At 43.2% G+C, this 288,358-nt stretch overlaps 1 protein-coding gene across 1 annotated transcript; it reads left to right on the top strand.

Annotated features, from left to right (window-relative positions):
• The first annotated feature begins 115,974 nt into the window (after positions 1-115,974).
• Positions 115,975-220,495, top strand: EPHA4 (EPH receptor A4). Its single transcript, XM_084212023.1, has 18 exons — positions 115,975-116,083; positions 117,019-117,086; positions 121,420-122,083; positions 156,880-157,035; positions 172,109-172,447; positions 192,320-192,444; positions 193,600-193,759; positions 195,670-195,781; positions 200,931-200,989; positions 201,759-201,872; positions 202,052-202,237; positions 206,091-206,152; positions 206,869-207,078; positions 209,583-209,732; positions 212,090-212,283; positions 214,753-214,908; positions 215,191-216,067; positions 218,285-220,495. Exons 1-17 carry the CDS (start codon positions 115,993-115,995, stop codon positions 215,303-215,305), a joined length of 2,961 nt encoding a protein of 986 aa, XP_084068149.1. The 5' UTR covers positions 115,975-115,992; the 3' UTR covers positions 215,306-216,067; positions 218,285-220,495.
• Positions 220,496-288,358: the final 67,863 nt, after the last annotated feature.

The following is a 288,358-nucleotide window of genomic DNA, read 5'->3' as shown; positions in this document are numbered from 1 at the left end:
TTTTTTGTTCTTAATCCTAATAAAAGAATACTTTAAGCCACCTACCTGAAACAGATATTCAGGGTGCAATTTCTGTGGGGTTTCTCTGTGGCAATGGGATTATACACATTTAATGGGTGTCAGTTGTACCTTCTCTGTGCTTTTTAGCTAATAGTTGTTCTGATCCCCCAGGAAATGAGAAACTTTTGAGTGAGGATGTAATGATCACATTTACTAAGGGAGAAGTAATAGAATTTTTGCTGACTGATTATTTTATCTCCATTAATGCTTCCTTATGATGGCAATGAACATGTGGAAATATTCAACTGATGAAATGTTTTATGATAAAGGCTGAGCCAGTCTTTTGCAGAACTGAATTTGTGACCTGGCAATGGCTTTTGAAGGCTCCCCAAGATGGCAACAGTGAGGTACTCAATGCCAGCAGAACAGAACAAGAAGGTTCCTTGGGTTGGTGCTGCAGTGAGTTTGAAAGAAGAGTTGTGAAGGTCTTTATCTATTTTGCCTACAGGGTCTATTGCCTTTTAACGCTGCAGAGTGAAAACATGGATGCACCTCTTGAGCCTGGAGACCTCAATGTGTCCTAGTATTCTTCTTAAAGGCAATTTCTGCTGTGAAGGCTTACTCATTAAAAAGTGTGTTGAGACCAATTTAAGGGCAGATTTTCTCTTATTGTCAGGTTTCTAAGCTGTTCTGATGAGACCCAGTTCACCAGACACAGAAACAAAAGAACAGCGTAATCAAAAAATGTGTAAAACAAACAGAATGAAAGTTTCTTCTTAGATTGTGTGGAATCAGCTTAAAATGGACCTAAAATAAGTAGGATTTAAGTGAAGTACAAAAGATCAAGCCTCAGAAAAAATTGTCAGGTAATTTTAAGAAATCCTCTTTGCTCCTTTTGCTGGTGATGAGGCTGCTCTGGAAGCTCAGATCACTGCTGGTTTGGAACCCACATCTCTTTATCTGTACAGCTGATCTTCCTCTCAGAAAATCACAGCTGAGCAACCTGTAGTGGTTTGTGACTACAAACCTGTAGTGGTTTGTGACTACAAACCTGTAGTGGTTTGTGACTACAAACCTGTAGTGGTTTGTGACTACAAACCTGTAGTGGTTTGTGACTACAAACCTGTAGTGGTTTGTGACTACAAACCTGTAGTGGTTTGTGACTACAAACCTGTAGTGGTTTGTGACTACACACCTGTAGTGGTTTGTGACTGAAAATGTCCCCTGGAAAAAAAAAAACAAAACTGATCTCAAAGGCAATGTGAGATTTTCTTCTTGATAACTTTGTTGATCCTTTGAAAATGCAGTTCTACTAAATATGGGGGAAGAGATGATTTTTCTGAGGTAAAGATGCAGCTTCTATTAGACACTGACTGGTTTTATTTAAAAAGAGGGGAAAAAAGTTATTTTTTAAAATTATGTAAATAACTTAGTTTTCCCAAAATGGGGAAAAGAGTGGAATTTGTAGTTACTGGGGAAGAAAATCACCAATATGACTTAAAACCTTTCCAGGAGAGGAAGAATATTGCAGAATATTAGGGATGTTTGCCTGTGGAAAGCACCCACAGGCAGCACAGGAGGCCCTGCTGGGTCAGGCAGCAGGGAGGGGCAGGCAGGGCCATCAGGAAATGAATCTGAATGCTGGCTGTGTGTTGGCAGAAATTAATTGCTGCTGATGAATGGCAGGGACAGGATGATTAGCAGCATCAGTAGGGGGGTTTAGCAAACTTCACCAGGGCTGGGAGCTGTTTGTGCTTGGTTTGGAAGCAAGCAGAGATTTGTGTACTCACTTATTCAAGAGTATATTTTGTGCAAACCTGTGAGATGGTGATGGCACTAGGCTTCATAAACTGCTTTTGGGGAGTGCAGCACCGGAGGAGAGCAGCATGTGCTGCCTATTGTGACACTGCTGCAGAGAGGCTGCCCTGGAGAGCACACAGGTAAAATCCCAAAGGGTTCCCTGTCCCTCCTGCTGGAAGAGGTGTCATTCCTGTAAGGCTGCTTTGTGCTTCAGTCAGTGCTCTGACTATTAATTTTCCCAGCTAAAAAAAAAATTGTCTTAATCAAAGTACTGTAAAATTCAATATATGTTAATAAAATCTTTTAAGACTTTAGCTAATGGGCATTAGTTGATGGGCAAATGGGAGAAGAGGCAGCTTGATGTGGATTCTGGGGATGGTTTTGGCGCAGAAGGGAGCACAGCAACAATGGTGTTTTGTGGCTGCAGTTGGAAATATTTAGAATTGTTGCATGGTGGGGAGGTAAGCTTCTCAGAAGTTATTTTCCCACATAATTTTGAAAGTCCGTCTCTAAATGAACAGGTACAGGGGAGAGAGATGGGGGAGCAAGGAGGGGAAGAGGCAAAGGAGAGAGAGAGGGTTTTTGAGCTGCTTTTGCCATTCCTCCCGTGTGTAGGGGAAAAGCCTGGAACCCTTCAGGCGGTAATCGAGGCGAAATGCGCGGAGAGGCCCGGGAGGTGCGATCGGGGCTGCGGGGCCGCGGAGCGCGGGCAGGGGGCAGCGTCGGGCCGGGAACGGGGGCGGCTCCGCCGAACCGCGCGGGGACCGAGGGCACCGGAGGGGGAACCGCCGAGCCGCGGTCTGTCCTGCCAGGATCCTGTACAGGAGGGAAAATTAAATGTTTGCGAGCAGCTCCGGGTTTAGGGTTTACTGCCTTGGTTCTGTGCGGGGAGCTTTCTCCCCGAGCATGGGCTCCTCTGCGTTCCGTGTTAATGCGGGTTTGCGGAGGGCTGGGCCCCGGGATGGGTTTTGGTGGGGGTTTTGTGCGGTCATTTTCGGGCATGGCTGGAGGCGTCCCGGGTTTCGTCTCTGAGCAGTCGGGGTGTGCAGGGACGGGGCTCTCACGCAGGGTACAGGTGTGATTGCCACCTCCCGAGGGACTGCCGGGTGCCAGCCCGGGGTTGTGCTCTGTGCCATTGGGGTGTGCAGGGACGGGGCTCTCACGCAGGGCACAGGTGTGATTGCCACCTTCCGAGGTGTCAGCCCGGGTTTGTCCCTGTGCTCTGAGCAGTCGGGGTGTGCAGGAATTGAGGACAGGGTACAGGTGTGATTGCCATCTCCCGAGGGACTGCCGGGTGCCAGCCCGGGTTTGTGCTCTGTGCCATTGGGGTGTGAAGGGATTGAGGTCTCACACAGGGTACAGGTGACATTGCCATCTCCCGAGGGACTGCCGGGTGCCAGCCCGGGTTTGTGCTCTGTGCCATTAGGGTGTGCAGGGACGGGGCTCTCACAGAGGATACGGGTGTGATTGCCACCTCCCGAGGTGCCATCCCGGGTTTGTCCCTGTGCTCTGTGCCATTGGGGTGTGCAGGAATTGAGGTCTCACACAGGGCACAGGTGTGATTGCCGTCTCCCGAGGGACTGCCGGGTGCCAGCCCGGTTATGTCGCTGCCCAAGCTCCCTCAGCCGTGGGATGTGTCGCGGCTCCGCCGGGCTCGGCACGGCCGTGCTGGCCGGGGCTGCGCTCTGCCGGTGCCGCTCTGCGCTCAGCGAGGCTGCAGCTAATAAAGGGGAGCAAAAGGATTGCACTCTGTCCCTTGCAGTGTTCCTGGGAGTGGTCTTTACATTGCAACTGGGACTTACACTATTTTTTTTAAAGTACATTTATTTTTTTTTGTAAGCTGGGCGACACTATCGTGATTCAGAGCTGCGGTTCAGAACCAAGCGTAAAGAAAAGCAATGTAGCTATTGTGATAAACTTGCTAGAGTTAGGTACCAACCAGGAAATCTCTAATTATTCTACCTACGTGTCTATCATAAAAAAGCCACCCCAAGTTCTTTTCTTTACTGTAGTTAAATTTTCTGATCCTGCTATCGCCTTGTTTTTGCCAAGATAACTGAAGCAAAGACACCCTAGTGGTTCTTGCCTTCATATATAACAGCATGGAGATTTTTTTTCAATGAAAATTTCCAATACTCTTGACTTTACATACACTTAGTTATTTTTTAGGGATTCTGCCACTGCATAGTTTTGAATTGATTTATTTTTATTTTTAACCATTATTAAAGTAAAGGAGGTATTTTCCAGGCTGCTGCTAGTAAATCTGTTAGAAATGAAGGAAGATGATGCTTTGATGTAATGTGTATGTTTTGCCATACTTGGGGGAGTGAAAGAAGAGGGCTTTGCTGTTTGTTAGTACAGCGAGTGTCTCACAGGTGACTGTTTTGCAAACATGATAAAGCTGATTTATTATGTAAAACATGAAGTATTTTGTTGTTTGACTACGCTGCTCAGAGTTTGTGAGACCTCATGTAAGTATTGAAGAGAATACATCCTGAAAAGTTGGTGTAAAGGTGAATTCTTTTATCTGTGTGGGAAAATACAGACTGAAAGGAGGGAAGAGCTTTGTGTGCTGCATAAATCAGGCTGTACTCAGACTATAGGAGCTCCTATAGGGTAAAAGTGGAGAAAAAACCATGTAATGCTGTTGTGGTGGTTTGGGCAGAAGGTCCCAGAATATATCATGCTCTTTCAGCTCAGAAAGCTGAAATGAACTTTCAACTGGTCCTGTGACTCACTGAGTATAGGAGACCCATAGCAGGGTTTAGCCACAAGTCTTCAGCCTTAAACAGGTTTAAGTAGAAGTTTCTTTGCTCCTTCAATGTAAAGAGGAGCTCTGACCAAGCCAGGATCTGGCTAAAACTGGTAAGGCAGGATCTGGGTCAATAATTATGTGCTTCAATTCAGCACCTAACCTGCAACTACTTGATAGTCTGGAAGAATTGGGAACTGACTTGGTGGAAATATGAGGGCTTGTTGTGCAGGGAATGGTGCAAAATGAAGGCTCACCTCATTGCTCGTGTGCCTTGCAAAGCCCTGGTGTGCACCTAAGTACAGCAGCTGTGCCACACTCAAATCTGCCTTTATCCTGAGTTCTTTCAGGCTTAGGCATGGCAAAGTATTAGTGACCAGTGATGCTGCTTGATGAAAATGAAATTTTGTTTTTCTTAGTTATTAGGTGCTGAATTTGTTCTTCTGGGCCTTTGTGAATGTATATGGTGTTTTTAGCAGTCAAGTGTCCTCAGCAGTTGAAAAACTGCCTGTAATAGTCAGGCTTTTCTGTAGGATAAAGCAAAATTTCTGAAGTTACTTTGCAATCCAATGGCCTCAAAAATGGTGTTAAGGAACTGGCTTGATGGTGGTAATTGACTTTTTGTTTCATTAGATATCATTAATTTTAGTGCTGTCAATAAATTCTGAAAAAAAACCCTTGAGCAGAAGCTTAGCTGAAGAAAAACAGGTATTAGGAGCAATTTGGTTGTAAATTGGATTTCCAGCTTTCATGGCTGAAGTTTAAGCTATTCTAAACAATATATTTTGGTCTCTCTTTATTTTGCTCTGTCAATAAAATAAGCCCAAGCCATGATGGTCCTGATGCAGAATCATCAAGCCAAGTGCACAAAGAAAGGAATACCTGGATTTTCTTTCTACCAGTGAACTTAATCCCTAGATGCTCTGTTATCTGCCTGAAGGAAAACGGCAAAAGGTTGTTGGTTTAACACCCAGGAGTCAGGTCTGATGGTGATGGGAGATGCAGTTTTGCAGGTTAGATTTGCCTGTCATTTAGATTTGTTCTACTGACTTTGGTCCAACCTCTTTCCTCATGATTTATCTCTGCTCACACCTAAACTTGGAAAAGGCTGGCAGAGCTGACCAGTGTGCACAAGCCACTTTGGTGGAGAGCCTTCATCTTCCCCAGGGGACAGCACCACCACATCTGCTGCCTGCAGTGCTTGACTCCCAGTGAGTGCTTCTTGTCAGCAGAGCAGCTCTTTGGCTGCCTTAGTTAAGGCTAATTTAGCTGACACACATTTCTGATTTTTGGAAACCGAAAATAACCCTTTAGGCTGTTAATAGACACTTTTTGCAAACAGAAGGAAATGCAGACATGATTTTTAGCTAGAGGAATTGCACTGTAGTTTTAGAGGAGAATATTAGAGGAACATGATTTCCCAAATGTATTGCACAACAATACACTAATTCTTTGTGTGTCTCCAGAGGCCTCAGCCCAAAGGTAGCTGAAATTCTATACCATAATTGCATTCTTTCAAAATTGCAGCTATAAGAGGCCATAGTTGTTTCCAGAGAAATGTTAAAAATGGGATGTGCATTTTTCTCTACATACGTTGCATATGTTAGCATTCACTTATAGATTACTTCATTAACCTTTGCTCTTCAGAAGCCTTGGAAAGAAAAAAAATACTTGAAGGAAAAATAGATTGGGAGAGCAGGCTGAAGGGATTTCATCAAGGGTCAAAATCCAGCAAGTTGGCTCTCCCTGCCCCCTCCCCCAGCTACACAGTTTCTGCTCCTTCTGTCTCCACAATGAAACAAATAAATCTTGCAGGTGCTGCAGAAGCAGAGATTATATTGGTGCTTATTCCTCATGTCTGGTTGTAACTATTTTACAATGCTCTTTCATGATTTGCTTATTCAGGATTTTTCTTGTTCTTGAATGGAAGCTATTGTAACAACCAAAAGAGAAACAATACAAACCCAGATAAAAGGTACTTTTTTGTCTGTTCTTTTGTTTTAAAGACAGCAGAACAATTACCTGAGTGACTTGGGCCTGAGATGCCTCTGGCATTGACAGCTCCTCAATATACCTGGTTTATTTTAGCTGGTTTTTCTTTTATTTATTTCTATTACCTATTTTTGGTGTCCACACGGTGACAATAATAGACTGAAAGTAGCTAAACTCACTCTATATTCTGGATTCAATTTTAAAAGTGACTTCTCATGGCCAAGTCATAAAGCTTTGAAATATGGGTTCATAATAGAAATGCTGACAGTATCTTCACAGTGTCTGCAGTAGTGGGTGTTTCTCTAATATAAACAAATGGTGTTATTGGACTCTTTTTTTCCCCTCACACTCCCTGCTTTTAATCAAAGGTGGTTTTATCACTCATTAGTTTCAAAACCATCCTCTTTTTTGCTTAACCCACAACAGGGTTTGTTTGTTTTGTTTTGTTTTCCTCTTTGAATCTGGAGTGGAACAGGACAGACAGGAAAAATTTAGGTTGTAGCTTATTCAGACGACTTCCCTGCTGTCTGCTATTATGTACTTATGTTCAGTAAGTGTGTAAATAAACACTTTGAATCTAAGCCTTGAAGGAGACAATATTTAAGGAAAGTGTCATGACAGCATAATTAAAAGGATGAACATTTTAAGATGCTGTGTTTCTAGTCTATTTTATTGATAGAAATTAAGCCTTTTTTCCATAAAGGAATAACAAAAACCTCTGCAGCTTGTTTGCTGACACCCAGGGAAAGGCTTACCCATGACATTAATTCAAAGCTCTGTCTGTAAAAACCATATTTTGGACATGGAGAGATGAAGGTGGAGGCAGCACATCCTCTTCTGTGTGGGCGACAATGCTGGGGCTGCCCGCAGGCTCCTCCAGGAGCATCGCTGGTACAATGAGGGAGAGGACAGAGGTGAGGCAGCAGCGCTGATGTGCAGACGGGCCAGGCAGGTGCCTGAGCTGCCTCCTTTGTGCCTTCTCCGGCTGTGGAAATACCCGACGGGGTGGGGGCCGCCCTTGTAACTGCAGGATGCTGTGTAGCTTCCTGTAAATACTCTGTTAATTGAAGTGTGTCTGCGTTTTCATCTGGGCTAGGTAGTATTTTCTCCTAGAAACCCTACCACACACTGTTATTAACTGGCAGCAGTTGTGGATTCCTTTTCTTCGGCTATTTCCTTTAGCTAAAAATGCAAAACTGTGCTGCCCTGAAGGGTTGTTTAGCAAGAGTTTTAATGAAATAATAGAAATGTTGCACTCTAGTGATTTCCCCCGTGCAGGGAAATGTCACAGTCCATTGGTCTTTCCCTGGGACGTTACATGAGATTACACCTATTTTCATTACTCTGCTCAAGTACAATATTGTTAAGTAAATATTTGCACAAAAATGTGGCCATCCTAAGGTGTGAGCGGTCCTGCAAGGTAAATAATTAAAGCATGTGCTCTCTCTGGTAGCAGAAACCAGTGCTTGATACAGGTTTGATCATTTCACATGTCCCTTTGTTAATCCATAACTGTCTTCTGCAATTATTTTCATCACTCAGCCAAGCAAAGATAAAAGGTGGAACGTGCCCCTCTCGCCTGCTCCCAGGGAAACTCCATTATCCTGCCAGGCTCACGTGGCTGCAGGAAAGCCAATCTGAGTGGGAAGAGGCAGCCCACAAGGACGAGCTCAGTGTGAGCAGAAAATGAAGTTGTTACCAGACAGCAAACTGCAGCCCTCGGTTCTTATGAATATTTGAATGAGTAACTAAAAACAGCTCGGTGGACTCTAAGCAACTGTGACAGCTGAAACTGCCTGGGAAACCAGCAGTCTACAAGGACCAGGATGAAAAGATCAGCAGTCACATTTCCACCTACACCACCAGTATATTGTAAAACATGAGCAGGTTCTTAGTCCTCAAATATTGTTTAGAAAGAAAAATACCTTTTCCCCCCCTATGAATTTTCATAAGAGAGGTATGAACTGAATCTGGCAAGAAACTTTGATCCATTGAAGTCCAATGGTTTCTAACAACCTACTCAAGGCAAGAGAATAGCCACATTTTCAGACTTTGAAATATTGATGTTGCTTATACTTATAGAAAATTTGCCCTAGTGAATCTTTCATTAATATTTTTCAGCCAGTTCCACGTGGCAAGAACGATGATGAGAACAGTTTCCCTGAAGCTAATTTGTTCTGAATAATCTGCACTAGAAAGAAAGGGTGGAAGAACCATAATAAGCAAACTAATGAAAGACTGGGGTTGTTTTGTAGCATTTGGAAATAAGTACAGGAGTTATAAAAAGAACAAAGCAGCTATATCTGTTTTCTCAAAAAAAAAAAGAAGAAAATAGGGAAAAGTCTCTTACATTAAAGTGCAATTTTATGACAATGATTTTTTTTTGTTCCTTTTATTATTATGTATTTTATAGAACTGCTTAAAGATGTGTCTGGTATGACCTTCTTGATGGTATAGACCACACTTAATATGTCCTCTACTGTGTTTATAATATGAATATTCCTGACTTGGTTGTTTTTGCTGGGATTGCTTACACAGGAGGAGGCTCCAGGATTAGTTTGGTAGGGTGTCTTAGGTGTTGGCTTTACAGCAAAACTTCGAGGGTGACATCTTTCTCACATTTTTTATTGCTATTGCAAGTTTACACTACAAATCTGACTTGAGAACCAGATGAATTGCTCAGATAAAATGTAACTGGCTTGCCGTAAATGAGTAACAAAGAAAGGAGTCTGCTTTTAAAATAGTGAGATGAACAGCCTTTTTAACAAAAACTGCACTTCCATCTGTCAAATGGCACTTTGTCCTGGTACTTGTGCCATTTGGTAGCAGTGACATTGGTTTCAGCACAGCATCTGCAGTGCTGGAACTGAGCCCTTTGAAAAATTGTGGCGTTCCCACCAAACCTGTTCTTGTGCATTCACCAAGAATGATGGTGGAATAATTGATCCTGTAGTAATAAAACACAGCTACTGACTGGCAGCCCTCTTGAACTCCTGCCCAGAACTCTCTTCTGTGAGCTCAGGTTTTAGGGATCCACAGTTGAGCCCTGCTTGCTAAGGGAGCTGTGTCAGAGCAAGCTGGAAGGCTTAGGTCTGATTCTATCGACATTAATATCTATCAAGGAAAGTGAAGTTTCCCAGAAAACGTGAGGTAAATAAAAATTCAGTGAGCAGGAGTGAGCTACAGAACTGAAATCCAAGTTCTCTGGACATCTCTGTTTCAAATTTTGCATTTGTTATGATTTTTTAAAATTGGATCCTTTTATTTTGATTACATCATGACAACCTTACCTGGTTGTGATTGACTGGTGGGATTTAGCTTGCATTATGGCATAGTTACTTAATTTTGTTCTATATTGCACATAGGTTCCGGTCTGTTCTTGTCTTAGGCTTCTGACTCCATGGGGAATGTTGAAAAGAAATACAATTTTTCTTCAAGCCCCGAGGGGTTGGGAAGTTCTGGCTCAGTAGAGAGGCAGGAGATGCCAATGGGCATCCCAAAGACCTGATGTGCCCAGTGAAGGATGGGCAGAGACACAAGTGTGATGTCCCTAATGGTGTTCCCTGCCCTCTGCTTCCCATCGCAGCAAGGAAGTCTGAGTCAACAGCCAGGGCCACTCAGGTTTGAGATACATGGATGATGCCACTCTTTAAAAAATGACCAGGCATCACTGCTGCCTTTTAAAGGCCCCATTAAAAGCTGCAGATTATTCAGTTAATCACCTCTGGATCATTTCTTTTCTCAGTATTTACATTACTGTCTCCATGGAGGACTGAACCCCCAAGGAGACTATTTTCTTGATTCAGCCCCTCTGTATCAGCTCTGATCCAAGTTGGAAAGTTCTTCACAGAATTGGGGAAGCTATATATATTTTCCTGGGTTTTATCTCGACTATCTTTCAGCATTTCTTTTCCTTTAACCTTATCCTCCTGAGCAAAGCAGGTGGGGGTATGGTTGGCTTCCCATGCTTTGATGGATGAAGACTGAAGGAAACACCATCAAAGGCTCATCCCATTTTCAGGTACCCCAGTGAGATGAGGAGCTGTGGAATAAAAGTTTGTTGTGCTGTGCAGTGAAGAGGAGCTCTGTATGGGGTTCTGAATGCTTTCTTACCTCCTTGTTCAGGCAAAGGAAAGGAGTCTTTCCTTCAGTGCTGCTCAGACCAGGCGAAACATCACAAATCCAAAGCTTTCCCGAATTTCTTGTAAGGCAGCAGTGTGCTAAGCACACAGCTAAATGCTTGCAGCAAGTAGGAAAGTGTTTGAAGCAGTTTGCATTGTTGTTTTGTTTTCTAGCATTTTGGACAGAAAGGAAGCTCTTTAATCTTGGTGCTCTCCCACCCTCACCTCTCCATCACTGATAGTCAGTTTCCCACCAGGAGGTTGCAGGCAAGGTTGATCAGAGGCTGTGGCTTCACGAGGTCTAGCAGCAACAACAAATTGGTCCTTAAAAATAGTGTTTCTTTCTGTTTCATGTTTTTCTGGGAAAATAACTCTTTATTTTTTTTCATCCTTCCCCAGTAGATGGATACAGCAGACTGAATCCAGTTGTTATGCACAGAGATCTGAGCCTGCCCCTAACGAGAGGCTTGCTCCCACGAGTGACTTTCATTTAGCCATGAAAGGGAAGCGCCACTCCTGAGATCTTGGTGTCTCTCTGTAGCATTCTGCTGCTTGAGAAGGGTCTGTTTGGGCTCACGTTAGCGACCTCTTCACTCACAAAGGAAAAATAAAGATTTGTATCCTGCTCTCCACTGGAAACATTTCAGCACTTATCACTGACTCTGGAAGTCATTTCCTCTGAGATTTTCTTGGCTTTGTACACAAAAAGTAAGACCTGAGAATTGCTGTTTTCCCCCCCACCCCCAGGCCCTCCACACAGTAGGAGACAATAGCCTATTTCCTTTTGTTATTCTCTTAGTAGATTCTGGAAGGCTTTTTTGTCTGTTTTTTATAGCCAACAGTTGGAAGCTTTTATTTTCTCTCCATGGTTCTTCACATACAGTGGGGACTTCTGTTTTCATGATTCAATGATATGCTTGTCCATTTACTATGCTTGATTACTTTTTGAGTACATACTGATTTGGGGGGAGAGTTCTCTAGGTTCTTGCTTTTAATTTCAGTTTGAAGTAGTTATTTAAATAAGGCAAAAATAAAATGGACTTTTTGAAATACTGGGGACATGCAATTACATTCATAGAAGTCACTGAAGCAGTGGGATTCTAATTGAATCAACTGACTAACTATGATACTTATAAATCTAAACTATTTGCTTTTGACAGAATTTTAATTTTCAAAAATTATTTTTAAACGGAACAGCCAAAAAAAGATTTTTGTTTTTAAAACCCTTTTATATCTATAAGGAGTTTCTTTTAAATAAAGACCTTTTTCCACAGATATACTTTACAGGTTTTTGGGCATCTGTTCTGAATCCCCTGAGTCTTAATTGCAACAGTCTTTGTAGACATTAAAAATAAGCTGTGCACAACATAAAACCCAAACTCATTGAGTGGAAAAGCCTGCTATGATTAAAATTCTCAAGGAAATTTTGGATCCATACTGCCTTCTGAAGATTAAAGGGAATCTGATTTGTCCCTTTGAAAAGGAAATTGGGTCAGTGTCTTGAATGGCAGCTTTCTGGAGTACTGAAAATATCATATTCTTTATTATTTGGAATGTGAATTTAGGATACTTTTATTTTTTTTCTTCTCCATTGATATTATTGCATGACAGCATTACTGAAGACATTTGGGAGGGGAACTTTTTCCATGAGAAGTTGTGTAGCAGTGGAAAGTGAATAACCTGAGGCAAAACAAGAAAGAAATGGGAACAAGTTCAGGTCAGGGATTGTTACTTTGGGGATTAATAGCCAAGAGCAGCGAGGCAGCAGTGAGGTGAAAGCAGGCTAAATACTTAAGAGCTGCAGTCAGACCATACCAGAAGGACTTGTAGAAACATGGCATGTTAATCAGGTTTTTGCCAGCAATGACGGAAGTGCTTGTATGGGAATGGTGTAGAAACTTATATTTTATACTGTATGCACAAAGAAAAACCCCAAAGAACAAATTAGTTTCACAATTGCCTTAAAAACTGATCCAGTTAAACTTGTGTGGATCCTTAATGTCAGTGTGTTTAAATACCATAGCTTGTTCTGGCAAATAATTCCAAGCCTGTTTAGTTGCATCTATGTTTGCGCAAGTTAAGGACTTTGATTCCTAAGATTCTTAAATGGCTGGGCTGAGTGGATGCAACCTGCTAAGAAAGCTGGACTGTGCAAAAGCTGCATGTCTGCCTACCTCAGCTCTAGAAAGTAACCTTGACAACTTCAACCTCTTCTTTACCTGATGCTCAAATGTGCCCACCTTGATGTGCTGGGCTTCCTCAGGAATGTGATGTTGCAAAGTGTTTGGTTTGTCTGTTCCTGCCCTGAGTGTGTTGAGACCAACTCCTTGCCTGGCTCTTGTTTGAGATCCACAGGGACCTGCCAGCAGCCCAACGAGGCACCAGCAGTGCCAGGATGAGCTGCAGCCTTCTCCAGCAACACAACTGCATTAAGATTCTGTTTCTTGTCTTGCCTGCATGGTGCATCCAGCATGGTAAGAATGAAGCACTGTTTACAGAGTTTACAGCATGCCCTGATTTGGAAGGAACCCACATGGATCATCAAGCCCAGCTCCTGGGTGGATGGCCCATACAGGATTGAATCCATGACCTTGGCACTGTCAGTGCCATACCCTGATTTGTCTTCTCCTTAGGCATCTTCTAGTTGTAAGAAAAGTAGGGTTTTTTCAGAAGAAGCAGGTTAACTAGTGGCTTTGTACAGAAACCTTGGATTGTCAAGGCTTGGGAGGTTTGGAGTGTAAGTTGTGAAGAATGTGGGCTGGTAGCTCTGCACACCAGGCATTGTCCTCAGCTGTGCAATGTCCAGGCCCCTGGAAAGTCATGCTGTGAGCAGCAGCACAGCTAAAGCAGATATTTATATCTGCCATGGAAGGGGCATGGCACAGTCAGGGAGCCAAAGGGAGAAATTCTGTCTGTACAGTCTGTGCCCGTCTGCAAGGACTGTCATTCTGGATTAAAGGGCTGAGTTTTCTCCCTTCAAAGACTTTTTCTTGTCATAGATAGGCAAGCTTCCTTTTATTTAAAAGGAGAAGGCATACCAAAGCAGGATATCCCAGCTTACAAATCTTAATAGTGTCAGTATTAGAAAAGAAATCTCTAAAATCAGGTTAGCCCCCTAACTTGTGACTGAAGAGTGATCCAGTACTCTGTATACACAACTCAGCATTGTGTATCCAGTGTTTGATTCTAATTTTCAATGTCTTCCTTTTAAGTGTGGATTTCCTATGTGTGACTATGGAACTGCCATTTATCATACTTTTACTCCTTCAGCTCTAGTACCTTGTGAATATGAACTGCTGCTTTTGAAATTGTTCCCTTTTTATCATTGACTGCTCAGTGATTTATTTCTTACTAAGATTGCAGATCAGATCTTCTGTCTTTGAACATTAGCCTTCCATGGGAAGAATGATGAAGGTGGGCAAATGACATCAGATTTAATTCTGCATATTCTCACAGTGACTTAGTCTTTCAGCAGGCTGCTGAGTACCTGCTGAAGCAGTGCTAAGCTCTGGGTGTGTAATGGGAAGCCATCAAGCAGCTTGTTACAAGATGTTTGTTTGCATTCTACTCTAAGCAGCTGTAAACAAACATCTTGCAACAAGGCCATGGTTCTGTCTGTAATTCAGGAAGGAAGAGAAGGAGGGGTTCAAGCTGTTTTCTTCAGGCTGCTTTTATGTTCCAATCTGCCTAAGGTGGTGAAGTGCTGCATGTGCCTGTGAACAGACCAGAGCGTGCTCCTTGTTTCTTGTCCCTGCAGTTCCTTTCAGAAAGCCCAAGAGCCCCTTACTTTGTTCTGAGGATGAGTAAGATACTTCACTCCTTTATTTTTTGAACCAAGGTTCTTTTATGTGACCTGAATTGATATTAAAGGAGAAGATTATTCTGAGGCCCTCCTGTTGCCAAGTCTTTGCCAAGCCTCATCTGTGTCTACTTGCAGGGCAGAGCTCTTGGCAACCAGCCCTATCAACTTTCTTCTTCCTCCTGCTGCTGGTGTGAAAGCCAAACACAATGCAAGCAGATCACATTCTTCTTATCTTTTGATCGCTTTTTCACTCACATTGGATTTCTGCTTTGCCAGCATTGAACATAATTAAGAGCTGGTAATTCAGCCATGCATACCCAGTACTGGGTATAAGATATACCATAACGTTCATTCCCTTTTCTTTTCACTCACCTCCTATCCCCAGGGTAAGGAAAGTGACATTCATGAAAAAAGAAAAGTTAGGTGGAAACTACTCAATTTTCCAGCAGAGCTAAACTTGGTTGCACAAGTCCTGAAGGACGGGTGTCTACTTTCTAGAAAACAAATGATATATTGATTTCCTATTAAAAGAGAGCACTGACAGGAACTTTCAAAACAAAAGCCTTCATTCAGCAGGGCATTTAAATATGGGACTGCTTAAATTGTGCAGTCTTAAGAGCTCTGTTGGAAGAGCTCTTCAGTGCCTGCTTTGAATCCCTGTGCCAGCCTTGCCCTGGCCTCACTTGGGCTTTGCCCTGTGCTCAGGGGTCACCTGCCACAGTGATAAAATGCATTTGGCATCCCTGAGCAGACTGCTGAGATCTTGAATTTCTGAAGAGTGTCTGAGCCCACTGAGGGTTTTCTTTCCTTCCTCTCTTTATTGTTTTTCCCTTCTCTCACAGTCACGTACAGCGTGAACTTCAAGATTCATTTCAACTCTTCCTCGATTTTGTGAGGACAGAGAAGAGTTTAAGCAAGGTACTTTTTTTTAAAACCAATTTTATTTTCCATTTTTCTATTCTTATATTGCAATTCTCATTTTCCCCAAATCCTGACCAAAGATCTTCCTGGACAAAGGCAAAAAGAAGTATATGCATTTTAGATCTTTTAATTGCTGTGCCAAATGAAGAGCAGCAGCTTTTTTGAGATGGATATTTTTATCTTGCTGTATGATTAGTCTGCTTGTACCTTTGCAGATGTGCAGGTACCATTGTTACTGCTCGTGTGAGTGATGATAATTTAATAGTCCTGGAACACAAAACAGGGGCTTGTCCCTTTTTTTATTTTTAATTTGCTATACACAGTGTTTTTTCACAGGATTTATTCAGCTCACAATATCACTTCCCAAGTGAGTTTCTCCCCTGTGTTCACACAGGTGATCCCTGCTGAGGATGCCTCTCCTTGTCCTGGCCTTTCAGGATGAGAGGCTGGCTCTTGGCAGGAGCTGCTGCTGCTTGCCCCAGCAGGGAAGAATGACAAGCTGAAATAGTGACTCATGGAGAAAATATCTTTCAAGTACAGGAAATGAGGAGACAAAATATCAATCTTTTCCAATCATATTTGTCAAGAGCTCTATGAAAGAGAGGGAGATGATAAACTCTCAGGTATTTCTAATTTGAAAAATACCTGTAGGACTTGCTCCAAGCAGATTGGGGTTTTTTTTTATTTTTTTTTTTTTAGTTAAGATTCTCAGGAAGCTATAAAACACAGCAAAGTGATGGCAATAAGATCCCACCAGTTTCTTAAATAGATGAAAGGATGCTTCAGAGTCTATTTGTTTAGCCAGTCTCTCTTTTCATCTTTGTTAATTGCTGAGAAGGATGAAGTAGCATTAGTATGCACAGCTTGTGAATTATAATCTTGAAAAGCAATCTTTTTTCTTTTTTTAAGCATAGGTGTTAACCTTAATTCTGCTTTCCCACAGGTGCAGCATATGTCTTTGCTGACATACTTATAAATTTAGTGCCATAATAATAAAAAAAGACTAAATGAATAGGTTTGGAAATTGGTTTGTTAACTGAGAGGTCCTGTTTTCAGACATTCATATTCTTTATTTTTTGTTTAGGTCCCTTGTAATAACATATATAATTGGGAATGGTATTAGAGTTCATGTAATAGTTCATTTGGAAACAATCTTAGTGTTAAGTTGTCCAATTCTTGTACTACTTTTTACTCTACTATGTGCAGTAATACATGAAAAAGCTCTCTTTGGTAATGAAATTCAACTTTTGAGTTTTACATGGATATCTAAGAGATCTTGTTTCTCATCTTCCAAGTTTATTCATAATAGTACTAATCTCTAATCAAGACTGAGAGGAAAACTTTTATATATATAAATATATATGTGTGTGTGTGTGTTTATGTTTAACAGAATGAGCTATGTCTGCATCAGTGTGTTACCCAACAGCATGATATCCATCCTGTCCAACATTGTTATAATGCTGTTTCTGGTGTCTGAATGAAAAAGAATTTGTGAACTGAGGCTCGGTCACTTTCAGCAATTGGAATGCCATGTGGAAGGTGACTAGTTTATCCCTGCAATGTTTCTGAACTCAATATCAGATAGCCAGAAAAAAAAAAGGTGTGAAATTTGCTGTTGGAAATGTGTCAGAGTTGGCTTCTTAAAAGTTGTTTGACATGTGTCTTTCCAATCCATAGAAGAATTTCTTTAGCCTGGGTGCAGCTCAGAATGAGCTTGTCAGCAGCTGGTGTGTTTCAGTGTGCTGCCCCTCCAGTTTGGAAGCATCAGGGTGGCATTATCAAAACACAGACAATCCTAAAAAGTAAATAAAACATGGAGGGGGAGAATGAACTGGGCTGTCATTCCACACACAACTTTCTCAACCCCACTGAACCAAAAAGCTGCCTGGAGCTGTAACATTCTGCACATGTCAAGGGCATTTCAGTTTGGCCCTGGTACAAATAACACCTAAACCAGCAGACTGGTGTGGAGGGAGGATTCTGCTCTCTGGCAAGCTGGTTTTTTTTGGCTTTGAGTGCCTTCCAAATTTTTTTCTTTTGAGTGTCAATTAACCTTTGGTAGGTAGATTAGCAGGCATGAGGGATTCTTCTCCAACAAGGCTGAAGTAGCTTTTTTTTTCATGCTCTGTACCTGAAGAGTCATATTATTGTGCACAGATCTTTTCTTTTTATCTGGTGGCCCCTCAAGTGCTCTTAAATAAGCCTGTTTCCACCTTCCTTTGACAGTGGCTGCCTTCCCAGGTTTTCTGCTGCATACAGAAGAGCCAGTTTATAAAGATATAGAGCCCAGCGAGTATAAAGGAGCTCCGTCTGTCAGTTTGTCATGCTTTAAAGGATTGTGGGCACCCTGAAGGGAAGATTAGTGGAGGATTGTCCAAATTGTCAGGGTTCTGCATTCTTTTTTGGCAACCATTTTCTTGCATCGGCTTAGAAAAGAAGTCTGTTTGTGGGGGGAAGGTAGTGAAGGACAAGAATGATGACATTCCTTCTGTTTAGGACACTGGTCACAGGCCAGTGCAGCCCAGTTTCTCAATTCCAGATCTAAGTATCTGGACTAGCCCTTTGAGACCTAAAGCATGAACTTTGAGCATTTTGTGCTTGCCCAGAACCTGAAATTAAGGAACCTAAATATTCCATGTGTCTTCTTTCACAGGGCTGCCTGCTCCAGCTTTGATAAAAAATACTGAGTATCTTTGTCTTCCATTAGAGACACCTTATTCTGTACTCCTGTTGTAAACTTCTCTCTCTTGGTGTTCTAAATTAATGTCTGTTCAGTTTGTTGCCCTCCCTGTTCTGTTTGTATCACCCCTGCCCCCTGCAGCACCATGATGCTGGAGTGTGCCAAGGTGTAAAATTCCTCTTGATTAAGCAAAGTCCCTGGTCAAGGGAAGGGAAAGGGCCAGATCTCACTACCACACACTACACATGTGGTCAATACAAGTACCATGAGTGCAGTGCTTTTGGGACATGTCATCTCAACCCATTCCCACAAACAATCTGTCCAGCACAGGCACAGCAAACATGCTGCCTGTGGACAGGCTCAGGTGCACTGTGTGGGCTGTGCAGTGGATATCTGTGCACTGCAGACTTGGCTGAGCTTCCCAGCACACCCTTATGGATGCCAGATGCCCAAAAGTCCCAACGAAATGTCAGACTCAGGTTTGATTGGATCAAAGTTCTCCCTTGGGAAAGCTGGCTCTGTGACAGGAAGGAGGTGAGGTATTGCTCATGGTCATGCTGGGGAGGGGTGATCTTTGGTGATCTTGTTTTGCAAACCTGAAGCAAAGAAAAAGAACAAAACTGCAAATTGTAGGAGTTTGCTAGGAATTAAAGATTCTAAAAGAGTAGAAGAAATAGTTTGGGTTTGAATTGCAGGACATTACTATAAAAGGTGGGTGTTTTGAAGGTCAATACTGAAAAGTCAGTGTCCCAGTAAGAGTTCTTCTGAGCTTGTGCCCAGCACAGCTACTTTGTGTCCCATTCAAATTGCTGATTTATTTCACGCATCATTGCTTGTTAGACTGTAGGCAACAGCAGCGTAACCCAATTTACTACTCACCATTGTTGTTAGAGGGAAGTTAGTGGTGCACAAACCTGGCTCTGGCTACCTGTGCAGGCAGGAGTCTCTGTATTCCCCTGATGGGATCAGCAGGGAGAGCTTGGCCTTCTCCCCATCTCACTTCCACTGTGGTCATGCTTGCCCTGAACAAACTGGTGTGAGCCTGTTCCCAGTCTGAGCTGGAAGAGGTTCAGGTAAAACACACAGTATTGGTATGTGCAATGCCTGAAAGAAGTGGAGAAGTATTTGTGGTTGAAGAAACTTGGGCCAAGAAGCTGAGCAGCCATGGGCTCTGCATTCAGGGCCAAGAATAAAGTTGATGAGCCTTTTATATACTTCCAGCAGCTTCAGTATTATCTCAGGTGCATTCAACAGTAGAGCTGTAAATTACAGTGAGAAGAAAATTCAGCCAAACAACCTGTTTTGTGGTTAATCTATTCAGGCTTTGTTCCTGCAGGAAGTTATCTGATGTTACTTTATGTACTTGCTGCCTGTGGGAGATGGTACCTCTGGGAATGCATTTCTGGGTCACTGGATATTGCAAGGATACACTTGATTAGAGAGCGCACCAGCTACGTGTCTACAGTGTCACTTGTTCCCCGTCCCAGCAGGCAATAAATAGTGCCACAAAGCACAGCAATAGTCAATATAGCTACTAAACCATCTGTTCAGAGCTGCTCAAATGGACTTGGTTAAGCAATTATCCCCCAGGGGCTGTTTATATGTTAGAGTATCTGCATATCCTTTAGATCCTTAACCTTTAGACAGGTCCACATAGCAATGCCTTGATTTATTTTCTTTGTGTGGTCTTGACCTTCTCCTGGCAGGTTTAACATTACCCCTCTCAAGAATGTAGATCATGCCAGAAATGAATTTCCGTCCTTCCCAACTGCTGGTTTTATGTGTGAGTATTTGTAATCTCTACTATTAACTGTGGTGTTTGTGAGCGTCCCCAGGACGAGGTGAGAGATGAGAATCTGACTTCAAGTTCTCAGAAGGCTGATTTATTCTTTTATAATATTATATTAAAGAATGCTATTCTGAAACTATACTAAACTGTGAGAAAGGATACATCAGAAAGCTAGAAAAGAATAGTAAAAACCTGTGACTCCTCAGAGAGTCACAGCAGGCTTTGATTGGTCATTAAGTAAAAACAATTCACATGGAACCAACCAAAGATGCAGCTGTTGGTAAACAACTTCCAAACCACATTCCAAAGCAGAAAACACAAGAAAAGAAAGTTAGTTTATTATTATTTAATTTTTCTCTAAAGCTTCTCAGCTTCCCAGGAGAAAAAAATCCTGGTGAGCAGACTTTTCAGAAAACATCATAGTGACAATTAACCTATCCAACTCAGGCCTAATAATCCACTGAGGCTGGACAGGACTCATGCAATACAGGAACTGCACTTTGGGATAATACTGTTCCAGATATGCTAGCTCTCCTGCCTTTTCATTTTCTATGCTCTTGCCTTTTATCTCTCAAATCCTGAAAAACTGTAAAAATCATGTTCTTAGCAAATAATCTTTCTCCTTAGGACCTTTCCCTCCCTCTATTTGAAACTGAGGGAAGCAATCTTATAGACTGGAATAAGACACAGCAAAAATAAAGTGGATTTTTTTCATTGTGTCCTATTAAGTAAATACTGCAGCTTTCAGAGGGTAAATTTAGCTGGGCTGGCAGTACCCAAATGCCCTCCATTTCTAATGGAAAAGCATCCCACACTGCAGCTGCATTAGGTGGGCAGAGTGAGCAGTGGCTGCCTGTGCTCCTGGCTGCCTCACAAAGAGGATGCTGTGGCTTGGCAGAGCCCTGAAGAATGGCTTTGTCTCCCTGCTGTAGAAGGGCTGATCCCTGTGGTTCCCAGCTGAAGGGAATGCTGCTGGGGCTGTGTGGGAGCTGTGCCCCACTGCTGTCAGTGCTGTTTCTGCTCTTGGGGTCAAGGAACCGTGTTTTAGTCCCTCCAGTGGGGGCTTCAACTTTTCACCCAAGGCAAAGGAAGATGGTGCTGTCAGTAAGATGACCTGGCATACCTCTGTGTGCTTGCAAATAAGTTAAAACTGTCTCTTGTATATTTTAAATGAGCTGTGTGATTGATTTCTTAGGCTCTGAACTTGCTTTGTGGCTTCAACTTTTGAATCACAGTAGAGGCTTGATAGTCTTGAATAACATATCTGTGGGCTGCTTAGAAAAACTGAATCTGTTGTGACATCCTTAAAGCAGTCAGGACTTTAATGGGCAATCCCTGATGCAAAACACTTTGTTCCTTTCAGCAAAGAGCTAAATATATTTTAAAAGGTATATAAAGAGAGAGGTTACAAAAGGCCTGACAGTGTGTCCTTCCGTGTTCATGAGGAAATTTCTAGTTCTGGGCCCAGGATGCTGAAGGCAAATCTGAGGTCCTGGTCTGCAGTGGATGTGTCCCAGGGCTGCATGCTCTGCTCTGGAGAAACACTTCTAATAATATTTGCCCTGATTTTTGACTATGAAATGAAGGCTAATGATATTCTGGCCTTTCTATTCTACTCTTTTATCTGTACAATAAAAGGCACAACTCTTGTGTTACCTGCTGAGGTCTGCCATGGCTGCAGAAGACAACATCCAGCTTCTGGAATTTTTAAAATTTATGTTTTCTAACTAAATAGGGAGAGCTGTGAATCATGAGCTGCTGTTCACTTCATGCTTGCTGATGGAAAAGGAGATGTTTTAGCACTGGCAGTGCTGGCAGCTACCCCCATGGCCTCGTTCCTAGCATGTTGTGGCTTAACAAGGAATATCTCTATTCTTAGCAGGATGTTCTCTTCTCTGTTTTTCTTGCCTTTTTCTCAAGAACAAGTCTTTGTATGCTGGGGCAGAAAAAGATGGTCTAGCTCTTGCTTTGTTGTAGAGAAACTTCACAGGATTACAGTCTAAGGAGAAAGTGTATTTATTATGGCATCTTTTTCATCAGCAGATGTCAGAGGAATGCACAAAGAAGGTCAACACCATTATCTCTTTTTTAGATGGAGAAACTGTCTCTGCAGTTACTGCAAACAGGGAAGCTGTCTCGCCAGACAGACGTTGCCTGGAACCTGCTCTGCAGCCCATAACTGAATTTAAACTTGCATGAGAATTTATTCTTTTCAATTGCACCTTTGAAGCCCATTTGACCTTTTTAAAGGATTATTTCTCCAACAGTAAATATGAAATATTATTGCAGAGATTTCTGCATCACTTTTATTAATTACTTTTGGTCTGTATTATTTGAAATGAAGGTCATTTAATTAAGCTGCTCAAATTTTTAAAATTGGCAGTATTTCCCTACCAGTGTCATAGTAGCCAATGATCAGAAATAGTACTGCAGTGAGGGCTATGTGTGTCCACTCTTTATGAATAATTTTCCCTCTCAGCACAGAAATTTGCTTTAAAAAAAGGTAAGGATTCATTTTTCAGATTTATTTGAACTCTAAATGTCCAGCAGCCTCAGTGGAAAACTTTGTGGGGCAGACAAATGATGGGATATTGCACACCAGGTTGCTCCCTGCCCGTGAAGTCATGCTGAAACATGAGGCTGATGTGCTGCAAGCAGCTGCAGTGTGTTTTAGCTTTCAACTGGTGATTTTTACACATGGCTTACTCAAAAACTGATGGCTTGTTTAGGGCTGGCTTAAGACAAAGCAGTTTAAATAGAGAGCTGGAGATGAGTAAGATTCAAAGTGTAATTTGATACAGGTATAGGTGTCAGGGTCAGAAATATTTAGCATTTAAAGGACAAGTTTTGGAAGGAAAATTGACCTTCCTGCTTCAGGACCCAGCCTATTCTTTGTTCCAAAGGCAGGATTCCCATCAGTAGCTGCATGACCTTACTTTTGCCTGGCTTACACTTTCTCTTCTTGAAAATCTGCCTTTAATTTTGGGAGGAAAAAAAATTAGAAAACTGGAGAACCACCTGTGTGTCTTGCTCATTCTGTGCTTGTTCAGGTGTGTGTGGAGGGAAAGGAAAGAAAAATGCATGTACATGTAAAATACACACAGTCAGTGGCTCTGGTGTCGGCCTTTGGAGTTTAATTCACCATCTGAAACAAGATCTTGTACTTTTCCAGCTAGAGTGAGCATCCCACTATGTTATACATTTCTTTCTGTACATAGCTGGGGAAGACACGTGCCCCCTCTCTGCACTAGGAGCCAGAGTAAGGCAATCTCAAGGACTGACTCCCCTCTCACTGGGAGGAGGAAACAGGAGCAGGGAATAAATCCAGCAACTGATGCAGGGTTTCTGTGTTCTAGTAAGGGATTCAAACCATGAATTATTTACACTCATTAAGTTTGAATTTCAGTCCAAATCTCAGCAAATTTTATGCTGCATTTCTCTTTTGCACATTAAAGATAAACTATCAGTGTGCAACAGCAAGATCTCTTCTGTCTGCTCCAAGCTTCTGAAGTCACAGAGCTCATCCTTGGCAAAACATCTCTGTTACAGCCAGTGCTGTTTGTAGCTCAGGTTCCTGTTGCCTGCCTGTCTGCTGCCCCCTCGCCCCAGGAATGACCTGGGAGCAGGTTTGGTTTGAAGAGTGAATGTGGAGAAGCCTTTAAGGAGGGCTGGGTACCTGGCTGAGCAAAGTGCTGTGTTGTGCAGGAGGCTGCTGCATCTACAGGCTGGCAGGTCCAAAGGTTAGCAAGCATCTCCCAGGGAGTCTGCCAGATTAGATATTTCTGTCCTGGCCTGTCTCTAACATCATAATGACTTTTATTTAGCATTAATGTGGATGCTTTGAACGTTTCAATGGGACTTCCACTGTCAAGTCAGCATTAAAGTGCCATTAAAACAAAGTGTTACTGTAAGAAGCAGAACCTGCCAAACATTTCTCAGAAGAGCGCAGCGAGTAAGATGAGTAAGCGCTCGCTCCTCTCCATTTTCATGTGAAAGTCACTGATAAGTCTTTTTATTGATTGGACCAAAAAAACCAGAGAAGGGACTTGTGAGAGCTGTTGGCAAGACTTTTTATGACAAGTGGCAGGTGAGTGGATGTTAATTTGCTCTTCATTGCACTGCAGTGTCCAAGATGAATCTTCATTGGTAATCAGGAGAACATGATGTGACGCTGCACAGGAATACAGGGCACTTCCTATCTAAAATTACCAAATAGTTCAGACTGAAATGGAGACTCCTGGCTGTAAAACCACATTGCAGAACTCTTCTAACAATGTTTAAGTGAATTGTATTTGGTATTTCCATGTAGCACTGGCTATATCTTTATTCTAAATTCCCTTTGAAAAGCAATATTTACAGTGAGGCACAAGTTGCACTGAAAGCTCAGGGGTTAGGCTCCTATGTCACTTATGTGACTTCAGAAAGTTTTAGCTGAAAAGATCAAAATGACCAAAGAGTGCTCAGGTTTCCATAGGAATCTTCTGTATTCTGCCTCACAGAACCTTATCCTGCAAAAGTAGTGTAATAAATCCTAAGATCACTTTACAGCCCTCCTCCACTCTGTGTAGACGATTTACAGCGCAAGTGGCCAAGTGATAAAGACAGGAAAAAGTAAGGAATAACATCAGAGATCGTGAAATTGACTGAATAAATAAATCCTGCTCTCTTTGTTTGCAATCCTCATTTTGCAAGCTTTGAGGCAACACTTTCCAGCCTTGCTCTGCATTGTTTTAAAATAGAATATCCTACCCCATACCAACCCTATGAAATATGTGACAGAAGCACGGGCTGACAACAAACGAGAGGTAGAATTTTAATAAGCGTTTAGGTGCAAAAAGTGGGGATTTGTTAGAATTATTTACTCTCAGTAAGAGACAGAAAGCAATAAGATTTCTTAATTTGAAGCTGGAAATTTGAGAGGGGTTAGCTGCACAGAGACCTCTGAATGACCCAAGTGAGATGCTCTCGTAGAAGCTGGGACTGTTCTGCCCAGTTCAGGTTGTGAGTCTGAGCTCTGCATTTCCCTCATTCTGCCTTTTGGTTAATTTGCTTAACTGGTCTTTCTCTTTCCTGTTGGGAAAGAGGTTTGAAAGGACTCTGTTGTATGTGGTTGTGAGAAGGGAGTGTTTTGTAATCTTAGTTTTGTCAGACAGGAAATCCCTTTCCTCCCTACCTGTGGGTGCCTGATGTGCTTGCTCTCTGCTGAAGAGATACTTTGTGAGGGTTGCAATGGGAATGTCAGACAAAAGAGCCTCTCATGTTTTTGATGGCCCTGGAAACTTCATGTTTCCTATCATAGGAAGAGTACTAAATGGGGCTCTTTTTTCATGCCACTACAGCATTCCCAAGGAAGATTCATGATTGGATTATGTTCTTAGGCATTATAAATCTGAGCTAATGGCAGAGATAAGTTGATGGCTTGAAGTAACTGGAAAAATAAATTGGTCAATGCAAAGGCCTAGGGCTGAGAAGACATAAATATAGAATTTACACCCCCTAACACTACCCCCAAAGTAAGTGTCAGACCTCCAATTCTTAAAACACCACTTAAACAGGAAAGAAGTCAGTTATATATGATCTTTGCTCCACTGATGGGAAAGTTGAAATCTGGGACAATAGAAAACCTGTGTGAAGCTTTTGAAAAAGTATAAATTCTGTGTTGCCTGAAAAATAGAGAAGTATGTAACATAAAACATTAATTTTGCAACAGCATCAGGTTTTTTCAGGGGAGACATCAGAAGACATAAAAATCTTTGTCAATATGATATTAGAATGAAACATTAAAAAAGAGAAAAGTTTATATTCGGTCTCATGGGGTTGGACTGTGAGAGTTGAATGCCTCTATTTGGCCTTGATAATTGCTCTTTTATCCTTTGTGCAGTGTTGGTATGTTTTCACCCGCAGCTTGCTGCCTGTGTCCTTGTCTTCTCAACTGCCAGCTACCCTGGCTCAGTTCTCAGCTTTGTTCTCCTTTATGACTCAATCACAGACTGTAAAATCTCTGCTGAGGCCATGATTCATCACCTGAATGCACTTTCTTTAAAATAAAGTATCTTTTTGTGATAGAAAAAAGATAAAAAATGACTTTTCAAAGTAATTCCAGAGGCATTTTCAGTCTAGATATCTTTCCTTTTCATATGTTTTTTATTTCATTTAAAGCTATATAACAGGATTTTAAAATATAGAGAATATGTAAACCACTAAGGATTATATAAGATGCAAAATAATACTCCCAGATGTAAATTAAAAAAAAAAAAATCCAAGTGGTTGTTGGCACCAGACTGTTTTGCTGTTCAATGTCACACTGTTTCTGATCCCATTTATATTGACAAGTGTTATAGCAACATCTCTGAAGGGAATTGAGCTGTTCTGAGGTGCAATTGCCACAGGTGAGATGAGAGTTAGGATGTTGGTGCAGACAGGAATGTGTTTTATTTGCCTCATCTGTAATGGAAGCTGGGCTCACTCTGTCCCTCTGCTCTTTTGGATGCCTTTAGAAGAATCCACTCTTTTGTTAGTGCCTGTGAATGAGAGTCTTGATTTTATTGGGAGAAACATGATCTCCCTGCTAATAAATACAGATGGCAGAGGACACATGCTTTGCTCCAGAGCAGTTTTCTTTTGGAGAATGCTGATCTCTGTGAATTAGAATCTGAATGTGAATGTTAAAAAATTGCTGATAGCCCTTCATTTGATGAACCTATCGTTTCCTTCCTGGTGCTACTACTGGGATGGTTTCCTTCCAGCCAGCTAACAGAAGCTATGGCTGTAATAAGGTTAACATGTTTACTCATATGAGGTAGGCTGTGGGTTTTGTACAGTCTTGCTTTTGACCAGTGAGAAGCTCTCTTAGTAATGACCCCATGAACACTGTGAATCATCTGAGACACCTCCTGACTGTGCACCTCCTGGAACACCGGAGAGGGAAGCTGGGATTTCCAGCTGAGACAGTTCTGAGCCATTCAACATGCACCAAAGCTGGCATCCAAACCTTTCCTGTGGCATGTGCAGTGCAGGAGCTGTTAAGCACAGGGATGCAGAGCAGGTCTGCTTTACTCCTGCCCCCTGGGACACTCATTTCCCCCTCTCCACTGTCTACATGTATTGCATGGCTCAGCTCAAAAGCAATCCCCACAATAATGCTAGTGGCAATGCTGGATTGAGAATATCAGTGTGTGTGGGAGTACAGACACAGGTGTGTCTGATTCACAAGTTGCTTTTGTGACTCTCCCAGTGGAGCTTACCCGTGGGGGTGCTGTTCTTTGATTTCTGCAGCTGAGGAAGCTGCTTGTGAATTCAATGAGGAAGGTGAGCTCAGTGGAGGAAGGAGGGAGAGAGAGAGGAAATTCTGTTTGTGGAGTTTGAACCAATGCATGCTTTCTCCTGCTCCAGTACGTTTTATGTCTTTAGTAACTGGGGGCTTTATTGCCCCAGTAATGCTCAGAGGTGCAGGTGCATCCCAGAGCTGCATTGAGTCCAGTCATCTGTGCACCCCTTTGGAAAACTTGCAGCATTTTCACAATGGCTTTAATGGGACTTTTAGTGAAATAAACTTACATAAATAGTCTAGCATTTTTGTGGGCTTTCTGTTGATTTTTTTTCCTTTTCTTTTTGGGAAAGTAATTTAAGGACAGTGACCTAAAGAGGTTGGAGTTTCTCTTGAAGCACCGAGTCTGTGGCACTACTGTGGTAAATAATTCATGTAACATGAGGAGAATCCCCAGTTCTTCTAAATTGTTCACACCCTGTGAAATCAGAATGCAGTTACTAAAACTGTCAGAAATTACTAGGTTCAGCACGTGTTTCACCTGCTGAGGTTGGCCCTGAAATGTTACCACTTATGAATAGGGTCTAAAAGACAAGGTATGGAATTATGATGGCCTTACAGGTGCCTAACAATATTCTGTGTGTGTGTATATGTATATATATTTATATATCTATGTTTGTATACAGGTATATTCATTCTGATTCTGAGAGTTCCATAGTTTGGAAAGTCATTTTGCCACACTTGTGAAATGAGTTCTATCTCTGGCTCTTCTCTATTTCTATATTGACTCTTGATAAATCTGTTGTACCTCTTGACTTGCCAATAAAAGGAGGAATGGTGGTTTTGCTTTTTATCAGGTAGTTTGAGATCTAGGATTGAAAAGCCTTTGAGGAGTTTTCCTCCTGGGATTTTAAAATAAGCTTTTTCTTAAACAAAAACAACTGCCTTCATGGAGAACAAATGTTTATTGTTTTTACTGTTCTTTACTCTGACACCCCAGAATAGTATCACAAATATTTTGGTTCTCAACTAACGCTGTTTTTGTGCTCTGTGTATACATTTGTGCTCACACAAGTGTTGCTGGCAGGAGCAGGCTGTCCTGTCTTTGCAGGGATAGCGTGACAGCAAATTGTGCTCCCCTCTGCACACCCTGACCCTGGCAGGCAGCCTGACATTTCGGAGAGGCATGTCCTGACACAGCCCTGCCAAAGTCAAGGGGAGCTGGGACCATGAACTGACTGAGAAACCGCCTGAAAATCAAGGGGAACTGACGCTTCTGCGAGCTTTTCATCTGGTGTGGAGCACCTGGAGTCAATCTATCTTCCTTCCTCTCCTTCCTCTCCCTCCTTCACAGCCATCAGCATCACCAAGGCTCATGGCTGCAGCAGCAGCAGCAAGGGTGATGGGAGTCCCTTGGCTTGGGACAGGGGCATGTTTTCTGTTTCCCTGCTATTATTAATGCTATCACTGTTGAAATTTTATTCTGATCAGCCCTAGGATTTATGTGGGATAAAACTAACTGTAAGCACCTGGCAGCTGTAATGGAGCCACTAAGCAGTCATCACTGTGGCACCAGCAGCCTGTTGTGATTGAGAGCATTCTCCTAAAAATACTGAGCTGTTGTTATCACCCTGTACTCTTTCCAGGTGCAGTCCTTTAAGAATTAATCTGCCAGGAATTAAAGTAGCATTAGAGGGTGGGAATTAAATTACAATATTGATTGTGCATATGTATTTATACCCTGCACAAATCGAAAAGCAGCTGCAAGGCAACCTGGAGTGAACAGTTTGGCTGGCTGTTTACAAGACTGCTGGGTGGTTGGAATGATTGATTGCCTTGCAGTAACCTTTCTGTGTTCCAGAGAGCATTCACTGTGTGCAGAGAAATCACTGTTCCCTTAGGGAGGACAGAGTTTGTAATGCAAATGTCAAATAATTTTTATATTGAAAACTAAGTAAAAGGCCACAACGATTTTTATTAGTAGCTTGTTTAATGAATTCACTGTCCTTTGAACCTAAACAATTCCAGTTTTAAGCACAATCCCCTAGATTGGTATTTTATAATCTCTGTCAGCTTTCTCTTCTAGACTTGGTAGTCTTTAAACTGTCGATTCTGATCCTTACTTGATCTCTATCAGACTAAAAAGTTTCCTGTGTAAGGAAAACAAACACAAAAGGAGAATTAGATCTTTAAAATAAATTTGTTTTATTTTTGAGCTGTTTAGTGACCTAAAAACATACAATGGGTTTACTATTTTACTGCTGGAAAATTGCCAAGGAGACAATGAACTACAAATTATATAGATTATCTGTCCCACTGTGTAATTAGGACAGCAAACAGTCTACTGGAAAATATTTTACTGACTATATAATGGAAAGTTCACAGCAGTCTAACAGAAAACAGCTAATATGTCTCTTAATACAAATCCTACTAGAGATTTAAATTAAGGTTGGAACACTGGTGCTTTACAGTCTATCAGTCTTTGTAACGATTACACCTGCCTGCACAGCCTAATTTTGAAACACTGTTATTGTTCAGAATTTACCTACTAGAAAAACTCAGCAGAGATAGGATGTGGTTTTCTCAGTTTCCTTTGCTATGTGAGCAGCTCTTCTGGACACTGCCTAGGAACTTGTTTCTTGCTTCTTTTCTGTGACTAGTGATGACCAGTTTGTCATGTGTTGTGGTACTTACTTTTCTGTTCTGTGATGAGGGAGCTGCCACAAGTTTTTGATTAAGGTATTATTTAAGGATGGCAGAGAAAAATACACTCTTTAGATTTCCATGCACATTCCTCTGTAGCATGTGTGACACAGAATTTTTGTAGAAATATATCCCTAATGAAATAATCAGGAATGTTCATGCAGGCCAGGCTGGACGGAACTCTCAGCAGCCTGGGCCAGTGAAAAGTGTCTCTGTCTATGGCAGGGGGCTTGGAACTGGGTGTTCTTTAAGGTCCCTCCCAACCCAAACCATGCTGTGATTCTGCTGGTTTGACTGAGACAAGGAGCATTATCTTGGTGGGATGTTTTATTTCACTGTCCCCATACACTGCACCAGTTTTCACTTAAATGTGTGTTCCATTACTTTCTCTGGAGTATCTGATTTTTGGTACTCTGAACTCTTATTTTTGTCTCAGGCCTTACCCAAGGAATGTTGTTTTTGTTGTAAGTTTCTACTCCCTGTTAGTTGTGGGTCTAGTTACTCAATATTTCGTGAGTACTATTGATAGAATGAATTGTGCTTTCTCCTCTCTTTGTGTGAGCTGGTGGTGCTGCAAATCCTTTGGAGTCTGTTAATGAGAACTTGTCTTTGTGCAAAACTATAGCCCAGAAAGGGAACACACAAGAGATATCATTTGTTTTCGCTACTTGCTGTTTTATGGCCACATTTTGTGGCAGTACTCTGCTTGCTTTACTGGAAAAATGCAGCATGGAAAGAATGTGGGCTTTAATAAAAAGGGTTAAGGAAACCCTTATGGCCATGTTTCCTGATTCTTGGTAGTCACGAGATCTCTTTGCTTTCAATCCATACAGACACACTAATGCATCTTGTATTTGTCCTAACACCGACATCGCTGGACTTGTCGGCTCCAAAGGTCTCATAAAAACTCTTTATATAAGCTTTAATCATCAGGAGGGGGAAAAAATGGCCTTGAACAGACTGAAAAGTGGGTTCTGGCTTGGTACAGCTGGCTCCAGCAGGAGGGCTCACAACAGACTTGGTGTTTCTGGAGTGCCCTTTGCTCCAGGCTGGTGGGACCAGGCTGGCAGGAAGAGGAGCAGCACCACGGTGCAGAGAGGCTGCTCCTCACCAGTGCCCTGGGGGCTCAAAGGGCAGAGATGAATTTCTGTGTGTCCTGAAGGGTGCCCAGGTTGGATCCACGATCCTGAGAGCCACCTTCCCTCCCACTGAGCTTTCAAGCAGTGTGTTAAACGTACAGCTCCTCCACGTACTGTCTGATTGACCCAGCCGCTGGAAAACTGACTGCTGGAGAGGTTTGGAGCACTTTGTGACAGCCTGAGGAAAGCTGGCATCCATCCTGACCAGACAGCCAGAGGGGTGGGTGGTGTAACCGTTTCTGACAGGGTCTTTCTAGTAAATGTTCTCTGGCTAGCCTGCTGATAGCATTGGAAAACTCTGAATGTGACACATAAAGTCAATTAAATGTAACATGTCTTTCAGAGCTGCTCAGAAATTAAATTCTCTTAAATAACAGCAATGTTTTGCTTGTGCTACTTATAAAATCTAATGAGAACTTGGAAAGACAAGGATTAAAAAGAATTATTTGTCTATTGGCAATTCCCAAGGCTAATTTTGCTTCACAAGATGGAAATGTATATACCCAGGAAAGCTTTAATACATATCTATACTGATAAAGTTATTAAAAAATCAGACTATTAAATCTGATGGCTGCAGTGTATTGAAGTTTCTTGGATTTTCTTTCCTTTCAACCCCACTTGCAAGACTGCTTATACCCCTGCCAGGGATCAAAAGGCAGGATGTTTCCTGGGCTTGTAGGACCATGCCCTGCTGTGTGCACCATCAGGTGGTTCTCTGGTGCCTTCTTGCTCTGTTTATTTGTCAGCTCCTAGGTGCAAGCAGGCAGCATTCCTGGCAGGAATGGCAGGCTCTTCTCTGGCCACTCAGTGGGGCTTGTGCTTGCTGTAGGAGGCTAAAAAAGGAAGTGAGACTTGGAAGGCACCACACACGTGGCCTCTGCTATAGGCTGAAATTTCTAGCAGCTCCTTCCACATAATAAATGTGCAGCTGTGCGTGCTTTAACTGCATGGTGACTCTTAGGAAGGGACAGGGATCTACTGGATTGAACTAAGTGCTAGGCACTAGTTGTATATTAGCCTGGTTAACTGTAAAGAAAAAATCCTGAGAGAAGGGGAAAAGCATATTCTAGTGCAGAGAGGGAAAGAAAAAGACAAGCATGGTTCAAGAATTGAATGAAAGCGAAGGAAGATGAATTGGAGATTATAATTAGAAAGCAAAGGAGCAGGCAGGTTTTCCAACCTCAGTGGGAAAAGATGATTGACCTGAGCAGCAGGAGAAAAGAAGAGGAAATATTGCTGACAGCTAAAATGCAGAAGCTATTACTTGAGACTGACCTCTAAAGGAGAGTGGGGGAGGAATTACCAAAAGGCCCAGACATGAAACGTGCAGTGCTCATGCCAGAGTCAGGGGAGCCAGAGAAACAACATTTGAAGGCTAGAGTACATGAAGCAAAAATTGCAAAGGTTGTTACATACATGTTGTTTCATGTTCTGTGCTAACATATATTTGTGATGTTTGTATTTCATTTCTCATGTTTATCAGAGTTGTCAAAACACACTTTAGGGTATTTGGTAAAGATGCTGAAGGTGCTATCTAAGGTCTCCTCCTGCCATGCTTGCTGCTCCCAATTTTGCTCAGCAAATCTGTGCAGGAGGAGCATTTGTTCAAGAAAAACTTATTTTGTTTACCTGTTATTTCATTCCTCCAAAATACCTTTTATAAGGTATATACACCAAACAACATAATGTTATGTTTTCTTGAAAACATAAAATAAAGGGCCAGCTCTTCAGCCAGGGTAGATGGGGATCATGCTGTAAAATCACTCTGGACAGCATATTTCCTTCCTGAAAAGATGCCTGGAGTGCCCCTGGGAGTCCTCAGAGCTCCCTGTAACCTCTGCTTTAGCAGTGTGAAATGGTGTGAGTTTTCTGGAGAGTGAGGCTGAGTGGTTTAACCCACACCACCACAGCCCTGTACACGAGGTCAGAGGCTGAGTGCACACAGCTGCACTGGGGCTGGTTTGCCAGTGCAGGGGCTTGGGGAGACACCACTGTGCCCTGATCCTGGGTTGGGTGTTTGCCATGCACACAACCCTTGCCTACCTCTCTCTATAGATTGCCCTTGTATCTAATCTTGACCATTTTTCAACAATTTAAATTTTTTCCCCTTCTGATTATGAAATTTCGTTGATCAATTTCTGTCCTTTTACAAATTCCATATCAAAAAACTCTTCTGATTATTACTCATTTCTGGGCTTTCAGTCCTATTTCCTGTGTCCCTTCCTTTCCTAACCAAGACTTCTCTCACCTGAAAATACATCTCCTATAAACAGAACTGTGCATTTAGGTGTCTAATGAGGCACTTTCCAAAAATCTTAATTATGTGTAACAGTTTTGAGTATTGTTAATGACTGCCTTCTGCTGTGGAAAATTGGCCTCCTGAAAGACCATGTGAATGTGTGTGTGTAAAATAATTACTTGTCATACTGGAGGTTTTTTTTTTTCCACATAGCAAATTAGGTTCTAGTAATTAGATCTTGATCACTGACATTGTGGCAATGATGTCATTACCCCCACCCCCTCTTTTTTTTTTCCAAGTATAATCAAATAGTTTCATCCATGAAAATGCAGTGTAGATTTATCCCAGGCATGTGTTCATCTAGGTAACAGTCAGACTGTGGAACACATGGATGATTCAAGAGCATAATGGGCATACTTGCGTCCTCAGGCCATGGTATTTGGAGGCCTAATGATGCAAAAAATCCTTCTAGCTCCTTATTAGGCACCAGCATACCTTTAAAAATCAAGCTGCTATTTAGTCCTAGCTTGAAGGTTGGATTTTGTTCTCTTTCCCAAGATAACTCTTGATGTTTTCAGTACCACAGAAGCAGTTGCTCTCTTCCTTCACTGCCTCTCTGCCACCCTGCTCTCGTACTGTGCCTTATGCCCCAGGACCTGCTGCTGCAGGACAGTTTTTTCTTTTGCAGATGGATGGCCTTGACCCCCATCAAGGATTAGTTTTCATGTGGCAGATACATCATTACAGGTGAATAATGTTGGCTGCATTTTATGTGAGGGATAAAAAAGGAGTTTAATAAGGAGCACAGGACCTCCAACCTCTATGCAGACCATCCTAGAACTGCTGGTCTAAAGGCTGCTCTGTGAGAATTGCACTGCTGTAATTCCAATACATGAAATTATCCTAAAACTAAGTGACAAAAACGTATCACCTGGAAATGAGAATGGCTCTTTCTCCACACTGTAAAGAGAGATATTTGTGGGTAGCAGGATGTGGTGCTTATACCCTCACAGCTCTCATCTGTCTGCAGAAAACATACAGCACAATCCCTGTGGCATTCCCTGTGGCTCCAGCTCAGCAAAGTAGCTCAGTATGTCCTGAATTTAAAGTGTGGCTCCAGAAGGGCTGCTCATATGCTCAGTGTTATGCAAAGTATGTGATTACCTTGTTAGAAGGAATAGAAAAATACTAATCTTGCAAGACTGCAGACACAAATGTATTTTCTTCATGTGCAACCTCTGTGTAACCAGCGCTAGACCAAAGCCAGGTCAAACCCCACCCATGGAGACCTTATCTCGTGCTGATTTGTTTGTTTTGCAAAGATGCAAGATGGTCTTTTTTTTGTGTGTTAAATTTTTTCCCCTGATAAAAATATTTGAGTCCTGAAGTGAAACTCCAAAGTGAGCAACTATTATTTCTTCTTTGTCAAGGACCTGTTTTCTTCTATTTGTCATTAACATTTGTCAGCTGGTAAATTATGCACAGTTTTCTTTTGGCTCTGCTGTTTTTTAGCCAGCCATAATTATCCTAGCTGATTCCTGTGTAGACTTGTTTTCAGCTGCATTGCTTACATGCCTTTTTAATAGGCTGTAATTTTTGGTAAGTAAGTTATGTCAGATTAACTACTTCCGATAAGATGCGGTATTATACTTGGGTTTTCTTTTTCTCCCAGCTGGATGCACAGAATATGTCACTGCTGACTCGCTTTCTCCTGCCTCCCTCCAGCTAAATGGCAATATGCCACTGCAGCAAAACTTCTGTTTGAGGATTCATTGGCTTTTTTTGTTGGCTAGTAATGAGGCTTTGAGGTAGCTCGCTGCTCCTGATTAGCGACAGCGCGCACAAAGAAAGGAGTAGTGCAAACCAGTCATTAACTCATAGTGAAAGCCTCAGCATTTAACTTCATAAAGACGAGGAAAGACTCTGTTAAACCCTTTCCATTCAGATTGGGCTGGTTTGGGGGTGTTTTTAGGGTTTTGTGGAAATAACCAGTTGGAGCGTTGATTATGCTCCCGTTCTTGCTCTGCGCTCCGGTAGCGCCGCTCTGGTTTCACCCCGTCCGTGGTGACACCGTGGGGCTGGGGCTGGCTGCAGGTGGGGATGGCCTTTGTCACCTGTGCTCGTGGGGGCCTGGGGCATCTCTGAGTGCACAGAGGGCAGCAGTGCTGGCTGAGAGCTGCCACACACGAGCCCTGCCCCATCTCCGTGTCCTGCTGGCACAGGGTGCGCAGGGACAGCGCAGGGCTCGCATCTCTGAGCGCTTGGGCTGCGTCCAGAGCTCGGTGCTCAGCCCTTGGCTGCAATTCCCCTTCCCCAGGCTGGCTGCCACTCCAGGCTGCAGCATCCTGGGGGACTCTGGGTGTGCTCACAGCTGTCGAAAGCAGCAAGGCTGGAGATCCGGGGAAGAAATCTCCTGCTATTCCCTTCTTTTGTTTTGCCGATTGAAGAGAAAATGAAAGGTTGTGCGAATCTTCGCAGGTTGAAATAGTGAAATTTCAGAGAACTCTCTGCAAGAGCTTCAGCACAGTTTCTCAGCCTTGCTACAGAGTTCCTTTATCTCACAGATTTCAGTTTCAGTCATGGTGTTAATAGCTTTGCCAGGTTTTGTTGTTTTAATGCAGCACAGTGAATTATATTTCTGGGGTCTCATATGAAAGACGATTAGCTGCTGGAAGCTGTTTATTTGTCTTGCAGTTTCTTTAAAGAAGTAAATAAAATGTGAAAATAATGGGACAGCACATTGCAAATAATAGGCTATTTTCTGCCCTGGTTTCTTGATGGAATGGATGTCATTTAATCAAGTGTGAGGATGAAAAAAGGAATATTAGGAGTTCTCTTAAATATGATTTGCCACCTGCCTGATTGTTCAGAAATGTATGCATGCTTAATTAATCTAATTAGTCAATGCATATATAAGAAGCAAATTTACAGGCTCTTTGTCATCTTAAATAAAACATTTTTGTTTTCCTAGGATAAATAATTCATTATAGAGCTGAGTCTGTAATCCTGGAGAACTGGCTTCTTGTATAACAAAAAAAATAGAATTATGATGTTTCTTCTTTTTTCTTTTTGGCTTCTCTTCAGTCAGGGACTGCATGGAAGGCAAGAACAACATCCACACTGGAGGAACATAAATTTCCTTCCAAAAGATAAGCAGAGAGCCTACTAGCTTGGCCTCCATGAGCATTTTTGTGTGAGAGATAGTTCCTGTTCTGGCACAGAGGCACACTGAAATGTGTGCATAATTATCCCTGAAAGTGAAATAATTAACATGCTGAAAACCATGACAGAGTTCATAGAGCTTGGGTTTTTCTGCTTCAGAGGTTGGCCCACTAATTCCACGATCTGAGCGTGCTGCCAAGAGGCCAAGGGCCAGCAGCTGTGTCCCTCTGGCAGGGACAGGGCTCCACAAACACAGCAGGGCAGTCAGGGGGGAGCATCTGGGTGCATGGACAACCTCAGACTTCTGAAGTCACCTCAGCAGCACCTGTGAGAGACAATATCCAAATCAAAGGAGGCCCTGAATATCAAAAGCAGCAAAATGTCGAAGGTTTTATCTATTGGTATGTCCCAGCCTAGGCACTTGTCTTAGTGCCCAAAACTTGGCACAGCAAGGGTGTCCATCTCCATGAGAAGCTGCCATCAGCAGATGTGTGGCTAATTCTGTGAACTGAGCTGTTCTTTTGTGGTGGTTTCTTTTGGAGCCTGGTATGGTACTGAAGACACTCTGAGATTTTCCTGATACCTGCTGGGAGGAACAGGATAGAATTTGATGTGAAGATTGAAGGAGAATTGAGCAGCTGATTATGTGTTTTTAATAGATTGGAATAAATGAAGTATTTTGGCTTCGGTTTTGAACTTATTTTTTCTTAGTGGCTTTGTAAGTAAAAATATGAAATTAGTTAAATACATGTTCTTTAATAATAACTGGTAAATTTTGCTCTCTGAAGACACATAATGATACTTTCTTCCCTGATTGTCAGGTGTAGTCCAGGTTCCTGGCCACCAAATCCTTTTGAAAAGCTTTTGAACCTGATTATCTGTTGAAATACATGGCTTGATGTTGCCAGAGCTGGTGGAATTATTGGCTGTAATCACTGACTGAAGCTGAAGGAGGCTCGAGGTGTAGCCTGGATGAATTTGCACTGCTGTAGTATTTACTGCTGGTTTCTACAGTTCTTTTCACAATTCCTCAGCAGGTTTGACCACCACAGCAGAATCCATGGTGAGAGAAGAATATTTAAAGGCATTTATTTTTCTCAGTTTTCACACACAGATTGGTGAAGAATTCCTGAAAAGCAAATTAGTATGAAACTGCATCACTGATGCATTAGCACCACGATGTAACTCCAGCTAAAAGTGAAAAGCAGTCTTTTTCCAGGTGTCATGGCCCTGTCCTAGCAATCCTGTTTCATTCTTCTAAACAAATTGTTAAAAGGAAGTTGATCAGGAAGGTGATTTGTCCCAGGGCCTTGCTTCCTGTGCACTGGGGTCAGCCCCATGGGCTGGCTTGTTTGTCCCAGTGCTGGTGGGTGAAGCTGCTCCTGTGTGCTGTCAGTACAGTGTCACATCTGTACAGTGCCTGGGCTCTCCTGGGGAAACCTGCCCTCCCACAACCTTGCAGCCTGGGAGAAACAGCCCATTTGCCAGGTTCCTGCAGCTTTGGGGCCTTCTGGCTTTTATGAAGACGTTTGTCAGCTCCCCTTGGTGCCCACGGAGGCCTTATGAGTCCTATTTCTGCATGGGCAGTGGTCTTTGGGTGCACATCTGTGCCACAAAGGTGCCCAGAGGAGGCAGTGGGGACATTCCTGTCTTCTGCCTGGAAACTGAGGCAGAGGGGCTGGGTTTCAGTCAGTATGGATTTCAGTCAGTATGGCAGTATGGGCTTCAGACCAGTATGGCAGTATGCATTTCAGAGCAGTATGGCAGTATGGGTTTCAGACCAGTATGGGTTTCAGTCAGTATGACAGTACGGGTTTCAGACCAGTATGGGTTTCAGACCAGTATGGATTTCAGTCAGTATGGCAGTATGGGTTTCAGACCAGTATGGCAGTATGGGTTTCAGTCAGTATGGGTTTCAGACCAGTATGGATTTCAGAGCAGTATGGCAGTATGGGTTTCAGACCAGTATGGATTTCCATCAGTATGGCAGTATGGGTTTCAGACCAGTATGGGTTTCAGACCAGTATGGCAGTATGGGTTTCAGACCAGTATGGGTTTCAGACCAGTATGGGTTTCAGTCACTATGGCAGCCACTGACTGGGAGGCAGTTGGGGCTTGTGCTGGGCTTGCCAGCTCTGAGCCAGGTGCTGGGGAGCAAGGGGCAGAGTCTGGGTATTGCAGGGGGTCCCAGTGATTGCCAACTCCAAACAGATGCATGGAATAGGACAGAGGGTGAATTGGGCTCTCGAGAGGCAGGACACACAGGTGCTTTTCTCAGTGCTGCCAGGAGGTGCCTCTCTCTACTTGGGATTTATGGCCCCTGAAGGAAATTGCCACAGCCTTTTTGCAGAAGCTGCTCGGGCTCACTCCTTGTTTCTCACCAAGAGTCATGTTGGTGCAATGGACCTTCTGCACAACAGCCCAGTGGCTAGAAACTTAGGAGGAGAGAGATGAATGTTTCTCTGTTTTCAGTCAGGAAAGTCAGAACCTCATGTTTTGGGGGCTTGTGTGTTTTCCTGAGCTCTGTGCTGTGCCTCTCAGGCATCCTCTCAGTCACACGTGGGGATGCAATCCACCCCTCCACACGCCCTGCTCTCCTTTGGAGGGAGCAGAGGATGCTCACCTCCTGTGCAGCCTTGGCCTGAGTGCCCTGAAGTGTGCAGGAGACACTTTGGAAAGCACAGGGCTAGGCAAAGGGTGCTAACAGCTCTGTGCCCTGGTAATTTGGGATTTTCCTTTGGCAGGGGGCACACTGGGCCCTGCTCCATGGGCTTTCTGTGCTTTCTTTAAAACTGCTTTATATAAGGTACATTCAATGTCTGGACACCCTTGACACCCTCTTCCTCACTCTTCATTGTTCCTCTGCCGCTCAGCCAAGCCTTCAGGCCTAGAGAGGGGATTCCCAAGCTGCACATTCTATAATTTTCTAACTGCTCTGATAGCTGAGAACAGCTTGAGTTTTATGATATGGAATTTGCATTATTGGTTGCTGAAGTTTTACAGGAGAGCTGCACAGAGACTGGAGCCAGTGTCTGTACCAGGCAGGTGTGGCTGGGAGCTCCTTGAGCCGGTGTTGCTGGCCAAAGTAGCATGTTGGGATCTAAGCTAGTGCTCTATTTACTTACTTGCATCTTGTTTTTCCATCTGTATCTCTTGGTTCAACCCAGAGCTATGATAACTGCATTGCATTCCTTGGTTTATTGCTTTGTTTTCTAGTTTTATGGTCTTTGGCATTGTATTTTAGGTCAAATTTTGGACCCGTTCTATTTGGCAATGTCACATTCCAAAGGGAGATCTCTCTTTCACTGTTTCTGTGTCCCCAGGGCTGAGTGCTTCCTATGTGTCTGATCCCATTCACTGCATTTAACCCATCAAAAATGCAAATAATGATAATTAGATGGTGAATAACGCTATTAAAGATGCACTTCGGTGCATATTTCACTGATTGGGCCAAATCAGGAAGCTTTGCAGCGTGTGCTGCCAGCTCTGTGAGTAAAACTGCTTATTACTTATCTCAGATTGTAATGTGCTATCAATTAATTACTCCCAAATCTCTGGTGTCAGTTTGTGTGGCTTGTGAGGAGCGGTAAATCATTAACTTGCCGCGGCGCAGAGTTTGAATTACAATGCCGGGCGGGCAAGGTGGAGAATTTGCAAGTTTGATCCGGTGGAAGGAATTCCTTTGTCTGCAGCATCCCGCTGGCCAGGGCAGGAGCAGAGCCCACAGCCCCTGGGGCCCCGCCTGCCTGCTCCATCCGGGATGGGGACAGCCATGGGGACAGCCATGGGGACAGCCCGTCCCTTATCTGGCACACGCTCCTGGGAGCCCTACCTGCAGCAGGAGCCCTGCCAGCCATGTGTCGGCCCCCTCTGAACAGCAGCAGATGCTGGAAGCAAACAATGCCCTGGCAGACAGCACGCTGCCGTGGGATCAGCAAATGCTGCACGGCTGCAAAGCCCAAACCAAACACCAGCCGTGACAGTAGAGAGATGGGAGAGGGAGAAGTGCCTGGGATTTGGCAGCCGAAATGCAGGGCAGGATGGTGCTGCTCTGAGCATGGGCACTGATCAACTCTCAACTCCATGAGGCACAACCATGGGGACAACAACCATGCCTTAAACAATCAGCATTTTTCATGTTTTTGTATCTGATGTTAATCGTGTTGAGGGCTGTGCCAAGGGTTGATTTATGTTTTACAAGAATTGGAGGCACAGAGGCAATAACAATCTTCTCTTTCCCAGAGCTTAAAAGGACTCTTGTCACAGAACTGGAGGGAAAAAACAACAGGTCTCATGAGTATCATTCTTTTGCATGGATTCTAAAGGATTTTTATTAATCATTCAATGATTTGAAAGCAAGCAATGGAAATTAAATAATTAACTTTCCTGTTCCAATTAGCAGTGTCATTTTTATGATGAAGACCTTGCTTGCTTTATTTCATTATGGGGTAACCAGTATGTGTCAGCAATCTTCCCCCTGGAACCCAAGTGAAAACAAGGCTCTCTCATTTTAGCAAAAAGAGGAGGCTGCTGAAAAGACTCCAATGGCATCACCTCACTGTTTTGCTTTGTCTCCACAGAAGCATCACGCTCTACATGCCTGTCTTAGGTTAATCATCTCAGCTAAAAATGTTCTAGGACTGTAGGAAAGGCTTTAATGTTCCTGTGGTGTGAGCCATGGCAGTAGATGGGTGAATCAAAGGGCATTGTTGGGCCGTTTTAGATAAGGGAATCAAAGGGCGTTGTTGGGCCCTTTTGTGTCTGATTTATGCAGCTGACCCAGAGCCCAGGGCACACTGCAGTCAGGAGCAGCCTGCTGGGCACAGGTGTGGGGACAGTGCTCAGCCTCACTCACTGTCTCAGGCTCCTGCCCTCACTGAACTGAGGCAGTGCAAATCTCTCTCCCTCTTCAGCAGTGCTTACCCTTTCTCTGCTCTCCAAACAGTGATCCTTGTGCTCCCACTGAATCTGCAGTGACTGGGCTCTTTGAAAGCAGGGTCTGTCTACAGCTCTCTTTCCCTTTTGCTCTTCTCCCAAAATTTTCCAAGCAGATCTTGGGTAGAGTTAGAGGGTGTCTGGTGTAATCCTTGTTTGACACATCTCATGATGGTTACAGGGCCTGACAACAATTCTGCTCTGCCTTTAACAGCGTTCACACTAGGGAGACGTCCAAAGTCAACGTGTGCCATTTCAGAATGCAGAGATGCTCTGTTTCTGAGTTCCAAACCTAAAGCAATCTTTTTTTCTCAAAGTTCCATTCTAAGTAGGAACTTACATTCTTTCCCACAGGTCTGTCATGTGCAGCTGTGCTTTGTTGCATTTTAGCCATGTCCTTCATAGGAATCAAAAAGAAATCCCTCTAGTGTGCAAGGAAAAATCTTTAGGAACCACTTCAGCATCAGCTGCAGAATTACTGCCTTTATCTGTTATTTAAAGCTCATCAAGCCTCATGTGTGCAGAAGACCCTGTAGCCTGACCTGCTGCTGGAGACTCCAGTGTCTGCTGCTCCGTGTTTACCTTTGTAAGCATTTTTGGGGAATAAATTATTTTGCTGAGTTTTCCTGGCCAAACCATATATTTGTGCCCTGTGGCATTGGAGCACTGACATACAGACACTGCTGCAAATTACACACCAGGAGTCGTGGGCTTCAGAGCAGGAATGCTTTGACCTGAAGTAAATTTCTGCAGAGATGAAGTAAGAATATGTAATAGCTGTACATTTCTACTATTTCAGAAGTGTTTTGTTGATGTGGGCAGATGTGAATTGAGCCTTGTAATGAAATGCTGTATTACAGTTTTTTACCTTTGGAAAAGGACAAGCAGGGCTAAACCTTCAAATGTCTTTTCAGTTTGTGTGCAGGTATTTTCAATGTTATCTGATCTATGAATAGAAAAAGAAAAAAAGGACTAATCAGGATAAAGACTGCTTAGCATACATGAAAGCTGATGTGCCTTTCAGATATGCCAGTCAAGTGGGAGTGCTTACTAAAGAGCAGCAGTGATTATTACAAAATTTGTGTATGTAAGGGATTTTTTTGTGTATAACTGCAAGGCAGTTGTTGGTACCTGCTAAGGGAATCTTCATCCTTTTCTGCCTCTCTCTGCTGTCTCATCTCCTCCTAGGACAATCATGGCTAAATTCTCTGGGTGCTCTGGGGCTGGTCTCACAGCCCTGGTACCATGTGCCACTGTCAGCAGTGAAGGAGGGCCAGGTCCTACCGTCAGGGTCAGCAGTGGTGGCAATCTCAGCTCTGGCTGTGGGGCTCATGCTCCAGGCTCTGCTGGGATGCAAACCACGATGAAGTGCCTGCACATGGGGTGTAGTTCTGGCCCCAGAGCTTGGGGAGCCCTCTGTGTACTGCAGGAGATATTGTCTTGTCCTCTTCAAGATGAGTGTAGGGCAAAGCTGCTGCAGCCTCCCCAGATAGGGAATGGGAAATCAAGCTGCCCTATCTGTACAAGGGAAAGGTGAGACTACTCACAGTGAGTCCAATACTGATTCAAATAATAGAGACTTTTATTAAAATGTAACTCTATCCACTCTGGTGCTATTAACTACAATAAAAATGTTTTATTTATTCTATCTGCAATATTTCCACTTTATGATACATCTGAGGAACTCTGATAGGTTCATTTATTTGTCATTTGAGCAGTGAAATATGAAGGAAGGGTTGGAATCTATAGTGTTATTATGTGGGAGTTATTTGTGCCTCGTGTTCAATATTGCAGATCATAATGACTCTTCTTTGGTTCCAGTCTTTCATCTGGCATGAAGGTTGCTGAGCTTGGCAGTCATTTTCTGAATGAAAGAGGGGAAGGGAGGAGAGCTGCCATGTCATGCTTAATGTGGCCTCAATAATACCTGTGCTAAGCAGATGTTCCAAAATAAACAGAAATGGGTAACTTCAGGTGCATAGGAACCTTTATTTTAGTTTCATCTGTGCCATTCTATAAGCTGGGCTCCTTGCTCAGGCACAGCAAGTTTAAACAGCTGAGTCCTGGGGACCAAACTAGTGCTAAGGCAGGGAGCAAAACTGACTGAATTCTCTCCCAGCAGGGAAAAAAAACCAAAACCCAAACCTAAATTTGCTAGATAAATTATTCAGTGTGAATCATTCCCTTAATTCTCATAATAAATGGTTTCCTACCCTTGGTTCTATTGACTAATTACTGTGTTTAATGTTTTTACTGGCTTTTGTTTTCTATGCAATTTAATTTTGCTGGGATGAGATAGTCTGGAAAAGTCCAAGTGAGGGAATGAAAGCTCTGTGCCTGTGCTGGTGCAGCTCCAGTTGAGAGCCAGGAATTCAGCTGCAGATTTCGCTGCTGTCATTCCCAGTTAGATCGTTTTTAGTAATAATAATAAAGCAGGAATTGGGTCCTGAGTAGTGCAGCCCCTTCTTGGGGTTTTGTGTGGAGAAGACCATGCTCCTGTGCATTAGCTTGTACTTTTTTCTGCTCTTTGATTGTTCAGCTTCACTGGGTAGCTGAAGCAGCTTAGAGCTGCAGCCCTGCTCCCTTTTTGCTTGTTTGAAGGCTCTGCCCTGCACACTGTGTGTGTGCAGAGAGCACAGTCCCCTTGTGCTCCCAAGGGACACCAGGCTCCCTCTCTGCTGCTCCCAGTCACTGGCAGAGGCTGTCCCAGGGACTACCCAAGGAGGCTGGTCTGGAGCTGAAGAGAGATGGTGGAGTGTGAGTGTGTCCAGAGCAGCTTCTCACACTGCATAACCCCTGCCTCCCCTGCTCTTGTGGTGAGGTATGAATTTGCTGGCTTTGGTGCTCACAGCAAAGCAGTGTTCTCAGCACAGGCAGGGATGAGCAGATGAAGGGAATTTAAAGTTATGAAAACATACTTCAGAATATATCTACAATCAGTTTTGTCAAAAGAACTTCAATTCTACTGACTTGCCAGTATCAAAAGTACCACCAGGACTGGAATATCTAGGCAGCATGGAAATTCCCTAGTCAGGATCTTGGATATCTCCTCTGCTGTGCAGTCAGAGGGCAGAGCCCTGTCCCAGAGGCTACAGCCAGGCATTGCTCTTGTGCACTCTTGGAGGACTTCAAGGAGAGATCCAGCACTGGGCTGGGTGCCTGTACTCAGGTAACGCTGGTGAATGAGCTGGAAAAGCCTGAAGGAAACCTGAGTTCCTTGAGTGTGAACTCACTGAGGCACTTGAACAGCTGAAGGTGATGCTACAGCAGAGTTATTGCTGTCTCCCCAGGAAGCATCAGGATGATGGGCAGGAGAGGAGGGTGCCTGTTACAACTGCATGCAGTGTTGCTTTTGTGCCTATAGATGCTGTAGAAATGGATCTGTTAAAATGAACACATGACATGACTGATAATTGTCCAGTAATGAATAATAAAAAAGTTTTCCTCTTTCTTGCTAAATGCTAATAATGCTGCATAACATCACAAGGAGCAGTGAAACTTTAACTGGTATTACTGCAAGAATACTGAATTTGAAGAATTTAAAGGAATGTGAAACTGGAAGTGCAGTTTAAATAAATCTTTTCAAGTGCTCTTCTCACAAAAGTACCTTTGACTTCTGTTGCACACAGATTATTTGCATGACCTGAGGAAAAGTCTGGAGATTATTTACTATCTAGGTTACAGAGTTCTGTTTGAGTTTCCAGCAACATGTGCCAAAATAAGGCAGATACAAAGTGAAGTAGTAACAGAGATTTTCTTTTTTCACTGTATAGAAGAAGCCTTTGTAGCTTGTTACAAGTCAACTCTAGCCCACTGCCTGGAATTTGATTAGCTTTTTTGATAATTTATCATGGTGTGATTTTATGGAGTTTTGTCCTTTTATACAAACCTCCTACAAATTGTCATTGAAATCCTCATTTCTCAAGTGTGGTGTTTCCTTTCTCCCTCTCCTTTCTCTTTCAGTATCCCTCTAAATAGTAACATGATAAAAGCTAATTTTTTAAATGCATAAAACTTTATATATGTTTTCTGTCCATGGATTCCAAGGAGTACTGCTTCACCTCAGAATGGCAGCAGGGGTGAGTGTTTCCAGTGTTTGGTGTGTATCAGGGTAAAATGAACCCAATAATAGTAATTTAACACAAAAGGCATTGGAAGGCTCATCAGGTAGAGCACTTTCCAGCTGTTAGCCACAAGCTATTAGGAAATATCCACGTAGTAAACTCCTAACATGTGAGAGCTGAGGCAAATTCGAACAGAATGGGTTACTGGTTAATCATAATCATAAGCAGAACTGTATTGCAAATAGTGCACTAAATCAGAATGGTTTCAAAAGCAAGCTCTGGTATGTCTGTAAATCTTGAAAAGAGAGAAAAGCAGGGCAACCTCATGAGAGTTTTCCTAACATCTTTTTACTGTCTTCCCCTTCTTGTCTCAGGCTCTATTTGCAGTGATTGATGAAAAAAGCCCTGAAGAGCTGACATTTGGGCTTTGGTCCTTGACACTTAAGTAAAATACTTTAAAGTGTAGCTTGGGATCTTTAGACTCCTTCCTTCCACTCCTTCTCTCAAACACTTTTGAAATATTAAAAAAAGCTCAGCGGATGTTGGTTTTCAGTTTTCCTTTCTTCCCCCCAGTCTGTTCTGGGGGTGCTTGTGGCGTTCCAAGGCTGCTGCCAGCCCTCTCCGAGCTTGTACACCCCAGGGGCTGGGAGCTCTGGCAAACACTGCCACTCTGTTTGTTCAGCTATTTGAGCACAGGCACTCAGTGCAAGGGCAGTGAGAACAGCTCTGGTGTGGAGAGGGAGAGGCAGGAGAGAGGAGTCAAAGTGTGGGGGAATGCACAATGAAATTGCTGCAGCTTTTCTGCTGCCTGTGAAAGTAATAAAGATAGTTCTTTGTGCATATGCAGGGCTTTGTCCTCAAAGATCCCTACAAACATTGCCTAATTCCCTTCTGAAACAGCTGTGGAAGTGACTGAAAATAGTTCAAAGTCACTGTGCTTGCTAGATGGGGAGGAAAGGCCTTGGAATCCATGGGCAGAGCCTGATGAGCTGTTTCCATGTGGCTCTGGGATGGACAAGCAGCAGAGCCAGCAGCTCCCAGGCTTTCCTTCAGCCTTTCTGTTTGTATCTGTGTTCAGTGCCACATCTAAGGATGTGCATTGCAGAGTGTCAGGGCAAAGAGGAGGCTGTGCTTGATGATGTATTCACACACAGAAACCAAGATTATTGTAAATAATTCATAATAATAGAGCAGACCTTGGTCTTGGTGACTGTGATGTGACTCTATTACAGCTCATTGACTGCACTACATGCATTTCCCAATTAGCATATTTTTTGTTTCCCCATTAAATAACATGATATGTTACAAGGGTCAATAATGTCTCATGCTGACAAAGTACTTTTCCAGCCCTTTTCATCTAGAAGGCTCTGGGTAGTGAGTTTCAACATGTGTATACTTCAAAAACATTTGGGAGGCTGCATCTCAGCAGGAGCTCTGGGGAATAGCCCTTGATCCTGAGAGCATTAAACAAGAAATACACAAGGGGTAATTAGGTGGCAGCAGCTCAAGTTTATATTAAACATCCTGCAGCTGTATCAACCAAATTCTCCTGTCTGTGTTGGCTACTGTAGATGTCTCAGCTCTTTCCAGAGGTTAGCCTGGTTCTTGTGGAGATGGCAATTGGTCCAGATGGCTGAGCTGTGTCCCTTCCGTCTTCTGCAGCCCAGCATTACCCAGGCTCCTCCAAGGGAGAAAAGGTTTTTTTGCTTATGATGGTTCCTGAATTGCAGCACCAAACAGCTGTACCTGGAAAGAGAGAGGTGTCCTGTCTGCTCTGTGAGGGAATGTTTTGTTAATACCAAATCCACTTGGGCAGAATCCAGAGCCCTATTCCCACTGATCTGTTTCTACTGAGAAAATAGCTTTTTGTTGTAGAGTCAAAGCATTAGTAAGTAAAATTGAAGTCTTTGCAAAAGGTTGTGAAGCCATTCAGGGGTGAAATGACTAGTCCTATGTGAGGTAAAAAATGAAATCTTCTTTGTCAACATTTCCAAAGCATCATTTCACATGAGATTGCTGAAAATAAGCGTAAGAGAATTCAGCAGAGTGAGGTGATCTGCTTGCATCACATCTGCTGGCATGGTTGTCTGCAATCATTACCTTTCCATCAAAGATGTGAGTCAAATGAACCTCAAAAGAAAAACCAGAACAGAATATTCCAAATATTATTCCAAATATTTTTAAGCCAAATTCTGCTCTTTTCCCCGTTGTTTTTTTCTGGTGTGACTTTTCTTTTCCTGCTCAGAGGTTTTGATTGGTTCATTTGATTGCTAAAGACAGGTGAGACAAAGGTCTACATGGATTTTCCATTTGTAAATGAGCAGTACAAAGGAGAAGATATGACAAACTAACATCTCCATCTTACAATAAACAAAACAAGCCACTATACCACGAGGAGAATGGCAGGAGCCTGTTGTATGTGTCAAAATGAAATAGGACATCTGTGTAGTAAAAAGTGCTGCTAAGAAAGCCTTTCAAGTGTTTAATGAGGGAAAACAGATCGTTAAAGTATGGATTTGATTGTTGGAAAGAACAATGCCTACTGCTTTTGACAATGGCTCTTGTGCTGTTTATAATCAATACATTATCACACAGCTCCTCCAGGCCCTTCTGCAGTTGTGTCAGTACCTGAATCAGAAAGAAACTGAGCCTATTTATTGATTAACTGCCTTGTAGTGAAATCATCACCTATCAAACTCCAGCATCTAGAGGTCACCAGCTAAATAACCTGCTTGGCTCTGCCTGGGCGGGTGTGCAATGAGTGAAATGAGGAGGGAGGGCCAAGGGTGTGAGTTACCTGAACTCGGGAGGGCACTGCCTCCTCCAGTTCACTCTGCAGCAGCAGGGTGGTGCAGCTGGCAATGAATGCAGGTAAAGAAAGCTTAGCCAGTCCCAATCTGGGCAGCAAAGTATTCACAGGCATCTGCTGGGAGCCTAGAGAGCCAGGCTCTGCCTGAGCTCTGCAATCCAGCTGAGCCCACGGTGGCCTTGCTGCCCAGCTCTGTGCCCAGCTGCCTCCAGCTGATGCTGCCCATGATGAGAGCATTTTTTCACTTTGAAGGAAATTCTTCATCCTTTTAAATAGGGCCTTTTGGCTGCTTTATTTTGTGGCATGGAATACATCTCTAGCTAATACCCCTCATTATGCTTTTCCTTAATTATTTGGTTTCCCAGTGGCTTAGTAATCTAATATGACTCTAGGGACAAATCCTTGCCTGAGATCACAGCCTAAATATCTAATGTTCTATGGGATCCAGAGATTAGCAGAACTAAATCCTAAATCCTCTGGGGTTAGAGAATGCCAGTGAAACTGGTGGGGAACTGCTGGTGTGTGGCTGAAACCACAGGGAACAGAAGCCAAATAATGATGCATCCACTCCAGCCTTTCCCATCCCCAGGTCTTATTTGTTATCACAGGGTCACAGGGATTTGAAAATCAGAGCAAGGTTTGTTAGAACATCACCACAGGTCGCTTGCAGGGGTTGGAAAGGGTCTCCTGTTGCCATACACAAAGCATTAGTACTGAGGGGGGGGACAGGGAAGGATGAGGCTCTTTTTTGCCATGCTGTGTTGCTGTTCTCTCCTGCTTTCTGGCTGCTGAAACACCCATCATCTCAGGAGCTGTTACTGTTATTTGTCTGATGCAGAGTAGAGAATCACAACCAAATCAAAGGGAGGGTCCCAGGTTTTGATTGAATCCCAAACCAGACAGGTCCTATTATCCTTCTTTTTGTCTCTTATTCAAATGTGCCTGAATCATGATAGATTTTAATATAAGGGCACTGAAAATATGCAAATTTCTGTAGAATTTCAGGCTTCTGAGATTCCAGTATTGCAAAACCAGCTAGTAGATTTCAACATCATATCTTGGTGCAATGCTACCTGCAAATCTGCTTGCTGAAATAGACCTTTTTTTTCCTTCCCTATAACAGTTTGAATTACACTTTTATTATTCCAAGTCTGGAATTTATTTTGTGTATACATATGGAGCCAATTTTTTTTTTTTATCCCATCCTATTTGATAGTCTGGGAAAAAAATTGTTTATGGATTTCAAGATTTTCATCACAGTAGTTCTGAGAGCGGAGCTCTGTCACCCTGCATTTCTATGGAATACTTACAGACATGCACTCCACCTGCATGCATGCTAATCCAGTAAAGCCCTTGCCATGACTTTTGACATTTTAACTGCACCAAGTATTGCTGGGTTTAGTGGCCACTTGGGTCCCTCCAAATCCTGGTAAGCAGAGGGTTGTCCTTAGGTTATTTCAGTGTGTGTGCAGCTTTGTCCCATATAAATGGCTTTACATTGGAATTATTGTTACAGCTTCACTATTGTTTTTGGGAGGGTAATGAGGTGCAAAAGAATGGAAAAAGATCCTCCTTTCCCCTTTTATTATTAGTGTAAATTTTCACAGCTCGTTCTAGCAAATTTTGTTGCTGTCTTAAGATTTCCTCTTCAGCAAAAAGAGAATAAAGCATTAGGCACATCAAACAGTATTACCCTGAAGTGTTACCCTTTGCTTTTGTGATAAAGGCTTGTTGTTCCTACCTGTTTGGAGAAAATACCAGTGTTTGGTTCTTCAAAACCTAACGAGTACCAGCTGGGACACATCTCTGTTGATACAGAGGAAAGTAGCTTTAACCTTTGTACAGTGGGGTTCACCCAAATTATTCAGCCTTGGGGATATTCTGCTGAGTGGCAGGATCTTGCCAGGCTGTGCATTGCTCATTTCTGCCCCATTTGTCATTGCAGTGCAAGGATGTCTCAATAAACAACATCTGGAAAGTGACTTGAGAAGTTCCTTGTTAATCATTTATTGGTTATAGGCTGGGGAGCGTTTGGTGAACAGGGGCTGATGCCAATTACCTGGAAAGAATTTTGGTTTGTTCAGAAGATCTGAAGGGTGCTGTGATCATTAAATTCTTACAGTCTCTGCTCTGGAAAAATATTAACCTGAGAGAGGCAGAACTGTTAAGTGAGAAATTTTAACAATTGACAAATGTATGTGGCAGCCTCTTCATGCACTTGTCTGCTGAATAAAATGTTTGCACTTTTTATCATTGGTATTGAAAGCCCAGTCTGTGGAGTTGTTTGCTCAGTCTCCAGAGAACAATCAGTTCAGATCAGTTACTTCCAATCCTGATATTGTACACTGCACAGCACTTCAGAGACATTACTGATGTCTAACCAGGGGCATGGATAAGAATCAGAAATCTGGGTAACAGCCTGCAAAGGCTGTGCTCAGTCTGTGTTAGGAGCATCCCTCTTTGGCTCCCCACAATAATGCAAATATTACATATTGTTTTTCATAATAGTATGACATTGCTCTATGAATTTTAACCATTTCTTACAAAAAGCACTGTTGCAAACACATTTCCACTGTGTCATAGCAGCTGCTTCTATGGCAGGGTGAACACCAGGTGAGCTGGAAAGCTCTTAAATAACTGTGACAAAATGGCTTTGTTTTGGGGTCTGCACTAGGCTGCTCACTGCTGGGAGCTTGGGCGTGCTGGAGCACAGACTTGCTGCAGCTTGCATGGCAACTGTCTCTATTTTTTTTCAAAATAGAGAAAACATTCAGAAAATATAAACAAAGTACACAACTCCTGCAGTTTTAATTTTCTGGAAGTGCAGACAGGACAGTCTGGGTGGTGGTGAATTCATTTAAGTTCTCCAGATGAGCAGTTTTCTTAATGTGTAAATTTTATCACAATGAATACTCTGTCTGCCTTGGCCTCTCAGGACTACTGTAAAACAAATAATCACTCACTGAGAGTTAATTGATAACTTTCACCTTTTCTTAATCTTTGACCTTTACTCTTCTAATTTATACCTGTGTATAAATTAAAAATTTAGACCAGCAATTCTGATAGACTTGCTCTTGATTTACACTAAGCTCAGACAGGTTCCTGAGAGCCTTCTTTCCTAAAACTGGTTGTGAGAAAAATCTGATCAGCAGAGCCTGTTAGTGCATTGCTGGTCTTAACTGATTTACTGATTGCACAAAAATTGCACTAAAGAAAATAAAATATTTAAAGATTGTGGATATTTTGGTGATTTTAGTGTGGTTATGAGGGCTCTGTAAATCTTCACCATGGAACTATAGCTGTACATTCAAAAATAGTACATTGATCAGTGTCTCTTAGAGATGTAATGAAGAAATGAGCTCAATAATTATTTAAATGCCTTCTCAGTTCTTTCTCTTTTTAGAAATTATATTTAACATTATGTGGATTCTCCACTGCTATAGCTGAGGTCTTCAAATTGCAGAAAGAGAAAAGAGTGGCTAAAATAGGGGTCTAAAATAGCCAATGTAGCACGGGGTTAGTCCAGCTTAATAGCCAAGTAACACAATTAGAAAGGACTCTGTTGTCCACACTTAATCTCTGCAGGTCTCTCATTTTTCTACCATTAGAATGAAGCACAGAGCTATGTGGCTCTCTCACCTACATTATGCAAAGTCATTTTTCCCCCTCTTCTATAATTATAGTGCACAACTTAAGAGACTGCCAAGTGCTGAGAGCAGCTTTGGCTGACATGGCAGTGCTTCCCAGGAGCATCACGTGGATTTGGTGCTGAGTTGGAAGCAGGTTGTGGAGATGGGAAGGTGATTAGGTAATCAAGCATTATTTGAAAGTGTAGAAACTGAGAAATTTGCACACAGGACCTTCCTATTTCTAGAAATAGCATGGGTTTTTCAAACAAGCTAAGGATTTTAAGTAGAACTGTAGAGACTCTATTGGTTTTTGAACTTAGCAGCAATTCAGGAGCTGATTCAGTAGCCACTTTCCTAATGCAACCCTATCCTAGCTGCTTTTATTTTTATAGTTTGCTTTTGTAATCTCCCAATAAATGATTTTGCAGTAAGTCCCCAGACAACAATTTAGCCAGGTGTGCCAGATCTACTGCTATAAGGAACAGAGTATGTTTTTAACAGTGTCAGTGTCCCCTACATTTCCAGCAGCCTGGGATATTCAGGTGCTGCCTGTGTGCACATTTCTCTGTACAGGAGGCCATGGCAGGCTTTGAGCCCAGTGCACACACCCAGGTGGTGACTCTGCTGTCAGGTGGCTGGAGTGAGGGGGACTGTGTCTCTTTGGCCTTCAGGTGCTCAGTGTTTCTGGGAGAGCTGTGAAGGGGGATGGAGAGAGCTGAAACATTCTTGTCAGAGAGCACTTATGGTACTTCCTTTCAGGAGCAGCTTGTTTGCCTTTGGAAAGGCCCAAAAGGCACCAAAAGGCACTTATTTTCAAAGCATTCCTAGGAAAAGATATAACAATTCTGTGTTTTCTTCCTTACTCAAGCCAGTCTGCATCCCACTAAAACAAACACATCGCCTGATGGGTTGCCTGCATTCAGCATTTGGCAAAGCTTGATCAGTTTGCCAAATGTTGGTGCCTCTTTTCATGGATGACCTAGCAGGGAAGAGAGGTTTTCAGTTATTTCAGATGATTGGAACACATTATCCATTGTAGTTCATAAACATTTGCAGTAAACCCCAAGATTTTCCATAGGAAATAGAGATTGCATTTTGATGCTTTTGACTAAAGTATTGGCTGCTTCTAATAAAATTGTAATCTACCTGACTGAGGTTTGAAGTGCACTTCTCAGAGTGAGAGACCACCCTCGAAAGGAGGGGAGTTTGTCTGTGCACAGTGAGTCCTGGGTGCCAGCCCTGGGAAAGGACACCTCTGCAAGGACAGCCCTGCTCACCGAGGGGGCTCAGCTGATGGCAGGGTGGAGAGCTTTGGCTTTGCCTCCTGCTTGATTCTTCCAACTGAGGGGGAGATGTTCAGAAGAGTAATATTCTCTTCTGTCAGTGCAAAGGCAGAGGTGAAGTGTAGGTGTGGGCTTTTAAATAAAAACTGGGAGAAGGGAGGCTGTAGTGACAGACCCCACTGGGCATCACCTCCTTGGCAGGCCCTGCCTGGAGCAGGCAGGAGCTGCTTGTGTGCTGCACTCAGGCTGTGTCTGAGCAAAAGCAGCTCAGTCATTCAGCAGAGCCTTGCCCTGATGTGTGACACAGGAGGTGAGAAGAGAGCAGGGTAAGGTTTGACAGAGCTGTGTGCTCAGGGGTGCCTCCTGTTTCTGGCTGCAGACAAAATAGATGATGAGACTTCTTCTGTGTGCCTTTGTTTGTGAGTCCTCACACAGGCGAGGAACAGTGTGTGTACAGAAAGCTTTCTCAAGTCTCTGGAAGCCACTTCTACAATGAAAAATCTTCAAGTGAGGTGCAGCTAAACAAGATGTGTGTGTCTGTGACAGTGACCAAGCTACCTCCCAGCCAGAGGGAGGCTGCTGATTGAGATTTCACAGGGCTCTGTGGCTTGCAACAGCTGCAAATCCCTTCATGCAGGCAGTGGGTGTTCCCTGCTGGAATTCAAGCCCCTTTCCTGCTGGATTACCTACTCCAGTGACCTGTACAGTTGAGGCATTGACAGCTGTATTGATAATCAAGGCTAAAGATAGCTCTTGCCAGGCTGCAGACAGAACCCCCATGTCCTGGATATAGCACACCCTGGATATGTCCTGGATATAGCACACGCCCTGAGCCTGCTCCAGCTGCACCAGCTTCCCAAGGACCTGAGTCAGATCAATCAAATACCTGCCTTGATTCTGCTCAAAGTGTTCAGAGGCAGTTCCAAGTGTTTTTCTGTTTCCTAACTCAGTTTCTCCATGCATGGTATCCCTCTACCAGAAAGAGTTTTATCCTCTGTAACTCTTCTATTTTTCCAGACTTCAGGGGAACTGTAATAAATTGGAACAATTAAGAGTCTGTCCAAAAACTTAATGTGCAATCAAGTAGTGGGGGTAATTTAGTCATCTTAGAGAGCATAAACCTTCCTGGTATCATCATTTTTGGGGTAACTTCAGTATCTACAGAGCCTGGGATTCTGGAAATGGCTGAAGCCCTGCTGGATTAGGGAGAGTGGGATAGCAAAGTCTTTAACTTTTGAGTACAAGGCACAGTCTCACAAAACCAAATGTGTTTTCTTCCCCTGGGGGCCTAAACTTAGCAGTAGCTCTGAAGATTTACAGATTTACAGTGGCTGATCCTGGTGCTGCTGTCATGAGTGGTGGTGCTGATGAAGGAAGGGAGGTGAGGTCTCATTCTGTTCAGTCCCAGAGTCCTCCCCAGGCTGATGGGAAGCAGCCCACAGGCACAGCCCATGCTTCAGATAAACTGCTCCTAACCCAAAGTAACTGCCCTGGGCTGCAGCCAAGGGTGTTGTGGCAAATTTACAGAAGAGCTGAGAGCAGTCTTTTTCACAAGCAGGAATCTGAAGATAAGTGAAGTTTACCTTTGCACTTCTTTACAGTAACATAAGCCATCAGACAGAAAAGTGACAGTTTCTCCATTATTCCTGGGCAAATGTACTGGTCTGTCAGCGTTATCATGTTGGAAAATAATATCCAGTAGTGCTCTCCTATAAAGGAGTCAGTGATCAGAGTAAATGCAAGAAGTGCACCAGGCTCTGAGTACAGTGCTGAGTTTAACCAATGTAGGCAGGTACTGGAGGTGTGAAATTGAAAAAGTCACAAATGCTTCCTGCCTTATCCTTTCTAGACAGGTTTCTTGTACTTATTTAAAGGCCAGGAGTCCCAAAGGACAGTGTTACCACCTTTATTACTTTCTCTCTAATGAGATTTTTCAGATTTGTGGCAAAGCCACATCCCATGACACAAATGAGATAGCAGCATTTGCTGCACTGCTCCATGTGCCTGCCAGGGAAGGGGCAGCTGTAACTCTTGCCAGTCTGTATTTCCTTTCTCTTCAATGCATTTAAACTTTGTCACAGGGATGCTGTCCTTTCTGCAGAGGAAAAATTCAGCATTGCAAAACTGTTACATCAGTCAGGCCTTGGGAAGAGGGAAGTCTGTTCAGAACTGTGTTTCAAATCAGGCTGAGGAGTAGGCTGGGCACCCTTTGCTTGCAAACAAAAATTTACTAAAAAGTAAGCAAACCTACTCTCTTAGGTCAGTACTTACATCAGACTGCCCTTAAGGGCTTTAATTCACTATTACTTAAGCTCCCAAGCATTTATATACTGCTACACTTCACTTACAACTTCATACAGTACAATTTCATACACCTGCAGCCTTTAGTACCACTATTTTTACTTTAAAAAAAACTGAACATGTGAGTCAAGTGAAGCCAACTTGAGCTTACTTCTATGAAGGACAATAAAGTTATGTGGGCGTGGTGACCATTTAATATTTTTGGAGCTCTTTAGCACAGGATAGAATGGCAACTTGAAATACTAGAGCCAGGAAAAACATAAATTTGATAGGGCAAATTTCTTTTTCCTGTCAGAGATGTGTATTTTAGCAATCAATAGTGAGTTGTACAAAGCCAGACTGCGTAATTTATATATGAAATCTCTTTTATATTTTTGCAATTTTACATGGCAGATTTTCTAGTGAAATATCCAGATGGATGGTGGTTTATTTTCCTTGTGACTCTGTGTATCTCAAGTGTGCATGCCTCTCACTCTAGGAAATGTTGCTGCATTAATAAACCCATCATGAGTTTTATCTCCTGACATTTTTCTGAGCAACAGGACTCAGTCTTGTTGTTTTCTAAGATACTCCTCACTACTGTCACCTGCAGCACCCTTGTGCTGAAAGTGTGAGAAATCACATTGCCTAGGAGTGTGGCACTCACATTCTCTGGAAAAATCCCTTCGTCCAGGATTTTTCTCCTGGGAAGTTGAGAAGCCTCAGAGAAAATGAAAACAATTCTTATCTTATTTGCTTCTCCTGTATTGTGCTCACCTGGAATGTTTTTGGAGATTGTTTCATTGGATTCTGCTGTGAGTTGTTTTCACTCTTTGGCCAATCAGGGCCAGGCTGTGTCAGGATTCTGGAGAGAGTCACGAGTTTTCATTATTACCTTTTCAGCCTTCTGTAAGTATCCTTTCTGTTTCTTTAGTATAGTTTAATATTCTTTAATATAATATAGTATCATAAAATACTAAATGAGCCTTCTGAGAACATGGAGTCAGATCCATCATTCCTTCCTTCATCAGGGCACCCCACAAGTACAATACAAGAGCTCAGTTATGGGGCTGTGGAAGGCAGCACTTCTCTCACATGGTCTGCATGAGCACTGCAAAAGAAATATGCCAGTCCAACAACCCTGAATAAACTTGGCCTGTCAAGCACACAAACAATAGAAGTGTGAGGGGAGTAGAGCAAAATAATGAATAAATGAAAATCCTGAAGGCAGTATGATGAAAAATGTGTCTTTTTTTTCTTGTGTGTGTGAGACGGGAGGTGGACTGATACAGATTTTGGAGGGAGCACTGCCACTGCTTCCTTGGGCTCTGGTGGAGGTGATCTGGGGAAGGAAGAGTAGTGCTGCACCCCACGAGTTGGAAATGTGAGCAGAGCTGGTTGTCCTTCCCTTCCTCAGCTGGGGACATGCCTCTCCAGAAGTGAAATGCTGCATCACACGTTCCTCCAGCCTCCTTCCCTGGCTCAAGGGCAGGCACCTCCACCACCCTGCTGCTCTGGGTGCCTCCATGGGGACTGAGCCTGTGTGCTCTGGGAGCCCTGACCCACATTGCTCCAGGCTCCTCGGATCCTGCCCTGCCTGGGAGCTGCTGCTGCACAGGGAGGAAGCTGGCAGTGACTGCTTAATTGGTGCTGTAAAGGCATGAGTAACTCTTTTAGTGTCCATGAAATCAGCACAAATGCCACGAGAGGAGCATTTGTTTGTAACAGCCACTTGGCTGGGGAGATGTCTCGCATCGATCTGGTGCTGTTGGACAGGCAGACCTTTACTCCAGCACAGGTGTCAGGAATGAACTGGTGGTAAGGAGTGCTTGGAGGGCTGAAAAGACTGCAGCTCTCCAGTGAAAATCTCACCACAGAGAGGAAGGATGACTCCAACACACAGGAAAAGTATGACCTGAAAACAAGGTCAGAGACTTCACCTCTGCTCATTCTGGCAAAGTCAGGGTAGAGGAACCTTGTAGGGTATCACACTGTACTCCTCTGAGCTGAGCAGGGAATCTTTCAAAAGAAAGATGAAAAGTTAAAAAAAATAGATTCCATGACTGAAAGAAGAGCAGATAATTGCTATTTGTCTCTCTGAGCTTTTGTGGGCAGATATTGAATAGAAAATGGCTCATATAATTGTATTTTTGGGAGCCTAGTTGCAGCCAAAGATTTATAGGAGTTTTTTTCCCTGCAAAACCCCTGCTCTCTTCTATTTTAAAAAAGGGACTATCACCAAGTGTCACCCTGAAGAATTGGACCCACTGCAGTATTTTGTTACATATCAGAAAGCGAAGTGCAAGGCTGGTACACTATTAAGCAGCAGCAGTGGAGATGCCACTCTCAGCCTCATTATTCAAGGCTCTCTTTAGTTCAATTATACACCTCTACAGCTAAGGAAGATAGATGAAGGTCATTTGGGAGCTGTAAACCACAATGCATTGAATGCAGAACTATGTTCTTAAGCTGATTTACACCTTGTTCTCCGGTGTTGTACAGCATGGGGCTTCGATTGAAATGCAGAGGCAGTGATTGAAAAGCCTTTTTCCTCTTCTTAGCTCCAGATCCACTGCCTGTAATTATTGTCTTGATTAGATGGTGAGAGACAACAGCTTCTGCTTCCATACCTGGGTGGCAACAAACCCCAAAATCTTGGGACTTGGGCAAAGAACCACCAGGGATGCACAATGGTGTTTACATCTGCAGTGAGTTAATTCTGGGTTGTGTGTATTGGTCCAACAAGAAGGAAAACCAGTAATTGAGGGAAGCAATTTGCTTTTCCGGGAGGGACAAAGAACTGCCATCTTGTACTGATTTACCTCCCATATTTCTCAGCATGAGGAATGGCAAGTACATTGAAGAAAGTTAATTAAACACTGCAAATGCACACAAAGAAGAGAACCCTTTCATGCCAATGACAAAGGATTGTAGGCTTCACTCACAGGAAACAGAGACATTTTAAAAATAACATAGTCTGAGGTGTACTGCACAAACCTACCTGGGACCAGATCCTGCAGCAGTGAATCTGTGAGTGCTGATGCTGCCAAACTTCTGGTTCCTCAGTAAGGTCTCAGGGGGAGACCAGTCTGGGTTCTCTGGCACTTTGGTAAAAAAAAAAAAAGGTAAAAAATGTAAATCAGTCTCACTGTCCCTAAACATTGTTCCAGACCCTGTGCAATGCAAGCACCTTGCCTTGTACACTGAGGTTAAAGTGCACATCAGCACTTTCACCCAGCAGTGGAGGCAGATGCAGCTCTGAGGATTAGATCTAACTAAATATCACCTGCAATTCCAGGGCTGCCTTGGGAAATATTTTGTCAGTCTAAGCTAACTGAAGAGGGAAAGATAGGCAATAAGACCAAAATGATTTGAATCCTTTTCAGAAATGTGGTTTGCTGAACATCCTGCATCTCTAGCAGCTCATATTTATTTAGAAATAAATTCTGACAATACTGATGCTTTTGTCCATTTAACAGAGAGAACAGGAATCAGCACAGAGCCAGAAGTAGTTTTGACAGAGAAATAAAGACTATTTTAGCAATACTGTATTTCTATCCATGGACCAGAGTTTGCTTTATTAACATTTCCCCTCTTTTGATAGCAAGGTAGAAGATTAAGCACCATGAATGCATATTTGTTTATGATATTTCAGCTGGAGATATTTTTTTGGATATTTTCATTTACTGGAAATAACCACAGGAGACTTTGAAACATTAATATTGTATGAAAAGATTTTTGCTCTTAAATATTTACACTTTTACTCATATTTATAGATACATGTTTAACTTTTAGAATTAGTCCTTTCAAGTTAAAATCATACTATGATTTCAATGTTATAGCTCCATAAAAACCTAATTTTGTCCCCAGATGTGCACTTGTGGTGCCCATTCATTTCACAGCACCTTCACCTGAAGGCCAGCATTTCCTCTGTGTTGTGTGCCTGAGTTTTTATTATTTGCAGCACCTGGTATCCTTAAGAAAAGAGTTTTCTGACAAGTGCATGGCAGGTTTCCCCTGCTGAGTTTGGCCTAGGAACAAATATGCACCCACTTCTAGAAGGGTCCCATACATCATTAGCTCTAATTGTACATGAAGCCACTCCTGGCTCGTTAAAAATCAATGAGAGCACCAAAAGGGCCTGAGGTTGTTGAAAATTGGGATCTCTAAGAGTCCATCAGGGATAAATGTAATGATAATACCTCCAAAGACAATAAAATTGCAATTATATATAAATTGCTACTAACTTAATTATAGATATTCTACACAAAAATGTGGAATCTCCTTTTCTCACAGGAGAAATCCTGCATTAGTCAATAAGGCTGTGGTGCAAAAACAAAGTGGGACTTGGCTGGGATGCACATGACTGCAATTTGCAGAGTTTATCTGAGATTCTGCATTGATTCCTTCCTGCACTGAAGATTTGTGCTGTACTGTTTATAATCCTTTTTCTTCCATTATGTATCTTTTTAAAGGGGAAAACAAGTCTCAGAACTAGTCCCTGACTTCACAATACTTTTGCTATGGAGGTACTGGACGTGCTGGATGTGCTTCTCAGCAATCATTACAAATGTAATGACCTGCAATTGTCGAAATGAAAGTTCTTTAGTGCTAATCCAGAACTTTGGACATTAACATTTAATCAAAACTTTGGGCAGAAATTCCCTCATATAAATGGAAGGTTGTTCCCTGGTAGGTTTTTGTTAACACAAATAACAATTTAGTTGCTGTCTTATTTTTCCCCCTTGGTTGTACTGATGCAATTCTTTGCAGTGCTGCCTGGTAAATCAGATTAGGGAATGATCTGGATTAAAAATCACATCAAAAGGGCTCTAAAACCAGTGGAGGTATGGCAGCTGAGAGAATGCTTGGGAATGCCTGGGGAAGGATGAGCAGGAAAGCTCCTTATGCCAGGACAGATGCTGACATCTTTTAACCTGGAGCTGAGTCTCAGCTGACCCAATGCCAGACCAGGCAGTGGCACTGCTCTCTGATTGTGTGGGTGGGAGCTACCCACACCTTGCAGGCTGAAAATGATTGATTTTCTTTCAGTCTTCTCCCCCCATGATTAATTAGTAATTGTACTCATGAGGCAAAATGAATAACTTTGAATAATCCTGGCTTTCTAATTTTTTTTTTCCTTCTTCTGGAAGTAAATTTGGAATTGAACATTCCAGCTGAAATGCTTTTCTGAGGCTGTACTGGCATCCTGCACATTCTCTTGGAAAGGGCAAGGCATGGCTGTGCTCCAAAAGCAGGGGAGCAGGGAGGAAGAGATGTAACCACTCTGGGATGCATGTTCTGTACCCTGTGTGCAGAAATTCCCTGCAGAGAGCACTTCAGGGTCCATTTTATCTGCAGGAGTTGGCTCATATTCCAGATTCTTCCTTCAGAGGAACTTTGGACACCTGGAGGTGTTGCTCTCCCTCAGATGCTGCTGGGTGAGATGACAAACCTTAATCTCATGGGTTGAAAATGCAAAATATCATTGAAATTTCCACCTCTTCTTCAAACCAGGGATATAGACTAAGCCTTTTCCATCTGATCTTCCATTTCCTCCCCCCCTTTTTTTTACACACCATGAAGCCCAGCAATGTCAGCTCCAGAAATGATTGCTGCCTTCTAGAGAGGGCACTGAGTGCATTGCAGAACTGGCAGGTGATGGTTTCTAGAAACCATGCTGGTTCCCACAGCACCACACCTGCAATGCTTGCACCTTTCCTGTAAACACAGTGTGGGCAGGACAAACTGTGTGTCCTGCCTTCTGCTCCTTTTCCTCCTGCAAAAATCCTCGGGGTTTTCAATTGAGAGGGGACCAAAATCACCCTGCTGGTTTATTGGAACATGTGGCAGCCATCAGAACTCTCTCCACTTGTGCATTTGGACCTTGGAAAGGCTGTGCCTGCCAAGATTGGGGTGCCCACCAGCTCTTAGCTGGAACTTTCTGAGCAGAGGATATGGCAGGCTCAGCTCATTCCAAGAAGTATTGGAAATAACAATCTCCTGCATGTGTCTAAGTGCTTAAACAGAATACTTAGGAGTTTATTTCAGTTTTTTCATGCAATAATCTTCTTCAGCAGCAACATCTGATAGCTTTACAGAAAATCAGAATGAAGTACTTGAGCAGATTATCCAGGCAAGCTCTCAATTAGCTGAGACATCTTGACCTATGAATCTGAATAAAAGGGGCTGAGCTTATTGTTGTGACCTTTCTAACAAGCATGAAACTGCTGTGGGCAGAGGAGTCCCTGAAACAGCCATAATGTGGGGCAGTAATTCTGAAAGAAGGTTACACCTACCCAGTTTTCTTTTTTGCTCTCTGTATGCTGCAAGAGGGTTTATGAGCTTTGGTTAATGATCCCAGCTGTTCCCAAGGAATTCTGCTGCAATGTAACATAAACAAGGGGTAGCTCTGTGTATCTGTATCTTTTCTTAATCAAGATGACTGTAAGGCATTGCTTGGGTACATACTGTGCACATCATTGAAATGCAGAGCTTTGTAGGCACTAACCAATCAGTAATATATCATATCAGAGAGATCTATTATTAAGCAAAGGCATCACTGTAAACTTTGTCTATAATCAAAAGTACAAGAAGTCAAGCTGAGAGACCTGCCTTTCTTAGTCTTCTTGGGTCTTATGACAGAAATTTGCATGCTCTGCATCGTTTGGTACTCCATTTTTTTTTTTTTTTGGAAGGTGTTGAGCTGATCCTGCCAGAGCCTCAGTCTGCTCTCACACAGCTACTCTGTCCTAGTAAGGGTCTGTTAATTTGAATGTGTAGACCTCCTTCCATCTCAAACAGCCTACTTTAATCAGAGTTCTTGCTGCTGCCTGACATTTTAATGTGAGATAGATTTAGACTAATCCATTCCTGGTTTTTGGATTCTTGCTGTCTTGGCCAGAGGCAGATTTCCTAGAAATGACAGACTTCCATGGCACAGATTTATTAATGTCCTTGTGTGCAGCCAGAACCAGGGCTGGTTTTCCACGTGTCCTGGCCCCAGTTCCCGATTCCTCTTTGCACTAACCATCAGGTTTGAGCATCAAAGGTGTGATTCTGCCCCCTGAGAGCCCTGACAACAGGACCCTGCTCCATCCTGCATGTCCTCTAACACCAGGAGCTGCAGCATCTCCTTCTGTGCAGGGCCACAGTGTGTGGGAGGGGATGAAGTGTGTCAGTGTGCCAGTCTGGGATTGCACTGCTCTCCTCTTTGAGTCCTGCAGGTCCTCTGACAGTCACACCACCTCTCCTCTGACCATCCCTATTTTGAAAAACAAAGGCTCTACAGATACATTTTGCAAGATTGTCATTCCTCAGACCTGCTCTGAACAGTGGCAAATGGAAGGGGCACCTTCCAAAGCACTGGCATGCTGTGTCTGCCTGCAGATCTTCAGCCGTGCTCAGCTCGGGTCAGTTTTGAATAAATGCAGAGGTAAAATGCAGAGAGAGATTTCACTTGCAGGTAAAATTAAAAAAAAAAATACCACCTTTAGCTGCTCCTGTGCTGTTGAAATGTTTGTTGAAATATTTAGAAAAATGCAGGTGGAAGGGAGCTCTGGAACTCATCTAGTCCAGTCCCCTGCCCAAGGCAGGACTGTCAGAAGGTCCTGAGGGTAAGTGCATACAACCCACAGATCACAGAAGCAGTTTCCACAGTCTTTGCTGGACCTTTTCCAAGCCCAGCTGCCAGGACCATCCTGTTACCTGTGTACAAACAAATGTGTGGAGTGGGGAATTCAGAGCTCTGGAGGATGAGCTGTATATAACACAGGAAAGGAAAACTCTTGACTGAGTGACGTGGGAACACAGAATTGCAGCAGCCTGTGGTCTGGGTGCTTTTAATACAGTCACAGGTTTGAAGGCAGAGGGGAGCATTAAATTTGCCTGTTGTGACCCTCTTCATGATGATACAGGGGCATTGAATAGTCCTAATGCTGGAATAAGAGTCTGCTTAGCACTACTTTTCTATAACAATTTCTAACTGTTATAACATTTTTCTGAGTTATTCTCTAACCCCTAAATTACTCTTTTTCATATAAGGCTGTCTGTCAATCTCTTCTTTACTCCTCTGACAGCTCATCCCCACCTTCCAGTGTCTTGGGTGCCTTTTTTTCTGCTGTCAAACTCAGGCTAATTCATTTTCAGTTCCCTTAAGAGACCTGTCTGAGCACTGAAAGATCTGGACTCTTGCTGTTTCATTAGCCCTCATTATTTTTCAGTTAATGGTTAGCTGGCAGCATTGGTTTTGATTTTTTTTTTTTTTTTTTTTGTAATAGGAATGAAGCAGGTTTGTATTTTATAGTCCTTTCTCATCAGTCTCTGGGAGAAAAATATATCTGCCTACCAAGATATTACATTCTCCCTGAACACAAGCTTTATTGTTATTTGCATCACTTTCAGTTATGCACAATTTTAGTGGGAAAAGTCGATGAAGTTGGAGTGCATGCAGCTGTGCAGGATGCTGGCAAATCCTGCCAGAGATGCTCCCTTCCCTTTGTGACAGGACCATCATTTTCTCAAGGCACTGAAAGGGAACCTACTGGCAGAGACAGAGAAACAGCACTTGGTTTTCTCATAATGCTGAACGTTTTCTGAGACTTTAAAGATACAGCAGAGCTTTTAGGGGTAAGATGATTAATTTTGCTACTCTGGAAGAAAGCACAGAGAGTTATTGACTTCAAAGTGCCATTGTTCAAGCTGGCTTTGCAGCCAGCCGGCGCTGAGCCGTGGTTTTCCAACAGGGACGTGGGAGTAGCATGCTTCCCTGATTACCCTCCACTGATGTTATTAATTAATCAAGCACAAGCTCATTACAGTGACTGAGGAATGACTCATGAACAATCATATAAGTTTTTTAATTTTTTTATTTTACTTTGTGGAGGAGAGATGAGATGAGGGAGATATAAAAAATATAACAGTAGCATTTGACAATATTTTCCTGAAACAACAGGTTCATAGGGAAGGAAAGACTGAAAATATTCAGGTCATTAGCCTGCAGTTTACAGAATGAATAGGGGTATTAGATTCCCATGTTTCCTCAGCAGCTTTGGTAATATCAGCTCATGCAAAATCTATCAGAAAATCAGCTAAGTATATCCTAATTCAGAGGAGGCTTAATTGTCCTGTTGCATTTACCTGCATAAAATTGTGTCTGCAGGGTGACATGCAGTAGCTGATCCAGTGAGAAACAGAACTTTGGAGCCTGGGATTTGATGAGCACCATTAATAGCCCTTGCCTTGAGTAGCAGTTACCTGTGAGCAGCCCCTCTCAGATTAAGGTGCTTGTCACTTTTGATCACTTTAGCAGTAATCTGAGTGGTTATCTGTAAAAAAACCCCATGTTTTAGTCTTCAACCTGGCTAATCTCAGAATCGATATGAATTCCCTATTTTTCATTCCTTCTCTTATTGTTTATTCTCTGTTGATCTACCATGGACAAATCATCTCCACAACTGACTTTACATGGAATGTCAAACCTATGCAATTAACATTAGTTACAATTATGTTTCAGAGCTGATGGAGGAAATGGCAAGGAATTTATATTTAACAGAGAAAGGAGGAGATGGAGAAAGGATTATGAGTAGCAGTGTTTGGTAATGAGGTTAGTGTCATAAAAGAGTTATCCAGAATTAGCAGCAGGAGCTGCATTTGCTTTCCTGTTTTTCCCAGAAATGGTTCTGCTAATAAAACAAGCACAGATGTGGAATGGTTTTATAGCTCATCCTTAAGCATCCTTGTGCAGTGTCTGAAACCTAATCATTACAATGTTTTGCATGAAAGCCAGAAAGTGAGCAAGTCATTATGTTGCTACGTGTTGACATGGCTCCTTGGTATCTTCCTCCTGAAATAAATACAGCCTCTCTGTAGATTTGCTATAATTGGATTCTACTGCACAGTAATATGTAAATTATAAACTTCAATTACCAGTGTATAAAAATAGAAAGTCATGTAAAAGTCTAAGGGAAAAGTGTTTGAGCAACTACTAATATTTGGGATAACCAAAATGCGGGCTATTTGTTACAGTTGTCATTACCCTGAATCTTTAGGCTGTTTTTGTTTGGTTCTTACTTCCTGTTTTGCAGTTCTTGCTTGGTTCAGCTGTGGCAGTGAGCTCTATTTCACCTGTGTGGTCCCATACAGCTGACTGGAGGTGTGTTGGCTTTTTAGTCTGCCTGTGGTAGTTGACTGCTTTAAAAAAATAGGTAAAAAGATGTTTTAATTTGTGGTGTTTTCAGTTGAGTGTTTAGCCTGCCTGTTATTGTTCCTGAAAGGTCTGTGGTGGGTGACTTCAGCAGTTGGTAAGTCTGGCTTCTCAAAGGTGTGAGAGTGAGGATGGCTCATGCAGCACCTCCCAAAAGAGGAGTTGGTGCAGTGAGGCAGACCCCCTCACAGGACACTCACACTCGCTTTTCCCAGAGGTGACACTCCACAGGTGGGTGCCCCAGCAGAGCAGACTTGGTCACACAATAAGGAGGGGAATTAGGGGACAGCTTTTCGTGGAGATGTCTTTTCCTAGCCCAGATGTGCTGGTTTCAGCACGGCTCACTGCTTGTGCCAGTGGACAGGCTGCTGTCTCACAGACCTTGGCAGGGAGCAGATGGGAACAAAACCTGCAGCAGCTGTACTGCATCAAATGATGCAGCCTCGTGCACAAGGCATGAGATTGGACTTGCTGATGTAATTTGCCAAGTACAGTTGTTTAGAGGCAGCCAGCAGGAAAATGGGAAGGGGTGAGTGCATCAGTGCCAGCTGAGTTAATAGAACAAAAGAAGCAGGTTTTCCCCCTTCATTTTTTTATTTTATCAGTGAAGCTCACTTGCCTTGATTCCTTAACTAAGGAGGACCAAGCCTAAATTCCATTTTCATTTTTTGCACCAGCTCAACTCTTTGTTTTCCTCAGGACTTTCTGTTCCAAACTTCTCTTCCTGAACCCAGCTGTTGTAGGCACACAGTTTGTGGTGGTTGGGATGGGGCTGGCCCAGCCTCATCCCCATGGGTACAGCTGTGAGCAGCAGGTGAGCAGCACTGACAGCAATGAGCCAGGGAGTGCCCAGGGGCACTGAGCAACACCAGAGGGAACAGAGGGCACACAGGTGCAATGCATGGACAGGAGGGGATAAAAGAGGAGAACATGCAGCAATAAAGAAGAAGAGCCTTTGATACTCAGGGTGTTGTTTCTGTCTATCTTGACTGCAACAAGCTACCTGTAGAAACATGTTCCATCTGCATTGCACTGATGCTGTGTCAGCATGCAGGATTCAAACAACTGGGCTGGGACCTCCTGTCTTAAGGTGAGCTTTGCAGCTGGTGTCTATCACCATCTTCTAGAGAGATCATTCCATTATAGTCAAATTACATTTTCTTTAGTGATGTGAGGAACACCTAGCCTTCTGTGGTACAGGTTATTCTACATGGATGTGTCTCAGAAAGTCAAATTTTATTTTCTTAGCCATCTAGAGGATTTCAGTAACAAAGAGAAGAAGAAGGGAATGTGGCTATCTTCTGCCTACTTCTTAGTTCTTGTTATTTTTATCTTAGTGCAGTTTAATGTTATGCCAAAGAAATCCATCATTGTCTTCCTGCAGAAAATGTGTAAATTCAGCTGTTGTCCTTTGTTCACCTCATATTTTGTGTATAGGTTCGAAGAATAATTAAGGTAGAAACATTCAAAAATACCTTGAAAGGGCTTAATTTTCACTGAATCCTACTGTGATATTGTGTCTAGTTCTTGAAGATTCTGTGTAGCCTATGAGCCTAAACAAACTTCTGTTACCACAGGGGCAATACAAGTTCAAGTAACTTTAACAAACTGCTGTATTTCTCCACTGTTCATTAATGTTACATGACACTGAAATTTGCACTTGGAGAGGATTGAGTGCAATACCTGAAATCCCATGACAAACCAGGCCCTACATCCTCAGTAAGAAAACAGACCAGGAAAGCTTGCCTAAAAGCAGTACTGATTTCACAATACTTTTGTACTAAAGTGGAAGAATGAAAAACCTGCTGCTCACTTCAGCTGGGCTTACAGGTATGGCTAAAGGGGAATGCTTTTATTGTTAAGAATTGCATTTCCAGGGAAAGGCCTTTGATACTAAAAAATTTAAAAGAATTGGCTGTGCAATGCTGGAAAAAATCCCTTCACTCCTCTCCAGCTAGACCTGAGCCTGTAATGCAACAGGAGACTATCACAATCTTTTTCATTCACTGAGACCACTATATTTTTTCTTGACAGAGCAATTACTACTTAATCTCATTAGGCTAGATGGTAATGGAGCCTAGTTGTAAAATATCCCTTTGTGTTTTTTCTTCTATTTTGTTTTGAATATATTGCTTTGATTTTTATCACATTTATGTGCACATTAAGGCACAATTATTCATTGTTAAAGTCAATCTGCAATCAATGTCGTTTTCTGTATTTTGTTTACCCAGATTAGAGGTTTGATCCCGCTCATTGACTTCAATAAGTGCTTGACTTGCCCTCTCCCCCCTCTCTCTTGGCTCTCCATTTTCCAAAGGGGTTTGTCCTTGGCCCTGGCTGGGTGCACAATGCAGAGGGCCCCTGGCTCAGACTCCTGTGTGCTCTGAGGGAAGGCTGGTGGTGTTTGCCTGCGCTGGGCAGGGCACAGTGTCACCCTCTCAAGTCTCCCTGGCTTCCAGTAAAGGATAAAGGGAGGGCAGAGCATGGGAGAGCATGGAAGGAGAAGTGTGAGGAGGAGGATGACAGAAAAGAGCTAGCAAATGTTTAAGGAAGAGACCAAGCCATGGCATCCCAGGGCAAAGGCTTTGTCACACCAAGAGCTGGCACTGGACTCTCCTGTGGGTATGAAAACCTGCAGGGCTTCTCTGAGCTCTCCTCTTTCACCTAGAGAAAAGCTCTTGGGACAGAGGTCTGTGCGTATGGGGAAATTCAGTCAATGAAGACAGCTGGAGGGAGGAAATAGGAATGTTCCCAGTGCTTCAAGGGACAATCTAGAAGGATGAAAGCAGTTCTTTCTAACCTTCAAATTTGTCACTGCAATTTTCTTTGTGTTCACTAGAAACCTTCTCCCCAGTGATGGGATATTTGTGCTCTCCACCCTTTCCTGTGATTTCGCCACTTGTCATATATCCCCTTCCTTAAGTTACAAATAAGTAGTTTTTCCTCCTATGAGCTGCATTCCTGTTCTGGTGAACAAGAAACTTAAGGTAATATTAAGCAAAGAAAGAAACTCATTTCCCTATCTCTCCAACTTGACTCAAGCTATCAGTTTCCCTGGAGTAAAGTGGAGATTAATTGACCCCATGTGTACTTGCAGTATTTAACAATAACAGTCCCCTTGTCTTATCAGTCTCCCCGTGGAAGTTTTGATCACAGAGCTGAAGGAAGAATAAGCCTGTGTTTATTCTTGCTGAGGATCTTGATGTTTGGCAGAGTGTTTGCCTTGCTGGTTCTGTGCCAAAGCATTACAGGCTCCATTGGCTGTGCAAAGGTGGGGGGAGACAAGGGAGGGAAAGCCCCCGTTGGGGAGTGTGGGGAGAAAAGCCTGCAGAGGTCACAGTGCAGTTTTCCTGCCCAGATTTAGCTGGGAGAAGTGGCATAGGCAAAGTAGGGGTTTTCCAAAGGCAGGGAACCCTGCCTGCCACAGGGACCATACCAACTAAGCCAGGCTGGGATGTTTTCAGTAATTGAAATATGCTACTTCAGCTGTTCTTGTTTTTCTCTAAAGCCAAACTGCTTTCTGATGCTCCAGGTGAGATCACATCCTCCCCCCATGCATTTCAGTGTGAGGAATATCCAGTTAGCTTGATTCTTGCCAATCTGTCCATGCCAAAAAGAAATGTTCTTCCTTGAGTGATCTGAAAAGTCTAAATTATCTCCATCATTTAATCCTGCCTTAAGCAATGTGCTGTACACAGGAGTTCAGCTGTAATGTGCTGTGCACAGGAGTTCAGCTGGTCAGCTCTGTAGATTAGTGGCACTTAGGAAAGAACATGTTTCACAGAGAGTTTTTGTTTAATAAATGATAGTGAAGAGTGTCCTGGAGTGTTGTAACTGCTAATGTTGCACTTCCTCTGCCACTGCCCTAATTTAATTTCCTAGAAAAGTACATTTTGAACATTTCAAGGCACTGAAAGTGCCTGATGAATGCAACTATGTGGAGTTTATAAATTCATCCTGGACTGTGAAATATTATTTCACATAAATAACAATTAATAACCCTTGGTGAACATTCTCAACTCAGATGCATGACCAAAAGTCTGGTGCCAGCCTGTCAGCAGTTCCTGTGATTTTGCACCCATAAACTGAAACTAATCCCCCACTTCTCCTCTGTTCCAGTTCTGTGGTGAAGACAATCCCCTCCCTGTGAGCCCCACATCCCCCAGTCTGGGAAGGGAGGAGAGCAGGGCAGACCTGCAGGGTCTTGTGGCACCCAAGTCTCCTGCTGAGAAGGGGAGCAGGGTGAGCAGCAGAGATGCTGCCTCCTGCTTTGTCATTTCCATGACAGCTCAAGGCAAAGAATGCAAAATTTAGTTTTTAGGGGGAAAAATAAGGATCAAGAACACTTTTTAAAAATAAAATATTATTTTTCGTACTTACTTGATTTCTGTCAGTACATTTCTAGCTCTTTTTTAAATTAAACCTTATTCAACATTACAAATATATCTTTTTTGCTTCAAGCTACAGTTATTTTGCTAAGTTCTGCTTTTCCCCTCTATTGATTTTATTCCTGTCTAAAACCTCTTTCTGTCACTCTGTAATAGAATAAAAATGGGCTAAATCAAGCACTTTATCCAATCAATGGCTCTTCATACTTGACCAAGAATCTCTGTGCCAGAAATAACATTCCACAGTCTGGAAGTGATAAGGATGAAAAGGTCCATTACCACATATTAATCACTGCTCCTCCATTTTTCTTTAGGCAGGACAAGTTCCATTGCTGTTTATTCTGTGACTTGTGATGGGTATCTCTGGAGCTGGCTGTACCACAGCAATGACCTTAGGCTCCACGTGATTTCTTCCTTTTTTTTAACTGCTGTGCCCTAAGGTATGCCCAGTGGTTTGCATAATTCACCTGTGCAGTTCCAGGAGTGGACACAGCCCTGACTGCAGGGAGGGGGGTTGGTCATTTTTCTATGCCTGGCCTGAAAGAGCAGGTGTGGTAAGTGGATGGTGAAATCAAATTCCAGCCATGTGTGGAAATGCTTGGATGGGAGATAATGCCTGTGCAGTGAGAGGAGGCAGGAGGTGAGCTCTGGGGTGGAGCAAGGAGGCTGCTAAAATCCATCTTCCTCTGCCTGTTTCAGGAGAAGGGAAGTAGGCAGAAAGGGTTAGAGGTCTAGGGGTGGTGAGAGCTTATCAAAGAAACTCAGTCCAGCTGCTTCTGTATCAGACAGGAGAAGCAAAACTTGTGCTTGATTTGGAGTAGGGTGGCTGATGCTATAAAGTAAATGCCAGAGACACACTAGAAGAAGATCTTTTCATTTTAAGCTGGATGTTTGTCTCCCACCTTGATACTCTGAACCCTTTCTATCACATCTGTGCTAACTAGGACCTGCAGCAACAAGTGTTTGTTTGCAGGGGCCAGGCTGATTGTCACAAACACTGCTGTAGTACTGCCTTGGACTTCCTGACAGTGCATGGGGAAAGCACAGGGCAGTTCCAGAGTGTCAAACAATGCAAGATGTTGAGCATGGCTGTATAAACAAGGCAGCAGGAAAATGGGAGAGAGACAGCAATTGTCATTTTCTTCAGCTGTAGAGAGACTCTGTGCAATGTGTTATCCATAACTTGCAAATGTCTCCTGAGGTAGGGACTTCTCAGGTAGCCAAGCAGGGCTCTCCCCCTGCTTCTCTCTCCTCACTTCTATAAAATCAATCAGAAGAAGAAAAGGAAGAGTGATGCTGCTCACTCTTCAGGGGTTTAACCATGATCTGTTCCTCCTTCTGCCAGAATAAATTCATCCACACATCTCCTGGAAGGGTTCTCTGTAGGCACTTGTGGAGAAAGGTGTGGTGTCATGAGGACAAGAGATTGGGATCAGGAAATCAGGCTAGAGAAGGAACTGCAGCTGTGATCTAGTGTGGATTGTGCAGAGTGGGATTCCCTCTCTCTGCATTTACCCAGTCACTCTGATGCAGTGAACTCCATTATTTTTCTGTTAAATTCATTTTTACAGGAAGGATGAGCACTCCCATTTCCTATCTCAATCTTATGTATTTGGGATACATTCAGAAGCATTACCCTGGCCCTGGAAGAAGAACATTTACACAGGGTTAGGGACTTCCCTGCAGAAGGCAGAGATGGCTTGGAATTGCCTCACTCCAAAGAAAACCTGCAGCTGAGGCAAGGCTGTGGTAGAGGCACTTCCTATGCACATCTGTCCTCAATGGAACTGGCATCAAGATCACATTATATTTATTTGACCACAGGCTTTCAGGACAGAAGTTTTGGCATCAGCAGAAATAGAATTTTGGTACTGGAGCTTTATTCAGGAGCTGGCTCGTGATCAGCAGAGGTGATGTGTCTTGCAATCAAAACTGCATCTTTAGAAAGAATGTTCTGCTGCATGTGCTGAGTGGAGGACTTGACCCACAGTTAGTTTTTACCATGCAGAACCTGGCACTTTAATTCAGATACTCATGCTCTCCCTCTTTCCCCCTGAAACAGTTGGACAGCTTACACCACTTCCTTTTTACGGCAGTAAAACTGAACATTATGTGGAGTGTAACTGAGATAATAATTAGAGCTACTTTACATATCTCTGCCCATGAGCACAACTGTTGGGCATTTCTCATTAGAAGTTGTAGAATGTTCTTACTTTCTTTTGCTTAATGTTACCTGTTTCTTGGTGGTTCTGCACAGACTTGGGTTTGCCATTTTAAAATGAGGCAGATTTTTTAAAAAGCCAGCCTTCTTGATACTGAATCACATGTTGTGAAGTAGAGATACACAATGTGGTGGCATGTCTATTATTCATGACAGATCTATTTTGTAAGGAAGGTTATTGTGAGAAAATGCAAAACAAACTGCCACGAGAGGTTATAACAGAGATACATCACAGGTGACATTGGTTTCTGTAGAAACTGTAGGCAGATAAACCCAAACAAATTAGTAGAAGAATGTTTCTTTTCTGGTATTGTTGTCAGAAGGATCAGATAAGTTATTTACTTGTTGCCTAAAAAATAAAGGAATAGAGAAAATGTCATCAGGAAATATTTTGGACTCTAGATCATGTCCAAGTGCTTCTATAGTCCTAGAAGGAAAACAAGCAGCAATATCATCAATTTAAAATTGTGACTTATTAAAATCAAACATTCATGCTTGGATTCTTCCATGCTTCTTGTGCTGAGCAGAATCTTTCAGGAGCCCTCAGGTGTCCAGAGCCGAGCCTGTATGAGGAGTACAGAGCTGATCAAAGACAGAATCCTGTCCCTCAGAGCAGCATCCCTGGGCTGGGCTGGGCTGGGGCTCCTCTCTGGGGCACAGGGACCGGGGCAAAGCAAAGCCAGGCCCAGGTGAGCAGGGCAGCTGGGCTGCTCTAGGCAGAGCTGTCTGTGCACAGCCACAGCCTCGGAGCACTTCCCACCTTCCCAGCCTTGTGCAGGGCTGCTCTGGGACTGCCCTGCCTGCAGGCTGAGGTGGCAGCAGCGGCTGCCCGGGGATGTTGATGGTGACAACAATTTCTCCTCCACATTACTTTTGATTATCAGCTCTCCTATGGCTGGAGGGTCCAGGTTTTGTGAAGGATGTTTCTTCACACGTAGAGTAACAGATATCAAATTGACCTAAGGGTTATTTCCTCTAAATTTCCTTTGGGTTCTGTTTTTGTCGGCTGGCTGAAACCAGGTTATTTCAAATGAAATTAGCCTGCCATAAATCTTCTTTTGCCTCCTTTTCTGCCACAGGCTCTTGCTACCGTGTCCATGCTCTTAGATGATCTAAAATATATTTATTTTAAGATAGCTCTTAAGCTGATTATCACAAGAGTGTAAATGGCTGTGTTTGAAGCATTTCCTAGTATGAGTAGCACCAGCAGTTGCACCCTGCCCCCAAGGATGTTTGCCATCTTGCTCCTCTTTCGTTGTGAACAGTGATTTTAGCATGTCTTTGTCACTATCCAAGTTTGATATTCTTTCTGAAGTAATTCAGAAGGAAATGATTTAGTTTTCTAATGCAATGGCTTTTAAATGAGCTGGCCATCCAAGAGTTAAATGAAGATATTTCAGCTGTTGCTTCATAGGTTGTAAGTGCTTGGTTTTCATCAAAGCCTTAAAGGCTAGCCTCTTCCAAGGGGTCAACTGTTATATTAGGTATCATTTATCAAGGATTAACACAAAATCAAGTTTTAATTGTACAGTATGAAGGAAAGTTGGATTAGTTTAAAAGAGGTAATAAAAGGAAATTTATGTCCCTAACTGAGTATCAGAGTGGGATTGGGTGACTAGAGAATGCTTAATGTTTTCTCTAGGAAAAGTAAGGAGGTGAAGGCAGAGAGGGCAGACAGGCACTCTGCCTGCTGATAACCCTCCCAGCCAGGGGAGCTGGGCTGGGGTATCGTGCCTGGGTGTTGGGGGATGACACTGCCAGGAGATTTCATTTAAGGCAAACCCCACAAAGATTAAAGCCACTTAGGGAAAGGCCAGCTTGGCAGCTTTTCTTCCATTCTCAGCTGGGAAGGAAGCTCACTCCTCACTTGTGTTCCCAGCAATTTGGAGCTTGACTGAGATTGAGTTTGACAGTAAAAGAGATAAAACTTATCATTTGGTGTCATGATTCAGTACATAGCCCAGAAGATAAATGACTCATTTCAGAGGTTGATAAAAATGTATTTGTTCATTTGCCATTATATGATCTGTTATATTTGCAAGCAATCTTACAACTGAAGGAACATCCATTAGCTCGAAACAGCTGAGTGCTGTCTGCAGAGTTAAAAGGAATTAAAGCACAGTTGTGTTTAGAAAACATATGTGTATTTTCAGATTGTAGCCACAGCTTGATGAAGCACCATTAGGTACTTGGGTGGCCAGAAGAGCAGTCAGTGCTGACATGGACACCCAGGGTAATGTCAAGTAAAATTCCTCCAGGAAATTCCTCAGTGTGTGCCAGTGTCTGGCCAGTGCCCAGCACCACAGGCTGGGAGAGCAGCTAAAGCTCAGCCTTCAAGGAGCCCAGCTGAAATCCAGGGGGATCCCTGCTGGAGCAGGGCTCTGCCTGTGCATTTGGTACCCAGCCCTTTTGGGAAAGATGACAAAAAGCCCATGTGAATATGCAGAGATTATAGGAGGATTATCTCTGTGAGTGAGAGTTCAGCAGTTTTAATGAGGTTATGTGTTGCAAATATCAAACCCTTGAAGCCTCATTTTAAACCAATGGGAGAATATTTCTTCCAGCAGGGCTGGAGTAAATGCTATCTCTTCTGTCAAAGAGCTCTGGGCCAACTTCTTCATCTTTTATGCACTCTCTTTCTTCTTTTGCAATTTCCTCCATTGCCTTTCTTAATGGACTTTTGCCAATCTTGCCTTTGAGTGTGGGGGACTCTGACTCCTGTGCTGTTTTCCACAGCTGTCAGAATGGAGAACAAGCTGCTCTCTCCTGTTTTCTGACCAGTGGACTCCCTTTAGCATCCTTAGCACAGCTTCTGTATCAGGACCCAGCACTGTTCTGCTAAATCCTGCTGTGAACAGTGCTAACCATGGCCTCGAGGCTTCTTTGTGTTCTTCCTCTGTTTCTTTGGGGAAATGGATAGTGCACACTTATTTAAACCATTGGGAGATTTATCATCAGTAAGTCTTTAGCTGTGCAGATGCAGAAGTGATCTTAAAACCAAAATGAATCTTGGCATGCTTTACACAGGTCCCACAACAACATACATTCCTTCAATAAAAAGTTAAACTTGAGGTCCAAGTTCAGAAACACAGTTAAGGCAGTGCTTCAGTTCTTTTTTGATTCATGTTTCAGCTTACATTTTCTTCCCTTTTCCAATGTACTTACACTAATAACTGGATGGGAAGATGTTTCACAGGATATATTTTTGTACCTGAAAATAACTTTCCTGTAGCCTGTGAGATGCAATATGATGCATTGTCCCTGTGTGGAGAAGTTTTTTCTGAATGTTCTTAATAAAATTATTATTACAAATGTAAATCCTTGAAAGAAAATGAGATGACAAATGAGTGGAGATTTTATAGGTTCCTCAGAAAATAAAAAACAACATTTCAATGAGCACATTATTTATCAGTCCCATATCTTTGTATTTATACAGGACTTCTCATTGTGAGCTGCATTAATTATCCTTTCAAATACTGTCCTCTAAGTCAGGGAGTCCTGTATTTTCTCTTAAAAGAAATCTGCTGAGAATTCATGTGGTTTCAGCCATTTCTTGAGACCATACATATTTTTTATTCATTTTAAATATCCCTTCCATAGCACAGAAGGATGTTTGATTTGTTTTCCTTGGTTTATTTACAAGTCAGTACAGTTTTCACTTTCTGATGATGGTTTTGTAATTAGATTTTTGTCTTCTTTCTCTCCCCCTGATCTTTTCATAATCAGCTCCCTAACATGCAGAATTAATTATTCCTAACACCATCCTCCTTTTCCTTTCATTGCCCCCTTTCTGAGCTAAGAAGTAAATCTGTTGTCTTGTTAATAACATAATGAAAACTTTTCTACAGGCATGATAATAAATAGTTTAAATTTTCCTGCACATAAGCCTCAGAATGATGCAGTGCTGCTTCCCCATGATCAATCAGGACACGGGCAGCGTGCACAGGAGGGAGCAGGGGCAGTGTGGTGCCTGTGGTCTGCAGCACCCCTGGTGCAGCCCTGCCCAGCTCTGGCTGCCTGGGGGCCCCTCCTTTCTGGGCTCTTCTTTGGCAAAAGCCCCCTCAGCGCTCCCCCTTTTCCTTTAAAGCTTTCTGGTGCCTTTTCTCTTTTCACACCTTATGCCACCTCTTTGTGATACAAAACAGGGGTGGCAGAACTGAGGAAAGATTGACCTTTTGTTCATCTGCACTTCTCCTGGATGATTTTTAACCTATTTTTGGATGAAGAAGAATTTTTTTGTCTACTAGGAAAGATCTCAGTTTCAAAACTGAAGAAAATATTTCTGAGCTATCTCTGAATGTTCAATTTAACTTCCCAGTGCTTCTTTCCTGTCTGTCCCAGATTTATCCAGGCAATTGTCTAGATGTGCAATGAAGCTCCTTATTTGATCAAAAGGAGATTTTTTGCTAGTGGGAGTGAGGCAGACCATTTACTGCAAACTTATTCTTTGTTTGGTTTGGGGTTTTTTTCCTGCTTACACCAGTCTGCTGATCCCTGGTGGTTATTCTGTAATATTTGGTACACAATATATTTATTCCTTTCTCATCTGCTTGTTGCATTCACCTGTGGCTATTGGGGAGGGATCTACCTTTCCCAGGGGCTTGGTGGTGCAAAGAACAACGTGGTGATGTTGTTCAGGAATTAGCCCCATCTAAATAATACCTAGCAGTGAGCTGGCTGTTTAGTCAGCTGTGAGCAGTGACTTTGTGTTCCCTGTGCTCTTTATGAAAGATGGACACAAGACAGATGAAGATTTCATCAACAAAATTCCCCATTATTCCTGTGCCACTTCTATCTATTGTTCTATTGCTTTTGTATCCTGCCAGATAGGAGTTAAGTCCAGGCAACCCAGTTCACCTCCAGCACCTCTTTAGAAAATCAGAAAGATACTTGTTTTGTGTACAGCATCAATTAACCCAGGCAGAAAGGTACTGTCATTGATTGAATCTTGCTGAGTTAAGGTATAGTACAGCTTTCCCTGAGAAAACACCCATAAATACCCTGTGCTGTCAGGGGGAGAGTGCAGACAGAGGGAAAAGGCAGAGCAGGGTTCAGTCTGTCCATGGGCAGCAGCTAATGTCTCAATGACTTTTTATAATTCTGGCAGGTAATTATTCAAAACACAAGCAGGTTCAGGAGCATTTTCCCCCCAAGAAAGTAAAAAATCTTCAATAAAAATTAGTATAGAGAGTAAGGAATTTTTCAGTCATCCAGTCTGGACTCAGCTACCTGTTTCATTAACAGCTGTGACTGATTGTCATGGATTTTCTTCTTTCTTCGTTCTCCTCCTTTTTAAAATTAAAAGAATAGTTTCATGACATTCATAGATTGCTACTTAGCATATTGTTATTTCCTCCAGAATACAGCAAATTTCAGAGGTATGTTTCAGTCCCAGTGGCTGATACCATGTCTGTCGTTTGTTTCTGCAGCTGTACAAAGTGGATTTGTGACAAAAGGCTCAGTCTATTTTGATAGTGTGGAGATTGAAAAAATGGTTATTGTGGTTTTATTTCATGACATTATTTCTAAAAAGAAAGCAATAATGGTTTTTCTCCCCAAAACAGAATATAGACTCCATGTTTCAATAAAAACATGCAAGGCCCCTTTTCCTTAATTATTGTCCAGTAAAAATGTAAAGAAATGAAAAAGTACTTGGCTCAGGAGCTCAGGGATATTTGCCACAGATCTGTTACCACATCCTGCAGGGCAGGTCACAGCCATCTGCCTGCTGTGTGCACCTCACAATTTTGGCAGCAAGTGGAAACAGAGAAAGCCCCAGACAGGGTGATTTGCATTCCCCAAGCCTCTCCCTTCCTTTACCCTGCCCTCATTTTAGCAGTTTGGTTTCCTCTGCAATACTATTGATTGCAGGGCCATTGATCAGAGCTGATCAATAATTGGCAGCCTGGATTTTAATGTATGCAGCAAGTTTTAGAGAAGGAAATTCTGACGTTCTCAGAGTGAAAACAAATGTTTCAGAGAAGTCCCACCTACCCCCAGTTTCCATGCAAGGTCCACCTCAGAGCCTCTGCTTGGCTGCCAGCCTCAAACTCCTGCAGAATTCAATGGCAGCTGCAGCTGGAGCTTTCAGAAGCTCATCCTTAAAAGAGACTTGGAGGGGAAAGTGCTTTCTCCTCTCCCTCCCCTGCTCCTACCACTTGTAAATGCTCTACAAAGATGTCTGAAAAGATGGAGCAGGGAAATCTTCAAACTGAAGCCTTCTGGGTCATCTTTTTACATCTTAAAATAAGGTCAGCAGCAGAGACATTGGAAGGCCTTTCTTTTTGTTAGGCTGTTTTAATAAGAAGTGTATAAACTGGCACTGATCTCTTCACATTAGGGTTTATTGCCTTGCCATGCTGGAGATATTTTTAAGTGATAAAGTTCTGCTCAAGTGCTCAGTAAATAAATGCAGTAATAGAGAGATTTGGCTTATGTCAAGAAGAGATGAACCAAACAGAATGGGCCAAAATAGGCAACTTTTTCATGAAAACATGGGGGTACTACAGGAACAATGGGGTTTGCCAGTGTCCTTTGAACTCTGGGAGAGTGAGTTGTGTGTGGTCTTGTTTTAAGGATGGGAGAAATTGGATCAGGTCTAAGAGTGGCTTTCTAAATTCTCCTCTTGGCTCTGCTGTCATCTGCAGTAGATGCTGCTAAGGCAGATCAATGTTTCTGTTGATGTAAAGTAATCTTGCCATTAGAAGAAGTCTAATTTAGACACAGCCTAATTTAATTTGCTCTGTTTGGACATGCTGTTTAATCCGGTGCTGAAAACCAAATCTTAGAACAGCTTTTCTTGGCTGTACTGGCAATTACACAAGTTAAGTGGTTGTGCCTTTTGGGACAGCATGTTCACATCCTTGTGGCAGGTTTATATTTGTTTTATTTAGGTGCTATGTCAAGCCAGGGCTTATGTGATAACCACTCAGGCAGACAAATTAGCTGTTTCTGTTCTAATTAATCTCAAGTAACTTTTATTGGACGCCTTCAGGAATATTACTAATGAACATATTCAAGATAGATTACTTATAAACAAATACTTATGTCTTTATCCCTAAACCATCATTTAAGTCTGAAAATATTGTCACACCATTTCAGAAAGTTGTGCTCCATCCAGTGTAAATGTAATGATTACATTACCATCACATTCACAAGCTGTCAGCTGTCAGATTTTACTGGTAAATATATTGAAGTAAATAGAGAAGCAGCATTGCAATTTCTTATGTTAATAGGGTTCTGTAGCTATTAAAACAGTCTAAATACATAATAAATAAATAAAACTCAACTTTATGTAAAATGCTGACATGAGACATGGTTTGTTTGCCTCTCCAGCAGTTTGTGGCACATTAATGGAAGCATTAGCTTGGGACACTCCACCAGTGGGTCTGAGATTAATCCTCCCCTTGTGTGTTACCACTGGCAGGGCCTCTGCCAGCTCAGGGGAATCTGCTGGCTCTCAGAAGTTCAGAATATTTTGGGTGCAATTTGCCTTTGCTGACCTCTTGGAGGGGATGGATTTTTCTCTTGCCCAGTTTCTCGGGGTAGATGGGAGATGGAAAAGCTTGCATTGCAGAAATGAGCAGGGAAAAATGCAGTTTTGTGTTTTTCTGGTGGAGTGGAGGGGAAAGTGGTGCTGGGATGAACCCAACTCTGGGTTCTCTTTCTCAGTGTGTAAGAAAATGACCCATCCTTCCCCCCCAGGTGACTCTTTCCTTTCTGCAGGGCTGGAAATAACACTGAAGTGAACTGTAAAATATAAAGTGCCCCATCTTACAGTGTGTCATATCATTTTTCCCTGACATCTCATAACTTACCCTTTTCTACAGCTTTTTGTTCTGAGCCAAATGTCACAACTTCACGCATGAATAAATGAGGATGGTTCTCACCACTTTCATGATATGTTGCAAAATATACACAGGTGGTGCTTTAAAAGCTGCCATTTGCCTCAATAACTAAATACCATTTGCATTTTACTGGCTTCTCTGTGTGTCAGATCCCACACCTGTTCCAGACTGTGTTCAGTAGGCATTATACCAGAGCCTATATTTTACTTCTCTCCAGTGGTAAATAGGTCAGTATTTCAAGACAGAAATCTATTAGAGAGAAAGTAAGTGTTCTGTCTGAGAGGAAATATGGCCTGCATGAAGTTAAATTAAAAATAAATTGGGTAATAATCAGTCAAAAATTATAGAAGTGCTGGAGAAATCAGTCCAAACAGGAGAAGTAAAAAAAAAAAAAAGCAAAGAAACCCCAACTTCGAACTCTCATGTATCAAATTCCTTTTTCCATAAAACCTGTAAGTATGTGCTTAACTCAGATATATGACTTGCCCAGCTGTAATCAAAACACATATGCTTGAAGTTATAGGTGTTGTTATGTACCTTGCTGATCTGTGGCTGAAGGGGTCAAGCTTAGTAAGTATCTCTGGAAAACATAGCTCTGATTACATGCAAAAAAATCCACTTATGTTCACAATATTTGTTCCAGTGAATATTCCTTAAAATCCAGCGAGTTTGACCATGATTAGAGGCATTGTGACAGTAGATGTTGTGACTCTTAATGAACAATAGCAAGAATTGTTTAAGGGTTATTCTGAATGCATACATGATGTAAAGGATAGTGGCTTTGGGGAGAGGTGATTTTTAATATTCCTGTCAACACCAGGTGCTGCTCTAAGAAAAACTCTCTTTTTTCAAGGCATTGTAACCTGTCTGGAAGGATTGCTGGTGGTTTTCAGCTTGCTGTACTCCAGTAAGGTGCTAGGAGTGGTTCCAGTGCAAATTTGAGCATTCCCTGCCTGAATCCATCTGTCAGCATTCACAGGCATTTCATCCTGTGCCTCTGAAGCCCAGCTAAGGGCTCAGAAGCAGTCTGAATGAGAGTGTTCATGATGTTTACAGTTTACATTAAGCAGCTTTTAGAAAGGAAGAAAAGCTTTTACTTCACAAATTAATCGCTCTGTATATATTATTAGGATGTACTAATAGGGGCTAGTGTACACAACAAAAGCATAATAAAAACACATCAGCTCTCTTTGTCAGGCAAATCAGAGTTTTTAAGAGGTACATATACACAAATTAAATTATGTTAAGAAATTTATAATGCTATTAGGTGGCCTTTACAGGCTTTAAATTTATGGAGCAGGGTTTAGGCTTTCCCATTTCCAGTCGTCAGTGGTGTGTGTGCACAGTGAGAGCTGTAATGAAGAGAATCAGAGACCAAGAGGAGAATTCAGCGCACAACTAGAAAAATGAACTGCCAGGGGCTTGAAGAAAAAAGTGCCTATGCTTGTGTATCCAGACTTTGTTAGAGACAGCTGCCCTGTAGGTGTTTAGATCCCCAGCTGTCCTGTTCAGGGATGGCTGTGCACCCAAAGCAAGCAGTTTGGCTCTGATCTTGGTGGGACAGGGAGCATTGGCAGCAGCAGGAGGGCTTGTGCTGCATCAGCCCTGAAGGGGCTGCAGAGAGCCCTCCAAGCTTCTTTTCCTCCATAAAATGTCTTGTTGATTTGGTATATTTTCATTTTCAAAGACTCATTTCCCCCCAACTGTTTTAGAGAGAGAGATGTGGAGCCTGAGCTGGGTTCCTGCTGCTGACCTCCGTCAGTACAGACAAAGGGGTCAGGACAGCTCAGAGCTCAGACCCTCACCAGCAAAACCCTGGGGCAGAGCCAGGTGCTTTGTCCAAACTGTGCTGTCCTGGAGCAGCTGGCACAGTATGTGCTGAGGGAATCTTATTTTAGCATGCCTGTATTCCTCTCACAAGGTGCAGGTTTCCCCAGAACCAGCTCGTGGGGTGGATGTTTGTATGACCAGAGACCCCTTAAATCAGTGTCAGAACATAACAGAAAGAGATTGGGGACATGGGGACCACAGAAAAATACTGAACACCTTGGGACAGAGGTGGAGTGCTCTGGACCAGTCCTTCAGTACCACCAAGAGATTTACAACAGATGTCCAGAGAATCCTTGGGAACATCTGAGCCACAGCACTCCATCCTTCATAGCTTTCCTCAAGGCACAGTAAGACAGTCTATTTGTTCAGATGAACGAGTGGAAACAATGTGACTTCCACTCAGATGTCTGCTGTTTGTTCTTCAGCACTAAAAAAAAGTATATTTCAGAAACGTGCAGCATTTTCTGCAGGAAGTTGAGTCTCAATTAAAATAACAGTATTTTAAAAGAAAAGGTAATGAGAGTGCTCTCACAGTATAACATTTTGACTTTTCCTTCCTCAGCCATTATGAGGAATACAAATATTCATCTGGGAACACTGAAAAAATACCATTTATAGAAATAAAATTACTGCATCTCAGTTAGCTAAACCAACATCTTAAGTGCTGAAGTACATTTATGCCTACTACACAAGGAAGGGTGTTTTATAGCCTAAAAAAAAAACACCTTAAAAATTACCACTGTAGAGTTAAACTAAATTTTTCCCCATTTTGCTCTAGTAGGAGGCAGCACACAACTGTGCTGCCCAAAGCAGACCTCAGAGGTGCCTCGTGCTGGAGTGAAACCAGGGCTGTGTGAAAATTGTGGCCATTTTCATCACCCAGGGGCAGTGGTGTTTGAACAGGTGGGTTCCTGCTGCTGGTTGCTACTGGGTGCTGTTGATGGCAGGTGGAGTTTCCCTGTGCTCTGTGTCACTCACTGTGAGTGACCCTTTGCTGCTGAGCTGTGGAGGGAGGTCCCAGCCCTCCCTTTCTCGCTGACATTGGTGCCCTTGGCCACAGTACAACCCTCACCATCACCTCCTTGGCACAATAAATTAAGGAGGAAAAGCAGCTACACAAATAAAAACTTTGTGGTGCTGAGCTGTTATTCCTGAATATATCATCTGCCAGCCCCAGCCCACATCCAGACACAGGTCTGGGGGTGCCTGAGCCCCACAGTGGGGCTGGGGAGCTGAGCTGTGCAGCTCCCATGGCAGCTGAGGGAAGCTGCAGCATGGCTGTGCCAGTCCCTGCTCCAAAGAGCTTCCCTCAGAACCATCACAGAGAGAGGCACAAAGCACACAGAGTGCACATCAATCCCTGCTGCACCCTGCCTGGCTGCCTGCTGCTGCTCCTTTCACAACTGCAGTCTCTCTCAGAAGGTTTCTGCTCTTGCCTGGTGGAGGAGAGTTCCAGCCTGTCTCATACATCATGTGCATATCTTGGCAGTGAGTCTTCCTGAGGAACAGGTAGAGAGTGCTTTGAGAGTGGAGAGGAATTCTCAGCTTTCCCAGAGTGTTTTGGGTTGGGAAAAGCGTTTCTCTGTGCACAGCAGAAATCCCAGCTGACCTCGCTGTCCGTGGGCCACGCTGCTGTGCGGGGTGCACTGCCAATTTTGCCACTGTGAGCCCACCCTGCCTCACTGCCCTGGCTCTGTGGTGTCTCTGAAGACCCCTCTCAGCAAAGGCAGGAGGTGCTGTGTTCCTGATTGAGCCAATTTGCCTCCCTGCATGCGCCCCTTGGGCCATCCCAGGGGAGTCCATGTGTGCAAGTCACTGCTCAAGCATGAGAGTTTCCCAATCCATATTGAAGCAGATTCCAAACCAGGCTTTGGCAAGTAGGCTCACCTGTGACTTCTGTTGGCTTTGGAAGGACGAATTCACGATGTTCCTTAAGGTTGGATGAGTCTTTGATTCTTTTGGCAAGCACTTTAAGCCCGATGTTTTAAAATATTTCTCATGTCATATCATGGTCATATAATAGGAAAACTATGGGGTGAAAGCTGAATCATGGACTTCCAGCTATGTATTGCTTTATTCAGGAATGTTAGCCTGTGCATAACTCTCCTGCCTTCCAAAAGAGCAAATTTTGTAAGTATGCTTAAAAAAAAAAAAGCTAAAACTAATGTGTGTTTTCCTTTGCAAGTTGGGATTTTGGTGATCTCTGTTTTCCAGATGAAGTCCTTTCTGAACCTTCCACCGCAGATTTTGGTGTAAATTTTCCATGAATGTAACAGTTGTTTGGGCCGCTGCTTGTGTGTAGTGATCATTTGTTGTTGGTGTCATCACATGTGCCAAACATCAGCATCTTCAGATTCATATCACCTGTTCTCACAAATGCTCTCAGAATTTGGAGATGCCAAAATCCTTTTGGGTGTTTACCTACTCTTATATTTATGAGGCTTTTCAAGAAACACCCAACATTTCTGATGTGTTTGTTTGCTTTGAACAGGTACCTATTTTCTAAACACTGCCTGCTACACCATGCAGGATTGGCGTGGTTCTCATAGCAATTAAATCATGTTTTTCCAGCTGAGATTAATTTCTGATTCTACATTTCTGCATCAGAGTGGAAAGCTATATGAAGATAAGCCCTTTTAGACGGGCTGTTGCAGAGTCAGAATAGTGGAATGTGGAGGGATGTTTACCCCTGGGGCTGAGATTTCTGCAGAAGCCCAGTGGCACTCAGAGCCTGCCCAGGGCTGTGGGTTGTGCTGTAATGTGCTCCCCTGCCTCAGCCGTGGATTTGGCCTTGGGATTTGTGTTTGTTTGAGTTGTGTGCTAAGGGAACGTGCAGGGATGTGGGCATTGTTCTGTTGGCATGGACGGTACCTGGACTTATGTATATTTACTTTACTGAACCTATGGGATGAAGTACTTGAAACTGTTAATTTATAATGAGACATAAATTCGCTAACATGGTAAAGAACTTACTGCAGAATGATGGACAACTTGCATTAGAATTCCCCTACTAATGCAGTGCAACACTCATTTATTATTATTATATGTCCAAAAGTGCTTTTGGCACAGCTTTGACACTCTTTGCTAACAGACATCCAGTTCAAATTTATTGCCAAAGATAGATCCCCATAGGAATGGCAAACTATCCCCACTGTTCCTGTGCTGTCAGATACCACACTCTGCCAGCTATCCAAACAACTGCAGGCAGGGGGCCAGGGAAAACATATTATAACATATTATAAAACTCTATTTTGACTTGCACCTTTGTTAAAAAAACAGAAGGCTGGATTTTAAAGTAATAATAATAGAAGAAATGCTTTTGAATTGGAGACCTAGTAATCTGAAGGTAATTCAGTGACCCATCAGACTAATCACATATAAAATTCTGCAGTCAGTGCAGGGATGTGAAATGCAAACTCCTACACCTCACCATTAATTTCTTCTTTCCTTTATGATTTAATATTGTGCAACGATGAAATATGTCATCCATAACGGGAGAATTGGATGAAGTGATTTTCCAGTAATTAAAAAAATGCATGGAATCTGGGTCAGTTTTCCAACAAAATAGCCAACATAAATTGATTCAGAGAGGGACTAACCCATGAAACATATGATTTCAGTTCATTATCTGATTTCTGCAATGCTGTAGTACCTGAGGATCTTGTTTTCATTATCTAGGCAGGTGGAAAGTGATCCAAATTTATTTTAAAGTGAGAGGGGTGCGTTGCAGTCTCCCCATAATGGAAAGCATGCTGGGCATGATTGAAGAGAGTGACAAAACTTCAGGAAGTTCAGTGTGCAGGGAGGGGAAAAGCACGTTAAATCTCTTCTCTGCCCCTTCCCTGGAAGGAATTTTCTGGGTTGCTGTGGTGTTCCCTGCCTCTCTCTAGCAGTGATAGGCCAAGTCCTGCCTGCTGTGGGCATGCAGTTGGTTTGCTTGAAGCCAACAGAAATATTTTTCTAAGTAACAAGAGTGGTCTCTAGCTGCACTAATTGCACTCGTTTTTTTTCTCTATTCATCCAAAAGGCTGCCCACTGATTTCAGTGAGCATTAGATATAGATTTTATAGCTTATTTCTTTTTTACTATGGTAAATTCCTCCCGGTTTCTGAGATGCTTTTCTGGCAGAAAGTCTACAAGATCATCCAGACTGCAAGTAACTCCCTGATAGAATATTTAAAGTTTGGTGTTTGTTTGTTTTAGGTTTTGAGGTGTTTGGGTTTTTTGTTTTTTCTTTTCTCTGTGGTAACAAGAACTAGAATCTTATTTGAAGCCAGACAGTTCCCCTGTTCCACTGTCAGCAATTTCAGCAAAGTAAATTGTGAGATTTTGTTTTTTTAATATTAGGATCTCTTTATTCCTATTTCATTAGAAGAATTACAGATTTGTAATAAAGGATTTGAAATCACCCTAATTTAATGGAGGCTCTTTCTTGTATGAATGATAGAACCAGTACATGACTAATCAAATATATTAGTGCACAGAAGGGAGATTGCACAGGCTCATTTGTCTTTTTGTCCATGTTTTATATTGGCTATATTATACTATTTTTTTCCATTTTCCTTTTACCTTTTTTCTGAGCTTCAACTGAACAAATTCACTTAGGGTTCATTAGAAGACGGTCCAGGAGTAGATTACATAGTGCTTAATGGATTGTATTTCTGCAAGACCATTTAAAATGCATTTATTAGGGAGGTTAGGTTTATAGAAAATTAATACAAATATCAAAAGATTTGTAACATTATATATGATTCTGGGCTCCATAATTTTAACAGTTTTGTGTGGAGGTCCACCATCTTTGCAGACCATGCAAGTGATATGTAAGTGAAACAATTGCTGCTTTCTGTAGAGCTTTCATGTTGCACTGTTTGCTCAAGACATCTTAAAAATCAAGAAGTCTTATAAAAGTTAATTAGGTCTTTAAAAAAGTGAAGTGTAATCAAAGAGTTTTCATGGCTGGATTTCAGTGCTAGACTACTGCATGATTAAGAGTCACTCTTCTAATTTAGCTATTAGACAATCATTAGCCTGACTACTACGTATTGACTGCTGCACTTAGCTCTGCCATCATGCTACAGGAGGGAAAAAAAAATATAACAGCAGAAAGGAATAATTTACTGATGACAGCTCTGCTTAACAGTTCTCAGAGCTGTTTTGGTTTTTAAAACATTTTCCCTTTCACAGTAAATGCTCACCTTGGCATTTGGGGATGTAAGAGCCAGTCAGTTGTTAGAGCAGACTGTGTGACTGGGGCTGGGTTTCATGCTCTGGATGAGGCCAAATGCTCCCTTTGTATCTCAGGCTCTGAAGTCACTCCAAAGTCAGGCTGTATTTTTATAGGAGGTGAAGGCAGAGTTTTATTCTGCTTCTGAGACCCAGAAGGCTTGAAAGCCATACTTTAGAAACATTTCCCAGCTCCTATTGAAATCCCTCTCTGTAACAGCTTCTACTTGGAAAGCAGGGCTGATGGTAATTGGGTCTGTCTGGTCCTGTAAGGCTGCACACCCTGGCAGAGGGTGTCTGTAACCTCAGGGCTGGGCAGTGCCTGGCACGAGGCGGGGACCTGATCCTGGCTGGAGCCTCTGAGGACAACAGCAGTAACATGATGTAAAAAGTAATATGCAAGCAAAAAGGAATTTTTTACTTTTTCAAAAATAAGGGGAAAATCTGTCACCTTCAGGTTTGCTTTCAGCAGCAGTGTGGTGGCACAGCCAGCTTGCTCTCCCAAGCTCAGGATGCAGGGAGCAGTTTCCCTCCTGCATTCCCTTCCCAGGGACTCCTCCTCTGCCTGAGCCTTCCAAACATCTCCTCCCAGCCTGTGGAGTCCCCCTGCACTGGACAGGAGTCTGCTGGCAGGAGGAGGCACCAAGCTTTCATCTCACTCTCTCCCAACCTCCTTCCCCAGGCTGCTCCCTCCCTTGCCTGGACACCAAGGCATGGCTGGCAGTGGGAGCACGGGCTCTTCCTGGAGCTAGGGTGGTCCTGGGCAGAGCTCTGCTGCCTTTGCATCTCTTATAACATTTGTGCAAATGAACCTTAACTGGGCCAGTGATGGACAGCCCAAACCCTGTCTGCTGTCAGTGCGAGAAATGGGTTCCAGCGAAATCTAATCAATGCCTTAATTGAATTTGGGGCAAATTTCTCCCTTCTGAGTTTGTTTTGTCCCGATCAGGCTGTTTGAAGATGAAGCCCTTGGAACAATGAGTGCCCTGTATCACCTGTGTCAGGGCTGATAGCTGCTGCTAACAGCCAAAACTTCCATTCTTCCTCAGCCTGGCCCCGTGACCACCCTTTGTGCCAGGCTGTTTGTGCTGAAATGGAGCTCATCATACCTGGGATGAGCACAGAAAGCTTTATCATCCACTGCTTCTCTGAGGCTTGTTCTGTGACTGCACTCAGCAGCACAGTGAATATCATCCATAGTAAGTAGCTAATTTAGCAGCTCCTTTCTGAAAATGTGGTAGTGATGAATAATCAGCAAAGATTTAAATGATCAGGAACTTAGATACTTTTTGAAAGGCTGAAAGATGAAACTGAGAGCTTCTGTTACAATATTCTGTGTGTACTATATAATGCTAAGTGCCTATACAGCAACTTATGTTAAAAGATTTCATGAACATTGCTGTAACTTAACCCCATGTAATGCTTTTTCATTCTCTCTGCAACTAATCTTAACTTATTTTCCTTGTCAGTATGATTGACTGATCCTGATTGAAGAATCTTTTATCATTAGAGAATACCTTTTTGTTTTATAATTTCCTAATTAGCTCTGAATCCTGATACTCCTCTCTGTAAAGAACTGACGTCTGCCAGATGTAACTGCCCACATAAATGCAGAGCCCTTTGAATATTGCCTCACAAAACTTTCTTTTCCATATCAAGAGACATATATGCCACACAATAAAGCTAAATGGCTTCAGCTAGGAAAAATAATAAGCATAGAAATACTTGTCTCAGATAAAATGCCTCCCTGGCACACACAAGCCAGCCTGGGCTGCTGCTGTTGTTGAATATGTTCTGCTGAGTTTTGGGGATGACCTACAGCTGTAGAGACCCTTGTGAGCAGCATCCCTCCATGGTTTTCCTGGGAATTTAGTCCTGAGCCTCAGGCTGTGGGTGAGAGCTGCTGGCTGCTACTGGTGCTTATTTTTACATCTCAATCCCAAAGTATCTCAGTTCTTTCCTACTTGTACTTCCCTTCAGCTTCCTTCTTCCCTCCAGGGGCTTTTCCCCTTCTGTGGGCAGTTTGCAGCTGAGGAGGGCTGCAGGAAGCAGAGAGGTCAGTGCTCAGAGGCCACGCTGTGGCAGAGGGGCAGAGGGGGCTGCCCCAGCTGAGCCCCCCATCCTCCCAGTGCTGGGCTCCTCTGGCCGTGCCACCAATTAGGGCTGCTCCTGGAGCAGGGAGCTGACCTGCATGAGACTAGAAAATAGCACCAGTCGTGGTTTTCTGAGGCTTTCAGCTCTATAAAGGGTTTAGATCAGCTTTGGACAAGTTTCTGAGCTGAAGCTTTTGTGGGGCATGAATCTTTTTTCTGCTCACGTCAATGGGTTTTTGGATCAGACCCCTGGTTGGGAGAGGCTGATGCCTTTGATATATTAGCCTGTTGCTGATTAAATGTATATTTCACTTTTTAATTTTCACTTTTTGGGGTAGCCATCACTCTAATGGAGACCCATTTAGTCATTGCTATAGATCAAACACCAAGCTTGCTCTGTGCTGCTATGGATTTTCCATGGAGCTACCCATAAGAACCTTGTAGTTATTAAATCCTTTGTTTTGCTGTCAATTAAAGATGGGTAAACATCAGTCAAGGAAGGGTGGGTTGTTTTTTTTGGCTTGTTAATTAATCAGTGAGCCCCTTCTCTCTTTCCTCTATGCTTTCCCTCTCCTTTCTGTGCTTTATTTTATATCTGTCCTGGATTCTTTCTAACAGTAGCAGGCAGCTGTACAGCGTGGACTTCAGTGCTTTAGCAGCAGCACTCTGTGCCTGATCAGTCACAGCCTCAGCAATTAGAAGAGCCCCTGGTACGCATGTCCAAACAGCAGAGAGAACAGTCCCTATTTCATTTTATTTTATTTTGCAGCACTGCTTTGCACACAGCACACACAGTGTCCTTTCACATTAAGAAATTAGTTACGTCTCCTTGATGACTCACTTTCTTATTAGGTTACATTTGGTATAACTGTTTAGGGCTACTTCTAATTATTCATATAATATTGTCTTATGTATGAGGATGGCCCATTTTCCACTAATTTCTCAACCCTGTTTTTCTTTCTCTAATGGCATATGACCAGCTCCTAACGTAAAAAGAAAGAAAGGAGGGTGAATAAAAGGATAGGAAAAGAAAAAGAACTCTGCTGTACAACTGAAACGGGTAATTATGCTCCTCTAAGCACATCACTAGAGCCCAGCTGGCACAATTAAAGAAATAGCTGATCAGTTCCAGTTATTGATTCTGCTAACATGTTTGTTCACGGCTGCTTCTTGTCTAATTAGTTTTTTCTGCTTTCTTAGTCTGAAAGCATACCTTTTCAGTCAAATCTGTTTTCAGGCATCAGATAGCAATGCTTTATTTAGACCACTTGCTAGCCATTTATTTTAATGCAACAGTTCTTCTGTTCACTTTTTTTTTAACCCTCTGTGGGGCTGCTTCTTTGGGATGGTGTTGAATTTCCAGGAGCATTTTGAGATAGTCTAAAATTTAAGATGAGGCTTCAAAGTGATGCAATGAACAGATCTGAAAGTAGGGGTTAGGGGATCTCTTGGGAGCACCTAAAAACACTTAGATACCTCTTGCAGATTGTAAGAAGTTACTGGCTGTACTTGGCAATTAGGGAAGAATGAATGCTAAGGCCCCGTGCTCACATTCTAGCTGTATGGACTGGCAATTTAAACTGCCCAGAGACTCTTCTGTTTGCCTGAATCTAGTCCTTTTTCTCTCTTTTGAAAAAACAGATCCTATGTAGAAAACAGTACTTTGACAAAATGGCCCTTCTTCACAAAATGGGGACTGGACCAAGAAAAGGGGAGCAGGAACTTGGTGAGAACCAGGTTTTGTCATTTCTGAAGTGCAAATATATAGCTATAAAATGCTTTCTGATTTAAAATATGAGTTTTACATAAAAGTGAAGAGAATTGATATATCAAACAAATAATAATTTCCCTCCTGTAAACTGGATCAAGTGAAAATATTTAGAAACACAGCTTTTTGCCCTGACTCAAACAGCAACAACAAAGAAGAAGAAATCTTGGACTGTTTTGGAGGACATCAAACCTATTTCTAACCAGCTCTAGTTCTGGTGTTCCATTGTGCTGCTGAGCAGCTCTCACACTGCACCTCAATCACAAATGCATTTCAGTGCTGGATAAAGCTTTATACATTTCAATGAACACTAAATAGATCATTGCAGTCTGAATAATTTTTATTTTTAAAAACACCAAACAGAAAAGAATATCCTGCAGTCTCCATGACACAATGTATGTGTCTGCACACATGAATGAGCACAATAGTCTAAAATGGATAGTAGTAGTATGACAGATTTAAAGGTGCAGAACATAGGAAAGATGTCATAATTCTCTAACTTAAAAGTGTTGTTCAGGCAGGGATTCCTTCATAAGAGAGAATTGCTTACTGCTTTAATTTGAAGAATTGCAAAATCTGAACTGAGAGAAGAAAAATCCTTTTATGTCTGTTTGAATCATGCTGTTCTTAAGATTTCTTTTTGGGCTATTGGAACTACATAAATGCAGGTTGATTTTAACTGCTTTCAGCAGCCAGAGATGTGTATATATTTTAGATATTGCAGTAGTCCTTGTCTTTGTGATTGACAGTATTCTTTCCTGATTTCCCATTTTCCACTAAGGGGGGGAAGCCAAAAAGTATTTAAGCAGTCAGCAGATGAAACCTGTACCCTACCAAGCTGGTTATCATTCCAGGAGCACACACCACAAATATCCCAAAGTTTTTGACACCTCTTGGCTCTATCACTTCTTTCCTGGCTGAAACATTCTGTGCAGCTTAATCCAGCTCTTGTCCCAGCCTCCCTCCCTCTGCTCCCTGGGATGCTGTGCCTTTCCTGCTCCCTGAAGCCACCTTTCCTGCAGCATCATGGCTATCCAAATGTAGAGGGGTGGGGAAGGGAGAGAGGAGGAGGTGTTCAGTGTAACTGGGCGAGGTGCTGCTGCACTCTGATGTGCTGCTGAGGCACCTGGGGGGATCTGCAGAGGGTGGCTGAGCTGGCAACAAGGTGGAGGAGAGCATTGCCTGCCCCTGGGGGACTTGAGATGTTTGGTGTGCCCAGGTGCAGGTGACACACTAGGAGAGGCCAGCAGAGAGGCCAGGAACAGCCCCCCAGTTAAAGAAGGGATTTGGGAAGGTTCAGCTCCAGCCCTGCCACAGGGGACCTCGAGCCGGTAACCTGATTTCACTGTGCCTCGGTTTGCTGTCTGTAAGATAGAGAAAATAGAACAAATGTGCTTTCCACTACTCGAGGGGCTTTGTGGGGATGGAAGCTTTGGGGTGCAGGGATGTGAGGGGCAGGATAACTCAGGGAGCCAGGGAAGAGGGGCTGCCTTTGGCAGGGGGCTCTGGCAGCGCCGGGCTGTGGCTGTGCACGGTGCTCAGCCAGACGTGGGGCTGTCTGACCTGCCTTTATTGAGCCTGCAGCTCATTGTGGTGAAGCTTTCTCTTCTGCCTACCATAAAAAAAGAGATGTAAATTGGAAGGGTACAGCACTTCTCATAAAAACTCTGTGCATTTATATTTAAACACTGAAGTCACACCACTCCCTATTGAAAAGCCCTCGGCTCCATTGTTGCACATGACTAGCCCAGAAAGAGGCCATTATACTCAGCAAAAATGTATTTTCCTTGCTCATTTTCCTGGAAACAAAACCTCCTGAGCTCTGGTGGCACAAGCCTCACCAAATGGTACTGATAAAGAGGGAGAGATTGCACATGGCACTGAGTCACCAGCTCCCTCTGAGAGGGAAGGAGAAAAGCTCTGAAATATGGCAGCAGATGCCTGGGAGATTGCCTTTGTGGCAAAGCAGAACAGTTTACCAATAAAGCTCTCTCTGGCTGTTATAGTTGTGTTCAATAGCAATGACAGCTGTCAAGGAGCTCAGGGACTTGCTGGGATGCCTTCAACATTTTAATCACTCCAGCAAAGGCACGGAAGAGCTGTTTGTGTTTGGAGCATTGTTATTGTCATATGATGTTTAAAAAGAATTGGTAATTATTATTTACCTGAAAATGAGAAGGAGCTTTTAATTGTTGCGATACAGCTCTTGTTTCTGTAAACAGAAAGGACAGGTCCTCTCTCATTTTAATTTTGAGCAGTTAATTGGTTAAATAAGTAGCCTCTTTCACTATCACACTCTCAATCTTCAGATGATGAACTGTTTTTCCCTGTGAAGCTCGACTGACAGATTTTAATATTCCATTAACTTTACAGTTTTACTATAACGTCGCATCTTGAGACACTGGGGCACTTTGATTCAAACTGCAGGAAATTAATTTTCTCTCTCTTATTATACCACCAGTAACTACCTTAAAAAAAGAAACTTTAAAACTCCTGGTGACATGAGTATAATACGTAAAAATGACAGGAAGAATTATGAATTTTATTTCCAGAAGAGAAGGAAAAGGGGGGGAGTGGGGGTGTAATTATAGTGCTGAACCATTGTATTCAATCTGAAATTAAGATACTTTTCTAAGACATGAAATTCACATAGTCAAAAAATGATCATGATGGAAATCTTTGCAGTTGAAAGGTATTAACAGTTGTTAACCCCTTTCCTTGCAGCCAAAATGTTTTGACTGAATATCTCTAAAAAAGAGGGGGGGAAAAAATCACAAAATTTGGTGTTGGGAGGACTGAACTTTTTGATCTTGCCTAAAATGACCACAATTCTTCCTGGGAGGGAAAAAAATATATCTGCTTGACTTGAATTTTAACTTCCATCTGAATGAGAGTTCAGTTTCTTGGTAATATTATATTATGGCAAAAGTCTGAAAATATATTCAAACATTGGTAGTTCTGACTGTGTCTTAGCTTTTGTTTTATAGGCAAATATGGAATATATATATGAATATAAAATACTGCTTCATCTATATTAAACAGGAATATATCTTTTAATGTAAGATTATTTATATATTCCTTGAACACAGGCAAAAAATGGTTAAAATTAAAATACTTTTAACTGGAATAGTGCATTGTTCTTCCCATATCAAAAAAAAGTAACAATAAAAAAATTAAAATGGGTTTTGTGCAATTTCCCCAGACAGCAGAAATGCTATGAAGTCGAGAGGCTTCCTGGCAGTTTTCCATGCTGCTGGCCACACTTATCTCTGCTGCCACACTCCAATCTCTGTCCCCTGCCAAGCCACCCCCGTGCCCTGTCCCCATGCTGGGAATTCCAGTGGCAATGCCCAGGCATGGCTGCAGTGGGTGCTGCCCCCACAGCTGGACACACTCTGACTCATTTTCTCACCTCCAGTGCTCTCTGATTGCCCTGTCCAAGCCCTCCCTCCAGCCTGGCTTGTTGGAGCAGCCAAAGGCAGATTGAGGAAGGTTTTAGGCTCAGCCTAAAGGGGGGACCCAGCGCAGCTCAACCTGGGGGGCTGAGTTTGGGGTCACAGCCCAAACTGGGCACCTGCCTGTGGGGCCTCTGGTCACCAGCACAGCCCAGTAAAGCAGCAGGAAAGGTCTGCAGGAAGGCGAGGGAAGCTTGTGTGGAGCTGGGGGATGCTCTGGCCCAGCTGCTCAGGAGGGGAGGTGTGGGCCAGAGGCTGAGTGGAGAGCAGGGAGCTCACAGGATGAGCAGGGAGAGGAAAAGGCAGAGGTGTCAGGAGAGAGAGCCCTTCCCGGGGTGATGCAGAACTGCCTGGGGAAAGGTCAGCAAATACCTGCTGGGAACTGCATCCTGCTTCGGGCAGGGGTCTCAGCACACAACTCTTGATTCATCTTATTTATTTTTCATAATTCAGTGATTAAAATGGCACAAGATGTTTGGGTTTAGGGAACCAGCCTAACCAAGCAATGGATGAGAAAAGGAAAAGTTTCTGAAATGCAGTAGTGTAACCCATATTACTGGGGTCATGGAAGAACATGTATGGGAGGATTTAAAATGCCTTGTTCTGTTTACTTTTTAATTTCAGCTCAAATGGGGATTTCCAGGCTCCCATGCCATAGAATTATTTTTAAAATGGGATTACACCCATGAAGGTTTCTTTCCATTTACCTTAAATTTACACAGGAAGGACTTTCCCATGGAGTGCTGTGTTGGGCTGCACAAGGCTGGGATGTCTGCACATCATCAAAGACAGCAAGTGCCATAATTGCTGCACAATTTGTGGCTCAGGTTGAGAAGGCACTTCAGTTGCAGGGAGAGAGATCCTGCCAGCAGAGAGGTTTTGGTTGCAGAGTATTTACTGGTTCTGCTTTAAAAGGAGAGCAGCTTGGGGAAATGCTCATCCACAATATGGAAGTGGGATTTCTGCTATGTTTATGGAAGGTGGGAGAAAATATGAGCATAGCTTCTGAGGAGATTCCACAGAAACACTTGTTCTGTCTTGTTGGAATTAAGACAAATGGGGACTAAATAATTTGAGGTTCTGTCTTCTCTTTCTCAAAATAGTAATATCCTAATAATATTGTGTCCTTTTAGCTCTATCCTAATGAAAGGATTGCTCACTATCTTAATTGTTTAATTAATGTTTACACATAGTTTAAAAAACTGAAGAACATATTTTGCTCATACTTTCTGTGGCACCTAATCCATTGGATTAAGGATGACCTGGGAGTTATAGCTTCTGTCTGCTATTTTCACACAGCTTTTAGCAACCAATCCCTGCACCTTTATATCCATGGGTGAAGGATTAGTCATGTGGAGAGGAACCTGTGCAAAGTAAGCAATGTGACACTAATATTCCCTGCTGAGATAACAACTCCACTCTCACAACAGGATGAGTGCAGAGGTAATTGAGATCTCAGAGAAATTAGTTCCACACACACTGCAGGCAGGGACTCTGGCACTGGTAGCTCTGTGTTACCGTATCTTGGTAGCTTTAGCACAACTTCAGTGTGTTTCATAGGAAGGCAAACAGGGATTTACTTCAGTGCTACAGCACAGGAGGATCATACTGGCTGCTGGAGAATTCCACTGAGATCTGACAGATAAGCATGAGCATTTAGAAACAACTTGCTCAATGAAGCCTTCTGCCCCTAATCTAAACGCTTCCCATAGCTTGAGAAATTCTAGCATGGAAGTGTTGATTAATCAGTATAAATTCTCAGATAGAAGCTGTCGTTCACCCTTAGCCAGCGCAGAGGCCTCTGTGATGACTCTGTATGTATTACTGATATGAGATGTTGTCTGTGAGGAGATAAAGGAGAGCAGAGGATTCTCCCATGGCACTGTCACAACACAGATCTGCTGTCAGGTCTCTGCTGCTCCAGCCGAGCCAGCACTGCGGAGGGGATTGATAAATGCAGCTGTTTCACAGTAAAGAGTTGGTTGTAAGTTTGGGCTGAATTTGGGGTTTGGGACAGTTGTTTTAAGTAGCTCTGACCTACCCATGAGTTTTCTTTCATAATTGGAGATTCAGCTACTCTTTCAGCTTAATGCCCATGAAATGTTGCAGTAAATTCAGGTCATCTTACTGTGATAATTCAGAGCCCTGGAAATGTTACTCTTCTGCTCTGCTCTGCTAACTAGTGAAGGACCAGCTTCAGTGAAACAGTATTGCATTTTTACTCTCCACCATAAATTCAGATCCTGTTGACTTTAAGTGCTAGAGCTGTCCCATGCTTGTGTGCCCACAGAGGAGCTCCTTGCTCAGCACCAGAGCCACCACTGTGCAGGATGCTAGCAGGACAACTATGCTTTCACTCTGTAAGCATTAATAGTACAAGCACCTGAAAAGATACAAGTATTTATTGCTTCCTTTGATTTATTTGTAAATGCCTGTTTGAGGCAAGTCTGCTGCAAAGGTACTTTGGGGCACCACAGCTGCAGAGCCTAGCCAGGGCAGTGAGGGGCTGTGGGACAGCATGTCCCTGCTCCTCGTGGGGCTCCTGCCAGGCTGTCCCCTGCCAGGCTGTCCCCTGTCACTTGCCTGTTGCCATGGAGAGCAGATTTGGTCCTGCACACTCATGACTCCCGTGTGGCTCTTCTCTGCCAGGGTAATCTGCTGTCACTGCGGTCGTCACAATAACCAGCTTTTCTTTTTTTTTTAATATACTTTTCTCTGTACCACATCTTGCTTTCAGCTGCCTAGATACACTCCTGGTGTCAGCAGCATGATGTGATACTGCTCGTTTAAACTGGGAGACAAAACCCTGATGTGATACTGCTCACAACATTGCTCAGTGCTCCTGTCTATTCCGCAAGGTTACTTAGGATACATACAGCACTGCTTCACCTTTTGTCTTTAAAGTGATGTAGGATGAATATCTTTCAAATGGAAAGACAGGCAACTGGAAAAAAGGGGGAAAAACAAGTAACAAGATCAAAGACATAAATAGAACAAAATATGCACAAGAGATCTCATCTGAGATCAAAGATGTGAACGTAATTACCATGAATAAGACGTGCAGAGCTCACCAGAACAGAATGGTTTGTGTGCCTGGAGAATTCTGCAGAAATAAACCATTCTGTGAGAAATTGAGTGCTCCACAGAGTGACAAAAGGACATTTATTCTGCACTGGAGGGGGAATAGCAGAAACCCACCATTACAGCAGGGCTGCTCATTGCTGCCTGACCCTGGGCAGGGCTGCAGCCATCGAAGTAGCTAAAAGAAATTTCTGAACCTTTTATGTTAAAAGATTCTGATCTGGGGCAAAAAAAAGAAAAAAGTCAACCCCAAACCCCAGCTCTTTAACCCTGGGAGGTGTGTTGTTCTTGGGCAGACATTTTCAAGGGCAAATGTAGTGATTGTGTTATGAGTGCAGTTGGAAGAAAAACAATTGCTTCAGTTAAGCTTAACACATAGAGGAATTCTGCAGAGCATAAATCATTTCTTTTCACTAACTCTGTTTGGTCAGGGATTGTGATTGCATTTTTGATTTTTATGGCTGTTATGTACACGTGTCCACAGGCCCTAACAGAAAATCCTTAGAAATGCAATAAATAAATAAGAGGAGTCTAGAAGAGTGTGTAAGAAAAGTTACAGTGACTGAGCTGAAATTGCAAACTGCTTATTCTTCCTTATGAGCTATATGCTGGTCATAGATACAAGAACACTGTTTGATTTTTTAGTGGAGTTACTAAATAAATGCCACTATAAATAGAAAAGAAAAACTAATTTTTTCTTTTTCTGATAATGCAGATCTGAACACTGATCAATCCTTCCTGCATTTCCAGATAAGATGTGCCTTTGCCATGAATATTTCAAACCTGATGAGAGCATGAAAACTCAGAAAGTTTTGCGAGTGAATTTTGGTTTGGTTTAATTTTTACCTCTCTCTCTCAGTTGACATGAAACAAAAATTCTGACACAGGTCTACATATCAGGCTTATTTTCACTGGGGAGAGAGGTCAAAAAGCAAATCCTGTGTGCTGAGCCTACTGTCAAGGTTTATTTTCACAGAAACTTTATTAGAACTGTATTTAGCATGTGGATGATTTCAGCAGTAGCCTAGTGCATCTTTGCACAGAAATACCTCCTGGAGGGAACCTGGAAAGCATGTGCAGTCTCTAGAAATGAGTATTTCTGACTGCTTTTGTTTTGGGAAGAGCCCACTGCTGTCCATAGGTTCTGCTCTCTGTGACTTTGAGTCAAACAGTGGAAGTAGAACCATAGTCTGTGTCAGATCTCATGTGGATCTGTGAGCTGTACAGCCTGGGATGGAGATCCTGCTTTCCCATGGCAATGGAATTCTGTCTCCATTGCAAAATCCCCGTCAGCATCATGGTGTGGTGCTGTGACGCCTTCAAAGGGTCATTTCAGCACAAGGCACATTTCCTTCTCCCATGACAAAAAAAAAAAAAGTAAAACTGTGTAGTTTTCATCAGGCAAAAAATGAGTTTTCTTAGTAAAAAATGTACAGCTTCTCCTATTTTTTTTGCAAGAATAGACTCAATGCTGCCTTCAGTCAGATCCCCAAGTTCTTTATGAAACAGAGGTGTAGACACTGAATTGAGAGAATGTTGTGTCCTTTTGCAGGGGATGTTACTTCACAAAAAGAGTTCTTTCTGTCTTTAGGCCAAAATGATGTATGATGTATTATCTAAAGATCATCAGTTACTGTCTGATTGGAGACTGAGGAGAGTTTATTTTGTGATGTTCATGACTGTATCTGTTCTACTGCAAGTCTTTGCTTTGACTTCGGTTCTCTCAGGAAACTGTAAACTTACTCATTGTATGAAATCTATTTTTTTTTTTGCTTGGAAGTGTTTATAGCATTTGAAATAACAAGTATGCCCAAGGTTGTGGGAAGCCTGTGGTAGGTGACTCTTCTTGAGAAAGGGGTTGGATAAAATTCCCTTCACAAGTTGCTGCCAGTCTCAGTCAGGCTGTGGCTCTCTATTTGTAACTCCTCACTCTCTTCGTTGGGATTCAGGTGACAGAGCAATAGAAACCTCTGTCCTGCTGTATTCCATAAATGTTATCCATTCTACAAAACAGGTTCCCCACAGCAATGATGCTCACAAAATTTGTGAGTGTTTTAGTCCAATATATTTAGTTGTTTTCCTTAGATAATGCCATGTATTTTGGCTCAACTTAATGCTTAAATGCCAAAGGCAGGCACACAAATAATCTGGAGGAAGTCAAGAGAGGTGCTTTTATACTGAAGCTTAAGTGCTTGGCTGCATAGAATTCATCCTGATTTTCACTGAAACAGTACTGAGAAAAGCACATAGTTTGTGCAGCAGAGAGATGGGTGCATGTGAGTCTCTGCCTTCTACACAGCCTTTGAAAGCCTGATGCTTAACTCTCAAAACACAATTTACTGCTTAGCAATGAAGTAAACTGGATTTTGGACAAACACCATCTTGCCCAATGACCAAATAGTTATTTCAGTTTTCTTTTTTTTTTTCCTCCCCATCACCTCACCCTGCTATGCAAGTGTTCTGTCAGTTCAAATAATTTATTCTTACCTGAGAGCTGTTGTAGCTCATGGACTGTGGGCAGCCATCACAAGGCAGCTTAAAGCAGTATGGCAAAAGAAAGCCATAGATATGCTCTCAACTCTGCAAACATAGATCCCTCTTTATTTATTCTTTTTTTTACTCATTACACCCAGGTTGTATTGAATATATCTAAATTGTAAGATTAAGATTACTGCCCCAAAGCAGTAAAGTAAAAGTTATGGGACAGTGTGGGCTTGTCCCACCCCTGTAAAGGGAACCAGAACAGGGATCACTCACCATTGTCAGGGCTCCTGGGCTCATCTGCCCTCTTTCAAAAACACATTCACTGACTTTTCTTACATCTAAAAAGTTCTACTCATCCACAGCAATTAGATAAATTAAACCAATGAGAGCTGGCTTTCAGTAGAGGATCAGTGCAGGTCAGGCCCTTGAGGGTGGCAGTGCTGTCTCTGCTGTACAGGACCTCCTGTCTGGACTGGCAGTGTCAAAATATTCTGATCTGCCCTCTCCCTAAAATCAAACCCTTCCTTGCAGCTCCAGCAATGAAAACAGTTTCACAGAGGGTGTTAAGATAATGCAAGCCTTAGTTTAAATGGGACTCAGACCTGGAGTGAGTGCATTGAAGACTATTGGAATTGCATTCAGCACTGTTTATAGTTTCTCAGGAGTTGCAGAGCCTGTTAGAAATGAAATAAAGCTTATGGAAAGGGGCTTGTGTTTTCTACTGTGCTGAGAAGTAATGAAGAGGAAAACATATTTGTGCCTGTTCAAAGGCTGCCCAAGGACAGCTTTCATTCTTTGTGACCCAGTTACATTAAATGCTTTCACAGGAACTCCTCAGATACTTATTAAAAAAAAAAAAAAGAAAAAAAGAAAGGAAAACACAGATCAGTGCTTCTGATCTTCACTCTGAGGACACATCCAGGCTTGGAGCCATTGACAGCTATCTTGCATCCCTTGTTACCTGTACAAAAATTAAACAAAGCAAGAGACAAGGAAAACTGGATGAGAAATTAACTGTGTCCATGGAACTATTAAATGCCAGAACTTTGGCCAGAACAGGATGATCTATTGCTCTTACCCTCATTTTCTGGTATTTCCCTCCCTTTTGGCACAATGTGAGTCCTTTGAGTATTTTGTCAGAGCTCCCCAGTCCAGCCAAAAATTTTCACTGGTTTTTGACAGAAGGTAGGAGATTCTGCATTGTACATACAGTGACAGTGGTACCTGTCTGACAGGAGCCCAGTTCCTCCTGAAACTGATGGGCTTCAGTGTACTCTGTGCCTTGAATCCTGACCAGGTGGATACAGGAACTGATCCCTCTACAGATATTGTTGATAAATGAGGTGTGCTATAGACTTTGTTATATCCTACCTAAACCCCAAATTAGTCAATTTTGAGGGACAAAAAGCAAAGCTCTTTCTGCTACTTCTTGGTACTGCATCTGACTAATGGTGTTTGGTGCTATTTGAGGAACTTGAAGCTGGAAGGCTTCCTTGGGAGTTGTGGTATATCCCTTTCTATGTGCCAGGGCTTCCAGAAGTGCAAGAGAGTACACAGAGCTCCAGAGAGCACTGGGCAGCAGTACTGCATGTACACAGTGACAGAAAAAGCCTTCTGTGGACTTGGAGTTCTTTTGCTTATCTTCTTGTCAGTGACTGAAGTAGTTGCAAATATTTTCTTTTTGGTGGTGTTGCTTTCTAATGAAGGAGAAAATACAAACTAATGAAATCTGTTGTAGTTGCTTGTTGTGATTTGAAGAAGTTAAGACATTTACCATCCACTATACTATTTCTCCTGACACTGTGCCCTATTAGATTTGCCAAAATTAAAAAGATTTTTTAAAATTCAATGTTTTCTCGATACACTGGATTCTTGTGTTTTTCTGTCATATGAATATTGAGTCATTGATATTTTGTGTGTCACACAGAATGGTTGAGATATCAGAGGAAACTAATGATTTGCATAAGCATCCCAGAGGCATTTTTGGCTTCCCGGCATGCAGGAGCTTTAGCCTGTTGTCTTTACACAGAGTCTGCTGTAATGCTGCATGCCAGAGATGATAATTCACTTTGTGAAACATGATCAGAAGAACCTTTATGGAGGTGTGACAGATGCAGCTGTAGCCATCACTTGAAGCTCTTTTCCATAACCTTAAAAATGCGTCTCCTTCTGATTTTCGTTCTTGATGACTTTTTTAGCTATTGTTGAGTTGTAGCTGTCATGGGAAATGAAATTCCTAAGAGAGCAAGGAAATAAAAAGGTTGAAGTGCCCCCAGCCACAGTTTCAGGACTTAATTGGACACTAGCTACTCGGCTATGAGCATTCCCCCAAAGAATGGTGGAGTTCTTGCAGGCTTCAAACAATGGAGATGCGTGGGTTGATGCCATCTGCAGCCTAGGGCTGGTGGAACAAAAAGATGTTTGAAGAAGAGGGAAATTCTCAGAGATATGGTAGAATGGGACTGATCTGAAAGTAATCAATCATTAGGGTGACATAAATCACAACACACAAGGGCCCAGAGCCAGGAGATGTCAAACACCGCCCGCAGCGCATCAGTCTCTCTGGCATCGTCACTTTTGTGTGCTGTGCCACTGCTCTTTTGTGGCCCATCCATTTTGTGGGGCGATGACACCCAGGAATGCCGGGCTGCCCCTGGCTGGCTAATGCAGCTTTGTGATTGCGCACCCTAACGTGCACTTGGGGCGCATTCACGCCGTGACCCGAGCCAGCCATCGATTGTCAGCCGGGTGCCAGAGCCGCCAGATGTGGCTTGATCTCATAATTACGTTAGTTCTGTTGCTCCAGTGCAGCGGCATCAAAACAATACCAGCCAATCTGGGGCACAAAGAGAGGCTGCAGCTCTCATGTGGTCATCTGGGCCACGCTTGACATTTTTTGCCTAAAGCTCTCAGATGTTAAACTTAATTTCTCTTCCTTGATTATAAGCAAAATGATCTGTGCGCAATATTAAAAAAACATTTATCAGCTGGAAAACAGCAAAAGGCATGGCATAAACTCATATAAATGTTAATGAAAGGCAGACAAAATTGAGCAATAGTATTGTATTCTTTAGGCTTTTATACACTTTTACTTAACAGACTTTGGGGGATGGGGTCAGGACAGGATTGAAGGACAAGGACAAAAAATATTGTTTTGAAATTTACACCAACTCTTCTTACTGTTTAAAACACTGGTCTGGAAGTCCTGTTAAATGGGACAAGCATAATCCTCCTTTAACTTATTCTGATATTGATCATCAGATCAATGTAAATCATAAATCCCTTTATTTCAATAAAAAGGCTCCATCTTTCTACTGTTGCCCATAAAAAAACTCATAGATTTTTGGCTGCCTAGCTCCTTCAAAGAAACTGTCCAAAGTGGTAAAACAAAGACTGTGGTAGTTGTCTGATGAGGTCTATTCCTCTGAGTTAGGGTGATATTATTTGGATGGTATACAAGGCAGTCTGAGCACAAGACTCCAGGTCCCAGTACAGAAATACTTGAGTGCATAGGACTCAAATTATCCTTCCCTTTGTCATATTGATCTTTAATTTGCTAATGTAGCACTGAAATACAGCAAGGGTGTTTTCATGTCATTTTTGCCAGCCCTCAGCCCCCCAGCCCACCAATTGCTCCTTTCCTTGACCTGCCCTCAGCCTACAGAGCTCCAAGACCTGTGCTTGAGTTGTTCAGCACTGCTGCTGTACATGGGACCAGTAGGGTTCTGCACAGCCCATTGTAATTTTCTACTTTTTCAAATAAATGTAGTGAGTTCTCATCAGCAGCAACTCTTAAATTAAAGCATTCTCCTTCCTCTCCAATTGTGAGCTACAACACATCTCAGATTAGGCACAAGGAAAACTGTAGCACAGGACAGGAACTATCAGCTAAAAAGGTTTTCTAAACAATACAAGTTGGCCTCAGAGTGCCCTACTAATATTCTCCATCTTGCAGTATTTTCATTTCAACTAAGAATATAAAATCAGGCCACATATAAGAGAAATTTTATTTCCTGTACTACTGCAGTTTTTTAGAATAATGGCCCATGTAGATCACTGGGCAAATATTACATCCTAAAGTTTCAAATAATTGCCATCTTTATGTTTCATATCTGATCTTTAATAAATGTTATTTTACACAGCGCAATTAGACTTCAGGATGTAAAACTCAGAGTAATCCAGAACCTTTTTGCAGAGCTGGGTATTTCCAGGGTGCACTGACATCTAGATTCTGATCTAACTAATGGCACAAATCTGAAGCAATTTCCTAGAAATCAGTACAATTACATCAGCACAATCCCCATAAAACGAGGATGAGAGTCAGACTTTTATTTCTTTTCCAGCCTGCTCCAGAGATACAGTATTTTCCATTTAGTCAACTGAAGAGAACTGTAAAGGTATAGAAAGAAATGATAGAACTACATTTTACTATATAACATATGGGAAACTTGGTTATTATTTTACCATAAGCTTATGCAGGAAAAAGAGTGTGCTGCAGTAAAATGGAAAAAATTCACCTCAGGTGTTGTATCATGAAATCCAAGGAAGTGACATCAAAGATTAAACCTGGCCCATTTACTTTGAATCTGTTTTGTTTAAGTATCAGATTTTATGTCTGGAGATTTTCTCTACTCTGTGAATTTTATTCCTTTTTGTAAGCATAAAACTGAATGAGGATCAAAAAGAATTTATTTTGTCGCCTCAATGCCAACATCAGACCCTCACGTTGGCCCCTGAAATTCTTTAGACAGTTTTGGGTGTCGGGTACAGAGCAGCTGCACACTGGGGTCAGTGTGCACAGCAATTGTGGTGCAGGCTGGTTTTAGCCAAGCAGGAGAGAGTTTGTCCATGGGGAGCCCTGGTCTCCTACTGCCAGAGTGTCACCATCATATCTTCTGAAAAATCCTCTTTGCCCAGGATTTCTCTCCTGGGAAGCTGAGAAGCCTCAGAGAAAAAGGAAAGCAATATTATATCGTTTGCTTCTCCTGTGTTTTGCTGCTTTGGAATGTGGTTGGAGATTGTTTATCCAATATGTGAGTTATTTTTACTTATTGGCCAATTACGGCCAAGCTGTGTCGGACTCTGAAGTGAGAGTCATGTGTTTTTGAGTATTATCTTTTAGCCTTCTGTCTGTATCCTTTCTCTATTCTTTAGTATAGTTTAGGATAGTATTCTTTAATAAAATATAGTATCATAAAATAATAAATGAACAGAATGAACTCTAAGAACATGGAGTCACATTCATCTTTCCTTGGTGGACCCAGAAAATACCACATCAGAGCAGCCTTTTTGTTCCAAGGACAATCATCTGTGCTACCTGGTCACACTGAGACAGTAATTCTGTGTGGGATAACGTTGTCTCCTGGTCCTTGCTCTGTCTGGAGAGGAGAAGTGGGAGTGCCAGTGCTGTCTGGGCAGGCAGAGGTGCCGTGCTGTCTCCTCACACCCCATGAAACCGCAGCCTGTTCCCAGCTCTGCTGCCTTCCTGCGCTCAGAATTGTTTCCTTTAATTCATTTCACTAGCTCAGAAGAGTGACAGAAGATGCTTGGGAAACTACAGGAAACTCTCCCAAACTCCTCTGGGAGAAAGAGCTAAAGGGACACAAAAGGCCTTGTTGTGGATAATGGGAGCCAGCGGGTAGAGCACATCAGGGATAGGTGAGGTGGGGACAGTGCAGGAGGTGGCTCTGGGCTGACCCACTGCCTGCAGGCAGGACAGTGCCCTGGGAGTCCTTGGTACATGGAGGTCTCTCTGCCATGGGCCAGCCCTCACCCTGTCCTCGTGTTCTCTGGAGCATTTACCTGGCCTTTCAGGAGCTGGAGAAGTTCAGAGCAGTATGGAGATTTTGGTGTGAGTGAGATGTGTATCTGTAATACTAAATTTTGTTCCCAGTCTAAAACTGAAAACTTTTTTTTTTTGTGGGAAGAAGTTAACTGGAACTGATGAAGTTTCTTTTCATGGATTATTTAAGCGGTACAAGATGTTGTTAATTCTGAGTTTCTTCCATGTTATTTGGGAAAGTATGTCTGATTATGTAAATTAAAAGTTGCTGCTTAAAAATATTTTGCTTGAGAGATTGCAAAGGCAACACAGTAAATGAATTAAGATGAGAGTCTTGCTCAAGTGAGAAGATTGCATAAGCAACCACATGTGGTATTGAAAAATACATACTGTTTACAACGTATTCTTGCAAGATCCTTAAATATTTCACTTTGAGGTTTGCTTGATATAAAATATTGCATTTGTTCAAGCTGTCTCACAGGCTGGGACCTAAGCTGATTTGCAGCTACATGCAGATTAAAACCACTCTGCTGTCCCACTGCAATTTTAGATTTAATTTGGTTAGTTTCCGTCTTTTTAAGAGAAACAAGAGAGTTTTCAAACCAACAGGCATTGACTGCTTACCTAATTAAAAATGTATCCATCTGCTGGTGGCTGACTTGTTATTCAAAGCATGCAGATCTAAGTAGGTTGATTTATTTATGAAGACCTTATGACACTGAGAGATATGCACTCAAAAACATGCAAAAATAAATGTGGTTGCAGATGGGTAGACACACACAGATCTTTACGGGGTTCTAAATAACAGATAGAGAGAATTTGGAAAATGTGCTTTAAAGGGAAGATCCTTTTATGTTGCTTTCACGTGTTTAACATTTAGAGCTCAAATAACAGAGCAGCCAGAGAACATGTTGTGAGATAACTCTAGTCTAAATATCCTATAGTGCCTTTTAAGTTGTGACAATTTTTTTCTGAAAGCTTAGTGTGAGTGATAGACTCTGAAGCAGATGCATTTTAAGCAATGTTTTATTTAGAGAACAGTTTAAAGGGAATTTTAATTAAAGGAGAAAAAAAATCATTAGCACTTACAAACACCATGCATTGGAATCAGGCTAAACGCTGTCTTATATTTGATTTCATTGGTACATTGGTAAATGTCTCCCAAATTAAGTTTCTATGCCCAAGCTTTGGAAACTTCAAGCTCCAATGTATTCATTCTCAATGCTACAAATATTGTTGCAATCCTCAGGTAAATTTTATTCATCACTTTATGAGCCCTAGGAGCTTCCCAGTGTGATGAAGCCATCAGGTATTTCCCTGTGGGGTGTGGAGCTGCTGGCGTCACCCTTCACGTCACCCCTGGTGCAATTCCCCTGCTCTGGGACTTTTGACACAGACACAAAGGGAGTGGTACCCCAGCTTGCTCAGAGCTCTCTCCATGAGGCTCTGGAGTGCATCTGCCACCTGAGAAGTTTGAGGAGGATGGAGAATGCCGTGTCTGGGACAGCTCTGGAGTGGCTTTATGGCCTCTGGTTCTGTTCACAGCACAGTTTCTAGAGAGTCCTTTTGGTTTTTCCTTCCATCCATGTGATTGGAAGCATGTTTATTCAGGTTTTGCACATTTGCATGCCTGTTTGTGTTCATTGGTAAAAAAATGTATCAAAAATAGACTGAAAATATTTCTTTACAGACCACCTTATCATGCTGCTGTCCTCTTAAACTGAAACTGTCTTGCACTAGATGATAAAGTTGCTTTCAGAAGAAATGGGTTTCTTACCAAACCATGCATTGACAATTGTGCTTTCACAAAAAGATAATTCTCTAATCCCAAGGTCAGTTTAAGCTGATTCTCCCATATATACACTTTCAGATTCCCTTTGAATTGCTTTTATTTCCATGTCAAGGCAAGCATGTGGGTTTTCTTGTGCCAACAAAATATAGAGACATGGTTTGTATGTAGATTAGCTAAGGAGGATATTAGACTGAGTTGCTTTTTGGTAGGAAGCCATCCTGGCATTTCTTTGAAAAACTCTAGAGATGTTTAAATAATCCTTATACTAACAGATGTCACCACTGGGAATCTGTTTTACTTTTGCAGCTCTTTGTTTGAATATCTTGCTGGCATTTTTTGATATTTTGGAATGGGGTGTGGAAGTGTGTGAAACTCAAACAAATCTATATTTTCTTTTACTTGATTTCTCCCAAACATATATTTTGATAAAAGTTTCAGATAATAATCAAGGGAAGAAACCCCATAAATTTTGCTATGGGTGTTCCTTTTGTGCAGAAGGGAGAGGACAAAAAAATGACCAAGAATCCTTTCCTTTTGTTTTCAACACACTGCAAATGACTGTTTGCTGTTTTCCTGGTCCTGTGCAAGCCCTGGAAATGGGGGACAAGGGATCACAATGGGTCAAGGCAAATAGTTAGTCACACTGTCTCTTAGAATTGAACCCATTGTTCAAGAAGGCAAGCAAGTTTTCCACTACTAATTTTGGTCTGCATTGGAAACTGTGGCCAGTGTGGTTGTGTGAATAAGGATTAGTAATGGTGAGTGGGCACGGGAGTAGCTGAAGGGGTGGCATTTTTGTGCCTGTAAAACCTGTAATGGTTGCACATTTCTCCCCAAACTTAATGTTTTTGCTGTTTACCTCAGAACACCACAAGAATACTTCAATGGGAAAAAAAATATCGCTGGAAATATCAACTAGCATACGTGTCAGGAAAGTCTTACAATTGACTGTCTCAGTAAAACACCAATGAGTAATTTCTAATGGAAATTTGGCCTTAAAGTAAAATTCAGGAAGATGTGTCCCTTCTCTTTATTGTTGCTACTGATCTGCTTACAAGAAAATATGCTCTGGGTTTGGGTCTGACTTCCAAGAAGGGAATGGGATAGTTACTGTTGAAGGAAGACTTGGAGGGAAATGGGACACACAAAGAGTGTTTGCAGCTGGAGAAAAACTGTTTGTGGTGCCTTTGGTGTAGGATATAGGGGGAACTGATTAACATGTCAGAAATTCAAAAATTCTTAAAATGAGTTTCATGCCTGGGAAAGGTGTAATGCAGGTATAAGACCTGTGAACATCTTTTGTTCGAATGCAACAGTGATGTTCAGCTCCTTGAGAGTGGATTTGAGGTCTGGTTGTGCTAAAAGCTGTACAAGAATATCTCAGAGCAGGACAAGACCCAGCAGATGGGTATAAATAAAAAGAGAACAAGGAAATACTCTGGCAGCATTGCCCAGCACAACAAAGTACCTTATTCTCTGAACTCTTCCAATATCAGTGACAGCACTGAGGAAAATAATGGCTGCCACTTTTCTAATATAAAAGCGAGGGCTGGGGTTTTGTGTTTTTTTTCCATTGTCCTTAGAGTTTTTTATCTCTGTGCCTACTATTTTGCTTACATGAAGTTAATCCAGAATTTTCAGTATTCTGCCACAAAATCAGTGCAAATAGTGAACTAGAGCACCCACATGTACATATACTCACTTCCTTCAGTTAGTGGCTCCCTAAAATAGGACAAGTAGGTTCTTAGCTAATAAACAACCATTCTTTTGTATCTACACATAATCTGAAATCAGGACAGAGAAACACAGGAATGCTTCAGATCCTGACTAAGCTCACCATTACTTAAAGGCTGGCCAACTTCTAGACCACAAGTTCCCCACTTCCTTACAGATGTTACCACAAGGAGCTGCACATCTCCATATTCTTGGCAACGATGGCACAGCAGGCACTGGATCCCTACAGATCTCTCTGATTTTGTTTATTTAGCATCACAGTTTTAACGTGGGTAATCACATACATCCAGCTTCAAAAGTGTTGCTGCTAGTGGCTGTTTCAGGAGGTCTGTGCAGAACTTGGAGCAGAGTGTTTCTCCTAGAGGTTAACTCACAAAATTCATCTTTCTCCTGTCCTGTGAATGTATCAGTCATGCCTGCATGCGTCAAAAAAACTTTCCACTTTGTGGAACAAAAAGCAGCGCTTTTTTATTTAATTGTAAAGAAGGACAAAGAGTCTGCCCTCCTATTAAAAATAGCACACATTAAAAAAGAAGGAAGAATTGGTATTTTTTCTTACTTTACTTTACGCAGATTTCTACTATATGGTTGCCAATATTTTGTTCATAATAATGGGTGGACCATCTCAGATAGGATGGTTTAATCTGAGTTAATTAGAATTTACACTCTATTAGAAGTGCCAGAAAGCTTCAGTGCTCTGTAGGGAACCTGTCTCTGATGCAGTTTGATTGGTACCATCATTGCATAAATAATCTCTGAAAAGATCACTGTGTCTGAACACAGAATAAAAATGAATTAGAGCTCTGACACTCTATTCTTTTGACAGTTTTACAAAAAAGACAATTCAAAGATTTTTGCACAAAAATCATCTTTGTTTATACTGAACTTTTACTGGTGCAATTAAAGTAATGCTTTATATTTTTTTAATAATACCTGTAGTAAATTATGGCAAGAAACCTAAAATTCCAGTATAAAAAAAAACTGGGAAACACTTTGCTTTAATATATATTAATTTTAGATTTATTCTGTTTTCACATGAAGGGCCCAATTCTGCCTACATATTAAAGGTTAGTAGCTAAGCTGCTGGTAAAATTCAACTTCAGAACAGGGCAGAATCTGGTTCAGAATCTTAAACTGCGACCCTATTCTTGACAGACAAAATCCAAGCCTGCCCGCCTGATTGTTTTTCCCGGTGCAGAAAAATGTGTGGGTGCTTTTAAGGAAGTCTGGATGCAGTTTGTAGTTTCAGCTTTACCTTTCCAATTCAGCCAAGGCTCCTGTGAAGCTGCTGCGGGCGATTCCCCGCGTGCTCTGGCACAGGCTCTTGGGCTGACGTTTGTTTCGTTATTAATGGCACACGGAGCCCTTGGGAGGAGGCTGTCCCTGCATGTCCCCTCTGGCTGGTGGCCCTGGACCTGCCAGAGCTCTCCTGCCACTGGCACTGCTCCTGTGCCAGGCTGACATCACCGTCCCGCCAGTTTTTCATTTCTGGAAGCTGACACCACTCCCAAATGCTCCTGAGTAAGAAGCGCAGCGGCTGAGGACAGGCAGTACAAAAAGGGAGAGATTCGAAAGCAGTTTGTAATAATTAAGGCGTCTGTTAACCTCCCCAGCTTTAAATAACCTTTCAGTGGAACGTGGGCAGGCACATTCCTCTCCAGGTTGCCAAGCATCTGTGCACTGCAAACAGCCTTACACAGTTATTTGCTCTGGCTTATTGGTCACACTTTCACAGGAAAATCCTGCAGGTCTCTGCTTGCCCCCGGCCTTGCTGAGGGTGAGAGCTGTGGTGAGCTAAGCTGACACCTCTGCTGCAGAGTGGAAGCTTGCACTGCTTACATTTGATCCGCTCATTCAGTGAAAAGCAGTAATACCTGTTCTGACATTTTGCTGCATTTATTTCTCTGCTTCATCCATACTGATTTTATCTTTTGCCAGTGCCCTTTTAGGTTTATTTATTTTAGGAAACATAATCTGCATTATAAACACTCCTGGATTTGTAAATAGCTTTACTGATAGGATTTCTTTTCACAGACCTGGTAATGGCATATTATAAATTTTAGACTAACTATGAGATTTGAGTTGGGTTGCCAGGACCAATGTAATAAAAGATACTCCTTCAATTGTCATTAAAATCCTGTTACATTTCACTTACGCTTCTCTAGTTTCCCTTAGCACTGCTGCTTAGAAAAGGAAAAAAAATCTATGCATCTGTCTGTCTGTATATTGTCAAGTCACGCCGTGTGCCTACTCTGAATAAAGACACTGTCACAGGTCCTGTAATCAGCATCGAGGCAGTAATGAATAGGAAAATCTTGTGATGATGATCACGATTAACAAAAGGAAATGTAAATAATCTACAGTGCCTAAAGCTCACTTTTTTTGCAGAGTGGATTTGCAAGTGAGATATAAACCTGATCCTTTTCTTATTGAGGTCAGCAGCAAAACTCCTGCTAATCCCAGCTGAAACAAAATCATTCTGCCAGCTTGATGTTTATAGAAATGCATATTACCTTCATGGAGATGCTCTCCCGCTACAGCTTTTTGTATTACAGCCTGCAACTTCATCTAAAGCAAACATGACCTGAGGAATGAAATCTTACACATATCGAATAAAAAGCTGTTATTGTGAAATAGCTAGCAATACATTTTGTCAAGTAATCTACCGGCAAATGTTTAATACTCACAGATCCAAAAGAATCAGTGAATCCAGGGAGGGAAAGGCTGGGCACATCTGAGCGCTTGCACTGGGAAGGAGCCGGCAGTGACTGGCTGGTGCCAAGCCTGATAAAGGTGCACCTTTGGGGCATTATTTCCTTTGACAATGAGACTCTGTGTGTGAGTCTTACACTTCCTGGGGTTATTTTACACTCTTTTGCAAATACCCAAGTAGTGTGGAAGTCGTGTGGGAGTGGAGAAAATAGGATTGAATTTTTGTAGGAAAAGGCTTTTCAGAGGAGTCCGGATGAATTTTTCCTGCAGGCTGTGGAATTGCATACTAAAGGAAGAGCTTCCTCCCCCCCTTGCTTTCTTATTTTTCCTTTTTTTTTTTTTTTTTCCTTTCTCCCTTCTAAATGTAGTGCTGGGCCTCAGGAGGCCCATGAACACACAGAGCTTCCTACTGAGGTTGTCACTTGACTGACAGCAAAAAGCTTCTGGGGAGATGGACGAGCATGAGTAGGTGGACATAGAAAAATGGAGAATGAAAAGATAAAGTAAAAATAGAACCGAATGTTCATCCAAAATCACAGCCTTTTTAGGGGATTAATGTAACTTACAAATGTTGTGTTTGTGATTGGGAAAAACATAAAGCAACTCTGCATGTAGAAGCATACATGTGTGTGTGACATTTGATATCCATTCAGTGTTCTGCTAGAAATTATGTTAACTACAGAGATACATCCAAGACAACACCCTTGTGTCAGTGCCCAATTATTTATACACTAATATATTCCCTCAGTGCTTTAAAATAGGAGGAGAACAAATTGTGAGTGAGTAGGAAATGCAACAATATTTCAGTCCTTACATTTCCAGATGATTAACAGTTTCTCAGAGTGTCTGTGTTTGTGTGTTCATGTGCCTGTTTGTCTGTACCACTCGAGTCCTGATCTCTAAATAATTCGGCTGGGGCTGAGCTCTCTGAAGCAGGCAGGATCAAACATTTAACACACTGTCATAATTATTACAATGTCTGCCGCAAGTGAATACAATTTCACCGAGGAACTAAGACAAATACAAGCTCTGAGACAAATACCAGAGATGCTGGATGTGCTTTATTGAGCTGCATTAAATTGACCGTTTAAATGGTGTAAACTTGATGATGGTGCAAACATGATTAGTTCCCATCAAAGCCAAATCACTCCTGATAGTGAGTTACAATAACATAAGTTGTCAGGTTGGCAGCAGAGCAGGCTGCTCAGGTAATAGGCGTTTAAGACAAATGTAATAGCTTCAACAGCTGTAACAAAATTTTAAGGAATAAATTTTGATGTCAAATACTTTGTTGAAGGGTGGAGTTATTGGCTGAAGCCGAGAACAGGATTTAGTCCAAGTATCAATGACATCTGTTAAAACCAAGCTGGGCTTTTAGGATTCGTTGAAATGACACAAAGTAAGGAAATTGTGATTATTTTGGCAAGACTTCTTAAAAAAAGCCCCACATACTGGAGGCAAAATATAGTAGTTTTGGTAGGATTGCAAACATTTTATTTTATGACATTTGCAGGCCTTTTTTACATTGTCTGTGTTTATTTTATGTGACTTTTTTAACAAATTAAAGTTGCATTAAATTACAGAAAAATTTTTAAGGTTTCAAAGCATTTTATATATTTTTAATGACGACTGACTCTTCTGGCATTGCCACAAAAATAACTTTAATTAAAAAAAGAAGACGTCTTGATGCTTCACCATTCCCATAAAGTTTATCCTGACTCGTAGTAGATCTGTCAGAGGCATCAAAGATGTGAAAAGAACATTCAGATAGTTTTAATTGAGGACTGCCTATATTTCTGTGTAAATAATAAAAAAGGCACTAAACCTTTTCTTCCTTCTCATTAGGCCAAGAATTCTTGAAGATAATTAAAGTCAGGAAGTACAAGTTTTAACAGTTGCATTGACTGTGCTACACTGTTTTCTAACTCCCATTATCCAAGCAGCCGCCTAAAAGATTTATTTTCTACAGGAAGAGAAAAACACACCAGCTATCTTTGCAGGGTTATCTTGAAGGTTCTGCCAGTGGGAGCTCCAAAAGAAATGTTCAAGGCTAAGAAAAACAATCTGAGCCTCAGAAATAGGAACCTCATTGTAAATACTGTGTTACCAAACCTTCTTAACAGCAGTTTTAAGAGCCAAAAAAATGCATCCTCCCAAGATCTTGACCTGAAATTAAACCAGGTGAAAGACGCTGTATGTTTTAAGCAAAAAGTGTCAGTAAGGGCATGTTTGTAACTATTATATTTCAGAGATATTTGGACTTGGGGAAAAGTAGAGCGATTTAAAGAGAAAACAGCAGATTCTGAGCAGGCGTGTTTCCTGATGCACAGAATTGTTAGTCAGACTTTAAGCCGCATTCAAAATATTTTTTTAGCTAATCGGGCTTGTAAAGGGCTTCTGTGCGGAAGCTACAGCTAACTCTGGCAAGGATTCGTTTTAGCCCAGACGGAGGAAAAATCCTCGGAGCGTCTGGGTGCGATTCCCCGAGTGCGGGGTGCTGGGACGCGGCCGGGGGAAGGAGCTGGGTCCCGCACGGAGCGAGAGGAGCGCCGGGCGGGACAAGGGGGGCCGCTACCGCCTCCCAACCTGCGGGAAACTGAGGCAGCGCCGCGGGAGCGAGGGAGCTGCCCCACGGGACAAGGGGGGCCGCTACCGCCTCCCAACCTGCGGGAAACTGAGGCAGCGCCGCCGCCGAGAGCCGCGGGCGGGAGCGCGGGGGACTCGGCGGCCGAAGAGGGATGCGCTGCGGGAACCGCCGGCTCTGGAGCTTCCCGAGGCTCAGGCAGCGGTACCGATAGCGGCGGAGGGACGGAGCATCACGGGGCGGGCAGCGGGGGAGCTGCTCGGTTTGCCCCGGTCCCGGAGCGCTGTCCCGGCAGGCGGCTGGGGCGGCCGGACAGACAGGTCCGGGGGCTGCTCTGTGAGTACGGACTGTTCAAGGACGGCGCTCAGCCCACTGACGCTGCCTGACCCACCCAAGGCTTAGCGGGCTTCTACAAACTACGCTTTTGTTGTCGAGGAGCGTTTAGAGAGCATTATTGAAGAAGTCAGGTGTTCGGAGCGTCCAACGCAAAGCGCGGCTGTGGCTGCACAGCGCAGGATCCCGGGGACAGCCTAAGGGCGTCAGCCAGCACAGGTGTCCCCGGGCACGGCTCGGGGGAACGCGTCCCGTGTACGGCTGGGGATGAGGGGGATGTGCACGAGCTTGTGCGTCCCGATGGATCTTGGCGTTCAGAGGGAACAGCTCCGAGCCCGGCTTTCCCTCCAGCCCGCCCCGCCCAGCCGCTGCCCCGGTGCATAAAAGCGTGAACGATTGGCACCTTCGCGGTGAGCGCCGGGGCCCGGCCTCTGCCGCTCACAAGGGAAGCGCCGCTGAGAGCGGCCGCCCGCACTGCCCGTCCCCGCACATCTCTGCCCGTCCCCGCCCGTCTCTGCCGGTCCCGGTCCGTCCCTGCCCGGCCCCGGGGAGCCGCTGCCGCGGGAGCCGCTGCTCCCGCCAGGTGGCGCTGTTGCTCAACGGTGGCGCCGGGCCGGGCCGGGCCGGGCCGGGCGGGGCGGCGGCAGCTCCCGGGACGCTCCCGGGACTCGGGGCCGCCCCCGGTTGGCGAGGGGCAGGTCCATCTGCGCGCCGCGGCCGCGGCTCCCCCGCTACTCTGCCTCTCCTAACTTTGTCTTTTCGCCTTTTCCATCATCTTTTGGAGTTCGGACACTGTTAAGGTCGCACTGTTAAGGAGCGCTCATCGGCCGCGGCCACTGGCTGCCGCCGCCCGTCCGGGGCAGCGCTCCCCTCACGGCCCCGCCGGAGCGCCCCGCAGCGCCCGGCCCGGCTCCCCGCGCCGCGCGCCCGCGGGGCGGGACGGGGCGGGGCGCGCGGCGCGGAGCGGGCGACGATTGGCGGCGGCGCCTGACGGACGGGCCGGCCCCGCCCCCTTGGCAATGTCTAGCGCGCGCCGCGCGCCCCATGTAGGCAGTTATTCCGCTGGGATAGCGCGGCCGGAGCGCGGCGGCGGCATGGCCGGGGTCCCGATCTGCGCCCTCCTCCCGCTCCTCGTCGGCGTCTGCGGCGCCGTCACCGGCTCTCGGGTCTATCCCGCCAACGAAGGTGAGGCTTGCCGGCGGCCGGGCTGCGCGTTTTCCCGGCGCCGCGTCGGGGGCGAAGTTCGGTGTCCCCGGGCGGGCAGCGGTGCTGTCCCGTCCCCTCCCCGCCTCGCCGCTCCGCTCGCCGCCGGGACGGCGCCTGCCCTGCGCTGCCCCGGCCGCTCGCCGCCCGTCCGGCGGCCGCGGACCTGTCCGAGCGGCGCTGCCGGGGCAGCCCGCGGTGCCGGCACAGGTGTCGCGGGGCGGAGCGGAGCGGCCGCCGCCTGCCCCGCGCGTCCCCCCGCGCCGCCGCTGCCCCGGACGGGCCGGGCTGCTGCGGCTCAGCGCTCCCGGCAGCGGCGCCGGGGCGGCCCCGGATCGGAGGGCGGCTCATGAAACCGGTTCTCCCGGGAGCGCTCAGCAGCTCCGCGCCGTTCCCCGGGGCCCCGGTTCAGCCCGTTCTGCGGGACGGTCCGGCGGCGGCTCAGCGGGAGAAGCCCGCGGCCGTCCCGCGCTGTGTGCGTCCGGCGCCGGTCCCCTCGGGAGCCCCTGCCCGGTCTCTCGGTGCCTAGCCGTGCTCCCGGGGTCTCGGAAGGTACCCGCTGTGAGCCCATCGCTGGCGTGCGGGCGCGCTGTCCCGGGCGGCGGGAGGTGCGGTGCCCAGCGCCGGGGAGCGCTCCGAGAGGCGCTCCGGTGTCTCTCGCAGGTGTGCCGGGTCTCCGCCGCTCCCCTCCGCGCCCCTGAGCGGCTCCAGTGCGCCGGGAAACGAACACGCGATTCCTCAGGGAGAGTTTCGAAGTGTTTCTAAGATATTGGCGCGTTCGGAAATAACATTTCGTTTCAAGTGGAAGGTGGATGCGATGTGCTCCGCACATATGGAACCGTTCAGGTAAACCATTTATTTTAGTATTGCCTTTTGGCAGCTGGAATTTAATCTCTTTTATTTGTACCTTTCTGCAGTTACCTTGCTGGATTCCAGATCAGTTCAGGGAGAACTGGGGTGGATAGCAAGTCCCCTGGAAGGAGGGGTAAGTTTTAAACCGCTATCTGATCAAAAGGGTAAAGGGGGTGATTAGTAACTTTCAGAGAGTCCTAATGGCTCGATTATTGTTGATTGTGGTGAGGAGGTCAGATTTCTTCCCTGGCTTACCAAGTGAATTACTCTTTGTTGAAGAAACTCTATACTCCCTTTGGATAGTTCTGTCATAGAATAAGTGGAAACCAAAAGGGCAGAAAAGAGGTTTCAGAATTAAGAGATTGGTTGAGGCATGGGCTTAGATGCCTATTTAAAACTGAAATACCAACAAGAAATGTGATCTGCTGACTGAATTGCCATTCTTGACTGCTATTATTTTATCTGTGGACTGTCTCGGCTGGGAGATGTTCAGGGCAATTGCTGTTCTATTTCTGGACGAAGGAGTAGGGATCAATATACACGACAGACCTTTTGTTGTGATGGGACAGTTGTCCTGTTTCAGGGCGTAAACATCGTGTGTTTTGGTTTCTGAACAGATAAACTGCAGCACCCAGTGCTTGACTGTGATTCCTTGGAGTTTCTTTTTATGTACCTTTACCATTATCTTATTGAACAGAAGGCTGCTCGAATGCACTGCCCAGTGCTGATGTGATGGCATTAAGAGGTTCGTTGCTGGGCTTAGAGTCCTTTTACTAAGAGAGCTGCACACAAGGTAGCTTTAATTTTTGGTTTAGCTTTATATTATTGGATGCTCCTTGCTGCTCCCTCATCTGTGCCCCGACCTACAGGGTGCCCAGTGCCTCTCTGGGAAACTCCTTCGGATGTTGGACTCTGGAATTGCTGGGATCTGGAGGAGACTGTACTTCATGGGACTTTCTTTTAATAAGCAATTAGAAAGGCTTTTTCTTTCTTCATATGAACAATTTAAGCAAAAATGCCAGCAATCCACGCTAAACACGAATGTAAAAAAAAAAAATCCCAAATCCTTTTAATATTAAAGGAGTAAAAGCAGCTTGGAATCCTTAAGCAGAAGTAACTAAGTCAAAGTGTTTGAAAGAGGAAAATGCTGAAAGATCAGGACCTGTGCACAACAAAGCACTGGATTCTTCAGGAACCTACAAATTTACTTTTTTTTGTGTGTGCGTTCCCGCTCGTAATTAGAAGAAGCAGAGCTAAGGAAACAGCAGTGAGCGGAAGGAATCCGAGGCTGCGTTGGCTCCTGATGCATTATGCATAAGCTCTGAATAACCATAACATGGGAGAATGGGGGATTGTTTTGCTCCCCCATTGTCGTTCTGGGTGAACTTGACTACAGTCCTGGCTTGTGCTCCGCCTGAGCACGCTGTGCTGTCCCCGAAACTCGCTTTTTCAGCGAGTGGGGATGTGATTGGCAGGCCTCTGGCAGCGCCCACGGTGCACATTCAGCGCTGATTGCAGGCAATTGCCCTCATCTTTTGACAGCGTGGAAAGGTACAGCTCTATCTCGGGCAGAGCCGGGCTTCCCTGTTAATCCCACACCCTGGAAATGTCACTTAATGAGATTGGGTCTTTCGGATGCCTCTCCAAGGGATATCTACGCTGTGTATTCAAACAGAACCTAAAATACAAGTTTTAATAAGTCAGCAGTGGAATCAATGATCAGAGGGCAGCTGTGTATTATTAATGGCTGTTGGATTCCCCCTTTCTCCACATGCTTTTTCTGAAAGCGCCATGCAAGCTTGAGAAGGAAAAATGTGTGCTCTTATTGTGGACGTGACTCGTTTCACTAAACCTACATATGTGTGTTCTATTTTTAAGCCTGTAGTGAAAAATTTAAGAGTACATGGTCTGTTTCTGAGATACAGTGCTTGGAAAGCATTTACTTTACTTCATATGCTGCAGATTTATTTCAAGCAGCAGAAACAAACTCGTTTTTCTTCCTGGGAAGAATTTGTCCTTTAAGTGTTTTTCTTTAACTGTGTATACTTTATTGTCTATTAAGAAAAAGGTATTTTTCTAGATCTAAACCACACTGTTCCTGTGTTGTGAGGGTTATGTGGACAAGAAGGACTGCAGATAAAGACTTAGTCGTTTAGCAGTGACTCGCTATATAGTAGCCCCGGAGGAATTATTGAATTGCATTATAAATGTAATTAATGATTTACTCTTGCATTTCACAGTTGAAAAGCAGGTTTTGTGCCCAGAATGTTTTAATCTGCATCATTAAACTGTGGGAAGAGCCGAATTATAAAATTTAATTTCAGCTTGAAAGCAAAAAGTTACAGCTTTGACCACATACTTAGAGTCACAAGTCATTTACAGTGGCTGGACATTTTGGGCTGTAGTTATTTTCAGCTCCATTAGAAAGATGCACTTGGGTTTGTTTCGCATTTGTGTGTTAATGGAATAAGAAGCCCAGCTCTGTACATTTCTGTGCTGGTCAGCAGATGGGTGTGTTGAGAACAGGATCCAAAAACTTGCTGAATTCAGTTGCTGTGTGTCTGTGACCTCAGCGGTCTCGCTATTGAATCCTCGAGCAGCATCCTCCATTGTGTAAATGCACTAAAGGAAATCCCATCAACAAGTATTATTTCCCTCTGCTTCTTCCTTTCTCTTGTGCCACACACAATATTGGTAGCATAGGCAATCTGAAGATAAGAGGAATGGAAAGTGATGGATCATAAAGACAACATTGTAACAGTGCACTAGCTCTGTGGTGCTCTAAATTAAACAAGTCTGTCTTCTTACTAACAACATGTAACACTTTACATTGATAGATGGCTTTTTAAGATTTATTTCTTCCTTTTCTCTGGAAGGGAGTGACATGCTGAGTATTGATTTCCCCCCTCCTTCATTTTAATTTGCAGTTATCTCTAGGCAGCAAATAAAATATTATTCTTTCTGCTCCTAGTGACTCATGGTGCTAACTGCTGTCATTCTATAAACGGATTCAGCTAAGCTGGAAGCTTTTTAAGTAAAAATCACTTGCATAAGAGCAATCCTTGTGAGAAGAATGCAGGATATTATACAAGAAGCCCCTTCATCTTAAGAAGGCTTCTGTTTATCAAAGCTATGGCTTCAGTAGTTTTGAAAAGCACTTCTGAGAAGTCTCTTTAAAGTTATTACTGTTTTCTAAGGATAATTTTATATGCTTCATTGTATTGCTTGCAAACCCAGTCAGCATATCATTATCTAATATTATAGGGAAGGATAAATTGAATGATATGAATTGAAGTGCTATGGTTCTGCTGGTTTTATTTCCTGAAGAGATTTCTTTTCCTAATGCCCTTACTTTCCCTTCTCTCCCTGCCATTAGAGCACTGTGATAAACTTTCTTCTGTCTATGATGCTACTTTGACCAATATTTTTCAGAACTGTTGAGTATGTGTGCTTTCCTTTTCTGAATTCATTATGGTGAACTCCTGCATCTCCTCCTTCCATACCCACTTGGATTACACATGTTGTTGTTATTTCATAATCATGTTGCCTGGTTGGCACTTCTGAAGATGCCTGAACTTGATCTGAGGGGTGTAACAATTCTGAAGAATGCTGCTATCCTGATCTTTCAGCACTTTCCCTCTCTGCTAACCCTTTTGGGATTTTGATAGTATGAATTTAGATGTTCCCTGACATTTCCTCCAGAAAAAAATATGTGTAGTATTTCTTCTTTTTTTTTTACCTTCCCACTAGTAAGAAACTGTTTGGATAACAAAGTTATGGTGACATTGCTGGTAGACTGATGATGACGTCTTTTTACCTGTTTTTCCTTCTATAAGAGCTACCCAAGTTCTTTGTAGACATTTCTACCCAGCTCCAAAGCAGAATTTACTGAGTCTGTCTGAGACATTGGTAGTCCAGGAAAGAAGTTGGCAGCTTAGAGAAACAATAAGAGATGGCGTGAGCGTTTTGAAAATAAATGGTAGTGATGCCTGAAATGTGGATGTCACTTTCTCTGTGTGACTGAGTCCTGCTGTGTCACCTGTTGGATATTCCCAGGTGTAAGGCAGGGTCCATGAGATATCTGCTGCAGAGAAAACACTGCAGGGCAGTGCTGGTCAGTGAAGGTCTGTGTGTAGCCCTGCTCCAGGCAGTGGTCTGTAGACTGAACTGTTCTGCAAATAAACCTAGTCAGTTGAGAGAACGTTCTTGGGTTGGTTCAGAGGGCCCTTAAAGCACTTGCTTGCTCCTCAAGGCATGAGGGAGGGATTTGGAATTTGTTTCTCCTGAACAGATGCTTCCTTTAATGTCCAAGTAGTTGAAGAACTGGCTATGGCTTGATCTGCTGGGCTGTTTTTTGGTCTGTTTGTTTGTTTCCCCGTAATGGAACAAGGTCATATTGTTTGTTGTGAAGCTCTGTCGTTCCTTTTAATACTGATGTGTTTTTTTCTTCCTTTTCCTCCCTGCAGTGGGAGGAAGTGAGCATCATGGATGAGAAGAACACTCCTATCCGCACCTATCAAGTCTGCAACGTGATGGAGCCCAGTCAGAATAACTGGTTACGAACTGATTGGATTCCCCGAGAGGGGGCTCAGAGGGTTTATATTGAAATCAAGTTCACGCTCAGAGACTGCAACAGCCTGCCAGGTGTCATGGGAACTTGCAAAGAGACTTTCAACCTTTATTACTACGAATCAAACAACGATAAAGAGCGCTTTATTCGCGAGAGCCAGTTTGCCAAGATCGACACCATTGCTGCCGATGAGAGCTTCACCCAGGTGGACATTGGTGACAGGATCATGAAGCTGAATACGGAGATCCGGGATGTGGGGCCGCTCAGCAAGAAGGGGTTTTATTTGGCTTTCCAGGACGTCGGTGCCTGCATTGCTTTGGTCTCCGTCCGCGTGTTCTACAAGAAGTGCCCGCTGACGGTTCGGAACCTGGCGCAGTTTCCAGACACCATTACTGGGGCTGACACCTCCTCTCTGGTGGAGGTTCGTGGCTCCTGTGTCAACAACTCGGAAGAGAAGGATGTGCCAAAAATGTACTGTGGGGCAGATGGCGAATGGCTGGTGCCCATTGGCAACTGCTTGTGCAATGCTGGCTATGAGGAGCGCAACGGAGAATGCCAAGGTAGGATGAGCCATATTGTACTGTTCATTAGGGCTTAGTGGAATGCATAATTGAATCAGAGATGAGAGTAAATGGACTAAAGCCAGTGATTAGCAGCCCTCTGGGATGTGGTGGGACAGAGGGGTTTAATGAAGAAGTCCAACAGCTCCAGGTGGCAAGGCTAAGAATTATATAATGCAAAACAAATGATACTGCTGTAATAGGCAGAAGGTGAAACACATTTTCTAGCAGACGCCTAAATTTGATTTGGCTCTTGATAGTCACCAAAATGTGGATGACTGCAAAGCAGTGCAGTTGAGCTACCATTGTTTGAAGAGACAAATCTTTCAAGGGAATTTCGTTAAACACGGGAAATTCTGGCGAAGTTGACTTTGGATAATGCAGTAGGTTAAGAACCAGTCTGGGAGGCAGGACAGGAGTTTTAGCTGGATTACTTTCCCACTTTAGGAAGTGGAAATCTTTGGTGTTTTACTTGTCACAAATTTTTAGCACTAAATACCCTTTGATATTTGACACTGCTGCTTTTGTTAAATATTTTCATTTCTCAGAGAGTCTCTATTGTCAGTTAAATAATAGAGGTGCTAGGATACTCTTAGAAATGCTAAAAGTCTCCACCCCACCCTCCCACACACACACACTATCCTGTGTGCTGCAGAATTAGGGATTAAAGTTTGTATAAAAGACAGATTTGCCTGAAAGAAAAACCCTCAATACCTATATTCTCTTTGCCTTCCTTTTCTGGATAAAGAAGGTGTAGAAGGTTAGGGAAGGAGAGAAGACAGTTTATAAATAAAATATCTTTAGCCTCCGCTTTGAAAGTCTTGCTCATGTAAGCATAAATTAAGATCAAACTTAAATGGTTTCTTGCACAGGTCAGTGAGCTTAATTTTGCTGGGTGCTGAATTGAAGGTGCTTAGCTCCTTCAGGGATTTGGAGCCATGTTTTTAGAAAAGGTTCTTTGGAGTCAGCTGCCTCATCTTCTTGGTGTGTTTTTTACTAGAGCATTTTTATCATCTTAGACTGACAACAAGTTAGCAAAGGAAGTAACTGGCTGCTTTTGTGATGGACTCCTGAGAGAATGGTGTCTTTTGAATGTGCTATTTGATTTCTTTTAAATGGTAACTTTCAGTCAATATGAAGTTCATTATTATACATTGAAAGTATATTTTGGTAGGAAAGAACTGCTGTGTGTGAATTCCAGCCTTAATTTCCTGAGTTTTTGCTCTATGACAGAAGCCTAATGTGTCATAGTGGCAACAAAACTGACATGGGCTGAAATTGCAGAGGACTGAAAGATGAGCTGCACAGTGACAGGCCATCCTGTCTGGGGTAAAATGCTGTTTTTTCTTGTTGGTTTTTCCATCCTGTGAGATGGAAACTCAGAAGCCTGTTTGTCACCAAGTGTGTGAACCTGTGGCTGTGGCACTGCCTGGGTGCTGCTGGGGGAGCCATTGGTGGCTGGGGAGATGCTGTTAGTCTCTCACAGCTCAATAACTTCTGAGCAAAGCAAAGCTTCCTGACACCTTACCAGCCTGGGTTGTGAGAGGAGGAAGTGAAGTGGGGAAGCTTTTATTGGTTTATTGCACAGAGATGATTCCACCTTCTCCCAAAGCCTATTAGGTCAGTACTGGGTCACTCTGACTGACACAGATCATCCATTTTTCAGTGTCAGTGGCCCAGATGTGGTGAGCTAATTGTCCAACAAATCTTGTGTTGTTTGGGGGGAATCTCTTGAGGTTTTGCTGATGGGCAGTGGTTATAGTGGCATGCTTTTTAAGTTCATTTTTTGTAGTGTTGGACTAGGCCTTGGGGATGACTGTCAGCTTACCTAAAGGCTCTCAGCTGCATCTGGGGACGTTTGGGCTCAGGAAACCCAATTCTCCCCTTGCCAATTAGAAGGGAGATCAGGTGATGCCATATTGACAAAGGTGTTAGAAATGTTCTGTCTCTTGGGCTCTCCAGAGTGAAGTTGGCCTGTGCTCATCATTTTGAGAGCGTTCGAGCCAGCACATAATTGGAAGTGCTAAACCCATTTCATCAGCTGTTACTTGTGGTTTCCTTTCCTCACACTTGCCATTCTCCAGCCAGAACAGTTAACTGGGAAGTTCCTCCTGATGAATTCATGAAGCTCACCAGAACTGTGCAGCTTCTCTCCAGTTTCCAGCGAGGCTGTTAAAGCAGTTTGGCCTTTGACACTACTGAATGAGGTTTCCCCTTTTCTTTCCACTCTTAACTTAATCGTTTAGCTAATGTTCTGCTCTGACAGGTTTTTGGAGGGGAGGAGGAGGATGAAGTGAGGAGGATTCCTGTGGTTTTGATATAGAGGACTGGGGGCAGGGGCAGAGACTTTGAGTTTGGGAAAGGCTGAGAAAGGGCGCTGGTCTGGGACGGGAGCTGGTGAGCAGGTTCCACCTCAATTGTTTTTCAATAGGTTGACTGTGGCAGGACAAATACAAGGAAAGGTCAGAGGTTGTCCGTTTCCTCATCCATCTTCCCCTGTGATCCTAGGGTCAGAGTGAGGATTGATTAAGATCTTAAATGTTTAACAAAAGCTCAGTGGGCAGGAATAGTTTGGGCCAGTGGACTGGGCTTTGCACTTGTTGGGAGATCCCCAGTCTGTGCTGGAGCTCCTTGTCCTCCCCTGGGACCTGCTCCCTGCCACACAGGGCTGGGACAGACCAGCTGGCCCCTGGCTTGTCCTGCAAGCTGCTTCAAGTTCACTCGCCCTCCCAATTTTTAAATAATACGTTTTCCTTGAGATTCTTTTGCCTAATTTCTGATGTGTGTGTGGGAAGCATAATGGAAAGCCTTTTCACATCTAAAGTTCTTGTAGTGGGAGTTAATGACTTTCTGACCTCAAATGGGATTTTTAAAAATTTGTGTTGGTGGTATGGAGGTGTTTGAATATGATGACAAAAAGCTGTCCTTTCTCTGACTGCTTTTTTCTCCCAGTTGATTTTATTGATGATGGTTGTGTTACTGAACATCCATAAGTGTGTGTGTATGTATATATGCAAAAACCTGGGACAGGAAGGAAAAGGAGCTAAGTACTAAATCCATATTTATTTGGGAAGCTTCACAGGTGTGTCATGGCAGTAGTTCTGCAAAATTGGTCCTGATGTGTAAAAGTTTTAGGTGAGCTGTGATTCTTTGCTTGCAAATGAACTTGTAGCTGTGAATTAGATGCCAAAAAAAAAAAAAATTCAATTTGCTATTTCTACTACCGTTTATTCTCCCTCAAATGTTCTGTGTTAGTGGCTATCCATTTAGGAGAATATGAACGTGGAATATTGTTGATGGAAGATGACTATCCCAAATAGTGGCACATCTCAAGGCTAAGGCAATTAGTGCTTTAGGGCAAAGCTGAGACATAAAGTAATTTTCAACTTCACTTGTAGACATTATTGTTATGTAAATTGTTTTGTTACACATTAATAAAATGTGGTTTGGATTTAGTTACGATTTCCTTATGATAAAACACGTATCTTTCTAACTCAAAGGAGGAGGGGGGGAAACAAGCAGGAAGGGAGAAAAGGCAGATTAAAGAAGCAATAGACTGTAGCCATCTGTGATGATTTTGATGCTGTGAAATTACAAATCTCAATTTTAGACCTGCCATTTAGTATAAATATGTGAGACAGTTGAGATTTTTACTGTGATATTGTAAAGGTTATGAGAGCCAACAGCTTTGTCTTCATCTACACTTGCTTTTTCTGAGTTGTGAATTGGCCAATTGGCAGAAAATCCAGTGTCATTTAAAATATGGCTCAGTCCTGGTTTCACATCACTGCTGTTTTTAGAATTTTCCTTCGAACTTTGATAAGAGCATCCCTAAGAAGTAACAATTTGAATGATAAGATTCTTTTAATCTTGGAGGCTTTGAAGAGTGGCTGTGATCATTGAAAGCAGCAGTTCAGTTTGCATCAGAAGTGTACGGTCTAATTATATGTTTTTCTGTGATAAGATTCTTGGATGGTGGGTTTTTTAAGGGTGGGGAAGCAATGTAATTTGTGTGTACTTTCCCATTTTAGTCATAGATAACCCTTTTTTTGTCAAAATAGCACTGATGTACAGTCTGTCTGCACAAAAGGGTGATCAGAAGGGTGACTAAGACTGTGCAGATTTGAGATTTCAGGAGGATTTTTTTTCAGGTTGATTATTTTTGGCAGGGGAGAAAATGCACAGACTCAACATGTTAGGTTTTGAAAGGAGCTGAGAAGACGGAAGCTACAGGCGGGGCCTGGGAGCGATACTGAAACACAGTCTGTCTGAACCAAATTTAGTTGGTTCTCTCCTCTGCTGATTTGGTTATGTTATGTTCTCATGTAGCTCAATAGATCTTCCAAGGGTTACTCCCTCTGTGATTTTCTTGTACCACCTGGTGCATTTCAAAATCAGCATTTAAATGTTATTGCAGGAGCTCTACTGCTTTTCTCCTGCCTGGCCTCCTCCGAAGCTGAGTTACAGTTGTCAAACACTGTCCCTTCATGTATTGCTTGGAGAAAGGCTGTGATTGCTGCTTCCTTTTGAATTTCTGACAAGATTTCTGCTGGCATTGCACAGGGGAGCAATATCTGGTCCTTATTCTGTGTGTTACTGGTGAAAAGCACAATCCTCACAACCAAAGCCAGATGAGCTTTGTGGTGGTAATGAATTTCGTGGTAGGTCTGGGTAATCTTTTGTGGTACTTCCAGCCCATCTTCTGGTTTGCGTGTTCTTTTAGGATTAAAAAAAAAAAAAAAAAAAAAAAAAAAAAGGCAACCCAAAACTTTCAGACAACTCATCCAGTGTGTGAGGAGTTCAGTATTTAGATCTTGGCTGGGTAAGGGTTATTATCTCTCTAATAATATGCTCCACTGAGCTTGGTCTTTATTGTGCTTGTGAGTAGTGATTAAAGAAATGCTCAGCAGTACTCTAAGGTCTTTTGAGACTGCATCAAAAAGCCCCCCAAACTTGTGAGATAAATATCTTATCTGTTTCCTCCCATTATGTGACATCCTTTTCATATGTTGCAGGGAGCAGGTGAGGTCACACAGTTTTGTGAATCAGAGACAATTAACACTCCCATGACTAAACGGCCATTTTATGAATATTCAGAGCCTGCTTCACCTCCCTGGGAAGCAAACATGTTGGTTCCCTTCTCCTTCCTCCTGCTGGAGACTAGGGAAGCTCTCCCTGTGAATGGGGATTGGCAGCTGTCGGCTGCTTTGCCTTTTGCATGCAGCAAATTCCTCATTTCCATCATTTGTATACACCCTCATGCAAAGCAGCACACCCATTTCCCCATTTCACAAAGGAGATAAGAGCTTCCTTTGGAAAAGCCAGCCAGAATCTTCTTCTGTTTATGCAGAGCTCAAAAGATTTGGATTTTATGCAAATGAATTCTGGTTTGATTTTTTTTTTTTTTTTTTTTGATCTCTTTGTTTAAGAGACAGTGTGGTATTTGCTCAGTGCGCTCGTCATGTCTTGGCCATGGCTGGTTGTCCCTCTGGCCCCCATGTGCAGCTCTAGCAGCTCGTGTGTGTGACACCTCACACCCTGACCAGGTCTAAAACCATGGCAGGGTGTGGAAGAGCCACTCCCCATGCCTGGAGGGGCTGCAGGCCCTTGGGTGTCCTCTGTCTCCTCCAGATGTTCTCCAGCGATCACCAAGCTCTGCTGTAGCTGCAGCCTCAGCTGGGGAGGGGGGATGAGGTTCAGGAGGTGGGATCTCCTCTGGGCTCTAAGTCTGCACTTGGGGCATGAAAAAGCATTTGACATTTCCTATGTTTTGGGCCAAGGACCTGCTCAGGCTAGTGCTCTTCTCTCTGCTGGGCTGGCCTTGGCCCATGCTTATAGCCTGGTGAGAAGGGGCTCCCAGCACTTGGGTAAGTAAACATGCAGAAATGCTCTGCTGTCTTTATTTATTGAATGAAAATAATCTGTGAGAAAAGTTCTGCTTTCTTAAGCCTCATGATTATACGAGAACTCATATTTTATTTTATTTTTGGTTTTAGTGGCTTTCTTTTCTTTTTAACTTTTCTTTATTTCAACTTTACTTAAAATTGCCTTTGGCTTGAAATAAAGCTGAGGCTCATTAAATGCTCCCAAAACACAGGCTTGTTCAGAATGGATTTGTTGAAAGGTTTATTGATATAAGTTAGAACACATGCTGCATGAATGTACTGTATTTCTTTAAAGGACTGGTTTTCATTTTGTGTCTTTATAAATCAGTGGTATGAAATTGGGACCCCAATCGTGTTGGAGCTACATCCTATAAGAAACCAGAAGGAAAAACATGGTTGTGGGGGGTTTTCATTTTTGTTGGATGTCCAATTAGTGTTTAACTTGAAGGTAATTTCACAGGGGTAGTAAACTGCGCAGTGTGAAACCTGGTAGCATAATTAAATGGAGGAAAGGCTCTTTAAAACAACAAAGGAACGTGCAAAAACTTTGCTTTTGTCCTAACAGTCACCCAGAAGGGGAGGTCATGCTGTTCAAAGTACAATATGGATGGGCTATTAAGGTTTGAAGGGGAAAAAAAGGCAAAAAAAATGCTATACTATACAGTTGGCATTTGCTTTGGCTCATTTAATCATGGATGCCTAGGAAAAAAACCCCATTTGCTGGTCTGCTTTTTATACTTCCCTTAGATGGGTGTGTTTAAACCTCGCTAACATTGAGCTGATCTGTACAAACCCTCTGAAAGAGGTGTGCTGGGAAACAGGCTTGGGATTCACTGGGGGCCTGGTGCTGCACAGCTCAGGCTGGGACAGGCAGCAGTTTCAGCAGCCTGGGCAAGGGCAGGATCCTGGGCAGGAGCAGGAGGAGGAGGAAGGATGCTCCTGAGCTGCAGCAGCCAGAGGACGGAGGGGTGAAGCCTGGTGACTTTCCCAGAGGCACCCAGGATGTCTGTGACTGAGATAAGACCAGAGTGAAGGCTGAATGTAGATGAATGTGCTGATAGCTTCTGCCCCTCCTCACTTGTCAGAAGTTTTTGCTCACCTTTTCCTAATGAGGGACCCATCTTACACATCCTTAAAACATCATTTGAGCTAAGGCAATCAATACCTATTGCTTCTGCTTGTATATGTGAAAGCTTTGTACAGCCACACTACAAAGCTGCAGTACAGTGTCTTAATTACCCAGATAATCCTGTTTGCTTGTATTTTTAAACTATGGAGCGCTGGGTAATTATTCAATTCTTAATAGAAGGCAAATGGCAATGTAAACAATAATTAGGATGTTAGACTAATGTGCTTCAAAGCAAATTGGATTTTTTTTTCGTACTGTTCAGCATGAAGTCCCATAAAGCTGACAATTTAGTGGCAAGGAAGCAACTTCCATTTTGCTTGTGTTTTCTGCTGTTATCTCCTCATGCCTTGTTTCTGTGAATGAGTTTGCTGTGATGCTGCTGCCTGCTCCAGAGCAAAGGTCAGGCTGATAGTCAGTTCTCCCCGTTTGCCTGTCCTCTCTGCAGCCTTTTTGTCCCCTGCAGCCAGGGGTTAGAGGTCAGCAGCATCCCGAATTCCCTCCTTTGCCAGGGCATGTGAGTGTGGAGGGGCACAGCTGGTGCTGCTGGTGTAGCTGGCGCTGGGCTCAGTGGGTTGGGGCTGGCCCAGGCAGGGTCCAGAGGAGGGGGAGCACTCTGAGCTTGGTGACTGAAGCTCTTCCTGCATTTGGAAATTAAGATGTATTTCAAGGGAAATTCAAGATTTTGGCTCTTCAATCTTTGCAAACTGTGTGTCAGAACTACAGCTCGTTATCTCCCTTGGCTTGGGGAGCAGTCTTGGTTTTCATGGTTCATATCAGGTTTTCCTGGGAGCATGATGCAAGCCACAACACTGATGCAAAACACTGAATTGATTTCTGTTCTGCCTGCAAAACTTGTGCAATGTAACATATTTCAGTACTTGCCCAGATCTTTAATTAAACCCTGCTATTTTATCCATTCCTCACTTTGTATTTAGCCCGTGATTGAAAGGCCAGTGTTGGTAGCAAAGGCGTCAGTCAATAACGCTGCTGCTTCCTGAAATACTCCAATAATGTCTCTGTCACACCGAGGGTTTTGTCTGGCCTTCCCTGTGTGTTCTCGGCGGCCTGAAGGGATTGAACAATTGCCTTTATTCTCCCCATTATCAATGCTAAGAAAGGCCAAAATGTTCTCCAGTGTTGATGCTGAATTACAGAAATTGAATTACAGAAATTTAATTTTAAATACATTTTATTCTTCTCCTAAGAAGTGCGTGTGTGGGGGAATCAATGGAACATTTCCAGAGGTTATGGCTGAATATTTTTGGTACAAATACAGGCTATCTTTATATTAAAGTGTGCACTTAGAGGGCGTGGATTTTATTTTAAATCCCAGAGGGTTTTTGCCAGGCCACATTTTAATAACCCTAATTAACAGGTCTGTCTTTCCATACATCAAACATCTCTGTCTGGGGAGCTGAAGAATACCTGCGAGTGCTTCTGTGAATTTGGGGCTTGAATTCATTTGTTTTCAGTTTAAGTTTTTCTGCTGCTGAAAAAGACATCGCTGCTTTGAAAACAGTTTCCTTTTGAAGTGTCCAGCCTGGCAATGACTAAGCAGCCACTGGGCAAATTAGCATGTTAAAAGGAGCGGATCAATACTTTCTCCTCGCCTGATCTCTGCTGGGGCTGGGTCTTGGCAGCCCTTGCTCGGGGTCTGGCCAGCTGCACCCCGGCATTTCGGGGGAGCCATCAATAGCGGCGTGGGTCGTGTCAAGCTGAGACTGCTTGATCTGGTGCCCAGGCTCTTTCAAGGATGGTGATTTGAAAATGGATTTGCGGGAATTGATAGCTTTGGGAAGATCAGACAGCTTGTGTAATTATAAACAGGATTAGAAGGAAAGTGGAGGGAGAAATAGGAGATCAATCGTAGGACACAAGTTGGCTGAACTCCTCTTCTGATGCTTGAGTCTTGTTGTACTTAGCTGCTGTGTGTTGAAGATTTCTTTGGGCTTTTTGAAGAGACAAGTAAACACCAATTAAAAAGAGGGAGTGTGGGTAGTCCTTACTGTTTCCCAGCGATGCTCGGAGGCAGTGGCTGCTGGAGAAGCGTAGCAGGAGATGCTCAGATGCAGCTGTGTTTGCCAACAAGCTGCAGAAGGCGCTTCTGGCTTCCCCGTGTGAGCCCCAGCCTGTGTGCTGCCTGCACACCTGCGGGGCACCCTCCTGCCCTGCCTCTCCCTGCCAGGCTCCTGCTCACCCATACAGAGCTCCCTGGGCCTTGGCAGAGCCCAGGGTCTGCTCCCTGAGGAGACAGCCCCTGCCTTGGGAGCGGGGCAGCACTAGGGTCCCTCCTCTGTCCACCACAAAACAACGCACAGATGATTGCAGTAATCCAAATGGAGCTGTTCTGAAATGGAGACTGTTTCTTGAGAGGCATCCTGTGGTCTCACTCACCAGAGATACCAGAAGTTCTCTTGCTGTTTCTTTTTAGTGGCCTCAGTATTTGCATCTTGCACATCTGCCAGCCTTCCCTTAATCTCTGAAGTACCCTAGCACAGTTATTAGGTTGACACATTTTGTCCACTCGTAATTAGTTCTTGCATGTCCTCATTTATTTTTGTGGTGATCAGTAGTGTCCAGGGCAGAGCTAATAAGACAGCTGAAATCAGGACCAGGTCCCTGTGTGCGCTCCACCTGCTCATTAATCAAGGACTCCGCAGTTAATGAGTGTAATTTCCAGGTAATATTTAATCTTAGAGTAGCAATAGTTACACTTAATGTGAAAGAACTTTTTTTGTGGTTTGTTGCTGAAGTCATTCCCATGGCACGTTCCCATTCCCTCTGCTACTCCCAGGTGCAGTTCTGTCAGGCTGGCTCAAATTTGGACTACTTCCAAAAATCCATACAAGGTGAAAGTACTGGATCCAAGTATTTAGGCTGGACATGACATTTCAGTGGGGGCTGAGTGCAGCACACATGCCAACAGACATGGCTGATAATAATGCACAGTTTTGTCATGCTTTGAGGTTCAAAGGCCTCTCTATGTGGGGAAGAAAGTTGAAAGCAATCAGCTAAAGGGGTGAAGTCAGCCTATATAACCGAAGGTGCATCACTAATTATCTGCAAGACTGTTTCCATCCTTTTCATCTGAATCTACCCCAGTGCAGATCCTTTATCCATTTAGTTGATTCACCTTAAAGTTCTCAGTGGCTCTTTGAAGATGCGCTCTTGGTGCCCAGTTTTAATGTGCCCAGAATTAATGCACTTGGTAACCTTGAATTCAACACACCCAATAGCTTGGGAAAGTGAGCTCAAAGGGTTGTGGGCACGGTGAAAGCACCCATTTGTAGCTTTAGGATTCTTTAATTTGGGAGAGAAGAGAGAACAAAATCCACCTACAGTCACGGCAGCAGAAGGGAAAGGAGCGGGGTCACAGCTCTGCCAAGGAGGGTGGCTGGCCACCTCCAGGAAGGGGCAGGAGCCCTTGTCCACCGTGGAGGAGCAGCCCTGGCTGGGACAGAGCCTGGTGGAGTTGCACTGTGGGCTGGTCCAGCGCTGCAGGGACCTGCCCTTGTCTTAACAGGAGTGGAGCAGTCCTGAGAGCAGTATGTGGCCTTATTATCTCATCTCCTTCCCATTAGGCTGTGCTGAGGTGGTGACTGTGCAGTGTTTTTATTCAAGATGATCTGTAATTGGGGTATGAGAGTGTGCAAAGGCAGATCTCCACCCTCTTTCCTGTTTGGTTGGGCATTGGTTTGTCTGTGCAATCAGAGGACCCTGCTGCTCTAACTTGTGCTGAGCTTTTAGCAGCTCCCAGCTCACCGTGGGGATATGGGGGAAAGCGTTCTGCCTACCATATTCCTCTGCTTCTTTACAGGTTGCCACTAGCTCCTCTTTCTTGTGGCTGTGTGTTTAGCTCGCCTTTTGCAGTAATGCTAATTTGACCTCTCTATACACCTGTATTAAAGTTTGAGTCAAAAATGTAGTGTAGCAAAGGAGAGACATTTTTCCGTGGGATTGTTGAGCTCTTTGAGAATGCCGAATGACAAAGTTAACTCTTGTGCAAACATTGCCTTTTATTTGACTTTGTAGTTTGCCCTTTGAAATACAAACATATTTGTGTCAATCAGCAAGTCTCCTTTCCGGAGTTCTGGTTGACCCTGTGGAAAGAAATGTGACTGTGCAATTATTAAAGGTGAGGCCTTCCCTTTAACAAATGCTGAGTAATTGCTATTCACTCCTTTCTGTGCCTGTGCCATAAATGACAGTGAACTGCCCTTCAGCCTGGCTAAATAACAAGGAAGATACTTGTTTGGAAGGAATAATGCTTCAGAAATTTGCAATGTGTCAGAAGTATTGTGTCACAGGGACTTGTGGGTAGGAAAAAGGTTGTCTGTCTCAGCTTAGAGTGCAAGAACCTTTAAAATGCAATTAGGTCAAATACTATATCTATGTCACTCAGAGCTAGTAGGGGTTGTCAGAGTATAGAAGAGGGCAGAATTTGCCCATTATAAAAAAAATATGAAGTGTATATGGAGGTGTGAAGCTCTGACAATTTACCTATAACTCTTTATGATTAAAAGGATGAAAGCTCCTCCTGTCCCCTGCCAGAGTGTTGGCAGGAATTGGAAAAAGGCTCCTAATGTTTCCAAGGAGTATTTCCACAGTCTTGAGGCTTGGCCCTGCTTGGTGCCACTGCTCTGATTGATTTTGTCCAGGGAAGTTGTCAGCCAGATAGTGAGGCTATGGATGAGTTGTGCCAATGAAATAGAAAGTTAGACCTCATTACTATTTTTGGAAAATAGCCCCTGTCCTCTGCCAGGTATTTTCTTCTTGCTGTTTTTTATGTAAAAACCTTCAGAAGAGCCAGAAGTATGATAAAAATTCAAGTTTATTAATCATTTCTGATGCTTTATAGAGTTCCTGTTGAGATGGCCCAGTGCTGATTTGACCTGTGTCTCCGTTCTGTATTAGGTTCTAATTTCTATATCTTCAGTCAGTCTGTCTGTGATTTCTCAAAATAAATTGTTTATTGCCCTGAGTTTAGCATCATGAGGCTTGCAGGCAGGCTTTCGATAACAAATAACAAATAAGTCCTCCTGGTAAGGTAAGGGGAGATAAATTTTTGAGAGCACTTCTCAAAGAGATTTTTCAGAAAGTAATAGATTCTGTTTTACCTACTCACATCAACAAGCTTATTTTGGCCTTACTCCAGAAGGAAATAATTGAAACACTATGCATTGGCTTTCTAAGTAGTCCAGAGCTTGATTGATGGATTTGTAGCCCTTAAGCAGGCTTAAGAGACTAAGGCATCCCTTCTGCTTGTGTTAGGGCTTACTGTCCGGTGCACTTTTAGTAGTTCAAAGGTTGGAATTGCTTAAAATTGAAGATATCTTGAAATGTCTCTCACCCTTATTCTTTAACCAGAGGTGCACAGAATTTGGCTGTAAAGATGGAGCTGATAAACAGGGCAAGAAAACATGTGTTTAAATTGCAAAGCCAAAAGATTAGGCTAGAACCAAAGGGAAAAAAAATACTGAGATCTGTAGTGCCAGTGCAGATTGCCCAGGAATGTGGGAGAATCTCAGCATCAGAGGATTTTCAGAGTAAGTTAGACATCCAGTAGCATGGTTTAACTACACGTTATCCTCTGTGGGGCTGGGAATAGGCTGACTGGGATCATCTGTGTCTCTTGTGGAAAGTGCTCTTGTACAGTTGTTATGGGGTCACCATTGTCTTACAGGTGAAAAGCTCTTGAGGTGTGACCTAGAAAGAGAGATTTGATCATACTGTCTCCTGGCTTCTTTCCCTCAAAAGAAACTTTTTCAGTCTGAAGAGGTCTCTTGGCTACTAGAGCTCTTGCTGTGCTGTTCAGCTTTCCAGTTTAACCAGCTACTTCCAGCTAAACAGAACCTTCTGGAGGTGTCTTGGATAACCCTCTCTGTTTGTTCCAGTCCTTCACGGAGCCAGAGGGATCCTGGACAGGCCCTGGCTTTTCCAGTGAATCATGGCCCTACGTAAGAGATTCATAGCTTCATTTTCCTGGCATCTGAGCTGTGGTCATGATAGAGAATGTCAGGGATGCTGTGGAGTAGCCATGAAGAGCTCTGCCTGGCTCACCTGGAAAGAGGAGCAGAAGTGCTGCTGCTGCCTGGCTCCTTGCCCTGCCCCTGCTCTCCTTGCTCTGGAGCCTCCTGGGCACTCAGAATAGATGTGCCCTGCCCCTGGACCCCTTGCTTTGTGGCTCTGTGCTGGATTTTGGCTTAGTTTTGCATTCCCTCCTGTGGGAGACTTGGCAGATGTATCTCAGGCTGTTGAAGGATGCTCCCCTTATGGCAGAGGAAGCCTTCCCTTCGCATCCAGGTTGGTCTTAATGCGGAGCACATGTGCTCGCTTACAAGTTGAATAAACAAGTAACTCCTGAGGAGATATTGTCTGCTCAGGTGCAGTCCTAATATCTGTTAGGATGTGGAGAAGGGATATTAAAATTGTTTATGAGGTCAGAGCTATAGAGAGCCTTGCACCATCTTTGAGTTACGATATCATTACCTGAGCTGCAGGAACCAAGAAATAAAACCTTTTACAGTGAAATGGGAGGAGTGCTCATGATTTTGAAATATAGAGAGGCAGAAAAATGTGCATTATGTCCTAGTACTTTTTCTTTGTTTGCAGTTTTTTTGTGGTTGTTTTGGTTTTGTTTGTTTTGGTTTGGTTTTGTTTATTTTGTTTTATTGCAGGGGTTTGTTTTTGCTTACTGGTGACAAACATAGAATAGATACAGCATTTGCTAATGTCTGTAGTAGAGAAATGCTCTTTTTGTTAGTTAATTTCTTTTTTTGGGTCACTCTAGGAAAAATGTTGCTTCCTAAAAGGAATAAATTATTCAAGTTTATGTAAATAAACATGCCATTATTTATCTGCCTGGTACCTGCACTGTTGCAAGACCAATCACTTGTTTTCATTTTCCATGCTGTGTTTCCTGTCCTTTCTGTGATCAGGTTTTTTTCTGCCCTGGAGTAGGAGCCATTATGACATTCTTGCCATATGAAAAGTTGCACCTAAAACATTGATGGAATAGAGCAGAGGTTGCTGAAGCAACATTGATTAAACTGATTATCCCCAAAGAGATGAGAGCAGCTAGCAGCTTAACTCTTTTATGAGACCCACTGGCTGTTTTTCAAGGACTGAAAGCAGTTGATGTTCTATAGGCAGTGATCTATCAAAACATATTTTGACAGTTTTTGTATTGTCCTGCCTAGATACCTGTCTCATAAGTCACTTTTGTGGAATTAAACAACATTGTTATGTAGTTACGTACCTGCAGAGCAAGAAAGAAATTAAAAGCCATGAACAGGAGAGAAGAAAGTGTAGATGTAAAAGTTGAATGAATGTGGGCTATCAAACTCAGATGTGCTGTGGACAGCAGGAGAGGCAGCAGGGATTGTCCTGGGAGAAACTGAGGGACAGCTGCCACGCAGTAAACCAGTATTTAGCAAGGTTAGCTTTGGGTTTCTTTAGAAAGTGGATTTTGTGGTCCTGCTGGTCTGCTGTTATGTCAGTGACTTGCATCAAAACTTCCTCAAGTCAGAACATCTGTTGCGGCCAATGGAAAGATTCCTCTTGACTTTAATGTGCTTTGGATCAGGCCCAAAATGCAAATAGTTTTTCTCTCATCCTTTGAAGTCTTTAACATTTCATGGGCTCCCTTATGTTATTGGTAATTTGCACCAGAGGTATTTTGCATGCAAATGAAATTTTGGCAGTAACAATGACTGCATTGGTGAATATGCATGTAGGTGTACCAGTAAAGCAAATTTTACTTTTCAGTGTATCAAACTAAAAATTTCTTTGTAACAGTGAGTTGTTCACAGTATCTACAGCTGCAATCAAATGTATTGACAAATGCATGTAAAAGACTGTATAAAACTGTCAAAGTAAATTTTGATACATCTGTATAGAGCCAATTGATTTTTCCTTTTTTGTGGCTTGTGCACGTTAATGCATGTTTTCTATATGAAACTGGCATTTGTCACTAACTTCACAAAGCACTGTGGATGTCATAAATTTGAATACTGTAATTGAACCTGAATTTACTATGGATTTATTTAACAGATCAAAGAGTAGCTTCAGCCTACAACACTAATTTTGTTTGCTAGTATAAACTCCCGAGCTTAGGGAAGTGCCAGAGAAGGCCTGTTCCTTTGAATGATGTGAATGTGAGAAAATCACTGGGTTTCTAGTTTTTAATAAAATTGGAAGTGTATTTTTTAGTTGAGGGCTCATGCTGATTTTAGCGTAAACATTCTGAAGTTTCTTAGAGTCATAAAGACCACTGTAGTGCTCTCATGGGTGAGTGCAATACCAATGCAATAAAATATGACAAGTTTACAGTGCCCTGTTTACCTTCTATTAGGAGCTCAGTTTCTCGTGTGAGGTGGGTGCTTTGCTCCCCACTACCTGTCCAGTGAACCTCGTCTGAAAAACACTGAGCCCTAATGAGGGCAGCACCTTCTCATCGTGGGTTGTCACCTGCCCTGGCCACTGGGCTGCTGTTCCCCATTTCAGAGTCCTCCTTTCTCATCTGCTTGGTTTCATCTGGGGCTGAGCCAGCCCTTTGTGCCCGAGCCCTCCTTTGCAGAGCAGTCCTGCTGAAGCCCAGCAGGCTGAGCCGAGCTCTGGCCCCTGGGGCTCAGCCCTTCCTGCTCCCTGCAGCAGCTGGCCCTACCTGTCCTGGCTGCTCTTCAAGGGCACCTCCAGCCAGAGCCTGCCAGGAGAAAGGGAAAAACAATTTGTGTTTCTAATTGCTCTAAGATATGATTACCAGCATCTTTCCACAGGAAAAAAAAAATGTCTGCTAAATAGAGTATTGCAGGAAAGGCTTGTCAGTGCTGTTGCTGCTGGGAGATTACCGTGTATGACTGGAAATGTGAAGAGTTAGTCACTCTCCTCGTACCCCAGGCTGTTATTTAAAGCTCTTGCTGGGAATGCCATTGCAACAGGGAGGGAGTAGCAGGAAATCAAGGGCTGGGGTCAACAGTGAGGTTTGCCTAGCAGGGAGAAAGGATGTGTCAGCTGAGCAGGGGTGGCAGTGCCCAGAGTCCTCACCTGAGCTGCAGGGATGGTGCTCATAGTAGGGCTTGGCTGTGGGAGCTTCTGTCTGTTTCAGTGCATCTTTTTGTGTGAGAAAGAGGCACATAAATAATCAAAACCTGAATGGGGTCTTTTGTAGAATTGTAGATGACTACCCAGCTCATAAAAAACACCAGTTGCCAAAAATACTTCTCAGTTGAAAGTCTTTAAAGGAAAGAAGGGTCTTTCTGGTCCTCTGTGTTTAATTTTGTGTGGATTTAACCAAGTTTCATTTTGAGAAAAGAGGAAAGGCCACGTAAGGGTGCCCTAAGGAAGCATAAAGGGAGGCAGCATTGCAAGTCACAGTATGTCGCTGGTGGCTTTGCTGGGACAAAGTAACTATGGCAAAGTGAGGTACTGGAACTGCTAAGGATAGCAAGGGTTTGACTAGCACTGGTTCTGGTGCAGCTAATACCGATGGGAAGGGAGGAGAGGAGTGGGCTCTGGACCAGGCTTTGCCAAAGAGTAGATCTGGAGGTGCTGTAAAGCCGAGCCTTTCCCAGGGGCTGCTCTCAGCCTGAAGCACCCCAGCCTTGCTGAGCCAGCCCCTGCAGTGCCCAGGGCCAGCACGGAGGGCTCAGCAGCTCTGTGTCCCTGGGCAGCCAGGGCCAGCCAGCACCCTGCAGCAGCAGCCCCGGGCTGCCCCGTTCCATCCCGCAGCTCCTTGAGCAATCCCCAGCTTCAGAGGGCACCGCTCTGATGCCTCCAGTTCCCTGTCCTGCAGGGTGGTGCCCCAGCCAGGCTCCACTTTCCCTCCTCTGCCTTCCTCAGGGCACAGCCTCAGGAATGGCTTCAGGAGGGCAGGAGGGAGGGGTGCAGTGGCATCTATGCAAATCCTCCCTGCTTTGAGCTCCTCTGCTCCAACCCAGCCTGGGGAGGTTTGTGCTTCATGGGCCGTTCCATTTGTTTAAACATGCTGCTTGTGTTTTCTGCAGGCAGGTGGTGCCCCAAATGATTATGTAGCATGGACTCTTTAATATCATGAATTTGAGGGTTAACTTTGATAGGAGCTGCATAAGCAGGGACTAAGAGTTGCTTCATTCCTGGCAGAGCCTTGGTGATAGATACTGGCAGGGGCTATCTGGTTAATTTTTGAACTCTTTTACTCCATCCAAAGTTAAAAGCTGATCCCAAACTGCTGATGACATCTACCACCTAAAACTAGGTGGTTAAATCTCAACCCATCAGCTTAGGTGGTTCAGGGGCACTGCTCAAGCCATACTGTGATGCCCAAGCATGCTTGAAATTCACCTCACAAATGTGCTGTTGTGTTCCTGATTCACTGCCACCCCTCTAAAGAGTCAGCAAGTGACAGTGGGTGCAGTGAGAGCTGGGGTCTGTCCGAATTAGCATTCCAAAATAAGTGTGAGGTATTGCCCAATTAATATCCTCTGCATTACCTAAGACCATGAACAGCCACTTTTATGAGGACCAAAGTTGTCTTTATAAAGAAATAATACAAAGATGTGTTTAAATATGCATGGAATGTGTATTGGTTATTTGAAACACTAAAAAAGCCTTGTTATCTGGGAGACCAAGGACAGTTGTTTTATTGTATGGAGTCTTACAACATCTTTGAAACTTTTCAGCTGGGGGCAAGTCTAGAATGAGAATGTTCTCTTAAGGCTGAATCACATCAAGTTGTAAGCTGTATTCTATTGGCAGTGCAGAGGGCAGGATGGAAAGAGGAGGGTTGTCCACCCAGTAATGAGACAGGTTTAAAATGCAGAAATTAGGGGTTTACATGGTGTTTGTTCCCTTCTGCAGTTTGGGGTGGGGATTGTTTGGTTAGTTTAATTTATTTTTTTTTTTTAAGCCCACTGGAGAATCATTTTTCTCCCTGTCAGGAGGGATGTGCTTTGCCTTTTGAGTGACAGTGCCCCCTTAATTGTCTGCAGAGGGTGGGATTGATAAAGCAGCACACAGTGTGCAGGGAGTGCAGTGCTGATAGCTGGCCTCTGGCAAGGCAGACTCCGGCATCCTGTGGTGCACAGATCTGGTTTCTTGTGAGGCTTCTCAGTGCATGGCCCTTGGCTCTGCTTCTCCTGCCTTACAACTTTTCTAGCAGTGAAACCCCACTGACAGAGGATGAGAATTTCAATTTGCTGTTTAATTTTATGGTGATATCAGGGTGAGGAGACTCAGGCCATGCATTATGAGGGTGGTTTTATGAGAGCAGTGATCAGGCTGTTGGGTCATTACATCCACTTTACACTTTGGATTTTAATTGCTTTATGGAGCTTGTTAATTTTTGTTTAGTTTGCTTGTAGCTTATGAGAGGTAGTTGTCTTTATCAAAAACTTCCTCCAGCTCTTTCATCACTAATTCTCCATGGTACCACAGTTCTTAGAAACATGCAAGCAGGATTTTATCCCACGTGGCTATTACATTGTGGCTTCAAAAATACCATTGTGTTTTATTTTGGCTTGTTTTCCTCTCTCAGTTGCTAGGAACAGATATAACACTCAGAGCAGTGTGAGTAATAATCAGAACTTCTTAAATATCAACTAATGTGGGAGATAAAACTACCCAGGTGACATATTTGTAAGTGCAAGCAGTAGTAAAGCCATATGAGAAGTCATTATCTCCACATTTTTTAAATCATTTGTTGAGATGTATGTTGCTGTTTATTTCAAATACCCTTAGTACAAAGCTCCTGGGAATACCAGTTAGCATGTGCTATGCGAGTCTCTCTGTGCAGGGGTTTCCATGGGCAGCTGTTCTTTGACCTTGCCCTACATGAGGAGTTTCAGGCTTTCATTTTTGGATTACTGACTGTCCTCTCTCAGCATCACACGTTCACCTTAGCTCTATCAAAATGCAATGGCAAATCAGATTGCATTAATGGAAAATGCCTGGCCTAGAAAACAGCTTTTACTGCTGACAGAATGGGCTGATGAAATCTGGGCTGGAAAGGTATGCTATTTTTGACTGTGAAAAGTAGCATTTTCTGAAGGTTTGCTGAATGCAGTAATGTGATTTCATGTTCCTCTTTGTTAGCTATCTCTAGCTGCTGGTGATGGTAATGGATGTTAATGTTCAACATTTAATCAGCTAAGGTATGTGTCTGTCTGCTTTTCTTTCTCGAAATTTGCAAGGATTGTTATCAGCTCCGTGTGTTTTCTAAGAATCAAAAGCAGCTCAGAGAAGATGAACAGAGGTCTGTCTGCTAAATCTATTTTAGAAGCCCATGAGTACAAATGAATGATTATGTGAAAAATATTCAGTCTTTCCTCTGACTAAAGAGGTGCTTGCAGTAACTGTTGGCATGCACTCTCTTCCTCCAACCTTTCCATGACCATTTAGTGAGCTCTGATTCAGCCTAATTCCCACAATCTCTAGGTTATATTCCCTGCTGAGGCTGGAATATTTGGATGTCTGTTCAGACACAAAGTTTACTTTCTAATTAGCACATCAAGTGGTTTTTTTTTTTTCCCCTCCTTGTTTTTTACTTTTTCTTTTTTTGAAGGCCATAACCTCTTGTCCCAATGTGGGCAGGTGAAATTTCACGAGCACTTCATCATGGCTCATACCTCAAGCATCCGGACACGCCTTTCTGATTGTCATTCATATCCGCCTGCCATTGCCTCTGGCATTTGCTGAGTTCACGTTTCCATGTGATTTACTTCAGAACAGTTTGTTTAACGAGTCTCTAACACACACTGACAGGGAAGTCCCCCAGAAGAAGCTGAACTAATGATAGCCTTCATCTTTGCTTTCTTCAGGTAGACGCTAAAAATCAATCTGTTGGTACCCGTGCGTTAGACTTTGCACTTAGGGTGAATTCCTGAAACTTGGAGACTTTGACCTTGAATCTGTGAGTGCTCTGAATTGCAAATGCTCTTTGTCATGGGCTCTGTGTGCGTAACAAGGCGGGGGAGCTCTGAGGCAGCCCTGTGCTCCCCAGCTGCAGAATTTCCAGTGCCATTGGGTTGTGAGTCAGCAGCAGCTCTCTGTGAGTGTTCAGGTAACCACTGAGGTGTCTGGATGCTGAGGCTGCTCCTTGACAGCATTTCTGGGAAACCTTTTAATATCCCAGAGCAGCTGCTCTGTCTTTTGGCCTTGGCTTCTCTGGTGCATGCCTGAATAAAGTCACTAAGTGTTTGCAATGCCAAAATCCACTTAATGTTGGAAAAAGTGATTCATATGGGTCTTATAAAAGATTGCTTATCTCCCATGATGGGTTGGGTACAACTGCAAAAATAGCCCTAAGTGTCTCATTCACAAAACCTAAGCAAGTGCATAAGAATAAAATACAGCAAAAATCCTCTCTTCCCCCAGTTGGCTGCTGATCTCATGTATTTGGGGCTCTGCCTGGCACAGTGCAGATTTACTGATCCATTAGTGGCTGCTGTTTGGCTGCACCTCCACATAGGAAAATTATGTCTAGAAAATAAACTTGGCACATCAGACACGCCATAACTAAATCATTGCAGCCAGCACATTTCCTCCTGTTCTGCTTAACTGCCTCGAGTTTTGATTATGTACAAATTTAATGGTTTGGTTCTGCTAGAAAATCTGGGGTTTGTTTATTTAAATTTATATTTCTTAATGAATGCATGCAAGAGAAAGCGCTAAGTAATTACAAGTGAGGAACATGGAAAACTGCTATGCTGAGCTGAGTGTTAGTTTTTGAAAGTACAGGCTCTCCTTTTTTAATAGTCTAATTAAAATTTTGGTAAACGAGTGCTTGCAAATTCAAACTGATGGTGGTCCCTGGAGGACTCCTTGCTGGAGCCACCTAACAAATCCTCTGGGAACTAGGTTTTGGTGGTAAAAGGCAGAGTGCAAGTAACCCTTCTGTGGGGTGGGCACAGGGGAAAGCTCTGGTGGCCATAGGTGGATGCTGGGGCTGCTCTAGAGGATTATCCATTTGTATTTGTAAGGTACCTCTCTGTATGAAACTCAACAGTCAGAGGAACACCAGGAAGACAATGAAATTTTCAAGGTATTTCTATTTTGGGAAGACCCTACTGGTAGTTGACAGAAGCAGAGAGAAAAAGGGGAAAAAAATCCATTTCTGCCTCAGGTCTTCTATCTTGGCTGAAGGTAGGAGTGGAGGTTACTCTGTGTGACTTTGGGATCTCTTGAAAAGTGAGAAATATATGCTGAAAACAGATTGTCCCAAGCAAATTTATTTAACTTCTGTAAGATCACCACGTCAAGAGCATTTTCAAACCTCACTCTCCTAAGCTATCTTGGATACAACTGGGATGTCGGTGATAGCATTTTGTTAATTGTTGAGGCAAAATTAAGCCTTGATATGGTTTAGTGAGAGCAGATAAGGTGGTGCTCATAAGAGCTCTGAGCTGATAGCTTATCGGAGCAGGAAGAGCGCGGGGTGATCGGGGCGGACGTGAGTCACACGCCAGCTCCAGCCTTGCCACCACTTCTCTTGGCTGGAGTAAATTTTTGTGGCCTGGACTGAAGTCAGTGGTGCTTTTGGCCATTTCTAAATAGCTCCATGGTTACCACAATTAATTTCTTTATTATCGTGCATTAATTTCAGTATTGTGTAGATATTTGAATAAATAGCTCTATCGTGTCAAGCATGGGGGCCTCCAGGCCAAAATGGAATGTTATTGTTGAGCTTACTTGCCAGTAGTTTTGTTGGAGACAGATGCTTTTCCAGATTAAGAAGCAAAACTGTGTTTGTTGTGTCACTTTCTCCTAATTAGCAGCTGTAAGACATCCAGCAGGAATTTGAAGGGAAGCTTTCCTTCTTGTGTGTCACCATTGCTGGAGTGAAGGCTCTGTGGGCTGGGCTGTGTCCTGACCTGGATCCCAGCCTGGGGACTGTGTGTGCCCTCTGGGTACCTGCTCTGGTGACCAGGGCTGCAGGAGGCTCAGGGCAGCCTGACAAAGCCCACTGGGGATGGGGTTGGCATCCTGGGATCTGTGTGGAGAGAGGGAAGACAACTCCTCATGAGCACTAGCTGACATTAACCCAGTCACCTGAGAAGTCTTCATTTGCTTTGGCAGTTGGCTCAGCTGTAGGTTTGTTCCTCATGCTGGAGCTGGTCCTGAGACTGTGTCATGGTGCCATGGTTATCATGCCATGCCATCCTGCAGTGCCCAGAGCCTGAGTTCCATCTCCCACAGGAGCAACAGGCTCCTCCACCGTGCTGGCTTTCAGCCGCGGTGGCTTTGCTCTGGTACAGGGGGATTCACACTCCAGATGCTTCCCCTGGAGCAAGTCAGAGGGCCCTGCCATCCTCTGGTAATTCATCATTTCTGCTGCTCACTGGTGTGTCTGCTGAGAGCCTCCCTGGAGCTGCCTGGCAAATGCTAAGCTGGGACAGAAGAGACCTATCGCAGCTATTTTTGGTCATGCCTGACATTGCCTTCTTTCCCCCAGGACTGACTTTAATTTACCTTCTCATCAAAAGGGAGACTTTCTGCAGGACCCTTGAAGAGTTCTTAAAGGATTCATTAAATGTCTGCCTCCATAAAAACCCCTACTTTAAAGTTTTACCAGGTGATATGTCCATTGCACAGCTGTGCCAAATCCTGTACTCCCGGAGCAGCAGCTGTGCTGTAAATCTCTGGGTTGCCTGGACCTGGAAGATGGATGGGCAGTGCTCTGATTTAAAGATACCATACATCTTATGAATTCAGGATAGTAGAGTATTTAAAAACTGAGCCCAGCTCAGATTGTGATTCTTCTTGTCCAGAACCCCCAGCAGCCCCTCATAAAACTGGTTTCTTTTTGGCTGCTCTTTTTCTGAGCCTCTTGCTTGCCGGGGCTGTGACAGCAGGTCCTCCAAACCAGCCTCTGTACATCGAGTGCCTTTCCCTCACTCTGCAGGATGTGTGAGGATGAGAAGAGGCACTCTCTGCAGGCTTGGGGGAGACATCTGCTCTCTGCAGAGCAAGTGCTGGTGAACCAGAGTGGTGGAAAGCATTCTGAATGCACCTGAATGGGGTCAGCAGCAAGAGCTGCTTTTCTTCTCCTGGATTGGTGCAGTGCCACTCCTGGGCATGTCCTTCAGAATGTCATTATACACAGCTTCACAGGGGTTCTGCTGTGCTGGTGTTTCTGTTGGTGACCTAACAGACTCTGCTTCAGAGCTATTTTCTCCTGAGGTAATTCCCTGTCTTGCTTTTATTTATTGGTGATAAAAGACTATCACAGATAAATAGGCATGTTCTCACTTGACTCGATAGCTCACATGGCATTGCTGAAGGTGATTTACAATTTATACATGGAAAGGATTTGCTGATCTCATTAATAACTTTCCAAACATCTAGATAAACATGCTATTGCTCTGAATCAAATGAGCATGAAACAGCCAAGGTATTCACCTGCAAGGGCTTCTGGCACTCTGCTCTTTCCCAGACAACAGAAGTTTGACAAAAGAATGTGGGAACTGCCAAAACGCGTTTCTCCTCGCAGCCACCCAATCACCCTAAGGTGGGAGATTTCAGCTATTCTTGCTAAATTATTCTTCTCTGTTGGAAGGCTTGTTGACAGGAGAAGATTCCCAACTCTTTGATTTTTAAATCAGGGCTGTATTTCACGTCTCTGAGGCTGCAGCCCATGCAGGCGTTTTGCTGCATCCTCTTGAATGTCCTACCAAAGCCTGAGATGCAAAAGAGCAGCCAAACAATCCCTACAAGCTTCCCCCATCAAGGCTGTAAAAGGAGAGCTGAGACAGCCCTGGGTATTCCCTGCTGAGTAAGGCTGTTGCCATGATTTGTTTCATCAGAAATAATCACCTCCTCTTGTTTTATGGGCATCTTGTTATCTGGAGATCTCCAAGTGCTCTATTGCTTAATTAAACCTCACAACAGCTTTTAGGTGTATGTATTGTGAATCTTATTGCCGCTTCCTAAGTGGATAAACTGAGGCAGGGATATTGAAGCATACGCTTTGGGTGTCTGGGTAGTTACCCTTTTCAATTTAGGGGGCCCAAAGGAGCACCCTTGCTTTCTCTTTCCCTGCTTCTTTCATGCCAATAACTCCTGTGAGAGGGTTATCCATAAAAAAGCAATCTCCCATGATCTGGAGAGAGGTGAGCTGGAAGTTAGTGAGCAGAAGGTGAGGCCAGACCAGCTGGGAGGAAAAGGAATGATTTTTCCTCTCTAAGACAGTGATACACACTGTTGTGTCCATGAATGCCAGAGGCAAGCTGTTCTCAGCCTCTGGCAGAGCCAGGAGTTACACCTGCCTTGGTCTGCCAGGTAGCTGTGAGATTGCCCCTTGTACAGAAGCTTCAGGCTGGGAGGGGGAACAAGGTGGGTGAATAGCTTCCAGATGGCTCCTGGCATGTTTGGGCTTTGTAGGTTAGCCCAGTGAGGGGCAAATCTCCTGCCCTGGGGATACTCAGGAGTGGTCTGGACACAGTCCTGAGTAATGTGCTCTACAGAACCCTGCTTGAGCAGAGAGGTGGGAGTGGAGAACCTCCAGTGGTCCCTTCCAACCTTACCCGTTCTGTGAAACTTCAGCTTGATTTTCACATCTAGGAGAGAGCTGGGGGGAAAAAAGGCAGCTAGGGAAATGCTGGGTGGTTTGAGTCTTCCTCTTTCAGAACCTCTTTGGTAGCAAGTGCCACGTTTAAACAAGGGTGCAGCTGCATGTGCCTCAAGTCCAACCTTCTGAAAAGGTGGGATCTGTTTAGAACAGAGAAATATGCAGCTTGAGCAGATTTAGGGAGAAAAGGACAAACAATTGAGCTGCTGTTTTCCTCTTGCTGAAGTTGAGCTTTGTGCTAAATTTTGCCTTGGTAATGAACTAAAAGTGCTCATGTGCTCCAAACAGCAAAGGGCAAAGAAGAGAGAAGGAACTCATCAATGTATGACCCTCTCTAAAGTGTCATGGGTAATCAAGTGTGAAGTACTTAATGGATCATGATTTGCATGCCACTATTTTGATTGATGTACTACTTAGTAGAGGTTTGATAGTTTTTTTACAGTGGTGTTGATGGGAGTCTCTCAGAAGCAAAGGTATTTAAAAGATGTGTAGATGTGGCACCTAGGGACATGGCTTGGTGGTGGACTTGGCAGTGCAGAGTTAGCAGTTGGACTTGGTTCTTTCCCTAACTAAATGACTATGTAAGCACCTTGTCTATTTTCTTTAGTGCTGGGGAGAGCCAAAGCAGTGGTTTTTTGAAGTCATTGTGTTCTCAACATCTTTGTTAAACAGTCAAAAATAGTGCAGAGTTGTTATCTTGCATAGACCCTGATCTCACCAGAACTGTCTATATTTAGGCATCTTCCAAAACCTTTGTGTCAAGCAATTCTCTAGGGAGACCAAAATAGCTTTTTTTTTTTGTTGTTTATATATAATGTTGTACAGCCATCTAGAGAGGATGTGATGATTAAACCATATTAAGACATCTTGCTATAGCTCTGGTGATAGGAGGCTTAATTGTGTTCCAGGCTGCTCACAGTTAAAGCCAGAATAAAAAAAGCCCAGAAAAACACTGTAGTTTTTAGTTTGCTGCCATGACGTGGCTCCATCACACTCATGATACAAGTTCAAACAGTAGCAGAAAACATTGCGGCTATGCCGGGTTCTGCTGCAGAGTGAAATTCCACTTGCACAAAAGAGACAGCATTAAGGGATTGAAGGGCAGGATCAATCCTCAAATTCTTCACCACAGACAATTTGTTAAGGGGTATTAATGTAATAATTATTTCAGCCAACTTGCAGTGTCTCAATAGCCAGTATAAAATACAAGCACCTTTAAAATAACGGGGAGTAACGTGTTAGGTGCTCTGTAATACATGACAAGTACAATCTTTGCAAAGTCCAGGACCCTGAGCTGATGCTTGTGTTAGGAGCAAGCAGACACTTTAAACAGTAATGTCAGAGCTCTGTGGTGGGCCTTTCTGTCTTAAAGTGCTCAAGCTGATGCTGGGCTCTATCACAGGCTTATCTAACTTTGGAGGTTTAATTGCCTTTCTACAGAGCTGTTAAGATTTAGGAGATGAGAGATAATCCCAGGCTGGCTGGACAGTGCTTTTGAGATACAGATCTCTGTTCTCATCAGTGCTTTTACACCACTGGGGAGAGAAGCTTGTAAGCAGGTCTCCTGACAAGAGGATTAGGGCTTGTTAATGTGGAGATTCAGGCCAATTAATCAGCTTTCACTGGAGTATATCATAAAACTTCAGTAGGGATTTTTTTTCCTTCTCCTGTAAAATGCAGTTGCTAAAGAACAAAAATCGCGATTTTCTGTTTTGTTTTTTTTATAAAAAACCCCACCTTGTTATCTTAGGTTTGCTTGAAAATCTGTCAGTTTTGTGATTCTCCTAGTGCTGCTTCTGTTCAAGGGAATCCATCAACTTGTTTTTCTAATTGAGTAATTATTTGAAACTGATTAGTTGACTCATCCCTTAAATCTCACAGCTTGTAGAAAGGTGATTAAACTTTCAAAGTTAGATGAAGTCTGTGATAGAGCAGAGTGACAGCCTGAGCACTCAGAAGAGCAGAAGATGAGAGCCCTTGGCTCAGAGCAGTGTTTTAGATGCCCTGAGCACTGGGGTCAGTGTGCTGGCAGTGCTGGTGCTCTCTGCTCCCAAAAAGGACACGGCTGCTCCAGCGCCGCTTCATCACACCAGGGCATCTGTTCAGTGTTCAAACGCTTTTAAAAAGTAAAAATGCAAACAGTGACCTGCCAAGTCCCCAGTTCAGCAGCACATTCCTCTTCCTTAAAGCACTTAAATGTGAAGCTGGGTGTGCTTTCAGTGCTCTGCTGCCTGCGGGGAAGGGACAGGTCCCTGTGCCACTGTGCAGGCACAGTGTCCCCAGTGCTTCCTGCTGGTGTCACTGCCAGTGCTGGCAAATATCTTCCTGTAGAGAGCAGAGCAGGTTGGGATTTTCACTTCTCGTGGAAAATGCTGACTTCTCACGGAGAAAGGCTGCTTTTTTTTTTTTTTGGTGGTTATTTTCAGTCACAAATTTTTTCACCTAGTCCTGGAATTTTTAGCTTTCTATTTTCATTTCAGACTAAAGCCCAATGCAGCAAGTGTTTTGTCCAGGGGCTGATTTTCCTTGGTGAGATTTTCCAGCTGTTCCCCCCTCTGGTGCAGGGCTGGAAGCTTTGTGTGCTGGTGGGGTTGACGGAGCCGACGTGAGATCAGGGTGCTGTCAAAGACCCAGAGTGAGCTTGATGTGAGAAATGTCAAGCTTATCCCCATCTCCTCCCCCAAACACCACAGCTGTAGCAGAGATATTATTATTAATACATAGAAATGGGAGATTTTTCAAGTTCGTATATTTTTAAGAGTTTTTTTTTGGCACTTGTGATCTATCAGCTACATAGCAAAGTTCAGAATAATTCTTAATTTTTAAGAATTAAAGCTAATTTTTCATTTTTAACTTTTCTATGTATGTACCTATTAAACTGAATATATGAATTGTGTATGTATTTAATTTTTTGGTTTATGATTTTGACTATCTAGTTTTTTTAGAAAAAGGGGACTGACGAAGCAGATTTAAGCTTTTCAAATGATTGCATTATCAGCATAATTATATTTCTTTTGCATGAGGTACAGGTTGATTTGTAATATTTCTGTAGAAGACAAGCAAGATGTTTCCCTGTGTAAAACACAGGAGAAAAAAAGCGTTGCTGCTTAGGAGTGGCACTCCAAGCCCACAAACCCTGTCCCTGCAGAGAGGATTGTGCAGTGCCCAAGTGCATGGCAAAAACATCTGGCAATTGGCTCCGAAGGCTGTGCAAAGAAAATGATTCCCAGGTGAACAGGACCTCCTTGGCTGGGATTAATAGGCCGTTCTTGTTTTTGTGTCATACACCTGGGAGCTTTGTTAGTGCCTGTAGCCCTCTCTTGAACAGATTGCCGTGTCAGATGTCCAGTCCTGTTGTGCTTGTGCCCTTTGCTGAGCTGGAGACTTCATTTTTTTGTGGTTTGTTTCCCTGGATTTCATGCATATTAAAAAAAAAAATAAAGCTCTGGGATTCAGGTTAGAAGATTTTGGCTTGTTCAGGAATTGTATCAGGAGGGCAGTGAAGAAGCCCACATGGGCTGTGGGTTTTAAAGCACATGCACAGCAGCTGCAGGAGGTACAGGGGGTGTTGCAGAAGGCCAAGGTGGATGGGCAGGGAGAAGCATCCAGGAGATTCTGGAGTCTGGCCATTGCCTGGGGATGCAGAGGAGGTGTTGGGAAAGCCAAAGCTAGGCTGGAGTTTGGTGTGGGATATGAAGACAGCAAGGACACTGCTCCTGCAGTCGCAATAAGGAAGGCTGGGGAAAGCACGGTGCCAGGGCTCAGTGGGGAGGAGACCTAGTGACCAAGGACATGGCAGAGGTGCTGAATGCCTTTTTGCCTTGGCTTCCACTGGCAGTGGTGGCTGCTGGCCCTGCAGGTCCACCAGAGTCTGTCAAAGCGAGGTGTTACAGGAGAGGACTGAGCACAGAGGAACTGAAGCGAGGTGGAGCTGGTGGGCTGTGCCTGCTGCTGCAGCAGGGCTGGGCTGGTGTCAGTGCACTGCCATGCCCTGCTCTCTGTGCCAGGCTGTGCAAGGGAATGGGCACCTTGCAGTTAGCAGGGAGTGCCCCATCCCTTTCCCTCCTGAGGATTCAGTGAGAGACCTTGGATGGTGATGGTGGTTGTTTCCACACCAAAGATCACTTGAGCTCCTCACTTCCTAAACTGAAGAAGGAAACTCACTTTCTAGTCTCCCATGAGCCAAATAAAAATCTGGCCACCTGTCAACGAGGTGATCATGTCTTCATGGATGCACAATCAGGCAAGGCACTCTTAGATTTGCCAAAGATGTTTGAGTCCTGCTGTGACTGGCATCATGGGATCACTCCCCTGCCTTCAATCAGCAAACCACAGCGCTAGCAACAGACCTGTAGCTGAGGAAGCTATACTGGGGGAAAAATAACCAAAGAGATTTAATTTTTTTTTTTAATGGTTGTTCAGATTGGATGTGTGTAAAAAGCTCCTCCACTTGGTTTATGCTGCAGATTTGCAAAGAGGGTGAGAGTGCTTAACCTGCTAGGGTATCTGCATGTACAGGTCCAGTGGCTTGGATACTCAGAGTTTGGATTTCAAATCATACTACATTAATGTTCCCAGGTCCCTTTATTTCTGTTTTGAACTTCCTGTGTTTTTACTCAATCATGGAGTAAAAGTACTCTGCAGTCAAACAGTCTAGACTCTTCCCCAGTGGGATTTTTGTGTTTCCTTGTGCCACTCATGCATCAAAAATACATGCTTAGTGTGTAGAAATACTGGTTTTCTCATCAGAGATACCAGCTAAAGATGGGGAGCTCCTTTTTATGTGTAGCAATAGTACAGTCATTATTAACAGGAGGCAAAGATCTTACAGTGTGAACATCAAAGGAATCTGACGTTATTTGGAAAGAGCATTTGGTATATCACATCACATTCTACAACTTGACTTATAAGAAATGCTCAAGAGAAAGCTTTTTTTTTTTCCCCTCCTGCTTGGCTTCTAAGGATCTTTATTTATCACCCTCAGGGGCATTACAGTGAGTAATTAGATTGGACCAGGAGAATGACTTAATTTTACAAGAAACTCATTAATTCATCCTATTTTAAATCTTCTCATTTCACCCCAAACCCAATTATGCTTGTAGTGGCAATGATCTGGAAAGGCATTGTCTGGTAGGTATCAGGGGCCCACTGGGACTGCTGGGGTATTCATGTCGGGGAGACAAGGGTGACTCCCTTTCTTTGACTTTTAGGTCAAAAGACCTGGTTGCTGGGACAGCTTGACAATTAGAAAACCCTGATGAGCATTTGGAAGTAAAACAGCTGTACAATAACAGAGGGGTTCATGGTGCGGGGCAGAAAGCTCATCAAAAGAGACTATCCAAACAATTGAGTTCTATAATTAACACACAAAAATCTGTTCAGAAATGGTAATAACAGTAAAAGTAGGCTAAGAAGATGCTGCCTTCTTATGTGGCAGATGTAGTTTTGTTATGATGAGAGAGAGAAAATCCATCCTCTTAAAGTCTAAGAACAACATTCAAGGGGAAAAGTAAAAGGAACTTTTTGTTCCTGAGGGTGCAGTTGAAACGTGAGCTCAAAATATTTCCAGGGAGAAGAGCTGTAGGAAAAGTAACCAGGGATGAAGCACATCAAATATGCTATCAAAGTATTTTTTCAAGTCTTTAAACACAAATTTCTTTCCTCACTGAAATGTATAAATGTGACATTGAGATATCTCTTATAAAATTAGATGCCTTGTCCATTTCACCAAGAGTACTATTTTGGAGTCTTTAAAGTTGGCTACAATCATTGACTTAAAAGTAGTTTTCCCTCTTCTGTTATGTACAGAGAGAGATTTGATTCAAAACTGCTTCTCAAGGAATTTTGAAATTTTCTTGAGTATGTAGCTAACATCTTTTTCTGCTTCAAGACAGGGAACTGGAATGCATAGCTTCTGACAGCTGAGCTGATTGCACGGGTTTTAGCAGCATTGCTCGCTTGCCTGTGCTAATCAATGTTCTTGGGGGTGCAGAGGGCTCCTTTTGGGCAGGAGGGTGCAGCAGGAGCATCGTTTGGTTGTGGTGCTGTCCTTGTGTGGAGGGCTGAGCCTTTGGCACAGGGATGTCATGGCCGTGGCTCTGCCGGCAGTGCTGCTGGCTGTGCAGGACAGCATCCCACGGGGCTGCTGTGAGTGAGCACTTCACAACACCCCTGTCACATTTGCTTCTAATATCAGTTTATTGACTTAACCAAATTTACTTGAATAAAACCACGTTTCCGTGCTTGTTTTTCTCTCTAGTCACTTTATTAGGTCCTAATCAGAAATCGGTATTTTCTTGGTTACAATTCTCTTCTGCAGAGGCTGAGGCTTCAAGCAGGATTTCTGATCTCTGCTGCCCGTGGTCCCTGGTGCCCAGGGCTGCTGCCAGAGCTCCTGCCCAGCAGTTCTCAGCATGGGGCTGGCCCATCCCATCACTGCTCAGATCCCAGCCAGGCTCAGGGCTGTCTCCCATCCCTGCCTCAGTCCTGCTCAGCCTCCAGGCGCTGCCAGAGCCTCTGCCTGGAGCTCCCCGAGATGTTTGTAGGATGTGCACTGCATTTTTAATGGTTTAGGAATCTGTCAGCAGTTTGGGATTATTTCTTTATCCAACCCTTTGCGAACATTACACAATTTTAAATTTTTTTTAAAGGACTATTAGGTGTGTCAAGCCTTTTCCTAACTCAGAAGGAATTATTGCCATTTCCACAAGGATAAAGGAACAATTTAAGAGCAAGTACTAGGGGATTTTTTTTTTACCAACTCTAAATTTGAAATAATAATTTTCTTAAATATTTCCCCTGACCCCAATTAAAAAAACCCAACAACATAGCTTATTTAAAAATAGTTAAAACCAATTTAATTTAAGTATTTTGTGGTAGCGGTGTTTAAAAAGAATGTGATTAGAGCCCCATCCACCATGAGATGAAGTTTTAAATTCTGAAATTGCTGCCTGAAATTTTCTAGTCAAAAATTCAGCATTTGGAGAAACCAAGAAAGCAGACTTTGCAGCCCACACACATATTCTTTCTCTTTTTTTTGAGGAATCTTTAAGTCTGAAAATCAGGTTTTAATGAGAAAACAGAGTTGGAAAAACAGCTTGAGAAAATTTACAGCTAGATTTGACTGAAGTTCCATAATTCTTCAGAGCAATTTTTGCAGTTTTGACATGCATCACTCTGATATATTTGGAAAAAAGAAGGAAAAAAGCATGTAATAATGACCAGCAATGTTTGCCAGATCTTGTCTTGCTTTAAGAGAACTAGAAATCAAATAGATTTTAATATTACAACTCAAAGACATCAGCGTGATTATTTCAAGCTGATGTCCATTAAATTAATGTAATTTGTTCTGAGGAAAAACTGTGAAGTGAAAATATTTTTGTTTGAGAATTTCCCTTGAATGCGGTGCAGCCGATTGTAACCGTGTTACACTTGGGGGTGACCTGAATGTGAGAAAATTTTTTTTCTCCTTCAAAAAACAAAAAGAAACCTCACAGAAAGAACTAATTAAGGCAAAGCTAAGAAACTGAACTCAAAGTTTGCATTGCACATGTGAACTAATCTTTTTACAAAGGCATCTTTCGAAAACTGTGTAAGAACCCCATTCATGCTGGGTCTCACCCAGCAAATCCTTCCTAGAAAAGCAGCTGCATGAAGATTTGTCATGAGCAAGCAATAAAGACTTCCAGGGAATGAGTTCTGTACAGGCTTCTTGTTTGCCTACTAAATCATTACCCTTCAAAAAAAAGTCCATCTGTAGTTGTAATAGGTGTGTCAGCAGCACTTCATGCTAAGAACAGCTTTTACAGGATTAGGTTTGAGTTTTTAAGCGGTGCTACCATGGAGCTCTTGGGGGCAAAGAACTCCTGGTTTAATGCAGCACATTCTCTAATGCCCTTTTATGTCTGTTGTGAAATGTGGTGAATCTCTGAGCACACTAAAATGAAGAAAACTGTCTTCAGGAGTAGTTGGTTTTTGAAGCAAAATGGCCGTGTGTGCTTTAGGAGCAGCCAGTGTGTTTGGAGAGCTTTCTTCAGGTCTTGAAATATTAATGATCTTGGCTTAATATAGTAGAAAACAAAATACAGTGCATGAAACGAGGGGGAAAAAAAATCCTTGAGTTACAGAGTGTTGACCTTGCAGTACGCAGTGAATACATCTATTCCCTTTTGGACCGTGGAGTATGAAAAGACAGGGAGGAATGGTCACAAAAATCTTCAACTGTGACATTTTCTAGTCTTTCTAGAAGCATCTTATAACCCAAATATGATTTTCAGCCTTGAGCTAGAAGTATTTTAATATCCCAAATATGCTAAAGATAGCTCACTGTTTAATGATATCTGTGGATCATGATGTTAAGAGTAATATTAGAGTTTACATGTTTAGTTTTAAAACCATTAATAATAGAAAGAATTTTGTGGATAAAAGCAGTCAGCTTGGTTTCCTCTTGTATTCTGTTTTTCAATACCTTGTTTTTATATGTGGCAGCAAGATCCTTCCTGTGGGTGTCTCTCCTGGTCATACACAGACTTAGGAATATTTCTTATCTGAGCTGTGACAGTGAAAACCAGGAGTAATATCTAAGACCAGCATCTGCCCCTTGACTGCTGCTGTTGTTAAACCCAGGACACATAGTGATACAGCAACTTGCTCACCAGATAGTGCAAATTATAGATATAAAAAAGAAAGGTTATTTTGTTTGTTTGTTTGTGTGTTTGTTTTGATGGGCAGTTCCCATCCCAGGCAGAATAAACTGTTTTCCAGGTGTTGCCTTTGCATTCTGCTGGTACTTGGCTGATGGGCCAGGTGTGGGGGGTTTGCATTTGTGTTCAGAGACCAAAATTGTTCCTGACATGGGGCAGGCTGGGTTTAACCCCTGCTGTTCTTGCTGCCGGAGCTGGAGCTGCTGATTTTAATGGAAACCCCGAGGCTGTTTGAAGCATGGCCAAAACACACCTTGCAAGTCGAACCTTATCTAACACCATGATGCATGTGAACTCTGTAAATCTCAGTCACCTGAGCAAGGTGTTTTCCCAGTCTCCTCTGGTCCTGTGGCAGCCCCAGTGAGTGTCACCAGGCTGATCTCCCAGCGCTCTCACACATGGCGTGTGGCACATCGTAAAGTCAGGACTTGTTAAGGACATTTCATAAATGGCTTTGGCTAATAAGAATGAAGTAACTTGCTCTTTTTATAAACGTGTTACTAATATCCCTCTCCATTTCCCACTGGAGGGCTTCATAAGAGAAGCAGGGAAGGAGTGAGGGGGACTAGGGGAAGGCTGAAACAGCAAGAGCGAGCTCTGGCTGTGCGGGGGCTTATGCCCTCCCAACAGGAGCCTGTGTGTAACAGGGGAACCCTAAAGGTAGTGTAGGTGATAAATGACAAGATGTGGGAGTGAGTCACACAGTAAATACTGGGAACAGCCTTTCTTTTTTACTGGTTTGCGTGCCTGGGAATTTTCTCTCTTCTCTGCAGTGCTAAAAGCCAGTGGTGGTGATGGTGGGCTTTTTTCTCCAGCCAAGGGAGAAATTTCTAGGATGACATACCTGTTAGCCACCATGAAAGTGTGTTATTAATGATGCTAATGAGTTTTTTCCAAGTGATATAAAAGTACCTTTTATGAAGCTGAAGTCACCAAAAGCTTGCCAACTGCACGTGGTGGCAGTGGTGCAGTTACTGCTGTGCCCCAGCTTTGAGCAGGGAGGGCATTGCTGATCTCCTCCCTTGGGGAGAAAGAGCCAAATGAATTCTGCCTTGCCAGGAGGGAGATGTGCCATTTCCGGGCATGTTGGGTTCCTGTCCCACTCCCTCTTAAAAATTGGCAGTGTCTGACTGTCAGCTGCCATTCCTTAAGTGGTCATGGAATGAAGCAATTGCACCCCTTTTGTCAAGCTCTGTGTGTGTGGGGTGCAGGTGGACACGGGTGAAGCCACATGCAACTCCACAGTAAGCACAAAGAGGCAGCTGATTTTCTGGCAGTGTCAACAGAAGAGTATAATTTTTTTTTTGCCATCTCTAAGCCAGATTTTAAAATGGCTCCTTGTTGGAATTAGAAATTAGTATCCCCTGACATAGGACCCTCATTAAGAGCGTGATGATTGTTAATTCTTCACCTGGGGCTAAGAGGACATCATTAGATCTCTTTGAAACGTCTCCTGCCTTGATTTTGAATGAGTAAGCTGGCAATTTATGATCACAGCCCGGGCCAGTAACACTCTCCCTTCCTGTTCCTCCATCTAGCTTGCAAAATCGGATACTACAAGGCTCTCTCGACAGACGCAGCCTGTGCCAAGTGCCCGCCCCACAGCTACTCCATCTGGGAAGGCTCCACGTCCTGCACCTGCGACCGCGGCTTCTTCCGAGCCGACAGCGACGCTGCCTCCATGCCCTGCACTCGTGAGTTGGGCTCTGAGCAATCTCCTGCCCCTTTTATCACCCATTTCTCCTCCATGTCTCTAAAATGTGTTGTGCTTCTGACAGCAGCGCTCAGTAGCTCTTAGGGCCCTTTGCAGAGGGAGTGTGCGTTTTGGTCACGCTTCTGAGTGACACTGTTAGTGCTCAGCCCTCCGTTCCTAATGGTGGCACGGCTGTGCCGACCCTTGTGTAAATAAATCAGGAGACACAGTTACAAAAGAGGGACTTGCACACCTTACTAACACAGCTAGAAGTAAAATACAGGCCTCAGTTCCAGTCTGAGCACCTGGCCAGTAGAGCACATCACCCTCCGTATCTTTAAATATGAATATTTGTAGAAATTGTGAAAGCTTTCCTTGTAATTTTATGACCTCAGGTAAACAGGTAATGTTTATAATCTCATTATATTTCTAATTTGCTTGAAATATAGCTGGTGATCCTTAGGAACCCAAGTCTTCATCTGAAAGGGGTGGTAATAATAAATCTTAAACTTTAATGAAACCCCCAATGCATGGTTTATTTTATCCTGTGTAGGTAAATGCATCATGCAAATGCTCACATTATGAGCCAGTGCAGCAAATGGAATTTGCTTTAGTTCCACCAAAATGCCTTCATCAGGGAGAAGGAGAGGGGCATTGAGCACAGCCACAGGGTTGCTAGATAAACTCCTTGTCCTATGTGTTGGTTAATGGCTCATGCAGTCAAAGACCTGGGATTCCAGGCATGTCCTGGTGTTAAATTGTGATCATCTAGTTCCTTGGTTTTCACTTTCTTAGGAGCAGAGCAGTTTGAAACAATAAGTGAAAGGGCTGTGTTTCACCAGGGGGATATCCATGTGTGGCATTCCCTGAAAGCTATTGGAAGTGTTTCCAGATTTTTGGAGTTCAGCTGTATATTTATGTAGAGAGAGTGTGTGTGTGTCTGAGTGAGGAAAGGCCGAGATATTTCTTTTGTAATGTTTTAATATATTGAGAATTAATTTTGTGAGAGATGACTCACATTTATTTAAACCTTAATTTCTCCCTTACAAGGCAGAAACAGAGCATGTCCATAACTAAGTTAGCACTCATCCCTTCCCCACACCCCCTTGATTCCAGCTGTTCTCCAGTGATTTTCTTCTTTTCAGCAGTGAGTTTTGCTGGGTGGTGGTTGAGGAGGCCAGGGCATAGCCAAGAGCAGCTGCTTTTGCTTAGTAGGAAGCAGAGTGGTGCATGTATCCCTTGCCAAGTATTGACTGGGAATGGAGTCTAACTGTATTGTGAAACCTTGTCTAAATGGGCAAGAACACGCTTTCTATAATATAATTTACACTACTAGATCTAAAACGTGACCAGTTTTGATAGAGAAAACGTTTCTCTGCAACAACAAAACTATTGTGTGAAATGTACACCCTGAATAACATTTTACCAACAAAAGTTTTTCAAAGCCCTGGTCCTTGTGAAGGATATCTTGACCAAATCGAAATCAAATTAGTAATCAACTGGTTGAATTTAAATAGGCATGTGCAGTTAGGGAAGTATGAGGAGAGAGCAAAACATTTCCAGATGGGGAAACTGTAAGCAAATGATGTGTATGTTTGCTGGTATTATTGCAAAATGTACCCCTGCAAGCTTAGCCCTTTTTTGTCAAGGGTTGGACCTGCTGCAGGCACTCCTCCCCATTCCTGTCTTGGCAGGTCAGACAAAGCTGAAGTTCCTGATCTTGGTCTTTTACCCCAAAAATACAGAGGAAAGGAGAAAAGGCAAAGGCTGTAGTGCTGGCCTCAGTCTTCATCTCTGCAGCAGCCTAGCAGGGCTCTGCAAGCAGGGGCTAGCCAACACCACAGTCCTACTCTTGGAAAACAGGCCTGTCTCTGGAGGTCCTGGCTCATAGCTTTGCAGTCTCCTGTGGCTGAAGGGCTTGTATTTCTGTGATCCAAAGTGAAGGATGCCACAGGAGCTGTTTCTGAGCTGGCCAGCCCTGCTGTGCCCCTCTCTGAGCCCTGCCCTAGCTGTGCTGGAAGGATGGTGCCTGCCGAGCTGTGCAGGGCTCTGGGGGCTCTTCCTTTGCCATGCTGCCCCTCTGAGAGGCTTCTGCCCATGAATCCCAGGCAAGTGGCAGCATTCAGAGGGCCTCTGCTGAAGGCAGACCCTTCAGGAGAAGGTCCCCGTTCGTCTGACTTTCCTGACAAGATGTGTGGACAGAAGGGAGCATAAACATCAAAGGTGCTTTCAGGTGGATTCAGACTGTAATCAGTTCTTACCAGTTGGTTAAACCGGGTGACAAACCCAATTCCCTTGTGCTGACAGCCATAATAATCAGGCACCTTCTTTGTTCATTATGCTCTCTTTAACTCTGGTATTCTCATTCAGGCCTGCATTTAGTAATCGCTCAGTGTGACGGCACACTAATGAAGAAATAAAACAGTATCTGAGATCCATTCTTCTAGCAAAAAGATAGACTCTGCTCCACTGGCTTGTAAAATCAGGTTTCTGTTCACTAGGAGAACTATTAGACCAGGTGAATAAAAGTAACATTGGATAATTTGGAAAGAACACCTGGAATGGACTGTGGATTGATCCCTTCTTTATTATTCCTAAACACTTTTTAAGATTAAGAACTTCAGCCTTCTTAAGATGTGTTTTTATAAAGCTTTGACCCTTGGCTATTGATTTCCTTTAGTAGTAAACTGGCTGGCCTTGTCATTTATCTTGCCTTCTAAGTTGGGGGAGGAAGACTGTTAGGACTTTCCATTAGCCTGATTGTGCTACTGGATGAAAGGGAATTAGAGAATTTCCCTTCCTTTTCCTTTCTTGCAATTCCCATGATAAGTAACAAAAGCAGTAGCTACTTCCTGGTGTGCTGGCCAGGAGAGGTGCTCCAGAGTTCTACCCTTCTATAACACTACTCTCTGACATTGCTATCCTTTGCTGAGCTATAAAAACGGTGTCTAACCTCAGGTAAGCCAGGCATCAGGCCCCTAAACAAGTTACTCAAACTCTGGTTTGGTATTCTGCTCTATTTCAGCTCTGCCAGAGTGAGTGATTATGTCTGGTGTAAAGTTTGTGCAAGTAAGAGCAGAATGTGGCAGTGTGGGTGTAGAGAGAGCAGAGTGGGCTGTGTCAAAGGCCAGGCAGAACCCTGACACACACACACATTTACTGGTGCATCCTTCCCCTCAAACTTGCCCCCTGGGGATAACCATCCATGTGTCTGTCACCACTGAGGGGCAGAGCCAGCCTGGATCTGCCACTTTGGCCAAACTTGAGAATTCAGACTTTGAGCTCTGAAGCACAGTGAGCTTGTCAGCTGTGTGCTTTGGGCATGGAGATGGGATGATGGACTTGTAATACACCTGAGCCCAACCATGGGAAACACCTTTCCCTTTTGGAAGCATTGCAAAAGTGATGTCAAGGCAACTCTACAGGCCTTCATTATATTTCAGTATTTGCAGAGAGGAAGGGTCTTTCATAAGGTCAGCAATGTAATGGAGAATAAATTGCCTTACCCACACATGAATCCGTGAGGCAGGAAAACAAATCAGTCTCAATCATGGCCCTTGTCCCTGAATTCCCTTCTCTGTAAGGAGATATCCTGTGAATTGCAGCCTGGTGCAGGCAGGTGCAGTTCCCACCCAAATTAATGGGCGTTGCTCCTGCGTCCCCACCATTAATGAGTTGGGTTCTCTAAGTCTTAACAAACAATGCTCACATTATGAGCCAGAACGGGACGGTTTTGTATTGTTTATGTTGTCTGTTCAAGTCAAATTATTAATGATTTTTAATTGGGAGCCCTTTACAAAAGAGAGATTACCATCATGGACTGTCCAGCTTGAAGTCTGCCTCAGTAAATGACCCTGAATAATTTAGTCAGTTGTGTCACCCAAACAGGGACTGATGGACTGATTGATATTTTGCCATGGCCTGAAATATTTCAAAAACGGTTGCATTTAAGGCAGTTTATAGTGGAGAATCTCGGAGATAATAAGAGCAGATGTAGTGAGATGCAAAAGAAGAGTGCCTGCTTTAAAAGGACCTTCTCCAGTCTAGGTTATCAAGAAACTGAATAGCCTGACTTCAAACAGCAAACATCACTTACTCGTCTTTACATTCCCCTCTTCTAATTGAATTTAGTGCACTGCTGTATTTCCTTCAGAAAGTATATTGTTTTTAAATTACCATTTCAGTGCTATTACTCAAGGCTCCTGCTTCTAATGCTTTCTGACAGTTATCAGCATAATGAACCATAATGAAATGATGAGCAATCTACAGTGGAAACTCAATGTGAATTCCACTAGAGCTGTGTGACTGTGTTGTTAAAATTTGAATGCACATTAAAATAACACTGTCCTTATTTGTTTCCAAGGTCAAGGCTTTAAAAAAGGTTTCAAAGGTCTAAACACTTCAATTTTGTAAAATGTTGCAGTGAAATATATACCCTTAACTCAATCTTGTGTTACATTTAACATATCTCAGAGATAAATATTTGACCTGCATTTTCAAAAAAGAGTGAATTTACCTACCTAATAACTGTGGCCGCAAATGAGTAATTACATAGGAGCTGATTATTTGAGCACATGTTTATAATGATTGCTTAAAATATAAACAATATAAATAAGCAAATGTGTTCTTTTTCCTTGAACTGAACTTGTTCCTAAGTTTCCAGTCAGATATGATTATCACCACTATGTCTGCTAGGAAAAAGGGAAAGCAGGATACACCACACAGTCACGATGGCTACTGCACTTTAGGTGGCTTTGCCACACTTCCACATTTGTGCTGGCACTACTGCAGTCCTCTGCTGTTGGAGCCTGTTCTCTGTCGTAGCAGGTATAGGCCAGTAGAGCCTCTGATCTTCAGAATTTAAATTTATGACATAATAACTCTTCCACATCTTTATATATATGTCTGCACCTTCAGTAAATGATTTTGTTCCTAAAACATCCTGTGATATTGTTCATTATGTAAATAGTGCATCAGAATGCCTTTTAAGCTGTAGTACAGCAGTTACAAGAGCAGAGGGAACAGTGGGTAGGCTGTAAGGAGAGAATGATTTTTCTTCTCCACGTAGGCTGGGAAAATGGACCATCCATCGCTGCATTGCTGCCAAACTGAGAGAAAGGGATTGTGAGTGATGGGAATCTCAAAGGAGAAAGCTGTCTCCCCTTGTGTGTGGTGATGGGCTGAAGGAATTGAATAAGAAGGGGAGTGGTTATGGCTTGAGAGGAGACGGGAGTAATTTGACAGTGTGTGTTTATAATCAGTAGACTTGGAATCATCACTCCTTTAAATACAGCAACTGTTTATTAGCTGTCTTCTGATTTTCTGGCCAGAGCCTTAAATTAACAGAGACATTTACTCAATTAAATGGGGGCTTTGATTTGGTTAGTCAGGACCTAGTTCTGTGGAGTTGTTGAAGTAAATTAGAGGGCAAACAGCATAAGAAATGCAGCAGTTGGGCCAATTACAGAAGAGCTTATTTTTCTGGTTGGATTTCTTTCCTGTCAGACTGTCAGATAACTTTCTGGTTTCCGCAGTGGAATTCTTTTTATCTCGAAGGAGTGAGTGAACACAGGTGGTATTGTCTGCAGCACAGTGCATGAGAGTAGATGTGATAGCATGGCTTAGCATACGTGACAATGCAAAATGTTCTTATATGGCAGCTCTTGGAAGGGAAGCCTAGAGCCCAAAGGAGTGCTACCTGCGAGCATCAGTTTTCCCACACCTCTGCCCGTGGTAACTGGACCTCTTTGCTTAACTTCTTGAGCCTTTTTAGGAGAGGAGCTATCAATTGGATTGTTCTCTGGGTGAAAGGAACAAACCCTATTGTGAAGCTGGTAGCTGGGTTACTTCTGGCGAGTAAATAGGAAATCGTACATTCCAGTGAAATGGGCATTTTGTCACTGGCACTGGTCCAGCATCCCTGGCTTGGCAGAATTCCTGCTGGAGTCAAAGGAATCTTGCCCAAGTAAATAAATGAAGAATTGTTTACCAAATCATTTGCCTTATTATAACCCAGTTGTAAAGCTGACTGTGCAGACAGGAGAGAGGGTGGAAATGGAGCAGATTACTGGTATTTTAAGTGACTGCTGCATCTTGTGGCCTGTTGGCTTTGGTCTCCCCAGTTGTAAAACACATAATCTATGATGATAAATGGTCAGGAATAGCCAGGCAGGCAAGAAGTGAGGGCTGTCCGAGCTGCCTTTGCTTGTGTGAATTAGCCCACAGCAACAGGGGACCTGTCCACAGCTGCTGAAAGAGGCAATTAGTGGCAGCAACATACACAACTGTCTCGGGAAAGTGTGGGCTTTATTTGCAAACTTAAATGGACAGGACCCAGGTATTTACTCTGTGTTAGAACTTTTCTTTCAGATGGCTAGAGATCAACAACAAAGGCATATCTGAAGGGCATCACAGCTCGCATGCTGAAACTTCATTGACAGCTCCACTGCTGTACAGGTTCAATAAAGCCTTATGAGATAGAAAGAGGAGGCCAAAGTGCTCCCTCTTGAACACTGTGCCTCACATGGCTTTGCCAGACATTTTAGTCAGTGAACTTAAGGTATTTAAAGACATTGATTATTTAATAATTACTTTCTTTGCATCATCTCTGCAAATAGTAGAGAAATACTCTCCCTTCCATGCTCTCTGAAATACTCTCTATTTCAGCCCTGCCCCCAGTGAGATGATTCTAGGATCATGATCAAATTAAAGAGCATTGATTAGAGTTGTTAAAGCCATCCCTACAGTACCAGTGGGGTGAGGCCGTGCTGAGAGAGCAGCAGTGTGACCCCGTGGGTGAGGCTGGCAAGATGACCAACAGCCTTAGCAGAGCCCTAGTGCTGCCTCTCTGTGCCTGAGCCAGCCCTTTCAAAGGGCACCTGATGTACCTACCTCCAGATATGCTCCAAAGATCTGTGGAAGCGTTCATTGTGTGGATCCTTTGTTTTTTTGTACACCTCTTTATTTGGTCTCTTTATTCTTGCTGTGTTGCACACAAAAGCTGGCTCTCAGATCTTGCGCAGCAGATGTGCTAAACTTTTCCCTGCTTCTGATAGAGCATTTCTAGTCAGGTTTTCTTGCTATTAGGCAGTCGGATGCTTGCTCCCAGGTGCCTGCTGCTCCTTTAACTTATCAAAGACTTTGCTGCTCCTCTGTAGTGCAGCCAAGGCCAAGCTGCCGATTCAAAACAGGCCAGTTCATCCTGGGCTCCTTTTAAACCACGGTGTGTCATAGCAACCTTCCCTGTTGTATGAATCTTGTTTATTATGTAGCAAATTAGCTCAAGATTTCTGAATGCCCCGAGTTCCCTTTGAAAGCAGGGCAGATGAAGAGGGTCAGCCTCTCTGGAGCAGGCTCACAAAGAGGATCCTTTTGTCACTCCTGGTCCAAAGCCCTGCTGGTCTGCCTGATTGACTTTGACTAGCAAACACCCATAGCTGGCACACAGCTGCATTGAACAGTGGTTTTGCAGGGCTCTCACAGTTTCAGGGTGAAGCTAGAAAGCTTCAAACTGTAGCAGATTATTGTTTTTATTTTTAATACAGTATTTTAATTTTTTTTTTTTGTTTGTTAAAATAATTTTGAACCCGTATTGAGCTAAGGTCTGCTTTTTCTGCCTCAAAAAAGAAGTGATATTTTCTTCAAGGGGAGTGCGGGAATGGTTAAAGAAGATTAAAGTCTTTTCTACATGCTTGAGGTTTTCTGATGTCTGGTGGGAATTGCCAATGAAGCTTCCTTCTGATTTCACGCTGTCAGGCGAATGCAGGCTGAATGCAGTGTGACAACCCACTTGAAAATAATTATCCACTGCCCTGGCTGCAGAGACATCCGTTACCTGCTGGAGAAATGTGCTTTTACACACGTGCCCAAGCAGATGGAGTAAATTATTTTTTTAATCATTTTCTCCTTCCAGGGCTCAAAAGTTTCATCATGCTAGTTACTTAGTCACATACATAGCTTTAGAAAGCATTTTTCTTTTAAAGAAGGCACATTTTAAATGCACTGATCTGGTGACTGACAGGACGCTCCTAACAAAGGCTTGCCTTCTTGAAGGTATATGTTTGAAATATCTCCATTAGCACTTCCATGGAGAGTGTGGGTTTCAGTTTGAATTTTTAATAGATCTCCTCCCACAGCCAGATCTTTCAAGGTAATAAATCTTAACTATAACAGAGGCTAGTAGTAAATAGATGTGGTTACAGTCCTAATACTGATAATATCAGTTCAGTCCTTAATGGGTAATGTTGCTGCCAGAATAATTCACTACCACAGTGGATGGCTGAAGACTAAGCTGGCATAAAAAAAGGAGCTCCTGAAGGAGCCCTCTGCCAGGCTGGGGCAGAAACTGTGCAGACAGGCAGCTATTTGTGGTAAGAGAGCTTCTTTGTTTTGGGTGCCACCAGAGTGGGTTTCTTGGAAGTGCTAAATTCACTTCAAAGGAATTAATTGTCAGAACCCTGTGCTGAAGTGCCTTTTCATTTGTTTTGTGATGTTTTTGTTTCTCAACACAAGAAAATAGTATATAAAGGCTACTTGTATCTGATAAAATTGGCCAAACCAAAGCCCTCAACTTTATCTTCAGTCCTGTGGCCGTGGGACTTCTGAGAAAAGGAAAGAGGAATTTTTTGCTCGCGTCTACCTTTGGTGAATGAAAGTTGTTTGCCCAAAATTTGGAGCTGCTAGTTGTCTAGAAATGGGATTCTGGAGTCCTGTCACCCTGGGGCCGCAGAGAACCAAGCTGCAAGGTCTTTCTTATTTCTTCTCATTTTTTGGGACAACAAGGTCACTCGGGAGCTGTTTTGCTGGGAATCATTTCTTTCTCATCTCCGTTCTCTGTGCTTTAATCCACGCCTCCTAACCATACACTGTTGCTGAACTAAATTAACTGGTTTAGTGAAGACAGTATTCTTGATGTCAAACAAGTCTGTCTGGTCTCCTTGTAGAAAACTGTAATTGAATTTACCGCATACACCCACAGAGACTTTTAGAGAAACACCTTGCTGGGCAGATCAGTAATAAAAAAGGAAGATGTAAAACCAGGGATATTAAAACCTCTGTCATAACCATTTAAATACAGTTCCCCAGCACAAGTCTACCTTCAAATCCCAGGGTTAGTTTTCAGGGATATTTTTTGGTTGTGCAGATCTGTCGGGTTTGCAGCTGTAGGGAGGAAGGGAGGACAGACTTGGCTGGAGTCTCCCTGCACAACCAGCCAACCATGCCTGCCTGCCTGGAGCCCCTCCAGCATCTGGAGCCCAGCTACAGCACGTCCTCTGCCATGGCTTTGGCTGGGTTTGTGGTGTATGGCGTTTGTCAGGGCAGGGCTCTCTCCTCCCCACTCGTGCCTTGTGGTGCTGCTCTTGCAGTCCTGGCCATGTCCTTGGGCACAGTGCAGTGCTGGGGTCTGTGCTTTCCATGTGGTGTGCCTGAAGGGCTGGGCACATTGATCCCTCAGGGCAGCAGGAATATTCACTCAGTTGTACCTAATCCTCTTTGTGCTATCTTTCTTTGAAATCATTCATTGCATTGGGGTAGACATTCTTTCTCCCTGGCAGAATGGCTTTGCCAGGTTCGTGAGGCTGAGCCTCCTACATTTGTGCTGCTGTCCTTTGGGGACAAGAAGAAAGGGGCTTTGGGATAACGTTCTCAGCTGGATGGCATCCAAACAACAGTCAAACAACTTGGTGATGTTTGACTCAACTATCTCTGATGCCCCTTAATCTTTAGGGCAGCTGATTTAAATGGAAAATACTGTACTCCTTGCAAATAAACAGTTTACTGAGGTGTTATTATGCCCAGTCTCAGTCTGCAGCCTGGCTGGCTTCCCAGCTGTGTCCCCTTGCCATCTGCAACCCAGAGGTGCTGCTTCAGTCCTGGAGAGCAAGTTCATTACTGCATCTTCACTGTGGAAGCTCTCTGTGAGTCACTGCAGCGCTTGGACCAGGCTTGATCCCTGGTGTGCATCATCAGAGCTCCTTAAGTGTGCCCCCAGAGACCTGTAATCCACAGCCAGCTGGCACACAGGGATCTCCTGTGGTCTGGAAGGAAGGAAGGAGACAGCCAGGTGTTGGTATGTGTCCTTGTCATGGTTTTCACCAGGCCCTTGTCAGTTGTACAGGCGTGTGTGGGAGGCTTCTGACTGGAGAGAGACTTGAGTGTAGGAAGGGAGTTGATAAATGAAAAGTTGATAAATGAAAACTTAAAATACTGCCTGAAGTTGTAGAAAGAGTGCTAAAACGCATCAGTCCTTTTCATACAAGTAGTGCTTATGCTATTAATGCCTTAAAAGCTCTTGTTTTGCTGAATGTTTGTTTGACGTAGGGTGCATTGTCCTTAAGACAGACAGATCTCTCCATCTGTGGATGAAAGACAGATAGCTGTAATGGCTACAGCCTCTTGCAGCAAGAGAAAGGCAAACAATCTGCATTGCCCAATATATTTAAGGAAATCGAATAGGAGGGTTGAGGAAGATGGCAAGATTAGCTTGATGAAGATTATTTGTTGCTAAACAGACTCTGCAGTGTTTCCCTCAGCCCTGACACACACAATGAACTGCTCCACCCAGGGCCTTCCCATTTGCTTCATGGCTCACTTGATTTTGATGGTTTTATTGTGAAGCAAGATTTATGGAGCCCCAGGAAGGAATAAAATTGAAAACTTCCGTTGCCTGTGTTCCCACCGGGGAGCCCCCCATCCGTTCAGGGTGCTGGTTAAAGGGGCTGCAGAGGGATCCGGCTTTCAGGCCCCATGATCAAACTGTGTCCCCTTTGATGTGAGAAGACTGAGCGGCTCTGCAGATCCACCCTCAGATTCTATTGCCCTGTGCAGGGAAAACAACAGCACCTGCCTGCCTAACATCATAAAATAAATTTTAAAATTAATCAGTTTTCAGGATTAAAATGTTTAGATTTAATTTTGATTTCCTGTAGGAACTGTCACATTTTCAAACTGTTCCAGGCAGTATGGCAGTATTAGCTCCACTGTTCCACAGTGCCAAATAGCCCATGCAATAGCAAGCTTCCATTGGCAGGAGATTGATGAAAAATGCCATAGATTGTGGGACTTGTGACAAAATTACAGATGGTGGTGGTGATTCAGAAGCACAGGTCCTTGTCTCCTCTCTCATCTGCCCTGTAGCTAGATTTTTCTGCCAGAGGACACAGGTTTGTGTGAGGGTGATGGTCTGGCTGTCAGGATACTGTTCCCTGTGGGATCCTGCTAGCTGGGTTCATCCAGGTGCTGTCCTGGCCCTTGCAGCCCGCCCTGGCCCTGAAAGGGTTTGTCTCATCTTTGGGCAGAGGCTCTGTTGTCAGAAACAAAGCAAATCCCGATCACCATTGAAGGAGCGGATCCGCCCTGTGTTTCAACATCTGAAACCAGGCCCATCAATCTGAAGCTATTCCCCGCTCCCTGTGCCAACAGCTCCATTGATGACTATACTCCAGGAAGAAAAGAAATTGCTTTTCCCCTCACTGTAATGTCAGCCCACCATTTGGAGACTCCCCCGCATCTTCCTTTTCATGCTGGAGGTGGTGCACTCATCTCTGTGACCTGCAAGCATCTGCTTCCCTGGTTTTCCACTTCACTGCATCTCTGTTTAGACACTGCAATGCCCTGTCCCACATACTAATTACTGACTTTTTGCTTCTGAGGAGCTTGATTCATTCTGGCACATTTTCCCATGTGAAACTGGACTTAGAGCCTTGGAAAATATCTTAATGGACACGAAACTAAGTCTGAGTTTAACCCCAAACTGGCTGATGTATCTGAGCTAAGAGGCACATCTTTCAGACCGCAGCTGTGGCAGTATGAACCCTCCCCCCACGGGGGTCTTTGCTTCAGGAATACCCTCGTGAAACAGGGATATTCTTGGTGCTGCCTGGGGAAGGAGGTGTTTGCACTGGCACCACCTCATCTCAGCTCTCCTGGCTGTGCTCCGAGCGGATGCTCTCGCGTGTGTGGCTGCAGCGAGCGAGTGCTCTGTAAGAAAACGCCTTTTGCTGTTCCTCGCTATCTTGGTGTTTCCCACAGGAGCAGTTTCTGTTCAGGGCTTGCTGCTGCCAGGTCCTGACCAGTCTCTGGGAGGACACACGGCCTCAGCTCCCAGAGTGTCTGGCTGCTTCACTGTCCAACGTGCGCCTGGGCTTGCCGCCTGCTGAGGCTGCTGTTCCCCCCAGAGGCTTGTGTTGGTTTTCCCATTCTCTTGACAGTGCAGAGACACAGGTGTTGTTACCTTGTGCACCTGCCTGCCCTGAAGAGAGCCCAGATGTGAGGCAGTCTGGGGAAGTCGAGGGTGGAGAGAGTTTGGTTCAGTCCCTGCTCAGCAGTTCCTGCGCTGCCGCCCGAGTTCACGATTTCAGGAGTGTCTTCCACCTCGTTGCACTCAGAGTTTATTTTTGAAAAGAAAGCTTGTATATCTGCAGGCTAAGCAGAGACCACTTTCTTGTACCCAGGGGAGCTGGCAAAGCCAGCTTTCCGGGGAAGGAGAGCTGCTTCTGGGACAGAGGCATTGGGCTGGGACTTGGGATGGTTTTGACAACTGCCCAGATGTGCAAAGTATGTCCTGTGTGCCCTTGTCTCACCGCATCTCTCTCTGCCTCCATTTCCACATGATGAATAGAGATTAAAACCAGTTTTTTTCCTTTTCTTTCTCATCTGGTTTTTGGATCAGGAAACGTCTCTTACTGTGTTCAGTAACTGATCTTTGAGTAAAAGGGTTTTGTCCTTAGGAGTCCAAAATGCTGCCAGTGCATAAATAAAAGCCATGAATGGCAGCCTGGTGGAGCAGCAGGCAGGAGGGCTCCCTGGCTCAGGGGCTGGGCTCAGCTCTCTCTTCTTGCAGTAATTCTACCTGTCAACCCTGATTAACTCAGAGACTGTTTCAAAGGTTTGGCAAGAAGGGAGGATTTCCCTCCTTTCAAAATAAATATATTAATTTTTTATTTTTGAAGTAAACACAGACAAACAATCCCTGTTTAGCTACTCCTGCAACAGAGACCTTTCATTCGGGTACCAAACACCCATTTGAGCTCTACATAATTTAAGACTCTTTTCTTAACCCAGCTACCTCTCTCAAAATAAAAGTCCTGCCTCCTGTTGAGCATGTGTTACATCAGGTGGCTTCAAGCACAGACCTGAGGAGGTGATGCAGTCCTCAAAACCTTGTCCTATGCAGCCTGTTCAGGCCTCAGGCTTCCTTTGAGATGAACCTGATAAATTGAGGAGGAGCCACAATTAATCTTCCCTATAATCACCCCTTAACAGCTTAACCTTTTTGCTGTTACATTGATGACTCACTTTGTAATTTCAGTAGAATTCCACATTTTCAATATATTTGGTTCCTGTCTTACCACGATGGCTGTTTTTGTACCTTTGGCATATGAGAGATTATGATTTATTTATTTATACACTTAATGGAACTGTTGGTGCTGGCTGATTCTTTTTTGCCACGTTCATAGTTTCATAATGTTTGACAAATTTGCCAGAACTTTCTCCTTTCCTTCCTTTTCTGCAAGAGATCTAGTTGAACTTCTTTTGAATTGCAACCATCAAATGTATTTGATGAAATCTAGGAAGCTTTCATGAGCTTTCCTGTGTCTTGAATTTGTGACTTTACAAAATTATTTCCAGTATTTTTCTGCTAATAATATTTGTATGCAAAGCTCTGACTATCAGTAGTTAGTTAGCACAGCTATTTTACTGTGTTCCCGTTTGGAATGATACATTTTGCAATCTTCATTCTCATTCTGTCTCGTTTCTGTTTGATGCAGTGCTTACCTGCAGCCCTGTCCCAAAGCCCTGTGTGTGTGTCAGAGTCCCTGTGTGCTCTGCCCCAGAGCAGGCTGCCTGGCAATGGTCAGGGAAGCCTTTTGGGATGGATGAAATACCCATCTCTTTCATGGCTTCGCTCTGAATCATCCGCCTCAAATTTAAGGGTACAAAAAGTGTGTCTCAACTGTATTGAAATTAGATTAAGAGTTGCAGGATTAGCTCTTGTGCATTTTCAGTTTGCCTGTGGGTTTGAGGCCTGTGGGGATTTGAGCACATCAATGGGATTTGTGCCTGTGCGTTGGGCAGGGCAGGGCTGGCCGTGGCACCTCTGAGAGGTGCTGCAGGTGCAGGAGGGGCTGTGCCTCTGGGCTCTGCCCAGCCTGCCCAGGGAGGTCCTGCCCAGCCTGCCTGGGGCTCTGCTCTCATCCCCTAGTTCCTGTGGTGGAACCTGCTGAGAGCTCTCTGGCAGCGTGTTTATGAAGTCTCCCATCCCTGTGGTGGAAAAGCTGACCTTGTGTCTCAAATCCAGCCTCATTGCCAAGCTTTCTGTCTGTTCTCTTGTTTCTGACCAGGTTTCTTTTATCAGCCCTTCCTTCAGATGCTCACCATATTTTCCTCTTCAGTTCTTTCACTTTCTCCAGCACTCCCCTGTTGTAAACTTTATTTTCCATCCTTCAAAGCCTTAGTTCTGTGTGTGGCTTCCTACTCAAATCTCCGTCCTGCATGCTGAAGTGTCATGCTCAGGTCCCTGCTTGATGGGCTTTGCTGTTCACTGAATGTGATTTGACATCAACTTGTCTGGAAAATATTGCACTTATATTTTCCAGAAAAAGATACCTTGAGATATTTCTATAATAATTTCAGTGAGAGTCTGCCTGTAGGTAATGGGGGACTTTGAAAATCTCAAGTGAAGCAGAAGTTTGTGCATTTGATGCTTTGCTTAGGAGGTCAAGGAAAAAAAATTAGTGTAAGAGATATAAATTTAACATTTTTCATAACAAGTATAAACAGTGAAAGGGAAAAAGTCACACTCCTGTTTAATTGCAATACTGAGTTTTCAGGCTCATTTAGAGATGGAAAATACTGTTAGGTCATCAGATAAAGAGATCAGTTTGACTTACCAGCTAATTTTTCTGCCTTCATAATGAACACAGAGAGGTAAAATTGTGCTTGGTCTCTACTGTCCTTAACTCGAATGGGAGTTGCACGGCATCTGGGGTGTGCAACTCTGATGTCACTATGTAGGCTTTGGTTTTGTTTTTTTTTTTCCCTTAATTAAAAATATGTGTACTTTGTCTTTTTAGGCCCTCCATCTGCTCCCCAGCACCTGATTTCCAACGTCAACGAGACCTCAGTGAACCTGGAGTGGAGCCCCCCCCAGAACAAGGGTGGCCGGGAGGACATCTCCTACAACGTGGTGTGCAAGCGCTGCGGGGCGGGCGAGCTCAGCCGCTGCCGCTCCTGTGGCAGTGGGGTGCACTTCAGCCCCCAGCAGAACGGCCTGAAAACCACCAAAGTCTCCATCACCGACCTCCTGGCACACACCAACTACACCTTTGAAGTCTGGGCAGTGAATGGAGTGTCCAAGCAAAACCCCAGCCAGGACCAGGCTGTGTCAGTCACTGTGACAACTAACCAAGCAGGTAGGAACATAAACAGCGATTCCCTTCCTCTCTGCTGCCTGTTTTTTAGGGAAGATGTGATTTCCATTACATTTAGCATTAGCAAATGAATGCGAGGAGCCTTAAGATGTGTAACTGGGTCAAACCCTTATTTTCTGGTGATTTATATGGATACTTTAAATGCTTCAGAGGCAGGGAGAGAGAAGGGTTTGGGTGCTGTGTCTGTGCTGCAGCACGCGGGCAGGACGCTGGGAGGCATTCTGCAGAAGCACAACAGCACAGCCACCTTGTTCCCCCCCTGGCCCGCCAGCAGCTCTGCTCCTTGCAGGGGACACCCCATACAGGGACACAAGGATGTCCTTGGTGTCGGCAGAGGGCAAAATACGTGCCTGGGGAGCACAGGGTTGTGCTCCTGCCCCCCTTGACAAAGGGCTGTGTAAGATTCAATGAGCGGAACGAGTGGGCGCCCGCTCGCCTGCCTGCTCGCTCTCCGCTCCTGGAAAGTCAATTAGATTCTGTCCCCTTGTTAAATAAATACCTCCTTAACCTGCTGCTGACAATGTTTCGATTGATCAGAGCTGGCATTGCTGTAGAAATCCTATATGAGCTTTCAACTTCTTGCTGACTGATTTTTGCGTTTCATTCATCTGGGAGAGCGAAATACTATTTCTGTGTCTACGAGATTATTTCAGATACCCTGGGCAGCTCTGCTTTTTTAGTACCCCATGCTTGACCTAGTAAGGGCAAAGGCTGCAGCTGCAGATTGCCATTTTGTTTTGATGCTAATTTGTTTGATCTTTTTCTTTAATTCCATGAAAACATTTCTTAGTTTGCAGCCAGCTCGGGTTTAACGCACAGGGTTCCAGTTGAATTTTTAATTTAATGCACAAAATTATATACATTTGAATATGACACTCTTCTAAATGCAAATGAGATCTCCAGACTGTCAGACTGGCTACAAGACCGTCAAACCTGTTATCTGATGGCTCAGAGTGCTGATTGCCTTCAGGTCCCACAGATGTTGCAGGCATTCAGCACCTCGGAGCGTAGCTCCCAGGGTATCATTTATTACTGGGCTTACGGTGTATGAGACAATATTAATATTGCATATTTTGATAGGATCAGACCATATAAATATTTTGAATTCTGTTTCCTAGTAGGTGTGTGTGAAAAATAGGTAGGCATAGTCTAAATCCGCAGATTTTAGCTGTAGTCCAGGACGTGTCAGTATTACCAGTGAGAGATACATTCCATTTTGCAGTGACAGTTACAAGCGAAATTGTCAAGTCCACGCCGGAGCGCCTTTGAAAATCTGGTCCGGTGTTTTTTTGTTCTTCATATACAGTTGACAGCATCCCTTTTAAATTATGATTCAAAAATTCAAACCACCACTTTGCCTAGTGAAAAGAAGACTAATAGAGAGCAGGGGCTATTAGGGGAGTCTTGGGAGAAAGCCGTGGGAGAGTGCTGTCATACGCTATACGAAAAGAGAAGGTTGAGAACAGCAGCAGGGACAGTGTTTTTGTGCTGTGAATGCCTAGCAAAGAGAGTATTTCTGACTGATTTTGGCATGTGTAAGGATTAGTGGATGCATATATGCATAAATAAGTGAGCGGGATCCATCTACCGTGTGAAAATTCTACCATCTTATGCTTTTATATGCAAACCAAAATCTGATTGAATATGCAAATAAGAATTGATTTTGTTTATTATCCATGAGTAGTATTCTTCCCATCAGGAAATTTGTCTTTTTGCCAACGTTTCCAATTTCAAAACATGCCCAGTTTATCAAATGCGTCAGAGGGACGGAGAAAATTATACTGGTATAAATGAAAATTAACTCCAAGGTGCACTGCTCTCCTGTTCTTCATACAACTTTGTGGTTTCTGCTGCATAGAAGATCTAAATAGAAATGTGTGGCCTAAACCTACAGATCCCAGCTGAGATAAATAGCCTTACATATGCAAATTGTCCCATTGATTTTGGTGAAACTGCTTGCTTGAGTAAAGGTTTGTAAAGTTAGACCCTTGGGTTTTACAAGTACTCATCTGTTTAATCATTGTAAATGTGTGTCTGGGGTGCATTAAAATCCTTGTGCCACTAATTTTCTTTCACTATATTTCATTATAAAGAAATCATGTCATGATGGTGCACTGCCACAGGCTTGGTTTTCATCTTGCACCTTTCTTACACTTATGTAAAGCTGCCTTGGTTTCTTTAAGGCAATTCTAAATTCAGATTAGAGCCAAGCTCCTCCCTTAATAGCACTTCTTCCCTGTTTTACTAATAATAATGAAGCCACCAACACTGAAAGTTTGTAAATTACTTCATTGGTTGTGTTCTCTATGCCTGTGCTTGATAGGAAAAAAAAAATGTTGTCAATATGGGGAGTTTTTAATAATTCTTTACATATGAGCAGCGCTTTTGGCTTGTCTTCTGGAGAATTTGCTAGAACTCTTTGCAAGAGGTGCATCTCTGAGTTAAATTCAGTAAAAATGATAACTATGCAAGGGTCAGAGAATTCTTCCTCTGATAACAACTTCACCTTCCAAATATGCAACTGAACTATGTGAAGAAAATAGGCAGAAATTTTCCAGGCAGTTTTTGATGTGAGGATCAGGAATCTGGGTGTCTGTGTGTTTGCTTGCCGTGGTGCCAGCCCCTGTGGAAGGTGTGCATTTGGAGACAGGCAGAAAGCAATGAGAAATCACTTGTGGTGTATTCAGCACAAAATTGATGGAATGCATTGCAGTGACATAAAAGGTGCAGTTGAAAAGCACAGGTGGGTTTTTGTTGGCTTTTGTCGTTTAACTCCTGAAATAATGAAATGAGGCAGTTTACTTTCCACTCTTCATTTAGAAACTCTTTTCAGTTTCCAATACTATAGAAAAGTGTTTAAATGAGAATAAGATTTGCCATTCACAGTAGGATCAAAAATAGTTTGAAAAAGTATTTTTCTGCTTCTTTGGAAAAGGTATTAGTTATTATAGCTTGCTTATTTTTCCAAAAAAAAGCTAAATTTCAGGCTTTGAAGCAAGTAAAAATTTCTATCTCCTAGTCAAATACTTCTGTGTTGTGATATTTTAAGAATTTTGAATTAATCAAGCTCATTGTTCTGCATGTTTAGTATAATTTTTTTTTTTTTTTTTTTAGTTGGGAACCATTACTTTTTCCCCTATGAGATTAAAAAAATAGAAAAAGCAAGGATGGAACACTGAGTGGCTGAAACTTGAAGCCAGTGTCCTTAGCGCAGTGAATACTGCAAGTGCTGTTATTGGGGGTCTCACCACTGGTGGCTTTTGGGCTTTTCAGTTTTCAATGAAATTAAATCAGCACTTTGCCCATTTTTAAAAATTTGTGATATTATTTGTGGATGAGGAGATGCAGGCCAGCAATCTCTGGGCTTCTTGATTGGTTTTTTGGGTTTTTTTTCTGCTAAGGTTAATGCTGCAAAGCAGTTCAAAATTAAAAGGAAAGCTCTCAATAAGGAGATCTTGTTCACAGCATGCAGGAAGCCTGTGTGTTTTCTTTTGAAGATGCGCTGAACTGAACAGTTTATATTTTTATTAAGGATTAAAGAGCTGAGCTGTTTGTGTCTCCAGCCTGAGAGGCAGGTTCCCTGCTCAGTCCCCCTGTGGAGGCAGTGCCACAGGGACAAGGTTTTTGCATGGATGCTGAAGGCATTCATAAGGCTGGGGAGTGGTGTGGGGGGCAGAGCCTACACAGGTTTAAATGAGATTTAAAATCCAAACTTATTTTCCTGCTTGCTTGGCTCCCTTTGTTTTGTTTGCATTTTATGAGGGATGGGCGCCCTGCTCGCTCCTTTGCTCGTTGGAGTTGAGGCAGTTGATATTTCTGAATAAACAAACTGCCTGGTGATTTGTTACCTTGTTAGGTTACCTTGGGCTCTGTGTTTCCTTAAGTGGATCAGCAGAGCTGGATGGATGCAGGATGTGCCAATTAGGATGAAAATACAGTGTACATAAATAAACTTCTTTTCCCGTTGCATCACCCTGGATGTTTTCAAGCTGCCTGTGCTCAGGATCAAGAAATGATCTTTGTGGAGAATGTCTCGGGCTCTCTGTCCTGGTTTTCCTGCTCCTGTTGTCAGTGCAGTGCCCCTCTCCTGGCGTGTGCAGCTGTGTGTTCACTGTCCCAGAGCTGCCCCATCCCTGGCAGAGCAGGGGGCTGGCAGTCCTTGCCCCTCTCCTGTCCAGGCAGGAGCTAAAATGGGTCACGGTGCCCCCCGGATTTCAGCACCCCCGAGAAGATCCCTGGGAATTGACTGTTCTTCTGGGACAGGCTGCAGTGGTGGTGAGCCCAAAATACTGACTGTCAGCGCAGGGAAGGGAAATGTCAGCTGTTACTCAGTTTTATTTAGCATTTAGGTTTGTTTTTTGTTTATGTTCTTAATTCCTTTACTAAAAACCCCAAACCTGAAAGATCCCACTCCTTTGAGGATGATGGTATTTTAAGTCAGAAATGGCAGGGGTAAGGAGGAAAAAATTGGGAGTTATGACTCATAAGTTCTACTGGACTTTTTGGTTAGGGAATATATATTCTCATTTTACATTTTGGTGGGTCTTCTTTGAAAGCCCACGTTTCCTTTCAAATGCTGATTAGCATTCCTCACGTGTTGTACTGAGCAGCACAGAAAATGCATATAAGGTCTTATATTATGCCAGTGTGGTTTAGCCTGTGCTGAGCTACATTTGCAGTCAGTAAAAATTCATGGACATACATTGCCCTTGGTCAGTGTGCACTCCTCGTGTCAGAAAAATAATAGTTGCTCAGGCAGATCAAAAGCAATGCATGCCAAGGCCAGGAAAGCTAAGGATTTTAGTATTTTCTTTTCAATGCACTATTTTCCTGGGTATTTATAACTTACCTATAAAGAATTGCTCTGTAGTGAAACATCAAAAGACATTGTTAAGTAGATTTCAGTCACAGAGCTTTCTTTAGGTGACTGCATGAACACCCTTAAACTACTACTGGAAAATAAAATTAACTGTTACTCCTGAAGGTTGATCAATCCATCTCATTCTCTAAGCCTCCCTCATGTTCATTGAGTTTAATCCTGATTTCAATACAAGTAGTAGTAAATCATTTCTGTTTGCTGAGAGTGAACATAACATTTTTTGATTTTATGTGTGGTGATATTTATGTACGTATTAAGAATCTTATTGATAGGGAGGCGCTGAAGGAAGTTAATTTTGATTTTAAAAATTGCAAGGTCTGTAGTCATTCAGACTGCTAGTTTTATGCTCAGCTCTTGCAAAAAAATGTTCCTTTTTTAATGCAGTCCTGGTGAAGGGGTGTTTATTGTTGTGTTGAAGCATAATTTTTGAAGGGCTGTACAACCCCAAGGAAGACTTCATCTCCAAATAGCCGGCAAAGGAGCTCTGGGAATGTGAAGACAGAATTCATCATGCACTCGTGTCACAGTTTCACAGACCCTATGAAATAGTGTAAGCTGGCAAAATAAGTCATTTTCTGTGCTGGCATCCCCCTTCCCTGGTGCCTGGTGAGGCTGTGGGGATGCTCGTGCACGTCAGCTCTGCAGCCCAGCCCCTGCAGGGTTCCTGGGGGTGATGTGGGGATGGGGCTGTGCTCTGGGCTTTTGTGGAGGGAAGGATTGAGGTGCTGGGCCAGGCATCTCTGGACCTTTGGAGGGTGCTGAGGTGACTCCCAGCTCCATGGCCCACCTGGGAGAGGTGCAGGAGGGTGAGTGAGTTCGTGTCACTGCTCAATCAGAGGAGCAAGTGGCACTGCAGATGCTGGGCACAGCTGGTCTGCCTGTAGCATTCACAGGCATCCAAGAGTCAATTTGGTTTTTTATTTTTGTTCTAAGTACTTGCTACCAGCACAGTCCCACCCTTTCCAGTTTCTTGTTCCCCACAGCCAAAGGATACAAATAGCCTGTTCCAGGAGTCCTTTTTCAGGCACACAAACCCGTGAGGAAACTCATGCACGTATCTGGGTGTGTATAAACAGTCACAGCACCCTGGCCACCCAGTTCCCAACAAACCTGATTTAAAATAATCTCTTGGCAAACATCTGGATATCTGCCAGCTGTCCAGAGCATGGGAAGTGTGTGTGATACTACCAGCTGCATTCTTTTTTCTGTACAATGTCAGGGTAATGGGAAAAGGGAGCTGCAAAGGGGTGTTCTTACTTTGCTTTAAGGTGTTTGTGCTAAGGATGGCAGACCTGCAAATTATTCCCCAAATGGAGCTGTGTCAAGCCTGAATTCAGTAGGAAAGAAAATCAAAACTAGTAAGCATGGACTTGGAAAAGGGTGATCCATGAGCACGGCACTCTGAGTGATTTCTTACAGCATCTTGCAGAATTCCAGGATAATTATATGCAACTTTCTCATTTCAAATCTAAATCAGTGGGGTTTCTAAGGCTTCCTGTTTTTCTGCTCGGCGTGTGCAGCGATCCCCCCGTGCACATTGTTGAAGCAGGAGGGTTTGGACAAGCTGCCTGCTGTGGTTGGGTTTATCTGCCCTGATCAGTGAGGTGACCTGCCAGGATGTGCAGGACAGCCTTTTCTTCACCTGCCTTTTCTTCCCCTGCCATGGCTTTCAAAGGGTCTTGTGTTTTGACTTTGGACATCTGAAGATTTACATTGAATTAGTTACTGTGAAGACTCCTGCAGCAAACCCAACGGTGTATTTTGGGAAACCAGAGATCTTTCAAATATTAATGCAGTGGGAGATCCAGAAAGAAAAGTGATCCTAGCACTAGAAATTTGGGGATTGTGTGGAACTGAACAGTGTGGAGGGGGTACTTTTGAATGGGCAAAATTCAGCATTGAGCATGAGATTTCTCAGAGACTTGAAGATGTCATGTGTTGTCTGCTTCAGGTTTCTTCTGCTGCACGTTTAATTACGTGTATAAGTTTAAGTGTCTGAGTAAGGAGCTTCTCCAAGCTGGCAGATGCAAGTGGGAGTTTCTTCTTAACAACTCCATGTTCTTGCAGAGGCTTTAACTGATGGTCTGTAATAAATGTGTAGTTATAGGCATACGTGCTCCCGTCTTAAAAACAAAACTGGGAAAACTATTGTGGAGAAGGACTAAATTATTATTTTAAGGTAACTGCAGCATTCCACAAGGAAATAATAATTAAAATAACAACTGCCTGCTTTCTGCCAAAGCTGTCTGCACCACCCATTTCCATGAATTTGTATTCAAGGTGGGGAATACAAGTCTTGGTCGGAAGGAAAAAAAAAGTGCTTTCTAAAGATCCTTCGTAAATAACCAGCTTCAGGGTTCAGTGAACAGCTTAGACAAGCTGCATGTCAGATAGAGCCAAGATGTAATTGCAGCATTTAAATGAAAGTTTAGTCACATTTTTTAAAAGATCTCGTGGTTTGCTATAGAAAATGGAAGTTAGTTACACACCCTGCTAGGGAAAGAGATGCATAATTTCAGCATTGGGTAGTGTCGATCATATTTAAGTCATATATATTTACTTCAAAGAGGAATAAAATTCTGGTCTCAGTGATGTTGGTACAGATGAATAGTTGACAGAGATGGAGATGTGGTCCTGCAGCTTTTATTTGCCCTGGTCTATTTAACTGTGTGCTCACTTTCCCTGGCAGCAAACTGACAATTCCCATTCATGGAGCTTGATGATCGGTGTGAGCACTTCCCTTAAACAACTGGCACAGAAATATTTTCATGTGGAAGGAGAATTTGCCCAAGAATGTTTGTGGCTACTAAATGTTTAGATGGGCTTCTAAATTCCCTAGTTGTTTTTGCAGCTGACTAAATAAATTGGAAAGCAGCCAGAGAGACAGCAGAGTCCAGTCGGTAGTTCAGCAACAATAAAAGGCTTCGGAGAACTTTATCAAAGCTTCCATTAACCCCCTGCTGATGTCCTCAAACAGGATTTTTTTGAGAGAGTAGAAACACAAAAGCTAGGCTGCACAACTGCCCCTGTGTGTCCATTCACAGTTTTTAAATCCACACAGTTACTAATTAAAATGCCATGCAGAGTAGCACAAATAAACATCACTGGTCCCTGAAGCCCAAAAGTTTTTGCATTGGCTCATAGTTTGGAGGGCAGGATGCTGAACTGACCCCAAAGGGTGGGTGAAGCAGCCCATTCTGGTTCAGATGCTCTGTCCTTGTGAAATGTGTGTCAAGTCCATCCATATGCATGAAATCCCCCTCCCAGAATGCCATCCCAAGGCAGCCCGTTATATTTTATTTATGTGTTGCATAGCACTGTGCTAAACCGTGAGGGCTAAATAGAGCTGTGGCATGCCTGCTGGCTCCCTATAATCATGTTTGCCAGCTTCTGGTGGACATCAAAATGCTGAGCACACGAGTGAATACTGCTTCTTTCATTGAGAAATGTCACTTCAGATTTAGCCCCACGTGTGAACTGGTGTGCAGGCAGCGCTTTATTATCGTGGCAGGGCTCCAGTGGGCTTCCCCTCCCAAACAAAGTGGGAGCCTCTCCCTGCATCCACTTGAAGGATTTCATGGCATCTCCTTAGATTAAGGTAATCTGTCTTCATTACTAAATTCAAGGACCAGAGCCCCAGAACTTCGAGTGCACTCTGAGAATGGATTCAGGGTCCCTGAAAATTGTGGTTTGGGAACTGGTGATAATAAAAGTTGACCGTGGTTTTGTATTTACTTTTTTAAATGCAGTCAGAAGAGGTGTGGGAAGCTCAAGTGTTTGTATTTTATTCCTGTGGTCATTTGTATTTCAAACCATCCTTTATGGAAAAATCCTACTGTTAATTTACAAGGAAATGATAGTTTTTTGTCTCAGCCTTCTGAACCGTTCCTGCAGAGTTTATTAGGACTTTTATCCCTGCTATCGAATTCTATCACCTAGTCTTAAAAAGACAATTGACTGATGCTGATTTTTTTATTAAATTCTTCTACTGCTCCATAAAATATCTTTGGTTTTGTCTGTATAAAAATCCATGGAAAGTATCAATGGATTATTACAGTCAGAAAAACCCTTAAACTGTAATGTGCTTTGAATATAAATGTCTTCCAATTCCACAGATTACCAAAGGCTGAAAGGAAAGCACTGACATTTTTAATTAGTTTTTTATTATTTTTAATTTGCTATGTCACCTTTAAGTGGTCTTATTGAGAGATAATAGAACAAGACAATTTTGACTGAGCAAAATAGGAGAGTATAGTGGGCTGGAAGAGGTGTCTGGTATATGAATTGAGTTTTGTGTGCTGTCCCATTTATTTTAGCAAACAAATCAAGGCATGATCTGGAGACAACCCGCTACAAGGGCTCCCTGGGAAGATTGTGCTTGTCTCGGTAACAGACTGCGTTCTTTAAATCTGTCCTCTGAATCAGCCCCAATTTATCTTCCCAGCATAAAAGGGAATGCAGATGGAGTAGCCACAGCCTCCCTTATAGTTTATCAGGATATTGTGCATGCACATAAATAAGGCAGAAAGTGACTGGAATATCTAAGTGGCTGAGTGGTAAATCCCGCGTTTCTGGAGCCCCCTGGGCACTCAGGGATGGAGCAGCCAAGGGCAGTCCTGGAGCTGCAGGTGTTTGTGGGCTCTCCAGGCAGGGCTGCAGGCCCAGGGGTGCCTTTGCAAGGGGTCAGTCCGTGTCATCCTGTCTGCTGGGAGATGGGACTGGAAATGAAGGTCCAAACTCAGGATACGGTCCAGTCTGTTTGACTGCTGCTCAAGTTATTGTTTTCATGGGCTTTCATTTGCCCAGACTGTAGCTCAGTACTCTTCCAGGACATAAATCTGGCTGGTCTTTGTACAGGTCAACATCCTCATAACCTCAGAAGTTTAATTTTTTTTTTTTTTCAAATTTTTATTTATTTATTTTTAGTATTGAAATTTTTCAGACTTTGTAATGGCACTTGCATTGCACAGGAAACCAGTTATTCTTTGGAGTGTTTTACACTGAGGCAATCACATTTAATATTTAATTGCTGATTCCACTTGGGGTTTTTCCAATTGACACAATTTTAAAACAAATAATGCACTGGTTTTCAGTATCCAACATAAAACCAAAATAATGAAACCCCTTTATAATTTTAATTATGTGCCACCTATGATGTAATTGGCTACTGACATCATGAACTAAGATTTTAATTTTAAGGTTTATGTGTTTCAGGAAGCTCAGGACTCTTCCCCAGTTTGTACCTCATCACTTTTTTTTTTTTTAATGAATGGCAAACATAGGTAATTTTGTTTTTTGTAGCAACACTGTGTGCAGAGTTTTTTCTCTCTCATCGGGTCTATTAATGATTTTTAATTTCCTGAACAAATCTGCCTGTTATGGGTGAAGGAAAGGGGCTTTAATTCAGTTCCAGTGAAAAGACCTGGTGGGAAAGCTCCAAGTGTGAGTTAAGTGTGCTGTACTCTGATTCTCTGTGGTACTTTCCAACAGCACAGAGTATCTTTGTTCCCTGGAGAAGAGACACTTGGATGGGGGAGTATGGCAGTGTTTTGCAGCATCCTGCAAGAATGAGGATCTCCAAGTGCTGTCAGAGCAGTGTTCTTCACAAAGTGCTACTAGCCTGAGCCCAGGAAACCCAAACCTTGATTCAATCACAAGCATTTCTCAACAACACTGAGATGGGATCATGTCAAATCCACCTAACCTTTGTGCAGAAGGTATTTCACTGGAGTTCCAGCTGAATGCTCTGAATATCAGCTATAATTAAAATGTATAGCTTGTTCAGCTGAAATGTAAATACATAAATGCAAACCTTCTGCACTAGCCTCTTCTGTGTGAAGGAGCTGAAACTAAATATGGCTGAAATTCCTTACCTTTGGTGGCTTTGAAACATTTTATACTCTCAAGTGTTAAAGTGAGAATTGTGATTTTTATTGTTGAGTGAGTCCTGGGTTTGGATTGTGTTGGGTGCTGCAGGCTGGGGAGGGCATGGCTCAGACCCAGCCTGGAGCGGCTGTTGGAGCTGTGGATCACAGTGGGAGTAAAATGTTTATCATTTTATTACTTTTTCTTCCCCCAAGAATCTTGCCATTTCTGACTTTAGATGATTGATCTGAGAAACCCAAATGGCAGAGTCTAAGTCTCTGCTATTGCTGAAGCACTTCAGAAGCCAGGATGAGGCAATGTGGCCAAATCTATTTATTAAAATAGAGAATGCTGCTTTAGCAGAATGAGTCATGCCATTTATTTATTTATTTATTTTGTTTAGAAGATACTTCAGTATTTCCAAGGCATCTAAATGGCAAATAGGGCAGAGGCTTCTGTTTGTCTGGATTTTAAAAAGGCTTTTAAGCAGCACTTTTTATAAAATCTAATATTATTAATGCTGAAGGTAAGTGACAAAGGAGGTTATTTAGCACATGTATATACATCATTTAGACACCCATGCTTCAAGTAAATAAGAAGTAACTGTGTGAGAACCAGGGAGAGCAGCATTAGGAGATGCCTTGGGTGCCAAATCACACATTTGCCCCGTAATGGATGAAGCTTTATGTCATAACTGTGGGGGTAACCACATGCTCAGGTGACTTGGTGGCAAGTATAAGAAACACCAGGGAGCAGAAATGAGGTACAGAAACGGGGCATCAGGTGAGAGCTGCCCTGTGAGACAAAGGGTTCCCCCTTTGGGCTATTACAACAGCAGGGTCAGTATTTTTATGTTGTTCTATGGGTTATTGAAACACTGTTGTAAGAGGTTTGAAAGCTGTGCACAACAAGTGGTTTGCAGGGCACAGATGCAGTCAGTTATTTCAGGTTCTGTGCAATTTGAGAGCAGCTCTTCCCCTCTTGTGTGTTGACTCATGATGTGTGTGCAAACGCGTTAAGTGTGGGCAGGAGGATGGCAAAATGAAGGAGGAGTAGCTGGATGGTTGTTTGACTTGAGGAAGGGCTTAGAGAATGGGATGGGGGGTCTCATTTGAGGGTAACTGGTGTTTCTTTAAGGGTAGCTTTGATTTCCTGATAGAAGGGGCTGGGAGGCAGCTCAGCAGATCCTCCTCCTGTGCAGCAGTGCAAGGGTGAAAGACAGGCAATTTCTGGGCAGGAATTCACTCTGGTGGCTACTTCTGGCTTCCTGGGAGGAACAGCAGGGCACTGGGTGAGGCAGAGCTGCCCTGAGGGAAGGATGCTAAGTGGAGCATTTTGCTCCAGACTACTTATTTTGAACTGTTGGGGAGTGCTCCATTTCCAACATTATTATCTGCTTTAATAGCCAGGGGTTATGGTCTCTAATTCCTCCTTTCAGCTCCCCCAGAGCCGCTGTCCTCAGGGGTGCTGTACATTGTGTCACACCATCACGGGTTTCTGGCGGTCTGTGCTTGCTTGGACCAGCATCTGAGAAGCAGGAGGATGATTACAGCCTGTCCTTCCCACAAGTGTCCCCCCAAATTCAGGTCCTGGGGTCCCACCTCTAAGTGTGACAGCTCTGGCCCACAGCAGTCTCTCTTTGTCTGTCCTGCCTGGCCCATTTTTTCTGCTTCTCTCAAGCCAATATAATGCAGTGGAGCATCAGTGTTGGCTTCTTTAGGCTACAAAATTTATTGCTGTTTATACTGGGTCAGATTCCAAGCTCAACCAGAGGGAAGAGTAACTGCAGCGTGACTTGCTTCGTGACCAGCGGCTCCAAACCTGCTCGGGTCAGACAGCTGCTGACTAATTATCCATCTTAACAAATTACTTATAGCTCTAGAGTTTCTAGAGCAACTCACAGCTCAAAGTACGTTCACCCTTCCGTGTTAATCATTCTAGCATTTAGAAATGTTTTGGTGCTGGGGTTTTTAAGTGGTTGTGATGTTCAGATAGATTTTTATAAATTGCCTCCCAACTGAACGGCTTGTTTTCCTGTTTGTTTTAAACTGGCATTGGTACATACAGGAAATACACGGTATTCTGCCATGTTTCTGTTGGCAACTATTAAGTTATCCTTGTCAGAACATGCCAACAATATTTCTTAGCAAGCTAGCAGAAAGAAAACAAGCAGTTTTCAGATGAAACAGACCCCATGCTTGAGTTGTAATACAAATCTCTTGCTAAATGCTATGTAGATTCTATAATCTTTTGGTTTAAGGCAATCTTTGAGATTGTAGGTTGCAGATTCAGATCTTTGGAGTAATTCCAGACCTGCATTGCATAAGCTGACATCATTATTTGGCCTTCAAAATTGGAGGAGCCAGTACCTGAAAATAATGTGTTGCTGTCAAGAGCTGGCCCTCTTTGATCCCCAGAACAAGCCATCTCCTGGGCTTGCAAAAATCTTTATCCTCCCTTCATTTCTGATGTAAACCACAGGGAACTCTGGTCACATCTCAATTCCTGTAATAGTTTTCATCTAAATTAGAGGAGTTCTGGTATGTTGAAGTAGTCTGTGCTAGAAGTGAACTGGATGTGCAGCCCAGAAACTGGATGTGCAGCCCAGAAAATACACAGGCTCTTTGTGGCTCCTCAGTACCCACTGCCAGTCACCAAGAAATGAAGCTGGACTTAGGTAGTAAAAGTACAGCACTAATAGTCCTCAACTACTACTATTTGTTGCTGCTGAGAGCCTGGGTTTTCCTTCAAGCTTTTGATTTGATGCAAGTCAGAGCCAGCTTTTGTGGTTTGGCAAGATTTGCAGCGCAGGTTCTTTTGGGAGAGGCAAGAAATGAAAACTTTAAAACAGAGGAAATGTTTAAAACATAATAATACTGTGTTAACAGTCTTTAAAATCTCATTTTTCTAGCCCCCTTCTTTATGAACACGTCATTACAAACAACTGATGTGAGCTGGTCCCAAGGTTTGAGAGCCTGTCAGTGTTTTCCTCGGAGGTCTGTGACTGGGCTGCAGAGCCTGGAAGATCTCTTGTGCCTGTTATTTTGGGATGAAGGTGTCCTGTGAGAATATCCTGTGGCCAAGCTGGTGCTTTCCCTCGGCAGTGTCCTTTCCAGCAAGGAGGGAAAGCTCAGCTCAGCAGCATTCAGGCTGGTTAAAGGGACTGGGAGAAGGAGGCTCAGCTGTCACACGGCTTCTCCCTGCGCCGGCCGGGATTTGGTGTGTGGGTGGATAACCTCGGGCACTTTACTCCACAGGAGGAGATTTAAAGTCTTTGCTTTAAACACTAAAAGCGTGAAAATGCTGCCCTGAATCTTGGCTGTCTCTCTCCGGGCTGGGAGGTGTTCCTCGCCAGTCGTCATTCCTGGGGGAAGGAGAGGCAGACGGTGGGAAGACGGAGGACTCGGGAATGTCTTGGGAAGCTTCCAGTGGCTTGGTTGAGCAATCAGGCCTCTAGATCCTTGTCCAAGTCCTAACCTGGCCCAATCATCGCTAGTACAAATGTTTGCTCCACTTCTGCAGAGGGAATAATGAAAAAAGCCCCAAATATGCATGTGGTTAGTTTTTAAAGCGCAGAGGCAGCCCACAGACTCTGGCAGGTCCCTGGGAGGAGGCGTAGCTGTCATGCTGACAGTGAGGAATGGGAATGCCAGACTCCAGCTTGGCTCTTCAGACGTGCACAGACATCTAATCTGGGAGTGCACGTCGCCTCACACACGTGCAGGAGCCTTTCCTGCGCTTATCCTGGTGAACATACATGCCTTGTGCAGATGCTTTGCATATGTTTGGAACTGTGGTCATGCTAAAATGTTTTCTGGTCCCAGTGAGGCCACATCTGGAGTGCCGTGTCCAGTTCTGGGATCCTCAGTACAAAAATCAAAGAGTGACTGGAGAGAGTGCAGAGGATGCCACAAAGATGGGGAGGGGTCTGGAGCATCTCTTTTACGAGGAGAGACTGCGGGAGCTGGGCCTGGTTGGTCTGGAGGAGATTGAGGAGATCTCATGAATGCAATAAAGGGATCTCAAAGGGGTGCCAAGAGCATGGTGCCAGGCTCTTTTCAGTGGTGCCCAGTATGGGACAAGGAGCAAAGGCCATAAACTAAAACATCAGCAGTTCCTCAGCATGAAGAAGAACAGCACTGGAACAGCCACCCAGGCAGCTCATGGAGTCTCCCCTTCTGGAGACATTCCAAACTCATTTGGATTCATTTCTGTGTAACCTGCCCAGGTGACCCTGCCTTGGCAGGGGATTGGACTGGATGATCTCCAGAGGTCCCTTCCAACCCTAACAATGCTGTGATTCTGTGAAAGAGAACTGCTTTCTTTTTAATTTATCCTGGTAAATATGTTTTAGTTTTATGTAAAACTATGTAAATAGTTTTATGTAACTAAAGAGGGTTGGACATTTCTCTCTTCCCTAGATTTGAAGTCAGTGTGACAGCTAGTCAACTAAGATGCCCTCATATGTGAATAAAATGATCAGAATCTGGTCCAGAGCATGGGCCTTTAAAAATTATTAAAACGGTATTTGATTCTTTGTGCTCTATATAATTTTCATGCTGTGAGATTATTTACTAATAAAATTTACAAAATCTCTTGTAAATGCCCACAGTGCTACAAGGTAAACAGTCAATGAGAAAACCTGAAATGTGCCAGGTTCCCTTAAATATGTTCTGTCCTAATCAAGAGAAGATTTTTTAATAAAAGTCCTTTTATTTTCTTGCTTTAATTTCTAAGAGGATTTTTCTTCAGTGTTAGATTCTCAGAAATAGTTCCTTTTTTTTTTCTTTTTTTTTTTAAAGTAATTAATAATGGAGCAGGCTTTTAGTATCTACCCTGGAAGGTAAAAACCCTTAATCACAGTAACATCATTAGTGCTTTCAAGCATTTAATTTTGCTGCTTGACAAAGCTCATAGCCATTGATAAGAACAAATAAGTGTTGTGTGCAATTGAGGGAATAAAGAAAAGCATGAAAACCCCTAAGCTTCAAGTAATTAAATTTAAATATGTTATTTGAATTTAGCTGAGATAATGTACAAACTGTGGGTATATTTTTCAGTCAGTGAAAGACCCCTTGAGTAAACATGATCCATTTAAATTCAAATCATGGGGAGTGGAAAGCAAACCCCGCTGTGGGTAAGAAGGCATCTTCAATAAAACACTGGGCATTGTGTATCTTTGATATCTGAGTACTCATGTGCTGTAGTTTTATAAAGGGCTGTTTTCACTCATGGATGCCTAGATGCCAGAGACTTTATTGCATCTATTTATTTCCTGTTTTTTTCCTCTTTCCATTCTCCCCCACCCCTCCTAATTTGAACCAGTAATGAAAAACTGACACTCTGCCTCTGCCATCCTTTAAAGTGCCTCAAAAGTGCTACAATTCAGCACTGGCTAGCCTTGGGACATGGCTTTATGGCATTTGGGTGAAGTTTTTGTAGTACATCTGTGCTCTTTCTCTCTCTGTAGGCCACAAGCTCAGAACTGAGGTAATAAAACTACTAGTAGGTGTTTAATGGCAGGTTATTGAGGAAGTAGATGAAAGAAAATTGCAACATTCACATCAGTAGGGAGTGGGGTTTTTCAGGGAGAGGAACTGCTGAGCTTTGAACTCAGGAAAGTTACACTTGGCGCTTTTGTTCAAGGGGAGACCCCTTTTTAGACACCAAAATACCTCATTTTGTGAAATGGGCTGTTCTGGTAGAATTGGTGCTTGGAATGTGCAGTCTGTGCACGTGTGGCAGAAAGCTGGCTGTTGTAAGCAGTGATGATTGAGAAACAAGTCATTGCTTACTGCTGCTTTCCAAACATAAAGGAGCAGGGTGGAAGAAAGTGCAAAAGGTGAAAGAAAAAGCGATCTCCCGCTCCCTTCCATAAGTTTCATGGGATCTTACTGTGAACACCTTAATTGTGAACATTATTCTTTTTGGTCAAGCTGTCCTCAATGTGTTTTATGTAGGAATGTGTGCATCTAATGAACAGTTAGCCCACGCACATAGAAGAGAGTATTCTGTCTTTTATTCTGCTGTGATCAAAGCATCATTTTACAACCTGTTACATGTTTATCTTCACATCATCCCTAAGAGGCAATTTAAAGGCAAAAGGCAGAAGAACAAAGAATGTAAATATTTTGCACAAGCTCACTCAGAAGGCTGTGCCTGCTGCCTGGAGTGCCACGTTGAGCTGGCAGTGCTGACATCCTCTTTATCCTGGACAATATTGACCAGAGCCTTATGTCCTGTGGTAATACATGTGCAAGGAGAAACTGGTGTTCTTCCAGGAGTCCAGTCCTTCAGGTCAGATGGTGGATCCTGAAAAACAAGGGGAAAAAGTAAACCTGGTTTGTAGGGCTACTTGAAGAAATAAAAGGGAATTGGTAACTGAGGATTGTATCCATGCAGTAGGATAACTGTAGTACCTTGTGGGTACTGGGTCCAGCTCCTCAAGGTCTTGAGAGTTTCAGCTCACCATCCTGTTGCATAGACCACTGTGGGCCTGTGCTGCAGGGATGTCACTCCTGAAGAGCCTCTTGCGGTTCTGTAGTTGGGCTTTGGCATTCTTAGGATTTCTGTATAGTGTCTGGAGAGGCAGGGTGTGCAGTCAAAACAAAGTCAGCAACAAATGGCTCATCTGCAGAATCCAGGACAAAAGAAGATACTAAAAGTTAAGAAGGATGAATTTGCATATAAAGGGCAGGAAGGAGAAAATAGAGCCATTGTAAGGAGTAATAAAGGAATTGATGTACAAGTCCTTTTTGTGCCCTGGAAGCCAGGAGCATGTTGCTTATTCCAGTATGGTGTAGTGCCTAAGATCAGCTGTCCATTTTTTGTGAGAAGTGAGAAAGCACTTGTTAAGCTATATAAAGCTGAGAGTCTTTCACTAGAAGGCTTAGTTAATATAAATTCTTCTGCTGCAAATAGCCATTTTACAGAGAAAAATGTGTTTTCATACAGCACTTACCAGCCCAATATTGAAGGACTCACTAAATTCCAATATAGATGCCTGCTGAAATGAAATGGCAAACCAAGGAGGTTAAAGAGAGGATAAAGGAAAGAAAGGGAACTTTCTCTCTACAGTTCTTGAGGTCAGACCAGCATAAGTGATGGATTCTCAGTAAAAAGAATTGCTTGTCTGCCCTGCATGAGGCAGCGATTAACTAAGCAGATTTCTCTCCGCTTGGTTTATCAGTAATGGCGTGTGCGTGTGTGTTTTAGGGTAACAAATCTGATTTCTAATTTATTAGCTGAGCAGTGTTCTTATTGCAGAGGGGAATTAAAAAAAGGTTTGATTCTCTCTTGAGGAAGTGTGAGGTTATTAAGCAGGTTTGCAGTCGTGCCACAGATATAATTTGATGGAGCACACCTGGATCCTCCCTGTTGGCTGTGTGTTTATAGTCTCCTCTGTCATTCAGTATTTGCCTTTGCCTGTGAGAGACAGACAAGGAAGAAAGAGATAAAGGTTTTGGAGGCATTTCTAACAGAGATGCCAAACTGTCAAATAGTAAATCGGGAAGCAGCTCCCTGATGGTTTCACATCAAGAGGAGACACCCTTTTGTGACTGCAGCATCTACCGGTTATTTTCACTTCCATCAGAACTGTCTGATATGGTCAAGTAGGTTTGAAGCTTTCAACATTCAATTTTCCTTTCATTTATAGTGACTGTTTTATTTATTTGCCTTTCTTGGTAGTTTTCAAGGATATCTCTTTCAAGGATACTTTTAACTTTATAACATTTTCATGGATCGTCATTCCAAAGTTAAAGGTAGAAAAAGAAACAAAAAGAAAGGGAAGTGGGGGGAAAAGAGCAGCTACAGCATCAGGGGACAAAAGAAGAAATATATTCAATTTAGGAAGACCTCTAATCTCTGGTTATACAGGACAGCTTTGTTAGATAAGATTAAAAATTTCATGAATGTCCCTTTTTATCCCTGGAGACTCCACCATTTATACCAGCTATTGTCAGCATCAAAAGAGCTTGATAACAGCTGGCTAGAGATGTGACCACACAGCAACACAACAGCAAGAAAGGGGCAGCCGGGTTCATAAATCTTCAGAAAGCCTGTTCCCCAGCACAGCCATGAATCTGCTGCTATCACAGGCAGAGGGAGAAGGCATTGTCCTCCAGCCAGTCAGAAACCTGAACTTCAGCATTAGCAGGGGCTCTTTAGACGGTGCACGGTGCACAAAGAGATGTTTTCCATTATCTTCTTCATTGCAGCCTTTATTACTGACACAGATACAGTTTAAAGGGTCTCGGAGTTTAGCTTGTTGCTAGGTAGAGTTTTTCCAAAAATGCTGCAGCCCTTAGCCGTGGTGGTGCAATCCTCCTCTTTCAGTTCATGGCATCCACGCAGCACCATGTGGGACAGGGTCAGGAGATGACATTTTGGCACACATTGGACCAGTTTCCTTATCTTTTGGCTGGGAAGGAGCTACCAAACCCAGAATCTGTCCCTTGGCCATTTTCCAGGGACTGCTCAGATTTGGGTGTAAGGAGGACAAGTTAGGAGGCACAAATTGGCTCAGACTGTTGATGTACAAGTTTCCTGGTTTTAATGGGAGGGCCTAAATTCATATGTATTCAGCTTTACTCTGGCCTTACTAAATTCAGTGGCAATATTTTCTCAGCTTTAGAGAAAACAAGATTGGAACCTCAGGAACTTCATAGTTCCTTTAAAGTAAATAGCTAGTGGAATAACATCAGTTAATTTTAGGAGATGGAAGAAGAGAGTGACTGCGGACCAAAATTAAGCAGGACAAAAATAAGAAATCCTTTTAGTACCATGATCTCTTATGAAGGTTTTTTACTGGGCAGCATGAACATTGCAGTGCTTAGAAAACTGTGTTGTTTCTTCAAAACCCACCTGTTTAGAACTGTCCCGCATACAAACCCAATCTTTCTTAGAGATGATTAAATGTCATTTTGGTAGAGAAAACAGGTAAAATCTTTAATATTTTTAATTTCCCCTCACCCCCACCCCCCAAGAAAACCACGATTTCTGAAAGTGCTCATGTTGTGAACATTACAAGTAAAAATACATGTTCCTCATTAAAACTAAATTATTGCTTATAATGTTTCTTTGTTTTTTGGTTTTTTTTCTCCTGGCAGCTCCGTCCCCGATTGCATTGATCCAGGCTAAGGAGATAACAAGGCACAGTGTTGCCTTGGCTTGGCTGGAGCCTGACAGGCCAAATGGAGTCATCCTGGAGTATGAGGTCAAATACTATGAAAAGGTACTGCTCAAAAATGAACAGGCCAGGAGTTTCCTTTGGGCTTGGGCACAGCTTTTTTTACTCCCACTGTGGTTTATTTCCAGATAGGATTCTATCATTTGAAACGAAACAGATTCAGTTTAATAAAATCCAATTAAGGATTTCATGCATTTGAATGGTTGCTTGAAAGAGTAAGACTCATAGGCTGTTCCTGCTGTACAGTATGAGTTTATTTTGTTATTTCTTTCCTACCTAGAAACTGGGCTTTTATAGCAATCACATTTATAATGAGAGTCAATAGTGTTGGGCAGAAGTGAGACATTAGCTTTACTTCATAGACAGAAGTATAATAATGAAGAATATAAGAGAGTCATAATAATAAGATCTGTTTGCCGACAGCTTCTGCTTAGAGTGATAGCGTGGACTGGCTGGCTTTTAATAGAGAATAAGGAGAGAAAATTAGATTCTTCATACTTTTCAAGTTAGAGGGAGATGTTATTCCTTCAAATAACTTCTCAAGTAGGGAATTATGAAAAGAGCTATTTTCTTTGAAGGGTCTCTGCAAAAATGAACAATTACCTGCTCTTGGTTGTGTGCGCTGTCTCTCACATGCACACGAATACTTCTAATTTCTTTATTAAAAAAAATCACTTACTTGCTTTCCACATACATTAAAAGGCATCTGCTTTGCAGGGAAGCGCTAGATTATTATATTTTCTGATAGATTTTTCCAGCCAGAAATAGAATGATTTTTAATAATGGACTTTCTGGAAGATATTTTCTTTTTAAAAATATTTTTATCCTTTTTTTATATGACTTCTGGCTGGTAGGAAGAAAAGGAAAGTGCCAGCATGTGTGAGTAAAACGTGCTTGTTCATCAAGAGGATCCTATTTGAATGCTTGGCTGTTTTCCAAAGGTTTTCATTGTGTGACTTCTTAAATAATCAGTGATATATGAGCATCATACGTACTGCCTCATCCTCCTTTTTTGGCTTGCTCAGAGCCCCGTGCAGCACGCGGAGCTGGGGGGATTGAGCAAGGCCAGCAGCAGGAGCCCTCCGGGTGTATTTTGAGAATTCCATTGCCGTTACTCATCTTTGATCAGACAGTTTTGGCAAGGCAGCGGGGTTCCAGGTTCACAGCTTCACTCCATCACGCCGTGCTCTGCCTTGGCAGGACCAGAACGAGCGCAGCTATCGCATCGTGAAAACGGCCTCCAGGAACACCGACATCAAAGGGCTCAACCCCCTGACCTCCTACGTGTTCCACGTGCGGGCCAGGACAGCAGCAGGCTACGGGGACTTCAGTGGGCCCTTCGAGTTCACCACCAACACAGGTAAGGGCATCCCCGCCCCGTCCCTCTGCTGCTCCTCCTGCAGACAGTGCCGACACAATGGGCTGTGTGCGGGGAGTTTCGCGTTGGACGCTTGTGGGATAGATGAGCAATGCCATGGTTGACTCTCACAATTAATAAACAAATATCATGCATAAAGTTAAGAAAAGTTTTATAGATTTATGGATATGTTGTACCCCCAGCGTGGTTATCAAGGGACGCTGGAGTTGGGACATCTGGGACGGCTGGCTTGTCACTATGGTGACACCTGACCTCCAATCAGGATTTGAGGAAATGATCTCCACCACTGGACAGCGAAGAAGGGGTTGATGGACAGAACTTTGGGAGGTGTTAAAAGGTTAAAAAGGGAAAGCCTCCCTTGGGAGGGGGCTGAACACTTGGTGGGGAAAATCTTTCGCTCATGACGCTGTAACCTTTTTTCTTTATTCAGTCTTCTGTTGTATTTTTGATAAGGTTTAATAAACCTTCCTAAACTATGAAAAGTGAGTAGCTTTTTCTCACCCTTGGACTGTGTGTGTGTGTGTGCTGTGAGGAGATGTTCCTCCATGGCCACATGGCTGTTGGTGATGGCATGATGCTGGCCGAAGACATCTCTTTGGATATGCTGTATTATTGTATTTGCAGGGACCCTCGTGGCAGGGAGGAATGATGAATCTGACTCCATGTTCTCAGAAGGCTAATTCATTATTTTATGCTACTCTATTATATTAAAGAATGCTAAACTAAACTATACTGAAGAAACAGAAAGGATACTTACAGAAGGCTAAAATGACAATAATGAAAACTTGTGGCTCTCTCCAGAGTCCCGACACAGCTTGGCCCTGATTGGCCAAAGAGTGAAAACAACTCCCAGCAGAGTCCAACGGAACAATCACTGTGGGTGAACAATCTCCAAACACATTCCAGATGAGCAAGACACAGGAAAATCAAATTAAATAATAATTGTTTTCCTTTTTCTCTGAGGCTTCTCAGCTTCCTAGGAGAAAATTCCTCGGCAAAGGGATTTTTCCAGAGAATGTGAATGCCACACTGTATTGTAGATTCTAGCAGTGACAGTGCTTCACTGTGGTGTAAGGAAACAGGCACCCCATAAGCACTTGGAAGCCATTGATGCTTGAGAGATTTTGTTTTCTGAAAAGTAGACATTTGCATGTTTCTGGAATATCTTATTTCAAGGAGAATAGAACCCTGTTAGTCCCCTTTACATGCTATTGACAGAGATCAGTTAGGTGTCCTACATCACCTCCCATGCTTGCACTTTTCTTTAGACAGTTATATAAAGACAAGAATGTTCAAACTATGTTGTCAGTAGGGCTTTTCACTTTGCTCAAGGAAACGTGCAGATTTAGCCCCCAAAATGTTTGCTTTTCAGTGGCAGAAAGGCACTGTGACCAAACCTATTTTACTTTGGACATAGAGGTCTCCTTAAATCAAGTTAAGGTCATGCCAGTTAGTGGCAATATCATTCAGGATGTTAACAACTGAAAACAATCCATCAGGAAGATATTAGACATTTTAAAATTGCTTACTCTCCTACTGTCAGTTGTGATCATCTGCTCCCTCTGAAAGAAAAAGGAGGAGGAAAGAAGTGTGGAAAACAATTAGAAAGGCAAAAAAATTAGTCATTATAGCCTCTGAGCAGCACTGGAGGGGAGAAGGAGAGGGAGTCCTTGTGCCTGGTGAACTGAAGTTCCCCAAATAATTATCAAGCATCATGTCTTCAGCTCATTAGCAGCTGGAAGAATTGTGTCAAATGACTGTATAATAAAGGCCTGAAAGTGGATGTGAGTGCTACTCTAAACTGCCTTCATAAGCCAAAAAGCTCATTGAGTGCTACCTGGGTTGATTTTTTTGAGGTTGTCTGACACAAATGCTCCCTTTTCTGTTTTCAGTTCCTTCCCCCATCATTGGCGATGGTACCAACCCCACAGTGCTTCTTGTTTCAGTGGCTGGCAGTGTTGTTCTTGTGGTCATTCTCATTGCAGCCTTTGTCATCAGCAGGAGGTAAGAACTTAAGCTTCTCTCTCCCTCTCTCTCTTTCATCAGGGAGCTTTTTGTCTCCTCCAAACAAAGCTAAATTCTTTGATTAGCATCATAAACAGTACATTTGCATTACAAGCCTTCTCCCGTGTAGCTTTGATCTTCTCGACATTAGTACCAAGCAGCATGTGATGTAATGGCAATAGTTCCAGCTCTATTTGCCCTTCAGATGCAAAGCTGATTCCAATAACTGGCACTGAGAAGGAAGCCAGCTAGAGATTTGTGGTTAGTGTAATTTGAAGTTAAGTTTAATGGGTATGGGTACAGTAGATTTTCTTGGACTGACTCCTGACAGACAGGGAATCAACAAGGGCAGTTTTGTTAACTAAGCCATCAGACTGCTATGCTGGTGATTTTTGTGTTGGTCTATGAGTCTGTACTAGTCCTTCCTGTGTGAGGGGGTATGGCTGTGAAATGGAAGCCACAGTCATTCAGCATCAGATGCAGTAACACAGCAGAGCTGGATCGATGGGTATTTCATCAGTACAGCACCATAATCTTGCACCAAGTGCTTGTTCATTCTCCCAAATTCAACCCAGGCATCAGGAACAATCCTGTGAGTGGGAGGACAGTGTAGCAGAAACACAGTGTGTTTCTGTCTTCATCTTTGTGTTCAGTCTCGTTTAAAAAGATCAGCATGATCTTGCTTCAGTGTAATTTTGAGATAAAACTGCTTGTATCATTACTGCATCTGGAGCCCGGGCTCTGCACGATGCACATTTTGTCAATCTCTGTTGGTCAGTTTAATGGCATCAGCTGTAAATGCACTCAAACTCCTCTTCATTTGCTCTCTTTAAATTGTCCTGGGGAGCAGTTAAGTGACTATGATTGTAATATCTGGAAAGCAGACATGCCTTGTGATCGCTTTCTGTGGGTGTTCAACTCAGAGCCTCCATGCTGGCAAGAGGAAAGAAGAGCAGAACATATGAAAATGTGGTGTGGAGAGACAGGTTTATTAAAAGCCATTGCAACAGAAAATAGCATCACTGAGCTTGATGACTTAATCTCCTCTTGCTTTTATTGATCACTTTATTATTTAAGGTAGGATTGATAGCAGGATACATTGGATTTCTAATTATGAGTCGCCACCTTGGAGAATTGAGCCTGTCGAGCTGCTTTGAGATGATTCCTTCCCCTTCTCCCCCTATAAAAAAAATGTCTCTTCCCAAGGCTGATAAACACTGCTTGGTGATTGGCCCTCAATGGATCACTCTTTAGAAAATGAACTGTCAACCCCTTGCCCTGGTATTGATTCTCGTTAGGATCGGCCATAAAGCTGTCAGAGGAGAGGCTGCCTGGAGCCAGGTGCTGACAGACCTGCTGGGCTCAGACAGCTCTGCCCAGGGCTGCCTGCTCCCTTATCTCTGCCCAGGCACCGCAGGGCAGGGGGCAGCAGGGACAACAGCCCGGCCCAGGCACTGGTGGCAGTGGAGAGAAAACATCCTGGTGGCCATGGGCTCAGGGATGTCCCCTGGCTCTGCACTGGCCCCTCTCAGAGGGGCCATGGAAGGGGAAAGACAGAGCAAGATGAATGAAATTCTAGGACAGTGAAACTACTCTGTGCATACTAATGCAGGGTGCCTTGCTAATTAATAGCCCTTAATACACAGCTCTCCAGTAGCTGGAAGTAGCTCTCAATAAACAGAATCTGCTTTAACATTCTCTGTTACTCTAATGATTTAAACCACTATCACAATGTCAGTTAGAGGTGTGGACTTTGGGGATATTTCACGATGTTTCTACGCCAGCAGAAGTTAATAGCAAAATAATTATACTTTGTTCCAAAATTACTGCAGATAAGAATAAGCTTTTCTGTCCAGAGAGTCCCCATGAGGAGGTTTTGTAATCTAAGCATGACCTAAAAGTCATATTTGTACAATCAAGCCTGTGCTTTGGCCTGCAGACATGGCCTCTGTGCATCCACTGTGAGCCAGTGTGGGAACAGGGCATATGCTGTGGGTGCCCACTTTTGAACAGTGGGTTATTACTGATAATTTAGCCTCGTCCTCTACAGTGGGTTATTACTGATAATTTAGCCTCGTGCTTTTTTCAAGACATTGTTCAAATCCCAAAATTCATCTTTACAGCAGGACTAGTCCAAGGACTTTGCCTTCAGGCAGCTCAGGCTGTTTGGCTCTGTCCTGCTATGCGAGAAGCAATCTGCCTAATGTTCCTTTCACCTTCCCGAGGTTTGGATGGGGACATCCATGGAGCACCGGCAGGACAGGGCATGGGTGGTCCTAAATCCTGCTATGAAGGAATGCTGAGGGAAACTGCAGCATCTCAGAAAGAGTTGTAAAGGATTTGGGGAAGTGTAGAACAGAGAGAGACACTTTCTAAAAGGGCTTGTGTGTAGTAAGATGGTCTGACCAAATCCTCTGGTCATCTGAGGGTTTCTCCAGCTGATAGATGGATTTCTCTTTGCCCTGCTGACACATTTGCCCACCTTTTCCCGGTGCTCTGCCAGCCTGGTGCCTAAGCCCCCCATCCCCTCCATGGGTGGGAAGGAGGAGGTGGGAGCAGGGTCATGGCAACCAGGTCCTGCTGTTTCACCTCAGTGCCTGCTAATTCCCCCCGCTGTTAACTCCTCTTCATCACCAGCCCCACCTGTAGCTCTGCCTGTCTCTGACCCCTGCGGTTCCTGAAAGCTCCTGTGTTCTTTTCCTGAATGCCGGCTACTTAATCAGCACTGCCCAAATCCCCGTAATTAGGGGATTGGGATCCGTGACAAAGGCTCCCTTCTGCCGCTCAGGTGAGCTGCCCCAGAGGCAGCCCCGGCCCTCTGGGGCTCCTGGGCTGCTCTCCAGGACAATGGCACACAGCAGTGTCCTGCCCAAAGCCAGGCAGGAGAGGTCAGCAGGTGACACTGCGAGAGGTGGAAGTAGGTAGTTAGTTTAGAAGGTATTATTTAAACGTAATAAGCTACAATTACATTGCTTGAATAGTAATCCCTTTGTTTCCCTTTGCTTTTTGCTGTCTTTGAGTTTTAGTGGGGGGAGGTTGTTTTTTAATCTGTTGTGAGGGTGCTTGTACTTTTTAAAAATAAGAGAAAGAGAATTTTTTTCATACTTAAAATGCTTTCATGCACAAAGTCTGTTTGCATTTTGTATTTCCCATCTGTGCCTAAACATTAATAAAATTAATTTGAAGCATCCTGATTAAAATGCAGAATCTTCTTTTTCCCTTTTTTTCCTTTCTTCTGAGAGAAGTTGTACAATACCTGAAACCATCTCTGCAGTCCCCTTAGCTGGTTTGGTCTTTTGTGGCCTTGGGTGAGATTTGTGCTGCCTCTTCCTTCTTACAGTTCAGTAGCTGGGAGCAGAACATCATGCCATTATTTCACTCAGCTCTGGTGTACCAGTGCTGTAAGTTCTGGGGCAAATAAACTGTTTAAGTAGATGTTTGGATCCAGTGTGGGTTTTAATAACACTCTTCTTGTGACTGGAGCCATTTGTGTTTCAGTTACTTGTGTCAAGAGAAGAAGCTCCCACTGGTTTGTGGTTGGATGTGTACCTGCTTTTTCTGTCTGAGCACAAGTCCTGTCAATGTTGGGAGCTGTGACCCTTGGTTGTTGTCAGGTTGTTGTCACATGTCAAACAGGACTTTTTTCCTTCTGTTTAATGGTCAATTTGTATTTTTTTATTCTTGGCATGGTTGCATGACCCAGCCTGAGGACTGCAAAGGGAAAGGCTGGCAATGGGCTCCCAGCTGACAGCAGTGGGAAGCTGCCATTCCCCACAGGGCAGGTGCAGAGTGGGAAGTGAGATGCTTTTTGCTGAGGGGCAGAGGGGTTTTGCTGACAGGAGAGGTATGGTAAGACTCATGGAGATTTGCTGTAAGTGAGGCTCTCAGTTATGTCATTTCTTCCTGTTGCCTGTGAGCTTTTTGACCCCTTTTAAGTCAATCTTATAGGTTTTTGTTGTACCTGCTCCCCTTTTCCTCTTCTCCTTATTCACCATTTTCAGCCTGTTAATTAACCCAGTGTCACCCTGGTGTCCCTGGCAGGCCTGGTTGTCCCCTGCCCCACTCCAGGCAGCAGCTGGGCATTGCTGGCAGTGCCATTCTCCCCTCCTGTTCTCCAGGCTTGGTTTCTCCATCTGCCTTCCCTCTTCTCTCCACCCCAGCCTCTTGCCAGTCAGCTCTCCTGGGTCTGATTTGGATTTCCTGGGAACAGGCAAACTGAGAGTAAGCAACAGTAAACCCTTCTCTCCATCAGTGTCTGCTCTGTGCTTGGTCCTGAACACTCAGGGATGGGTGGGTAAAAGCCCAAATCATTTCTCTGCACCTACATACCACTGGATGCTGGGCAACTTCAAATTCCTACACATGTGGCTGAGCAGACTCCTAAATATCCTCCCTAATGGACTAACTTCTTGTATTAGCTTTTTTGTAGTGCTCCTTGTCCATTGGAGCTGAAAGCTGAACTAATTAAATGCATAACTAGATTACAGTATCACAGGTGTAGGTGTAGAAGTAGTAATCTATAGAATTAACACACTCTGTCTGCTATGTTACTGCCTCCAGCTCAGAGAGTTAGTAGAGGAGTTCTGCCATCAGGACTTCTTCAGCCCCTTCAATTAAGCAGGGATTAAAAGAATAAGCAAAATCCTTGGGATCTTAATTTTTGATGGTCAGGGTTGGTGGTTCTTCCTTTTTTTTTCTGCTGAGATCCTGATTTCTGTGTTAAGAGACTTGTTTCCAGTTCTAAATTTGCAGTTAAATAAGTGTATTGATGTTGGCATTTGCCTAATGATGTTTGAAAGTCAATCTACCAAAACACCTCTGTTGTAGCATTTCAGTCCCTGTGTGGTAGGGATAAAAAGCAATTTGGGCCCTCAATTGCAAAAGGAAGCTTGAAGAAAAACTGGCTGAAGCACAAACTTTTTTTTTCTTTCTTTAAATGCTGAGATACAAATAGATCTGTGCTTCCTTTGATGCTCTGTTGATGCCAGTAACACGCAGGGGAGTGTGAGGATGCTCCTGCCCTGGTTGTGTGTTGTGTCATGGCTGTGGCAGGTGCCAGCAGCTCAAGTCTCTGCAGGTCAGGACAGCTGAGCTTGTGGCAGAGTGAGATCCTTCCTTGGCACTAACATGCTGTGTTCTGTTCTGACAGGCGCAGTAAGTACAGCAAGGCCAAGCAAGAGGCAGATGAGGAGAAACACTTGAACCAAGGTAAAGGGCCCTGGTGCTTGGGGGATTTTGCTTTGGGTTTTGAAACATGGCTCATGTTCTGGAGCTCAGGAAATAAGGGATTGTATTCCTCTAGAGGAGAATAGGTTTGTGTTTTCCCCTCTTGCAAACATCCTGCTTTGAAATTTATTTATGCCAGTAACAGGGAAAATAGAGGGGTCTGGGGAAAATGTTTTGAGGGTACACAGAGAAGGGTTTATCAAGTTTTTCCATTGTTCCTTGCCATTGAAAGATACCTGTTCTCAGCCACTTGATTTCTAGGCAAGGTTTTCCCCCACAACACTTTGCTAAAGCAGTTTCTGAATGGCTAGAGGCAATCCTGCAGGAAAGGGAGTGTGAACCTTGCTGCCTTTTTTCCAGCACTGAATCCTATTGTTACTTCCATGTACCAAACCCAAGACCTGAGCTCAGGATTTCCTGGCTCCCATAGGAAAAAGGGATGTGTTTGAGTCTCACAGGTCCCTGACAGGTTATGCTAGTGATGGCAGTGATTTGTAAAGCTCATTCATTGGCAAAAGCCCGATTCCTTCCATCAGTAATGGGAAATATTAAATGTTTACACTTTAAAATATTGTACTGGGGGGGGGAAATACTTAAGTCCTTCCTTCCTTATCAGTCATTCCTGGCTTACAGTACATTTTTATTGTACACTCTCTTTGCTGTTGTATATCATTAAGGCTTCAGTCTCATATGTTCTGTGTTCAGCAGCATGTAGATCAGTGACTTCAAATAAAACATTTCTGCTTTGCAGGTGTTAGAACATATGTGGATCCTTTTACATATGAGGATCCAAACCAAGCTGTGAGGGAATTTGCCAAAGAAATTGATGCCTCCTGCATAAAGATTGAAAAAGTTATTGGTGTGGGTAAGTGCCAGAAGTTTTGCATTTTTTCCGTAAATACACTTTTAAATTTGCTCTTAGGGAATGTGTGATCCTATGATTTTTGTATGACAGTTCTCCCAAATGTACTGACATAACAGTTTGACAACACAAGTGCATGCTTCAGGCTCGTGACCATGGATTCTTGTGCCTTTTTCTTTAAGGGGAGTTTGGTGAAGTGTGCAGTGGACGTCTCAAAGTGCCAGGAAAAAGAGAGATCTGTGTTGCTATCAAGACTCTAAAAGCTGGTTACACTGATAAACAAAGGAGAGACTTTCTGAGTGAGGCCAGTATCATGGGACAATTTGACCACCCCAATATCATCCACTTGGAAGGTGTAGTTACTAAATGTAAGTAGGTCATTTTCATGACAAGTCCAATTTGGAAGTCACTGAGAAATTAAGTCTGTGTGGTGTGTGCTGGCTTTTTTTTTTTCCTTCTTACCCTCTTTCCTGTAAAATGACAGATGGAACAGATCCACTGATAGCTAATAGGAGGAAATCAGTGCAGGACAAGTCATTAATCTTGTTGTCAGCTATAAATGGGTTTACGGTTTCAACTGATATTCTATCTGTAGGCAGCTTGTACAAGATTTTGTAGAGGGAATTAATACTGCAGGGGTTGGCTTTTTTTTTATCCCTTCTTGCTATGCCAAGCAGGCATCTTTCACATCTTTGCTAGACTGAGATGATTGTTACAGGATAGGCAAAAGCAGATGGTGAGCGAAGAATTCAAAATGATGGGGGAAAAATACCAAAACAAAACTACACAGTCATATGTTTGAAGTACAAAGCACAGATGTAAGGAGCAAGCCTTTGAAATGAAGCAGGCTATTTCAGAGTGAAACTTGCTTATTTGTTTTCTCTGATTTACAGGTGTGCTAATTTCACTGTGCAGAATTTACCTGGACGATCTTTTTGTTTGCTTTGTTTGGGGTTTTTTAAGTCTGACTGTGCTTTAGAGAGTGACAGTGCTTGCTGGGTGCTGTCTGTAGGCTGGAGCTGAAAATGCACCTGTGAGACACCAGTGCTTGGGTCTGAGCTGCTAAGGTGCCACTGCCATGGTGTAGGCATTGTCTCTGCCCAGCTGCCTGGCTCTGATTGCTAATCCTAAAAGACTCTTTGGGTCTTGGGGCTCATGCTCAGGGCAGCATAGAATGCAGGCAGTGATCTCGTGAGCTGCTGTCAGAGTGGACTTTGTGAAGCTCACTTTCTGTGGAATGAGGAACATGAATGCAGGGTATTAGTAGAGGGAGCAATTAAAATTTGAGATGGATGAAAAGTTAAAAAGTAAAACATCACTAGAAGAACAAAGTACCTCTCATAAAAGGTTATCAAAACCATCAGTTCCACTGTAAAACTCCGTCCCTCTTGAATGTCAGCGAGAGCTGATACTTACTCTGCCACTTTTGTTTCTGGAAATCTTACCCCTGCTCATTTGTGTTGCTGTCCCCTGGTCTGCCTTCTCTCAACAGTTGAAAATGGCTCATACAGTGTGTGGCAGTTTGCTTTTAAAGGCAAAGAGCAATTTGGACTAATTTTTGGCCATCCTTTACTGAGAGCCTCCCTCAAAACTAAAATTAAAATACAGCCCTCTGTTTAAATTTGGAAGGGCTGAGTGTCTCTCTCTGTGATTGTTATAACAAAGGGCAGGAGGGCTGTGATCAGGCCACGGTGTTTGCCTCAGACAGTGATTCTTTTAGCACCTCAGTAAAAGAAAGACAACAGGGGAATCTTTGTGTTGCAGTCCCACTGAGTCTGGAAGCCCCTGAGCTGCTACAGCTCCAGCACTTATAAATGGCCGTGGGCATTTGCATAATGCAGTTGTCAGTGAATTAAAATGATTGGGAATTTTCACCCAGGGAGGAGGTGGCAGTGTGACCTGGCAGTGCCCCGTTCCCTGCTCCCAGTAAGTGATGCTCCAGCAGCAGCACGGCTCTGTTACTGCCAGCTGCACTCCTGGGGAAACAGGGCCACTTAAGAACACATTTATCTCCATTTCTCCAAAGGTTTGCTGAATGCTGTGATAAATGGATGCATTTAATAAACTGAAAATTAAAATGTGAGATAAATAGTGGTAGAGATGGGGGTTGAGAGAGGGAGCAAAAAACCATGAATAAATTATTGGCTGCTAGTCAAGTACTTTAATAATTGACTCGCTGATGGTAACTTCTCCCTCCGCTCTCTATCCCCCCTCCCTTGCTAAAGAAGTGTCTGAGTAATGAAATTACATGTTAATGCACTGAAAGAGTCTTCCTTTTTTTCCATTCTACGTTGACATAGTATCTTTTGATTGAAGAAGGTTAATTAATACTCATTTAGCTCTATTTGTTCAGTGGAAGGGTGGCCGTCGCAGTTGCAAAGTATAAATGAAACAGTGCCATATGCAGATTTGGTTGAAGTTTTTTCTCTTTCTACCAAAGAATGCTTTCAAAGGTGAATTAGAGGGAGGATGATGTTTAATCAGATCCTTTTACTTAAGGATGTGCTCAGCCAAGGTCACTCAGCCCTTCATCCAGAGCAGTTTGCTTTATGCAATACATTCAGTAGTGGCATTTCCCAGGCATGCTAGCTTGCATGGGACCAAACCAGTAATAATTTGGATTCCAGAAGGGAAGGGAAGTAAAAGCAGGAGTAGTAAAAGGCGTGTAAAGGGTAGGTTGGGACCGGAAAGGTGAAATAAGTAATGGTGAGTGAAATAAGTTATGTATTGCACACTGATGTTGGCCTAAGTGAAATGTGGTAAAATGTTCCTACAGTCAGTCCCTATAGCATATGGTTTTCTAATTAAAAAAAGGTTACTTCAGAACCAGAAATCCCTGACAAATGAAGAGAAAAGAATCTTGGTGAAAGATGCACTGAGGTAGAAACTATTAGGGGAACGTTAAATGCTGCAACATTTCACGGTAGGGTAATTTTTAGAGATGGTTGTTCTGGAGCAGATCCTTGCTGGTGACAGAAGCTAGGAAAAATTAAGTAGTTCTGATACCTCCCATGCCAAGATGCAGTTGAGCTATCTACAGTCTGGGTGACCTTGCCTTTGAAGCCTTCTTTCCCTATGATGTTCCCTTATTCAGACCTGCTCCAAGAAGTAAAAGCTGAGTTTCTCTGGGACACCATTTTTTATTTAGGAAGAAAACTATTGTTCCTGTAGGTAAAGCATAAGAGAGAGGAAGGTTTGCCATGCCAGACAGCCCTGATTGTCAGGTGCTCATCTTAAAAGTGCTGGGGGCTGGGCTTTTGCCCTTCAACCTTTAGTGAGTTACTTCTGTACTTCTGCCATTGCTCTTTTGAGATCTTATCAGACCTATTTCTACAAATACCTGTACTTCAAATATGCAGTAGGATTTAACTCCATGAAATAATTAGTGTTCCTTGCATGCACCTAAGTGTTCACAGTTTCAGCACTGTATGATCTTTATAAAACTCTTAAAGACCACATCCAGCATTATTTGTGTATTTGCTGTTGTTATAGGCAGGAGAGTGCCTAGAAAGCATCCCCCTGTCAGTAACATTGCATTTCTCCTCGGGTAGCCCAGCTTGGCCCCTGTTGCAGCATGAGGAGCTGGGTGCTGCTGAGCTCTGTGCCCCCTGTGTGACACAGGGCTCTGAATCATTTTGCCCCTGGCTGACTTCAGGAGGCAAATGGCTTTGGCTCATTTATAAATAACGAGAGAAACACAGAATACAAATTCGGGACAGAGAAGGTTGAAAGGAACAGCCTGCATTTTTCATTCTTGAATCCAGTTGTCTTGGAATACCTTGTAGCTCCTGGCAGCTTCCAACTTGCCTAAAGCATTGATCTTTCAAAAAAGACAGAAAGACCAAAGCATTCATGAATTCCATTTTCTGCTCTGCAAACAATATATAATACTAAAGATTTTTGTCAGGTTTGGACAGATCTGTTTCTTAGTTCTCAATTATCAATTCACATATTCCTTAGGGAGCAGGAGCCACTTTAGTTAAAGACCTTGTCAATGAATCAACCAAAGGGTTAACCTTCCAAATGGGCCCATTAAATGTTTCTGTCCTGTAATATTTCATCTCTTGCTTCCCACAGCTGAGGCATAAGCTCGGTGCATTTCAAATTAAATTAGATTGTGTAAGCCAGGTGTCTTGGCAGTAAAATCATGTGCAAGCCATTTTTATCCCATTAACATTGGTGTTCATCAAGGAATTGTGTTTTTCTTTCTGCACACTCTAGGTAAACCAGTAATGATCATAACTGAGTACATGGAGAATGGCTCCTTGGATGCCTTCCTCAGGGTAGGTGATTTCTTCAAAAGCTAAGGAGATATTATACTGGGAAACAGCTTTCTCTCTTTCTCTCTTTCTCTCTTTCTCTCTTTCTCTCTTTCTCTCTTTCTCTCTTTCCCTCTTTCCCTCTTTCCCTCTTTCCCTCTTTCCCTCTTTCCCTCTTTCCCTCTTTCCCTCTTTCCCTCTTTCCCTCTTTCCCTCTTTCCCTCTTTCCCTCTTTCCCTCTTTCCCTCTTTCCCTCTTTCCCTCTTTTCTCTTTCTCTTTTTTCAGACAGATACTGAAGCTTGAGCAGTTTTAAAGAAATTATGTTTGTCCTTGGGAAATTCTGTTTTCTGGTGTTGCTTTTATCAAAAAACAGAATTAATGTAAAGTGGAAGAATATAAAATAAAATAATTTTTAAAATAGCAGGATTTTAAATAATCCATGTTTAATGTGAGCAGTTCTGACTTGCTCCATTTTTGAAAGCATTGCAGTGCTGTAGACTCATTAAAATCAGATTCATTGCAAGCAGGATACTGCATCACTGAAAGCCGTGACAGAACCTCTGGGTTTTTGCTTTACTGGTGAATTATAGACACTGGTGAGGAGAGCAAGGAAATAACATTGCATTTTATTGGGGAGGAGATGGGAATCCGCAGCTCTGCTCTTTGCCAATTTCAGCAGCGGCAATAACGTAGCTTTTAGCTCAATGCTCTGTGATTTTGCTCCTTTCCCCATATGCAGAAGAATGATGGCAGGTTCACAGTCATCCAGTTGGTGGGGATGCTCCGTGGCATTGGCTCAGGGATGAAGTACCTGTCTGACATGAGCTACGTGCACCGGGATCTCGCCGCTCGCAACATCCTGGTCAACAGCAACCTGGTCTGCAAAGTGTCCGACTTTGGCATGTCCCGCGTCCTGGAGGATGATCCTGAGGCAGCCTACACCACACGGGTAAGGAGGGAAGGAAAATGGCCATGTTGTCCTGCCTGCATGTTGGTTTTGTCTGACTGTGTGGGAGGTGTCAGTGGTTTGTTTTAAAATAGTCTCAGTCACAAGTGGAAACCTAAATCACAACCTAAAAGTAAACATTGGCCCAGGCTCCATAGCTCCTATAAATTGATGTGCTGTTGCTGCTACGGCAGTGGCCACAGCAGTATTTCTTTTCTGAGGATGTGACCCATGTATTCCTCTTGTTTCTTCATCATGATATAGCCTGTGACAGGAATCTGATGCCAGAAATTAGAGCCTGGACTTCTGTTCCTTCTGATATCTACAAACAGGGCTTCCACATGGCTGCTCATACTCATGTTTGATCAGAAGGTGTAGACACACCACAAAAAAATTAAAAAGATGCATACACTTCTCCCATCACAAAGCCAGTCATAAATTTGACCTAAATTATTTGGACTGGGAAAAGTGTTAGGCCTACATTCCCATTTTTTGTTTCTTTCCCATTTTATCTATATTTCAGCATCCCACTGTTAGGTAATTTTGCTAAAGCCATTTTAATATGCTGCACAAGGAATAAGGCTAATGCAAGTATTCTGGCCACAAAACAACATCCCAGCCATTAGCAGCCTTTGTACCAGTACCTCTGATATCAACATGCACCTAAAGAGAAAAACGCTGGTTTATAAAGTCTCCTTTTTTAATTGCTTCTTTTCTTCGTTTTTAAATATCTGCCATTCTCCATCTGTTCTCCCTAGTGCTGAGTTTGTTTGCAGCACTCAGATCTTGCTGTTTAATCCCAACACTCATCCTTTAATGGATTCACAGCTCATTACAGGGAAGGATAGACTCCTGTAGTATTAAATGTTGGCCAGCCTTGGTATCTCTCACTCATAAGGGTGGCAAGTGGAAGGAGCAGAAGCAGAGGTCTGAAAAGCTGTATTCAGGGAAATCAGAGTTTAGACAAGCACACAAGGGCAAGACAGAAATGACTGAAAAGCTTCTCTTTGAATTTAGCAATTGAAGATATGGCATTGTTGGCTCTCAGGAGTAAACTAGAGAGAGTCAATGACATTTGCTTTACAGTCATTCTCTTCATTTGGTATCAGTAATGAAGGATCAGGGATATTTGGATTAACTCCACTGTGCTCAAGCAGCTAAATATAAAGAGCTTATTGACAATTTTAGAGTGACAGCCGTGTATAAACAATGTCAGTGCATCTGTGTCTGAAAGGAGGAATAAAGCTTTTGCATAACCAGAGAGGCTGCAAGAGAATGAAATTTTTTAAAGCAACATTTTTTAAGAAAATGATGTGTTCTGCTCCTGTTAGTAACCCATTAAAGTGAGAGCATCTTGTAGTCACCAAGGCACATATTGCCACAACCTGATTCACAAAGGGCCTGATGCAAAGACAGAAGCAGACAGGGGAAGGACCCCTTTTGATTTCCCTTGGCTTGGAACCAGTCCATATTAAACACTTGAGAGATATAGTAGAACAATATACTATTAAGTATGCACACACTGCACTCAGTTATGGATAAAAGCTATCTAGGAGATGGCTGGGAAAAAAACTACCAAAATAAACTTAATCAAAGAAGCATAAAAGCAAATGAAAAAAAAAAAATCCAAAAACCTTTGTTCAGCTTAAGTCATTCCCCAGATGGAACTGCAGGAAACCAAAAGCTCAATTAAAAACACCTTGCATATTAGCATAAACAAAAGGAGAAATCTCTGGCCTGGGATCACTCAGCTAAGGCAAAATCAGATAAACAGGATGGAGTGAGTTCCTTTTTAAAACATTGTAAGACCTCAGTGGCCCAAATGAGGTGGCCAAGTGTTTTTATTTGTTTAAAAAAAGTATTGGAAGAAGAGGCAGATTTCTCCAACAGGTATTAAAAGCAGCCTTGTAACCTGGTTTGGTGTTGAACTCATCCTCCAGGGTCTGGGAGAGCCCAGAGGCTTGCCTGCCTTTTCACATCTCTGGTAGGAGTTGGGATACTGCCCATGGGAAACACCGCTGTATTCATAAATCTTCCCAGTTTATCCTCTCTTTATTTTACCTTTTTTGAAAAGCAAAATGTTTATAATCCCATTTTTCTGAAACAGGCCAAACAGGTCAGACAAGCAAGCAAGGAAATAGTAATTAACACTGTGTACTTATTTGTTTTGTCAACTAAATCTCTAATATATACTTTGTAAAACCCCTGGCTTGTTCTCAGGCTTCAGCGTAGCCCTAAGCAGAGATCTCTTGGAAGGCTGATAAAAATACATTTAACAATTTACTGGTTCTCCTCCTGGTGACTAAAGCAAGCAGATGGGCAGCATTGCCTCCTGGTTGGATCTGACAGCTTTACGGCGAGCAGGAGAGCAAGTGGCTGCGTTTTTCAGAAGGGTTCTGGAGCTGTACACAAAAAACCATTTTTTACTCTGAATAGGTAGAACAGTGTCAGCCACACACACACCACTGCACTGACTCACCAGCCTGTGGTTCTTTCCCTGCTGGCAGGGTGGCAAGATCCCCATCAGGTGGACGGCTCCCGAGGCCATCGCCTACCGCAAGTTCACCTCGGCCAGCGACGTCTGGAGCTACGGCATCGTCATGTGGGAGGTGATGTCCTACGGGGAGAGACCCTACTGGGACATGTCCAACCAAGATGTGAGTGTCCTGCTGAGCTCCCCCTGCCTTTCCCCTCCCCATGCCTCTGTCCTTAGATGTCTGCTGGTCTGTTTCTGTGCAATGTAGCTATGTTTATTCCAGGCTTTTAAAAGGATGTCATGACTGGTAGACTCCTGTTTTCTCAGGGAACCTCTCTGGAACTTGAATACTTCAAGCTTCCTTGAGTACTTCAAGCTTTGTCTAAGCTCACAGTATAGGGGATTCTCAAGTTAGGGTCTATACACAAGGGTTTATTTGGTTTGGTCTTTTAAATGTAAAAAAAATAGCAGTTAAAGAATAATGGAGGAAAGGGAAACTAATATATTTAAACTGTCAAATCATAATAGTGTCAAGAGAAGGAAGATCTGAATGTTCATATTATATCTTGAGTTTACTGAATGTCTTTAAGAGAAAAACTCTTGAATTTGATTGGGCTTCCTATTGGTAGTTAATTCTTGAAGCTCCACTATGCTTATAACTCTTCCAGGTGATTTTACTTCTTGTAGGATATCTAAATCAACACATAGGAAATCCAATTCTGACTATCAGTCAGAGCATCCTTGTGACAATGGCATAGCTGCCCCCTGAGGGCATTAAAAAGCAGCTTTTGTAAATGACCATTCTTAAATTATGCATGTCCTGTTTAACCATACCATCTGGACTACTTCAGTGTGTTCCAAGAGGGACTGTGCACAATGGCTGCTGTTCCAGAAGAGTATTTAATAATAATGCTAATAAGAGCTTTTGCTAATTGAATTTTTATTAAATGGAAAAAAAAAATCCCACTGAAAATGAGGCCTAGATTATCTGTAATTCTTTTCCCAGGGGATTTGCAAGCAAGTAAGGGAAGAAGAAATGGTAATCTGAATATACAGCCATGGGAGTGGTTAAGGCATTTTACAAGTCATCTGCTTTCTTCTGTAGAGCTGAACGTTTTCAAAGGGTGTCTAGATGCGAATGGCATTTAATCTAAATGGGAGATATAATTTTAATTTCCTTCTAATGTGAAATGTCTCTTCTGGCACCCAATCTTGCCTTCCTTTTGCTAACAGGAAGTCATCAAGACTTAGCAAGAAAATAAAACACCAGATGTGTCTCGGTTATATCAGGCATGTCTGCACAGCACAGTGGAGCTCACTGCAACAAACAGCTGCTTTTATTAGAGCTGTTTATATTAGGCTGGTGTTCACTGAGACTGTGCACTGCTAGACCACGTTGAAAACTGGCTTGAACAAGACAGGGAAAGCCAATATTGCTGTCTGTGCACACTCTTTACAGTCCACAGCATAGACATGCCTTTTTTCTTCCTTAATGATGGCAAGAGCAGTTCCTCTCACAACAAAGCAGAAGTGGATTTCAGATTATACTCAGTGTCTGTTGAATCAAGAGGAATCAAAAGGATCTTCATACTTCCTGGAGGAGTGAGAGCCACTTTATTTGTGGTCACTGAATAGCTGCTAATAATGCAAGCATATCCCTCACCTTGTCCTCCCAGTGGATTTTAGCCACTAATTGGACAAGTCCAGAAGGAGAGAATTTAGTGCAACTCAGTCTCTGAGCACTCCTGGTCTCTAGTCTCATGGTGAGTCCTGCCAGCAGTGTCATATTGATTAATTCAGATCTGAAGGCTCCTGGGTCATGTCCCTGTCATGTCAGAATTGAGTTCTGGTTGTGTCCCATTCTCCTGAGAGAGCTAAGAAGCCATTAGAGCCTCTGGAGTGCTTTTTAGAGGGTTTGAAGTGATTTCAGTCTGAGTTCTGTTAAATATGAAATACATGCTTAAGATGTGTTGGACTTTCGTAGAGCTGCACAAAAGGGTTCCCATCTCTGCATTTCTTGGCTCAGAGCATAGAGCAGTGAGGCAGCAGGTTCTCTGCAAGGCCTCTCTTACTGACAGAGATGAGCTAGCCCAGGAGGACAGGGGGAGGGAGTGATCTGCTGTACCTTAAAAATGATGGGGAAAATACAGTCTCAACATACTGCACCCAAAACTGACTGATAATAAAGACTTGCTGTAGAGCTGATGCTTCTCCAGCCCTCTGTCCAACGAGGCTAGTTGCTTATTTCTAACCAGGGCTCTTCTGTCATCCCTGCATCCCATGTGCTTTTTTGTGACAAATTGCCCTGCTGTATCTGATGTCTGCTCTGGGTACGCTTTCACTTTTGAGTTGCTGAGGAGAATTGACAGTTCTGAGACCACCAGCTGTCTGAGTCCGAGTGCAATTTTCCACATTGTATCACTTAACTGGGGATTTGTCACCGTAGTCTGGACAGCCCGAGGATAAACGGTGCTCTCGGCTGGTGGGCTGAGCCGTGTGTGATGTTCTCCAGTGTCTCCCTAACTGTGCCCTTTGCAGGTGATCAAAGCCATCGAGGAAGGGTACCGGCTGCCCCCGCCCATGGACTGCCCCATCGCCCTGCACCAGCTGATGCTGGACTGCTGGCAGAAGGAGCGCAGCGACCGGCCCAAGTTCGGGCAGATCGTCAACATGCTGGACAAGCTCATCCGCAACCCCAACAGCCTCAAGAGGACGGGCAGCGAGAGCTCCAGGTCAGCCCTGCTCTGGGACGGACCAGAGAGCCCAGGGGAGGTGACAGGAGGAGTGCAGGTGGCACACACGGAGTGCGGGTGGTACATACAGAGTGCAGGTGGCAGGCAGAGTGCAGGTGGCACATGGAGTGCAGGTGGCACACAGCTCCCAGGGCCAGCCTGCACAGCAGCCACTGCTCTGCGTGGGTGAGCATAGGGCTCTGCTGGCTCTGTGCACCCCCTGGGGCAGCCAGGCTCAGCTCTGCCAGGAGGGCAGTGAGCAGCGCTGCTGCTGGATCACACCAACACTGAGCGAGTTCCCAGCACAGCCTTAAGCACATCCTGATGCAGGCAAGCTGTGTTGGAAAGCAAAGTTTGCTGCTTCTTTCCCCTTCTCCCCCCGGTGAAAGGGCTTGAGTGGGTAGGGTCACCTCAATCAGTGCAGCTAACAGGACTGATGTGGTTTTCTGCAGGAAAAGCACATCATCAAGTTTTATAAACCCTAAGATTTGTGTAGGATTTGCAAATGAGCGTTGCAGCGTTACAGCCAACGCCTCGCGGGCATTGGGAAGGTGTGGATTAATTTTTATGTGAATTTGAATTTAATTTTGTGGAAAGCCAGTTTCATGTCTCCACCGATCCCGCATTACATTTGTTTTGTTTGCTAAGCATGGTGTGCCTGGTACGTGCAAGAGAAGTGCAGCAGGAAGGAAAACTCCCAGAGTTGTAGGGTAAAATCAAAATAGCTTTGTTGGGACAGATCAGCAGTTTGTGTAAGCTGGCGAAACGCTGCTGAAGTAATAGGAGCTTTACTGGTCTCTACCAGCTTTGGTCCATTTTTCCCAAACTTCTCTGCTTTGTCAGGTAGATTGCTTACAGCAGATATGGGAAAAAGTTTAAAAGAAACAAGGAAGAGAATAGGAAAATGTTTTTTAGTAGGAGAAAAGGTCCAAACATATGCATTAGACAATGCAAAATTAAGTTTCTTGAATCAGTGGGGGAGTAACAGAGATTCTGTCTCAGCCTCCAACAGAACAACATCCTCTTTTAAGCTTGTATGTCCCTTTGTGAGTCCTGCTTAGAATGTATGTCACCAGAAGAGGGATCATTAACCCTGTGAGACCACTATCACCACCTCTTCCAGATTGCCCTAATTGCACTGGGAGCCTGGCAAAAATGTATCCTCCCTCGAGGCTTAAATAATTTAGGTGGTGAGAATCACAGTAGGATCTGCTGTGATAATTTGGTTGAGGAATCACAGTATGAACTCCTCCATTTTGCTTTCTTTTCAATTTACAGGTACTCTTTGAAATATATAGGTTTTCCAATAGTTAATAACCTCTTCAAGGTCATTCTCTCTGTGTGTAAGTTAACAGCCTATTCAAGGTCATTTTACAATCATGGCTGTTTATAAATATTTTTTTTGTCTTCAGAGTAGGAGTTTCAAATATGCATACAGTATTATTAATATATGACTTTATACATTAAGCATAATTATATATAAATAGGTTATCATCATTGGTCTTGTGTTAGATAATGCAGTAAAAGAGTTGAACCAAGTATTGCCAGCGTGTAGTCAATGCCTCAGGCAAGACCTAACCATGCTATTGCACACCTAGTCTTTGATGATGTGCATTTTCAAATAAATTGCTAAATGATAATTGTTTTGATTAGATAGATAACAGTAATTTATAGTGCTTTAATGAAACTGTGACTTATGATATACATGAAATAGTGAATGCAATATTAATAAGAGAAGAAAATGTTGTAAAAATAATTATTGGCAAAACTGTGCGAGGCAAAATGAGAAGCACATTCCACAGTGCAAACAAAGATCAAAGCTAAAGCTGGTGTGACTCCCGCCACTCCTGGCACACACTCGGTCAGGAATGGATTGATTAAAGAGGGGATTAACTCCCTGCTGTCCTGAGTTTGATTGAATGCACTGAGCAGACCTGGCTAGAAACAGGAGTTATCTGAACCTGCCCAGAGTTTTACCCTCCAAACCAGTCTGGCAGGGTGTGAGCTCCCAGTTCTTTGCACATACTTCAGCAGTGTTTCTATAGCTGCTGAGCTGCAGTCTGACACATGCAGGGCTGGCAAGGTCTGGCATTGCTGCCCATGAGATACAGACCCAGCAGGCCAAATGCCTTCCAGCATTGCCATCTTCTTTGTTTTGGGGAGTAGAAGCATTTTCTGTGAACTTGGTTATATCTGAGATGGAAATCACAAGCTGTATTGTGGTTCAAATTAGGTATCAAAGCAAAAATAGAAACATCAGGTGAAATTCATTCTTAACAAAAATTGGCCCATGCCTTTGCATCTTGTTCAGTTTAGATCTGAGTTGATGTGCAGAGTTTCTTTGGGCACAGCCTCTTGCCCTTGCTTTCCCTCATCATTGAGGTTAATTGTTGCAGAGACCAAACTTGGGTTTGTGGTTTGTGATCCAGCTGACACCATTTCTCTGTCCTTTCACTGTTTGGCATCCAGACCTAGCACAGCCCTGCTGGATCCCAGCTCCCCCGAGTTCTCGGCGGTTGTTTCTGTCAGTGACTGGCTCCAAGCCATGAAAATGGAGCGATACAAGGATAACTTCACAGCTGCTGGCTATACCACCCTAGAGGCTGTGGTGCATATGAACCAGGAGTAAGTACTCAGCGATATAACAAAAAAACTGGTAAATCTGGATTTAATCAGCCTCTCTTGCTTTGTGCTGCATATCATTACGCTCATTAAAGGAATGGAATGCCTTTCATTTGGATGGAGGATAACTTTAAAATGCCTCCACAATGCCTCCACTTATTTAATTAAACATTTCTGCGCATCTGCTTTTGCTAATGCTGCTTGCGGTCGACTCTTAATATTTTTTTCTGCCCCAGCATCTGATCCACCACTCTCAGCCCCTTGTTGTTCTCTTGCCTTCCACAGGGACCTGGCCAGGATCGGGATCACGGCCCTGGCGCACCAGAACAAGATCCTGAGCAGCGTCCAAGCGATGCGCACCCAAATGCAACAGATGCACGGCAGGATGGTTCCCGTCTGAGCCAGCACTGAATAAACTCAAAACTCTTGAAATTAGTTTACCTCATCCATGCACTTTAATTGAAGAACTGCACTTTTTTTACTTCGTCTCCTCGCCCGTCGAAATCAAGATCTGCAGCGTTGCTTGATGTACAGATTGCGGAAGCCGAGCGTGTGTGTTGGGAAGGGGGCCTCCAGAAATGACGAGCCGTCGTTTGAATCCAGACCTGGAACAAATGGTTTCTTGGAACATACTTCTCTGTTGATCAATGATATGTAAAATACATGTATCTATATAAATATAAAGTCACATTCAAGTTTTGATGCTATGTTTGCTGCCAGATACTGTGCTTAACAAACAACAGCATTACTTTCCTTCTCCCTGTGACCTGTAGGATTACAACCATAGTGTTTTATTTGTGGGTGAAACCACCGTTGTGTATCTTTCACTGGAATGAAGAATCTGCCCTAGGATATTCTTTGCAGACTTGATGCATCACTAACAACTTGGAAAAACCTCAGTGAGAATATCATGTGGCTAATCAGTGCCTGCCAATTAGTGATCTACCCGTTTATGGGCTCGAGACGTGAAGTGACCCACCTTGTGGATTACTGGGCCAAACTGGACTTCTGGGGAGGTTCTTGGCTGTTGTGCCATGCTGAAGCCTGCCATTGAAAGACTTTTGTGACCATCTTGCCAGTAGTCAGCTGTGACAATCGTGGCTGTGGAGCTTTCAGACTTCTTTTCTCTTTCAAGAAACTTACTCCCTTTGCCTCACGGAAGGTCAGTGGAAGTACCGTGTCCAACATATTCATGGTGTTTTATTTTGTAAGCTGTGCTAGGATTTCATCACTGTTGGGGGAAAATAAAAACTGCTGTGGTATGTGTTGTTTGGGGTTCCTAACTGGTTTGTAAGAATCTGTGCTGGTTTCCCAGACTAATTGCCGAGCCTTTCCCATTGTTTGCTCTATTTGATGGCAGTGAAAATTGCGCTATCTCAAATTGCTCTGAAGTTGTTGCCTGGTAGGGTGTGCAGACGAGGTGTAGGAGTGTCTTGGGGCTCAGCTCAGTGCTGAAAGCTTGACCTCAATTCACACTGAGAGCAGTAGGGATGCCCCTTATGCTGTGGTTGGAAAAGCTCAACATGGATGGATGCCACAGTGTAAAGTACAAATACTCATAAATGCACCGAGAAGAACCAAAGACTATTCCTGCATTCTCAGGAACAGCAGTAAAAGCAGTATTTGGGTTTTAGAAAGATGTGTTTCACTTGTGGTGTCAGTGGTTTTATGGGAAAGGGAGCAGATCAAAATGGGATAGAGCATGCAGCCTTGCAGGTTTTGTGCAGTTTGGGTGTCAGGCAGGGTAACAGCTCGTGCACCGTGAGCCTGTTGGATCAGTGGTGGGAACCGAAATCCACTTTGAAAACCAGCCCTGTAGGGTGGGTATCTGGGATTATCAGGGCAGCTGTGGGTGTGTGAGTGCCAGGTGCAGACTGCACAGCTGGGGCCTGACACCCCTCTGCAGCTATGGCCAACAAGAGGGAGCAGGGAAAAGCTGCCCTCTGCCTCCTCCAGGGAATGGGTGGAAGTTGAGTCACTGAAAGCATGCCCTGGCTTGCTAGGTGGAGGAGACTGCTGCTGCAATGTGGTTGTCCTCAGCAGGTCACACAGGATAAAGCTTTATCCAGTAAAGCTCTTAACACACTGAGGCTTGAATTTATTTGTCATGAAGCTTTTATTACTCTTTTTGAACAGAGTATGTAAGTTAGATTCTTTAAAGTCCTTCTGAGGACCAAAGTGATGAGATGACCTTAGAAAAAAGATGGGCCACTTATTCTGTGCTGAGCAGGAAGAGGATTTTCATGACATGTCCTTTAGAACTGACATTGCATTTCAGCTGTGCCAGGCACAATGTCAGAAAGGTGAGATTTGTCGTTTAATGGCACTAAGACTGGTTCTTTAGTCTATAATATATTGGTCCTATTCCACACCTGACAGCAAATTCAGAAATGATTTAGTGGCTTTATAGGTCAAACTTTCTTAATAATTGAGTTTATCCTAAATCCAAAACAGTTCACTCAGTTGGACAAATCACACATACTGTATTGTCACTCACATCACTCTTTTTGTCACTTTTAACAATAACTTGCTGATTTTAACCACTAACTCTCCCTCACTCCCAACTCTCTCAGAGAACAACTTGTTCTGAATATGAGATGCTAAATTTGGATCCTGTCAAGTCATGACAGCTCAGTATAAACTGTTCTGCAGTATTACTTTTAAAAGCTTTTCCATTTCAAGAAATTTAAGATTTCTTTAAAAAAAATCTACTTAAACCAGCATGTTTTAATGTCACTTTGCCAGGCAACATAAGAAGTAGTTACTCATCTTAAAGACCTGACATTTGTACTTTCAGCAGGAAAAATTCTTCTGCCTCTCAAGTGCAGAGATACTTGAAGTTTCCTTGCTGTAAATCTGTTGCGTTCTGTTGAGATCATCTTTTTTATCTAAAACCAAAATACACCCAATTTTCTGGCCAGTTTGTTAAATCGCTGTCTCGGAGTCTAGTAGTGGTAATTCAAAACAGTGCAATATTTTCCACACAAAATGGAAAACTGTGTCCCTATAGAATGAAAACTGTGAAGGCAGCTCAGATGCTGGGTTTTCAGCACTGCCACTGGTGGTTGTGTTTCCTCTGAGATAAAATATGGCCGAGGAGGGGCATCCACTGGAATGTGATTTTAGCTTGAAGAGAGCAGATGGAGGGAAAAAAAAAAGTGGCCCATATAAGTATAGATGGAAAGACAGATTGGTTGATTACACATCTGTATGTAAGGTGTGCCATGGAGGCAAGACTTTGGAATAGTGTGAGGGAAGGGGGAAGGACAGGGAAGGCAAATGGTTCCTGCCCTTTGAGCATTGCCATTTGGGCATCTCTGGGTGTCTGTCTTGGAGCATGTGGTTTAATACATTTAATTGGGGTTCTCTTTTCGTGCAGGGAAATGGATTTTGCTTTCACAGCCTCGTAGCCTGTCCTGTTGATCACATTGACCATGGAGGAACGCAGAGCAGACACGAAGCCTTCTGGACCCACAGTTGCGTCTTCCACAGCACTGATTCTGGAAAACACATGCTGAACAGTCATCGGTCCCTGAAGAGAGTGTGACTTTTACTTTCTCTTTTTTTTTTCCTGGGCCACCCACTCCGTTGTTTTTCTCCACTGAGCATAACTAACTCGTTAAGACTCAGCACCCAGTTGTCACTTGAGGAATGTACTGTGTCAAAGCCCTGCAGACTTCTGGATTTTGTTTTTCCTCCTCTTCTGCTTTCTCTGCTTACCTTTGGTTTTATTTATATATTTTGTTGTTGTCTCCCTCATTCCCCTGGCTGTCACCGCTGCATCCCGGACGAATGAAGGTGACAGAGCACTACACATCTTACCATGGACGCCAGGCCAGGTGCCACAGCAAAGAACCCAGTTCCTGTGAGCTGCCTGTGTGCATTGCTGAAGTGACATTTTCCACTGAAGGTGCCATTGCAGTGATATAAATATATTTTTTTCCTTGAATGGATAATGGATTATTACCGCCTGCGGAAGGTGCGTACGTGTGCTCGTGTGCGTGTGTCGGCGTGCAAGTCACCTCGTGTGTAGAACTGCCTGTGAACGTGCCCCAAACACCTCTGTCCTGTGAGACCAGGCTGACAGCTCATGTCTGAAGGGATAGCAAGAACACACACGTTAAGCAAGTGTTGAAATTTCTGTATCTCTAAGTGTATTTTTTAGCTGCCACACTAACGTTGTTGAGTAGTTCAGCAGCCTGAAACGGGGGCAATTTCCAGTTAGTTTTGGAATAATGGATGCAGGATCTAAAGGGTGCTAAAGGTTCTTGTTAAGTGTTGTTTATTTGTACTAGTGCCCTGCTCATGACCAAGAACAACCAGTTTCTCAGTGGCAAGGTGGTGGAGGCAACACCTGCATCTCCATCCACTGGTAATCCTGAACTGAATTCTTACGTAGCCTTTTTTATCTGCAAAAATAGGATTTTAAAGACTTGTTGAATGCTAGCAAATATATGCAGTTCTTCCATTCACAGAAGCACCTTGCTCTGTGTGCAACGTAATAATCAGAACACTTCCCTGGTTCCCAGCACAGATAAGGAACAAAAATGCAACAAGACCTGTAAAGTTAACAGTTAGCAAGAGTTGTGCAGTGTGTCCCGTTCCTTGTGCAGTTGAAGGGCAGTTGAAGAGCAGCAGAAGACCCTCCATGGCCCAGGGAGCAGTGCTGCAGCATGCTGACCCTGCCTAGGAGAGCTTGCCGTGTTTGGAGAATTCACCCTGGTGTGCTGTGGGGCAGCTGGAGCGGAGCTGAGTGCCTGCTCCAGGGACACAGGGCCACCAGCGCCGGGCAGGGGACAGGAGGCTGTGCTGCCCACCTGGGCCAGGGGCTCTGGGGCACCTCTGGGGCACTCTGGGCACTCAGCCTGCCCAGAGCTGTGCCCTGGTGCCCCAGGCTGCTCCTATTCCCTCTCTCCCCCCTGGCTGACCCTCCGTGGTAATTCCTGCTCTGGAGGAGGAGCAGCAGCAGGGCTGGCAGGCACCAGCACGAGCCAGCTGTGCCTCCAGAGGTGGCCACCACCGATGGGCTGGGCCACCACAGGCTGCTCCAGACACTGCTGCCCTTGGGGACAGGCCAGCTTGTCCCCCAGGATGAGTGTGTTCAATTGTCCTGCTCACACACCAATGGTTGATGTTTGTCCAGGTTTCTTGCTGTGCTAATTTTGTGATGGATCTTATGTATTAAAAATATATATGTATAAAATACAAAAAAAAAAAAAAAAGCTGGTAAGTAACCAGTAAACAGGACTTAAAAAGCAGTATTTTTCTTTTATGTGACATTTTCATAACCAGAAAAAAAAAATCTGAAATACTAATCAGACAAATAAAAAGAGAGTGCATTTATTTTTTTGTATCACTGCAAGTATGTTGGAATATGCAAGGACTGTGTAAATTAGAATGTATGAGGCATATTATAATTTAGTTCATACTGAAAAAATCTAACAGCATTTCTTGGTTCGTGCATTTGAACGATCTCTGGGTTAGATATATAGATTTTTCTATTTTGTTTTAATTTGTAATTTTTTTCTCCCTCCGTGAATTTTAGGTACACATAACTTATGTCATTTATTTATGGTCTTTTATACCTAGTTTGTAAAATTGTAAAATAGCAAACAATGCAAACATTTGCATTTGAAAATAATAAAGTAGTTGCTGTACAAACCTGAAATTGACTATTTCTATTTATTGCATGTTGCTTTTAATTTAGAGTTTATGCGCAACAGATACAGCTGGAGAATTCAGAGTAACGATCCTGGTGTTTGCCCCAGAGGGATTTATTCTGTTCAGCAGATTTCAGATTGCCTTGCTGCTGCCCTGAGCGTGGTGGTTGTGATGTGGGAGGGGTGCTGCAGCCAGGCTGCTCGGTTATAATATCAGTGATCCCTCCTTGGGACCAGGGGCTATCCATGGGCACTGTGCCTGGGAAAACCTTCGGGGGGGATGATGCCCCTCCCCAGCTGGACCTTGCTAAGGTCAGATGTAACCCCTGCAGCTGTCCCCGTGTCCTTTGGCCAGGCTGTCACCCCTGCTGCTGCTGCTGCCCATGGAGCTCTGCCTGTGCCTGTGCCTGTGCCAGGGGCTCATGTTGGACACTCATGGGAGGGTGTCAGGAGCAGCAGCAAATGGAGAGGGGCAGCTTCCCTGGGGATGCTCCAAGGCAGGAGCTGAGAGCATGGGTGTTGTGGAAGGGATGTTGCTGTGTGCTGGTGTGTGGGCTGTGGGTGCCAAGGGTGCAGAGCTGCTGCTTAGTTTGGGATACACAGGCCTTTAACCGCCCAAATTACACATGTGCACCGCTCATGGGAGGCAAAGGAACAACAGCGGCTCTATCTATTTCCACATAAAGCCAATATATTTGCATTTCATTCATGGTGAATATCCCTGTCCTTGAACTGAGCATGGAGTAGTGCAAAAAAGACGTGGGGGCCAGTGTAGACATGTCAGGAAAAACAAAATGTTTTTTGACAATTGCAAAAAAAAAAAAAAAAGAAAAAAAGAAAAAGGCTTGTTATGCTCTAAATCAGCAACATGATTAAAACTAGAGCTGGGTTTGAGGCCTTGACCTCAGTTATTTCAGCCTTTCCCTTGCAGGGAAGTACCCTTGGGCCATTGGCTGATCCTCTATTGAATGGGTTACAGACCCCTGACATCCCTTATTTCTGGCAGTGGCCCTGAACATAATTCTTTGTTTCTAGGTGCCTCCAAGAAAGTTATATGAATATGTAGACATTTAAAAGTAAAATTAAAACCTAAAGCACTTCATTCCAACCAGTTTAGTAAAATGTATTCTCCATGAGTGGATGGGGAGAGCAGCCACAGGAATATGCTACTTTAACTTGCTTTCATACATATACATGTATTTATATATATGGGTCAATTATATCCCAGTAATCTGCTGTGGATTATTAGCCTTTAACCAGACCAAGAAAAGATGATATAAATCCTTGGTTTTATAGTTCTCTTGAACTTACTCATTACTCTCTTCTATAAAATCTTGTAATTAATTAAATGGGCTGAGGCATTTTGAGACATTCACTTTTTGAAGGCTATTTTTAAAATTAAAGAACCCCACTGGTCAGCAGAACAAAGCCATCACGAGGAGCCCAGCTCCCCTCCCGTTTCTGATGAGGTACCCAGATCAGCATTTATAGGTGTGGGTAAGTGCCTACTGCCAGTTTTTAGTGATGCTGCTTGGCAGAGGGCTGCAGCAGCCCAGGCAATGAACTCCCACTTCCCACCTGGATTTCCAGCCTTGCACTAAGCATCCTGCTGATGAAATTACTCTCATCACCGTGGGGAGGGACTTTTCAGAAGCCAACCATGACAGAAAGAAGCCACATGAGTTCAGAGGGGCTGGAGAGCTGGAGAGGGCCCTGCTGTGCTGCCCTGGTGCCTCCCATGCCCTGCAGCCTGCTGCAATCTGTGCCCTGAGCCAGCCTGGGACTGAGCTGCCTCTTCCCTCCTGCCTGCCCTGCTCTGTGCCAGCCCTTCCTCCCATGCCAGGGTCACTGGGATGGTGGAGCAGTGTCCCCTGCTCCCCACAGCCACCAGGGTCTGACGGGGCCAGAGCAGCTCCGAGGTGTCACAGGGAGCCCCAGAGATGGCTCTGAGCTCGCTGCAGGGCTGGGTGAGATCCTTCACTCAGGAGCATCCTCAGAGCTTGGGCTGCCCAGCACCTGAGGCTGGGCTGACCTCTCATGCTCTGGAAATGCAGATAGCAGAAGGGGAGTGGGCATTGGAGGTGCCAGTTTTCAGCAGGTTTAAATGCAAAAGCCCTTTCAGGATTCTGGCCTCAAGTTTTCATAACGCTGTGGAGACCTGTGCCCTCTCAGTGCCACGTGCCAGCGGAGTCACCTGCAAAATCAACACGTGAGAATTCAGCACAGGCATCCCCAGGGAGTGCCTGGTTCATCTGCTGAGCACATTCACTTGTGACTGAGCCCTTACCCAGACTCACAATGGGTGACAAGTATAAAATATCATTTACTTCCACCTTTTTGGAAAATTGTTAAAATTATGTTCGAAAAAAAGTGCTTCTAAAAAAGGGTTAACATTCAATGTTGATATTCTTCCACAATTAAAGAGACTGCTGGGTTGATTGAAGCAGCATAAATGAATGGCCTAGGAAAGGTGACACTGACAATTAAGGAAATAAGGATAAATGAGTTGATCTGAGCCTGCAGGTGGTGTGAACTGATTTCACTGGGAGTGCCCTGACTTGCATCATGTTAAAGATCTAGTCCTTATCTACGTGCCACATGAAACTTGGGTAATTCTGTTTGTATATTTCACCAGAAAATAGATTTTCAGTTGTGGTTTGGCAATGACTCAGGCAGTGATAGCACATTTAGGCTGGTCTTTTTGTCTGTTGATTTTTTTTATGTTGCCATTACTCATACAAATATTTGAAGTACTTGTTGAACGATACAAAATAATGGTATCCAACAACAGACAGGAGGGTTTCTCTGGAGTCCTGCAGCTCCTGGCTTTGTCAGCTTCTGTTTTCAGGTTGGATGGCAGAAGGTTTTATTTGCCCAAATGGTTTGGATTGCAGCACGGCATCCTCGGAGACCATTTTTGTCATTTTTGCAGACTCTGCCAGCGTTCCACTGCGGCTGCTGAAGAGGCAGGACATCCATGTGCCTGCAGGAGCCCTGGGAATGGCAGGGCCAGGATCAGCAGCCCTGGATAAGCTGCCTGTTGTGCTCAGGGCAGGGCTGGTTCAGGTGCTGGGGATTCACCCACACTGATGCTGTCCCACGGGATGCTGTCCCTGCAGGCAGGAGAGCCCAAGCAGTGGCAGCTGCTGAGCATTTGCAGGCAGCAGCTCCACTTTCCTCCTGCCCAGAGACACTGCTCCCTTTAGTGTGCTTCAAAGAGTGATGTCTGTAAGCTTTTCTTCCACAGATGCTGCTTCACGTTTCACCTGCTTTTGTCCTCACACCAGGCTGCACCCTGTTAGGAGCCACTTTTGACTTAGGCAGAGTTTTGGAAATTATTTGTTTTGGAGCCAGTTTATCACCCTGAGCAGGTGGAAGAGATCATCAACAATTTTTAATCAGCTTTGAAAGTGGGTGTAGTTGATCCAAGAACAAAAAAGCATTCACCAAGTACTAAATCCAATCAACCGTGGGTGACTGATTACTTTTAGCTTTCTTAATTGATTGACTGTGACAGTTCTAAGAAGGAGCTATTCTGAAACCCAAGGAAATCCACACAAGTGTTTCAATTCTTGGAATAACTTGTAAGTGATGTGTTAAACCTGTGTTTGTCTTCAGCAGTACTGTGTGTTATAAGCCAAATATACAGATGGGTGTGCAAGAGCTCTGCTGGAATAATGGGTGGGGTTTTTCCTCTTGTGTAGTAACAAGTTAAATGGTGGAAGGCACTGGTTTATGGATCCTTTGAAAAAGGTTTGAGGGGTTTTTCCCAGTTAAAAGCTCCTAGTAGATGCCTAGTAGCATCTAGCAATAGAATTCTCAAACAGAGGCTCCTTTCACCCCAACAAAGCAGCACAAAATCCACCTGCCTCTGTCAGTGTGTAGGTGAAATTGCCTTTTGCACACACAGGTGCTGAGCAGAGCTGTGTTCTGAGCTCTGAGCACTGCTGCTCACTCCTGGGTGTCCCTGGGGCAGAGCTGCCCTGCTGAGGACACTGCACTGACACACAGGTGGGCACGCTGCTCTGCAGGATGTGTCCTGAGCTCACTGTGCTCGGGCTTATGTGTCCCAAGGACACAATTCAGGCAGGCAGTGTCAGTCAGATTTTTCCTGGTATTTTACCTCACTGACAGCTGCTTTTACCCCACAACTGAGAAGAACCTGTCAAGTCCTGAAGTGTGACTTTCCCAGCAATGTGTTCTAGGGCAAATCATTAATGTCATTATTCTTTTGTTTTCAACACAGTGAGACAACTCCAGCTGGCAAGGAACGTGCATAATGCACAGGGATGCCTTTGGTGTGATACAGAGCAGCCTGTCAGGAGGTGAGTCAGACCCAAATAAAGGTACCAGCCCTCCTTGAGCAGGGCTCAGCCATCACCCTCAGCTCTCAGACTTGTCTGCTGATGGGTTGGGACCAAGGCTCTGGAGGGTTGATTGAGAGCTTTTCTAAAAATGCTTCTGAACCTGGGAATTTAGAGTCTAACAATCAGAATCAGAGCAATCACCTCCCCTGTAAAGCACAGACTTACTCCTGGGTCAGCCTCGTTTTACTAATAACAGGAAGAAATTCCTTGGGAGTATTTTAATAAAAAAAATAATATCTTCTTGTCATAAAACAATCAAGTCACATCAATCTGTTCCTGAGCTTGGCTTGAGAGTTGGGGTGGGACTGTTGATGTAGTAAAATGAAAGAAATTCAGCTGGCAAAATTCTTTCTCTCGGGCCACTTTTTACTTGTGAATAGGGGTAGTTTGGTTAAGGAAAAAAAAAACAAATACACTCCTGACATTGCATCTTTTTGCTACCCTGACTTTCAGCCACATTATTTTTGCTTCCATCTGTGGATAATACAACAGGTTTTCTTCAACATGCCCTTTTCAAGGCGTATGAAATCAGCAGTGGTCAATGTGTATCTAGCCTATGCCAGCTGTGGAAATTATCCAAGGTGTATCACAGCTGCTGGGCATCTTTTAATTGCAAGCCACAATTACACTGCTCCCCTGCTCTTGGTTCCCCAGCCAGCAGCTGCTTGGAAGGGGAGGAAGAACTTACAAGGAGCAGTTCCCTGAGGATAAAAGGTGAATTTCCCCTCTTTGGGCTGGGTAGCAGGTCTGGGAGCTGTTATGGTATCAGGACATGCAAATGCTGTTTCCATGAGAATTGAATAGCTGAACTGACTCCAGTCCTTGCTGGCCTCCCTGTGCTCCCAGGCTCAGCCAGGGATGCACCTGAGCCCTGTGTGTCCTGGGACATCCCAAGGGATGGTGTTCCTGGGCTCAGATGCTGCAGAGCAGCAGTCCTGGTGCTTTTGTGGTAGGTGTGTTTTGGATCACAGCAAACCTTTAGTTTGGCGTTTGCTTGAGGAAAGCAGCGAGCAACAAACAAGTGTGGCTTAAATCAGAAACACCTGCAAAATTATGCAGGGCTTGTGTGTGTGTTTTAAATGAAAGTGGGGGCAATTTTTTTTCTTGGCTTAGAGTTTTGCAGTTTGTTGAAAAATTACATGGTCTCCATTCCCTCCTTGCAAAGTTAATTGTTGTCAAACCCCGAGCCAACTGAAATAAGCTTTTGTTTCTCACAGTGGAGGAAGAAAAGCTGAGCAGGATCTGTTTATGTTCTGAAAGCACACACAGCCAGCTCTGGGCCTGAGCTCTGCTTTGTGTTGCCTTGATCAAAGACAGCAGATAGAGCAGCAGACAAAGCCAGGGCCTGGGCTGGGCTGGCAGCAGAGGCAGGAGATGCCCGTGGCAGGTTTTACCTGACATTCTCCTCTCTCCAGAAACCTGCATGTTTTCATTGCACTAACTGTTCTTTACTCCCCACGGCTGAGTTTCTGCACCAGAGCTTGGCTCTCCAGCCCCTCCATGAGACAGCCTCAAGTCAAGCTTTGCCTGATGCAGTCCTGCTTTATTGGTTTGCTGATTGCTTCCTCACTACACTCATCCCAAATTATTCATACTTCCTGTTCTTCAGCTCCCATTTATGTCTGGATTTTTTTTTTTTTTTCTTTTCTGTCATTAAACTTCCTTCATCCCTCACTCTTGAATCCCCACTGGTGAGGAGTTCCCCTCTTCCCAAAGCTCTGTGGGTTCCTGGCTGGCCCCACCAGGGCAGTGTCGGGGCTGTGCTGTCACAGTGGCATCACCACAGCATCCCCTGCACACACAGACCCATTCCAGGGAAACAAGGGAAGCAGCTCTCCTTAAATTGCTGAGGAAACAAGGACAGTGTGCTGCTGGGCACTGGAATGCTCCCTCCCTTTGCTCTCTAACAGAGCATTTGTCAAACCCAGCACGCTCTGCTGTGTGTGGCTCATGTCCTGAGGAGGAATTTGCCCCCCTGTGTGGCTCAGGAGCATTATGTGGTATTGTCAGCACACTCAGGGCTGCCCAGGCACCTCCAGTGCTCACAGAACCCAAACAGCTCCCCAGCACAAGAAAAGCCACCAGGTGATTTTTGTAATTCTAACTCTCATTTTCTTGCTGGAATAAAAATCTTTTTGTTCACTCATCCTTTTCCTTATTGGGTCTAATTTTATTGATTGTTGAACAAACTTGTACTAATGCTAAGCCCTTTCTGCTTGTATTAAAAAAGGGATTTCCATGGGCTTATAAGCTTGCCTTTTTGAATCAGAATGCCATGTTGGTTTATCTCATAATCTTTAATATCTCATTACCAGCAGGAACAGCATATGGAATCTTAAACTGAGCAACTGAAGGTCTTGTTTGTGAGCAAATTGTGTTCATTGTAAAGTCTGAATCTGTGCAGGAAGCCCCCCGTGCCTGTCCCATAGGTGACTGCATGGACTGCATTCATTCACCCTGCAGATGCAATGGCTTGCAGTGCAGTGCTTACCAAGGGCAATGTCAGACTGCTGGGGTTGGGGCTGCCTTGCTTCATTTGTTTCATTTTGCAGCTTTTTCTCTCCTCTTTGGATTCAAGTCCTGGGGCTTTGGTTCAAGTGGAACCCAGCTAAAGCAGCTGCCTTTCGGCTGTGTGCTCCCTTGTAGATGATATCTGATACCACTGGTGCTGTTTATGTATCATTTTGTAAACTAAAAGGTATTGTTTTAATGGATTTGCTGAAGAGCACAGCCGAGCATTCAGCTCCTGAACTGTCCTCTTTGATTCATTGCTATTTGAAATTCAGTGTGTGACTGATCAACTGGGTTGCATAGAATTTTTTTCTTGCTGTTGCCTGAATCAATCAAACTTTCTCAGCGAGAAACTGTAATTTAAAAGAAAAACACGCAAAAATGACAAACCCTATTTATATTCTAAGGCCTGGATTTTTAGGAGTGCAAAGCAGCATTAAAGAAGACTTAAGAAGTCAGCTGGAGTTTTGCTGGCATGGAATAGCACAGAGTTAGTGCAGTTTGTCTTGCAGCACTTTAGTTCAGTCCCAGCATTGTAAGCAGGTATAAATCTGAGCGGCCCTGATGAGTGAGGAGGTTGTCTCTGCTTCAGTCTGGTCTCCAGGCTGTGAAAAGTTGGTCTGAAATGAGGAGGCAGCTGGGGCAGAGCTGCAGCCAGGCTGAGAAACAAAAGGGAGGCCAAGAAAGAGGAGGAGAAAAAAAGGCAAAGGAAAAACTTCTAGCACAAAAACATGGAAAAAAACATGTTACAAACTTTTTCAAAGCGGAGAATTTGCTCATTTTTAGAGCTGTCACAATGAAAAATGGAGGCACAAATGAACAGTATTTTCGCTTTTCTCCGAATTAAAATCATATAACTGTGTTTACTAAGTGCCAAAAGAAAAGGTAATCTAAGAACATAAAGTTTGTTGTGTGTTAAGGAGCTCAGAGCACAGACAATGGACCCAAGACATCTCTGGCTATGGCCTGAGGAGTGCCTGTCTGTAATGCATTGCATATGTCCCTCCATGCACATCTGATCCGGGGCTGGCAGTCTGGGCTGTTATTTCACTTGATTTGTATATTTTAAAAGCCCCAGCTCCTTCCTCACTGAAGATGAGGAGATTATTTTTTTATATTTGTTTTAATTGGACACAAGTAAAGCAGATTCCTGACAAAGCAAAAATCCAAACATTCTTCTTTCTGTTGCTTTTTAGAGAACAAATATTTTTAAGGGTGCAGAGGGCTCTGCAAGTCAAGTGTCAGAACTGGGAAATGAGAAAAGGTGGGAGATAGAGGGGGAATTGTGATGAAAAAGAATGACAGTCTGGCTGGGGAAAACAATAATGGATATGGGCAGAATGAAAGGACTGAGCCCTTGGCTGGTGTTAATTGGTCCAATTCCTCTAAAGTTGGTAGAGGATTGATTCTCAGCAGTTGTAATCCTCAAGTTAAATCCCAGCCCCACTGGGAGTTTTATCATTGTCTTCAAAAGAAGAAAGATTGTAACCTGTGTGTTATTTTATTCAGTTGCCCAGTGAATCTCTTCACAGCAAAAGAACTGGGCTCTTCCCTGGGGGGGGAGTGGGGATCAGAGTGCTTCAGGAGCTAGAAATGTGGAACTAGCTCTCTGCAAAAATTGTAAAACCCTTCCAAACGAGCCTTTGTCTCATCTTAGTAGTTGATGCTTTTTCACAGCTACTATTCAAAACTGCTGAACTGCAAAATCTTCAAATCCAAGCCAGGTGAAAACTCCAGCTCTTGGCTGGTTTCCTGGGCGGATTTGGGTCTGTGTCCAGCCTCCAGCAGCGAGTGCTGTGTCGGCACAGGGCTGTGCAGGCAGCCCAGCTCCTCTCCAGGCGCGGAGCGATGCGCAGAGCCGTCCGCACCGCGGGCTGTGCACGGGGAGCAGCTGCTGGTCCTGGCTTATCAGGGGGCACATCCGAGGAGCACAGACTCTAAAGTGCACACCAGGTGATGGGGGGTGAGGAGATTTAGTGACAGGAATGACAAAACGTACAGTCCTTGTCTGGACAAAATGGAGGCAGGGTGGGATTGGCCCTTGGCTGTCCCTAAGCACCGCTGCTGAGATTTCAGAGGTGCCAGAGGCCACACAAACCCTAAGGCACAGGAAAACAGCATAAAGCTCCTATTTTGCATGTTTTGTGGGTGTTTTTCCCCATGCCTTGTAACTATTGAACCACCAGAAAGCTGCTGTTAGGTCGCTATTCAGACTTGGTTTGGCAGTTTCAAGCTTAGCCTCCTAATTAACTACGTGGAGTTGCAACCTGTGCATGCAGAATATTGACACATTCCTAATCATCTTACTCATGTTTGAGGAATTTAAGAGACTAAATTCAACTTCCCCTAGGATTAAACTTGGCTCTGTTCCTCAGGCTCTGGCTGGAACAGTGCAAGGAACATCAAAATCCCGCTGTCAACACCACAGAGATGCACACAAAGCCAAGACAAACTCCCCTCGGAGCCCAGCACACATCCACACACGGCTGCATGGGAAACAGGCACGGAAAAGCACTTTGTACACGGCTCAGGGATGAGCGTGGTCCTGGGCAGGACTGCCTTGCTTGCTCTGAGTCTTTTTCCTGAAAATTTGGTTTTTTTTCTGTTGTTGAAAAGAAATGACTGGATAAAGAGCAAGCTCCCCTTGGTCATAGAAATGTGGTCTCTTAAGGTGGCGTTGACAAAATATCTGCTGTTTGGGGATGTTCTGGTCAAAAGTAGACTTACCATTAAAATACAAGGTTTTTGGCAGGAATTCACTTGGTTTTTATGTGCTGAAAATAAGCCAGAGTAGTAACTGCTATGCCAGAATAGTGGTGTTTTAAGGGCTTTCTTAAGGCAAAAGATAAGGGATTATTTTTTTGTCCTCTTGGTGTTTTCTTTATATATTTTTTATTTTCTGGTGAACCATTCTCTTGAAATCGTTTCTCAGCTTTTACTCCACGCAGTTGTGGTCTTCTCAGCATTACCTTTAGTTTATATTTTCCCTTTGTTCCTGTACTGACTCTGTAGCTAGATTTTCAATTCCTTTCTTGGTCGGATTGCCGCCGATCCCCGTAGTGTCTGCGAGCTGCAATATTCCATCCCATGATTGTTTCTGTAATTGTGTACCAAATACAGGCTGCAGTTGTGTTTGATGGGGAGGGAACGGTGGTGCACAGCCATCATTACCTGGCAGCTCACATGGAGTTCCTGATGTGGGCAGCATTCTTGCAGAATGCTGTTAGCAGAGGTGAGGGCAAGGCTCTGCCTCCAGCTGCAGCTTTCCAGCTCCAGACACCTTTGTGGGCAGGGGAAGAGCAGGAAGAGAAAATAAAAAGTAATCAGAGACATCAGATTTATATAGTCAGATTCCTCTTTTTTTTTGTTTTTTGCCTTTGCATGCATGGTCACAGCAGGCCTGAGTTTGTGAATAGATGGGCTGAGACCCCAAAGGTGTTTTACTTGCAAATTGCATCTAGGAATTTCATTTGGGATCTATCAGTGAAGGGCACTTTGGGGGCTTTGCCTGCATACCAGAACTGTCCAGGCATCAGACTGACTTTGTGTGAGGACAGGAGATTTGAGGAGAGCTCAGGCCCTTGTGACACCCTGTCCTTCCTCTGTCTCTTCTGTTGTTCCACCAGCTCCCCCTCTGCTAGAGCCTGGTGGAGAAGCCATTCCCTAGGGCACTCCTGGAATTCACCATACCCCTGACAGCATGGGCAGCTTGAGTCCAGCAAAAAGTTCAGAATGCAGATATAAACTCGAATCCACTCACCAACAAATTGCCACAGCTTTACCAAGGACAAGCCAAGAGCTGGAGTCAAGGGTAGCCTGGCACACGGATCCTTCTTGTGGCTCTGGAGAAATGGGTCACCAAACCCAGGCCCTGCTGCAGCTATCAGTGCTGGTAAATGGCTGAAGCCCTTTAATTCTGCCCAGCTTAGGGGAGTTAAAAATTCCATCACACCACACCGCAGCTTCCTCTTCGTGCTGCACAGGCACTCCATAAATCCACACAGCTCTCTCCCTCTTATCTGAATCGCAATGCAGTTATTAAACAAATTGTAAGTCTATTTCATATCCTTTTTACTACTTTGAAAACTGCACAATATAAAGCTTAATAAAAGCTGAATGCTCCAAAACTGCTCTTAGAACTGAAAATATGACTACATCAAAAGACTTTACAAGGGCAGGATTTTAATGGCTGAATAATATGCTGGAACAGAGCAGTAATTTCTTCTCGAATGCTGGGATGAATTATTTATGCTTTGACAATATTATGTGTCTCTAAAGCAGCTTTTAGTTATTCGCCTATTGGAGGACACAGCTGATCCTGCTGCCCACTCTTGTAATTACATTAACCTCTTGACACTACATGACAAGCTTTTCCTGTGAACTACAATCAATAGCCCATAACTGCTACCTATTTAATAGGGCCATGGTTACACTTCAGTTCAGATATAATTAGCTCTTTTCCCCCTTCCTCTTTTAACAGAGTGTGGAAAAAGCCCATGTTGTTTAAATTAAAAAAAAAAAAATACACACAACAAAATAAAGGCTGTTAAGGAAAAGAATAAAAGCATTCAAATCACTGAATAGGCAAGTAGTACATTCCCTGAGTTTGGTTCAGCAGTGTGCAGCCCTTCCATTAGTTCACATCTGCATTCAAAAGGAAGGGGAAGCCACAGCCCAGGAGGACTTTTAGGAATCCCTAAAAGTACAGGTGGGCAAGGCTGCAGCAGGATGCAGCTGAAGCACCGGCTGATAATGAGATGAAGGAGCTTTGTGTCCTCTCTGCTTCGCCTGGCTTTCACATGTCATTGCATCCCATCGGAGCTGCCTTGTCTCAGGGATGTATTTGGATTCAGATAAATACTTACAGGGCTTGAAATGAAAGTGTTTGACTAATTGTGTTAACACTTTCAAACAAGTAATGCTTTCTTGAAGATAATCTTTTTCCTGTTATGGACAATTTGAACAGACTAATGGATGCAATATGAAAGAGATTGGTCTTCATCTTGATGTAATAGAAATTACCTGTCATGGGACCTTTAAAACAGCTTTTCCTTCCTTGATCTGTAGGTAGGTGGTCATGCTCACACCATTGGCCCAGACAACACTGCCCCAATTGTAATTTAAAAGTTTATATTCTCTACTCCAAATAAATCTTTATATTTTCGTGTGCTGCTTTGCAAAATGGCCTTCAGGAACTAAAGAGGTTTTGTGGCTTTTTCTGATTTTGATTTTTGGTTGGTGGATTGAGCGCTTTATGCTGCTGCTGCTAACTTTAACAGAAGAGGACAAACACTTGTAATCAGGTTTTCTAACTTTTTAAAATAGGCAGTTTGCAAGAGTTGCATTCCTTCAATCAGGATGCAAAGAAACCAAGTTGATGAACTTCTTTCCAGCTCCTCCAAGGGACTTCCAACCAGGTTTGCCCCAAGATCAGTTAATGCTATTGACACATGACGAGACAATATTGGTAGTGGAAGAACCTGACTGGTTTCTCTCATCAGGACCTCTCTCTCTAGATCTGTGAACACTTTCCATTGGGTGCCTCTGTGGTTTTTGGGATCCTCACTTGAATTTCAGCCCTTTTGGAGTTAGATGCTCAAACTTATGTAACATCAGGGTCTTAGGTAGGACTAGCTTGTCCTCCCTGAAATTACTGAAAAACATTTCTTTACTTGCTCGACTTCACTGGCAGGAAATGTTCTTTTGTGAGCATACCTGTTGTGACAAGTTTTTTTAAAATGCAAAAATTACAGACTCTAACTTCAGCTTGTAAGCAGTTATTCTCTAACCTTCAGCTTATAAGTAGTTATCCTCCAAAGAAAATACATTCACTTGCAGTAAAAATAATAGCTTCTGTTTCTTGTGTTTGTACACTTTACTGTCCTAGGTGGGGCTTAGATGGTGGATGTGGCTGAGGCCCTGGGAGGCTTCCTGAGCCTGACCATGCCTTGCTGTCCCTAAAACAGAGCCTGAACTGCTCTGTGACATTGGTTCTCTGGAACAAGGGTGAGGCTTGATGATTAACAGTATGTGCTCCCAGGAAGGCTTACCTTTGCTTAGTAAATATTATATTTCCTATTTCAGAACTATAAGGAAGCCATGGTTTGCCCTGCCCTCAAAAGCTCAGAATAGAATAATAGATATGAAAGCAAATTTCTGCAATAAAATGTTCCTTATCAGTGTGTGCAGTTGCTATCTGGACACATTATTTTTTCAGCATAGACAGATTGCCAGAATTCTTAATACTTTTCTAAATTAGAGTAATAGCCCTGTTTGAGATGGGAACTAGATGCTCCTGGGAATAGCACTGGAGTAATCAACCATAAGGCAGAGATTCCAAGGAAACTCTGAAACACCTTCCCATTTCTCCCAAGAGACAAAAGACAAGAAAGAGAAGAGCTGAATAAGCAGTTAATAACATATAATGAGTTAGAAGTTTAAAGTTTATGATGATTCATAATTATTATAAGAAACCAGTTTGTCAATTCATGAATGCAAGACGAGCTTGTTTTCCTGCAGGCTGCCTACTGCCACTCGCTGTGGCTGTGAGGTGTTGTACTGCCTTTCAACACAACTTCATTTCTGGAGACATTTGTTCTTTCCTTCAGCATTTCTGTCAAGTAAGCAAAGGGTTTGGCTAAGTTTTCTGTTCCTCCTCCTTAAATTTATATTAAAAAAAAGGATGCCAGTCAGATTTTTCTGAGATATTTTTGGTAACAGAGTTTCCCTCACACAGATTTGTTGATCCCAGTAGCTGACAAGGTGTGTTAAAGCAAGTTCTTATAAAACTGCTGTCCTAAGAAAAATGATAGATGATCTGCTTCTCTGCAGAAGGCAGACATCCTCTTTTCATGACTTGAGTGGGTCAGAGGTTCTCAAAGGTGAATCTCTTGTAGCCTTGACAATTTGAGAATAGAGTGAAGGAGACAGAGGTAAAGGACCCGAGGGGAGGGCAGGGCAGGGAGGAGGAGGAGGAGGAGGAAGGCTGGTTCTGAGAGCAGGGCAGAAGCAAACAGCCCTGCAGCTGAATGGATGGGTCTGTCTGGGACACTGACATTTGGGAAGGCACCAAAGGAGAAAAGGGTCATTTCTAACTTCCACAATTAACAGCCCCTCCACCCCAGATGGAAACAGTGATCATTTTCTTACTGTTTTTATAGGTTAGTTCTGATAAGATGTTGGGAGATCTCAGTCTTTCTTTGAGGCTCTCCTTGTGTTATTTAACATGTCACTTACAGTTTCCCTACCAAAGAAACCCTCATCTGCTCAGAAAAAAGGGAAAGTTTTGTTATTCCCAGTTTACAGAGTAGGAATTGAGACTCACTGAGAGGAAGTCATTTTATTAAAGGTCACCCAGACAAGTATGTGACAAAGTCAGGAACAGAAGTCAGATCTTCAAGACCACAAACCTGTTCTTTAATGGCAAGGATATTTTCCTCCTGCATTTTTACTGTTTGGAATAGGCTGAGAAGCTCTTCCTGACTGTAGATTTGTTTAATGGTATTACAAGATTAACACTAGTCATCTGGCTGGAATTTTCCCTAACAACTCATATCTCTATGTGTTTATTTAATATGATATAACCTTTCATTTTCCTGCCGGCAAATATTTCATTTCAGAGATACTAAGCTGACTGAAGTTACAACTTGCATGAGTGATATGGAATTTGAAGTTAAACAGCAGACTGTTTGTTATATTTATAACTGATAGCAAAAGGGATTTCAGTTCATAATTAAAAATAAAAAAATCAGGAGCTTGTCAGCATTAAAGCGAGGGAAGTCCTCAATAGGAAATGCGCAGCATAGCTGAAGTATTTATGCACCTATTTATTTTCTTGCACACCCATGTGATTAATCTGTGGGCTATCAGCTGCTCTCCCAAACAGTGATTTCCTCAGCTCTGCACTGCACAGAGCCAGGCATGGCACGAAATGAGGGAGAGCTGCTTCGGTGTTCCTGGGCTGCTCTTTGTGCTGCAGCAGCAGGCAGAGCAGGGATTGTTGTGAGCAGGGTGTTCCTCATCCTGCCAGGCCTTTTCCTACAGCCCCTGCCAACTTGCTTGTCTTTGAAGGCTGAATGAGCTGAGAATGCGGTTTGGATTCTTATCTCTAAGCAGATTTGGCACCTTCATCTGAGGTGGGGAGGGGGAAATGAAAATCCAGCCTGGAATCACCAGCGTGGCGATGCAGAGTGCTCCTGTGAGGCTGGCAGGACACAAACCTGCAGGGCACGAGTCCATCAAGGACCAGATTACCCCAGTTTGGGAGCACCTATTCCAGAGGACACTGGGGCACTCTCTTCTGGGTAGGAGAGTTCAGACACCTCCTAAAGGCACCTGAATGAGCAGTCTATGAGCATTTCACTGAGGGAACACTGGAAGTCACAGGGAAGGATATTTTCCCTGTTGTGTGGTAGCCCACCCATTTGTCCATACATTATTTAACAGTGGTCACCTAAGAATGGCAAGCAAGGGGTATCTCATGTTCCCTTTGAGATGTTACAGGAATAGTGTTCCATTACAGCATATAGTATCCATAATGGCCCGAGAGATATCACTGGATCCAGTGTCAAACAGGGAAGGAGAAAAATGGTAACATGATCACACTGCCCATAGCCTGGGAGGTGGGGTACAGCTGGGCTGCTTCTGCTGAAAGAAAATCCTTGAATCCAGCAGAACAGTTTGCCTCCAAATCTGTTTTCCCATTGTATTATTCCAGATTTGCTGGGGAGGGGGGCTGGGGGAGTGGTTTATGGCATGAAAGAGGATTTCAGCTGCTGCCCAGCAGCTGTCTGCAGCAAGCAACCAATGGAGCCCCCCTGCTTGTTCAGGTGAGCAGAGCACAGGCACTCTGAAAAGAAAAATACTGGAAACCTGGGCCCTGTATTTGGAGATAAGTCTGTAGGCACCCAGTTTGTGGTGATTGGGATGGGGCTCTGGGATCCTCATCCCCAGTGGGCACAGCTGTGAGCCACCCAACTAAACCTCCCACAAAATCCAATATGTAAAACTACAGGAAAAGTGTATTTCCTATGTACTTTCTTGCTTTTCAGTGTTTATATACAGCCTCTGATGATTTTAAAATGCCATTCATATTTTAAAATTATTTGATTAAAAGTTTCATTAATTTTTCTCACACTTTGGTTAACCATTACCATACCTAGCAGTCTCTTTTAGGTTGTTTGTTTGCTTCAAAATCAGTCCTGCATTCAAAGGCATTGACTCCCAACTGCTCTGCAAGGGCCTATGGCACAGTTTGCCAGACAGTGTATGGTATTATTTTTGCCTCTTAACTAGATGAATATAAGCCTCCTAATCACATTCCTGTGGGAATGATCATGTATAGAAAGCTAAGATTTGTTTCCCCAAGCATTGAGAGAAAATGTTATAAAACTCAATTTCCATAGTAATTGTAGAAAGCAAAGGTATCACAGATCCTCGTATCCATGGAGCATCTTTGTGTTTGTCTCATATTATTATGAGATTTCTTTATTTCTTGAGTGGTTTTGTGTAATTCAGCCACTTCACTTTTGTCTATGGTCAAAATCTGATTTATCAAGATAAAGCTGTTATTTCCACAGGTAGATGTAACTCATGAGCTGAAAATAAAATGTAACACGCTATGGGAAAATGCAAACTAAGATATATGAGAACAAAACCTTTCTACAGCATGCTCCAAATTGGCAGGGACATAGCAAGAAATGATGTAGTAAAAAGACTTGGGATTGATTGCTTCCATAAAATTAGCTTTGATCTGCAACGTGATATAAGCGGAAGAAAGGCTAGCACAGTTTGGGGCTGCATTGATTGGAACATGTCCTGGAGCAAATAAACCAGAGGCTGGGTCTTGTTTTAACTCCTTGGGGTTTTAATGCTGTGGGTTTTTCCCAGACTAGCAGCCCTCAGTCTTGCTCAGTGCTGTCCTGGGGCCCTGGTTACTCTGCAAGCATCCTCTGTGTTTGGGATGCCTCGTCAAGATATCAGTGGCCCAAAAAATACTGATTGCAGAGAAATAAATGGGTCTGGAAGGACTGCAGTGTAGAGGTAAACATAAGGTGTTCTGGTGAAATTGCATGCTTAGCAGGATAGCAGCTAAGCAGGAAATTAATGCAAAAGAATGTAATTGATGTATACAGAGGGAAAACAAGGATTCAGTCACACCACAGAAGCTAGGATATAATTAGGAGCAGTAGAATGAACATAAAAAGGAAAAACTGATTTGAATATTAAGAAAAATATTCTGCCTTTAGCCTTTTCAATAACATCCCAAGTGAGGCTGTGGGGGATTCTTGAAAATTGATCCTATAGGTATTAATTAAGGAGCCAATAAGCCTGCAATCGAGAGCAATCTTATCTCTCCTGGAGGGATTGCCCAGATGATCTGGGCAATATTTTTTTGTCTCTATCTCCTCTGGCTTATGCAGATGAAAGAGAAAAGCAGCAGTGGTGTGTCCAGCACAGGGGGTGACCTGGCTGTTGGTGGGACATGGAGTCCAGCAGGCTGGAAATGCCAAATGGAAAAGGGCAGAGGAAGGAGGCACCTGGAGGGGCAGGAGCAGAGGGCACAAACACAGAGAGCTGCATCAGGGCAGGGGAAAGCAAAGTGCCACAGGGGCTTCAGAGAGGAAAAGGACCAAAAACCTTCTTGGAGGACAAATGTGTGCTCCTGTGGCTGAGCCCAGAGATGCAACGGCAGCTCTGCAGCAAAACAGCACTCAGTGCTCAGGGTCAAATGGTTCAGAAAGTGCTGGGGTGCTGCCTGAAGGTAAAGGGGGGGCTTTCCTTCCCTGGCCCTTTTAGCTGAGTGGGTCCAAGGGCTGCTGTGGAGGAACTCTGGAGCTGCCCCAGCAGTGTCCCTCAGCCTGGGGACACCTGCTCCTGGTTTTATCCCTGCCAGGATTTGATGAGAGCGCTGTTGAAAGTGAAGAGCTGTTTTACAGACCTGCACACAACATGTATCCATGGATAAATGTTTTCATGTATTTGAGGGAATCAAACTGAGAGGAGTGAAGCTGAGAAGTGTTTTCTGAGTGTGCAGTAGTACATCCAATAATATATTCTCAAATTATGCGTTAGGTGAAAGTCAACAGCTCAAGTAGTCATTGTATCAGCTGCTGGCTGTTCTGCACCTTGGGCTCCCCAGTCTCACTGTAAAGGAAATTATCTGTGTAGGCAGGAGCCACAAGCAGCAGTTGAGGTGGCTGCTCCCTGTTTGTGTCTCCTGTCTCAGCAAACTCAGAAACCTGCAAGCTCTCTGTCTCATAACAGGCAGAAAAGCTTTGTTCTGTCTAGAACTGGGACTCTTTTCTCTCCCTTAAACACCAGGTTTGACTTCTCTCCCACACTGAGGGAACTCCAGCTCCTGGGGAAGGGATTTCTGCTTGGTTTTGTGAGCACATGAGCCTGCTCAGTGAACTGCTGGAGAGTGTGAGAGGGGAAAGCATCACAAAGAGCAACCACTCTAACACGTGGTTATTTTGTGAAGGGCTGACACTGTGCTGTCTGTTCAAGACTGCATTTTTGCAACAGTTTACATGATTTAGTCTAATTTCACCAATATAAAAAGGAATTTAAAGATGTAACACTTGTCATTAACTGTTTGGAAATGCAAAGAAAATTGCAGCTGTTTGTTTGCTGCTTGGATAAGATTGTAGTTGTTCTCCTTATTTTCCAAATGTTTTTGATCTATTTTATGCATCTTTGCTTGTGTGCAGGTAACTTAATTGTTATGCTGATTTTTTGTAGCAGAGCTCCTGTTAGGTGGACAGATAATGCAAAAATGCTAACACTAGTGCAACACTTTTTTTTCTGTCTAATTTTCTTCTGAAAGATGGGCTCCTATTGATATCACTTTCCCTTGTAAGCACATTGGCAATTGTTTGAAGGTGTGATGAAGCTTTTAAACATGTCTGTGTTCCATTGCCTGTGAGTGTCAGTAGTGGAAGTGCTTTTGGGGTCATGCAATGACAGCTCAGCACTACTACAAGGTAACTTTTCTGACCAGGCAGCAACTAATTAATGTTACTTGTGCAATGAGAAATGACTTTCCATGGCAGCTGATAGAAATCAACCCATAATGTTAAATCAAAGAATACTGGCAATTTGCCAAGCAAGTGAAGATCACAGACACCCTGCAACAGAAAAAAAGATTCAATTTCTCACATAAATGACTTTTGTAGGTTATTAATCTAGGCCCAATCAGAGTGGGTGCCCTAGGTTTCCTCTCTTGATACTCCTCAGAAGAAATTTGCTTTGTTTTTCCCAACCTGATTGCTATAGTCTTTAGAGGATATTTGTTTTTAAGCCACAGCCTGTGTTATTTCCTTTTGCTGCCTGAGCTCAGCGAGCACCCTGTGCCTCAGACATGCAATAAAGCCCAGTAGCAGAGGAAATAACAGTGCAGTTAACCTCCTTAACACTGATAATAAATAAGCACTAATAAGATATGTACCAGGGTGGCAATTGCCCTGACATAATGAAATGCACTCGTTTAAATAAGTGGTAGCTGGTGTCATCATGCTTTTCAGTAAAGAACCTATGCAGGCACTATATTTTCTGGGTAATTTATGTGTCAGGTTTTGCAGGCAGCCAAGCTGCTGTTGAGACATTTAGTCCGAGTGGCCCAGTTTGCATAAATTCTTGACACCAAGCAGAACCCTTTGTTTTTACAGGTGCCTATCTCTGATCTGAGCTGTTCTTTAAAAATATTGCCCCGTTTGGGGGGCTGAGCATTCTTAGAAATCCAGTCTCTGTATTCTCTCTTTTTGTTTAAGCTGCATTTCACAGGATTAAAGCCAGCCCCATTGAGGACCTTGCTCTCCAGTTGCTGCAGTGACTCTTGGTGGAGCCCAGCATCTCTGCCACCAGCTGAGGTCCTTGCAGGTCAAACAGCTCTCTCCATCCCACCCCACCCCACTGACAGCCTATCCTGACAGCTGCCTGCAGGTGCACACTCTGGAACTGGAGGGGAACTTTGCTTCCTTGCAAAGCAGCTCTTCAGGGTGGCTTAGTGAGGCATTCTGATGGAAAAGTTAAGGTTCTCTTTGCAGGAAAATGCAAAATGTCCCCTCTCAAATAGGTTGTGTCACAGCTTGGGCCCTGCTTAGAGCAACTCGTGTGCTGTAATTGAATTTCAATACCTGCAGAAAAAGGGTCCTGACTAACCAGGAGAGGGTTATAAGTAGCAATATTAATTAGACAATCATAGTTTATAAAAGCCACATGAGGATGTGATTTGTGAATCGTAACTAAGGCTCAGGGATTCTGCTAATTTATTATGCTTTGGAAACAGAACTGTAAATTTGTAAGCCTTGTGCCTCATTATTATGATTATTATTTTTTTTAATCCACGGTTCCCTTGACACTTATTGTGTTACTAAAAGACAAGAATAATAATACTAGAAAATGGTCATGTTTTATCTCTGTAATATTGCTGGAAAATTGAGACAGCATGGTAGCAAAATCATAGAAAAGGGTTTCTCTGAAGTGCCCATGCCTTTGGTTTATGGAGCTTGTTAGATTGTCGTCCATGCTTGGTTGCAAAAAAACATCTGTTCCTGCTTTTGGGAAATATTTGTAGCACTTTTCCAGAAGGATTTAATTACTGCCAGTGAAGGGTGGTTGGGTGCCATACAGTACTGAAAGATTTTTATCTATATTCCTCAGTATCTGTGAAGTGCAGATGACAAATAGGAACACTTTTTAACTGTGACTTCAGTAACAAAGGCTACTTGCTGAAGAACTGCGTGGTGAATGAGTTCAAATGATGGTCAATACTCAAAGGATTTGGTTTCAGGGTAGTTCACACAGTGATGTGATTTGTTACTTTTTCAGCTCCATACCAGAATGCAGCTTGCTAAGTCCTAAAACTATTAGCCACAGTAAAATCTCTAACATGAACCTTGGGTGAGTCTGAGGTACTGGGAACTTTCTGAGCACATGCAGTCAGTGTTGCTTATGGTTTTTTAAAGTGCTGATCACTCTTGGCTCTGAACACCATGCTTTTGATGGAGCTTTGTTTTAATAAATTATTTTCTTAGTTTTTAGCTGTCCATTTGCTGTTTGGGAGAGATCTTAGACTTTTCTGTTATCATGAAGGTACAATCTGATTTTTACACTGTCTGGAAAGGAGGGCATCTCACTCCTCTAGAAATAGCTAATGCATAAATGTGACTGATGGCATTGGATTATAACAATTTCTCTGGTAATTGGAGAGAAGTACAATACCTGAGGCAGCAGCAGCAATGCCAGCTTTGGCTCCCTCCTTTCTCTTCAAAAAGCTTACACCGCTCTGATTTTTTTACCGCCTGCTTTCTCTCTGTTCTGCTAGAAAAATAAGCCTTTTCCCACATCTGATGACTTCCCTCATTCGAGTTATCCGTGAATTCTCTGAACTCTTCATCCTTGTCAATTGCAATAGCTCCAGAGAGAGCACCAGCAGCAGGTCCTGCATTCCCTTGCACAATGCATGTCTCCAGCTGAATAGCAGAGAGGATGACTCTGCAGGCATCAAGCCAGGCTTGTCACAGATGTTCCTGAAGTCTGGCTTGGGGAATCTCTCTCCTGCAGCTCCCTGCTCTGCTCACACCCTTTCTGCACAGGATTTGCATGAGAAGCAAAGCCCGGCTCGGCTGGCAGGGGCAGGGCTGGGAATTTGAGGAGAAACTCTTCAGTACTTATGCATGGGGCATTACATATGGAAATCATGAAGTTATTATGGCTCATAAGAAACATTTATATTAGGGTGGCACCCACATGTTCTGCTCTACGTTTATGTATGCAAATAAGTGACAAAGCATTGGCAGTTTGTAACTGAGAACCTATATATTTTTTTCTTTAATCTGAGTCCTCATTCAGTCCCTGCAATGACCTGGCTGTGGCAAAGGTTCACACTGTGGTATTTGAAAATAGTTTCAAACACCTTCAATGGATTTTAGCAATACTGACATGCCTGCACAGGCAAACGTCTGGACTTTCTTTATACCAGCAGAAAAGTGCATTTGCCAGTTTATTTTGTGTAGAGTTCTGAAATTGAAACAAGCCATAGCCCTGGGGACATCTTGCATTGTGTTTGCATGGGGCTTTTCTCAGCACAGACACTTGGAACCCCAGCAGACACTGTTATGTTGGCAAAAATCTTTGAGTGCCAACCTTTATTTTCTTCAAAAATTCTTGGGACTCAAAATCGAGCCACCCTGCCCCTTCCCTTGCTTTTGGCTCCTAATGCTTTGCAGAAGGTTTGGCGATGGGTTGATTTGTGCCACACTGATGTGCAATAGCCTGGGCAGGGTTAGGGCTTCAGAGAGATGGAGAAATCCTCCCTCAGCTTTCTCCTGAGCCCTAGGAACTCATGTCACATCTCATTCATTAGACAAACCAGCTGCCCCGAAAGCAGCGTGCAAAGCACTCTGTAACACTCTGATGCAAAAGCTTTAGCAGCCTGTTCCCCCAAGGAGTGCCAAGAACTCAACTTTTACACCTCAAGGAAAACCTGGTTTGGAGGGTCCAGTTCCCAGCAGCTCAAACACGAATGCAGGGCAGCGTTTGTGAGGAGCTGGGAGTCACAGCAGCGCAGACCTGGGGAGCTGGGGGTGCCAGGGCTGCCCCCCACATCCCTGTGAGCTGGGGGTGCCAGGGCTGTCCCCACATCCCTGTGAGCTGGGGGTGCCAGGGCTGCCCCCCATATCCCTGTGAGCTGGGGGTGCCAGGGCTGCCCCCCACATCCCTGTGAGCTGGGGGTGCCAGGGCTGCCCCCCACCTGCAGATTGCCAGCTCCTGCCCCACTCCCAGCCCTGACATTGAGCTGTTTGTGGCCTGCTGACCTGGGGCACAACTCCCATTTCTGCTCAGGGTGTATAATTGCATTGCTTTGACATGGGCAGGATTGATAATAGCAGGGGATGGTGGGTTTTCCCCCATCTCAAATGAGTGACAATTCTCATATTCTCTTTCTGTTGAGCCTTGTTGCTCTCAATTCTAATGTGATTTTCAATCTTGCATCTATCTATTTGCAAAAGTAAATGAGATATTTCCTTGTATGGATGTAGGTAGCTGATGAGAGGATTTACTAAGGTGGTTTTCAGTGTAAACACCCTGAATTCAAACAGTTATACAAAATATCAGGCACCTTCCATCCACAATGCTGATTCACTTGGTTTCTGAAACTTCACTCAGGAATTAATTAGGAAATTCCTAGCGTCTGAAGTATGAGAAAATTTTCTTTAATGCGTACCCAGTCATGTGACATGTAAGTCAGGACCCCAGAACTAGGAATTTTGGCATCAAGATTGCCACAAGTCTGAGTGATATCTGAAAAGATTTGTACATGAGGGTAAGTCCTAGAAGCACACTCAAAGATCTGAGTGACTGAGAAACAAAACCATGCCTCTGGTAATGTCTTGCAATGACTTAATTACCTTCTCTATTGAAAAAAAAATGTGTTTTAGTTCGAATCTGAAGTGACTGAATCACTAGTTTCTAGATGATGCATTTCTCTATGGCTCTTTTGCCCTTATTAGCTCTAGATCTCCTTTTCCTGTAGGTGCTGCCTCGGGTATGTCTGTGCCTGCTCCCCACTCGTGCCTGTTTGTAGTGTAGACAAATTCTGTTCCCACTCTGAAGAAGGCAAACCAAGCCTAAAGCAGAGGAGGATCCAGGTGCAGAGAGGGTGGTGACAGCACAAATGCACCTGAGAAACCCTGCAGCCAGACCAAGCTCTGTGCTCCCACCCTGACAGCTCTGGGTATTTATTTCTTTGGCCTCTCATTTTGCTCTGTTCCAAACATAGCAGCCCTTTACAGGTGAGATTATCCCCTGTGAAATCCTGCACTGTAAAGGACTCCTTTCAGCACTGCTAACAACATAAGTTTAGGAAAATGCTCACAATAATAGATTTTGTTCTGCATTCTCTAAGTGGTCCAAAATCTCCCACTGATTTTAATAGCTCTTTTGCCTGAGTAGTTGTTATGAGAGCAGATTATGATTGAAATGGCCTAATTCTCACTTACAGGAAATGTGTATGAAATAGAAATATCCACAGCCAAGTCATCATTACTTGTGTGGTGGAAAGGGTTTGAATGTAGTAGAAAGTAATTTAGCTTTAAAGGTGAAGGTGCCTCTCTTTTCATTTCCTCTCACCATTACCTCTGCTGCTTTTTTCATGTCTTTTTCCTCCTTTCTTGTTAGCTTCTTCCAGGCTCTGGAAGGTGAATGGTGATTCTGCCTACAGCTCTGTTCAGCTCAGATTGTGGCTCTGTGCTGGTCAAGAGGAGTTGCACAAATTTCTGAGCACATGATGGATTTCCTTTTCTAATTGGAAAAATACCCCCCAAGAACCAAACTAGCTTAGAATCTCATGTCCTGTTGCTCCTGTGCAAAGCCCTTGCCTTCTCCAACAGACTGACAAAATAGATTTAAAAAGTATGGTAAATGAACATTTACCTATTTGATCCCTTGAGGTAATCTCATCCTTTTAGATTCCTGAGCTTTGTTTGGGTTTTTTGCAGCATTTGAACCAATATTCATAGAACAAACAATCTAAAGCTCCCCACTGAAGTGGCAGATAACATTAGCAGATGTCTGTAGTCTTCAACAGCCTCACCCTGCACTTTCAAGAACCAGACATATTGGAAGAAATGTCTCCCTGGTTCTGTGATATAAGGTGGCACTTGTATCAATCAAGGAAGCACTTAGCAAACTGAAGATAATGTTGTAGCTGAAGGATTTTTTCCCTGCAATTCTTGCTGCAGAAAGAAGTATGTTAAGATAAATATCCCAGTGTCAGATGAGCACAAGGAGCCCTCTTTGTTGCACAGTGTCAGTAGATAAAAGAAATAAAAACACACAGTGCTGTCTTTCCACTGTTACCCCAGTGTAATTCTGATATTCTTCACTTGGTTGAAAAGAGAGCCATTCCAGCTTTTTACCAAGCTCATGAGAGGAGAGCTCAGGCCCTCATTTCTTAGAAAGAATTTTTATGCCAGTATATTTATTGCAATATTTTTTTTAATTTTTTTTTTTTTTACAAGAATGAGAGCTTTTTCCCCCTTGATTCCAACCTCCTGATTTGCCTGTGTCCAGGTATAACTTTGGTGAATGACCTGTGTGTGAACCTGAGAGACAGACAGGCAGGGGGGAGAGAAAGGGTTAAGGGAGGAGATGGCCATGGAAATGGAATAACCTTGCCTGATCATCCCCAGAGAACAAATTCTCCAGGGGCCAAAGGATTACTGTGTCTGCAAAGGTACAATAAAGGGGGAGGCCGAGCTGCTCATGGTGTCATCACAGCTGTAATTCTCAAGCCATAAAAAACCCAGTATGTCATTAATTCAGCCATTCTGGTTGCTGTAGAGATGTTATTCCAGTATTGCCATTAATTCATCTTTTTACCCACTGATACATTATTTTCTGCACAGATTCATTGTTTTAACCCTCAAAGTGAATTAGCCTGTGGCATATTTCAAAGGTTTCCGCCCAATTAAATCCATCCAAGGACATCCACATTGCATCAGAGCCACCAGCAATACATTAGCAAAGATAAAAACCCCAGTCAAGAGGGTAGGATATCTTTAATGGGACTTTATCACTGAGACTTGAAGTTATACATATGTGAGAAGCAAAATGTGGTTGGCAATTCCCACAGAGATCATGCACTCTAAAATTACCTTAAAATGCACAATCACTAGCAGCAGTATTTGTCACACTCATTGCTTGTTAGTTTAGACCAGAAAATTACTTCTGAATAAATGCTGATTTGCCACAGAAAATATATAAAGCAGTAATGTGTGACTGAAAATGATCATCGAGCTCCAGTGTTGCTGGGACTTGTTTTTTATGCTTGTGGGTGATGAAAGCTTTTTAGCTAAAAAGAAAATGAGCATGCAGAGTGCTGATAGAGAGAATGGGGCAAGGCCAAGCAGAATGGGCAGGAGAGGAGGGGTGGCTGAGCAGGGCCTGAGCAGCTTTGGTGGACCTGGGCTTGTCTGGGGTCTCAGTACCACTTTCTGCAGAGAGCAGCACCAATGCTGTCCATGCTTTGGCATTATCTACCTTCCCCAGGCTCCCTGCTGCTCTGGATTAGGGAGAGCCATCTGTGCATGGACCCAGCACTCAGTGCTCCTGTTCCCTGAGCAGCAGGCTGCAGGAGATAGCCATGGAAATCACAGATCAAACCCTCTGCTTTTGTCCCCTGCTCCCTGGCTGGAGTAAGCACAGCTGGGGGTTTCATTTTTGCTTATCATCATTTTCAGGAACTGAGATGAGTGTAGGTGTGAGCTTTGGACATGCACACTATTTCAAAGAACATCCCCAAGGTATTTGTGCACCTGTCTCTCAGTCCCCTACCAGTTCAGGTATTTATCACTAATATGGTGATCCTGGTTTATGCAGAATACCAGCTATTCTTATCCTAGAAATTAAGCAGGATCATTTCAGGACAGGATCTGTTTTCATGGTATCAGTGGCTGTTTGTGTGACACTGACATTTACAAGGGTCTGACACTGCTCAGTGGCAGAATCCACTGGCTTCAGAGAACAACAATGCGGAACATAAATTCAGGACAGATTTTTACTGGGTATTTTACCACACTAGGGGAGGCATTTAAAACACAAATAGACAACATGTAGCCCATGCACTATTAAGCTTTTACAGGACATTATTCCACTCAAGGGATGCTCGTGGTGTGAAAAGAGAGAAACAACCCTGGACACAGAGAGCGGGACAGATCTTTATGAGGAATTATCCCACGCTGGGGAGGCTGCTATTGTGAACAGAGGGAAGAAAAACAAGGCAGGAGATAAAGATGAGAGATTTTGCAGGCTTAAAACCTGCCTCTGTGTGATCAAAAGCCTCCCTGGTAGCACTAGATGAAGAATGCACAGCTCATCCTAAGATATCATTCTGTTTTTCTGTTTGGTAATTGAGAAGGTTGAACTGGGAAATTTTTTTCCCCCGCATACTTTGTTCTGGGGATATTTGTTGTCTCAGTCTATAGGATAAAATGACCAGTGAGGTGCAAGTGAATGCGCTTTTCAGAACTGATGTTTTTCAAATGCTGTGAAATAGAGCTGTATGAAAAATAAAGACCAGTGGGATTTTGCTGATAAAGGGAGTTTAAGAAGAATAGTTACTGAGTTGAGGTCAAAATAGGCAAATGGTTTCAGGCAATTTCAAAATGCCACTTTAGTTGTGAATTTAGATGCGAACAAGAAAGTGTGTTGTCTTAAATGCCTTAAAATAAAGAAAATTTATTTTCAGCTTGACACAAAATACTTTGACCCTAAACAAAATTTTTATTTTATGAGATTCTCATGAGCTAGAATTTTAATTTTGAATTATTCTGAATTAATATTTTTTAGGCTTTGCTTGTTCAGACAGGAATTGAAATCATGCAATTATTTGAGTACTGACATCAGTAAAGCCTCATTCCTTAGGGAGCATGATCCAACATTTTCCTGCACAAATATGTTGTGGTGTCTGAAAGGAGTGAATCCTTCTTATAGCTGGGCATTTATAAAGGTCCTGTGCAACCACTGCTTTCTAATAAGAAGGTACCATGATGTAGCCCTTCTCAGAATCAGGTCTCATGACATCCTTCTCTTCTTAACCCCACGAAAATCTGCAGGAAATGCTGTTTGGGGTTCTGTTCCTGTGATGACAAATTTAGTTGAAATGTTTGTCAGGGCTGCAGGAACCTGATGGCTCTCTTCTGTTCCCAGCTGTAACTTCTTGCTCCCCATCAAACCAGGTGAGTGCTGCTCAGGGGGGCGGCTTCCCTGAGCAGCATTCCCTGGATTCCTGTCCCAGTGCCCTGGGAGCCCCAGGAGAAGTGAGGCTGACTGCCAGGGGGACACAGACCTGGAATTAGGGGCACTGATCCGCTGCCACAAACCCCAGAGCAGCAAAGAGCCTGCCCTGCATTCCTAAGAGCAGCTGCATCCTCTTTAAAGCATGGAGAGCTGGGTCTCCGGCTGTAAACAGGGATATTTGCTCTATGCCCTGCTGCAAGTACAGCCATAATATTGATTATAAGATGCTCTGATATTATAGGAAAGGAGGTGCTGTAAGCAGCTTTATCTGATTTAGTGGACAGTGTGAATGTTGTAACAGGTTTTCCAGGTCATTCTGTAGCATTTAATAGGCTGCCATGTCCTCGTGAGGCTGTAATTAAAAAAGCTGAATAAAACAGGATCATACCCAAGTAAACCAACCACATAAAAAGCAGAACTCAGTTTCTCCTATGAAATTCTGTGATCATACAGATAACTGGCTGGATGCAATGTCATGGCTGATAAACTCTAGGGAGCTTTTCCACATCTGAATTTTCTGGTTCTACCTTTGGGGTTTTATCTTTGCATGCTCTCTTGCTAATGATCACAGTAATCTTTCTGCTCTGATAGGAAGGCATTTTAAGATACCTTAAGTTTTATTCTCCCACCTTATTTATTTATTTTTCCATTATTTTTTCTAGCTGCTGGGCTTACAAGTAAATCTGGCCAAACCAGCAAACGAGAACCTGAAGATAACCTGTGACAAAGAAGAAAATTATTTGGCTTACTTATTTCCTTCTCCTGACTCAAGCTAGAGCAGGTCTGCATCTCTTTATAGCACCACTTCCCAGTACATCTGTTCATGTGGAAGACCTGTGAGCTAAAAGCAGGAGGCCATCTAATATTTTCACTTCCAGATTTGCTCTGCTTCCAAATATCAATTACGAGGTTTGTGTAAATTACAAGCATGATGAACTCAGAGTAGCTACAGTAAATTTAAAATGTCTGTACAGGGATAATAGGGAGATTGTGAAAATCTGCTCTAGGAAGTCCTGGAGACATTTTCAGGTAATTAATGCAATGTGTGGAAACCTGAAATCAGCACTGGTTTTTTTGTTTGTTTGTTTTATAAACTAGTAATTTAGGAGTACATTATAGGAGCACATTAAATTAACCATTATTAGATGAGGAAATGTTAAGATTATTAAGATAATAAAAACCAATTAGTGTAGGGGTTTTTGTGCATAACATGGGTCTCTTATAGAAAACCTATTATGCAGGAGGGACTATAAATATTTGGGGGAATATTTCAGGCAGAAGGTGGGGTTTCAGGTTCTTGAGCTTTTTTTTTTTTTTTAACAGAAAAAGAGTGTTCTATGAACAATGTTCTCTTTGAAACGCAGTGATGTGATGTTAGGATTGAAAAAAGTAGTTGCCTCAAGAGAATTTCAGGTAGTGTGTAAGAAGTTTGTCCATCAGTCTTTTGGGAGCAAGTTGTGGCAGCTGGAAGAAGAACATAAAATTGGTTATTTGTTCATGTAATGCTGGAAACAACTTGCCTTTGCCTGTTTGCCCGTGCTAGAAATGTTTAGCTATCATTCCTGGAGAGTTAAAGCATCAGATTTTCTTCTGGTTAAGCAGTGAATTAGAAGTATTTCCATTGACATTAAAATGTTGACATCAGTGTAAGAATATTGAAAATGAGGTAAGACACATTCCTAGTTTGTATTTTGATAAAGGAGAACATGATTCTCTAAAAATATTTACAGTGGGAGGTAGATGTCTTTAATAGCAAGGCAATGCACTTTCATAGTAACACAAATCTTCTCAGACAGTTTGTATTCTCACATTGTTTTAATTTTGCTCCCGTGCTGTGACAAACGATAAGAATTTTATGAGCACTTCAGGCAGAAATTATTCAAGGTCAATAATTCCTCCATTATAATTTTATGACATCAGACACCCTTATAATCCTGCCTCACATTAATTTAGCTGTTTCCTGGGCTGTTATCTGAGTCTCTGCTATTGATTCTTGTTGGTCAGGTTGCTGCTGTGTCCAAACCCATTTTTCCAGATTAGCCTCAAGCTGGAGCCAATTAAGGGGACCTTCATGACAAGTGTGTTTCCCATCTGGTAGTTTATTCAAATGTTCTCTCTTCATTTACTAATCCCAAATGCCAGATCTTGGTGTGACCAATTGTTGTCCTTCAGAATTACTTTCATCCCACAAAGCATAGCTGTCAACCTAAATTTCATTTCATTCTTCTGTGTGATGGATCTCTTGGAGATGCCATGTCCAGCCAGCTTGGGATGGCCTCCACACACCTCCCACTTTGGGAAGGAGTAGTGTCTGCTTTGGTATGACCTGTGGGCTGAAAATGTGACTCCAGCTTTGCAGAGAAGTGCATCATTGCACATCCTTTGGATGCATCAGGCTGTCTGCCTGTTGCTGAGTCAGAGGCGTTGCGCTAGCCTGTCTCACCTGGCTGTTGTTGGAAAGGAGAACCTTTATTTCAAGAGGAATAGTAAATTCCTGGTCCCCACACAGTGTCTGTTTGCTGGTTTCCATCTTCCCTGGTTTCCATATTCCCTTGGAATTTTGGAATATCTTCTTTGGAAAGACTACAAGTGATATCTGTCACATTGTTGTTTCTTTGGCTGGATTTGGTTTGTGTTTTTTTTTTTTCCTTCTTTTTTACCTTCACAGGTTTTATATGTCCTGAGTGTACCAATCAGCCTTAATTCCAGACCAGAGGAGCCTGAGACCTCCATCCCTCCCTTGGGCATCCAGGAGCCTTTTGAGCTCCAACTGGGACCTGCATTGCTGCTCTGAGCTGGAGGAGCAGAGCAGAGGAGTGACAGCAGCAGTCTGGCCATGGTCAGTGAAATAAGGCTGCAGCTCTGGGCTGGGAAATCTCAGCAGCAGCAGCTCCTTGGGGAGCAGGTTCACCTGGGCTGTGTGGCTGGCAGGGCCAGGGAGGCTCTGGAGCTGTGCTCAGGGTTCTGCTTGCAGTAGCTGCAGTGTCTGTGTGTGAGCTGCTCTGGGGGTTTGTGTGCTGAGAGGGCACCTCTGACAGCTTAAAGGTAATCCAGGCAGGGATGTTTCTGAGTTTCAGCTCTTTGTTGTCTAGGTTTGCCCTCTATTTTTGAACAGATTGTTTCCAAAAATGAACGTGACAGCTCAGGGGAAAAAAAATAAAAAAAATCTGAGTTTCACCTGGTTTTATCTGTGAGAAAATGGTTTGCTGCAAAGCTATTATTAAACCTTCATTTTATTTAAAAATTGGAACAAATTCTCCTGACATACTAATCTTCTGTCCACCTTTGAGCGAGGCAGGTCTGTGCTTCATGCTTGTAACACAATCTGCAATGAGGCCAAGGCTCTGAGCGTTTGTTTTCCTCGCTGACACTCCCGGCACTCCGTATCTGTGTGCAGAATATCTACAGCAGTCATTAACGGGGGCTCATTACAGCCTGCCATCTGTGGTGGTGACAAAACGAGCTGCATTATTGCATCAAATGCTGTGATCTTGAAATGGTTTTGTCCTACATCTTCCTCCAAACCTGCAAAGCAGCCAGGGAAATTAGCACTACAAGGAAATTCTCTTTCTATGCATTTTCTGTTCCATTCCTCTCCCTCAGTTCAAAACTTGCTGTACTTTTTAAAATCCCCTCCAGGTGAATAGGAGGTGCTGATCCCCTCCAGGTGCTGATCCCTGTCTCTTTGTAATTTTACTTTATTTAGATTTTTTCTTCTTTTTTCTTTTTTTTTTTCTTTTTTTTTTTTTTTTTGGCCGTGGGTGACAGATTTTATTGTCATCCTTTCTTAAGTGATGCTAAACATTGCTCAGACTTTGAGTGAAGTGTGTATGATGTGCCTTTGGGTCAATACCACTCAACAGAGAAAATTCCTTGTAAGCCCCTGCTCAGACACAAAACAATGCATTTGTTCAGAAAGGGAGAAAACATGAAAGAAAGCGAGGATAACGATAGAGACAGTTTCTGGGCATAAACAGGTAACCTGATCTTGTAAGATTATGGAAGATTAGTGTTCTATCAAGGAGCAGAGGATTCCTTTTGGGAGAATAAAACCAATGGATTAAGCACAGAGGTACCTGTCCCTGTTGTGCATGGCAACAGCATCAAGGGTTCTGCTTAGCAGGGGAATTAAGAAAGTGCAAGCTGTCCCTTTGTATAAGTCTTCTCTGTTGGCAGCATTGCAAGCCCTAACAAAATCCCAATTACCTCAGAGAAGTTTACATCCCCATTGGTGTGGGGAATGCTTCACTCTTTGTCAGAGTATAACAAAGGAAAAGTTTTAAATGCAAATTTTTTCCAGAGTGGTGGTCAGAAATTATGAGAGAAGGAAACCCCAGAAAACTTTACCAGACATATTAGTGCCCCATCTTTGTTCCACCTTAATTCTGTAGAGGTAAAAAAAAAAAGTTTCTTCTCTCACCACTTCTAATTTTTTTCTTTTCTATTTATTTTTTCTTTTGCTTTTAAGGAATCATATGCTCATATTTCTTCTCTTCCCCATGCTATACTGTCCTCTGCCTTTTCTCCAAGAAGATGCCTCTCAGTCCTGAAAACTGCTCTGTGCTTTGCTGCCTCACTCCAATTTCTGCCTCAGCAAACCTTAGAGGGGTACATGAGACTGGAAGATGTGCAGGCAAAAGGAGTGCAGTAAATGTGTAGAAAGGTTAGAAGGCACCTACTTCTGATTAATATCAGATCATACCCTACTTAAACAGTCTGGCTGCATTGTAGTGGCTGCCAAGCACTGGATGGAGTGGATGCATCATTAGCACAACGACCTTGATTTGATAAGGCTGACTTTTAGTCATTATTATTTACATGAAAGGGAACTGAGGCTTTAGGGATGCTTGTAGTAGTGCAGAAGATAAGTTACCTTCCTTGGAGTTCTTGCACCGCCACTCAGTTCATCACAAGCAATTTTTTTCACATGAAAGCAATTAAAAAAGACATTAAAAAAATAACTCAGAACTGATTTTGAATCCTTTAAGTGAAGCTTAAAGAGGGATTTTCTTTAAAACAATCGTGCCCCTCCCCTTTCCCAGCAGCAGGATTACAATGACAAGCGGAATGTGTTTGTCAGTACCGTCAGTGGGGGTGGCAAAGTGTGCCTGTGCAAAAGAGCTGCAGCCTCCAGGATGCAGTGGGAGATGAGACAATTTTCTGAGCTTCAAAATGAGTTCAAGGTGGAGCTCCCCTTGACACCAGCTCTTTGTGCTTCTGTGAGGAGTGAGGGGCACCCCCCGGGCAGAGCAGAAACCAGAGCCACTGACCTTTACTGTAATCTGGGTAATCAGGTTTGATTGACCACATGCTTTTAAAATCCGTGCCTTTGACAGTATTGGAATGCCATTGGACCTGTCTCATGGCTGTAGAGACAGCTCATGGCTGGGTGCTTGCTGGGGGCTCTGATGTGCTTTTAAATCAAATACTTGCAGCCCTGCTGTCAGTCTGCCCCTCCTTCAGTTCTCAGGAGCTCTGGACCTTTCTGGCCAGGTTTGATTGAGGGATGTTGGTTTCAAGGGTGTTAAGCAGTGCTGAGAGGAGGCTGCTGCATGTGCCCCCTCCCTTGAAGCAGAATGATTATAACTTTGCATCTGAGCCATTCCAGAAAGCAGCAGCCAGCTGGGCACTGCTCACACATGGAACTTTAGTTTGACAGCAGCAGCTACAAATCACTCTGGGTGAAAATTTCCCTGGGAACAGAGAGAGAAGGCAGGAGTGGTACAGAAAGGGAGTGGAGGAGAGGGGGACCTGCTCAAGATAGAGGGTACAAACTTGCTTTACTTGGTGTGGTACCCACAGGACAATTTCCTTAGGTTTTTTCTTTCATTTCTTAAAACAATGTAAAAATTTGCAGGGGAATTTTTATAGTCTAGCGAGGCTTTGGTGTGATGTAAGAGGAAACAGTGCACTGCAAATGTCCCTGCTGGAAAGTAATATCTTGCACAGGAAAGGTAGAGGCTGAATAGAATAAATTACAGCAAAACCTGAATGGAAGGATTAAATAGAGGATTACAGAAAATAATTGAGATGAAACCAACACTTCCACCTAAATTGGATAGTACAAGTGTGAAAACTGCTTATGGGGCTATTGATGGGAGTGCTCAGCCTGCTACAAATGCAAGTCTGGAGCAGAACATTTTCCAGTACAATGATGAATGGTCTCGGTTGGGACAGGACATTTACTTGTTTTAGGGTAACTTGTCATAACTACAGGATGTCTGGAAACCCAGAGATTTCCTTATAAATCTGTATTGGTGCTGGCAAATTTTATATAAAATGAGATTCTTGAGTGTTTGATCTGCTATTTGTGAGATGATAAACTGCTGGCCAAGAAGGCATGGCTAGAGAGGCTGGAGGGGTATTTATCTGTGCTCCCAGGTTTTCCATGACTGGGGAACTTTTAGCTGGCCTGGGACACAAGTTATAGGAAATTACTGTATCCACAGATCTGCTGGACTGGGAGTAACATCTTCCTCTGGTGACACAAACAATTTCTTTCTCCTGCTCACACAATAAAGCCTTTCAGGAGAAGTGTTCAGTATGTGACCCTCCTATCTATCAACATTGGAAAAGCAGGAGGGTGATGGAGAGGGAGCAAGTGAGTTGCCCTGCCTGGTTTTGGAAGAGATAAAAGCCCTGTCTGGCAAAGGGAGCACTGAAATCCTGCCTGTGCCACAGATCCTGTGAATGTTTAGAACAAGTTATCCATCTCTGTGTGCCCCCTGTTAGTGCAGCAGAGGCTGTGCCACTGCTGTCCCTCAGGAGTGTGCTGGGGTAACTGCAGGTAAGGAGAGCTGGGTGCTCTGAAGGTGAGAGCCAATAAATAGCCCAGACAGACAGAACCTCTCAGCTGCCCAAGGGAAAGTGAGGGGGCAAAGCTGGGAAGCAGCTCTCAGCATTTTATGGCTTCATGGGAGGATTTCTTTCTAGGATAGCATGGATAATGTCCTCTGTGACAAAGGGTTAGGGACCTGGACTGCTATTCCAGTTTACAGACTGGATTAAGTATCCATTTAGTGATGATCACTGGTACTGCCTGGGCCTGGATAAAGCCATACAGAGATAGGAAAAAAAAAAATAAATCAATGTTGTGTTTGACTGAGACAATAGAAAAATGGTGCAAAGATAAAATCTATAAAACAGAAAGAGAAAAGAAAACTAGAAAGATCTTTACTTGAACTGGGGTACTGCTGTTATGGTTAAGAGAAATAGATGAAGTATTTTTTGGTTTTCTGGACCCAGCCTTGAGGATATATAAAAGAGGGTGATGGATGAAGCGAGCACTTGTTGCAAACCTCCAAGCTGACAAGAGGGGAGTAGGGAATATAGCTCAGACAAAGACTGTGCATGCCAGCTCTGTCATCTGTATTATTAATGTGCTGTGTCTGGTCCCTGCAGAGAGCTTGAACTGAGTCAGGGACAGGATGTGCATGCAGTGAACATTTCCTATGATACTGGATTCATAAAGTTGTTTTTTTATAACAGCCTTGAAAGTTAACTCCCCTCTTCTCTTTATCTGTCTTCCCTTCCAGAGAGGTCCTAAATGTTTGATTTGCCTCGAATTGGTTCCAGCATCAGTCACCAAATGTTTCACTTGTACTGAAAGAAAAAAGAGAAGCCAGGCTCACAAGGAAAAGGCAAATGTGTACTATCAGAACTGTTGCTGGTTAAAGACTTGTGAATAGTTTTGGAGTTTGCTTTGAAGAAAAAAAAAAAAAAGGGAAATGGGGGCTTAATGGGAAGGGATTCAGGAGTGAGTCTTTTTAATTTCTCTGCTCAGCGTTTTTATTTTGCAATCTTGTTTCCAAACTTGCAATCCACTTTCAATCTTCAACCTTCTTTTGCTAGGAAAAGCTTTAAACATTTCCAGCCTTGACCTGATGCTTAAATGAACTCAATGCTGACAAACCCAGGGTGCTGCCTTGTTTGGAGTGATAACACTGTGCATGTTGTGAGCTCTTTGAATATTTGAGTGCATGTGAGACACTGGCCCCTTGATAAGCTGGAAGTGCAGCTCCAAATTGCAATGGATCTTGGTGGGGCATGCCGAGGTTTGGAGAGGCAGGAAAGTGTCAGTGCCACTTCAGGGAGGAAAAGCAGCAGAGTGACAGCTCCTTTCCTCTCTCTTTGGTTGCACCTCACTGACACTTGCACCTCTCAGTCCCTCTCAGGGGCTCTGTCTCTCCTAAGATCGTGCAGCCAGGATTGTTCAGCTCATAGAATACAGGAAACTGATTAAATTTTGATTTGGGTGTACAATTCACTTTTTGGAAGTGTGGATAGACTTTAGGAAAGGGGGATAACTACTTGCACTGCATTCCTATTGCATACTGGATGTTACATGGATTTTTTTTTCCTGCTTACTTTTGGCAGTTGCTTCCCTTCCCTCCTTATTAACAGCATTGATAGGATATGGCAACAGAGGAAGTCTTCAGTTTGAGCAACAGAATTTGCTGGGAGTTTCTGAAAGGCCAGCTTGATATAGGTCAATCTCTTCAAATAGTACCTTGATCTCCTGCACCCATGTTTCATTATTTCTGTGCCCTTATGTGTGGCTGGGTCATCTCAGTGTGGCAATCCCACAGAGTGTCCTTTGTGGCTGTGTGATGGCAGAGCAGCCTGCTTTACCTGTTTTTGGCTAAAGACCAGCATTGCTGGAGACACAGATCCTTCCTGGGCTGCAGATAAACTGAAAGGAGAGATGAGGCTCCAGGAATTGTTGTCACCCTGCAGAGCAGCCTGTGCTCTGGTATGCAGCAGCTTGTGGCACTCTCCCCAGCCTGGTTCCAGTCAGTGTGGGGCTCTGAGGGTTAGCAGAGGCTGCTGTTAAGCTGTTTGTGCCAATCAGATTTCCTTTGGCTGGAATGAGCCCCCAGACAAGCAGCTTGGCTGGGATGGGACGTGATGGGACGTGGGCTGGTGGCACCTCTTGTGCTGACACAGCTGATGGGGACAAAGAGCTCGCAGCCACCACCTCACATCAAAGAAGTTCAAAGGCTGATGAGACCTTCCAGCCTGATCTGGGGTTTTGGAGGGCAGTGAACCCTTCCCTACCTAGAGAGGGGCAATGCTTTGCTTCAAATTTGGTCTTCCCAGCTCTGGCCTGTTTCTCATGTTCACTCCAGCAGCTCAGCTGGGTGGGATGGTGTCTCCCCAGAGCTGGCCCTGGGCAGGGAGGGCTCCTTCTGCAACCATCCAGAGAGTCATTCTTGATCAGCAGCTCTAAGGAATGTTTTATTACTGGGGAAATAAGTAATTTATTAAAATCAAATGAAAGAATGGAGAGAAATAGGGGGTGCTTAGGGCAGAGAGGATGTATTTAGCCAAGCTGGAACATAGCCAGGACACTTAGATTAATTTCTGCATTCTTTCTTGGGATCAGTAATGAGAACAAGTGGCCATTTGTGTCTTTGTGTCTAGGTTGTCTCTTTCAGCTTCTATAGGAGGTGAAAAAAGAATCCATATTGCAACGGGCTCCAGAGTTTTACTGTGTTTGGAACATTTCAGCTCAGCTCCCAAAACAAAGAGCTGGCTATTTAAAAGTGTTTGCAGCTCTGATAAAACTTACTACTAACTGGTAAAAGTTAGTAATGGAGCAGCTCATTAGTCAACACTACCTCTTTCTGTATATTAAATGAAGAATGTTTTTCAAGTAGCAGGAAGCACCTAACAGTATCTAATTATAGAGAGTAGTTGGTAACTATGTCACTTTTATTTTAATGGCACAATCAATTTTATAGATGAAAGTTTGAATTCAAACTTTAGGAAACTGTAGCTTTAGGCAGACAGCCAAAGCTTGAATTACTGTACTTAGTAACTTGAGGGGGGGAAATTATTTATAGAAGGTTACACATGTCTATATTTTTTATAAAGAACCCTTGATTGCTTTTGTTTTATGTCTCTTTGGAACTGTTGACTAGAAATCATATAAGAAAAAATAATAAACTAGATAGCTCAAACTTAAGTGGCCAAAAACAGGAACATATGTGCATGGTTTCAGAATAAATATTAATCAGGACTGTGGCTGGATTTTGGAGTGAAGCTATCATGGTTTGACATGATGGAAACTATTCAGACTTGCCTCTTAACAAGAATGATGTTTATGTTTTTGTCTTATTTAATCTGAAGCTGTTTACATTTTCCTCTTATTTATTCCAAGGATATACTTTTCCCTAGCTGAAGGGTTATTTAGACTGGATAGTTTGGAAAAGCTGTGTGATCTCTGAAATTTCAGACAAAAAACCACTCTTAACTAATGCTGAGGTGTGGAACTCAAATCTCTCCAAACTTCAGATTCTGCACATGGTTAAAAAAATAGGTCCTTCAGTGGCCCTTTTTGTGGGGAGGGGTAGAGATATAAATTGAGGGGTTTTATGTCAAATAGGGCATGAGCTCATCATGGAACAAAATATCAGAACCTTTTTGCATATGCCAATATGTGTTTATTCTCAAAAAGTCTCATAATTCAGAATTAACTGTTCCATAAACTGACTTGACCTAAACTTCAGAACTGACTCGACCTAAACTTTTTTTTTGTTATGTGTTTGGGGTTTTTTTTTGAGGAATTTTTTCTTAAAACAAATGAAATGTTAGGGTATTCTTAAAAACATTGTTCTAGGGTAATATTAAACTCTCTAATTTGTATTTAAAACTAAAGCTGTTGAGGATTAACTCTTATAATGGGTAGACTAAGAAATAATCTGAATTAGTTTTCTAGAAAAGAGAGAATTAATGGAGTGCATGGAGGAACATGTGAAGGTGATTGCTTCCTCTTCTAAGCACTGGCTTTTCCAGCTAATGTCTAAATAGAGGAACAAGGCTATTTCTCCCAGGTTCCACAAAATCATTTCCAATCAATCTAAACAAAAATCAGGCATTTCTGGTTTTGCCCAGTGGCCAAAATGGAAATGCATCACTGAGCTGGCAGCACTTGAATTGAACTGTGCTTAAATGCACCACAGAGACTCAAAGACTGCATGTATATTCTATAATATACATGTGCTATAACTTTAGTGACTAAAGGGTTAATAGATATTAAAATATTTGCTATTCCATACCTGCCAGTTTAATAATATTTTAGGATTATGAGTAGTGGTTCTTAAATACGTTCAAAGCTTGCAAGCTGTGCATTCCAGGCTTTCTGGTAACAGCTGGAAATCCCTAATTATAGTTCACAGGTTACACATTCATCTGGCAAAATCTGTAAATAAACCCTGAAAGGCAAGAATTCCACTTCCACAGTTAAATTCTGAATGCTGCAGACTCCATCACCAGGGAATGGGCAAATAACTCTCCAATAATATTGCCTTTCAGCACACCAAAAGATTAAAACATCCACCCCTTGCCAGATTAAGAAGGGATTATGATGTTAGTATTTATGAAATACACAGGTTGCTTGTAAAGTGAAAATATTTGAAATACTTGGGTAAACTTGCTGGTTTCTTGCTGATTTCACAACACTGATAAAAGACAAATGGAAATACATCAAGTTTCCACCTAATGGCGAATCTCTCTCTAAATCTGTATTTTTTGTACTTTTTTTGTGGGGCCTGAAGCCTCATTCCTCCAGAAGACAAAGGGGTGGATCCAGAGTGACTGTGGACTGGAGTTACCTGCAGTCCCTGCCTCCCACAGTGCAGTGGATGTCACACACTAAACTTCAGCTCCCAGATCACCTCCAAGCTTAACAGCTGCCTGATTTCTTGCTCAGGCTTGCTGGAGGACTGGTATTGCTCAGATTCCTCCTAATCCAAGCATTTATGCCAGAAAATGTGCTTAGAAGATCACCTTTAAGTGAGAGGCAATAATGCAGCATCCCAGCTGTCGAGTCCTTGAGCTGGACTCGAGGTAAAGCAAGAGCTGACTGACCACTCTCTCCCAAATCACAATTAATTAAAGTAATGAAAATGGTTAAAATTTAGGGGTTAGGAATAATTTCCCAAAACAATTATATTTATTCTTAGCATTTCCAGTTTATGTAGTTAAGGGAGGTTTGCTGAGATTTCTGAGTAGTTTTTGAAGGTAGAGGTAAACACATGTGACAATATAGAGCCACATGACATAATTATATCACTCAATGACAATTAAAATGCAAGCTTCCATGGAGATACACCCACCACTTAGAGAAATCCATTTCTGCCAGTCTTTTGCATTTTTTTAGGAGAACTTCTCTATTTGCTTGGATAGAAAACATTTAGGCTATTTATTTATGCACTTAACACAATTAAAACAAAATAAACCAGCCAGAAAAAAAAAAAAAAATAATTTGCCTGTGATTGTCACACATCAGCCTTAGCAGCATCAGTCAGTCTGAGTGTCCTGAGGCACTAGCAGATGTAATGTCTGACAGAAAACTGTTTTACTGGTTTCCTGTTCCAGCAAATATAGGTCTCACTGTGTAACACTCGTCGTTCAGTTGGCAATAAAGATAACGTGAGGATGTTTGCATTTATAAACGTGGGATTGAAACTGCACCCATTGCTTTCCTTTTCTGTTGCATTTTTGGAAAAGGCTGTTCTTGCTTGCCTTCAGAATTTGTTCTTGCTTAATGAGACTTGGAAAATATGTTCTGTCTGCATATCTGATCCCCCCTGTGCCACTGTAACCCCGCTGATTGCAGGGGTCACGCAGGGTGCTGGGGGTGTTTTGTGCTCAGATCTTCTGAAACTGAAACAGTTTGGGCCTCTGAAATACTGCATCCAGCAATTAAAACACCACAAATTAAAACTGCTTATGCAAATACATTTATCTTCTCTTGGCAAACTCCTGTGCAGAGCACTTGCAAGATGTCTGTGCACTGCTGATGTCTTTCATGTGCTTGCTCAAGTGTGAATGCATCACTTCTACCTACTTCAGAAAACGAGGTCTGTGTTTACATCGTGTCCTTTTCTCCCCTGCTCCTGATGGGGTTGTGTCTGCAGAGGTTCTGTTTTTCCTTGGTGCAGAGGGGGTGCATGTCCCAGCCAGCAGAGATGGCATCAGACACCGCTGGTGGCTCAGCAGCAGCAGCAGCACAAACCTGCCTGTGCTCCCAGCTCCTGCTCTGGAGCTGGCTCTGGGGCCAAGGCAGCTCAGCTGCTGCAGAGATGTGCTCTCCCCAACAGGGATGCACTGGCAGGAATCTACACAGTGACCCTACAGCCTGGACAGGCTGCCCAGAGATTGATTTCCTTGTACAGCTTGGAGGTTCGTTTTTGTTTTGTTTTTTTATTTGGCACTCTGATGTTGCACGTGTTTAGCACAGCACCAAAGGCAGACAGGATGAGGAACCAGAGCTCAGGTGAACGTGGGAGAAGAGCAGTATATCCACACAGCCAAACCTTGTCAGTGCCTCCTCCAGGGCTTGGCTGGTCTCTGAGCACTCCTCACTGTTAAAGGGAATGGGATCCAGCACAAATACCACAGCTGATCCACGGGGCCCTTCTGCATCTGCAGGCCCATTCTTTGGGGTGGATCTTCTTGTCTAGGCTCCGTGTGTGTCCAGCTGGCCAAACCCCTGCTCAATTTCCTTACAACCACCACCACCAGCACACCTCTGTGTGTTAAAATACTCCTTGGAGGACAGGGGTGTGCAGGGGCATTCCCAGCACAGAGGTCCTGGGGACAGCTGTGCTGTGACGTGCCCTCCTTGCCCCACAGACCAGAGTGCAGCTGTCATTTTCCCAGTTCAACCCACAGGGCCATAAAACCAGATAATTCTGGATCCCAAATAATACTTTTCTAAAACAGAGATGGGAGCTTATTGCTACCTTGAGCTGTGCTGAAGAGAAATGTTGCAATGGAGAATGAGGAGTAATTGTTTTAGAAAACAAAGTGCTCATTCTGCCAATCATTTTTATGCACTTACTAATGCTAGAATCCATCCTGCTATATGGGCCCTATGCAACAGAGCAGGAGCCAACATCCTCCTTATCCTCCAGCCAATATCCTTGATGGATATTTTCATCATTTGTTGTTTTTAACGCTGTGCCTCAGTCACAAACCAGTTTCTCTAACTGTTCCTAAGAGTGAGCAGCCTTCTGAACATTCACTGCTTCAAATGGGTGTGTTTTTAATTGGTTTTATTGCTCCTTATGGATCATACTCATTGCACAGTTAGAAATGCTTATACTTTTTTATTACAGATATGGTGTTTCATACTTTTGCATATGCAAATTCATGCTGAAAGGAAATTTCTTAATTTGTTGTGGTCAGATACTGTTCAGAATATTGAAGTGCGCCTTACAGTGTGTAATCCATTTGCTGCAATTTTGCTTGTTGCTATAAGGGATTTGCTGATTAGTCCAGAGGAATGAGAGAAATGTGACATTTAATTATTCTGTGACGAAGGAATGCTTTATCACAGGACAAAGGTACACATAATGAGAACAGGTGGATCATGTGAAAGCACTTGGGAAACTTCTGCAAAGGAAAGAGAGGAAAAATGATTTTGAGAATGGAATTTGTTAACATCTGTGTAAAAAGCCTTTAAAGCCCTTTAATTTACAGCTGCAAAATGAGTTTACAAGTGGAGGTAGCCAATGCTTACAGTTTTAATGTATGCCACTTTATGTTTGTATGTTTGAGACAAACATTTCCACACATGGAGAAAATCAAAGCAATCTGGTTTGTAGCACGTGCTCTGGTGTGCAGCAAGATGTGGAGACCTTTCTAGCTGGCACTTGATAAGAGTGAGTTGTTCCTGTGAAACAAGCATATACTCTCAATTATTTATAGAGTTACAGGAAGGAGTAAAGGGTTGGGAAATGGTTGCTTTAGGAAAGCAACCCGCCGGTATCTCCTGGGTAATAACCCTGATGCTGAATTGATGTTGCTCATGCATATGATAGCTGAAAAATAGTAAGCAGAGTTGCATAAAACCCCAAACCAAAAAATTACATTTCTGTTACAGAATTGTCCTTAAAGCAAATTGGCTTTTGCTGTTTTATTCAGCCTGTACTCAAGTTTCAACAACCTCTGATGACTTCAGCAAAGCAAATTGCAATGATGCCTGGGAAGCACAATCCCTGAGCAAATACTTGGGAAAATGACCTTCAATATCAGGGCTAATGGAACAAGATCTGCTATTTGTTATACTGGTAAAAAACCCAGCCCATACTGATTTTGATGCAATATCCATCTTTGTGCAGGGCTCTAAGCAATGTTGTTCTTCTGTGGGGAGGGAATGGGGGGTACAAAGCTAGAGCATTAAGACCCTTGGATATTGCTGGACACAGCCTGTAATGTCTTAAGTAATTAATTTTAATACTTGATTCTTACATGGCTGTGTCCAACTGTACTGATAATGGGAGGAGTTGCTGTGCTATAGAGATAGCAGCTTCTCCTCCAGAGAGGAGTGCAAAAATGCTGAAAGAAGCAGAAGGAATGGGGGGCATTGGTAAGTTTAATTTTTGTTCCTGTCCTAGTGAGAAATCCCATCTCAAGCTAAATTGCTTTAATCTCAATGTAGCTAAAAGTGGGAGAAAGGGTAGTGCTCAGTAAACTTTGGAGCTCACACACTTATGTTTTTATAGTTTATTCTCTGAACCAGAGGTGCACATGAATCCATTCTCTGCCGTGCACAGATTCCCTCTGCTGCTGTGGGATGTTCTTATTGCCCTTCAACTGCAAAATTGCCCTCTCTGAAGAGGTATAAAGGTATGTTTCCTGCTAATAGTGCTCTAGAGGGAAAGAAGAATGATTATATCAATTTCTACCTTCAGCATTATTGAAAAAAAATGGATTTACATGTGCACTCAGATGCATACACATGTGTGGCTGCAGCATCACAAATGGAAGGTACCTGCTGTTGAAAGGGAATTCCTCCAAGTGTCATGCAAGTAAAAACTTTCACCTGGGCAGGAAAGGAGAAGAAATGAGAATATGAGAATTTCACTGCTTCAGCTTAGATCCTGCAAATAACTGAAGGTAGTTTTTTGTGTATGGAGATGATTTATTCTGGTCTGCTTTCCTACCCAGTCACCCTTTGTGCAGAGAAGAAACTGCCCTGACTCTTTGACACAGTGATGTCCTTTTAAGCCTTAAAACAGAGACCCAGAAAGGTTTTGGTTTTGTCTTTGGTCTGTTTGGCTTTTTCCTGAAAAAAAACCCACCAAACCTTAATAAGGATGACCAATTTTTAATATAGGGGAATGTTCACAAGAAAATAAGTGAACTTCAAAAGAATATGTTCACGTGATGTTTTAGTGAATTTTCCTGCATTTTTTGCAGTTTGATTCTTTTGCTGTGTGGCAGTGTTGGAATCAAAGTATGTCACACCAATGTGGTTACCAGAGGCTGTACTAGAGTCTGGCTCAATGATACTCCATAGCTTTGAAATTTTGAGCTCATCTCACTTGATAGGGAAGAATATTTGTAAAATGTTAAGGCCTGTTTTATTTTTCCTGTTTTTTTAAAATATTTTTTTAATTATTGTTATCTTTTTTTTTAATGTGGAAAACTTGAGGTTAGGAGATTTGTATGTAAAACAGGTAAGGTCAGGGTTTGCCCATTTGTTCTGGCCCATGCATAGGCTCACTCCCTGGATGCTTCATTGAGAGATGTGGGTACTTCCAGGAGATGTTCAGCCTACTGCAGTCTGCCTCCTCTTGCATGGGTGTCTCCTGAAAGTGATGTGAAGATTATTAGATTTCTAAATTAAGTTTCTGTTAGTTTTTAATTCTCTCTGCTTTAGGCACCTCTGAGTCTTGTACAGCACCCTGAGCCACGGGGTTTTGCTCTCATTTACACAGCCTTTTAAGTTCTCTAAAACAAACAATAAACTCACACTTGTAACTCTGAGCAGAGTTTCTCCTGGTCTACTGTGCAGTGTTGGAGTTCAAAGTCAGACACCTGGAATTTGGGCTAAGACTGCTGACAATCCCCCAATTGTGCTAGCAGCTTTGCCTGTGTAAACACCTGTGTTTCTAAGGCACAGATAGGAAATTTGTTCATTTTATACAGGCTACCAGGCAACCTTCAAACAGGAGGGATTTTTAGGCAGCCTGGCCTTGCCAGGTTTGATATGGCTTTGTGCCATGTGCTCAGTTTAAACTGGTAACCCGAGCAGCCATATCTCATTTCCGAGCACCTGAGCTATGCAGAAAGCTGCTTCTACTTTAAACTTAAATGGTTTTGCAAAGCTCTGCAGCAGAGTATCCACACATCACAAATGATGTAACCTGACAGACATAAAGTGGAATTAAAGTGAAATACATGGACTGGTTAAAACAAAATCATCTCTGTCATGAATGAGAAAAACAAAACAGATGGAACTATGTACTTGGTCATGCATCAGAAGATTCTCAGACTCTGGTAATATAGAGTAATTTAATAAAGGGGAAAGCCCTTCAATATTCAAAATGCAATAAAGTGAAAAATGTGATTTTGTAATCACGCTGGAATTTAGTATCAATAACTGCAAAATAAAGAGTGCATTGATGACATGACATTAGAGCTTAAGAAGAATATACACATTGATTTATGAATGATTGAGCTGATGTGCACTCCAATTGTAGTGTCACCAGCATGCTGACAAAGTGGCATACCTGGCTGACAACATTAGCATACCCCATGCTAAAAGGAAGATTATGTTGTTAGTGAGTAGAGCTTGGTGAAAAGAAAGGGCAGTGTCCTGAGGACTTGGATAGCCAGCTCTCCCCATCTGCAGAAGTGCTCAGGAAGAGTTCCAAGCAGGCAATTCTGCACACACTCTATTCCCCACCACTGCAAGATGAAGCAGTTTGGGGTATTGGCTTTTCAGGGGAGTCACATCTTCATGGCTGGATTGCCAAGGTTTGGTGTCCCTGGGAACCTTCCAGGGGCACGGAGCCGTGCACACAGCGCTGGTTGGCAACTGCATGGGGAGAGTGTGCATGAGAAATTACTCACTGTCAGGCACAGGTTAAGCAAGATAGGGGTACAGGCTTTACCTTATGTGTAACAAATGCTGTTTCAGGTGATCTGTGCAGAGGTGATTGTATGCAGACACTCCTACCTGGGGATGGCTTCAGCACCTGACTAATTTCTGTGCTCTGTGTAATCTGCCTTATTGCATTGCTTTGCTGGGCAGGCAGAGCCTGTACTGCATGTACTGTACCAAACCCTTCTCAGCACAGAGTAACAATGCAGAATGAGGGGAGGATAAATGCATTTGAACTTATACTAAAGCTCACAGAGTCACTTCAGGTGCACCGGTGACAATTTTATCCAGCTTTCAATACACAAATATTTTCTGTGTTCTTTTCCTCTTGCAATAATAAATACAAATAACAAAAGTCCTTTCTGTACTAGACAGTTTAATCACAGCAATATGGTTGGGATCCAGGAAGAGGAGGTCTTAGGTACCACAAGACCTTGGGGATTTTTATTACTGGAAATGGGATCTTGGCCAGAATCTGCAAACTATCTTCCTAGAGAAGACAAGATAAAATGGCCTCTTAGTATAAGATTGTGCCAGACTTTTAATTTTCAGGAATCTGATTTTATTTTTTTTTCCTACTTAGCAGACAGTCAACTTAATTTGCAAATAAGTTGAAAAAGAAATAAAAAAGGAAGGGGAGGGGTAAAACCAGTGACATTTTAAGCTATAGAAGCCTCCGTGGAAAACAAATTTCTCTTGGCAATCAAGATAGCTTAACAACCATACACACATTGTCAAAGGGAAAAATTACATTTTTCCTTAACACAGATCATATACAGATGACTGATTTCTCTTTCAAGTTCAGGCACAAAGGGGCTGTTTATTTATATTCAGAATCTGACCTAGCTCTTGAAGAGATGAGGAATGGTGGCTAACAGGCTCTCAAAATGCTTCCTGGCAAGGAGCACAGGATAACAATCAGTGTAAGTATAAATAGCTCAGAATGGTGATAACAGGAGTGAAGTTGTTGCTCCAGATAATTTGCAATGCTTGCCCACTTAGATGCAATCAGAAAGGGGTTTTTTTTACAGTACATATCAGTTTTAAAGCTGCTTTGGATACCTGCTACTTTTCCTCTGCTTGGGATGTGCTAGGAGCCTGTGTCTACAGAAACAGAAAGCATCACCTTCTTCTCCCTTTAATTACTGTGGATAAAACTAAAGTGCTCTTGCAGCATGTTCAGTTTTAGTGATCTACTGCTCAGCTCTGGCAGCTTGGTGTGTACTTGCAATACCCACCAGTTCCAGGTGGTTTGTATCTTGCCCTGCATTCACACAGGGTTGTTTAACTTACAGAATCATGCAAAATCTGGATGTGCTCAGCAGAGTACAACTTATACCAAGAGGAAAGTAATGATGTGTAAAGAACTGCATAAGAATGTTCTTATAATGTTTTTTTTTTCCCCCAAGGCTTTGTACTTCCAGTGGTGCTGCCCTGACAGGGTGTTTGCCCAGCTTTGACTTGCCTTTGGAGTCTTCTTTTAGTTGTGTTCTTTGCTAAACTCGTGTAATTTGCTCTGTTAAATTTTCTATGCTAGAAAGGGAACACTGTCCTTGGTTGGTCCCACTGCTGTTCATCCACCTTGCCTTGCAGGATTGTGGGTTTTTGGGAGGTTCATGTATAGTACCCCCATAATGGCAGAGGAAGTGGTGGCTGTGTGAATTAGGCTTGTGTCTACCACAGGAGAGTGTAACTGGGTTCTTCAGCTCTAAAACCAGCATCACCCTGTCTCTCTAACCTTTTTATGTCCCTACTGGTTTGATAGGGATTGGGGCAGGATGGATGTGAAACTGCTAATATTACTCAGCTGCATTCAGTAAGTTTATAGTTGACAAATACTTTTTTTTTTTAAATATTGGGAAACTTGATATTACCTTTATAGAGAGAGATTTTAAAGTGGCACTGCTCAGCCTTCTAGGTACTTGCTGGTCACTGCATGCTTTATTCCTCTTCCAGAGCTAACAAAGAAGGCAGACCTAGACTTTGGGAAGTATAGCATGACCTGGAAACTCCCTGTATCATCAAGAGATGAACAGACGTGCACCACTCAAGGAAACTGCAGAACTGTAAAGAGCAGAACCTTATTTCAAAGGGAGTGTCCTCTAAGCTTTTTTTTGTTTGTGTGTTTAATGTTATGGGGTCTAGGAGCCCAGGTTTTACCTGGTTGACACCGAGACTTTTAAGATGAGCTTGTGATTTGCTGGTGCCCTGATCAATCTGTGTGGCTCGGTGTGTTTCTGTCTGTCAGCTGCACTGCAGACAGTGTCCCTGTGTGCTCTTTGCAAAAAGCACCACAAAAGCTTAGTATATCTAACTAGACACGTCTTGAAAGCTAGAGCCTTGCAGAACATTTGGAGAAGGCTCTCTGAAGGTGGTTGTTCAAGCTGGATACTTGAAAATGGAGGTTTCCTTCCTGGAACAGTGCAAACACACATGGCAAGGGAGCTTATTGATGTCCTCTTGGAAAATATGACTTGGGAAGGGTTGGACGATGTAATGGATGTGTTTCTAAAGAAAGGCTGAAACAGGAAGGCTTCTGAGTACCACAAATTAATCTTCAGGCACTTCTGAAGATTTGTATTTTCAGTACAACCCTGCTGATGAAATAGGGACTACAGAAAAAATAAACAAATTTGAAGCCTAAGGCACATACAACTGGGCTGCTTTTTCCGGGCTGCTTCCTGACTTCATTTTCTGTTAAAACTACTTACACCTTGTTTTTATCTTGCTAGATTAGAAGAACTTTCTGTCTTGAAGCACTTAATTAAATGCTGGTTTTACTGTTCGTTTAATACCATGTCTATTAGCAGTTTAAGAATGGAGAAAGAAGATTGAGCAACACCTCAAACTGAAAAAGTTTGTCACAGCTTACCAAGACACTGAAGAAAATAAGGTTTTTAGCTTGATAAAACACATTAAAATGCTTGATATGTTTTTTTCCTGTCAGTGCAGGATTTCTTCATTTACAATTTCATCAGTGCAGTGCTGGATGAATCAGCCACAGATTTCCAGTGAACAAAAAGTAAAGGAATGCTCTTTATTGTTAAGACAGAATTAAGCCCACCAGCAATAGAAGCTGAGAGACCTTAAAAGCAAGTGTGAGTTAAAGGAATATGTAGTGTAGTCTTGCTGATGAGACATAAAAGGAAGGGCCTGATTGCTTATGGTTATTAACAATCCAATGGCTCTTTTTGTAGGGCAGGGCATAGTAGCCCCAGTGTCCTGGCCCATTTCCAAATATGTGTTCATTCTCCTTCAAATCTCCCTGCAGTATCAATTTGATATGGTATTCTCTCCTCTCTTTCCTTTCATAAAGCAATATGTGCTGGGGCTACTGTTTCCCAATCCAGGAGCAGAACTTGGGGATTCTCCAAAATAAAGAAATGCTAAAAGTTATTTTTGTTGTTATAGTGCAAGTACTTCCTGATGTACCTTTCCCTTGCATCTGTGCAAGGAAGTGCAGCCATTTCAGTGCTCAGCCCTCTCTGGGATGCCAGTATATTGGAGAAAGTTGATTTGCTCTGAATCTCAGACTTTTGTTTGTTCCTGCTCCCCTTTTCTGGCAGTTTGACATGTGATCTTGCTATGACCAACCTTCAATTCAGTATGAAGCACCCTGTTTGTGTGTAGCAATGTTCCTCCCTCCTTTCTTGCTGTGTGGATATTTATTACTGATGAAAACCTCAGGATCTCTCCCTTAAACCTGGAGATTGGTGTGTACAGTTTTGGAGTTTGTGTTGAGACACAAGGAAAGTGTCTGTCTTGGTGCTGGTCTCTCCCCTGAGATGCAAGGAAGATTCTCTGTCTGTACCAGCCCAGTCCCTTTTCCATCAGCCATCAGCAAGTGCTGAGAGCTCAGCAAGGATGTTCAGGGGTGCTGCACGTGGCATTTGCTCTGGGTGAGGGTTTCTGCTGCTGGATTTGGTCACAGGGCCAAGGGAAACACGGTGCTCTCTCTTTGTTTTGATTTTCCTCTTAAACATGCCATCACAGAGGCATTACCCACCTCTGTCATTGGCCCAGCTTTGGCCAGCAGCATGTCCATCCTCAGAGCCATCAGAGATTGGCTCTGCTGGACATGGTGGAAGCTTCCAGGAGCTTCTCACAGGAGCCACCTCTGTGGCCCCTCTTCTGCCCAAAACCAGGCCATGCAAAACCAACACAACATCAGGGGATGACATCTTTGGAACACTTGCCAGCATAGCTGAAGTGAAGGGATGGGTCCTTTTAAATGTGCATGTACATTAAAAACAGTTAAATGTATATAAAGATAGATAACTTATGTGTATTTTTTGTCAGGAATGTTGTCAGATCTGTGAGGCTGGGGCTGTCAGCAGGTGAGCCACAGGATCTGTGTCAGAGCAGCATCAGCCTGGAATGCCTGATGGAGACATGCTGGGCTCAGTTCAGTGATCTGAAGGAGTGCTTGGTGATATTTGAGGTGTCCCAGTGATGCAAGGGCTCCCCATTAGGCTGCAGGAAACTCCAGCACTCCCAGCTGAGCCTGGGTGCAGTCCCCCAGGGCAGCTCACATGGCACCAGCCCCTGTGCTGGGGCAATGGATTGAGCCTTCCACTCACCACAGAGGCAGAATTTTTACTGACTTCCCTGGGACCCTGTTTTCCTTTGTAATAAGAATTAAACAGTGCCAAATTAAATCTCACCATTTTCTTGTAGCAGCTTCTGAAAGCTGCTCATCCTGGGATTATTCCTGCATGCTGCTGACTGTATTGGAAGAGGTATGTGAGAAATCCCCTGAGCCTTTCATTGTTTTCACAATTTGTTTCATGAGTTGTTTCTTTTAATGCAATAACCTAACTTCAAATTTTATCAAAAAATAAGTAAGGAAAATCTCTGAGAAAAAAATGTGGAAAATGATACAACACTGTCATGTTCATGTTTTTAATAGCTGTGAAAATATATTGTTGGGTTTTCTGAATTGCTATACTCAGTAAGCAGCAAACACAATTAAAGCCAGAATATACTGCATCACAACATGTACTAAATTAATTTATCTTGACAAATTTCATGCAGTTTAAATAATTCATACTGTACTTTTATTAAAATCTGAAAGGAAAAGTAATGAATTCTTGGTTGCATGGTGTCTTACTGTAAACCTCTTACATTATTAAAATTATAAATGTAATCACTTGAAACAGTTGCTTTTTTTTCCCCCAAATAAAACTGGTTTAGGTGACTTTTCTTAGAGAATGATGATATGAGAAAAGCTGGAGGTAAAAAGAAGTGCTTCAATGTGATATTGCACAGATCCCAGTGCAAGGCCAGGGCAGTCAGTGTTGTCTCCACCCTGCACAAACCGTGGGCTTGAGATGTGGAAAGGGCTTCAAGGACTTGCAAACAGCCATCCACAAAAACAGTGGCACAAGTGGAAACGAGACTTTAACAACTATGTTCTTTTTTAAAAATATTTTTCCTCCTTGCACCAGCACCCCTACATTCCTGTGCAATGATTTTTTTTGTCAGTATACAATATTTCTTTCCATTATGATTTCTCTGTGGCTTTGTCTCCAGTGACTGCTGACCACCATTGTGCATGTTTGTGATGAATGTCTTCATCCTGCTTTTTAATCTAGTTCTAGTTTATGGCTCTTGGAAAAAAAAATAGGCATTTCCTGTGAGAAGAGATTTGAACTCTCTTGCCGCATGAAAACTTTACCCTCTCCTCTGTGCAGTCTCCTGAGCACAAGGATGGGAACAGAAGATCATAACCTCAGATGCAATAGAAAGCAGCTGGAAAAAATGATTCTTAACAAAGAAAAGGTTGGTTTTGTGCAAATTCCAAGAGACTGATACAATATTAGCTGAAAACGTGTCTTATAGCAACAAAATTGCTCCTGAGGACTGTGTTTGACACCCATCATTGAGCTTAGATTTGCTGAAAAATTCTTTCTTCCTAGAAGTTCTCTTTTCCTGTTTGAAGAGTGTGATTGTGAAATAGATGAACCATAATCATCATAACTGTAATGTGAACCGTTTTTCCCTCCCAAGCTTTCCTGAGGGCTGTTTTTTGGAAGGCATGCTCCGAATGGGAGGGCAGGCTGTGCTCCCTCTGCTCTCCTGGTGCTGCTGGGCTCCTGCTCCTTCCCAGGGCCCTTCTCAGCCCTTTAGCATGAGGGGTTTTTGCTGCTCACTGTGACAGCACTGACCTTCCAAATGACATTGTCCTCACTCTGTTTCCACTCACCATGCCCCAGTTCCTTTGTCTTCTCCCCATTTAGTTTGGAGGTGATGATTTTAGCCTCATTACAAACCCATTACAGGATCCAGTGTCACTGGCAGGAATTCAAGGAAGGCTCCATAATGCAGTAGTTGGCCATTTGCAGAGGAGTGTCATAAAGAGATGCTTCCCCAAAGACAGTGGGTTCCAGCCTCTTTACTGCTCTGCTCATTTTAATGGATGCCCAATTCACATGCAGTGTTTAAACTAGAATAGTAACATACATATAAAACATGACTAAAAGGTGTGTACACTGTAAAATGCTGCAGACTCTACATCCAACCATGTGAGCAAGCTGTGTTGTAGCTGCCCAGTTAAACACAGAAAGTCTTTTAAGAGTTTTGTCCTGGTATTGGAGAATTTTTGGAGGATTTTTGTGTCCTACGTGTATGTGGGAGATTTTTCTCTCTCATATCCTTCCCTGAGAGGCTGATATTCGTAGGACCCCTAAAAATCAGCTGGAATGTCTGACCCTGACAGCATTCAGGCATTGTGGTGAACCAAAACCTGCTAAGGAGGTCACATCTGCAAGAGCTGACAAGCAATTACAGACCCTGCAGATTGCAGGTAAGTGGGAAAACTTTTCAGATTTTCTTCTTATTAAGAAAACCAACCAAAAATAGCCCTTTGTCTATCCTTAGGATCTTGGTTGTATGCACACACAGAAGCATGAACTCATTTGTACAGATGCTCCTCTTGCTGCTGTTTTTCCTCAAAACTGCATTGCTAGGGATATGGCTGGATCAGCAGGCTGGAAGAAAGGAGGTAATAATACCATTGGAGAAGAAAAAAAAAAAAAAAAGGAATCCAGAAGAATAGGATAGTCTTATTTTTCCTACTTTTTAAAACCAAATATCTTTCAGATTTCACCATATTTCAGATTTGTTTGGCTCCAATGAATTTTGCTATCTTTATTTTATGCCACCCAAGTGAACTGATTGACCTCTGATTGTCCAAATGTGTCAGCACTGACACAGACAAGTCCAGGAGAGACAACCTGAGGCTGTTTGCTTTGTACAGATGCAGTGCCACAGCAGCTGACAGGCTGCACAATTTCCTCTTGAGCTCAGGAGTGGATGAAATTGCCTCCAGTCTGTGAACTTCCATTAGATTTGTGTGATGGTGCCTCATCTCTGGCTGTTAATCAGGATCTCATTAACTTGTTGATGTGTTACTCTGCACATTTGGATACACTGCTCTTCCTTCAAGTTTATTTTTGTTGTTGTTTTGTTGTTGTTTTTTTTTTTTCATTTAAACTTTCTGTTAATTTTCTTACTTACAGTTTTAGGAAAGTTCAAATCATACCCTGAATGTGTCTTTGGATGAGTTATAGCCTCTACTTGAGAGACTTCTACTGTTTTAAATCACAGCAAGTCCATCTGCCTTTAAAAATGCCCATATAGTTTGCAACATGTGGACTAGATGATGATTTTCCTCTGGGAATGTAGACACCATCATTCACTGGCAAGTTTTTAAAACTTGTAATATTCTCTTCTTAGCTGTGCTGAGAAGAGGGAATGAAGAATCCATTTTTTCACCGTGGACAGGAACATGCAGTTAGAGCTGTATTTGTGAGTTTTCTTGGTTTGACCAAAAAATATCTGAATCCCAATTGTATCCCTTAAAGCTCTTCACACAAGACAAATCACTGAACCAGTGAAATCTTTGAGTGAATCATGAATCAGTGCTTCAAATGCAGGCAAAATTTTCTCTGGAAGGCAGGCATGGCTGGGGCAGGTGAATCAGAAGTAAATTACACCCAAATTGGTTGGTTTGCAATCCCAAATGCTCAAGATCTGAGCCAAGCAGCAGCCTGGGGATGAACCACCTAAAACAGCCTTGTTTGAGCTTGGCTGAACTGCTGTGGCTCATTGTTCCTCATGGCATGCTCTTCCTAAACGAGGTTTTCCTCTTGTGTTAGCTTTCAAGCACGTGAATTATTGCATATTCATTTGTGCAATCTCTTTTTATTTTATCTCTAGTGGATTTTTTGTAGTGCATCCCCAGTCCATAAGGATTTGATCTTCTCTTACTGGTAGAACAAACAGGAACACCCAGCAACCCTATCAGCCCCAGAAGTGCCAATATTTTGGGTGTTTCAGAACATTAATAGAAAACTGAGTTAAATGTGAAAATAAGTGGAGATGCTTTACTCTGCCTTCCACCATATATATATATTTTCCTACTGTAATGTGACCTGGAACTGTTTCAGAAACAAATAACTTGTTCAAATGTTTGTTCAGCTAGAGGTTCTTCGTGGCTGTGAATCACACAATGCATCATGCTGATAAAGTCAGTAGAGTTAGCAGCAGCTCTCTCAAAAAATTCTCCAGCTTTTATCCAACACTTCTATGAAGAATTTTTTCCATTCAGACCTTCCTGGCTCTAATTAGCTTCTTCCCACTTATTTTCCACTAATCTTTTGTTAGTGAAAAATGAAATTATTCATTTTGATAAGCTGTTGCATGAGTTTGAAGTACCTGTCTCTGACAAAAAAATGATAAACTAATACACCAGATTTCTGTTTCAGTAGCAGATTAAATGTATTTTGTAGCATAGGCTATTTCTGAAATAACAATCTAGGGAGAAATCTACTATGTTACCCAATGTACCTGCTAAAGGACATTTCTTTTTCAAAAACAACTATGACCTCTTGATATGTGTGTGTCAGGAAAATTAAACTGAAACTTAATTCATTGGAATTAAATGTAGATTGCATAAATGACATCAGTTTCTTCTCCCAACCCTCATTCAAAATTAAAGGGGCTTTAATTTAGGTTAGAAATGGAAGTAAAATCAAATGTATTTGTTTTACATTGTATTAATTCTGAAGGAGAGCTTCCTCTTAACAATTTAACATTACTAGTCTTGAAAATTCTGTCAAAAAAATGAAAACGTGACAAAATGCAGAGAATTTAAGTTATTCTACTTCATGATTTTCTATAGCTCATGTGTGTACTCGTAGTTTTCTGCTACAAAAATAAAACAAGCAAGCTTGAAACATGTTCAAGCTTCACATAGCTCAAAAATCTGGCTTTTTTTCCAAAAGCATCTGATTTCTATTGCTGATGATCTGAACAGAAGATAAATTTGACAGCCCTCTTTGCAGATAAAACAGGAAAGGTGAAGCCATGAAAAAGAATGATGGCAGCATCTGCTGCTGCAAAAATCAGCAGTGAGCTGAGAGCCAGTCATGTCCTGAACTCCCAATTGCCACAACGAACGTGGCAGCGATGCAGGCACGCGGGGAGCCGCTGAGGAGGAGGGAAACAATCTGCACCACAACAGGGGGTACAGGGGTATGGCACTGGGTGATGCCATTCCTGGGCTTCCTTATCAATATATCCTCTTGATATCAAAGAAACCCCTCTCTGAGAGGCAGTGCATCCCACCCCGTGGCAGTGTTGGGGGGTGCCTGCATCCCAGGATGTGCTCGTTCCCATGAGAGGGCTGGAGGCAGCGCAGGGATCCCTGGCAGGATATCCCAGTGATCCCTGGCAGGATATCCGAGTGATCCCCGGCAGGATATCCCAGTGATCCCTGGCAGGATGTCAGCAGTGATCCCTGGCAGGATATCCCAGTGATCCCTGGCAGGATATCCGAGTGATCCCTGGCAGGATATCCCAGTGATCCCCGGCAGGATATCCCAGTGATCCCTGGCAGGATATCCCAGTGATCCCTGGCAGGGTATCCCAGTGATCCCTGGCAGGATATCCCAGTGATCCCTGGCAGGATGTCAGCAGTGATCCCTGGCAGGATGTCAGCAGTGATCCCTGGCAGGATATCCCAGTGATCCCTGGCAGGATATCCCAGTGATCCCTGGCAGGATGTCAGCAGTGATCCCTGGCAGGATGTCAGCAGTGATCCCTGGCAGGATATCCCAGTGATCCCTGGCAGGGTATCCCAGTGATCCCTGGCAGGATTTCAGCAGTGATCCCTGGCAGGATATCAGCAGTGATCCCTGGCAGGATATCAGCAGTGATCCCTGGCAGGATATCCCAGTGATCCCTGGCAGGATATCCCAGTGATCCCTGGCAGGATATCCCAGTGATCCCTGGCAGGATTTCAGCCAGGTGATCCCTGGCAGGATGTCAGCAGTGATCCCTGGCAGGATGTCAGCAGTGATCCCTGGCAGGATATCCCAGTGATCCCTGGCAGGATACCAGCAGTGATCCCTGGCAGGATATCCCAGTGATCCCTGGCAGGGTATCCCAGGGATCCCTGGCAGGATATCCCAGTGATCCCTGGCAGGATATCCCAGTGATCCCTGGCAGGATTTCAGCCAGGTGATAACCAGCTGCAGGGGACAGACGTTTGTCCTCCTGTGGCCAGGGTGTACACACAGCCTGCCCAGGCTTAAATCAAGGCAGAAACTACAAACAAATATTTTTAATAAGCCATGATTATCCAAATGTCATCTGATCCGGAAAGAACAGACTGTACCGTTGCAAACTGGGATGCGTTTGCCTTATAATAGAGATAGAAAAAACCAGTTCAGAAACTTGTGATAGATTTTGACAAAAGTCTTATTTGAGAATATGAGGGGGGAGCTTTTTTACAGGGAACTTATTTTCATTCTCACTAGAGTTAGTGAGAAGGAAAAGATCCTTGCCACATGAGGTTAGCCAAAATCCAGCTGTGCCAATAAACTCTTCCTCCAGTGGTACCCTCTAAGAGAAGTTTTGGGGATATTTTTGGCAGGAGTTGGGGAGCCAGCTAAGTAAAGAGTGGAATGACACTTCTCCCTGTTTGCTCTTCCAGACTCCTGTACCCTGTGGTTTTGGCAATTCCAGAGCTGCAGATAATATTTGCTTTATTTATACAATAGGCCTTGGTGCAAATCTATTGTCTAAATTATGTGGAGATTTTTTTAGTTTTTTGTTCTGTGGGTTTTTTTGTTGGTTTTTTTTTTTGTTTTTTCAACTGCCCTATGACTTTGGCACACACAACATCCTGTGGCAAGGAACTCAACAATTAAATTATGCATTGTGTGAAAAAGTACTTCCTTTTGTTTGTTTTAAACCTGTTGCCTGATAATTTAATTTGGCGCCTGCTGGTGTTTTTATGCTTAAAGAATTAGTAAGAACCTTGAAACACCACAGAAATCTGTGTAAAACAAGACATTAAAATGTATTGATATGGCCTAGGCATACCTAGCATTCAAATTCACTGTCAATGACTAGGCTTGCAATAAAAAGTATATTTTTATAGCATTTTTATAGGAGTCTGTTGTGCTTGATTCTGTCCACTGTAAAAAGGTCATATCTGTCTTCAGGATTATTAATGTGGAGCCTTTTTATGTCTTTCTTCTTTTTAATTTAGGATACATTGGCTCACACATCTTCAGCACGGGTCTATATTTTTTCAGGTTGATTATAAAGCATGTTTAGTATCAGCTTTCTAGCTTTAGAAGAATACAAATGCCTAATTTAAACACAATTTATTTAAAAATTCTAAGGTTGAGGAAGTTTATTTGCATTTCTAGTGGTTATCAGATTTGGGGAACACAACTTGTGTAGTTAGGATCTATTCTGGTCTGGAATTTTCTGTCCTACTTTGCTTACCATTACATGTGTACAGGCAGAGGAACATTTATGGGTATATTTGAGCAGGAGATTAATTCTGAGTCCTGTGCTGACCTTTGCTCTGCAAAATTCATTGACTGGAATCACCAAGCTAATGCCTGAGTGCAGCATGCTCCTGTGTCATGGGCAATTTGGTATGGAGGAGCAAAACTCTGAATTTATTGTTTTTCTTGGTTCTCAAGATGCACATCCAGACAATACATTGCAAGTTGTCTCTGTATATTCTGTTTGTTTGTTTTCTTAACAAATGTCTTCTTCTGATGGAAATGCATTTCATTCATAATTCATAATTTCATTCATAAAGCAGTTTAACAAAGAGTAATTCCTAGCCATAAGCTGGGGCTGCACAGCCAAAGGTAGCCAGCTGAAGAAAGAGCTGCACTCAAGAGGCTCACAGTGAGTTTTCATTTAGCATTGCATGCAGTGCTAATATGATTTCAATTCCAAGAACTAGGAGATACATGCACACAATTTCCTTAACTTTAATTTGACAGGGCAGTCCTGCCTACAAAATTTAGACACACAAATATGTGCTTGTGGAAATCAACTAACAAAGCACAGGCTCTGGCTTAAGAATGCTGCTTCTAATGTTACTTTGTCATAAATCTGCAGCTGTAAAGCAGGAATTGCTCACCAGTTGTGGAGGTGATAAATAGAGGTTATTATTGCTCACTTGGCTAAATATTTTGGTAGAACACAGTAACAGCAGACAAGGTCTGCCAGCAGCCTTCCTGAGATGCCCAGCCCTTCCCATGATGGGTGTGCTGTGTGAAGAGCAGCACTGAGAAAGCAGCTCAGAAGACCTGTAGGTTGTCCTTGCATTGTATTGCTGCCTGCTTATCAGAAACAGAGCTTGGCTTGGCAGTAACACAAAACTGAGCCTGGAATCTGCTGTCCATAAAACGTGAGATGCGCGTTCCCTGCTACGATAGATCCCGTGGAGCGCTTGGGCTTTTCCCTTCTCCTCTTCTGAGAGGAAATGTAGGTGATGGTGCTGGAGTGGAGCTCCTGTGAGGTGCTGAGCTGGAGATCATGTCCTGGCTGGTGGCCAGCAGGGCAGGCTGGTGCTCAGGGGAGCACGGAGTTTCCTCGCCTGCGGGCAGATGGGGCTGATAGGCGCACCCTGGCCAGAGAGCTGCAGAGCTGTAAGAGGAACTGCAGGGAGGAAGATCAAAGAAGGAAATAATCATGAGCAAAAGGTCTGCTGGTTCCCCATGAGCAGGGTGGAAACAAGAGGAATTGTTGTTTTAGTGGCACAGGTAGGATGTGTTTTGCTGCCACAGAGCTTAACCCTGTGCTGGCGGGAGCTTTCTCCCTGCACTGTAACAGAGAGGTGGTTTCATGGTCTTGGGGCTGTTGCAGGCCACCCTCTAATGCTGGTTGCTAGCTGTAAATGTGGATTAGCATTGGATTTTGAGGGAGATTTGTGTATTTCTAAACATATTTATTTCTTGGTTCAGTATTAGGGAAGAGGGCATTTCAAAGCTAATGTCAAAACTCACCAATTCAGCTTTGTTTTCTTAGCGCCAAATAATTTCTAGACTGCAGCATCTATCAGCTATATCCAGAAAGGTAATAGAACAAATACCCTGCTGTTCCACTCCCTGCAAAACAAACATTTTTTAATTAAAATTAGAATTGCAAGATTCCCTTTTTAAATATTGAAGTAGTTTGGGGTGAGAATATTTTATTTTATTCAAACTATTTCAACTTCTGGTATGAAAAGTACTGATGAAATCGATGCAGGAAAAATCTTATTACAGGGATAAGCATGATGATGATGAGCAACGTATTTAAAGATGTTGCTGGCAGCATGAAAGGAATAATTTCATTGCATTGAAATTCTTCCATTGAAGTAGTAAGAAAATCACACACATAAACATTAAAACAACCATATATAAAATCTGGCACGTGACTTTGTATTTTTTTACAGAGCTGAGAGCAATCCCCCTGTGGGGAGGCACTAACAGCCTGGGCATAGGGTCAGGTTTGCCATGAGCATTCCCAAGGTTCCATGTGATGGAAGGCCTGACCAGCAGCAGCTGACAGCAGCCCCCTCTCCTCTGCCAGGAGCCCCAGTGAGCCCTGCTCAGTGCCAGGGGAGGGAGAGGCACATCTGCAGCTGAAGGGAGTTCTCAGAAAAGTGCTAATCCTGGAGCATGAGCTGCTTTTTGTAATAATTTCTGAGGGCTTTCCAACGTTTCATTCTTCACAGAGAATGCCTGTGGAGCTAAATAGAATATGATAACCAGTCTCTGAGATTTCTGAGTCGTCTTAGGGAATTGTGGCCTCAATTCCAATAACAGGAGCTCTGTTATCAACTTTTATGGGCCTGCCTGCCTTCTATGGAATAGTTCCTTAAACTTAATAATGCTGGAATAAAATGAAATAAAACATCCTCGATTCAATTCTTCTATTTTGGAGGGTAATTTTTATAGACTCCTATTAAATTCTAGGCAACATTTCAATGATGGAGGTTTATCTTGTCTTTCAATGCTATTAGACATAAAAGATCTCAGGGGGTGTCTCTGATGAATAATGCTGGCTCTTTCCTGGTTCCAGAAGGAGGAGGGGTGCAGCAGAAAGGCACATAATTACCTTGGTGCAGAGCCATGCTGCCACAGAGCTCCTGGCAGGAGAGCTAATGGTGTTCCTTGGTGCTGTGCTGATAATCCAGCTCACACAGAACTAGGTGTGGTGTTTTAAAATGTCATCAGATTATGCAAGATAGAAATGCTCTGAGATCTTAGCAGCAGCTCTTTTTATGGAATCCTACTTGAAAGAAAGAAGGATGCTGTAGCAGGAATGCCAGTGCCCAGGTACTGTGGTTTTAATGGGAGTACTACTGAATCACCAGCCTGTTTAATTAGACCTATAAAAGTTATTTAGCAAGGTGTGGATTGGGGCTTGGGGGAGGAATATCAAGAGCACAGCATGTCTGGAAAAGTGTCTATAAAAATCCATCTATAAAAGTCTCTTACTATGTGGTCTAATTAAGGTCTGGATAGAGCACATGCATTGCTCTACAAAACAAACAGGTTGGTTTCTGTTTGACACACTTTATTTTTATAACCTGATTACAAACTGAAAGAGTTTGTTAATTTAGCCTTAGTTTGGGTATACAGCAGAAAGCAGGGCTTGTCACTGGTTTGGATCAACCCTTCTCAAGGCATTCTTTAGAAATAAACACAACCAAATCAAGTTGTATCAAATAACTGCTCTTTCAAAGAGTTAATTTGCTTTTTCTTGTTGGTGTAAGGTTAGATTATAAACATATCAATGGTATCCAGCTTTTGCCTGCTGCCTGAGGAAAGTTAACATATGCCCACGTCCAGAAGAGGGAAAAAAAATTATGAAATGTGGAAAAGTGTAGAAGCTTAATGGTGAAACTACAACAAGAATATTTTGAGTTGTAACTGCATTGAAGAGAAGTGTGGGATGGCCCAGCTGAGAATGGGAGAAGGGTGACCCCACATAAGTGCTGTTCAGGGAACACTTGAGCATGAATTTGCCCCAATTATTGTGTTTGTGCTCAGTGGCAGCAGGGCAAACCTAAGCTAACCCTGAAGTCGTTCTACTGCCACCACTTACAAGCTGAGTCTTTACTATATACCATGAAATTATTCAAAACTTTTGACACAGTTTGTTGCTCTTGGTTAGGTCCTGTTTTCACTAGGGTATTTTTCAAGGATGGCCATAAGAAATGTTTGTTTTTTACAATGAGGGTGGTCAAACACTGGGGCAGAGCCTTGACAGGCTGTGCAAGCACCATCCTTGGAGCTGCTCTAACCCAGCTGCACTAAGCCCTGTAACAGATGGAGTTACAGTCTAACACTGAAGTTAGTTCTGCTTGGAGGAAGATCTTTGTCTTCAGGGCCTCTTCCTGCCTAAAGTATTGTATTATTTTGTATAATAGGGCCAACCTACATGGCCAGCCTATGAAGGCATAAGATGGCTGATAAAAAGATGCAGTGCAGAGCAGCACTGATTTCTTGGAACACAGGTGGTGGCTGCAGCCAGTTCAGTCAGCTCCAAACAGAATAAGCAGTTTCTGGGGCTATTTTGGTGTTGCAGTCCTTGTTCAGGAATTTTTCAGGGTCAGAAGGTGACACTGGCTACACTGGCTCACCTGGTTCTCAAAGGGGTAACCAGCTCCACGGTGAGCTCTCTGGTTGTGCCTAGTGCACAAAGTGTGAGTAGCATCCCAAACACTGTGAAATGTCAATGTAAGTACCTGATGCTATTGCAGAAATTCATCTGAAGTCAAGCAAGCCTGAATCTAACACAGCTGATCTGTGTTTTCCAGCACAGAGAAACAGGCTATACTCAGATGCTCTGTTGGCTTGTTTTAGTGTGTTCTCAGCTTTATCTCCTATATTCATCTCCTTTGCTGCACTGCTCTTATCTGCTGAAGAAAAGTCTGAAATAAACATCTCAGTGAGGTACCAGATGTCTCAGTAGCTTCTCAGAGTGAATGAGAAATGCATTGGGCAGGTGGGAAATAGTACTTCTGTTTCATGGAATAGGGAAAAGAAATTGTAACTTAATCTGTCTGTGACAGGCTTCAGAAAAAGTGGGGATCAGCGGGTGGTGGGTTACTGGGTGAGAACAAATTTATGGCCTAGGAGAAAATAATCCTGGTAGGATGTAGTAGGATTATTGAAAATGACAAGATACAAAGTTCTGCTGGATATTTTTTCATTATGGTGAATGCTGGCTCTGGTTAAAAAGATTGTCTGTCTGGCTCTACATCAAAAACCTGGCTTTGCTTTTGCAAGCTTGTAAAATTCAAAAAAGAAGAAGAAAAACCAAGAAAAAAATGTCTCTATTTTTTTTTTTGTTTGCCTGTCTTTCCCCCTTCCAGCTTCCCAAGCATAATGGTTCTTCAGTGCCCAAGAACTGTTCTACCCCAATCTAGTTTCTAAATCCGAGTAAATGAAAGTTCCATCAGTCCGGTACAGCAGTTGCCTTTTCACTTTTTTCCAGCTATTTCTCCAGCACAAGAGGAAGATTTTGAAGAGTGAACTAATGCTGTTGCCACACGGTTTCCTGAATGCCTGGGAGGGCTGTGCAAGTTAGATTCTGACTGATGTTCGTGCTGGCATTTGGGTTTGTTAAGGAGGAATTTAATGGCGCTATGCTGATTTATATATGTGAAGTGTAAGGTCTTTCATATGTCTAGTTTCTACTGTTTTATAGTTACTTTTTATTTTATTGCTGACCAGCAGCCAAAGGGATTTCCTTTCATCTTTTCCTGGCCGCAGTCTGCGGGCAGTGTGTCGGGGAGGTGTGACAGGGACGTGCCCGCCCCAGGATGGACAGAGCCCCGCGGCTGTGCTGGGGCTGTGCAGTGCCCACTGGGGCAGGGGGCTCTCAGGGCATTGTCCCCAGCCCTGGGCACAGCAGGAGGAGCAGCAGGCTGGCACTGATGCTGTGGGGCACAGCAGAAGCTGCAGCTCTCCCTCAGACCGGGTTTTGCCCGGGATGCTGCGGGAGGTTTCCCAGTCTGGCGATGCTCTTCTCTCTGGCCTTGGTTTAGACCTGTCTTAGCTCCCTTGGCACCCACCGAGCCTGCCTCTGCCACGGAGAGAAGTGGCTAAAGAGCTGGGCATTCCCAACCCTATCTTCTCTTGTTGTTTTTCCAGCCTTCTGTTTAACCCTCCTTGCCAAAAGCACTGTTTGGTGACTGGCAAACTAATTGGCCGGAGGAGGCGTCATCAAAAATTCATCTCAGATAATTAGACATTGAGCTATCATTATCCTTGAGGTTCAATTCATTTTTGTTTTCATTAGCTCTGCGCTTCCCTGTGGCAGATATTTCTGATAATTTCTGAGCACGGAGGGGGTCATCAGTGCTGGCATTTTTTCAGATGTGCTTCTCTTGCATGTCCTTGCTTACCTAGCAGGAGTTGGGGGGAAGAGCTGTGTTAGTCAGGCTGCAAATTCAGGATTTTATCTGTTTTACAGGGCGTCTTGTGTAAGGAGCAGAAGCTTCACTTAGGCTTTGATGGAGAGCTGACAAATTCAACGCCACATCGTTTGTGAGGCAGCATTTCTGCTTTTCCAGCATTTTCAAAATAAATGTCATTTCGAACAGCTGTTGATAGTGTTAAGAAATCCCATTTGCATTTTCTGTCATTCTGATTACATAGTTATTAATTTCCGATACAATGGCAAATTAATGTTAGAGTGAGGTCCTTGAAATTTTATTGCTTTTGTTTGGTTTTGAGTCCTTACAAATGAAAGGAATATAACAAGATTTCAGCTATCAGAGCCTTAGCCCTTTAGTGCAGTGTTTTTAATGCAACACTGAAATTTGAAAAAAAAATAATTACTGGCAATTCCATAGTGAGGAATAATATGCTTTTGTCTCTGGTATTAAAAATTATATATTTCTTTAAGCTGCTGTTCTATATTTTGCAATTATAGATGATTCTGAGTATTAGAGTTAACAAAACAAGGAATTTGTGTAATTTTTTTTAAAATTCTGATATTTTGGAATTTGTTTTTATTGTTATGAATAATCAGAAGCACAAAAATATTTCCCCAAAATACACACTTAAGATTTTTCTTGAATCTAGTGAAATAGTCATGAAAAAGTAATTTTGAAAGGGAAGCTGTAATTACTTGGTATGGTTGAAAGAAAATTAATTTAGAATCAGTATGATCTGACAGAAAATAGAGAAGCTGATAAAAAAAATCAGCATTTTAATTTGAGGAGTTTTTGTTGTGAGTTTGTCATATTTTATTAGAAACTTTATGTCCTGGAAGTGTAATATAGCTGGACTGCATTTATGTATTTAAAATTTATAATTTTAAATATGTATTTAAAATTTATAAGTATTTTAATGTCTCTTAAAAAGGTATTCATATTTTCTGAACACCTGCACACCCAGCCTTTTCCAGAAAATTGTATCACCTGTCTTATAAGCCTAAAGCAAGCAGTGACAGTAATTATTAGCCCTGATGCCATTGATTAGAATGCTCCATGGCTTTTCTCTCTGCCTGTTGATTACTTCCTGCTAAGAGAGGAGCTGCTCATATTTAGGGATGTGGACATGGCAGGCAGAGAGCAGCTAATTCACAGCTCCTCTGTACTCTGTGTGTGCCTCTCCCAGACTCCAGGTGGATTTAGGGTGCAGGGGGACACAGGCAGGCTGTGGTCAGTCCCAGCCCGTGCTGCTGGAGGGCAGCTCAGGGTTTGCTCTGGGGGAGTGCTGCCAACAAAGCCTGCCCGGAACAGAGCCAGGCAAACCAGAGCTGCAACAGCTCCAGAGTTCCTGTTTGCTTTGCATCGAATCTGGGTTCGTTTCTTGGGTGGAGATGCAGTTTATTGGCAGATTTTGGTGAGCACAGAGCAGATGGGAAGGTCAGGTGGGGCCATTAGAAGCGAGCTCAGCACCGTGTTACACATCCCGGGTTCACCATCCCCGCTGGCTCCAGGGCTGATTCCTGCTGGCACACTCACTGCCTGGAGCTCTGCTCATGGGCACCAGCTGCAAACAAGGCTGAGGAAATGGCAGCTTTCTAAAGCTGTCTTGATTAAAATTACTTATCTTCCTGTTGTCTCTGGCTTTTACTTCTGAGTTATGAGCAACAGAGCCACACACTGTGTAGGCAGGTAGATTTCCCAGAGGTTGTATTTCACATTTTCCTATTTCACATTTTTCAAGGATATGCTTTTTTTTTTTTCCCCCTTTCCTTTTCTTTCTTTTTTAAAAATAAATCTTCTCAACTCTCTTCTCCATGATGAGCTGCTTTATCACATTACCCTGGGGGAATAGTATGTTCTTTTGTAGGCTTAAACTGGATGGAGAGATGAGTGAGGGTCACTCATTCTCCTCTGGACTAAGGAAGCACAGTGACCCTTTTACCAGTGAGTTGAACCTAGTTAAAACTTCATTCTAGTGTATTAGCTAGTAGAGTGATAATTTAAAATGTCAAGCTCTTTCATCATTATTTTAATATATATTTGCAAGCCACCTAATGAGGGGAAATGTTTTAAGGAATATCAAAGTGAGCTACTGTGAGTTTTGTATTTTCATTCTTATTTTAAAACCAGGTTGAAATTAAAATAAAAATAAAAGTCTCCAAATAAGTAACATCTCTATTTTAAAATGTGGTATCTTTGTATCTTAAGAGCAAAGCAGCCTTTAGAGTGAAACAATATTGAAGAATTCATGGGCATGTTCAGCGTTAAATAGCATGGTGAAAGGACATGGAGACCTTCATCTTTCTTTGATAAAGTTAAGTATTTTTGAAATGAACATCTTATCAGATCAGAAAAGCTGGTAATATTGGCAGATCAGCACAAGTTGGTTATGTCAATCTGACATTTGATCATAAGTAATGTTCTTTTGGTAAGAAAGAAAGTCAAAGTGAAGGACATCACAACTTTCATAGGCAGTGTTCCAAACTCAGAAGGATGGTATTTTAAAAACATTTTCTCTTTCCATTTCGAGTACCAATTCTACTCTTAGATCCTCACAAAATGAATTCTGTACTTGCCTCAATCTCTTTCCTGGATCCAGACATTTTACTCTGTTAACTCTGGAGAACACGGCACAAGAGAAGTTGGAATTTTTTTTCCAAGATGTTTGCTGTAAAGAATTTTGTATCCAAGCTGTTGAGTTGACTGCAAAACTTTTCCTAATTTGTTATTTTCATGATCGGTGATGAATTCCTTTTTAAGAAAATCTTGTCTTTTAGTCTAATCATGACTGGTTAAAATTTCCTGTCTGATATCAATACATGTTGATTGATAAATGAGAGAGCCTATTCCCAGACATTCATTTCACCATTGTTTTCTTGCACTACAATCAAGTTTCCTATGCTGGTACACTCTGCATTTTGCTAAAGAGCTGCCCTTGAAGGGTGTTATATATCTGTAATATACAGCACATCACTTTTTCTGTGCCTGCTTTTGTCCTGTGCCCTGCTTATCTCAGCCTCAGACCAAGTACCTGTGCTGTGGAATAGGTCAGACATAAGTTAATACATTAGGCAAAGCAGTCAGGCTCTATTAATTCTATCTAATCAGTGGTTAATTAATGGCTTTTGCCTTGCAGCATAGGTGAGGCAAGGCTTGCATTTGCCCACAGCATAGTGGACACACACTTTAACCTGCATCACTGCAGGGGAATTCAGTGTGAATTCTTGTTTCATGGAGATTTCATGTAAAGTAGAAATGTGTCAGGCAGTGTGAAGCCTGGCCCTTTGACAAGGGGCAGTTTGTGTGTGCTGCATTAATGGGCATTTGTGGTGGGCTCACTTATCAATTTATCTGGCATACAAAGAATAGGTACAGGTTTTTACAAATTATAAACTAAATGTACAGGTGGCTCCAGCTCAGACCAATCTATTAGCTGACATTCTTACTTCAATAACAGTGACTGGATCAGCTTTTAAAACAGTTTATACACATAAATTTTGAGGTTTAGAATGGCAGTCAGATACAGTCCAGAAGCCCTGTGAAATCAAGTTGCCTCTGAAGTTTCTGCTGCTACTGGGGAAAATGGTACTTGCTTGTACTTGCTTCAGGCTGAAAGCAAAAAGAACAGAAAGATAAACTCGTATACTTTTCAGCTTTAAAAGGATAGTGTTCATGTTATTGTGCTTGTTTTCAGGTGTACTGTATTGACCTGAATGCATTGCAATACTGAACCTTTGAAACTAATAAGTGACAAATGAGGCAAACTTTATAAATTCTTGTGTTTCTGCAGTTATCAACTCCCACTATGAATTTCAAAGGCACCTGCAGCTGGTGTGCATCTTTAGGAGCTCTCCCATTTGCAGAGTGGGTGAGTGTTTCCTTGGGGCATTGCTCAGGATTGGTAGAGCCATTGCCCCAGGTCACAAATAATTTATTAAACTTAGGGTCTAACTATTGCTGTTACTGAGGACATGTGCTTGCTGGATCACACTGATCTGCCAGACCTTGATCTATGCCAGCAGGTTTGCAGGGGCCTGTTTGTGTTTCAGCATTCCTAAAGTTTGTTTCTGCTGTTTTCCAGTGTCCTGGCATTAGTTTATGTCTGAAAGATGTAGTGATCCCCTGAAATATTGTTCTTTACATGTACATTGTCTCTTCCAGTTATTTTTAAGGTTAACCAAAATGGGATTGGCAAGAAATTTTTTTCTCCTTTCTATCTATATTTCATTGGTTTGGATAGGAAGATCTCTTAAGGAACAGATGGAATAATTTGGTAAATAACATGGAGGACTGGGAAAAGAGATGATTTCTAAAATCAAAGCAATATATTTTTATGATAATGTCTGGCCTGGATATGAAATGAATCAGAGAACTGAAATAAATAAACAGGAAACTTGAAGATAAAGGTCTCATGCAATTAGCATCATAGAATCAAAAGAATGACTTGAGTTGGAAG

The sequence above is a fragment of the Fringilla coelebs genome (genome assembly GCF_963513975.1).
Source record: "Fringilla coelebs genome assembly, chromosome: 10".
NCBI lineage: Eukaryota > Metazoa > Chordata > Aves > Passeriformes > Fringillidae > Fringilla > Fringilla coelebs.
This window is presented reverse-complemented; position numbering and strand designations above follow the sequence as displayed.

Coding starts and splice junctions, on each gene's coding strand:
- EPHA4 (XM_084212023.1), top strand. CDS start 115,993: ATGGCCGGGGTCCCGATCTGCGCCCTCCTCCCGCTCCTCGTCGGCGTC. Junction 116,084..117,018: donor GGTCTATCCCGCCAACGAAG/GTGAGGCTTGCC, acceptor ACCTTTCTGCAG/TTACCTTGCTGGATTCCAGA. Junction 192,445..193,599: donor AGGTCAAATACTATGAAAAG/GTACTGCTCAAA, acceptor CTGCCTTGGCAG/GACCAGAACGAGCGCAGCTA.